Source organism: Ranitomeya imitator, chromosome 5 (assembly GCF_032444005.1).
Source record: "Ranitomeya imitator isolate aRanImi1 chromosome 5, aRanImi1.pri, whole genome shotgun sequence".
In the NCBI taxonomy this organism is placed as follows: Eukaryota; Metazoa; Chordata; class Amphibia; order Anura; family Dendrobatidae; genus Ranitomeya; species Ranitomeya imitator.
Window position 1 is genome coordinate 441809397 of NC_091286.1, and position 258357 is coordinate 442067753.

Consider the following 258357-nt stretch of genomic DNA (forward strand, 5'->3'; position numbering starts at 1 on the left):
CATTCACTGATATAATAAGCAACAAAGGTAAAATTGCAGAAGATCTTATAAGATTGAGGCACACTGACTGTAGAGGTGAAGAAAAGCCTATGGAGAAAATTCCAGAAAAACACCATACATAGAACATGCTATATATATATATATATATATATATATATATATATATATATATATATATATATATATAAATTGCCCTATAAATTCATCACAAATGAGGAAAAACAAAATGCTGTGTATGTAAGCTTTACTAAAATAATAATTAATGGGGGCACCACAGAAAATGAAAAATTGGGATCCAACCTAGACCTAAAGAATGCACATGCACAAAAAACAAGATACAGAATAGGCCATACACGCTGGGGATCACCAAACAGCAAGGATTTAAACCAAGAAACACAGCTTTATTATAATGTAACACAGGACATAAACATTTAAAAACATTTTAAAACAATTTAAATACACTAAGCCTGTAATAATGCAAGTGCCTGTACAAGATAGATGGGGGAAGCAATAAATGAGTTTATCTTAAGCTCCTATATGGACAGCATATTCATAGAGTGCAAAAAGTATGCAAAATAACAAAAAATAACTAAATCATACATATAAATAAGCAATACACATATGGCCGCACATCTAAATACGAACGCTGTAGTAGAGGGACAATTGTGCACGAGGTGTAGCAGACTGTGAGCAAAAGGCCTTACGGTCTTAAGTATGACCAAAGGACCTTTAACAATCAAGTAACCTATAGTATGGGACAAATGTGTCACGTCAAGCAGTAACAGTACCTAAGTACACACAAGTGAAATATTAAACTATGCACCCACAATGGTCTTCATCATATAGTGTGCACAAAACATGGCAACCCTAAGTACCCCAATACCTAAACATGCAGATAAACAACAAACAGAGTCATGCTGTTACAATATACATAGACCAGATTCATGTATGCACAACACCAGCCCTTGCCATATCCCCACAAAGAGTTGGGTATAATTACCCAATACTAACTAGAACAGGCACAAAAGAAGCGAAAACCCAATGCGTGTCTCCACACGGTGGTGGCTTCGTCAGGGGTGCTGTTCCACCAGAAGTGCCCGTGTATAAATACCTTAATCAATAATAGAACATTCGGTACAGCTGTGCTGTTTGCCTCGGCTGCATGGAGTGGAAGCAGGCATGTAGCACCGTCATATTAGAGGCAATAGTAAATGTGCACGCGCCGGCGTCCGAGTACCGGAAGTTACTCGCGCTTAGCAACGAAACATGTGTGGAAGCATAGGCACTGCTATGACTAGTGACTTTGGTGCGCAGATGCACAGCAGTCCATCCGCATACATCGGCAATCAAGTGCCGGAAGTGTATCGCGCCTAGCAACCTGTAAACACAAGGATACACAGGAACGGCGCCTGCGCATAAAGGAAATCCAAAAGGCCTCCAGTAAAGCTTTAAAGGACAAAGGAAGTCAATAAATCATGACTAAGCACATATCATAGATCAGTTATCAACTTATTTGGTCATATAATTAGTACAGAACAGGAATAATGTCGCTGCACCTAAAGTGATGGTGAATACGCATGCGCTAGTCTCAGCATGTGGACAATAGACCGTATGTCCAGCAATAGACTACAAGTTTAAATGTAACAACAAAAAACCACGGCGCTTATGTGTGACAAAGCTGTAACATAAGAGAGAGCACCGACTTGGACAAGAAATACAAAGGAAGATGGTGTGTAAACAGATGCTACGAGGAGAGTTGAGCGACTTTTACTTTTTTAGGATCGTTTCGGGTTTCGCGAAACCCGACTTTTGCCGACTTTCTCAAAAGTCGGGTCGGGTGAAATCGGCCGATTATCGCGAAAAGTCGGGGATTGACCGAAACACGAAACCCAATGCAAGTCAATGGGGAAGCATAGTCGGCAGTGAGTGGAGGCCAGGAAAACACCTACAGTGCCCATTTTAATGGCAATAACATATATTCTTGTTACTGAAGCTTGTCAATCTTAGTTTACCTTATAATAATAGTTAGGCATTGGAAATTGGGGGTCATTTGGCTAAAGTTGTGGGGGGTAGGGCTGGTTCAAGTATTTAGTGGGCCCAGGAAATGTGGACCACGTCACGGCAGTGGAGCAGGGAGAGGTAAGTATTTCAACTTTGCAAGTGCTGTGATCCTGAGCAAGCAGGGGGGGCCCACTCGTTGGCATTGGCCCTGGCACAGGGCCCCTCAAAGTACGGCGGTGTGTTTGCACGGCGGGGGCGCCTCCCACCGACAGCGACACTTTTGCGTACTATGAGGGGCCCTGTGCCAGTGACGTCGCCAACGAGTATTCCCCCCCACCTGATGAAGGAACCTGCACTTTCATCTGCACCTTCCTCTATGTTCCCGTGTAAGGTAGTATGGTATGCGGGAAGGGGAACCTGACTTTCAGCAGGGTCACATTCTGGCTGTGTAGCGTGCACGAGGAATGTAGCGTTATGGGTCAATGTACCAGCAGACTCATCTATCACTGGCCGGGCAATGGGCAGGATGAGGAGGAAACACAGATATAGGCCCAAATAATAAAGTGGGCTAAATGCAGTTCAAAATTGGTAACAGGACTAACCAGAGGGCATTGCTTTGTTCAGTGGAGTACAACTGTAATGAGAGGCTGACACAGTGAGTAGGCCCAAATCAGTAAGTAGGATAATGCAGTTCAAAATTGTTAACAGAAGTAAACCGGCGGCACTGGTTTGTTCAGTGGAGGAGAACATCAAGAAGCGGCAGACACCGTTAGTAGGGCCAACAAAACAAGTAGGCCAAATGCAATGTTATATTAAAAACAATTTAACGAGAGCCTGAAGATAGAAGCTAGGGAAAGGCAACCTGGAGAACACCTTGGAGCGGCAGACACCGTCTCTACAACCCAGACCCAACTTGTAGGCCTAATGCAGTGTTGTTTCAACAAATACTTAACAAGAGCTTAAAGATAGAAGCTAGGGGGAGGCAACCTGGAGAACACCTTGGAGCGGCAGACACCATCCCTACAACCCAGACCCAACTTGTAGGCCTAATGCAGTGTTGTTTCAACAACTACTTAACAAGAGCTTAAAGATAGAAGCTAGGGGGAGGCAGCCTGGAGAACACCTTGGAGCGGCAGACACCGTCCCTACAACCCAGACCCAACTTGTAGGCCTAATGCAGTGTTGTTTGAACAACTACTTAACAAGAGCTTGAAGATAGAAGCAAGGGAGAGGCAAACTGGAGAACACCTTGGAGCGGCAGACACCGTCCCTACAACACATACCCAACTTGTAGCCCAAATGCAGTCTAATATTAAAACCTACTTAACGAGAGCCTGAAGATAGAAGGTCAGGAAAGGCAACCTGGAGAACACCTTGGAGCGGCAGACATGTTAGTAGGCCCCAACCAAACTAGTAGCCCCACTGCAGTTTTAAAATTCCGATAGGCTGAAAACCTGACAATTGCAGGTCATTTTTTTTAAGAGGACAGCTGTATAGAGTGGCACAGACATACACTGCTAGTAGGCCTTACACCACAAAGTTGGATCGACGCAGGTTTAAAAAAGGTTACATGGGTACACGGTCAGCATTGGTGTGGTCAGTGGAGCACAATTGGAAGAAGGGACCGCAGACAGACTTAGTAGGCCTAAAATAAAAAAGTAGGCTCTATGCACTTTTAAATAGGTTCCAAGGGTACACAGGCAGCATTGGTGTGGTCAGCGGAGGACTATTGGAAGGAGGGACTGCAGATAAACTTAGTAGGCCTAAAATAAAAAAAATAGTCTCAATGCAGTTAGAATTATGTTGCATGGGTACACAGGCAGCATTGGTGTGGTCAGCGGAGGACTATTGGAAGGAGGGACCACAGACAGACTTAGTAGGCCTAAAATAACAAAATAGGCTCAATGCAGCTTTGATTATGTGGTAGGGGTACACGGGCAGCATTGGTGTGGTCAGCGGAGAACAATTGGAAGGAGGGACCGCAGACAGACTTAGTAGGCCTAAAATAAAAAAGTAGGCTCTATGCACTTTTAAATAGGTTCCAGGGGTGCACAGGCAGTATTGGTGTGGTCAGTGGAGGACTATTGGAAGGAGGGACCGCAGACAGACTTAGTAGGCCTAAAATAAAAAAAGTAGGCTCTATGCACTTTTAAATAGGTTCCAGGGGTACACAGGCAGCATTGGTGTGGTCAGTGGAGGACTATTGGAAGGAGGGACCGCAGACAGGCTTAGTAGGCCTAAAATAAAAAGTAGGCTCTATGCACTTTTAATTAGGTTCCAGGGGTACACAGGCAGCATTGGTGTGGTCAGTGGAGGACTATTGGAAGGAGGGACCGCAGACAGACTTAGTAGGCTTAAAATAAAAAAATTAGTCTCAATGCAGTTAGAACTATGTTGCAGGGGTACACAGGCAGCATTGGTGTGGTCAGCGGAGGACTGTTGGAAGGAGGGACCACAGACAGACTTAGGCCTAAAATAACAAAATAGGCTCAATGCAGCTTCGATTCTGTGGTAGGGGTACACGGGCAGCATTGGGGTGGTCAGCGGAGGACAATTGGAAGGAGGGACCGCAGACAGACTTAGTAGACCTAAAATAATAAAAGCAGGCTCTATGCACTTTTAAACAGGTTCCAGGGGTACACAGGCAGTATTGGTGTGGTCAGTGGAGGACTATTGGAAGGAAGGACCGCAGACAGACTTAGTAGGCCTAAAATAAAAAAGTAGTCTCTATGCACTTTTAAATAGGTTCCAGTGGTACACAGGCAGCATTGGTGTGGTCAGTGGCGGACTATTGAAAGGAGGGACCGCAGACAGACTTAGTAGGCCTAAAATAAAAAAAGTAGGCTCTATGCACTTTTAATTAGGTTCCAGGGGTACACAGGCAGCATTGGTGTGGTCAGTGGAGGACTATTGGAAGGAGGGACTGCAGACAGAATTAGTAGGCATAAAATTAAAAAAGTAGGCTCTATGCACTTTTAATTAGGTTCCAGGGGTACACAGGCAGCATTGGTGTGGTCAGTGGAGGACTATTGGAAGGAGGGACCGCAGACAGAATTAGTAGGCCTAAAATAAAAAAAGTAGGCTCTATGCACTTTTAATTAGGTTCCAGGGGTACACAGGCAGCATTGGTGTGGTCAGTGGAGGACTATTGGGAGGAGGGACCGCAGACAGACTTAGTAGGCCTAAAATAAAAAAGTAGGCTCTATGCACTTTTAATTAGGTTCCAGGGGTACACAGGCAGCATTGGTGTGGTCAGTGGAGGACTATTGGATGGAGGGACAGCAGACAGAATTACTAGGCCTAAAATAACAAAATAGGCTCAATGCAGCTTCAATTATGTGGTAGGGTTACACGGGCAGCATTGGTGTGGTCAGCGGAGGACAATTGGAAGGAGTGTCTGACACAGTTAATACTCCTAAAAAATAAATAGATGTTAATGTTTCGCAAAACAACAAAAAAGAAAAGGGTGGCATACTTAGGTACAAGGGTGGGCTCCTCTGCTGACTTTCAGACATAGTAATTTGGCGCAAAGTATTTACTGGTGTAATTATAGGACACGGCCCCTGACTATTTTAACTAGCATCATACATGTCAACAAATTGGTATTGTCTGTGCCAGGCATTGAAGGATTTCAGCGCATAGACTAAACATTGGTGGAGCTGTGAGAGATAATTTTGCAAGTGGTAGAGCACTGTTTGAGCTGGGGGGACACTCTCTTGCGGCCGGCGGCACAGGCTCAGGGCCCCTCATGTTGCAACGGTGTGTCTGACGTTGGGTGCGCGCCACCACCGCCAGAGACACTTCATTGTACTATGAGGGACCCAGTGGCAGTGCCGTCGTCCAAAAGTGCAAAATGTTTTGCTAAAGCTGCATACAAACACAGCCACCTTCTATGTGTCAGGTAATATCTCTGTAGCACCCCAGGAGTCCGATTGCCACGGTGGCATTGCCTCCCTCACAGGGAGAAATGTCATGCCTGGAGGCAAGGAGGGGTCCCCTTACCAGGTGTCAGTTTTAGAGAAGTAGACAGAACCTGGGGAGTGGAGCTGTGATTAAACTCGCCTCATAGCTGAACGCTAGAAACCAGATACCGGAGTCCGTGGTTGCATGAGTACTGAAGTCCTGGCAGCTAAATCCAGAGGGCAGGGGACTGCAGGTCTCCTGGCCTGATCTAATACCTGGTGGCACAGCAGCATACCAGAGCCTGGAGCCAACACAGAAGAACAGCACCTGTGATAGGCTCGAGCTGCCTGCCATGTGGGCAATGGTTAGTTTTTAAAAACAGAGAGACAGTTAGCAGCAGGAGGGTGAGCTGTTAGGCAGCAAGGAAAAAGGGAGGACAGCATAGAAGGAAGGCCTCTGTACTACGTGGCCAGATGTATCCAAAAATTGCTTCCAGGGTGCCCGGCTCTCCATTACAATCTGTTACCAGTACCACAGTCTGTACTATCAACCATCAAGTAAAGGAAAAGAAAACTACAGCCCTTGTGTCATTCAGTGATCTCTTGCACCCTGAGTCCTGCACCACAAGGTACATGAAGCCTGACATAAATGGGACCGGTAGCCCTGGGGCACCGCTCCACCTGTGGGGAGCAAAACCATCCCAGCTGCATCACCATCAGCCCCAGCAGTCTCCTTTAGCGTCAGCCATCCATTGCCGAACACCACAGGTGGCGTTATGCTGAATCCCATACACATATTCCCCATTTTAGGGCACAGCCAGGGCCACAGAGTCAGGTAATGGCCCCGTGACTTCCCCAAAGAACTGTCCGACCTGGTTCCAAGTACCCCACGGGCCTGGTGGGCGTGTCACTTCCATGTAGCTGAAGAGTGGGCCTTTACAACCTACTTTACTTGTAGACCCCCCCTTGGCAACACAGTCCAACACTGCATATTAGATCACATGCAAATGAGACCCTAAGTTCCAAACTGCATTTCCTTTTTATAGGATTTCAGTGGCTTTTATAGATTTTTGGGGCAAGATCAGGCAGACCGCTACAGAAAGAGGTAGAAAGATGCACTTGCTGATCTGCGCTCTTACTGTCCTCTATAATGTCTCTCATTTGCTGTAGAAGAAACCACAAAAGACACTGCGCTTTCCAGTAGTAAATAACCTCTCCCACACAGGTCTTTGGCACATAGTGTATGAGAGGAAGAAACACTAACAGTGAGCTATTAGTTATATTTTTATTTATGGGACCATTTTTTCAGCCTAAAGCCTTAAAGATATTGTTCCTTTTCACAGGCACATAGTATGCTGATACATACAGATATACAGTATCTTTATATACCAGAACATTAGATAAAGAAATAAAAACTGAAATTTAAAATGTAGATTTTATTCAGTTATTAAGCATAAGTTTAAAAGTACCTAGTATAAACATATTTTCAATATTTTTATTAAATAAATAGCAGAACAGTAAATTAAATCTTAAATAATACAGTAAACAGGTTGCGCTAACACCCCACCTCCTAATCTTATCATTTATTCTGAAAAACAGTTCAAATCAGTTATCAGCAAATCAAGATGGACTGTCAGCTGAATGAAAATTGTCTATCCGGTTACAGTTTCTAGTAGAACCTTTGGAGAGGGGATGAGGAGGAAGAGATACTGACACAGGTGAAGAAACAGATCACTGTTGCAGCTTTCAGCAATTGATTTATCTCACTCTAGTGCTGGATTCACAACTACACTGCTCAGTACTGTTATATAATATCTTCCATGCTGCTGCATCTGTAGTGACCCAGTCAAGAGTGTGTCCTTCCTTTTAAGTAATCATGTATTGTGAGTAGCTTCTGCACACTACAGCTCACTCTCAAACTGCCCCTCTACATTATCCCCTGCATTTAATAGGAGGAGCTGTTTTCCAGGCAAGTCTATGTTCTTTAGTCTGAGGGATGGTCTCAGGGAGAGCAGAACACGTGTGGAGACGGTTTTCAATACAAGATCTCCTGCAGGCCTAAGAGCCTGGGTTCCCTCTCTAAAACCTCTACAGACATCATTCTAAAGTCTTTCTGACTGGAATCACCTCAGTTTTTTACATTCACCTATAAGTGACATCATTCTAAAGTCTTTCTGACTGGAATCACCTCAGTTTTTTACGTTCACCTATAAGAGACATCATTCTAAAGTCTTTCTGACTGGAATCACCTCAGTTTTTTACGTTCACCTATAAGTGACATCATTCTAAAGTCTTTCTGACTGGAATTACCTCAGTATTTACATTCACCTATAAGTACTTGTGCACGTGCCATGACACACTGTGGCGTTAACCACAAGTACAGATCTGTAACCTCTAATTGCTGTGTCTACCTCCTTCTGTAAACTACCAAAAGACACTGTTGAGTGCTCTTAAAGCTCCAGACCCCAATCACATCTCAGCATCTAAATGTGAACTGTAATTGCCGTGGACTTTCCATGAGAGACTGTTCCTTATTTGTTCCAAGTTATAATTCCCATTCCTGCTGAAGTAAAAGCAACAGTTATATCTAAGACCGGTGTGTGTCATAATTCCTTCGGCTGCGGACACCGTGTGGGGGTGGATAGCAGGGAACGTTCAGCCTGGTTATTACATATCTGCCTGTGTGCTACACAAAGAGCAGAAATATCTATCTCGGCGCGTACAGTGTATGTGAGACATCATAGTATCTAGTTTCAACCCACTAGCTCATAGACAACTGAAAATTACAGATGGAGCATGAACATGAAGAGGGGAAGACTGATGAAAAATACTGGATATTAGTCATATCATGGCCCAAAATAAATCTGTTAGTAAATAACCTTTGGTCAAACTTGTGCAGAACCTGTGTTCATGTTTTAGTATTAAAATCATTTGGTTCAATTTTAAGAAACACTTCTTGCATGCAAAGGAGGTAAATAGTTTCCCCACATTCATGTATCTCTGCCTCTGGCTTCCTTAATTTAAACCACTGTCTTTACAGAACCCTGCACTGTTTCCATTGAAAAATCCCACAAGCACAAATAGTCTGGCACAAAAGCACCCATTTCCTGTATGCTGCTTACAGTTTTTTCTGCGCATGCGCCATTTGATCCACAGCTTTTCCTGAATGTGTAGCAAAGTGTCCTTGAACCTAAGGAGCTTGGGAGCGCTCGTGCTATCAACAAATATGCAAAGTCTTAATGGAGGCAGGACTGGTTGTTGTAAAGGCAGCACTGTCAATCAAGGAAAACGGGCAGTGAGCAATTTCTTGAACATGAACCAGTAGATTTTAATACATTTTAATGATGACACAATATAAGCTTAGCTTCACAAGCGAGAGGAACTCAATGACTTTACAAAATTATATAATAATATATATAATTATGATATACATAATAATTTCAGTGACATTACAAAAACCGCACTTGGTCTTAAAGTGGGGCATAGTGATGTCTCCTACAAGTTGACAGCTGTTCTGTACATATGTTGGAGTGAAAAAGGTTTGCAGATAAAGCAGCCATGGGCAGATGAAGACAGCAGAGGGCTCAGAGGCAAGAACAGTACTTTATATATGCCCCTTATTCTCTTACGGCTTATGACATAGTGCCGCTTTAAATTTTTCTAAACCTTCAGTAATGTAGGCTATAATATTAATTGGTTGAGTCCATTCAGAAAATATCTAGCATACAGTACAAAGCTACTATCAAAGAGACAGTTAATCCCTCTATCTAATGGAATCCTGGGCAGCTGTACAGCTCTCACATGTAATTTGTCTGCTACTTACATAATCACATTATTTCGTCTGAGTTTGCAAACAATTGTCAAAGACACATAACACTATATCATACCATAATCAGGCCCTCATTCATTTTTGTGCATTTTTTAGTACCACCTTACGGTATCGTCTCTCTTTCCTTCCAACCTTCACATTTGTGCTTATTCCTTATTAGTTAAATACTATAAAATGTTGTTTATTTAATGTCGTAAGAAAAATGTTCAAACTTGTCTGCTGGTAAGAGGAACCGTCATCTTTGTCAGTCCTACTAAACATTCGTATGAAGAAATTGACAGCTAAGTGTTACCAATTACCGATCAGTTCTTTCATTGTCTGACACTGTCCAATCAGAGCTTACAATATCAAACTTTGTGGAGACACACCGTTTGACAAGGGGAGTGGTAACTCCTAGTTGTCAATGAATCCATTAATTTCTAAAAGGAAATATAAGAAGGATGGCACAAACCAATGTTCGAAAAAAAGATGCTTCAAACTGGTATTTGGTAAAACCGCCATATCGGGAAAGCCGACAAGTCTTTTCTAACCCTCTTTGTATATGTGCAAATAAGTCCAACTGCAGACAGATTTTTGGCATTGCTTTCGCTCTGTGCAGTGTAGCCATTGATTATGGTTGGTGCTCAGTTCCATTGTAAAGGGTTTTCTCCGTTTCGCCAACAAACATTGGGTTGTCATATACACATTTCTGTACATCATTTCCAAGTTCTGATTGGTTAGAGTAGTAAGTTTGGCTTGTTGGGGGCCACATTGGGTCATCACACAGAGCTCTTTCTAACACTCTATATTGACTCCTTGATCGGTAGTTAAAACATGATTTTATCATTAGCCACAGTCTTCGGTTTTCAATAAATCCTTCCTGTAAGATAGTGAAATATATTATTGTTACCGCTTGACTTGCATCCATAGATTGTCTCTATATGTGCACAGATATGTAAAAATACATTTATCCCTGTGTGTGTTTGACAAGGCTGCAACTATCTAAATACAGATTTATCCAATTCCTAGTCCACTTTATAGGGAAGTATGAATACAACTTGAGTTTGCTCCCGCTAGTGGTAACATTGTGGTGCACATACTTAGCTGTGTGCGCTGTATAAAGGGAACAATCTTTGTATCATAGGTAGTTGAGAACCATGTCCCAAAATAGTATTGCATTTTTCTATTTGGCTCAGGTTATACATTTTAAAAAAATATAATGAAAATGACAATTTCCCTATTGCCTGCTATCAATTTAAGGTGCAATTTTCAGTTTTTTTATGTTTTCTATGGACATTGTTCATTTTAATGGAATTTGAAAAAATATTGTATTTATTGGATGCAAGTGCTGCTCTCCCTCTCCTTCTCCCATGTGTTTCTTCACCGGCTGGATCTTGCACCCACTTGTCACAAGGTTCCCAGCTCTCCGCACAACCAGAAAATGTAGTGAGCTCTCTCTTGCACCTGCAATTTTAGTTTGCTTAAATGCATATATTTGACCCAAAAAATATTTTTTCAAAACGATTTTTGACTTCTCTGGCTTCTAATTATCACAACAACATACATAGTAAACTGTGGGATGTAATGGCACTATCTATATCAGAGTTCTGACAAAGGGTTTGTAACCCTTACATTCCTTCTCCTAAACTACCTTGGAAGATAATATGTCCACAACAAATCTCCATTTTGATGCGGTTATACATAATTTTAAAATACAGTTCCAGAGAAGAAAGATAAAGACTACAAATTCTTGCATCAAATTGAGCTCATTTTTGAATTTAATTATAAACCCATTCTGCAATATGCTATGCACTGTGGTACGTAGAGGTTGCAGAAGCCAAATGGTCCAAAACTTTTACTGAACCCCAATTGCCAAAAATATGTATATTTAAGTAAAATAAATGTTCCACAAGGAATCTATATCATTTATGCACAGGTTTCTGTATTCATTATAGCAATAAAATAAACCAATCTCAAATGTGGACATGTATCCTTTAGGAACTATTATTTATTTTTAATAACAGGTTATGCTATGAAATCATGTGAAGATTTATTTTGTATTTTTATTTTGTTTTATTTTTAGTTTTTTCTCCAAGGTGCACACATGTATTTTGTGAACAGTTTATTCATCTAAATATTCTATCTGGCATATTTATTGTGTGTCACAGGAACATGTAAACTGTGCTTTTTCGTTCCACTATAATTATTAAATTGCTTTCATACAGCAAAAGAACAGTGGATGCTAAAGGAAGACAATAAAATAGCCAATTTGAGCTGTAGAAAGTATAAAGAAGTTTTGTTGAAATGCAGTAAAGGAATATAAACCTAAGCAAGGACTGACCATTGCTACTAATTAGTGATGAGCGAATATACTTGGCACTCGACATTTCCCGAGCACGCTCGGGGGTCCTCCGAGTGTTTGTAAGTGTTCGGAGATTTAGTTTTCAGCGCCGCAGCTGAATGATTTACGTCTCTTAGCCAGCTTGATTACATGTGAGGATTCCATAGCAACCAGGCAACCCCCACATGTACGTATGTTGGCTAACAGATGTAAATCATTCAGCTGCGGCGCTGAAAACTAAATCTTCGAGTATGTACAAATACTTGAAGGACACCCAAGAGTGCTCGGGAAATGTCGAGTGCCGAGTATATTCGCTCATCACTACTGCTAATCAAAAACATCTCATCTCCAGAATACTGGAAAACTAATGTCAGTTTAAACCAGCACAAATTACTACAAAATACAGTGGTGTACCCAGGCTCGGACTGGCCCTCAGGAGAACAGGATAATCCTTCGGTGGGCCCCTGTGCAGGAGTGGACCACCATCCTCTTATGTGAGCAGTACTTGGTACTATATTCTTGAATCACTATGTACAGACATAGGCGGCATCGTATTCATTTAAAAATCTACCCAGTTTATTGTTAGATACATTTGTGATTGAGGATAATGTCACATTTGCATGTAGCTGAAAAATGGGGCCCTGGAGTTGGTTAATGGTGGACCCTTGGCATCCCAGTCCGACACTGGGCGTACCACTAATAGCAGCTGACCATGCGGCTGCTATGGGGCCTGTGAGCCTGGGGTGCTCAGGGCCAGCATCCTGAATACAGATACAGCTGAAAACAATAATGGAGGAGGGACTACAGAGACTAGTGCAAAGGGGGAATGAGAAGAAGTGATCATTTATTTATTTTTTAAATCAATGAGCACTATGTGGGGCCATCATACTATGTGAATGATTATTTATCGGGTCATCATACTATATTAAGGACTATTTATGAGGCCATCATACTATGGGGAGGGCTATTCATGGGGCCATCATAATATGTGGAGGACTATTTATGGGGACATCATACTATGTTGAGGGCTATTTATGGGGCCATCACACTATGTGAAGGGCTACTTGAGGGTCATCATACTATGTGGAGGAGAATCTGTGGGGTCATCAGACTATGTGGAGAGCAATTGAGTTATAAGGCCATCATAATATGTTGAAGACTCTTTATGGGGCCATTATACTATGTGAATGGCTATGGGGGGCAAGTATACTGTGTGGGGATTGTTGGTATGTGGGAACACTAAGTGGGCTTCAATAGGGGGTCCAATGAAGACTTTTGCTATAGGGCCCCATGATTTCTATGTACATCCCTGATAAAATATGTCCATTTAAAACCAACAGTAATAATAGCAATAAAATAACATATATAATTGCATAGTTGCACGGTGTTAAAATAACTAAAATAAGAAATATTACCTCAACTAGATATGAAACCACAAACAGAGCAGCCACCATTATTATTGTATTCCACCTCCAGTAATATGGTGTGCAGACAAGCTGAGTAGGAAAATAAACAAGACTGATATTATATGTTTCATTTTTCTAGCAACTAACACAATTGTCACTTATGTCATTTGCTGGCCTAATTAGGGTCTAACAATAAGATTATAGCACAGTAAAGAACAAAATAATATTTAGTTAGTAGAAGTTGGATAGACAACACAAAGCAGAATAGCCTCTGTACAGTAACATAAGTTGTTCTGAACTTATTGACATGTGTATATATATATATATATATATATATATATATAGTTCAAGTTGTGTGTACATATATATACATGTATAGCATACATAAGCATATGTATATATGTATATATTTGAAAATATGCCAGAGATAGCTACAGATCTAAGGAACATAATTCATTTATCAAAAAATAGATACAGTAGTGCACAGTCAAATTTAAAAGTGGTTCTCACCTGCATATTATGATACACGGATTCAATATTCGCAAAATAGACAAATAAATAGGCAATCAGTTGTGCAATCATTATTATGGTAAACACATCTACAAATAAAAAATGGAAACATAAGACGTTGAAATGTTAGAATGGAGATTAGTACTTTAGATTTCAATCTAGAACAACTGTGGTATTGTTGATCTGTAAAATAAGAAGATATAATGTACATACCTCCTGCTTGGAATATTGTAACCAAAAATCAATAGATATAAAAAGAATTACATGGGAGCCGTTACTCAATATGTAAAAATATCAAATAAAATCTAATACCTACAATACAGTACTATATTGTGCTTAAGTAAATACCATTATGGATCAACTAAATAACTCCTAATAGCTCCAATCATAAAGTAATCTGTTATCAGCCATTTCTAAATCTAAATAATCCTACTATTATAACATTAATTTTGAAGGTAATACATCTTGGATGCCAGGTGAGCATAAATTTCTCTTTCAGTTGGGGAGGTTGATGGGCTCTTGTACACATGCATGTGTTTCCCCAAAAGTAAGACCTACATCGAAAATAAGCCCAAGTATGATTTTATAGGATGTTTGGAGTATGTTTGAAATATAAGCCCTGTTCAAAAAATTTGCCCTAATACATCACAGTCATGGCAGGCATAAGAGGGAGTGCAAACAGGAAAATTACCAAAGGTCCTCACTCTCTTAGGAGGGCCCAGCATTTCTATTCTGAGATTAAAACTACTTTACTGCAGGAGTCTAGAGGAATTGAAGTGGAGACAGGCTGGCAATAGGGGCCAGTGTCAGGTGGGGAATTTGGAAACTGTCCAAGGTCTTCACTCTTTTAATGGCCCTCAGGTTAAGACTACTTAAGGATCTTTGGTGACTTCATGGTCATATGTCTAGAATCTAGAGGATCTCAACAGGAGACAGGCTGGTATGTATATGCAGTGTGTGTATAACCATTTGTATGTGCAGCGTGTGTGTGAGTATATGTAACACCCCAGGAAGCCAATTGTTACAGTGGTATTGCCTTCCTTATGGGAAGGGTGATGCCATGCTTGGAAGTGGCAAGGATCCCTTTAACAGGTGACATGTACATACAACACTGTTCTGATTCCAGGCCATAAGGGGGAACTCTAGAACCGGATTCAGGGGAGCTTCCCTACATATATTCTGGCTGGGGAGGAGTTAGTTAGTCTTTGAGAGGAGTCTGTGAGAGGAGTCTGTAAGAGGAGTCTGTAAGAGGAGTCTGTCATAGAGGATTGAAGAGTGGAGAGTCTGTGAGGAGAGCTGGAGCCGTGCAGACACGAGGTTCTGCAGCTCCTGGCAAGAAAGAGAGACAGAGCAGTCTGTAGGAGACTGTGAGGAGAGAAGGAGCAAAGGAAAAGAGAGAGAGAAACTGGAGTGGAGCTGCGAGTGGCTCACTCCAGGATCAAGCGCAGAAACCAGAGGCTGGAATTCCGAGGTTGTGGGGGTAACTGTATGCCCCACAGCAGAAACCAGTGGGCAGGAGATTTCAGGTTGCCTGTCTACCATTACATCCGAAGGCACAGCAACAAATAGAGCTCGGAGTCGCCGCAACCAGGGACACCTGTAAAAAGGCTTGAGTTGCCTGCCATATGGATATTGTCCTATTAATAGGACAGAGAGAAAGTGAGGACCTTGCGTGAAGCCTTAGGCAGCAAGAGACTTCAACACAGCGCAGTAAGGAAGGCCTCCAACCCCACCTGGCTTGAGGGATTCCGAATCCCTTCCAGACTGGCTGGACCTCACCATCACCTGTGATCCGTACCCTAGACTGTGGCTACATACCACTTGTAAAAGGTAATGAGACTGCAAGCTTGTGTCCTCCAATTCTTTCCGGCATTACACCATCTGTCATCTTTACCCACTACACCGGGAGCCCTGGGGATCAAGCTTCACCTTCGGGAAGCCATACCATCCCTGCTGCAGTAACATCATGCCTAGTGGACCCCTTTAAGCAGCGTCGATCATCCCTGACCGAATACCACAGGTGACGTTAAGAACATTCTTTATTCAAACAACCCCTTTAAATACCTTCCCTTTGACTTGGATGCCCAGTGCAAAGGACCGGGTCCTTGCCACCGTGACCACTCCTTTAATGACCAACGGACCAGGCCTGAGTACCCCAGGGTCCTAGCGGGCGCTCCATACATACATGTATATGTGCAGTGTTTGTGTGTATTTACATGTGTATGTGCTGTGTGGGTATATAAATATGTATGTGTAGTGTTTGTGTGTATATACATGTGTACGTACAGTGTGTGTAATGACTTGATTATACTGCTTTTGAATAAATATAGATTTTTTTGGTTCAAGAATAAATGTGTATGTTGGTCATGGAAAAAAATAAGACATTCCCTGAAAATAAACCCTAACCCATCTTTCAAAGCAAAAGTAATTTAAGACCCTCTCTTAATTATGGGGAAATGCAGTATGACAATGAATTATCCAGTGCACAAATATTACACAATTAATGCTTTGTTACATTTTATACTTACAGTTAGTGTAGATTGGCTTTCTGAAAGGTTTTCCTTTACAAAATACGAATTCTACAATAATGAGATTCATCCCACTTATGAACCACATAGTGGTGGTTAAAAAATTTTGATTAACCAAGATAGCCTCATCTACAGTATTGTTCAGTGCACTGTGATTCGAAGTAAGACATCCACTGCAAAAGAGAATGGATCTCAAAATAGGTCAAATAAACTATAAAAATACTACAGTGCAAATGTTTTAGACAGGTGTGAAAGAAATGCTGCATAGTAAAAACTCTTAAAAAATAAAAGTTTGAATACTATGTTTTCATTAATTAACAAAATGCAAAGTGAATTAACAAAACAGAAATCTAAATCAAATCAATATCTGGTGCAACCACCCTTTCCCTTCAATACAGCATCAAAGCATAAATTCTTCTAGGTTTACTTTCACTAAATTGTTGAAGAAACTCAGCAGAGAGGTTGTTCTAGATATCTTGGCAAACTAACCACAGATCTTTTGTCAACTGAGGCTTGAAATAAAACATAACCTTTAATTGACTAATCTTTAAATGATTACTCCAGACACAACATAGAAAAAAGTGCTAGTGCTCAACCAGTGCTCATTAAAAAATGGTTTGCTCTCACCCATATGAAGAATGTTGTTCATAGCAGGTTCACATAAAACGGAAGCAATGAATGTATGTATAGGGGTGATTTTTTTCTCTCTTATTCCCTGTCATGCCCATGCATTGCTCCTGTCCTCACAAGGATAGTCCCCAAGTCTCAACTGCTACAGGTTACCCACCATCAATGTAAACAGATTAATCTCCCTACACGTTTCCTCCCCAATGGAGGGGATTCATCAGGGAAACAGAAATAGAAAATTACTAGTGGGAAGAGTGTGTACATGGACCCTGCAGTGGCAGGAGACCAGTGTCTCAGGTATGACCGTTCATGTCACAACCCATTGGAGGTAAATGGTAAAAGTGAGCCCTATAACTGAGCTCCTTTAACTACACACTGAGGCTACCAATATACATCCCACAATGAGTTGGTGGTGACCCTCTTCAACTTTGTTTTGAGAAATAACTTTTTTTCTTTTGATGGTAAAATCCTCCACCAGCTCAGGGGCACTGCCACGGGAAATCCATGTGCGCACAGCTTTGTCAACTTGTTCCTGGGATGGTGGGAGGATACCATCATATTTACTGAGACCCACCAGGACTACACAGAAAATATTGATTTGTGTGTAACTTTTATCGATGATGTTTTTGTTTTATGGAGGTGTACCAAAGAAACCTTCCAGGGCTTCATTTCAACCCTGAACATCAACAATACAGGGTTAAAATTGACCTTCCAAATTGAGGAAAACAGACTCCAATTTTTGGATGTTATGATCGCAAAGTCGAGGAGGGGGGGATAGTTTGGAAACTACCATCTATCGTAAACAAACTTCCACCAACTAGTTGATAAGATGGGAGAGTCATCACCCTTATTCACAGAAAAAAGGCATACCAAAAGGACAGTAATGATCTTTAATAATAATCTTTATTTTTATATAGCGCTAACATATTACGCAGCGCTTTACAGTTTTGCACACATTATCATCACTGTCCCCGATGGGGCTCACAATCTAAAGGTTAAGATGCAACTGTTTGAATGGGAGGGACTTCAAGGACAAAGAAGATGACCTGAGACAGATTCCTCTCAAAGGGTTACCCTGACAGGGTGCTGAGGGAGGCTTTTCATCATGCGAGTAGACAGGTGAGGGGAACATTACTTACAGCACGTGAAAACACTCCAATGACAGACAAATGGATAAGACTTATTTGCGCTTTTGATAAGGAGGCACCTTTTGTGAAACAAATCCTTAAGAAACATTTTGATATTTTGAGGATGGGTAATGACATCAGGGATCTTGTGGGGGATGTATCGCAAATTACCTACAGGAGATGCAAAACATTGGAAGACCGGATGGTACATAGCCATTTCAGTTCTCCCCAAAAGGAATCCTGGTTGCCCTAAAAACCTGGGGGATGTTTTAAATGTGGTGCCTGTGTGGCGTGTGACTCCATTTGGGTGGCAAAAGAGTTTCACAATGAAAACACAGGTGAAGCTTTCAAAATTAAGGACTTTATAAGCTGGAAGACCAAGGAAGTCATATACAGAGATACATGTGAGTGTGGTATGACTTACATAGTCAAAACCATCAGAAGGAGGGTGGGGGATCATATGGGGATATTCAGAACAAGAGGGACACACCACTCGCTAAACATATTAATGGATCCCATGGGGGTGATGTGAGGTTGTTACGGTTTATGGGTATCGACAAAGTTAAAACACCGATTAGGGAAGGGGATTTTGATACAATGATTTTGCAGAAGGATGCGAGGTGGATATTTCAGCTGGACACCTGCTACCCTCGGGGTCTGAACGAACAGTTAAACTACAGATGCTTTTTGTGAGATGAAACGTTTTACACTTGTATCAGAGTTACAATTGGACACCCTCTTCCCCCATCTTGATTAATATATGCTCCACCCCTCTGTTCTTTTTCCTAGTTATACTCTCTCGGGCCGGACCAAGTCTATTTTTTCATCATTACGTAATGTAGAATGTCATGAGTAATTTCCCTCTTGGGCCCTTTTAGCCACAATGTAGATGTAGACAATCGTGATAGGTTCCTATTTCCCACTTGATTAACCTTATTCGTGTCCATAATAATTTTGTTACTAAATATGGACAATCGCGTCAAGATCAACCTCTAATTTTAGTCTTCTTATTTTTGCTACCATGCAAATAATTATGTGTGAAATATCTCTTAATGGTTCTGTTTCTGATACTTGCCTCAGGGGGTCTCCTGTAAAAACATTAATTATGGGTCTATTATGACCTAATGTACATCATGGAGAATATGGCTACTAACCACTCTCCTTTATTTAATCCCCTGTATTTTAGACTCAAAATCCCCATTACGGGATAGCCACTTCAGATAGTTCACAGGGAATTTAAATAATTGAACTCTGGACCTTTTATACCCATTTATTGATATTGGAAGACTTTGGTGCAGTTAGATAGGCACGCTACTTCTGCATTTATTATCTTCCTCTTTAAAGGGACACTGTCACCTGAATTTGGAGAGAACAATCTTCAGCCATGGAGGCGGGGTTTTGGGGTGTTTGATTCACCCTTTCCTTACCCGCTGGCTGCATGCTGGCTGCAATATTGGATTGAAGTTCATTCTCTGTCCTCCATAGTACACGCCTGCACAAAGCAATCTTGCCTTGCTCAGGCGTGTACTATGGAGGACAGAGAATAAACTTCAATCCAATATTGCAGCCAGCATGCAGCCAGCGCGTAAGGAAAGGGTGAATCAAACACCCAAAAACCCCGCCTCCATGGCTGAAGATTGTTCCCTCCAAATTCAGGTGACAGTGTCCCTTTAAATGGGAAGAGAAGAATGAGAGGAAAAGGAATGGAAAAGGAAAAAAAAAACTATTATATGTACTTGGTAACCTTACGTAGCATAAATATATATGAGTCCACTGACCCTGGGTGATATGTGGGAGTCGCTCTCCAGAATTGAGTGCAGCATTGTCGACTAAGATGAAAAAAGGAACCACCATATTGATGGATGGGAACACCCCTGATTCATAGCTGGATATAAGTCACCGAAACAGTCCAATAACTGCGAATAAGTGGACAAACTTACATTACTATGGAGATGTGAGCATCACGTGGAGACAACAATCAGATGTGATGTAGCCTACATGGCGCGGACGCTTCCAGGTGGCCTGCGCTCCACACGTTGAACCACATAATGCCACACCTCGTATCCATCGGACAAGCTTGTGACCCCGCCTCCGGAGCTCCTAGCAATCATGGAGTCATCCGGTGTCTCCACAGGAGACCGGAGAATGAGAGGTGACGTCATATGCTGAGGAGAAGCGAAGCTTTGCACGCCTCTATTTAAAGGAGCTCAGTTATAGGGCTCACTTGTACCATTTACCTCCAATGGGTTGTGACATGAACGGTCATACCTGAGACACTGTTCTCCCGCCACTGCAGGATCCATGTACACACTCTTTTCCCACTACTAATGTTATAATTCTGCTTCCCTGATGAATTCCCCCTGTATATACACTCATTGCTCCTGTTTCATGTGAACCTGCTACAAACAAAATTCATCTGGGTGAGACCAAACCATTTTTAATGAGCACTGGTTGAGCACTAGCACTTTATATATGTTTACTGTAATTTGAGTCACTTTTTTCTATGTTGTGTCTGGAGTAATCATTTTAAGACTAATCAATTACAGGTTATGTTTTATTTCTAAGGGAGACTCTCCTAGCCATACTCCTTCTAGTCCTGAGGGTACTTTAATAGTGAAGTATAAAATAAACACACTATAGCTTTTTTTGAATTTTCAATTGAGGCTTGAGAAAATCCTTCTGTAATAAATACAGACTTTATGATTTTGAGATCAGAGCTCTGTGAGGGTCATATCATCACTTTCAGATTTCCTTGTTCTTATTTACACTAAAGATTGTTCTTAATGACACCTGCCTAAATGTTTCCACTGTAAAGTTTACAAATATATTGTTATGTGCATCCTGTAGATTCAGACTGAAAGCAGTAAAACCACAAAGAAGACCAATAATTAATTTTGTTGTGGCAGATCAGTTCGTCAGGGGTTCCAGCTTTAGAAAATGCAAATTTACAACACTACAGATACAGGCCATCATAAATGATGCACAGACATCAAGTAGCAAACACTTAACATCAACTGTCCAGAGGAGACTACGAGAAGAAGGCTTTTATGGTCAAATTGCTGCAAAGAAACCACTAGTGAGGACCACAAACAAGAAGAGACAAGCCACACCAAAACTAGACATTAGATAACTGGAAATTTGTACTGTGGTCTGATGAGTCAAAATTTGAGATTTTTGATACCAACTGCTTTGTCTTTGTGAGATGTAGAAAAGATGAGCAGATGGTTTCTACATCTATGGGGTCCACTGTGAAGCCTTCAGTCTGTATCTACAATGTGCACATTTCAATTAAGAACACAGAAAACCACTGGATGAGCAGGTGTGTCCAAACTTTTGACAAGTGCAGTAAATAATTTTATTAACAATGTGTGCTATGTAACTTCACTGCACACTCCAAAATGCTGCAACTAAAAGAATCTTTATTTTACAATTCCAAAGGGTTTTTGAAAATTAATTCAGTACTGTTCGATGTTTCGACTCTCCTGAATCTTTGTCACGATGTTGCATTTTTGAAATTGAAGAAACTTGGGGTTGAATGTGGCTGCTCTGATGTCAAGAGAGAGACACTGTGCAGTGTTGGGAAACTCAAAGCATCTTATTTATTCACTTATGTAACTGAATTATTTTTCATTCACCCTGTGGTATTATGAAATAAAGATAATTTTATTTGCACAATTTTGGGAGTGTGCAGTGAAGTTACTCATATGTGTCATGGGACCCATTCTCATCTGCTTACACCCCCGTCCCATTGACACAGATTGTACCCCAAATTATTCTTACTTGCTAGCAATATTATTATAGACTGTTTATAGTAGTCATCTAAACCTTGTTTCATATTTTTTTTTTATCTTTTTTAAAAGGTATTAGACAATCTCTCCTTACAGGGGTTCTGTTTCATGTTCCATTGATTTACAGGGTAGCCACCTACCCGCAACTAAATTCCTACTGGACAAAATTACAATTGCATAATTGTTAGTGAAAGATTACATTTTTCTACAAATTTAATGTTCAGCTTGTTCTGGTGTCATTTTAATTTAGCATATAATAAATGTTAACACAATCAGTGCCATCCTATATCGCCATCTATAGATAGAGGTAATATAAATTTACCTGAAAACATCATAATCGTCATAAAACGGCTGCATCTGAACCACTGTGAAAGCAATTATTTGCACAATCAAACTAAAGATGGTGTGCAGAACAATTGACAATAACAAAGGTGGAGAAATGAGCTGTCCAGAAGGCCGATAAGGAGCCAATTTCAGAGCTGGGCCAGTAAAACTCACTGAAAAAGAATATTATCCAATAAGTAAATGACAGCACAATTTAATTAGTGTCACACAAATTTCCATCAACATTCTACTGTGATATGGCATAGAAGTAATAGACCTAGACTTTTGAGGCATACAGAAAATTCAAAATATCTACTATATAAAGCTGAATGTGTGTATGTGTGTATGTATGTCCGGGATTGGCATCTGCACCGTCGCAGCTACAGCCACAAAATTTTGCACAGTCACACGTCTGGACCCCGAGAGCGTCATAGGCTATATTGTGAGGTGAAATCTTAACCCCGCGCGTTCCAATTCACCAAACAATTTTGCCCCTATTTACATAATGGGGAAAAAAGTGAAAGGAAAAGTGTTGGAGGCGTTGAAGCTACAGCCACAAAATTTTGCACAGTCACACGTCTGGACCCCGAGAGCGTCATAGGCTATATTGTGAGGTGAAATTTTAACCCCGCGCGTTCCAATTCACCAAACAATTTTGCCCCTATCCACATAATGGGGAAAAAAGTGAAAGGAAAAGTGTTGGAGGCATTAAAGCTACAGCCACAAAATTTTGCACAGTCACACGTCTGGACCCCGAGAGCGTCATAGGCTATGTTGTGAGGTGAAATTTTAACCCCGCGCATTCCAATTCACCAAACAATTTTGCCCCTATCTACATAATGGGAAAAAATGAAAGGAAAAGTGTTGGAGGCAAATTGACAGCTGCCAGATGTGAACAAGGGGGACTTAAAGAATGAGAGCGATGGCGCCAAAGAGTATATACCGTACAGTTGCTAAGGTGGGGCCCCGACATGGGATACTCACCACACACGGGGATATGAACACACACACAAAATGCGCCACACACTACCACGTGCTTGAACACATATCACCATCAGCACACATTTCACCACACATTCTCCAACCTCGCCACATAAAAGTCGAAACACAAAAGTCGCCGCTCAAAACTCGCCACGCGCAGAACTCGCTACATGCAAAAACTAGGCTCTTGCAAAACTCACCACAAGTGCAAAACTCACCTCATGGAAAACTCGCCACACGCAAAACTTGCACATGCGGAAAAATTGCCACATGCACAAAAGTTGCAACACATGCAAAATTTCTTCACACAAAACTTGCACATACTCAAAAGGCACCACACAAAACTCGCCACGTGCAAAACTCGCCATGCGCAAAACTTGCTGCACACAAGTTGCTACACTAACCTGTCACATGCAACTCGACACACAAAAAGTTGCTACACGCATGTTGCCACACACAACTCATCTCACAAAAGTCGCTACATACATGTCGCCACACGCAACTCAACACACACAACTTGACAAACGAAACTCGCCCTAAAACACACACAAGTCTGGTCTTATTCTTCAAAAATAAAAATCTGATTAATAAGCAGACAAACTACAACAAATGTACCATAAAGGAAATACGGCAGCTGTCAGTCACATGACCTGTCTATTATGTGTATGTGTGAGCTAATATATACTGCCAGGGGGAGGGCTTCCTGCTGGCTGGGGATTTATCAGGCTGCCAATTTAGCTTACAAATACTGAGGTAAAAATACTGAGCAAATAACGTGTGAACGAGGTCTAATACAGGAGGAGATGACACACAGGTATATACTATATACAGGAGAGATGACACACAGGTATATACTATATAGAGGAGGAGATGACATACAGGTACATATATATACAGGAGGAGATGACATACTGGTATATACTATATACAGGAGGAGATGACACACAGGTATATACTATATACAGGAGCAGATGACCTACAGGTATATACTATATACAGGAGGAGATGACATACAGGTATATGCTATATATAGAAGATGACATGCAGGTATATACTATATACAGGAGGAGATGACACACAGATATATACTATATACAGGGGAGATGACACAGGTATATACTATATACAGGAGGAGATGACATACAGGTATATACTATATATAGAAGGAGATGACATTCAGGTATATACTATATATAGGGGAGATGACACACAGCAGGTATATAATATATACAGGGGAGATGACATACAGGTATATACTATATACAGGAGATGACATACAGATGTATACTATATATAAGGGAGATGACAAACATGTATATACTGAGGTGATGAGGTGAAAATGAGAGGTGTGAGGTGAAAATGAAAAGGTGTGAGTGCAAAATGAGAGGAGTGAGGAAAAATAATGGAGTGATCAGAAAATGACAGATGTGAGGTTGAAATGACAAGTGTTAGGGGGGAATGAGAGGAGTGAGGGAGAAAATGAGAGATGTGAGGGAGAAAATGAGAGATGTGATTGGGAAAATGAGAGGCGGGATGGAAAAATAAGAGACGTGACGTGCTATAACTAACCACAGATATTTACTATGCCCAGGCAACGCCGGGCTCTTCAGCTAGTTACAAATAAAGATGAAAGAATTGATTAAAAAAATGGAATTAGCGTTAGTTTCAAAAACATTAGTCGCCCTTTTGTTAGATTAGTTGTAGGGTTAGGAATGTTTAAAAAAATAAATATACCTCTTTCATGCCTTCACCTGTCCTACTGTGAAGCTCCCTCTGGTTCTAGTCACTCCTCGGGACTCTTCTGCAGCTACGGCCCTGATTAGGCCTCAACTCTTTGACTTGGCATCATACAACATCAAAATGTCACGAAGCCTGATTAGTGCCAGAGCCCAAAAAGCCCTGATGAGTGACTGGATCAAAACGCTGTGCATTGGGACAAGTGAAGGCCAAGAAGAGGTATTGTACTAATGTTCTTTTAACCCTATGTCTTTTATGCTTTGTGGTCTGAGTGACCTCAGATCATAATAAATGTTTGTTTTCACATCTAATCTAATTTAGGCAGATTCTCTCATTACTAATATCAGTAATCATTATTAAAAAAGCTCACTTTTATCCACAGAAATTAAGATACCTAGATATACAATAAAGATATTAAATTTATGTAAAAAAGATGACTGTAGAACATATGTTTATAGCTATTATACATTATTTTATTAAAGTGGATAAGAAATGTTTGAACATATACTTTATGGTAAAGCTAATGAAAATGAAATTATAATAATTCATGTACATACACTCATTTTTCATAATTTCCTTAAGCCTACTTACTTGTTAAAGTGACGGCAATGGTGATAGCCACATCTTGCATGAGATAATGACGGACTCCAAGAACCTTTTGCTTCTACATAAAAAGAGAAAGTAAAAGGTATTAACTTTTCATGCAAAACGAGAACAAAAAAAAAAAAAATCCAAAATGAGGAGGCAATATTATTATGCAACCTGTAATATCATTATGCAGAACTCTAAAATGTAAGTTACACATCTACAATGTTAGTTTTTAGGTATAATATACCCAGTGTGCATGCCCTATTGTTGAAGCTCTCATATAAGGGCCCAGTGTTGTTCTAGTTAGAAAAGTAGCAGAAATGTTAAAGACTTATTCACTATATTGAAAATGATAACTTGTCGACTGTATATGCTCCAATCATTCTTTTTTATTAATGGGACTGTTGGGAAAGGCCAAACTCTAGTCAGCTCTCCAACAATCCTACAGAGAATAAATGTAGCATTGACATGGTAGGCTTATAAAAAGAAGAAAGAAAAAAAAACCTCCTATTTATATTTCTTCATTTCTCTACGTCCTGTCTCCTCACTTCCTCTTCCAATTGGTGATGTTGTACGACCACTGCAGCCAATCAGCTGTCACTGATTGGCTACAGGTATGACATTTTGTTCGAAGTGGTAAAATTGTGCCAAGCAGAATTGTCTTTTATAAAACAATTTTTTGTAGCTTCTACTAAATTCCATAACAAAGTTGCAATACATGCTTGTAAATACCACAAAAGTAGAAACCGTAATAGTAAAGCAGTAGTAATAATGATAGCACCACTACTAACAATATGAAATCACTAGCAGATGTTACAATAACACTAGGTATTTAAAGGCAAACTTGAAAAGGCTTATATTAATCTACAACCAATAAAGATGGCATGAATTTAACATATAATATATGATCGTACCCAAAACAGAATCAGCAAACATATGAATTCAATGATAGCATACATCGCTATATACTTGAACACGCAGAATGATGTTACAAGGCAGTTTCTTCCTTCTCTGAAAAGGAAAATAAATAAATACCTAATTAAATAGAAATAAGTGACATCTTTTATTAATTTTTATTTACCAATTAACAAATTGCTATACTTTTATCTTGAAGGTAATAAACATTTTTATCTTGAAGATAACTAGTGGTGTTTTACCAGAATGAAAAGCGTATTGTAGATAATAGTTGCTAATTTATATATTACTAGAAATAGGCACGATGCTATTGCATCGGGAGTGCGGTGAAATGAACATCCCCCTGGTGCTCAGCCAATGAGCGGCACGGGATTCAAATCCCCCATCCCGCCGGCTGAGCCAATGAGCGGTGCCACGCGGCTTTGGCGGGGGATTTTAATCCCTCACGGCACATTGGCTCAGCCGGCGGCAGCTCAGCCAATGAGCTTTGCCGCGCGGCTTTGAGCGGCGTGAGATTCAAATTCCCTGCCAAAGCCGCACGGTACCGCTTTTCGACTGAGCTGCCTCAGGCTGAGCCAATGAGCGGTGCTGGATTCAAATCCCCTGCCAGCTGAGACAATGAGCAGTGCCGCACGGGATTTAAATCCCCTGTCAAAGCCACATGGCCAGGGGCGGCTCAGCAAATGAGCAGTGCTGCACGACTTTGGCGGGGGATTTGAATGCTGCACCAAAGTCACGCGGCACCGCTCATTGGCTGAGCCACCCGCTAGTATTTTAATATTCTTAATTTCACCATACTTAAAAACATGCCTAAATCCTGCGATGCCCTCGATCGCCTGCAAAATATTAAAAATAATAAACCAACCATATACTCCCTTTCTGCTGTAATCCAAATATTAACAAATGTCCCAAGATGATCTCCCCTATAGAACAGTGACATCTGGTGATGGCACTGCTCTATAGGGCCTCCCAGTGATGAGCTGACAGGAGACAATGGCTCCTGCAGTGCATCACTGAAGAGGTTACCTGAGTTCAGGCTCTCACTTTATGGCAAAGCTTTGTAGGTATTTTCCGACACAGCAGTGCCACAAGTGAGAGTATAAACTACACTCACAGCAGCGGAGGGATACAGTGCGGAAGGATACCTTCCGTCATTGTATAACCGATGCCCCTGGAGAGCGGTCGCATCATCTGATGCAGCAGCTCTCCACGGGAGATCGTCGTGGGACACTCGTATTAATTGGATTTCTGCGGATCAGGGAGTATATTGTTTGTTTATTATTTTAATATTTTTTACAGGTGATCAATGGCTTCGGGATCAAGGTTATTGGTGAGTATGTACTGTATGTTGTATGTACTATATGTGTTGGGATATTCAGGGATTCAAGCTAGGATATTCAAGAAAGGATATTCAGATAACCAGGGATTCAAGCTAGAGGAGGCTAATTTGCATATTCCAGGAGCCTTCTGGGAAAAGCAAGGAGTCTCCCTAAGCTAGAAGATCGTTGGGTACAGCCGGGACCAGCTGCTTGGAAAGCATCACCAAACCAGGGATTCAAGCTAGAGGAGGCTAATTTGCATATTCCAGGAGCCTTCTGGGAAAAGCAAGGAGTCTCCCTAAGCTAGAAGATCGTTGGGTACAGCCGGGACCAGCTGCTTAGAAAGCATCACCAAACCAGGGATTCAGGCTAGAGGAGGCTAATTTGCATATTCCAGGAGCCTTCTGGGAAAAGCAAGGAGTCTCCCTAAGCTAGAAGATCGTTGGGTACAGCCGGGACCAGCTGCTTGGAAAGCATCACCAAACCGCGTGCCTTACGGCGCGCGAATTTTTGCCTGTAGGACATTATTGCAAGAGAGCTTGGCTGAGTAGATTACACAAGAAGGAAAACACACAGCAAGTCAGCAGGATCTAGGAGCAACATGGCAGATGTGACAACCTACATGGTGAGCTGCAGCATGTGCTACATGTTTACAGATCGACCAGAAGAAGAATCAAATTTCACCTGTCAGAAGTGTAGACTAGTGGCCCTTTTAGAAGAAAAGGTGCGGGGTCTGGAAGAAAGAATAGCAACTTTGAAACTCATCAAAGAGAATGAAGACTTTCTAGACAGAACAGAAGCATCTCTACTGGTCACAGAAGGTGAAAAAAGTTTCAGAGAACCTCCAAAAGCAGATGAGTGGAAGCATGTGACCAAAAGAAGCAAGAAGACCATGGAGAAATCACCAACCACACAAGAACCGATATCAAATCTTTGTAGAGGATGAAGATGGCACACCTAAGGATGAAGCAATACCAGCAAGCAAAAAAGAAAAGGGCACACAGCAACAAGTGACAGCAAAAAGTACAGCCAAGAAGCAACGAAGAGTGGTGGTGGTGGGAGACTCACTACTGAGAGGCACAGAAGCAGCCATCTGCAGACCGGACATAACCGCAAGAGAAGTATGCTGCCTTCCAGGTGCGATGATCAAGGATGTGACCGATAGGATACCAAAGCTCTTCAGCTCCAAGGACGTCCACCCATTTCTTCTGATACATGTTGGCACCAATGACACGGCAAGGAAGGACCTACCGACAATCTGCAAGGACTTTGAAGAGTTGGAGAAGAAAGTAAAGGAACTGGATGCACAGGTAGTTTTTTCTTCTATCCTTCCAGTAGACGGGCATGGCACCAGGAGATGGAACAGGATCCTTGATGCAAACAACTGGCTAAGACGATGGTGCAGACAACAAGGATTCGGATTCCTGGACCACGGTGTGAATTACTTGTACGATGGACTCCTCGCCAGAGACGGACTACACCTCAACAAACCTGGGAAACACACATTCGCCAGAAGACTCGCTACACTCATCAGGAGGGCGTTAAACTAGAAGAAGAGGGGACGGGAAGAAAAACATTAGACTTGAACAAAGAAGACCCAGGAAAACATACTCAGAAGGGAGGTAAGAACATTTCTAAAACAATCCACAGCGAGGAGATTGGAACAAAACAAAATCCTCTAAACTGCATGCTCGCAAACGCCAGAAGCCTGACAAACAAGATGGAAGAACTAGAAGCAGAAATATCTACAGGTAACTTTGACATAGTGGGAATAACCGAGACATGGTTAGATGAAAGCTATGACTGGGCAGTTAACTTACAGGGTTACAGTCTGTTTAGAAAGGATCGTAAAAATCGGAGAGGAGGAGGGGTTTGTCTCTATGTAAAGTCTTGTCTAAAGTCCACTTTAAGGGAGGATATTAGCGAAGGAAATGAAGATGTCGAGTCCATATGGGTCGAAATTCATGGAGGGAAAAATGGTAACAAAATTCTCATTGGGGTCTGTTACAAACCCCCAAATATAACAGAAACCATGGAAAGTCTACTTCTAAAGCAGATAGATGAAGCTGCAACCCATAATGAGGTCCTGGTTATGGGGGACTTTAACTACCCGGATATTAACTGGGAAACAGAAACCTGTGAAACCCATAAAGGCAACAGGTTTCTGCTAATAACCAAGAAAAATTATCTTTCACAATTGGTGCAGAATCCAACCAGAGGAGGAGCACTTTTAGACCTAATACTATCTAATAGACCTGACAGAATAACAAATCTGCAGGTGGTTGGGCATCTAGGAAATAGCGACCACAATATTGTACAGTTTCACCTGTCTTTCACTAGGGGGACTTGTCAGGGAGTCACAAAAACACTGAACTTTAGGAAGGCAAAGTTTGACCAGCTTAGAGATGCCCTTAATCTGGTAGACTGGGACAATATCCTCAGAAATAAGAATACAGATAATAAATGGGAAATGTTTAAGAACATCCTAAATAGGCAGTGTAAGCGGTTTATACCTTGTGGGAATAAAAGGACTAGAAATAGGAAAAACCCAATGTGGCTAAACAAAGAAGTAAGACAGGCAATTAACAGTAAAAAGAAAGCATTTGCACTACTAAAGCAGGATGGCACCGCTGAAGCTCTAAAAAACTATAGGGAGAAAAATACTTTATCTAAAAAACTAATTAAAGCTGCCAAAAAGGAAACAGAGAAGCACATTGCTAAGGAGAGTAAAACTAATCCCAAACTGTTCTTCAACTATATCAATAGTAAAAGAATAAAAACTGAAAATGTAGGCCCCTTAAAAAATAGTGAGGAAAGAATGGTTGTAGATGACGAGGAAAAAGCTAACATATTAAACACCTTCTTCTCCACGGTATTCACGGTGGAAAATGAAATGCTAGGTGAAATCCCAAGAAACAATGAAAACCCTATATTAAGGGTCACCAATCTAACCCAAGAAGAGGTGCGAAACCGGCTAAATAAGATTAAAATAGATAAATCTCCGGGTCCGGATGGCATACACCCACGAGTACTAAGAGAACTAAGTAATGTAATAGATAAACCATTATTTCTTATTTTTAGGGACTCTATAGCGACAGGGTCTGTTCCGCAGGACTGGCGCATAGCAAATGTGGTGCCAATATTCAAAAAGGGCTCCAAAAGTGAACCTGGAAATTATAGGCCAGTAAGTCTAACCTCTATTGTTGGTAAAATATTTGAAGGGTTTCTGAGGGATGTTATTCTGGATTATATCAATGAGAATAACTGTTTAACTCCATATCAGCATGGGTTTATGAGAAATCGCTCCTGTCAAACCAATCTAATCAGTTTTTATGAAGAGGTAAGCTATAGGCTGGACCACGGTGAGTCATTGGACGTGGTATATCTCGATTTTTCCAAAGCGTTTGATACCGTGCCGCACAAGAGGTTGGTACACAAAATGAGAATGCTTGGTCTGGGGGAAAATGTGTGTAAATGGGTTAGTAACTGGCTAAGTGATAGAAAGCAGAGGGTGGTTATAAATGGTATAGTCTCTAACTGGGTCGCTGTGACCAGTGGGGTACCGCAGGGGTCAGTATTGGGACCTGTTCTCTTCAACATATTCATTAATGATCTGGTAGAAGGTTTACACAGTAAAATATCGATATTTGCAGATGATACAAAACTATGTAAAGCAGTTAATACAAGAGAAGATAGTATTCTGCTACAGATGGATCTGGATAAGTTGGAAACTTGGGCTGAAAGGTGGCAGATGAGGTTTAACAATGATAAATGTAAGGTTATACACATGGGAAGAAGGAATCAATATCACCATTACACACTGAATGGGAAACCACTGGGTAAATCTGACAGGGAGAAGGACTTGGGGATCCTAGTTAATGATAAACTTACCTGGAGCAGCCAGTGCCAGGCAGCAGCTGCCAAGGCAAACAGGATCATGGGGTGCATTAAAAGAGGTCTGGATACACATGATGAGAGCATTATACTGCCTCTGTACAAATCCCTAGTTAGACCGCACATGGAGTACTGTGTCCAGTTTTGGGCACCGGTGCTCAGGAAGGATATAATGGAACTAGAGAGAGTACAAAGGAGGGCAACAAAATTAATAAAGGGGATGGGAGAACTACAATACCCAGATAGATTAGCGAAATTAGGATTATTTAGTCTAGAAAAAAGACGACTGAGGGGCGATCTAATAACCATATATAAGTATATAAGGGGACAATACAAATATCTCGCTGAGGATCTGTTTATACCAAGGAAGGTGACGGGCACAAGGGGGCATTCTTTGCGTCTGGAGGAGAGAAGGTTTTTCCACCAACATAGAAGAGGATTCTTTACTGTTAGGGCAGTGAGAATCTGGAATTGCTTGCCTGAGGAGGTGGTGATGGCGAACTCAGTCGAGGGGTTCAAGAGAGGCCTGGATGTCTTCCTGGAGCAGAACAATATTGTATCATACAATTATTAGGTTCTGTAGAAGGACGTAGATCTGGGGATTTATTATGATGGAATATAGGCTGAACTGGATGGACAAATGTCTTTTTTCGGCCTTACTAACTATGTTACTATGTTGTGTATATGTACTGTATGTTATATGTACTGTATGTTGCTGGACTGTATGTACTGTATGCACTGTAGGCTGTATGTACTGTATGTTGTATGTACTGTATGTTATATGCACTGTATGTACTGTATGTTATATGTACTGTATGTACTGTATGTGGTAGGTAATGTATGTTGTATGTACTGTATGTTTTATCGCAGAAATAAAATCCGTACTAGGATGTATGCGATATATTGATGAGATGTGGTTTGTGTGAGTGGTCTCAGTGGATAGTCTCCAAGCCTTGATGACTAAATTAACACGACTTTAGTTAAATGGACCCTCCTCACCTCTATAGTCACGCCCCCGGAATAAGCAGAGGGCGAAACGCGCGTCGGGGCGCCGGAGGAGGACATCCACTATACGGGCACTTACCTGGTAAGATATGGGCTGCTAATTATATTACCCTGGGTTTTCATTACGTCGATTCCCTGGCACTCGTTATGGTTCCCGTCTGTTTAGCATTTTTGGGATGAAGTTTTTTTGCGCTCATTATAATAGAGCTCCGATGGGCACAGTTAGAGTATGCTTATGTGTATTAGGTGTTTTAACCTGGGCTTTATAGATGAATTAGCCTTTCTTGGCAGTTCTATAATAGACTGTTTTATTTAATTTTATACATGGGTGCTGGCTTGTGGGTGGATGTCCCCCTCTGATATGGGGTCATTGTTTGTAAAAATTTTGATATATGGCTACTTGGATCTTTTATATACTCTTAAATAAAGGTTATATTTTAATGACTCTTTGATTGGTGAGCTTCATTGAGTTGACCACTTATTTTGTGGTCACTCCGGTGTTGTATGTAAATTAACAAGAATAATTTGAATATCTTCTTAACATACAAAATCCGGGAGGGAACTGGAATTCCTAGATCTCAAAATCAGCGTGTCTACCAATGGTATAATCAGCACCCATCTATACAGAAAACCTACAGCTACTAATTCTTTATTACATGCTACCTCTTCTCACCCTCCAGAAATAATTAAAGAAATACTGATAGGCCAGTTTCTAAGAGCCAGGTGAATCTCTTCGGATGACCAAGACTTTGAAGAACAGACAGCCGACCTCACAAAAAGATTTCTTAACCGCGGATACAGCAAGCGTAGCATAAAAAATCGATACAGGAGGGTCAAAAAAACTTCTAGGGAGCATCTCTTCTATACAGCTACCAATAAAAGTACAGAAAATTAACAGATAGAAATATTTCCACCTATAACAATCAATGGGATGAAATAAAACTAATCTTTAAATAGCATTGGAATATCCTCCTGGCTGATCCTACATTACAGAAAATTCTTCCTTCTTTTCCCTCCATGGTGGCAAGAAGGAACCGTAATCTTCGCAATTTATTAGTACACAGCCACTATGATCCAATTCCAAAACTGGGACATAAATCTCCACAACATGGCTTTTTCCCATGTGGGATCTGCAAAGTGTGCATAAATATGAGAAAAACATATTATTTTACCAATTTTTACCAATATTTTACCAATTTTGATGGATCAAGAAATTTTAATATTAGAAAACATCTTACTTATTCCTCACAGGGTGTCATATACCACGCCACATGTAATTTAATATACATTGGTCTAACTACTCAGGAAGTTAAAATCCGTATACGTGAACACATTCGCGACATTGAAAAAGCCAAAACCATCAATGATCATTCACTTCTGAAAACTCTATCACACCATTTTTTAAAATTCACCATGATTGTAATCCTAAAGGCCTTTTTTTAACCCCTTTCTGACATTAGACGTACTATCCCGTCGAGGTGGGGTGGGCCCCTATGACCACCGACGGGATAGTACTTCATACATGATCACAGCTGACATCCGACACTATGTCACGGACCACTCCCAGCACATTAACCCCCGTCACACCGCGATCAAACATGATCGTGATGTGTCGGCGGTACAGGGAAGCATCGCGCAGGGAGGGGGCTCCCTGCGGGCTTCCCTGAGCCCCCCGCAGCAACGCGATGTGATCGCATTGCTGCGAGGGTCTCCCTACCTCAGAGCAGGCACTGTGAAGCCTGCAGTGCTGTAAGTCAGATCGGTGATCTGACAGAGTGCTATGCAAACTGTCAGATCACCGATCTGTGATGTCCTCCCTGGGGAAATGTAAAAAAGTTAAAAAAATGTTTTCCAAATGTGTAAAAAAAAATAAAAAAAAATATTCCTAAATAATGAAAAAAAATTATTATTCCCATAAATACATTTCTTTATCTAAATAAAAAAAAAACAATAAATGTACACATATTTAGTATCGCCGCGTCTGTAAGGGCCCGACATATAAAACTGGCCCACTAGTTAACCCCTTCAGTAAACAACGTAAGAAAAAAAAAACACGAGGCAAAAAATAACGCTTTATTATCATACCGCCGAACAAAAAGTGGAATAACACGCGATCAAAAAGACAGATATATATAACGATGGTACCGCTGAAAACGTCATCTTGTCCCACAAAAAACGAGCCGCAATACAGCATCATCAGCAAAAAAATTAAAAAGTTAAAGTCCTGAGAATAAAGCGATGCAAAAATAATTATTTTTTCTATAAAATAGTTTTTATCGTATAAAAGCGCCAAAACATAAAAAAATGATATAAATGAGGTGTCGCTGTAATCGTACTGACCCGAAGAATAAAACTGCTTTATCCATTTTACCAAACGCGGAACGGTATAGACGCCTCCCCCAAAAGAAATTCATGAATAGCTGGTTTTTGGTCATTCTGCCTCACAAAAATCGGAATAAAAAGCGATCAAAAAATGTCACGTGCCCGAAAATGTTACCAATAAAAATGTCAACTCTTCCCGCAAAAAACAAGACCTCAAATGACTCTGTGGACCAAAATATGGAAAAATTATAGCTCTCAAAATGTGGTAACGCAAAAAGTATTTTTTGCAATAAAAAGCGTCTTTCAGTGTGTGACGGCTGCCAATCACAAATATCCGCTAAAAAACCTGCTATAAAAGTAAATCAAACCCCCCTTCATCACCCCCTTAGTTAGGGAAAAATTTAGGGTTAGGTTTGGGGCTAAAGTTAGGGTTAGGGTTGGGGCTAAAGTTACGGTTAGTGTTTAGATTACATTTACAGTTGGGAATAGGGTTGGGATTAGGGTTAGGGGTGTGTTAGGGTTACTGTTGGGATTAGGGTTAGGGGTGTGTTTGGATTAGGGTTTCAGTTATAATTGGGGGGTTTCCACTGTTTAGGCACATCAGGGGCTCTCCAAACGCGGCTTGGCGTCCGATCTCAATTCCAGCCAATTCTGCGTTGAAAAAGTAAAACAGTGCTTCTTCCTTTCCGAGCTCTCCTGTGTGCCCAAACAGGAGTTTACCCCAACATATGCAGTATCAGCGTACACAGGACAAATAGGACAACAACATTTGGGGTCCAATTTCTCCTGCTACCCTTGGGAAAATACAAAACTGGGGGCTAAAAAATAATTTTTGTGGGAAAAAAAAAGATTTTTTATTTTCACGGCTCTGCGTTATAAACGGTAGTGAAACACTTGGGGGTTCAAAGTTCTCACAACACATCTAGATAAGTTCCTTGGGGGGTCTAGTTTCCAATATGGGGTCACTTGTGGGGGGTTTCTACTGTTTAGGTACATTAGGGGCTCTGCAAATGCAATGTGACGCCTGCAGACCATTCCATCTAAGTCTGCATTCCAAATGGCACTCCTTCCCTTCCGAGCCCTCCCATGCGCCCAAACGGTGGTTCCCCCCACATATGGGGTATCAGCGTACTCAGGACAAATTGAACAACAACTTTTGGGGTTGAATTTCTCCTCTTACTCCCGGGAAAATACAAAACTGGGGGCTAAAAAATAATTTTTTGGGGAAAGTTTTTTTTTTTTCATGGCTCTGCGTTACAAATTGTAGTGAAACACTTGGGGAATCAAAGCTCTCACAACACATCTAGTTCAGTTCCTTAGGGGGTCTAGTTTCCAAAATGGTGTCACTTGTGGGGGTTTCTACTGTTTAGGTACATTAGGGGCTCTGCAAACGCAATGTGACACCTGCAGACCATTCCATCTAAGCCTGCATTCCAAATGGTGCTCCTTCCCTTCCGAGCCCTCCCATGCACCCAAACAGTGGTTCCCCCCCACATATGGTGTATCATCGCACTCAGGACAAATTGGGCAACATATTTTGGGGTCCAATTTCTCCTGTTACCCTTGGGAAAATACAAAACTGGGGGCTAAAAAAATAATTTTTGTGGGAAAAAATTTTTGTTTTATTTTTACGGCTCTGCATTATAAACTTCTGTGAAGCCCTTGGTGGCTCAAAGCACTCAAAACACATCCAGATAAGTTCCTTAGGGGGTCTACTTTCCAAAATGGTGTCACTTACGGGGGGTTTCAATGTTTAGGCACATCAGTGGCTCTCCAAATGCAACATGGCGTCCCATCTCAATTCCTGTCAATTTTGCATTAAAAAGTTAAATGGCGCTCCTTCCCTTCCGAGCTCTCCCTTTCGCCCAAACAGTAGTTTACTCTCACATATGGGGTATCAGCGTACTCAGGACAAATTGTACAACAACTTTTGGGGTCCATTTCTCATGTTACCCTTGGTAAAATAAAACTAATTGGAGCTGAAGTACATTTTTTGTGAAAAAAAGTTAAATGTTCATTTTTATTTAAACATTCCAAAAATTCCTGTGAAGCACCAGAAGGGTTAATAAACTTATTGAATATGGTTTTGAGCACCTTGATGGGTGCAGTTTTTAGAATGGTGTCACTTTGGGGTATTTTCTATCATATAGATCCCTCAAAGTGGCTTCAAATGTGATGTGGTCCCTAAAAAAAAAATGGTGTTGTAAAAATGAGAAATTGCTGGTCAAATTTTAACCCTTATAACTCCCTAACAAAAAAAATTTTGGTTCCAAAATTGTGCTGATGTAAAGTAGACATGTGGGAAATGTTACTTATTAAGTATTTTGTGTGACATATCTGTGTGATTTAATTGCATAAAAATTCAAATTTGGAAAATTGCAAAATTTTCATAATTTTTGCCAAATTTCCATTTTTTTCACAAATAAACGCAGGTACTATCAAAGAATTTTTACCACTATCATGAAATACAATATGTCATGAGATAACAGTGTCAGAATCACTGGGATCCGTTGAAGCGTTCCAGAGTTATAACCTGATAAAGGGACAGTGGTCAGAATTGTAAAAATTGGCCCGGTCATTAACGTGCAAACCACCCTTGGGGGTAAAGGGGTTAAAGAAATTGACCAAATTGATCTTGGCATACGTGGAGGAGACCTGGGTAAATCCTTAGCGCAACTTGAAAGCAAATGGATATACCGTCTTAACAAAATTACTCCATGTGGCCTCAATTAAAGTTTTGGCTTCAATTCATTTTTGTAACTGCATTTCCTTTTGGACCAGGTTTTTTTTAGGTGTTTTTAACTTGTTTTTTCTGTGTTTTTATCTATCTTTTATCCTTCATCCCTCTGCTTTACCTCCTTCAAAGTATACACACTCTTACCATCATATATTTTGCTCTTAGGTTAATGCAGTCTCTGATGTCACTTGCAAGTTATGATTGATGTTCCATTTATGAAGTCCCCTCTGATTTCCTGGAACCTTTGGACCTTATTGTTGATTGATTCACTGAATACCAGAAAAAACTCTAGCACCTAACCCGGTGCTACCTTCAAGCCACAACTGATGTTCCAAGGACAATGTTCCTGTTCGGCCTTCTAGACCTTCTTGAGTTCATGGATGAGTGACATACCAAACATTGTTAAGTTTGTTTCCCAGACACGCTGTTTCCTCCCTCTGGATTTCAAGAAATTTCCCCTTCCCATTTAATTAATCATGTTGTTCACCCTTATAACAGCTATGCCCACATCAGGTTATGTCAATCGTCTAATGAATCTGAATTTTAGATCCTCCCTTGGGCACTGTTGTCCTGTGCACACCGTTCCCTCGTCTCCCCCTCCCCCGCCTCACAAATAATCACCTTACACATTCACTCCCTATTTTCCTCCACCCTATCCATTCCATCCATTTATTCCCTTCACTACCACTTTGTCTTTACTTACATTCTCGCACCCTCCAATCCACTCCTTTTTTTGTCCCATTCTTGCCCTGAATTTCATCCCTGATGTATCTTTTCCAGGGTCTTATACATTTCTTCATATATATATTTTTAAATTTATATTATTTATTCATATTTCACCTTGTATTATTTATTCATTTATGCATTTTTGTCTCTTCCCCATCACATCCTCCTTTCCATTCATCTTGCACGAAATCCCCCGCCCCACCAGCTGAGCCAATGAGTGGTGCCATGTGGGATTTGAATCCCTCCGCCAAGCCTCAACCAATGAGCAGAGCTGCGTGGCTTTGGCGGGGGATTTGAATCCCGCGCCGCTCATTGGCTGTGGCCAGGGGCGTTCAGCCAATGAGCTGTGTTGCACGGCTTGGCAGGGGATTCAAATCCTGCGTGGCAACGCTCATTGACTCAGGGGATTTGAATCACGTGCCGCTCATTGGCTGAGCACCAGGGACGCTCAGCCAATGAGCGGTGCTGCACAGCTTGGTGGGGGATATGAATCCCGGCCGCCATACCGGAATGCCCATAACTTGGGTGTTCCAATATGGCGGTCAGCGTAGTTCCGATGTGAGCAGCTGGGAGATGAGCAGCTGCATCGCCGCTGACCTCCCTGTGCTACTGTCGCTGATAGATGTGTGTTTTTTGTCACAGGATGGTGGTAGCGACACAATCGCTGGAAGCTGTGACAGAGCTGATTGGTAATTATATATAAGATATATGATCTACTAGTACTTTTGTTCTGTGATACCCCTCTGTCAATCTTGCGACTCAGAATAACATGAATGCTATGAGTATGCTCTTTAAAAAAAAAGGGGAAAAAACTCCCGTCATGGTGAGAAAAAAAAATAATTGCATTGTGGTTCAATTAAAATTACTAAAGTTTGCACACAGTAAAGGTAAGGTAAAAAGAATAATATTTAATATCTATAAGACTAGAAAACATATGAACTGGCTAACCTAAAACTCTATTTTGCCTATTGTTTAAATTTTATTAATAGCTCAAAACAGTGGCTGCAAAAATAATACAGAAAATTTGGGATAATCCTTCTTAAATGGTAATTTCTATAGTTATTAGAGGCCTTCACTTTAGTAAAACTCACTTGATCAGTTTTGGCACACATTCAATATTGGGGATTTTTGAAGTAAATGGCGAGGCTACAGAGGCCTCCAGTTCTGATAAAGAGATTCCAGCATGAGCCACCTTTAAGGCCTGAAAAAATACAACAATGTTTAACTGAGAAAGTTGAATATTACAGAATATTTAGGCAGTGCCATATTCCTCTCTCATGCTGTTTGTGTCAGTTGGTATAGAGGGCATCTTAATTATTCTTAATCGGAAATTGTTCTACTGAAACACTTAATGCTTTGTAGTAATCAATAAATGGTTCTATATTTAAATTATTACAGCTCAATAAACAACCACACAATGTTCTGACAGCAAGAAATAACATAGCTAATGATTCATTTACTTGAGGGAGTTGTCCAGACTTTCCATGAATGTGTTCAGTTACGCTATGTCCTCCAAGCGTGTGCTGGTGGTGAGACTGAGGTGTCACGGGATCGTAGGTATGAGATATGCCACATTCCAACTAGACTTGTACGGTAACGCTCAATACAAATTAATTGAGCAAGGCTGTGCCCGTCTAGTCTGAATGTGGCCGGGAGTACACATATGGCACACTTTCATGATAAACCTGTACAACTCCTTTAAAGAATAACTGTACTTTAAAGTAACTTTTCAAAATAAGCTGTCCCACATGTGTACATATAGAATAACACTATCTTTTGCAGTTATATAACTTGAATTTACCATTTTCCCTTCTGCAGGCTTTATTGCTAATATGCAATTGACTCTGAGCTGGAGGGAGGAGACAAGCTGCTATGATGTCTCCCATACACAGAACAGCATAGAACAGCACAGAGGCAGTTCTGCATTCCTTACCTAGCACACAGACAGAACCAACAGCAGCAGAGTACATCATTATAATACAGTCTTAAGCAATGTAGATGGTCAAGTAAAATACATGTAAGAAAGCTCTACATGACATTTCTTTGTCCTCCTGTCATGAATGTGCCACACCCTGCTGGGACCTGTGGTGCTTCTGGGATTAAAAGATCATGGCGATTAGATGCTCACAAGTCCCCTTTGGTACCTGAGCCGACATTTATCAGTTAAGTAGGTTTATGGTTCATTGTGATATGGAAGGGGCAAAGAATTCCTTTGTTAACTCTGCTGGGTTTTCATTGGCTTGTGTGTCAGCAGCAGCTTATTAGGACTACTCAGCTTTCATTATTTAAACCCTCTCCTAGCTTACTTCCATTTTCATTCCAGCTATAGCTTTTCTATCCCGTGCCTTACTCCTCTGGAATAAATGATCATGGAGAGGCTGTTGTGTTCCTTTTGAAACCTGTGGAGTTCCATTTCTTTGTGTGGTTGTCTCCTGCCTGTCTCTTTCCCGGTGTTGTCTTACAATAGTAGTAAGACTAGTGTATTGCTGTCCTTCACACTATCTGGGGCTAAGCCCATGGTCAGCCAGGGCTTAGGCACTTGATGGTACACGGGGAGAAGGACCCATTTAGGGCGATTAGGTGAGTGTTAGTGGTCACCATCCTTTCCCTCTCACTATCGTCAGTGCTCGTCTTTTGCTGTTTCCCCACCTCTTTGCATCGCACAACAGGCATCTCTCAGTCCCATTTATTATTTTATTTTGGGGGGAAAGTGGAGTTTAGAACTTTGCTGTGATACTGTTAGAGCAATGAGACTAGAAGAAATTATCATGGTGAATTAGTCAAAAGAATTAAAAAATGGAATGAATGCCTTTTGTGAAGAATAATAATAATAATACAAATTGTATGCACTAAATTGCAGAGATGGGTTGATGATGCATAGATTTATTCTGTGATACTGTGATATTTGGAGTCAGGAAGGAATTTTTTCCTAAAATAGGTCTTCAATCTTATTGAAGAAAGGAGGGGTTATCTTCCACTGAATCAACATTGCAATAGAATAGGCTGAATTATATGGACTTTTTTCAGGTTTACAGACTATATTACTATGTTTGTTATTGTTAAAGGGAAGGTACCGCGTTTGTAGATCATTAATTAATCAATGTAATGTAGCATAACATGCTGTTATAACCCAGATTTGAATGCATGTAAAACAGATTTCGTGTGATATATGAGTAGAAAGATTGCACTGGGGGCTGACATCTTGGTTTTGCAGCAGTAGCACGTCACTATCAGTGTCAGATTACGGCACCCCATGGACATAGGAGATAATAGACCGGCTAGGACCCTATCTGTAACATTGCAGCAGCATTAGCAGTGAGCTGGGCACGCCTCTGTGGGTTGCACAACTCACTGCTGTAGGTGTGACTAGCTGCCATTTTATTATAGTCCAGTGCTATTTGTTGAGCTCCACTTACTCTCTATCGCAGGACAGAAGTACTGACTGCTCCTCTGTACTCCAGGCACTGCAGGTTCTGGGTAGTCATCCTCTGCCCTCACACGCTGCCCTGTGTGCTTCTCCTGCTCTGTCTCCGCCTCCCCACTTGCACACAGTCCCAGTGATCTCCGGTAAACTGCACTCTCCCCCTGTGTCGCTCTCCCTCCCTGTGCGGTGTGGGGGGGTCTCTGTGCGGCGTGGGGGGGGTCTCTGTGCGGCGTGGGGGGGGGCTCTGCGGCGTGGGGGGGGTCTCTATGCGTGTGTGCAAGCATCGTCCGATGGGACTACAAGTCCCATTGGACGATGCCTGCTACAATGTGTGATTGACACATTAGCCAATGATGGGACAGTAATAGTCCCATCATCCGGCTAATGTGTTGAATGAAAAAAAAAAATTCTCCATACATACTCCATATATACTCCATACATACGTGCTACATACATGCGTGCTACATACATGCTACATACATGCATGCTACATACATACATACATGCTACATGCATGCTACATGCATGCTACATGCATGCATGCTACATACATGCTACATACATGCATGCTACATGCATGCTACATGCATGCTTCGGAGTCCCAGACAGCTCCTAATGCTGCTCCATGCACACCAGATGTCTTCACTCTTCTTGGGTCCAGATGCTGCTGTGTTCTGCTCCTCTGTAAACTAGCTGTCACTGATGCAGTAACTGCTGGTGATAGCAGGTCACAGGGCAGTCACACACAAAATGGTGCTGCCCTGTGATGCTGCTCTTCATTCTTACTGTTGGGGCAGTAACTGCTGACATCACCATTTCCCTCCCTTTTTGGGTGGTCTAATATCCCTGGGGTAGAGCTGCTAAATCTTACTATAGCTGCTTGAGGTCTAAAACAGAAAATGCTCCCCCTAGTGGTAAATATGTATATTTGTAGAAAAATATATATTTTTCATATAGAAATGTTTGCAAACAGTGTAAACATTGCATTAATACATTTTAATTACTATTTTAAGCTTAATTTCACAAAAAAAAACAAAATACAAGAAAACTGGTGGCACCTTCCCTTTAATGGTGATTTTATTCATTGCATAGGTGACTCACTGGTAATATGACCCATATTTATTGATCAATATTAGGACATTATCCATATTATTTATGAATCATTCAATTTAGAATTAAAAGTAAATGGAAGAACTTATGGAAAATCTAAGCATAAGTTATAAGAAAGAATTCTAAACGTTACTCACCCCGCAGTCATTTGCTCCATCACCACACATTCCAGCATAATAACTAAAGAAAATACATTGGATATGAAATTATTTCATATTTGTGTAATGTACTGTAATTTTTTGCTAAGTTTCTTCCATAAAATCTTAAACATACGAAGCATGGGTCCCCAACTTAAAGCTTGGAACCACATGTGGCAGGCAGGCTTATATTGTATGGCTTGTGGCTATCCACCAGCTTGGTGCATTAGTACCAGGATTAGCAAAAAATTATGAGGAGCAGATCTACAGATGGTGACTTTTGTGAGTAGCCCTGCACAGAAGGGCAGTTGTTGTGAATTCTGTTGTCGGGCTCCCTCCTGTGGTCATGAATGGTACTTCGGCTGGTTCTGTCCATGGACTTCCTCGGGTGGCTGTGGGTGTTTCTGAGTTTCCTTCCACAGGTGACGAGGTTAATTCGTTAGCTGGCTGCTCTATTTAACTCCACTTAGATCTTTGCTCCATGCCACCTGTCAATGTTCCAGTATTGGTCTAGTTCACTCCTGGATCGTTCTTGTGACCTGTCTTCCCAGCAGAAGCTAAGTGACTGCTTGTTTTTCTCTGGTTTGCTATTTTTCTGTCCAGCTTGCTATTTTGATTGTTCTTGCTTGCTGGAAGCTCTGGGACGCAGAGGGAGCGCCTCCGCACCGTGAGTCGGTGCGGAGGGTCTTTTTGCGCCCTCTGCGTGGTCTTTTTGTAGGTTTTTGTGCTGACCGCAAAGCTTCCTTTCCTATCCTCAGTCTGTTCAGTAAGTCGGGCCTCACTTTGATAAATCTATTTCATCTCTGTGTTTGTATTTTTATCTTTACTCACAGTCATTATATGTGGGGGGCTGCCTTTTCCTTTGGGGAATTTCTCTGAGGCAAGGTAGGCTTTATTTTTCTATCTTCAGGGCTAGCTAGTTCCTTAGGCTGTGCCGAGTTGCATAGGGAGCGTTAGGAGCAATCCACGGCTATTTCTAGTGTGGTTGATAGGATTAGGGATTGCGGTCAGCAGAGTTCCCACGTCCCAGAGCTCATCCTATATTATCAGTAACTATCAGGTCATTCCGTGTGCTCTTAACCACCAGGTCCATTATTGTCCTGACCACCAGGTCATAACAGTCAGTGTCATGACACAGCTGTCGGGTGTCCCGGGACCAGGGGCTCCTTCCCTTTCCCTAACACTTGGGGGCGCCCTAGCTCACCCTATTCCCCAGGATACTTCTGAAGGTGCAGATGCCAGAGCCTACACCCTTGCATGCTTTATCTCCTGAGCCAGCCCTCCTTCTGTTCTCTTTCTCCACCCAGGGAAGAGGGGCACTACTGTGTACCATAGTACACCAACCCGACAAACAAGGCAACACAAACAAGTGTTAATAGAAATCTCCAGGCATAGAAAATATTCACTCACATATAAGAGGAATGCATCAGTGCATGGAGGAAGGGGAATAAACCAAAATAGAAGGATAGGGAATTACCACAATTACAAAATAAGCAACAGTCACAGATAACTTCTCCAACACTCCTTCTCATATAAACACCTCTTCCTCCTGAAGCCTTGCAGCAAATGCTACCTCTGACAATGATTTGTATCTGAGCCCAGATTGTAAAGAGGAAAGAAGTAGCTAACTGAGCTCAGCTGCAAGCTCAGAGATTTCCAACATGGCCGATTAACCCCTGTTCTGCCAGAAGGAGTAAAAGCCATTAAAATGAAGGAGAAGTGCATCTTCTCTGCACAGGAGTAGGATTATTCAGTCACTGCCATCTTCTGGCTACACACTGTTGCGGTAACCCCAGGACAGACAGGACTGGATGCACATACAGTATACTGAAGAGAGATGATACCTCCAGTTAGAGGGCTGCTTGAAGCTAGATGCAATGGTGTGTTGAATGTGCTTAATGCAAGAATGCCAAAAGGGAGCTCAGTGCAAACCCCTGGTTGTAAGTATACTGCATACAAGTGAAGAGAAGAGACAAGGTTTTGGTGTGTTTCCTGTGGGGATTTTTTCGCTGTCATTATATTGAGACTGTAGGGCTCTTGGTCTCACAATGGCATAAGTGGGAGAAGGGGTCCTGCTTAATGTGACTTGCACTAACTATCGGAGCTGAATGTGGCTCGAGGTAAGAAATGCTGGGGACCACTGATGTACACATGTTCATTTACAGTATTATGGTATATTGATGTCTTTCAGTAAAGTGTCTCAACCATGTAGTAATTGTTTTGCCATTTGAATGTGCAGCATTCATGTCCTGAGCAAAGTCATGCCTTTTCTGAATCTGTGTTAAAAGGTAAATTGCTTAAACATACAACCTCACATTTATTTTGTTAATATTACTAAATAAGCTTACTCTATTTTTTGTAATTCTTCAATAAGACTAGATTTTTGTCCTGGACTCATTCTAGCAAAAATTGTGCCTTTGAGAAGGATCTGCAAAATAAATATGTGTGATACATAATCAGTAAATTATTGATGTAGCACAAAAAAGTTAGGCAAATTTTATATTTAAGCATTGCAATCATCGGGAGGACGTTTCTTGTGGATAGGCAAGAAATGCTATTTTCGGGACAACAGAATTAAACAGGTTGTCCACTACTATAACATTGATGACCTATCCTTGGGTTCCTTGGGATTGGTCATCAATAGCTGACCCGACTCCCCTCCCCCCCCCGATCAAGTGTTCCAGGCACCGGCGCTTGCCAGAAATGCTCAGTTACGGAGCAGCTTTGTCTACTGACATTGACCTTGGCTGAGTACTGCACATCTGCCCCCTGTTCAAATCGGACACCGACAGTTTTTATTTTACAGTTGTGGCTAAAAGTATTGACACCCCTGCAATTCTGTCAGATAATACTCAGTTTCTTCCTGAAAATGATTGCAAACACAAATTCTTTGTTATTATCTTCATTTAATTTGTCTTAAATGAAAAAACACAAAAAGAATTGTCCTAAAGCCAAATTGGATATAATTCCACACCAAACATAAAAAAGTGGGTGGACAAAAGTATTGGCACTGTTCAAAAAATCATTTGATGCTTCTCTAATTTGTGTATATACAGCACCTGTAACTTACCTGTGGCACCTAACAGGTGTTGGCAATAACTAAATCACACTTGCAGCCAGTTGACATGGATTAAAGTTGACTCAACCTCTGTCCTGTGTCCTTGTGTGTACCACATTGAGCATGGAGAAAAGAAAGAAGACCAAAGAACTGTTTGAGGACTTGAGAAACTAAATTGTGAGGAAGCATGAGCAATCTCAAGGCTGCAAGTCCATCTCCAAAGACCAGAATGTTCCTGTGTCTACCGTGCGCAGTGTCAACAAGAAGTTTAAAGCCCATGGCACTGTGGCTAACCTCCCTAGATGTGGACGGAAAAGAAAAATTGACAAGAGATTTCAATGCAAGATTGTGCGGATGTTAGATAAAAAACCTCGAATAACATCCAAACAAGTTCAAGCTGCCCTGCAGTCCGAGGGTACAACAGTGTCAACCCATACTATCCATCGGCGTCTGAAAGAAAAGGGACTGTATGGTAGGAGACCCAGGAAGACCCCACTTCTTACCCCGAGACATAAAAAAACCAGGCTGGAGTTTGCCAAAACTTACCTGAAAAAGCCTAAAACATTTTGGAAGACTGTCCTCTGGTCAGATGAGACAAAAGTAGAGCTTTTTGGGCAAAGGCATCAACATAGAGTTTACAGGAGAAAAAAGAGGCATTCAAAGAAAAGAACATGGTCCCTACAGTCAAACATGGCGGAGGTTCCCTGTTTTGGGGTTGCTTTGCTGCCTCTGGCACTGTACTGCTTGACCGTGTGCATGGCATTATGAAGTCTGAAGACTACCAACAAATTTTGCAGCATAATGGAAGGCCAAGTGTGAGAAAGCTTGGTCTCCCTCAGAGGTCATGGGTCTTCCAGCAGGACAATGACCCAAAACACACTTCAAAAAGCACTAGAAAATGGTTTTAGAGAAAGCACTGGAGACTTCTTAGGTGGCCAGCAATTAGTCCAGACCTGAATCCCATAGAACACCTGTGGAGAGATCTAAAAATGGCAGTTTGGAGAAGGCACCCTTCAAATATCAGCGACTTGGAGCAGTTTGCCAAGGAAGAATAGTCTAAAATTCCAGCAGAGCATTGTAAGAAACTCATTGATGGTTTCCGGAAGCGGTTGGTAGCAGTCATTTTGACTAAAGGTTGTGCAACCAAGTATTAGGCTGAGGTTGCCAATACTTTTGTCTGGCCCATTTTTGGAGTTTTGTGTGAAATGATAAATGTTTTGCTTTTTGCTTCATTCTCTTTTGTGTTTTTTTCATTTATTATCTCCATTTAATTTGTATTAATACCAAAGAATTTGTGATTGCAATCATTTTCAGGAAGAAACTGAGTATTATCTGACAGAATTGCAGGGGTGTCAATACTTTTGGCCACAGCTGTATATCTTTTTATTTTCCATGCTTTGTGTGGTACACACAGACACACAATGCAAACATTGAGTCATCTTCTCCCCTTTTTATCCAGTTTCAGGTGTGATTTTCATATTCCCTACACCTGTTACTCTCCAAAGGTGAGTTTAAACGAGCATCAGATGCTGGAAACAAAGTTGGTTACCTACAGTTCTGTAAAGATGCCAATAATTTTATCCAGCCAGTTTTGGGGATTTTGTATGAAATGATGTCTAATATCCATTTTCTTCTTTGTTTTTGTGTTTTTCCAATGCACACAAAGCAAATAAACATGTGTCCATCAAAACATTTGTAATTGCAATAATTTTCTGGGAGAAATACTTTTTAGAACAATTTCAAGGGAACCAACACTTTTGGCAATAACTGCAGCTGTGTAGTTGATATCCCCCTCTTTTCTCAATGATATCTATCATGATTCTGGTGTAATGTGATTTGATATGTGTCTTCTTTTTGATAACTGTGACTCATCTATTTTAATTGATTTAATTAAAGGTTGCATTTTAACTTATCATATTTTGCTGGATATATAGGGATAGAAAAAAATAAACCACAGTATGATTTTTTACTGCAGCACTTATGAACATAGAAAATGGGAGTGGTAGTCTTAATCTGTGAATAATACACAGATTCAAGTACAAGGGAGGTGCAGGACCCATAGAATCTGTATGACTCTGTTAATTGATTTATCTGTGAAATACTGCTTTTCAGCACATTCATTCTTGATGAACTGCAAAAATAGAGAAAAGTTAAACAACTCTCAGGCCTAATATTCCTACTGAAGAAAAATGCGGAAAACAAGTATTGACTGGCCCAGAAAGTATTATTCCTGACTTGTGAGGAAGACAAGACATAAGCTATATATATTTTTGCATTTCTTTTGCACCTTTTTATTTGTAAAGTTTTTAAAGTTGTTTTTTTTTGTTTAATTTACTTTTCTATTTATTTATTTTAAAGACCAGTTCAAAATCTTAACATTTCAGAAATTTAAAAGTAAGTGTCTAAGTCACAAAATGTGATAGTATAAAAGTCCAATATTTCACTCATAAATGCATCCAAAATACAGCAGCATGCTGCAAGCACTTGCTTTTGGGATGTGAGTATGCCTGCCTAGCTTTCCTTTTCATATCCTTTTTAGTAAAGGACTGCGGGTATTCTTTTTTCAACATTTTAATCTTTAAAAAAAGGAACCATCTTAATTTTTACGTATACACTGCTCAAAAAAAAGGGAACACTTAAACAACAAAATATAGCTTCAAGTACATCAAACTTCTGTGAAATCAAACTGTCCACTTAGGAAGCAACACTGTTTGACAATCAATTTCACATGCTGTTGTGCAAATGCAATAGACAACAGATGGAAGTTATTAGCAATTATCAAGACACACTCAATAAAGGAGTGGTTCTGCAGGTGGGGATCACAGACCACATATAAGTACCAATGCTTTCTGGCTGATGTTTTGGACACTTTTGAATGTTGGTTGTGCTTTCACACTCGTGGTAGCATGAGACGGACTCTACAACCCACACAAGTGGCTCAGGTAGTGCAGCTCATCCAGGATGACACATCAATGCAAGCTCTGGCCAGAAGGTTTGCTGTGTCTGTCAGCGCAATGTCCAGAGGCTGGAGGCGCTACCAGGAGACAGACCAGTACACCAGGAGATGTGGAGGGGGCTGTAGGAGGACAACAAGCCAGCAGCAGGATTGCAACCTCAGCCTTTGTTCAAGGAGGAACAGGAGGAGCACTGCCAGCGCCCTGCAAAATGACCTCCAGCAGGCCTCAAATGTGCATGTGTCTGCACAAACAGTTAGAAACCGACTCCATGAGGATGGTCTGAGTGCCCATCCACAGATGGGGTTTGTGCTCAAAGCCCAACACCGTGCAGGATGCTTGGCATTTGCCACAGAACACCAGGATTGGCAAATTCACCACTGACGCCCTGTGTTCTTCACAGATAAAAGCAGGTTCATACTGAGCACATGTGACAGATGTCACTGTTAGGAGTCGAATTCCCGCTGCTGCACAGGGGGAATCTCGAACCATGTCCGCTGCAGTCTCCCATTCTCCTCCAGCCACAGTGGAGCCTGCTCAGTGGGGACATCGGTCCCAGCATCTGGCTCAAGCTGATACTGTGCACTTGGCTACTGCTGCCTTTTCAGGATCTGCCTTTGTAGCAAGTGCTGATCAACAGCGAGCAGGCGTTTCAGGGACTAAGTCCTGCTTTTCCAATACTGAGCATGCCCAAGGGACCACCTCCCATTGGAGGTCGGAGGTCACACGCTCATGTGCTGTAGCAGTTCCTATTGGACCATTAGGAAGGTCCTTGAGAGCTACAGCTATAAAAGGTTTGCATGGCCGCACGGCCATGCGCTAGTATAAACTTGATAACGTGTGTGTGTGTAGATGAATGTCTGTTGATGGATGAAAGTTCGTTAATCATTCCCATTCCTAGTGATGATGATTCCTCGCGAATGGTGGAAGCTACCTAGCGCCCAACAGTGCCACCTGCACACTTAGCACACATTTCTGTGTCTATTCACAGTGCCCGCCTGTACGGCACCGTGCGCAATCAGTGCGCTTTCCTGACAGCCGGTCAGTGTAGGGTGGGAACTCCCGCTTGGACTCAGCATCTGACTCAGGGTGTCAACAGGCATGGGCTCAAAAGCCACCGAGGGTCAGAGCGAGTCTAATCACCAGTTTAGTGGAGGTGATTCATAGAGATCCCACTAGAGTCTCTCAGCTGCACCCTGTGACCGCTATCAAGGCGCATCGTATTTACAGCAACTCTGTGAAGCAACAAAGTTCACTTATATTCACACTGGGTGAGGTCTAACCCACGTGTGAGCAAGCGTCCATCTGCCATTACTCAGCTGCAGGTGTCATCTCTGCACGGTGGACCCCGCACTGTTAACGCATCTCATATTCTCTAATATTAGTATTTGGTGCGTTCCACCAGTCCTGACATTATACTAGTGCCAGGGTCTGGCTAATAATGGCGGATGAACAGCGACTGCAGCGGTACATCCAGCAGCTGGAGGGCAGGTTGATGACTCTTGAGCGTACAACCTCAGCTGTGAATGTTACCGCAGTAGCTGTTCAGGCTGCTAGCGTGGCTGCAGCAAGTTTGTCCACTGCCACCCTGTTCCGACCTTATCCCGCCTCCTGCTGCCAGATAAATACTCTGGTGATAGCAAGTCATGTAGGGGATTCATGAGCCAGTGCGCTATACACCTCGAGCTCCTGTCTGCATGTTTTCCCACAGAGCGGGCAAAGGTGGGATTCATTATTTCCTTTCTGTCGGACAGGGCCTTGGAGTGGGCTACGACGCTGTGGGAGCGTAACGATCATGTGGTGCAGAGTTCTCCACTGTTCCGGAGCACACTGAAACAGGTCTTTTTATGACCTCGGGTCACCCAATATACAGCGCTCCAACTGCTGGCATTGACCTAGGGCTCATCCATGGTCAGCCATTTTGCCATCCACTTTCGGACTTTAGCATCTGAGCTGGAGTGGCCGGATAAAGCCCTCATCCCTGTATTTTGGAGGTGGCTGGCTGACCGTGTGAAGGACCCTTTGGCCACCAGGGAGATTCCCGCCACACTGGAGAAGCTAATAGCTGTATCAAATCACATCGACCTTCATTTTAATGAGCAGAGGTTGGAGCGAGCCCAGTGTAGCCAGAGGTTTTGGCTGGCTCCCACCTTCACCAAACCTCTGGAATCTCCGGTCCGAGGCATGTGAGGCCATGGAAGTGTCATGAGAGGGATCTAAGTCCCGGACCGCTCGTGCACTCAAGTTCTGTCATGTTTGCCAGCAGTCAGGACATCTTGCCTTCAGATGTTCCCAGCAGTCGGGAAAACATCAGCGTCTAGTGGTTGTAGGAGGAGGTACCCTAGACACGGCGACATTTTCCTCCAAACTGTCCTTCAAGGAGACAATTACTATAGGCCCATCCACTCTTATAGTAGAGCTTTGTGTGGATTCTGGGTCAGAGGGCAATTTTATTTCATCTGCCTTTGCCCAGCGACACACAATACCCCTGGTGATGCTTGCCAAATCTGTGACTGTACGAGTGGTAAATGGGTCAACACTGCCCTCACAGATAACACACCAAACCATCCAATTTACATTATCCATGTCTCCATCTCATCAGGAGATTATCTCCCTGCTAGTCATTCCCGAGGGAATTGATGAAGTCCTGTTGGGATACCATGGCTACACTACCACTCTCCTCATATAGACATTTGACATTTGAGCTTCTGGCGAGGACGTACTGGTGGCTGCATATGGTCCAAGATGTCAGGGACTATATTCGGGCGTGTGTCTCCTGTGCCAAGAATCAGTCTCCTCGGCAATGGCCTGCTGGGTTACTTTACCCTCTGCCAGTGGCAGACAGGCCCTGGGAGATGGTCAGGATGGACTTCGTGGTAAGCTTACCAAAGTCTCGTAGCTGCACCGTTATCTAGGTAGTCATCAACCATTTTTCTAAAATGGTGCTCTTTGTGCCACTTCCACGGTTATCTTCTGCACAGGCCTTGGCGGCGCTGTTCATTAAATATGTTTTCCGCCTACATGGCATGCCAGACAAAATTGTCAGTGACCGGGGTCCCCAGTTTGCATCTCGCTTCTGGAGAGAGCTCTGTCATTTACTCAGCATTGAGCTGAATCTCTCTTCTGCATCCCACACCGAGACAAATGGGTTAGTAGAGAGGGCCAACCAGACTCTGGTCACATACCTGCGACATTTTGTCTCCGCCAGGCAGGATGACTGGTCATCGTTGCTACCATGGGTGGAGTTTGCATTGAACAACGCCATAGCCGACTCCACCAGGCAGACCCCATTCCTCCTTAACTACTGCCAGCATCCATGTGTCCCTATGCCCATGCCATCCATCGATTCTAGGGTCTCAGACTGGGTAGTGGAGGCACGTGACATTTGGGACCACACACAGGATGCTATCTGGGCCTCCAAGGAGAGAATGAGGGTCTCTGCCGATGCACATCGGCACCCTGCTCCAACCTTTGCTCCTGGCGACTTAGTGTGGCTGTCAGCCCGTAACATCAGGCTGTGACTTGAGTCCACTAAGTTTGAGCCTCGCTACGTAGGCCCCTTCAAGATCCTGGAACAAGTCAATCCTGTGGTCTATCGGTTGGCCCTTCCTCAATGTCTAGGCATCACCGACACCTTGCATGTGTCCCTCCTAAAATCCTCGTTCACATGTCCCGGTTTTCCGAATCATCTGCCGGGACATCAGGCTCGTCCATGGACAATTACGAGGTGAATGCTATTATGGGGTGTAAGGTGGTACGTGTGCAAAAAATTCTATCTGGTGGATTGGAAGGGTCATGGCCCAGAGGACAGGACCTGGGAGCACATTTGGGCTCTGCTGCTCATTGCAGCCTTTGAGCGTAGCAAGGCTAAGGGAGGGGGGCCATAGGAGGGGGGTAATATGTTAGGAGTCGTGTTACCACCGCTGCACAGGGGGAATCTCAAGCCATGTCCGCCGCGGTCTCTCATTCTCCTCCAGCCGCAATGGAGCCTGCTCAATGGAGATGTCGGTCCCAGCGTCTGGCTCAAGCTGATATTGTGCGCTTGATTACTGCTGCCTTTCCAGGCTCTGCCTTTGTGGCTATTTCTGATCAGCAGCGAGCAGGCATTTCAGGGACTAAGTCCTGCTTTTCCCATACTGAGCTTGCCCACGGGACCACCTTCCATTGGAGGTTGGGGGTCACATGCTCAGGTCCTGTAGCAGTTCCTATTGGACCATTAGGAAGGTCCTTGAGAGCTAAAGCTATAAAAAAGGTTTGCATGGCCACATGGCTATGCGCTAGTATAAACTTAATAATGTGTGTGTAGATGAATGTCTGTCGATGGATGAAAGCTCCTTAATCATTCCCATTCCTAGTGATGATGACTGCTCGTGAATGATGGAAGCTACCTAGCGCTCAACAGTGTCACCTGCACACTTAGCACACATTTCTGTGTCTATTCACAGTGCCTGCCTGTATGGCACCGTGCGCAATCAGTGCGCTTTCCTGACAGCCAGTCATGTAGGGTGGGAACTCCCGCTTGGACTCAGGGCGTCTTCAGGCGTTGGCTCAAAAGCCACCGAGGGTCAGAGCGAGTCCAATCACCAGTTTAGTGGGCGTGATTCATACGGATCCCACTAGAGCAGTGTTCCCCAAGTCCGGTCCTCAAGAGCCACCATCAGGTCATGTTTTCAGGATTTCCTTAGTAATGCACAGGTCATTGAATGCTTGCCTGTCCAGGTGATGCAATTATCACCTGTGCAATACTAAGGAAATCCTGAAAACATGACCTGTTGGTGGCTCTTGAGGACCGGACTTGGGGAACACTACACTAGAGTCTTTCAGCTGCACCCTGTGACTGTTAACAGGGTGCAGCGTATTTACGGCAACTCTGTGAAGCAACAGAGTTTGCTTAGTTTCACACTGGGTGAGGTCTAACCCATGTGTGAGCAAGCGTCCATCCGCCATTACTCATCTGCAGGTGCATCTCTGTATGGTGGACCCCGGACGGCAAACGCACCTCATATTCTCTAATATTATTATTTGGTGCGTTCCACCAGTCCTAACAGTGACAGAGTCTGGAGATGCCGTTAAGATCGATCTGCTGCCTGCAACATCCTTCAGCAAGACCGGTTTGGCAATGTGTCAGTAATGGTGTGGGATGGCATTTCGTTGGAGGGCCGCACAGCTCTCCATATGCTCAACAGGGGTAGCCTGAATGCCATTAGGTACTGAGATGAGATTCTCAGACTACATGTGAGACCATATACTGGTGCGGTTGGCCCTGGGCTCCGCCTAATGCAGGACAATGCCATACTTCATGTGGCTGGAGTGTATCAGCAGTTCCTGCAAGATGAAGGCATTGAAGCTATGGACTGGCCTGCCCGTTCCCCAGACCTGAATCTGATTGAACACATCTGGGACATAATGTCTCACACCATCCATTAATGTCACATTGCACCACAGACTGTCCAGGAGTTGGCGGATGCTTTAGTCCAGGTGTGGGAGGAGATCCCTCAGGAGACCATCTGCCGCCACATCAGAAGCATGCCCAAGCATTGTAGGGAGGTCATGCAGGCACATGGAGGCAACATACACACACAACTGAACATTGTTTCCTTGTCTTGAGGCATTTCCACTGAAGTTGGATCAGCCTGCAATTTGATTTTCCACTTTGATTTTGAGTATCATTCCAAATCCAAACCTCCATTGTTGTGAGTTCTGTTTTTGGGCTCCCTCTGGTGGTTACTGATGGTACTGGGTGACTTGTCTTTCCTGGGTCTCTGGGTTCCACCTGTTCCATCAGGATATGGGAGTTTCCTATTTAACCTGGCTTTGCTGGCATTTCCTCGCCGGTTATCAATGTATCCAGTGTGTCTTGTTACCTCTGCTCCCTGCTCCTAGAACCTTCTGGTCAAGCTAAGTTTGGATTTTCCTGTTTTGGTGTTTTGCTTTATTTGTTTTTTTAGTCCAGCCTGCAGATATGTGATTCTTTGCTGCTGGTTGCTCTAGTGGGCTGAAATTGCTCCTCATGTACCATGAGTTGGCACATGAGTTCAAGTAATTTCAGGATGGTTTTTTGAAGGGTTTTTCGCTGACCGCGCAGTTCACTTTTGTATCCTCTGCTATCTAGCTTTAGCGGGCCTCATTTTGCTGAAACTGTTTTCATACTGCGTATGTGCTTTCCTCTCATTTCACCGTCATTATATGTGGGGGGCTGCTATTTCTGTGGGGTATTTCTCTGGAGGCAAGAGAGGTCTGTGTTTCTTCTAATAGGGGAAGTTAGATCTTCGGCTGGAGCGAGACGTCTAGGATCATCGTAGGCACGTTCCCCAGCTACTTTTATTTGTGTGTTAGGTTCAGGGTCGCGGTCAGCTCAGGTTCCATCGCCCTAGAGCTTGTTTGTATCTGTGCTTGTCCTTTAGTGATCCCCTGCCATTGGGATCATGACAGTATAACCGGCCCACAAAGTGTTAATTGTATTGGCTGAAGTAGGAGGATAAGTAGTCTGAGGAAGTGTTTTTTTTTTGTTTTTTTTTCTCTTTCCCTCAGAGTTTGCTGCCTAGCCTTATTGCAGCCTGGCTACTTCCTCCTCCTCTTAATCTTTGAATGGCTCTGATCCCAGCTGTTTATCATGGACGTCCAGAGTTTGGCTTCCAGCCTGAATAATCTTGCCGCTAAGGTTCAAAATATACAGGATTTTGTTGTACATGCTCCTATGTCTGAACCTAGAATTCCTGTCCCAGAGTTTTTTTCTGGAGATAGATCTCGTTTTCTGAATTTTAGGAACAATTGCAAGTTGTTTCTTTCTTTGAAATCTCGCTCCTCTGGAGACCCTGCTCAGCAAGTCAAGATTATTATATCTTTCCTGCGGGGTGACCCTCAGGATTGGGCATTTGCATTGGCACCAGGGGACCCTGCGTTGCTTAATGCGGATGCGTTTTTTCTGGCATTGGGTTTGCTCTATGAGGAACCTAATCAAGAGATTCAGGCTGAAAAAGCTTTGTTGGCCCTCTCTCAGGGGCAAGATGAAGCAGAAATTTATTGTCAAAAATTTCGGAAGTGGTCGGTGCTTACTCAGTGGAATGAGTGCGCCCTGGCTGCAAAGTTCAGAGATGGCCTTTCTGAGGCCATTAAAGATGTTATGGTGGGGTTCCCTGCGCCTACTGGTCTGAATGAGTCTATGACTATGGCTATTCAGATTGATCGGCGTTTACGGGAGCGCAAACCTGTGCATCATTTGGCGGTGTCGTCTGAACCGTCACCTGAGATAATGCAATGTGATAGAATTCAGTCCAGAAGTGAACGGCAAAATTATAGGCGGAAAAAAAGGTTGTGCTTTTATTGTGGTGATTCTGCTCATGTTATATCAGCATGCTCTAAACGCACAAAAAAGGTTGATAAGTCTGTTGCCATTAGTACTTTACAGTCTAAGTTCATTTTGTCTGTGACTCTGATTTGTTCATTATCATCCATTTCCGTCGATGCCTATGTGGATTCAGGGCTGCCCTGAGTCTTATGGATTGGTCATTTGCCAATCGCTGTGGGTTTAGTCTGGAGCCTCTGGAAGTCCCTATTCCTTTGAAGGGAATTGACTCTACACCTTTGGCTATGAATAAACCTCAGTACTGGACACAAGTGACCATGCGTATGACTCCTGTTCATCAGGAGGTGATTCGCTTCCTGGTACTGTATAATTTGCATGATGTCCTAGTGCTTGGTCTGCCATGGTTACAAACTCATAATCCAGTCCTTGACTGGAAATCGATGTCTGTGTTAAGCTGGGGTTGTCAGGGGGTTCATGATGATGCAACTCCGATTTCTATCGCTTCATCTACTCCTTCTGAGATTCCTGTGTTTTTGTCTGACTATCGGGATGTTTTTGAGGAGCCTAAGCTCAGTTCGCTTCCTCCTCACAGGGATTGCGATTGTGCTATAAATTTAATTCCAGGCAGTAAATTTCCTAAAGGTCGTTTGTTCAATCTGTCAGTGCCAGAGCATACTGCTATGCGGGATTATGTTAAGGAGTCCTTGGAAAAGGGACATATCCGTCCATCTTTGTCCCCTTTGGGAGCAGGTTTTTTTTTCGTGGCCAAAAAAGATGGTTCCTTGAGGCCTTGTATAGATTATCGTCTTTTGAATAAGATTACCGTAAAATATCAGTATCCTTTGCCATTGTTGACTGATTTGTTTGCTCGCATTAAGGGGGCTAAATGGTTCACTAAGATTGATCTTCGGGGTGCGTATAATCTTATACGAATAAAGCAAGGTGATGAGTGGAAAACCGTATTTAATACGCCTGAGGGCCATTTTGAGTATTTGGTAATGCCTTTCGGACTTTCTAATGCTCCTTCAGTCTTCCAGTCCTTTATGCACAATATTTTCCGTGAATATCTGGATAAATTTATGATTGTGTATTTGGATGATATTTTGGTTTTTTCTGATGACTGGGAGTCTCATGTTCAGCAGGTCAGGAAGGTGTTTCAGGCCCTGCGGGCCAATTCCTTGTTTGTAAAAGGCTCAAAGTGTCTCTTTGGAGTCCAGAAGATTTCTTTCTTGGGGTATATTTTTTCCCCTTCTACTATTGAGATGGATCCCGTCAAGGTTCAGGCTATTTGTGACTGGACGCAGCCTACATCTCTTAAGAGTCTACAGAAGTTCTTGGGCTTTGCTAATTTCTATCGTCGTTTTATAACTAATTTTTCTAGTGTTGTTAAGCCTTTGACGGATTTGACTAAGAAGGGTGCTGATGTTGCTAATTGGTCTCCTGCGGCTGTGGAGGCCTTTCAGGAACTTAAGCGCCGGTTTTCTTCTGCTCCTGTGTTGCGTCAGCCAGATGTTTCGCTCCCTTTTCAGGTTGAGGTTGATGCTTCCGAGATTGGAGCGGGGGCGGTTTTGTCACAGAGAAGCTCCGATGGCTCAGTGATGAAGCCATGCGCGTTTTTTTCTAGAAAGTTTTCGCCGGCTGAGCGGAATTATGATGTTGGTAATCGGGAACTTTTGGCCATGAAGTGGGCATTTGAGGAGTGGCGTCATTGGCTAGAGGGTGCTAGACATCGTGTGGTGGTCTTGACTGATCACAAAAATTTGATTTACCTTGAGTCTGCCAGGCGTCTGAATCCTAGACAGGCTCGTTGGTCACTGTTTTTCTCTCGTTTCAATTTTGTGGTTTCATACCTGCCAGGTTCAAAGAATGTGAAGGCGGATGCTCTTTCTAGGAGTTTTGTGCCTGACTCCCTTGGAAATTCTGAGCCCTCTGGTATCCTTAGGGATGGGGTGATTTTGTCTGCTGTCTCCCCAGACTTGCGACGTGCTTTGCAGGAGTTTCAGGCGGGTAAACCTGATCGTTGTCCGCCTGAGAGACTGTTTGTTCCGGATAATTGGACCAGTAGAGTCATCTCCGAGGTCCATTCTTCTGCGTTGGCAGGTCATCCGGGAATATTTGGTACTAGAGACTTGGTGGCCAGGTCTTTTTGGTGGCCTTCCTTGTCGAGGGATGTGCGTTCTTTTGTGCAGTCTTGTGAGGTTTGTGCTCGGGCTAAGCCTTGCTGTTCTCAGGCCAGTGGATTGTTGTCTCCTTTGCCTATCCCGAAGAGGCCTTGGACGCACATTTCCATGGACTTTATTTCGGATCTCCCTGTCTCTCAAAAAATGTCCGTCATCTGGGTTGTGTGTGATCGCTTTTCTAAAATGGTTCATCTGGTACCCTTGCCTAAGTTACCTTCCTCCTCTGAGTTGGTCCCTCTGTTTTTTCAGAATGTGGTTCGTTTGCATGGGATTCCTGAGAACATCGTTTCTGACAGGGGATCCCAGTTTGTGTCTAGATTTTGGCGGACGTTCTGTGCTAAGATGGGCATTGATTTGTCCTTTTCGTCTGCATTCCATCCTCAGACGAATGGCCAGACTGAACGAACTAATCAGACCTTGGAAACTTATTTAAGGTGTTTTGTTTCTGCTGATCAGGATGACTGGGTTACCTTTTTGCCGCTGGCCGAGTTTGCCCTTAATAATCGGGCTAGTTCTGCTACCTTGGTTTCTCCTTTCTTTTGTAATTCGGGGTTTCATCCTCGTTTTTCCTCTGGTCAGGTGGAACCTTCTGATTGTCCTGGAGTGGACATGGTGATGGATAGGTTGCATCGGATTTGGAGTCATGTGGTGGACAATTTGAAGTTGTCCCAGGAGAAGGCTCAGCAGTTTGCTAATCGCCGTCGCCGCGTGGGTCCTCGACTTCTTGTTGGGGACTTGGTGTGGTTGTCTTCTCGTTTTGTTCCTATGAAGGTCTCTTCTCCTAAGTTCAAGCCTCGGTTCATCGGTCCCTATAGGATCTGGGAAATTCTTAACCCTGTGTCGTTTCATTTGGATCTCCCGGCATCGTTTGCTATTCATAATGTGTTCCATCGGTCGTTGTTGCGGAAGTATGAGGTACCTGTTGTTCCTTCGCTTGAGCCTCCTGCTCCAGTGCTGGTGGAGGGAGAATTGGAGTATGTTGTGGAGAAGATCTTGGATTCTCGTGTTTCCAGATGGAAACTCCAGTATTTGGTCAAGTGGAAGGGTTATGGTCAGGAGGATAATTCTTGGGTGGTTGCCTCGGATGTTCATGCTGATGATTTGGTTCGCGCTTTTCATAGGGCTCATCCTGGTCGCCCTGGTGGTTCTCGTGAGGGTTCGGTAACCCCTCCTCAAGGGGGGGTACTGTTGTGAGTTCTGTTTTTGGGCTCCCTCTGGTGGTTACTGATGGTACTGGGTGACTTGTCTTTCCTGGGTCTCTGGGTTCCACCTGTTCCATCAGGATATGGGAGTTTCCTATTTAACCTGGCTTTGCTGGCATTTCCTCGCCGGTTATCAATGTATCCAGTGTGTCTTGTTACCTCTGCTCCCTGCTCCTAGAACCTTCTGGTCAAGCTAAGTTTGGATTTTCCTGTTTTGGTGTTTTGCTTTATTTGGTTTTTTAGTCCAGCCTGCAGATATGTGATTCTTTGCTGCTGGTTGCTCTAGTGGGCTGAAATTGCTCCTCATGTACCATGAGTTGGCACATGAGTTCAAGTAATTTCAGGAAGGTTTTTTGAAGGGTTTTTCGCTGACCGCGCAGTTCACTTTTGTATCCTCTGCTATCTAGCTTTAGCGGGCCTCATTTTGCTGAAACTGTTTTCATACTGCGTATGTGCTTTCCTCTCATTTCACCGTCATTATATGTGAGGGGCTGCTATTTCTGTGGGGTATTTCTCTGGAGGCAAGAGAGGTCTGTGTTTCTTCTAATAGGGGAAGTTAGATCTTCGGCTGGAGCGAGACGTCTAGGATCATCGTAGGCACGTTCCCCGGCTACTTTTATTTGTGTGTTAGGTTCAGGGTCGCGGTCAGCTCAGGTTCCATCGCCCTAGAGCTTGTTTGTATCTGTGCTTGTCCTTTAGTGATCCCCTGCCATCGGGATCATGACACTCCATGGGATATTCATTTTGATTTACATTGATCATTTTTATGTTTTATTGTTCTCAACACATTCCACTATGTAATGAATAAAGATTTGCAAAATAAATATTTCATTCAGTGATATCTAGGATGTGGATTTTAGTGATCCCTTTATTTTTTTGAGCAGTGTATATTCTACTAGTCCAATTTTGCAAGTATATGCAGTTCAACAGTACTGGTTGACTTTTGCCGCATATCACTTACTGTTTGTGTATGTAACAATTTAGGCTTTCTGGGTTAATTTTTTTCAAGAGAGTAGAAAATCTAATATAAACAACAATATACTGCATATATTGCTGGTGCTGTGAGTTGTGACTGTAGGGGCAATGAAGGGCTAATCTCTTGATGGGAATCAGACAGCAGGGCGAGCAGCTCTGGCTATTTTCTATGAAGAGGTAACTTAAAGCCAAATCAGGGAAGATTCTGTGATGGACAAGACCTGGACACAAGATAGGGGAACTACCATTATACAGCAGTGAGTTATGTCCTCCTCTTGAATACATTTGTGGCTTTTACTTTAAAAAATGCATTAAAAAGCTGAATGTGTAAATACAGCCTAAGCTATTATTTCTATATTGAGAACTGTGCAAGTGATGCAAATGTTGTTATACTCACTTTAGGAAGTAATTCATAGAAATGATTTACAATAACTTGATATGATTGTCCAGTCATAGCTAAATTAAAACTTGTTTTTGAGTCACAGATGCTGATACATGAGTCCTAGATATTGAAATAAAAAACAAAAAAAAACAAATATTAATTATCAACTTGACAGCAAAATCTTTTGAAATTTTAATTTACTGACTTTGCTGAAGTCTTCCCCAAATATTTGATTTGCAGCAGAGCAATTCACCTAGAAATGCAAGTATCCAATCACCTGGGGAAGATACGAATAACACTTAGGTCCTTTAGCCCCTATGTCCAATCCCTTAGTAATGTCAAAGTGACTGCAACATACAAGTGATACACACAAAATTAGAATATCATCAAAAAGCTAATTTATTTAGTTATTTATTTATTACAAATAGGGTGATCTATTTCAAGTGTTTATTTATGTTAATGTTGATTATTATGGCTTACAGACAATGAAAACCCAAAAGTCATTATCTCAGTGCATTAGAATACTTTATAACACCAGCTTGAAAAATTATTTTAAAATCTGAAATGTTGGCCTACTGAAATGTATGTTCAGAATATGCACTCAATACTTGGTTGAGGCTTCTTTTACATCAAATACTGCATCAACCAAAATTTTTGAATGATCTTTTCTTAACAATCCTTTCAAGGCTGCAGATATCCAGGTTGCTTGTGCATCTTTTTCTACCACACTTTTTCCTTCCACTCAACCTTCCATTAATATGCTTGGATACAGCACTCTGTGAACAGCCAGCTTCTTTAGCAATGACATTTTGGGGCTTACTCTCCTTGAGAAGTGTGTCAATGACTGCCTTCTGGACATCTGTCAAATAAGTAGTCTTCCCCATGTTTGTGTAGCCTACTGAAACAGGCTAAGGGACCTTTTTAAATGCTTAGAAAGCCTTTGCAGGTGTTTTTTGGTAATTATTCTTATTTACTGAGATAATTACTTTTGGGTTTTCATTGCCTGTAAGCCATAATCATCAACATTAACATAAATAAACACTTTCTGGTAAAAGGGGAGGAAAGGAAAAAAAGCGCACCGATCCAAATGTATAATAAGGTCGTACACTCACCTTTAATAAATCTTGATATCTTGCATATAGGCCACTTGGGACCATTAGGTGTTCAAAGGTGGATTTCTTCTGTGGTCGGTATGCTGCAAATCCCTGGTAGCTGGTACGTCACTCAGACCAAGTAACCATAGGAGTGTTATCCAATAAACTTTATACCAGGCTATTTGCACTCCCGTTGGTGTAGGATTGTCAATATACCTGAGGAAGACATTTAATACAGTCGATACACGTTGTATGTACTTTTTCTTGAGAAATAATAAAAACCTTTTTTGGACAATAAGAAGCCTTGGATTCTACACCCACAGGAGCGCAAATAGCCTGGTATAAAGTTTATTGGATAAATAAACACTTGAAATAGATCACTCTGTAATGACTCTATATAATATATGAGATTCACTTTTGGTATTGAAGAACTGAGATAAATTAACTTTTTGATGATATTCTAATTTTGTGGGAAGCACCTGTATTTGCCTATGGGTAAATGGAGGGTAAGCATTCTTTACTGCTCTGCTATCACTAACACAACCTGCACAGCTCCGTCTAAGTTGATGGCATAAGCCGCTCATTGCCGCTGAGCTCACCTATTAGCTGCAGCACTGTCAACCTGATGTCAGTAGTGCAGATAATAACAGTTACGTTTAGATCACCCCAATTCAAAATAAAACAATTAAATTAAAAAAACACATATCAATATATAAAAATAATTATTCCAATCAGTAAATGGTGTAATGCAAAAAAAAATCAAATTCCAGTGTTCAGTTTTTTTTGTCGCCACAATATTGCATTAAAATGCAATAATGGGCGATCAATACATCATATCTACACCAAAATGAGATCAATAAAAACGTCAGCTCAGCAAGCAAAATGTAGGCCCACACTCAGCCACAGATCCCAAAAAACGGAGACACTACGGATCACGGAAAATGCTGCTTATTTTAAAAAAAAAACTTTGGAATTTCTTTGCTCCACTTAAATAAAAAAAATAAAAAAACCTATACATGTTTGCTATCTACAAGCTCATAATGACCTGGAGAATCATAATGGCAGGTCTGTTTTGGGATTTGGTGAACATGGAAAAAATAAAACAGTTGTGGAATTGCACTTTAGCAATTTCACGTCAAAATTTGGATTTTTCTTCCCATTTTCCAATACATACAGTAAAATCAATGGTGCTGCTCAAAAGTACAATTCGTCCCGCAAAAATTACGGCCATATTAAAGGAAAAGTTATGGCTCTGGGAAGACGGAGAGCAAAAAACAGAAATGGAAAAAACGAAAATGGTCCAGGGGTGACATACCATAAAGTAATGTGACCATAATGATTTTCCAATGAATTGTAAAATGCAGTGATTCAGCGGTTGATGGAATCTCTATGTAGAGCCTACTCAGGGATGGACCAGCTAACTAGAAGTGTAGCACATCCAACATCATCATAATAATAATAATCTTTATTTTTATATAGCACTAACATATTCTGCAGTGCCTTACAGTTTGCACACATTATCATCGCTGTCACCGACGGGTTCACAATCTAAATTCCCTATCAATATGTCTTTGGAATGTGGGAGGAAACCAGAGTGCCCAGAGGAAACCCACACAAACACGGAGAGAACATACAAACTCCTTGCAGATGGTGTCCAAGGCCCACCTTGGACACCATCTGCAAGGAGTTTGTATATTAGAACCCAGGACTCCAGCACTGCAAGGCTGCAGTGCCACCGTGCTGCCCATTGAACATCATGTTCAAGTGGAGTATCTGTTATATCTTAGGAAGAAGTTTACACTTTCAAATACATTTAACCCCTTCACCCCCGGAGCTTTTTCCGTTTTTTCATTTTCGTTTTTCGCTCCCCTCCTTCCCAAAGCCATAACTTTTTTATTTTTCCGTCAATATGGCCATGTGAGGGCTTAGTTTTTGCGGGACGAGATGTACTTTTGAACGACACCATTGGTTTTACCATGCCATGTAATGGAAAACGGGAAAAAAATTCCAAGTGTGATGAAGTTGCAAAAAAAGTGCAATCTCACACTTGTTTTTTGTTTGGCTTTTTTGCTAGGTTCACCAAATGCTAAACCTAACCTGCCATTATGATTCTCCAGGTCATTTCGAGTTCATAGACACCTAACATGTCTAGGTTATTTTTTATCTAAGTGGTGAAAAAAAATTCCAAAGTTTGCTAAAAAAAAAAAAAAAAAAAATTGCGTGATTTTCCGATACCCGTAGCGTCTCCAATTTTCGTGATTTGGGGTGAGGTGAAGGCTTATTTTTTTGCGTGCCGAGCTGGTGTTTTTAATGATACCATTTTGGTGTAGATACATTCTTTTGATCGCCCGTTATTGCATTTTAATGCAATGTCGTGGCGACCAAAAAAACATAATTTTGGCTATTTGATTTTTTTTCTTGCTACGCCATTTAGCGGTCAGGTTAATCCTTTATTTTTATTGATAGATCGGGCGATTCTGAACGCGGCAATACCAAATATGTGTATGTTTGATTTTTTTTTTAATTGTTTTATTTTGATTGGGGCAAAAAGGGGGTGATTTGAACTTTTATATATTTTTTATTTTTTTAATATATTTAAACACTTTTTTTTTAACTTTGGCATGCTTCAATAGCCTCCATGGGAGGCTAGAAGCATTCACTACACGATCGCCTCTGCTACATAGAGGTGAAGTACAGATCACCTCTATGTAGCAGAAATGCAGGTGTACTTTGAACGCCGACCACAGGGTGGTGCTCAAAGCAATCGGTCATCAACAACCATAGAGGTCTCAAGGAGACCTCTGGTTGTTATGGCAATGCACCGCTGACCCCCGATCATGTGACGGGGGTCAGCGGTGCGAGCACTTCCGGCCGCGCGGCTGGGTGCGCTAGTTAAATGCCGCTGTCAGCGCTTGACGGCGGTATTTAACTAGTTAATGGGCGCGGGCGGATCACGATTCCACTCGCACTCATTGCGCGCACATGTCAGCTGTACAAAACAGCTGACATGTCACCGCCGGAGCCCACCTCAAAGCAGGGGATCTGCCAGCTGACGTACTATTCCGTCAGCTGGCAGAAAGGGGTGAAAGCTTAAAGGTAATCTGTCAGCAGGTTTTTCTATGTAATCTGAGAGCAACATCATATAGGGGCACAGAGCCTGATTTCAGCAATGTGTCACTTACTGGACTGCTTGGTGTAGTTTTGATAAAATCCCTGTTTTACTGATGTAGATGTAGTAGTGCTCAAAATGCTAAGCTATGCATAACCCCGCCCACATCCCTGATTGACAGCTGGCTGACAATGCACAGGGTAAACAGGAAGATGACAATCAGTGGTGGGGGTGGGGTTACACATATTAGCTTGACTATCCAGCACATGAGATCTAGTCAGGCAGTGACAATCTCGTACTGATAAAACACTAATTCTGTTGCAACTACAGCACTCAACCTAAATCAGGATCAGGGTTTCTTGTTCTATATTATGCTGCTCTCAGATTTCACAGCAAAAACCTGCTGACTTATTCCCAAATATTTATTAGAAAATGTTTCTTAAAAAACCATGGCAATGGCAAAGTTCACATGGCAAGATATAGTTACTCATTTCAAATGCTCAAGGTGTCCTTTATGAGTATTTGAAACTCGTAACTATATCTTGCTATGTGAACTTTGCCATTGCCATGGTTTTTTTAAGAAGCATTTTCTTATACATTTTTGTATTCAAAGAAGCTGGAACACATCTACTTTTTCTCATCAGTAGTAGACGTGTGACTGCATGAGTTCTGTGCTTCAGCAAGCCGTGTGCCTCTGTGGGTGAGCTGGTTCATTCTTTTTTCATTTTATTCCCAAATACCTGCTGACAGACCTCATTCAGGTGTCTGTGATTTTTCTTGTATATAAAAACATGGATTGTAATTCTGTGTTTTGGATCCTAGCTTAATCAGTTTTTGGTCATTGTTTCAGTTATTACCGTCAGTGTTTCATCAGTGATTTTTCACTGATTGAAAAAATAAATAAACTGCAAAGCCTCTGTTATATATTACAATATTCAGGGCTGCCACTAGGAATTTTGGGACCCCTTACTGGCAAAATTTTCAGGGCCACCATAAGTCTCCGCCCAGGCTCCACTTCAGCCCCGCCTCCATCCTTCAAACCGTTCACAGTCCAACTGCCATCTCTTGGAAAAACTCCACTTCTGCACCACATCCTCACCAATCACACATTAACAGTTCCCATCACCATATACATAGTAATCAGCTTTTGTTTTGGCCAAAAGACGTTTTAGTCCTCTACCATGACAAGGTAAACTCTTTTGGCCTGGCTCTACTCTACTGTAACTTATTAAACATTTGTTGCAATATCCAATACAATTTAGGTATATTTTCATTTATTTTTAAATTTTTAAAATGACCAATAATATCACATACAAGGGACAAATACCACTACTCCAAGACCAGACCACATATACCACCATATAGTGATCATACAATACCACATGCAAGGAACTAAAACCACTACACCATTACCAGACCACATATTGCCACCATATAGTGATCAAACAATACCACATGCAAGGAACAAAAACCACTACACCATTACCAGACTACATATTGCCACAACATAGTGACTGAATAATACCACATACAAGGAACAAATTCCGCCACACAATGTCCAAACCACATATTACCACCAGTGACTGAATAATAGCACATACAAGGACAAATACCGCCACATCATGACCAGATCAAATATTACCACAGCATAGTGACCATATACTACAATACCGATCATTAATAAAAACACAATACTAATATCACTAATATACACAGGAAATTTGTACTTCGCATATAGTGTCAGTGTACAGGTAATACAGTGATTAAAAGTGACATTATATACAGGAGCTCTGTATATAGTGTATAGTGTACAGGTAATACAGTGATCACGGGTGAGTCACCGCATCCTCAGCCTCCCCGCAGCAGATTCCCCCTGTGGGAATCAGACTCCACCTGTTGGTCACAGACTCCTGGCAGCAGCCTCCCACTGTGGGATGCAGACACCCCCTGCGGGATGCAGACTCACCACAGCAACCTCACCACAGCAACCTCCACCTGCTCGACGCAGACTCCCCTCAGCACCCTTCCCCTACTAGCCTCCCCTTGCTAGCTTTCCCTCAATCCACTCAGCAGCCTCTCCTCACTCCACTCAGCAGCCTCCACATACTAGCTCCCTCTCACTCCACTCCTCTCACTCCACTCAGCAGCCTTCTCTCACTAGACTCCCTCACTCTTCAGTAGCCTCCAATCAATAGCCTCCCCTCACTTCAATCAGTAGCCTCTACTCTCTCCACTCAGCAGCCTCCCCTAAATAGCTTCCCTTCACTCCAATCAGTAGCCTCCCCTCACTATCCTCCCCTTACTACACTCAGCAGCCTCCCCTCACTACCCTCCCCTCTATCTACTTAGCAGCCTCCCTTCACTAACCTCCCCTCAGCAGTCTCCCCTCACTAGCCTCCCCTCTCTCCACTCAGTAGCCTTCCCTCAATCCACTCAGCAGCCTCCCCTCACTCCAATCAGCAGCCTCCCTTCACTAACCTCCCCTCAGCAGCCTCCCCTCATCCTGTGGGATGCAGACTCATAGTTCCCTCACTAGCCTCCCACTGGGCCCTGTAGGACGCAGACCCCCGATCCTCTCACTAGCCTCCACCTGGGGCCTGTTGGATGCAGACCCACAGTCCCCACTAGCCTTCCCCTGGGCCCAGTTGGATCAGACCCCCAGTCACCATTAGCCTTCCCTCATCAGACACACACTACCAGATGCAGCCACCCGAAAACTCTTCTCTCCGGATGCAGTCTCCTCACTTTCCCCTGCCCGCCACCTCAGCCTGTCAGCCGAAAATACACGTGGCATGCCACACGCTGCTCTGCTCTGGAATGATGAAGTGCACACATCGTGTCACAGGATGTCAGGAACAGGATGCACCCGGGCCGGGTGCAGCTTAAAGGTACAGTGCCCATTTCAGTCCACCAGATACATTAACAACACTGTGTTGTTATGCATCTGGCGTGCGGCAGCCTTGAACAAAATGTCCCTGGGGCACGGTAAGCAGAAGCAAAGTGGGGGGGCCCACCCGAAGCAAAGAGGAGTGGGCTGCCAGTGTGTTCTGGACCCCCTTTTTGCTTCTGCTCACCGGGCCCAATACAGTAGTACGGGTAGTAATGCCCTGATGGCGGACCTGACAATGTTAAGCACAGACATCACATTCTGTCTGTGATTTTTATGGACCCATAGATGTGCATGTGTAATTTTGATCTGTGACTTGGATTAAAAATAGCAAACATTTTGCCTTGTATTTTTGTGGTCACAGACATGTGAAAAGTACCATAGACTTTAATGGGTATGTGGTCTATCTGGAAAAATCACTAATAGAACATGTACATGATTCACAGACATCTAATAATAATAATAATTTTTATTTATATAGCTTCAACATATTCCGCAGCACTTTACATTATAGAGGGGACTTATACAGACAATAGACATTACAGCATAACAATAAACACAGACACCAAGAGGAATGAGGGCCCTGCACGCAAGCTTGCAAGCTCTGAGGAAAAACGTGAGACACGAGAGGATGATGGTAACATCTGAATAAGGCCTAAAACATTTTTATATTGGTCAAAAATCGACCCTGACGAATGTTTGTAACAACTCTGGTTCTGATTATTGGCTCAAATGAAAACATCACCAAAAAAACAGCAAATGCAAATCTACTTGTTCACTGGCTGATCATATCTTTCATATAACCTTCAAAACAATCATCATCAACAACAAATCTCCCTATTTAAACAGGGGATCTGCTCCCAACTATATGCTATCTGGTGAGCGAACAATTGTAATAATAATTGTCCCCATACAGATTGCATCAGATTGTACAAAATAACATTTAAATTACATAATCATTGATCGATGATCTTTATGGGCAGAAATCTGTGAAAAGGACCCTTAGAAACCAATAAAGTCTACACATTGTGGATTTGTCTTCTCCCAACTATAATAGTGGGTTGCATTTTCATACACTAAAAATGTCATAGCGACCAACTGCAGTTTATAATACTTTAACCCCTTCACCCCAAAGCCTGTTTTCACCTTCGTCACCAGGCAATATTTTACAAGTCTGACTATTGACACTTTATGAGGTCATAACTCTGGAACGCTTCAACAGATCCCGTTGATTCTGAGAATTTTTTCTTGTGACATATTGTACTATATGACAGTAGTGTTGAGCATTCCAATGCTGCAATATCGGGTATCGGCCGATATTCACGGTATCGGAGTTCCGATACTTTTAGAATATCGAATACCGGAATTGGAAGTTCCCATAATGCAATGAGCCAGTTTGATTTTATTCAGCCAATGAGGAATCCTAAGAAGTGTGGGCACATCCTGTTATGCATGTTAGGCATGTTAACTAATGGCATGGCTGTGATTGGCTCCTGAAATTATGTCATGATGCACTATAACGGAGTGTGAGCGGTGTGTGGGCGGAGACTGCATGTCTGTGTGCGTAGGCGGGAACTGTGCGGGCCTCTCGGGGGTCTGTGCGGGCTGTTGGGGGTCTGTGCGGGCCTCTTTGGGGTCTTTGCGGGCCTGCCGTGGGTTTGTGTGGGCCTGCCGGGGGTCTGTGCAGGCCTCTCGGTGGTCTGTGCGGGCATCTCAGGGGGTTTTGTGTCTGTGTGCAGGCATCGTCTGATAGTCCCAGTGCCTGCTACAATGACAGTGATTGACACATTAGTCAATGTGTTGAATGTAAAAAAAACCCACAAACATGCATACTACTTACAACATACTACATACATACAACATACTACATACACACTACAATATACCACATACATACTACTGTACATACATATTACATACTACATACTACATACATACTACATACATACATACATACTACATACATACAACATACTACATGTTACATACATACAACATACTTCATACATACTACATATATACTACATACATACTACATGCATACTAAATACAACTTACATGCAACATACATACTACATACTTACTATATACATACAACATACTACATACATAATACATACATACTACGTACAACAAACTACATACATACAACATACTACATACATACTACATACATACCACATACATACTACATACACACTACATACAACATACATACTACATACATACATACTACATACTACATACAACATACATACAACATACTACATACAACATACATACAACATACTACATGCATACAACATACAATACATACATATAGACATACAGTACATATTTCATAGAGTACATACTCACCATCACTTGTCACTTTGATCCCTGAAGCAAGTGTCACCTGTAAAAAATATTAAAATAACAAACAAACAATATACTCCCTGATCCGCAGAAATCCAAGAGTGTCCCACAACGATCTCCCGTGGAGAGCAGCAGCATCAGCTGATGCGACCGCTCTCTAGGGGCTCCAGGAATACAATGACGGGAGGAAGGTATCCTTCTGCACTGTATGCCTCCGCCACTGTACAAAATAGTCCTCAGTCTCACTTTTGGCACTGCTGTGTGACAAAGTTCCCACGCAGCACTTGCCATAAAGTGAGACCAGTGAACTACAGTAACCTCTCAGTGATGCACTGCAGGAGCCATTGTCTCCTGTCAGTGTGTCACTGGAGGTCCTATAGAGCAGTGACATCACCCGATGTAACTGTTCTATAGGGGCAGTGGCGTATCCGGGGGGCAGCAGGGGCATGTGCCCTGGGCGCAGCCGACAGGGGGGCACCAGCGGGCTGTCTGATGATGCGGCGGTCGAAGGAGGCTCGGGTGGGACTGCACTTGTCCTGCAGCGGAGCCCCTCCACCGCAGAGAGCCGCACACCAAAGCTATTGCTGCCGCAGCTCTGTGCGCACAGGACCTGTGATGAGGTCACAGGAGGGGAGGAATCAGGAGTCACATGATCAAGGGCCTCCATATAGTGCAGGACTCTGCTGGTTGTCATAGTGCTCGGTGCTGGACGAGGGTAAGCTTTTGTGTGGGGTCAGGAGTGGTTTGTGTGGATGTAGCAGAGCCGTGTGTGTAGTAGGTGTATAGAGCGGAGCCATGTATGTAAGGTGTATGGAGCGGAGCCATGTGTGTACGAGGTGTACGGAGCAGAGCCGTGTGTGTATGAGGTGTACGGAGCGGAACTGGGTGTGTGCAAGGTGTATGGAGCGGAGCCGTGTGTGGACGAGGTGTACAGAGCAGAACTGGGTGTGTGCAAGGTGTATGGAGCGGAGCCGTGTGTGTATGAGGTGTGCAGAGCGGAACTGGGTGTGTGCAAAGTGTATGGAGTGGAGCCGTGTGTGTACGAGGTGTACAGAGCGGATCCGTGTGTGCAAGGTGTATGGAGCAGAGCCGTGTGTGTACAAGGTGTACGGAGCGGAGCCGTGTGTGTAAGGTGTATGGAGTGGAGCCATGTGTGTATGAGGTGTACGAAGCGGAGCCGTGTGTGTACGAGGTGTACGGACCGGAACTGTGTTGTGAATTCTGTGGCAGAGCTCCCTCCTGTGGTCACAAGTGGTACTTCGGCTGATTCTCTCTGGGAGCTTCCGTTTGTGGAGGAAACTGGTACTGCTGCTTCTGAGTTTCCTCCCTCAGGTAATCTGGTGAGGTCGTTAGGTGCTTCTCTACTTAACCCCACCTAATGCTTTGATTCATGCTTCCTGTCAATGTTCCAGTGTTGGACTTGTGTTTCTCTGGATCATTCCTGTGGCCTGCTGCTCTGCATAGCTAAGTGCTTCTTTGCTATTTGTTGCTATTTTTTCTGTCCAGCTTGTCTATTTGTTTTGCTGGAAGCTCTGGGACGCAAAGGGTGTACCTCCGTGCCGTTAGTTCGGTACGGAGGGTCTTTTTGCCCCCTTTGCGTGGTTTTCTTTAGGGTTTTGTGTAGACCGCAAAGTTATCTTTCCTATCCTCGTTCTGTCTAGAATATCGGGCCTCACTTTGCTGAATCTATTTCATCCCTACGTTTGTCTTTTCATCTTACTCAGTCATTATATGTGGGGGGCTGCCTTTTCCTTTGGGGTATTTCTCTGAGGCAAGGTAGGCTTATTTTTCTATCTTCAGGCTAGTTAGTTTCTCAGGCTGTGTCGAGTTGCATAGGGAGCGTTAGGCGCAATCCACGGCTGCCTCTAGTTGTGTTTGGAGAGGATCAGGGATTGCGGTCTGCAGAGTTCCCACGTCTCAGAGCTCGTTCTGTTATTTTGGGTTATTGTCAGATCACTGTGTGTGCTCTGACCTCCATGTCCATTGTGATACTGAATTGCCTTTCATAACAGAACTGGGTGTGTGCAAGGTGTACGGAGCGGAGCCGTGTGTGCAAGGTGTATGGAGCGGAGTTGTGTGTGTCTATGAGGTGTATGAAGCGGAGCCGCGTGTGTACGAGGTGTACAGAGCAGAGCCGCGTGTGTACAAGGTGTACGTAGCAGAGCCGCGTGTGTACGAGTTGTACGGAGCGGAGCCGTGTGTGCAAGGTGTACGGAGCTCAGCTGCGTGTGTAGGAGTAACTAGGTGTGGCCATTATACTGTACGCAATATGTGTGTGTGTGTGTTTGTGCGTGCATGCTTAGCGCTGTGGGTGAATGTGCAGAGACGTAAATGGTTTTGTGTGTGTGTACGAGGAGGAGAGGCGAGGGCAATGATGGGGCTGACAGGGAGAGTGCAATAATTGGGATGGAGGGGGAGGAGGAAATGATGGATGTGGTGGAATGGGCAATGATGGAGGTGAAATGGGCAATGATGAAGGTGGGGGGAGGCAATGATGGAGGTGGAAATTGGAATGGGCAATGATGGTGGTGGGGGGAGAATGCAAAGATGGGGGGGAGGAGGAAATCATGGAGTTGGTGGAAAGGGCAATAATGAGGGGGGGAAGAAATGATGGAGGTGGTAGAATGGACAAGGATGGAGGTGGTGGAAAGCACACTGATGATATTGGAGGGGGAGAAAATGATGGATGTGGTAGAATGGGCAAGTATGGTGATGGCGGCGGAAAGGATAATGATGATGGTGGTGGAAAGGGCAAAGATGGGGATGGTGGGGGGAAGAGAAAATGATGGATATGGTGGAAAAGGCAAAGGAGGAAATGATGGAGGTGGTGGAATGGGAAATTATGGGGTGATGGGGGAGAAAGCAATCATAGTGGTGGCGGAGAAGGCAATGATGGAGGTGGTGAAGAGAGCAATGATGGGGTGGGGTAGAAGAAAATAATGGCCATATATGAGGAAACAGTACAGGAGAATGGGGGGCATGTATGAGGAAACAGTACTGGGGAATTGGGGGCATGTATAAAGAAACAGTACAGGAGAATGGGGGGCATATCTGAGGAAACAGTATGAGGGATGGGTGCAGACAGTATGAGTAGCGATGTGAAAAATGTATGTGGACAGAGTACGGGGAGTGAGGGTGATGGGATGTGTGCAGACACAGTATAGGGAGTCAGGTGAGAAGGCAGTATAGAAAGTGCTGGGGTAAATATATGAGGAGACAGTTTGGTGAACAGGAGGGAAGTCAAAGGAGACAGTATGAGGAGGGAGGGGAATAGTGTGGGGAGACAGTATGGGGGAGAAATGTGAGTGGGCACAGAATAGAAACTTAGTAGTGGGCGTAGCAAGGGGGGACAGTGTAAGGGCACAGCCAGGAGAGGAAAGTATACCAAGGAGGGGGAGTGTGATGAGAGTACAGTATTAATACTGGGCTCTATATGGGGGACACAGTGTGAGAGGACAGTGTGAAGAGGGGCCGGTATGGAAAGGAGAGGTGTTGTGATTTCTGTTGTTGAACTCCCTCCTGTGATCGTGAATGGTACTTCGGCGAGTTCTGTCCATGGGCTCCCTCTGGTGGCTGTGAGTGAAGCTGCTGCTTCTGAGGTTCCTTACACAGGTGACGTGGTTTATCCTTTGGTTGGCTGCTCTATTTAACTCCACTCAGATCGTTACTCCATGCCAGCTGTCAATGTTCCTGTGCTGGTTCAGTTCGTTCTTGGATCTTTCTGGAGACCTGTCTCTTCCTGCAAGAAGCTAAGTCCCCGTTTGTTATTTTCTGTTCATGGTTTTCTAGTCCAGCTTGCTTTCATGATTTTGTCTTGCTAGCTGGAAGCTCTGGGATGCAGGGTGGCGCCTCCGCACCGTGAGTCGGTGCGGGGGTCTTTTTGCACACTCTGCGTGGTCTTTTGTAGTTTTTGTGCTGACCGCAAAGATACCTTTCCTATCCTCTGTCTATTTAGTTAGTCTGGCCTCCCTTTGCTAAACCTGTTTCATTTCTGTGTTTGTGACTTTCATCTTAACTCACAGTTAATATTTGTGGGGGGCTGCCTTTTCCTTTGGGGAAATTTCTCTGAGGCAAGGTAGGCTTTATTTTCTATCTCTAGGGCTGGCTAGTTCTTAGGCTGTGCCGAGGCGTCTAGGCCTGTTAGGTACGCTCCACGGCTATTTCTAGTTTGTGTGATAGGATTAGGGATTGCGGTCAGCAAAGTTCCCACTTCCCAGAGCTTGTCCTGTGAGTTTAACCATCAGGTCATTCCTGGTGCTCCTAACCACCAGGTCATAACAGAGAGGTCAGTGTGAAGAGCATTTACCATAAGAGGGACAGTGTGGGGGTCATATTTTGTGCAGACAATATAGTGAGGGGCAGTTATTCATTCAGGAGCATTGTAATGACACTTGTATCTTTAAGGGCATCATGTGGAGATTTTCTGCAAAAGAGCGGAAAAGATAGAAGTCTGCAGAGATGGCTGTGGATGAGAAAACTCATCATGGGATCTGGACAAGATGAAGAAAAGGAGAACGACTCCAGAGACGACATCATCTATAAGGTACCTGGATGTAAATGTTATTTGTGATACTAACTAACTCTCATGTTTTTATTTATGTAAGGAGCATTAAAGGGGATGTCCAGGTTTGTGATGAGTCTGCAGTCATTCTCTGTGACTGCAGACTTCTGAGTTCCCACAGTGTGCCCTGCACACTGTCAGGATTCTTTTGTGCTGGCGATTTTACATATGTGCGGTCACGTGCTGACTAGATATGTGTGGCCTCACTCAATGAAAATGAACTAAGCGAGACCGAGCACGTCTAGTCGGAATATGGTCAGAAGTAAACAAATCACATGCTTGTGCTGATATGACTGTCCACCGGCAAGGGAGAATCCTAAAAGTGTGCAGTGCATTAGTTGTGAGAATTCAGAAGCCTGCAATGTCAGAATTCAGCTCTGCAGGTTCCAGTACTCATCATTGGACACTTCACTCATATGTGATTTTCATACGTATGGTCCTGTGACAACGAGCTTCTCTTCTGCTTCTCTCAGATTTTCACTGAATATTGAGAGCATTAGGGAGAGGAGCTCGTCGGTACATGACTAAGTGTGCAAATCGCATATGTCCTGGTTTTTGTTGGATCCGGCAAAAAACAGATGAAACATGTGGCCATCAGGCGCAATCCGGCACTAATACAACCCTATGAGAAAAAACGGATCCAGCAGAAAAAAAAACGGATCTTTTTTTTCAAAACTCGCTGGATTGTGCCTGACGGCAAAAACCTGATTAGCCAGATAGATATATGGATGGAAACATCTATATATCTATAGATATATATATGTATAGATATAGATAGATTGATAGATAGATAGATAGATAGATAGATAGATAGATAGATAGATAGATATATCCATAGATAGGCCGATGTTTATTAATGAACACAAAGAAAAAAAACAGGAAAAAATGGTGTTGGCTCCCACGCAATTTTCTGCACCAGAGGGGGAAAGTCGACGGCTGGGGGCCAATATTTGTAGCCTGGGAAGGGGGTAATACCCATGGCCCATCCCAGGCTAGTGCATCACTGAGAGGTTACTGTAGTTCACTGGTCTCACTTTATTGCATTTGCTGCGTGGCAACTTTCTCACACAGCAGTGCCAAAAGTGAGACTAGGGACTATTTTTTACAGTGGCGGAGGAATACAGTGCTGTCATTGTATTCCTGGAGCCCCTAGAGAGCAGTCACATCAGCTGATGCTGCTGCTCTCCATGGGAGATCGTCGTGGGACACTCGTGGATTTCTGCGGATCAGGGAGTATATTGTTTGTTATTTTAATATTTTTTTACAAATGATACTAGCTTCGGGCAATAAAGTGACAAGCAATGGTGAGTATGTAATCTATGTTATATGTACTGAATGTTATATGTATGTATTGTATGAATGTACTGTATGTATGTATTGTATGGCTATATGTATGTAGTATGTATGTTGTATGTACTGTCATATGTTGTATGTACTGTCATATGTTGTATGTTGTATGTACTGTCATATGTTGTATGTTGCATGTATTTTCATATGTTGTATGTTGTATGTACTGTCATATGTTGTATGTTGTATGTACTGTCATATGTTATATGTTTTTTGTACTGTCATATGTTCTGTCATATGCTGTATGTTCTGTCATATGTTGTATGTTGTATGTACTGTCATATGTTGTGTGTTATATGTACTGTCATGTTATATGTTGCATGTACTGTTGTATATTGTATGTACTGTCATATGTTGTATGTTCTGTCATACGTTGTATGTTGTATGTACTGTCATATGTTTTATATACTGTCATATGTTGTATGTTGTATGTACTGTCATATGTTATATGTTGTATGTACTGTCATATGTTGTATGTACTGTCATATGCTCTTTGTTCTGTCATATGTTGTATGTTCTGTTGTATGTTGTATGTACTGTGATATGTTGTTGTACTGTCATATGTTGTATGTTCTGTCATATGTTGTATGTTCTGTTGTATGTTTTATGTACTGTCATATGTTATATGTTGCATGTTCTGTCATATGTTATATGTTGTATGTTCTGTTGTATGTTCATGTTTTTTTTACATTCAACACATTAGCCGGATGATGGGACTACTACTGTCCCATCATTGGCTAATGTGTCAATCACTGTCCCTGTAGCAGGGATAGCCCGATGGGACTTGTAGTCCCATCGGACGATGCCTGCATGTGCACACACCCCAAGGACCCCCGACAGTCCGCCGCAGACCCCCGACAGCCCAGCACAGACCCCCGACAGCCCGCCGCAGACTCCCCTGTTGTGAATTCTGCTCTTGGGCTCCCTCCGGTGGTTGTTGATGGTAATGCAGTTATTCCTGAGCAGCAGTCTTGGACAGGTGTTTCTGCTAATTGCAATTTGGACTGGGGTATTTAGCTGTGCAGGACTCATTAGTCCTTGCCAGTAGTCAATGTTCCTTTGGAAGTGTTCGTCCTCTGCCTGTCCCCTCCTGTTTGCTGCCAATTCAGCTAAGATAAGTGTTTTCTTCATTTTTTTAGACACACTGCTGTGTTTATTTTCTGTGCTTATCTTGTTTCTATTTTGTTCCTGCTAGACTGTGCCTGATGTTTTTCTCAGTCTAGTTGCAGATATACTCTCCACATCTTTAGTTAGGTGGTGGAGTTTTTGTATTTTTCAGCTGTGGATATTTTGTAGTGTTTTATGCTGACCGCATAGTATCCTGTACTATCCTTTCCTATCTAGGTAGAAGTGGCCTCCTTTGCTTATCCCTGTTTTCTGTCTGCGTATGTCTTTTCCTCTCCTACTCACAGTCATTATTTGTGGGGGGCTACCTATCCTTTGGGGGTCTACTCTGAGGCAAGAGAGTTTTCCTATTTCCATCTTTAGGGATATTTAGTCCTTAGGCTGTGTCGAGGTGTCTAGGTCTGGTTAGGCACACCCCATGGCTACTTCTAGTTGCGGTGATAGGATCTGGGATTGCGGTCAGTAAAGTTACCACTGCTCTAGCAAAGGTCATTTCATGCTGCTCCAAGGCCACCTGATCATAACACTCCCCACAGCCCGCCATAGACCCCCGACAGCCCGGCACAGACCCCCCACAGCCCGGCACAGACCCCCCACAGCCCGCCACAGACCACCCAACAGCCCGGCGCATACCCCCCACAGCCTGGCACAGACCCCCCACAGCCTGCTGCAGACCCCTGACAGCCCAGCACAGACCCCCCACATCCCGACACAGACCCCCCACAGCCCGCCGCAAACCCCCAGCAGCCCCGCAGACCATCGCAATCGCCGCACACAGACACGCACATCTTCCCCACGCACACACAGTCTCCGCCCACGCCCCGCCCATCCTCCACCCACGAACTCTTCCCCCCTCCCGATCTGCAGCGTTTCTCACAGCAAAACCGCAGATCTTTTTTAACCTACAAGGAAAGAAAGGGTTTCATTCCGATATTTGTGTCCCATTAACTTGCATTGGTTTCCGGTATCTGAATCGGTGATATCCGATATTTTTTGGGTATCGGTCCGATACAATCCGATCCGATATTTCCCGATATCGGAAGGTATCGCTCAACACTATATGACAGTCATAAAATTTCTTCGCTTTAACTTGCATTTACTTGTGAAAAAACAGAAATTTGATGAAAATTTTGAAAATTTCGCAATTTTCAAACTTTTCATTTCTATGCCCTTAAATAAGAGAGTGATTTCGCACAAAATGGTTAATAAATAACATTTCCCGAATGTCTACTTTACATCAGCACAATTTTGAAAAACATAATTTATTTTTGTTAGGAATTTATAAGGGTTAAAATTGACCAGCGATTTCTCATTTTTACAACAACATTTGCTTAACCATTTTTTTAGGGTCCACCTCACACTTGAAGTGACTTTGAGGGGCCTATATGACAGAAAATACCCCAAAATGACACCATTCTAAAACTGCACCCCTCAAGGTACTCAAAACCACATTCAAGAAGTTTATTAACCCTTCAAGTGCTTCACAAGAATTTTTGGAATGTGGAAGGAAAAGATAAACATTTACTCTTCATTCACAAAAATTTTGCTTTAGATCTATTTTTTTTTAGAGCAAAAAAGGGGGAGAAGCCAGCGCAGCCTAAGGTTAAGACGCAATACATAAAGTGCAAGTGCACATATTAATTTCTAACTGTATTTTCAAAATGAGACATTTAGCAAACAATTGATCAATTATTTGAGCCACCCCGCCTCTTCACGGCAATCTCATATTGGGGCAGTCCTACACTACGTTTTTTATATTCGCTGTGCCATAAAGGCCTCCTAAATGAACTAAAAGAAAGACCACATTAAAAGCATGCTGTACCTGGAGCATAACTGAGTCACCCCCATGGCGTCAGAGTGGGCAAGCGAGGATAAAGGTTGACAAGGTCCAGACAGACATTTCGGATCCAACCTCCACACTGCCCATCCAGAACCACAGATGAAGAGTGAGACAGGCTGAGGCACAGGTGCATAATTAAACAAAGCCTGAGGCAGGGCAGGGCTGCTGTGTGTGTGTACATCAGCCTATCAATCACTGAGACACAGAAAGAATGGCGCACATAACCAGGCGCGGCGCACGGCAACAGTGGTGGTCAGCCACTTACCAATAACAGAGCAAAAAAGGGGGAGAATGCTTCAGGTACAGCATGCTTTTAATGTGGTCTTGCTTTTAGTTCATTTAGGAGGCCTTTATGGCACAGCGAATACAAAAAACGTAGTGTAGGACTGCCCCAATATGAGATTGCCGTGAAGAGGCGGGGTGGCTCAAAGAATTGATCAATTGTTTGCTAAATGTCTCATTTTGAAAATACAGTTAGAAATTAATATGTGCATTTGCACTTTATGTATTGCGTCTTAACCTTAGGCTGCGCTGGCTTCTCCCCTTTTTTGCTCTATTTTTTTTTACATTCGCATGGGTAAAATGAGAAAATGGACCATACATTTTGTTGTGCAATTTCTCCTGAGCATGCCGATACCCCATATGTGAGAGAAATCTACTGTTTGGGAACACGGCAAGGCTTGGAAGGGAAGGAGCGCCATTTGACTTTTTCAATGTTAAATATGCTGGAATAATTAGTGGTTGCCATGTCGCGTTTGGAGAGCCCCTGATGTGCCTAAACAGTGATAACTACGAACAAATAACACCATTTTGGAAACCCTTTGGGACCTTATCTAGATGTGTACTGAGCACCTTGAACCCACAGGTGTTTCACAGAAGTTTATAATGTAGAGCCATGGAAGAAAAAAAAAAAAATCACATTTTCCCAAATAAATCTTTTTAGCTCCAAATTTTGCATTTACATAAGGGTGAAAGGAGAAATTGCTCAGTACAATTTGTTGTGAAATTTCTCCTGAGTACGCCAATACCCCGTATGTGAGGGAATACTACTGTTTAGGCGCACGACAGGGCTTGGAAGGGAAGTAGCGCCATTTGACTTTTTGAATGCAAAATTTGATGGAATAATTAGCAGATGCCATGTCGTATTTGAAGAGCCCCTGATGTGCCTAAAAGTGGAAACCCCCCACAAGTGACAACATTTTGGAAACTAGACCCCTTTGGGACCTTATCTAGATTTGTATTGATCACCTTGAACCCCCAGGTGCTTCACAGAAGTTTATAACATTAAGCTGTAAAAATAATCAAATTTTTCCCCAAAAAATCTATTTTAGTCGCAAATTTTGTATTTTCACAAGGGCAAAAGTTGATTGTGCAATTATTTCTACTTCTGAGGCACTGTGCAAAGATCAGAAGTGAAATAGCACTACATTACAGTGCAAATTTTGCTGCACTTGTTTGAGGGTGCCATGTTACATTGACAGAGCTCCTGAGGTGCCAGAGCAGCAGAATCCCCCCAAAATTACCTTATTTTACCAATTAAACCTCTCAATGAATTCATCTAGGGGTACAGTGATTACATTGACACCACCGGTGTGTCACAGAATTTTATAACATTGGGCAGTGAAGAAAAAATAATGTACATTTTTACCACCAAGATTGTGCGTTAACCCCAGGTTTTACATTTTCACACCGGGAAATGGGTAAAAATGGCATCAAAATTTGTTCCACAATTTCTGCTGATTGTAGAAATATCCCATATGTGACTGTACAGTACTACTTTGCCATAAGGAGTGACTCGGGAGAGACAGAGCGCAATTTGCCTCCTGGAGTGCAGATTTTCCTAGACTAATTTGTGGATTCAATACAAAAAGAGCCCCTAAGTGCGGAAAATCAGAATCCCCACTCACTGGACCCCATTTTGGAAATTATAACCCTTTGGGAATTTATCTACAGATGTAGTGACGATTTTGACTCCATGGGCATTTTCTAGAAACAAGCAGCAGTGGATGTTGCTGAGTGAAAATTGCAAACTGCCGTTGTAGTGACCAGTACATTATGCCCAGCTCATGCTTCTGGAGACACGCACCTGGAAGTTAGGCAGGCTCTTATCACTACAGAAATGCCAAACATGTGGGCGCTAAATGTGGCTTAGGCACACTGGAGTTCAGAAGAGAGGGGGGCATTTGGATTCGAGAGCAAAGAATTTTCTGAATTTCTTTTGGAGAGTGAGGAGCTTTTCCAGAGCCTTTGTGCTACTGTAGTATCCCTCCTATATGTTGTAAAATATACAGTTAGGGCCAGAAATATTTGGACAGTGACACAATTTTCGCGAGTTGGGCTCTGCATGCCACCACATTGGATTTGAAATGAAACCTCTACAACAAAATCCAAGTGCAGATTGTAACGTTTAATTTGAAGGGTTGAACAAAAATATCTGATAGAAAATGTAGGAATTGTACACATTTCTTTATAAACACTCCACATTTTATGAGGTCAAAAGTAATTGGACAAATAAACATAACCCAAACAAAATATTTTTATTTTCAATATTTTGTTGCAAATCCTTTGGAGGCAATCACTGCCTTAAGTCTGGAACCCATGGACATCACCAAACGCTGGGTTTCCTCCTTCTTAATGCTTTGCCAGGCCTTTACAGCCGCAGCCTTCAGGTCTTGCTTGTTTGTGGGTCTTTCTGTCTTAAGTCTGGATTTGAGCAAGTGAAATGCATGCTCAATTGGGTTTAGATCTGGAGATTGACTTGGCCATTGCAGAATGTTCCACTTTTTGGCACTCATGAACTCCTGGGTAGCTTTGGATGTACAGGTCCTTCTCAAAAAATTAGCATATAGTGTTAAATTTCATTATTTACCATAATGTAATGATTACAATTAAACTTTCATATATTATAGATTCATTATCCACCAACTGAAATTTGTCAGGTCTTTTATTGTTTTAACCCCTTACCGGCATCGGACGTACTATACCGTCCGATGCCGGCTCCCCTGCTTTGATGCAGGGCTCCGCGGTGAGCCCGCACCAAAGCCGGCACATGTCAGCTGTTTTGAACAGCTGACATGTGCCCGTAATAGGCGCGGGCAGAATCGCGATCTGCCCGCACCTATTAACTAGTTAAATGCCGCTGTCAAACGCAGACAGCGGCATTTAACTACCGCTTCCGGCCGGGCGGCCGGAAATGACGTCATCGCCGACCCCCGTCACATGTCCTGGGGTCGGCGATGCGTCTCCATTGTAGCCATAGAGGTTACTGATTGCCCGTCGCTGTGAGCGCCACCCTGTGGTCGGCGCTCACAGCACACGTGCAATTCTGCTACATAGCAGCGATCAGCAGATCGCTGCTATGTAGCAGAGCCGATCGTGCTGTGCCTGCTTCTAGCCTCCCATGGAGGCTATTGAAGCATGGCAAAAGTTAAAAAAAAAAGTTTAAAAAAATGTGAAAAAAATAAAAAAAACATAAAAGTTTAAATCACCCCCCTTTCGCCCCAATCAAAATAAATCAATAAAAAAAATATCAAATCTACGCATATTTGGTATCGCCGCGCTCAGAATTGCCCGATCTATCAAATAAAAAAAAGTATTAACCTGATCGCTAAACAGTGTAGCGGGAAAAAACTCGAAACGCCAGAATTACGTTTTTTTGGTCGCCGCAACATTGCATTAAAATGCAATAACGGGCGATCAAAAGAACGTATCTGCACCGAAATGCTATCATTAAAAACGTCATCTCGGCACGCAAAAAATAAGCCCTCAACCGACCCCAGATCACGAAAAATGGAGACGCTACGAGTATCGGAAAATGGCGCAATTTTTTTTTTTTTTTTTTTAGCAAAGTTTGGAATTTTTTTTCACCACTTAGATAAAAAATAACCTAGTCATGTTTGGTGTCTATGAACTCGTAATGACCTGGAGAATCATAATGGCAGGTCATTTTTAGCATTTAGTGAACCTAGCAAAAAAGCCAAACAAAAAACCAATGTGGGATTGCACTTTTTTAGCAATTTCACCGCACTTGGAATTTTTTTCCCGTTTTCTAGTACACGACATGCTAAAACCAATGATGTCGTTCAAAAGTACAACTCGTCCCGCAAAAAATAAGCCCTCACATGGCCAAATTGACGGAAAAATAAAAAAGTTATGGCTCTGGGAAGGAGGGGAGCGAAAAACGAACACGGAAAAACGAAAAATCCCCCGGTCATGAAGGGGTTAATACTGATGATTTTGGCATACAACTCCTGATAACCCAAAAAACCTGTCTCAATAAATTAGCATATTTCACCCATCCAATCAAATAAAAGTGTTTTTTAATAACAAACAAAAAAACCAACAAATAATAATGTTCAGTTATGCACTCAATACTTGGTCGGGAATCCTTTGGCAGAAATGACTGCTTCAATGCGGCGTGGCATGGAGGCAATCAGCCTGTGACACTGCTGAGATGTTATGGAGGCCCAGGATGCTTCAATAGCGGCCTTGAGCTCATCCAGAGTGTTGGGTCTTGCGTCTCTCAACTTTCTCTTCACAATATCCCACAGATTCTCTATGGGGTTCAGGTCAGGAGAGTTGGCAGGCCAATTGAGCACAGTAATACCATGGTCAGTAAACCATTTACCAGTGGTTTTGGCACTGTGAGCAGGTGCCAGGTCGTGCTGAAAAATGAAATCTTCATCTCCATAAAGCATTTCAGCCGATGGAAGCATGAAGTGCTCCAAAATCTCCTGATAGCTAGCTGCATTGACCCTGCCCTTGATGAAACACAGTGGATCAACACCAGCAGCTGACATGGCACCCCACACCATCACTGACTGTGGGTACTTGACACTGGACTTCAGGCATTTTGGCATTTCCTTCTCCCCAGTCTTCCTCCAGACTCTGGCACCTTGATTTCCGAATGACATGCAAAATTTGCTTTCATCAGAAAAAAGTACTTGGGACCACTTAGCAACAGTCCAGTGCTGCTTCTCTGTAGCTCAAAAGTGGCTTTACCTGGGGAATGCGGCACCTGTAGCCCATTTCCTGCACACGCCTGTGCACGGTGGCTCTGGATGTTTCCACACCAGACTCAGTCCACTGCTTCCTCAGGTTCCCCAAGGTCTGGAATCGGTCCTTCTCCACAATCTTCCTCAGGGTCCGGTCTCCTCTTCTCGTTGTACAGCGTTTTCTGCCACATTGTTTCCTTCCAACAGACTTACCATTGAGGTGCCTTGATACAGCACTCTGGGAACAGCCTATTTGTTGAGAAATTTCTTTCTGGGTCTTACCCTCTTGCTTGAGGGTGTCAATGATGGCCTTCTTGACATCTGTCAGGTCGCTAGTCTTACCCATGATGGGGGTTTTGAGTAATGAACCAGGCAGGGAGTTTATAAAAGCCTCAGGTATCTTTTGCATGTGTTTAGAGTTAATTAGTTGATTCAGAAGATTAGGGTAATAGGTCGATTAGAGAACCTTTTCTTGATATGCTAATTTATTGAGACAGGTTTTTTGGGTTATCAGGAGTTGTATGCCAAAATCATCAGTATTAAAACAATAAAAGACCTGACAAATTTCAGTTGGTGGATAATGAATCTATAATATATGAAAGTTTAATTGTAATCATTACATTATGGTAAATAATGAAATTTAACATTATATGCTAATTTTTTGAGAAGGACCTGTATGCTTGGGGTCATTGTCCATCTGTACTATGAAGCGCCGTCCAATCAACTTTGCAGCATTTGGCTGAATCTGGGCTGAAAGTATATCCCAGTACACTTCAGAATTCATCCGGCTACTCTTGTCTGCTCTTATGTCATCAATAAACACAAGTGACCCAGTGCCATTGAAAGCCATGCATGCCCATGCCATCACGTTGCCTCCACCATGTTTTACAGAGGATGTGGTGTGCCTTGGATCATGTGCCGTTCCCTTTCTTCTCCAAACTTTTTTCTTCCCATCATTCTGGTACAGGTTGATCTTTGTCTCATCTGTCCATAGAATACTTTTCCAGAACTGAGCTGGCTTCTTGAGGTGTTTTTCTGCAAATTTAACTCTGGCCTGTCTATTTTTGGTATTGATGAATGGTTTGCATCTAGATGTGAACCCTTTGTATTTACTGTCATGGAGTCTTCTCTTTACTGTTGACTTAGAGACAGATACACCTACTTCATGGAGAGTGTTCTGGACTTCAGTTGATGTTGTGAACGGGTTCTTCTTCACCAAATTAAGTATGCGGCGATCATCCACCACTGTTGTCATCCGTGGACGCCCAGGCCTTTTTGAGTTCCCAAGCTCACCAGTCAATTCCTTTTTTCTCAGAATGTACCCAACTGTTGATTTTGCTACTCCAAGCATGTCTGCTATCTCTCTGATGGATTTTTTCTTTTTTTTCAGCCTCAGGATGTTCTGCTTCACCTCAATTGAGAGTTCCTTTGACCGCATGTTGTCTGCTCACAGCAACAGCTTCCAAATGCAAAACCACACACCTGGAATCCACCCCTGACCTTTTAACTACTTCATTGATTACAGGTTAACGAGGGAGACGCCTTCAGAGTTAATTGCAGCCCTTAGAGTCCATTGTCCAATTACTTTTGGTCCCTTGAAAAAGAGGACGCTATGCATTACAGAGCTATGATTCCTAAACCCTTTCTCCGATTTGGATGTGGAAACTATCATATTGCAGCTGGGAGTGTGCACTTTCAGCCCATATTATATATATAATTGTATTTCTGAACATGTTTTTGTAAACAGCTAAAATAACAAAACTTGTGTCACTGTCCAAATATTTCTGGCCCTAACTGTACTTGTCAGATGGTTACCAAAAACCTATGTCCTGTTATGTGGTTTATTCGATAAATTGACTTATACTGCCATGTACTATCCAAAGTGTAAAGGTGCAAGAGTTTGGTCACATGACACTCTCAGCTTGGTTTCCTGCAGAAACCTCTAGAAGCTGCAGAGGGAAAAGTCAGGGAGGAGTTCCTCTCCTTCCTGTGAAGAGTGACGTGAGGAGAAGTCTACTTCTTAGGTCAGTCTCACACGTCCAGATAATTCCGGTACCGGAAAAATCGGTACCAGAATTATCCATGTCCGTGTGTCCGTGTGCTTACCGTGAACATCAGTGTGGCACATGTGCGGCAGCCGTGTGCCGCCCATGTGCCAACTGGGTACCACACGGACCGTGCAGGAGACAGCGCTACAAGTAAGCGCTGTCCCCTGCATCTGTTGCTGAAGCCGCCATTCATATCTTCTTGCCAGCAGCGTTTGCTGGCTAGAAGATATGAAAAATCTTTTTTTTTTTGTTTTTTTCCGTGTTTAAAATAAAGATCCCTGTCCCCACCCCCCTCCCACCCCCTGTGCGCCCCCCCGCACAGAGGTGGAGCCGCATATTCATGACTGTAATGGGTGGCCCCATGTGACTGCTCATACAGGAGAAGGTGCTGCGAGGACAGGACACTGCGAGGGAGCCGGGTGAGTATTTTAGTAACAGCGGGGGGCGCACAGGGGGTGGGGACAGGGATCTTTATTTTAAAAACGGAAAAAAACAAAAAAAAAGGATTTTTCATATCTTCTAGCCAGCGAACGCTGCTGGAAAGAAGATATGAATGGCAGCTTCAGCACCACATGGGGGGACAGCGCTTACAGTAGCGCTGTCTCCTGCACGGCACACGGACTGCACATGGACAGTGTCCGTGTGCGGTACGTATTTTACACGGACCCATTGACTTTAATGGGTCCGTGTAATCCGTGCGCTACCACGAACACTGACATGTCTCCGTGTTTTGCACACGGACACACGGTCCATGAAAACACGCTGACATGTGCAGTGACACATTGATTTCAATGTGTCTACATGAGTCAGTGTCTCCGGTACGTGAGAAAACTGTGACCTCACGTACCGGAGCCACTGACGTGTGACACCGGCCTTAGACTGCTCTGCCATTAGCCTAGGTCCCGCTTCCCTTAATCTTCAATCGGCCAGGAAACTGCAACAGCCTATGCCAGGAGGGCATCTTAAATTTCAATCTTCATAGAGACAGAAGAGATAGAGCTGTACTAGGGCTCTTCTGCTACACTCTATGCCTTTAAGGCCGGCGTCACACTGGCATATTGCATCCGATGCGAGAACATCGGATGCGATATGCTAATGACCCTCGGCTCCTGCTCGCAGCAGAGCAGGAGCCGAGTGTCATGCGTCTGTGCTCCGATTCTCTCGCACAGGGAGGATCGGAGCACAGCTGCAGAGGAGGCGGAGAAATGAATTTCTCCATCTCCTCCATTGCTGGGGTCCGCTTACAACGCACATCCGAGTGGTGTGCGCTGTCTCACTCGCACCCATAGGCTTATATGGGTGCGAGTGAGCCGAGAGTTTTCCTCAGTGCGAGACAATCGCAGCATGCTGCGATTGTCTCGCACCGAGAAAAACGGCCGACAAAAAGTCGGCTGCTGGGAGCTGCCCCATATGGTAACATTGGTCCGAGTGCAATGCGATTTTTTATCGCATTGCACTCGGCCGTTTTAAATGCCAGTGTGACGCTGGCCTAATGGTTCTGCCAGCGTGAGTGCCTCATGTTCTACTGTATCTTCTTCTGTACACCCTGCAACAGGGAACCATATCAGGACTTTATCGTTAGTAAGTAGTAAACACTATATTCACAGTGAACCAAACTGTGCAGGTCCATCCTTGGTTGTAATATAACTGAAGGACTGTGTGAATTAAGATAGTAACCTGGTATATAACCGGCAGTCAGCCGTTCACTTTATTTAACCCCTTTCTGACATCTGACATACTATCCCATCGAGGTTGCCTGGGCCCGTATGACCACTGATGGGATAGTATGTCATATGCGATCAGCTGCGCTCACGGGGGGGAGTGCGGCCGATCTCGGCCAGATGTCAGCTAATTATCACAACTGACATCCGGCACTATGTGCCAGGAGTGGTCACGGACCACTCCCGGCACAATAATACCCGGAACACTGCGATCAAACATGATTGCAGCATTTCGGTGGCATAGGGAAGCATCGTGCAGGGATGGGGCTCCCTGGGTACTTCCCTGAGATCCTCAGACCAACGCGATGTGATCACATTGTTCCGAGGGTCTCCTCCGTTCTCCTCCTCCCTGCAGGCCCCAGATCCAAGATGGCCACAGGGGTCCTTCCGGGTCCTGCCAGCAAGCCTCATGCACTGCCTGTCAGATTGTTCCACCCTGGCACAATGTAAAAAAGTTTTTAAAAAAATACACCGTGCAAAAATATTTTTTTTTAAATTCTTAAAGAAAAAAATAAAAATAAATATTGTTCCAATAAATACATTTCTTTATGTAAATAAAAAAGTACACATATTTAGTATCGCTGCGTCCATAATGACTCGACATATAAAACTGTCCCACTAGTTAACCCCTTCAGTGAACACCATACAAAAATAAATATAAAACGAGGCAAAAAGCAATGTTTTATCATCATACCTCCGAACAAAAAGTAGAATAACGAGATCAAAGAGACTGAAATAAATAAACATGGTACTGCTGAAAACATCATCTTGTCCAGCAGAAAGCAAGCTGCAATACAGCGTCATCAGCGGAAAAAAAAAAGTTATAGCCCTCAGAATAAAGCGATGCAAAAATAATTATTTTTTATATAAAATAGTTTTTATTGTATAAAAGCACCAAAACATAAAAAAATATAAATGAGGCATCGCTGTAATTGTACTGACCCGAAGAATAAAACTGCTTTATCAATTTTACAAAACGCAGATCGGCATAAATGCCCCCCAAAAGAAATTCATGAATTGCTGGTTTTTGTTCATTCCTCCTAACAAAAATCGGAATAAAAAGCGATCTAAAAATGTTATGTGCCCGAAAATGGTACCAATAAAATCATGAAATCGTCCTTCAAAAAACAAGACCTCACATAACTCTGTGGACCAAAACATGGAAAAATTCTAGCTCTCAAAATGTGGTGACGCAAACTATTTTTTGCAATAAAAAAGCGTCTTTTAGCGTGTGACAGCTGCCAAACATAAAAACCCGCTATAAACCCCCGCTATAAATAGTAAATCAAACCCCCCTTTATCACCGCCTTAGTTAAGGAAAAATAATAAAATAAAAAGTATTTATTTCCATTTTCCCGTTAGGGTTAGGGTTAGGGTTGGGGCTAAAGTTAGGGTTAGGGTTGGGACTAATATTAGGGTTGGGGCTAAAGTTCGGATTAGGGATGGGGCTAAAGCTAGGATTAGGGATGGGGCTAGAGTTAGGGTTAGGGTTTGGATTACATTTGTGGTTGTAATTAGGGTTAGGGGTATGTTTGGCTTAGGAGTGTGTTAGGGTTAGGGGTGTGTTCAGGTTAGGGGTGTGGTTAGGGTTATAGTTAGGGTTCAGGGTGTGCTGGGGTTAGGGGTGTGGTTAGGGTTGGGATTAGGGTTGGCGGTGTGTTGGGGGTTCAAAGTTCTCACAACACATCTAAATAAGTTCCTTGGGGGTCTAGTTTCAAATATGGGGTCACTTGTGGGTAGTTTTTACTGTTTAGGTACATCAGGGGCTCTGCAAACGCAACGTGATGCCCGCAGACCATTCCATCAAAGTCTGCATTCCAAAACGCCACTTCTTCCCTTCCGAGCCCCGACTTGCGCCCAATCAGTGGTTCTCCCCACATATGGGGTGTCAGCATACTCAGGACAAACTGCACAAAAACTTTTGGGTCCAATTTCAACGGATACCCTTTGGAAAATAAAAAATTGGGAGTGAAGAGATCATTTTTGGGGAAAAAAATTATGTTTTAATTTTCATGGCTCTATATTATAAACTTTAGTGAAACAATTGGGGGTTCAAAGTGCACACCACACATCTAGATAAGTTCCTTAGGTAGTCTAGTTTCCAAAATGTGGTCACTTGTGGGGGTTTTCCACTGTTTAGGCACATCAGGGGCTCTCCAAACGTGACATAGTGTCTGATCTCAATTCCAGCCAATTCTGCGTTGAAAAACTCAAACAGTGCTCCTTCCCTTCCGAGCTCTGCCATGCGCCCAAACAGTTGTTTTCCTTCACATATGGGGTATTAGGGTACTCAGGACAAATTGCACAACAACTTTTGGAGTCCAATTTTTCCTGTTACCCTTGGGACAATAAAAAATTGTTTTTACGGCTCTATATTATAAACTTCTGTTAAGCACTTGGGGTTCAAAGTGCTCACCACCCATCTAGATAAGTTCCTTTGGCAGTCTACCTTCCAAAATGGTGTCCCTTGTGGGGGGTTTCAATGTTTAGGCACATCAGGGGCTTTCCAAATGCAACATGGAGTCCTATCTCAATTTCAGCCAATTTTGCATTGAAAAGTCTAATGGCGATTCTTCCCTTCCGAGCTCTGCCATGTGTCCCAAACAGTGGTTTAGTCCCACATACGGGGTATCGGCATACTCAGGACAAACTGTACAACAACTTTTGGGGTCCAATTTATCCTGTTACCCTTGGTAAAATAAAACAAATTGCAGCTGAAGTAAAAAAAAATTGGGAAAAAAAGTTAAATGTTCATTTTTGTAAAAACATTCCAAAAATTCCTGTGAAACACCTAAAGGGTTAATAAACTTTTTGAATGTGGTTTTGAGCACCTTGAGGGGTGCAGTTTTTAGAATGGTGTCACACTTGGGTATTTTCTATCATATAGACCCCTCAAAATGACTTCAAATGAGATGTGGTCCCTAAAAATAAATGGTGTTGTAAAAATGAGAAATTGCTGGTCAATTTTTAAACCTTATAACTCCCTAACAATAAAATGTTTGGTTACAAAATTGGGCTGATGTAAAGTACACATGTGGGAAATGTTACTTATTAAGTATTTTGTGTAACATATCTTTGTGATTTAAGGGAATGAAAATTCAAAGTTGGAAAATTGCAAAATTTTCAAACATTTCGCCAAATTTCTGTTTTTTTTCACAGATAAATGCAAGTAACATCAAAGAAATTTTGCAAATATCATGAAGTACAATATGTCCAGAGAAAACAATGTCAGAATCACCAGGATCTATTGAAGTATTCCAGAGTTATGTCCTCATAAAGGGACAGTGGTCAGAATTGTAAAAATTGGCCCGGTCATTAACCTGCAAACCACCCTTGGGGGTAAACGGGTTAAGCCATTAACTGGGAAGATATCACTATGACCATCTCTCTTGCTACCTAAAATTTCAAGCTTGTATAAGAGACTGTGATATCATCGTTATGGACTATGTATTTTGAAGGGAATACAGTTAAGACTTGCCTTTTGATTACGTTAATACCCTTGTCAGCATTGATCTTTGAAACTGCGCACACACACTAAGAGGCTGTAAGGGCTCAGTGTGAAGGACATAGGTCTAGCATGCCAAAATGCCACCTGTGACATTCCTAATTTATTTACTATTGGCCAGCCCTGGCACCTATAACATTTAGTTCCCCCCCTGGGCACTGCAACACCAGTAATGTGGAAGATCCCTATATTTCCGTTAACAGATTACAGATCAGAGTGGGGACGCTCTTTTATGTGGATTGAGTGGAAGCTTTCATTGGGAAAATTTTACATAACATTTGGGATCACAGTTACCCGGCACTGTTCGCTGACCACTTACTTTGGGGTTTCCATCTAGAACTCCGAGTAAAGGTACCTTCACACATAACGATATTGTTAACGATATCGTTGCTTTTTGTGACGTAGCAACGATATCGTTAATAAAATCGTTATGTGTGACAGCGACCAACGATCAGGCCCCTGCTGGGAGATCGTTGGTCGCTGAATAAAGTCCAGAACTTTATTTGGTCGCTGGACTCCCTGCTGACATCGCTGGATCGGCGTGTGTGACACCGATCCAGCGATGTCTTTACTGGTAACCAGGGTAAACATCGGGTAACTAAGCGCAGGGCCGCGCTTAGTCACCCGATGTTTACCCTGGTTACCATCCTAAAAGTAAAAAAAAACAAACAGTACATACTTACCTACAGCCGTCTGTCCTCCAGCGCTGTGCTCTGCACTCCTCCTGTACTGTCTGTGTGAGCACAGTTGCCGGAAAGCAGAGCGGTGACGTCACCGCTCTGCTTTCCGGCTGACCGACGCTCACAGCCAGTACAGGAGGAGAGCAGAGCACAGCGCTGGAGGACAGACGGCTGTAGGTAAGTATGTACTGTTTGTTTTTTTTTACTTTTAGGATGGTAACCAGGGTAAACATCGGGTTACTAAGCGCGGCCCTGCGCTTAGTTACCCGATGTTTACCCTGGTTACCGGCATCGTTGGTCGCTGGAGAGCGGTCTGTGTGACAGCTCTCCAGCGACCAAACAGCGACGCTGCAGCGATCCGGATCGTTGTCGGTATCGCTGCAGCGTCGCTTAATGTGAAGGGGCCTTAATGTGATTCAGATAAAAACCCTGATGGATCCATTCACTATATTGAGGCAGCAGAGTTACTCTGGACTCGGTCTGACCTCTGTTCCGCGGTTTGCTTTTTTTTGGAAGTGCACAAACCTGTGATGACGAAACTTTTATGCAATCCTAAAAAAAAAAAAAAGGATACCGCCAGATCACAGGTCAGACAACGTCCACAGTGCCTCCATTTGCCTTATTATAGGGAATCTTTAGCCAGAGGTTCTGTCTAAATCACGTGTTTCAGAGATTTACACAGAAACACCGAGCGCAGGATAAATTTACGCCAAGCCTTACTACGATATTTGGGAGGCAGAATGAAAAAATCAACAGCATGTGATGAATTGGTTTGATTACTTTAAGAGTCCCTTCTTCATAAACGAAACAAGATGGATCTGCTTATGTGTCACACACCACATGGCCAGCTAGGGTTGTTACATGTTACAATATTTCCCAGTGAATGCTCTTGTATTGGTTGAAAGCAATGTTAAAGTTGAAAAAAGCATCAAAAACGTTGCATGTGAACATAGCCCAAGTGGTGGAGGAACGTTTTGGTCTGGGGTAAATTATATTGCCTTATATACAAGTCATTAGCCTGGAAAGGATGTACCTTAACATATTTCCCAGAAAAATCCATTTTGGTTACGTTATTGTATGTTTGTTGGCGCACTTGTAAAAATGTTGTGAAACTCTGACAACATTGCTTACAGCTGTGACCTAGATGTAACAAATGCTTCCAGGGGCGATCCCCATGATGTTCCTGTGTCATTTGAGCAGTGTTTGCATCATTTTTTGATGTTTTTTAGACCTTAAAAGGACCCCAGGAGGGAATTGCGGTAAAAATACTCGGGTTTCCCATAGACTTATATTGAGCTTGTTACTCAGGCGAGTACCCGAGTATTCCAATTTGCTCGACCCGAGCAATGAGTACCCGATCATTTTAGTGCTCGTTCATCACTAATAATTAACATAAAGATTAAAAGGAAATTTCTCAACATCTACACCACAGCTATGAGGCATACAGGCAAGACTGATTTAACAATTCTCTTACCTGTGTGCCCATAGTAATAGCTTAAAAGCATTCAGGGGGTGACAGATTGCCTTTAAGGCTATGTCATAAATGACTTATATACAAGTTGACCTTTAAATACTTAAAATCTTCAGATTAAGATGCTTTGGTAAACCCAAGGTCTCTATCCAAATTTGACTGACATTAGATTTAAAGAAAACAACTTAGTATCTTTCAGTAGGAATGACTCACAATTATAAATGTTGTCAGTTCTGTGAGAAGACTTTTGGACTTCATTGGTACACGAATAAGATGATGTAAAATACTGGGCCATACCTGTGGAGCATTACTCTTGTCTTGGATCTTCTCACTACTTCCCCAAGTAATTGATGCAGGAGAACTTCCTTCTGGAGCACTGGCTTCTATAACAATCAACTCATTCCCTGGAGGAATCATGCCTGAAGCTTTCCCAATAGTACAAGCAGTCTGGAGGTTGTCACCTAAGAAAAGCAACTGCAAGTAAATAGAATGTACTGCTTGCTCCTTTCTCTGTATCTGCTGATGTGCTGTAATCGTTAAGCCAAAAGAACATGGTTTGAATGCAATCCAGAGGACATAAACTGATCTTATTTTTTAGTTCTACACCATGTTCCAAATTATCATGCAAACTATATTTTTCTCGGATTTTCCTAAATGGTCGGTGCAAATGACAGTCAGTCTAATAAAAGTCATCACCCGTTAGAGTGTACATCGAATTTTATTGAAGAAATCTCCCAATGATAACTTTAGAATCTCCTAAATGTATAAAAACTCAAAATACATTGTTCCAAATTATTGGGCACAGTAGAATTTCTAAACATTTGATATATTTTAAAGAACTAAACATGCTCATTTGTTGAATTTGCAGCATTAGGAGGTCACATTCACTGAATAAAAAAGCTATTTAACTCCAAAACATCCTAACAAGCCAAGTTAAATGTTAATATAGGAACCCTTCTTTGATATCACCTTCACAATTCTTGCATCCATTGAACTTGTGGGTTTTTGGAGAGTTTCTGCTTGTATTTCTTTGCATGAAGTCAGAATAGCCTCCCAGAGCTGCTGTTTTGATGTGAACTGCCTCCCTCCCTCATAGATCTTTTGATTCATGATACTCCAAAGGTTCTCTATAGGGTTGAGGTCAAGGGAAGATGGTGGCCACCCCATGAGTTTATCTCCTCTTATGCCCATGGCAGCCAGTGACTCAGAGATATTCTTTGCAGCATGAGATGGTGCATTGTCATGCATGAAGTTGATTTTGCTCCTGAAGGCATGTTTCTGCTTTTTATACCATGGAAGAGAGTTGTCAGTCAGAAACTCTATATACTTTGCAGAGGTCATTTTCACACCTTTAGGAACCTTTAAGGGCCCTAACAGCTGTTTCCCCATGATTCCGGCCCAAAACATGACTCCTTCACCTCCTTGCTGATGTTGAAGCCTTGTTGGGACATTGTGGCAATCCACCAACCATCCACTACTCCATCCATCTGGACCATCCAGGGTTGCTGGACACTCATTAGTAAACAAGACTGTTTGAAAATTAGTCTTCATGTATGTCTGGGCCCACTGCAACCATTTCTGCTTGTGAACACTGTTTAGGGGTGGACGAATAGTAGATTTATAAACCATTGTAAGCCTTTGAATGTTCCTACACCTTGAGGTTTGAGGGACTCCAGAGGCACCAGCAGCTTCAAATATCTGTTTGCTGTTTTTTTAATGGCTTTTTAGCAGCTGCTCTCTTAATCTGATGAACTTGCCTGGCAGAAACCTTCCTCATTATGCCTTTATCAGCACGAACATGTCTGTGCTCAGATGCAGCTACAAATTTCTTAACAGTACGATGGTCACACTTAAGTTTTCAAGAAATATCTAATGTTTTCATCCCTTGATCAAGGCATTGCACTATTTGATGCTTTTTGGCAGCAGAGAGATCATTTTTGTTTCCCATGTTACTTGAAAACTGTGGCCTGCTTAATAATGTGGAGCATCATTTTTAAGTAGTTTTCCTTTAATTAGAATCACATGGAAAACTAATTATCACATGTGTTTAAGATTGATTTCAGTGATCCATTGTGCCCTGAGACACAATACAGTCCATGAGTTTATTTGAAAAACAAAACAATTAAATCTTTATGACACTTGAATCCAATTTGCATAATCATTTGGAACACAGTGTATATTATTTGCTTCAGTAGATAACACATTGGATAAATTCCAAATATTACATAATGTAATATTCAATGGCACCACAGTGACACTTCTTCAAGCCAATCACATAAAATAATGAGCCATTCTTATAATATATCTTATAATATAGATTTGTAGTAGTAAAATACAAATGTACCAGTTATCATGACAGTCCTTATTTTTGCTTCCGTAAGTTCCTGAATCACCAGTTTTGTCTCAGGTTTTAGTTTATTTTCCATTATAAGAAATCCAAGAAACACTAAATCAGACTCTACTTCTTCCCTTAGAAAACATAATAAGAATGAATGAGTAAATAAATAAATAAAATGGTATGGAAGGTACTGATAATATTAAGACGATGATCATATCTGACAAACATAAAAAGCTTATAATTACTCGCATTGTATTACTTTACCTTTCTAAGCTTTCTATGATCTGGGCATTATTTGTAGCCAGCGTCTTGTATGCCAGCGCAATCACTCGGAAACCTTGTAAAGTATAATGTTCAAGTTCTCTGTGGTAATTTAGTGGCACTGCACAACAAAAAAATATACTTTTGGAGCTATTAACATTAAAAATGTTATGTCTGATCGATTTTCACATATACTAATTTGCACTGTCAAAGGCCCCATGATATTTCTACACAATGATATCTGATCTTGATTGGCCTGCACAGTTCATATTGAAGACAAATAAATAATGTATGCAATACTTTAATATTGTATTTATCTATACAGAATTGGCAAAAGTAAGAATTTAGATTTTTTTAATTTACTAAACTTAAAGCTATATATCTAATAAAACTGGAAGAAAACAGGATTTATATTATATCTGGAACTTCAGGTGAGTTTATAAAGTGAGGTGTTATGTACGTTAACATAAGAAATATATTTATTTATTATGCTTACATAGCACAAGTGTATTACACAGTGCGCAGTCATCACTTTGTCCATTTTGACTCATAATCTAAGTTCCCTATTGGGTATTTCTTTGGAGTGTGCAAAGTAGCCAAGAGGAAACCCATGCAAACATGGAGACAACATGCTGATGTTAACCATGGCAGACCCCAACAATACAAAGCCACAGTGTTCACTGAGCCACCATGTTGCCATATGTCTTATAACCTGCATTTTACACCAGTTTTAGCCTCTGCAGGCTTTGTCCTTAATTTTCAGTTCTCTCTGAGAGAGTGGCTGGAGACAAGCGAATATTTTGTCTCCCATGTACAGTAAAACCAGTCATAAGAGATGGCAGCTCTCCTGTCTTTGTGTAGAACATGTTCAGAATTAGGAGAATGATAATTGTGTAGTTGTACTAAGCAGTGTAGCTATGAATCCAGCACTGAGGTGAGATACAACACTTATTAGAAAGCTGAAGCACTGTATCTTTGCCACTTTCTCACTCTGCTCCTGATTTTCTGACAACTTTATTTGAAGCCCTACTAATCTGCCCTAATCTAAGCTGAAATCTACAAAAAATATATTACATGTAAATCAGTTTGGGTTAGAGCTTAGATCCCAGGAGAGGTGAGAGGTTAAAGAGCCATAAGAGAGCTATGTAACAGATAGGGCACAATATGGGATTGAGCAGCATGCTTAACCTCTTAAAGACCAAGAGTATTTCCATTTTTGTGCTTCCTTTTGTCATTCCCAGAGCCATAGCTTTTTTACTTTTCCGTCAATATGGCCATACGATTGCTTGTTTTTTTTGCTGGACAAGTTTTACTTTTGAACGACATTATTGGTTTTACCATATCGTGTACTGGAAAACGGGAAAACAATTCTAAGAGCGGTGAAATTGCAAGTGAAATTCCACAATTGTTTTTTTTTTACCATGTCAATTCTAAAACTGACCTATGATTTTGATTCCCCAGGTCATAACTAGTTTGCAGATTCCAAACATGTAGAAGTTATTTACGTGGTGAAAAAATTCCATAAAAATTTTCCGAGACCCGTAGTGTCTTTTTGGCATCTGGACCTGGGTGGGACTTATTTTTGGAGCGCCAAGTTGACATTTTTATCGATACCATTTTTGGATAGATATGATGTTTTGATCACCTGTTATTACATGTTGCAATGTTGCAGTCACTAAAAAATTTAACTCTGCCAATCAGATTACCGTAATTCTTTTTATATATTGATAGATTCGGCGACTCTGATTGCGGCGATACCAAATACGTGTATTTTTTTATTGTTTTATTTAGAATGGGGCTAATGGGAGGTGATTTGAACTTTTATATTTTTAAAATTTTTTTATATTTTTTAAAACTTTTTTTTTTACTGTTTACTTACTTTAATAGTCTCCTTGGGGGACTAGAAGCTACGATCTTTGGATCACTTGGGCTACACATAGCAGGGCTGCAGCTCATATCAGTTCAGCATACCAGTCCTGTAGACCCCTGGTTGTCATATAAACCCATTGGTGCCCTGTGATTATGTGATAGGGGCGCCGATGGGCAGAGCTAATGATGCGCATCTGGTTTGCGTGAGTTAAAAGCTGCTTTCAGAGATTGACAGCAGCATTTATCTAGTTAACAGCCGTGAGTGGATCACGATTACACCCGTGGCTGTTAGAGGCACCTGAAAAGGTGCGGGCTCAGGCAGAGGGGAGGCGAGCTATGATGGATATACATGTCACAGGTCATTAAGGGGTTAAAAATGAAGTAGTTTGAAAAATGCTTACCCATGCCTGGATTGTGGCATTCTCTGTTCGGTCTATGATCTAATTACGCACAGTTCCAAAAAGAAGAAAATTGGGTCCAGCATGGAGAAGATAAAAAAAACTCTGATTTTATTAGTAACACATTTTTTCTGTGGATTGAAAGGGAATCTTTCAAGAGGTTTTTTGTATGTAATCCAAGAGCAAAATGGAGTAGGGACATAGACCCTATTCCAGCAATGTGTCACTTGCTTGTCTGCATGCTGTCATTTTGATACAACCACTGTTTTCTATAATACAGATGCAGCAGAGCTCAAATCCTGATTTCCATCTTTCTGTGCAAACTGTACATTGTCAGAAAGCTGCTAATCAGCCTAGGGGCAGGGTTACACAGAGTAGTTGACTAGGAATCACAAGATGCCTATTAGTGTTAGGACAATCTCCTGCTCATAAAACGTGATTTTATTTGAACAACAGCACATAGCCTAGTGAGTGATACATCACTAGAATCAGGGTCTCTGCCCCTACATCATGCAGCTCTCAGACTATATAGAAAAAACTGCTGACAGATTCACATTAAATTTAACACCTTTACAACATTGGATGTAAATGTATGCTGATGTCGGACTCCCTCCCTTTGATGTGGGCTACGGCGGTGAGCACACATCTTTCCCGGCACATGTCAGCTTTTTCGAACAGCTGACATGTGCCTGCAACAGCCACTGGTGGAATCACAGTCCACCCGCGGCTATTAACTAGTTAAATGCTGCTGTAAAACTCTGACAGCGGCATTTAACATGCGCTTTCAGCAATCGGGTCTCCAATGGGTTGGCATGACAACCAGAGGTCTCCCAGAGACCTCTATGGTTGTCACTACCGCTTTGTTATGAGCGCCGCCCGGTAGTTGGTGCTCATAGCAAGTCAGCAATTATGCTGCATACAGGCAATCTGATCATCGCATGTAAGCCTGTGTTCAAGCCTTGAAAACGGTTAATTTGTCCAAATTGAAACGTCGCTGTCATGAGCTAAATAAAAGCTCCTTTTTTTCCACTGATCACAGTGTGCTGCTCCTGTTTTTGTACTTTTATATACGAGGATTGGTCTTTGCCTTTGAGGAGCTTTTTGCACCTGGACTATTTATTGTTTGCTTGTTGTGCTGCTTTGTTTTTCTTTAAATATATATATATATATATATACTAGCTGAAGAGCCCGGCGTTGCCTGGGCATAGTAAATATCTGTGGTTAGTTATAGCACGTCACTTCTCTTATTTTCCCATCACGCCTCTCATTTTCCCCTCACATCTCTCATTTTCTCCCTCACACCTCTCATTTTCTCCCTCACTCCTCTCATTCCCCCCTAACACTTGTCATTTCGACCTCACATCTGTCATTTTCCGATCACTACACTATTTTCCCTCACTCCTCTCATTTTGCACTCACACCTTTTCATTTTCACCTCACACCTCTCATTTTCACCTCAGTATATACATGTTTGTCATCTCCCTTATATATAGTATACACCTGTATGTCATCTCCTGTATATAGTATATACCTGTATGTCATCTCCCCTGTATATAGTATATACCTGCTGTGTGTCATCTGCCCTGTATATAGTATATACCTGTATGTCATCTCCTCCTATATATAGTATATACCTGTATGTCATCTCCTCCTATATGTAGTATATACCTGTATGTCATCTCCTCCTATATATAGTATATACCTGTATGTCATCTCCTCCTGTATATAGTATATACCTGTGTGTCATCTCCCCTGTATATAGTATATATCTGTGTGTCATCTCCTCCTGTATATAGTATATACCTGTATGTCATCTTCTATATATAGCATATACCTGTATGTCATCTCTTCCTGTATATAGTATATACCTGTAGGTAATCTGCTCCTGTATATAGTATATACCTGTGTGTCATCTCCTCCTGTATTTAGTATGTACCTGTATGTCATCTCCTCCTGTATATAGTATGTACCTGTATGTCATCTCCTCCTCTATATAGTATATACCTGTGTGTTATCTCTCCTGTATATAGTATATATCTGTGTGTCATCTCCCCTGTATATAGTATATACCTGTGTGATCTCCTGTATTAGACCTCGTTAACACGTTATTTGCTCAGTATTTTTACCTCAGTATTTGTAAGATAAATTGGCAGCCTGATAAATCCCCAGCCAACAGGAAGCCCTCCCCCTGGCAGTATATATTAGCTCACACATACACATAATAGACAGGTCATGTGACTGACAGCTGCTGTATTTCCTATATGGTACATTTGTTGCTCTTGTAGTTTGTCTGCTTATTAATCAGATTTGTATTTTTGAAGGCTAATACCAGACTTGTGTGTGTTTTAGGGCGAGTTTCGTTTGTCAAGTTGTGTGTGTTGAGTTGCGTGTGGCGACATGCATGTAGCGACTTTTGTGAGATGAGTTTTGTGTGGCAACATGCGTGTAGCAACTTTTTGTGTGTCGAGTTGCATGTAACAGGTTAGTGTAGCAAGTTGTGTGCAGCAAGTTTTGCGCATGGCGAGTTTTGCGCGTGGTGAGTTTTATGTCTGGTGCCTTTTGAGTATGTGCAAGTTTTGTGTGAGGCAACTTTTGCATGTGTTGCAAATTTTGTGCATGTGGCAATTTTTCCGCGTGTGCAAGTTTTGCATGTGGCGAGTTTTCCATGAGGTGAGTTTTGCACTTGTGGCGAGTTTTGCGTGAGCCTAGTTTTTGCATGTGGCGAGTTTTGCGTGTGGCGAGTTTTGAGCAGCGACTTTTGTGTTTCGACTTTTATGTGGCGAGGTTGGTGTATGTGTGGTGAAATGTGTGCTGAGGGTGGTATATGTGTTCAAGCACATGGTAGTGTGTGGCGCATTTTGTGTGTGTGTTCATATCCCCTTGTGTGGTGAGTATCCCATGTCGGGGCCCCACCTTAGCAACTGTACGGTATATACTCTTTTGCGCCATCGCTCTCATTCTTTAAGTCCCCCTTGTTCACATCTGGCAGCTGTCAATTTGCCTCCTACACTTTTCCTTTCACTTTTTCCCCATTATGTAGATAGGGGAAATATAGTTTGGTGAATTGGAAAGCGCGGAATTAAAATTTCACCTCACAACATAGCCTATGACGCTCTCAGGGTCCAGACCTGTGACTGTGCAATATTTTGTGGCTGTAGCTGCGACGCCTCCAACACTTTTCATTTCACTTTTTCCCCATTATGTAGATAGGGGCAAAATTGTTTGGTGAATTGGAAAGTGCGGGGTTAAAATTTCACCTCACAACGTAGCCTATGACGCTCTCAGGGCCCAGACGTGTGACTGTGCAAAATTTTGTTTCTGTAGCTGCGACGCCTCCAACACTTTTCCTTTCACTTTTTCCTCCATTATGTAGAAAGGGGCAAAACTGGTTGGTGAATTGGAACGCGCGGGGTTAAAATTTCACCTCACAATATAGCCTATGACGCTCTCGGGGTCCAGACGTGTGACTGTGCAAAATTTTGTGGCTTTAGCTGCGACGGTGCAGATGCCAATCCCGGACATACACACATACACACACACATTCAGCTTTATATAGTAGATATATATATACATACACACACATATTTATTATATGTGTGTGTGTTTTGATGAATATTTCCTTTGAAAATGATGTGTAAATGACAGAATTGCTGTATGTAAAAGCTCATATTAAAATCGCATTGCAATCGGATAGCAATCACACTGCATTCGGATGTAAATTGGATGCTAGGTTTGAAAAATCGGATTGTACTCGCATGACACTCGCATTACACTCGTGCAGTCTCTCGGCAGGGAGACTTGGACCGATTTTTCATACGTTTAGTGTGACTTCGGTCTAAAGCTTGAAACGTGTAATCAGTAAAAAACCTGCACCTTTTGCACCTTTAGATTTTAAAAATGTGTTACTAATAAAATAGGCTTTTTATTCTTCCCGATGCTGGACTCAACTTTCTACTTTTAAGAATAGTGTATATACTTTCCTTCCACACAAGCCAAATGGTAAAAATGCATAGAAAAAAAAACTATTGAAAGTTAAATTCCTTTAATTTGTAAAAGTACATTCACTGCAATATAAAAAATATGTTTAAAGATGTCAATGGCTATTTTGTTCTTATAACAATACCTGTGTCTGGTGTGCAAAAGTGCTCTACCATTTCCGGAGCTCCTTTCATAAAAACGAGAAATTCATCTTCTCCCATGATCTCAACAATGACTGACATGCGCTGTAGGCTGGATGAGAAAGGAAACTGGTGCAGGATGGCAATACCTTCCACCGGAACCTGATCGATGATAATCAGTTTTGTCACTAAATATGTTATTCATATATTCGATAAGGTTTTCACAGGTTTGTTCTATTGGTTCATGTGTAGACATGTAGAATAATATTGTCTACTGTGCTAATCTAACCCATATGTTAATGCAACAAATGCATTCAGACATAATAATAATCTTTATTTTTACATAGCGCTAAGATATTCGGCAGTGCTTTAAACACTGCTCAAAAAAATAAAGGGAACACTAAAACAACAGAATATAACTCCAAGTAAATCAAACTTCTGCAAAATCAAACTGTCCACTTAGGAAGCAACACTGTTTGACAATCAATTTCACATGTTGTTGTGCAAATGGAATAGACAACAGATGGAAATAATTGGCAATTATCAAGACACCCTCAATAAAGGAGTGGTTCTGCAGGTGCGGACCACAGACCATATATCAGTAGCAATGCTTTCTGGCTGATGTTTCGGTCACTTTTGAATGTTGGTTGTGCTTTCACACTCGTGGTAGCATGAGACGGACTCTACAACCCACACAAGTGGCTCAAATAGTGCAGCTCATCCAGGATGGCACATCAATGCGAGCTGTGGCAAGAAGGTTTGCTGTGTCTGTCTGCGTAGTGTCCAGAGGCTGGAGGCGCTACCAGGAGACAGGCTAGTATACCAGATGTGAAGGGGGAAGTAGGAGGGCAACAATCCAGCAGCAGGATCGCTACCTCATCCTTTGAGGAAGGAGGAACAGGAGGAGCGCTGCCAGAGCCCTGCAAAATGACCTCCAGCAGGTCACAAATGTGCATGTGTCTGCATAAACGGTTAGAAACCAACTCCATGAGGATGGTCTGAGTGCCCGACGTCCACAGATGGGGGTTGTGCTCACAGCCCAACACCGTACAGAACGCTTGGTATTTTTCACAGAACACCAGGATTGGCAAATTCGCCACTGGGCCCTGTGCTCTTCACAGATGAAAGCAGGTTCACACTGAGCACATGTGACAGACGTGACAGAGCCTGGAGACGCTGTGGAGAGCAATCTGCTGACTGCAACATACTTTAGGATGACCGGTTTGACAGTAGGTCAGTAATGGTGTGGGGTAGCATTTCTTTGGAGGGCCGCACAGCCCTCCATGGGCTCGCCAGAGGTAGCCTGACTGCCATTAGGTACCGAGATGAGATCCTCAGATGCCTTGTGAGACCATATGCTGGTGCGGTTGGCCTTGGCTTCCTCCTATTGCAGGAGAATGCCACACCTCATGTGGCTGGAGTGTGTCAGCAGTTCCTGCAAGATGAAGGCATTGAAGCTATGGACTGGCCCGCCAGTTCCCCAGACCTGAATCCGATTGAACACATCTGGGACATCATGTCTCGCACCATCCACCAATGTCACATTGCACCACAGACTGTCCAGGAGTTGGCGGATGCTTTAGTCCAAGTCTGGAAGGAGATCCCTCAGTAGACTATCTGCCGCCTCATTAGGAGCATGCCGAGGCATTGTAGGGAGGTGATACAGGCATGTGGAGGCCACACAAACATAACAGAACATCATTTCCTTGTCTTGAGGCATTTCCAATGAAGTTGGATCAGCCTGTAATTTGTTTTTCCACTTTGATTTTGAGCATCATTCCAAATACAGACCTCTGTGGGATATTCATTTTGATTTACAAAATTTTTATGTTTTATTGTTCTCAAAACATTCCACTATGTACTGAATAAAGATTTGCAACTGAAATATTTAATTCAGTGATATCTAGAATGTGGTATTTTAGTGTTCCTTTATTTTTTTGAGCAATGTAGTTTTGCACACATTATCATCACTGTCCCTGATGGGGCTCACAATCTAAATTCCCTATCACTATGTCTTTGGAATGTGGAAGGAAACTGGATTACCCAGAGGAAACCCATAAAAACACAGGGAGAACATACAAACTCCTTGCAGATATTGTCCTTTGTGGGATTTGAACCCAGGACCCCAGTGCTTCAAGGCTGCAGTGCTACCCACTGAGCCACCATGCCGCTTATAACACCAGCCAGACAATTTATATATATATTTCAGAAACAGATTACAGATTTTATGATTCTGGTAGAAAAAGCTTTAGACCTATTTGTAATATATTATATATTATTATATCCAAAAGAGTGATTGCTGTCAATTTTTAATTTTTAATCACCCAGAGAGCGTGAATTGGTTGGCTAAGAAAGGACATTTATTAAAATGTGTCAAATATTAGGATGCAAAAAAGATCACCAACAGGTTGTATAAATTTAAATGCAAGTGTCTAAACATGCTCCAAGTATATCATCCAGTACGAGCTGCTACAATGAATTTAAATTTATTTTAAAAGGAACATTTGTTGTAAAAAAAAAAAAAAGCACCAGTAACCTGCAGATATGGGGTTAATCTACAGGTTTATAGTGTTCTGAAGCTGTGCGGCCATCGTACTGAAAGCCCAGCTAGCAAGAGGATATTTACTTTATTCCTCCCCCACAATCTCGGGCTTTCAGTCATATAGAGGTGCTGCCGGTGCGGCTTCAGTCACTGCTCAATCCATAGTGACAGGCAACTGAAACTGCACCCCGACACTGACAGCTAGCTCTTCAGTGCATCAGTACAGAGCCAACTGTCAGTCAGTGCCGGAGTTTGGCTTCAGCCACCATCTCTCATGATGACTGAAGCCACGTGTCTATGACTGAAAGCCCGTGGATCCCAGTAGGAATAATACTGATTACCTATTGCATTTATTAATCAGCACCATTGTTTAAAATATCTAAATAATAATTACATTTTATATAAAATCATCAACATAGTATAGAACTACGAATAAGAAACAATTATATATCATACTGCTATATGTACATTTGCTAAACTATATGCAGTAGAAGAACATGTTTGAACAAGGTGCGTTCTGGAGAATTTACCTTTTCAGAATCAAATCCAGGATTAACAATTTTATATGACTGCGAGTCCTCATCTTCTTTGGTTTTCATGTCAGTATCTTGTAAAACCTAAACAAATTAATTAGCCACAATGATCACATATTATTAATATGTGCATAGTATAAACTGTGCACATATTATTTGTAATCTAATTTTTTTATGAACGTAAAAAAGCATGCAGAAATGTAAAAAGCAGTAATTATGAAACAGGAATTTTGCAAAAAAGATAGCATGTTTTTACATAGTAAGGCTACTGAATGCTTGCATTCAGGCACTACTTTGCACTGTATGTTCTATGTTTAGGGGCAGGCGAATAAAATACATTTTCAAAATTCATACTTGATGCAACTGATCCAGGGAAACCTTGGATCCATTTTGTGTCCCTTTTTAAAATCGAAAAAAATTTGCATTTTACAGAATATTTTTTCCCTTCCTAAAAACTGTCATAATGGAATTCAAATTCTTCAAACTGGAGTGCACTCAATCATCTGGTGATTAGAGGTGCTAGTAGACAGAGGTGCAGCCCCATCATACATAGAAATGAACTTCACTGTACTATCCCAATTGTTAGTGATTTGTTTATTGAAGCAAGTAGCTATTACCTATTATCAATGCATAGAAATATTCAGTGCTTCAGGTGACAATGAATGTGAGACCTTTCGACTTTCCTGAGTCTTTGTTTAGATGCCACATAGAAGTCCTCTATGTCTAAAATCCACAGGACCAGTGTATGTATGGGGGTTGTACTGATGTAATGTGCCCTAAGCAGCGCTATAAGTAGGAGCTCCCACTTGGCACTGCTTAGAGACCATTACACCCAAACTCCTCCTTTGGCCTTTTTCAGACATCAATGTGTCCGATACATGTGGTGACAGTTTTCACATGTACCGGACATACTTACACCAGTATACCCATTCATGTGAATGGGTCTGTGCCCATGTCATTGTGGTTCCACAGACTGTACAGCCGCGGTCAAAATACATGTTCATTTTAGAACAGCCACAAAACATCCTGCACACTGATGACACACGGATGATATCCATGTGTTATTAGTATGATACACACCGGCGCCTGGGAAGTAGCGGTACAGCTAGTGCTGTTATCTGGCACCAGGCGCTGAAGATGGCTCTTATAATTCTCCCCTGCTCTGCCGGCAATCAGAGTGAGCAGGGGAGAATGACGAGAGTAAAGGTGCCTTCACACTAAACGATATTGCTAGCGATCTGTGACGTTGCAGCGTCCTCGCTAGCGATATCGTTCAGTTTGACACGCAGCAGCGATCAGAATCCTGCTGTGATGTCGTTGGTCGGGGCTAGAGGGCCAGAACTTTCTTTGGTCGCTGGCTCTCCCGCAGACATCGCTGAATCGGCGTGTGTGACACCGATTCAGCGATGTCTTCGCTGGTAACCAGGGTAAACATCGGGTTACTAAGCGCAGGGCCGCGCTTAGTAACCCGATGTTTACCCTGGATACCATCGTAAAAGTAAAAAAAACAAACGCTTCATACTTACCTTCAGCTGTCTGTCCCCGGCGCTGTGCTTTCCTGCACTCACTGTGAACACAGCAGCCGGAAAGCAGAACGGTGACGTCACCACTCTGCTTTCCGGCCGCTGTGCTCACAGCCAGTACAGAGAAGCACAGCGCCGGGGGACAGACAGCCGAAGTTAAGTATGAAGCGTTTGTTTTTTTTACTTTTAGGATGATAACCAGGGTAAACATTGGGTTACTAAGCGCGGCCCTGCGCTTAGTAACCCGATATTTACCCTGGTTACCGGCATCGTTGGTCGCTGGAGAACTGTCTGTGTGACAGCTCTCCAGCTACCAAACAGCGACGCTGCAGCGATCCGGATCGTTGTCGGTATCGCTGCAGCGTCGTTTAGTGTGAAGGTACCTTTAGATTCAAGTGATAACAGTGATTGTAGGCGGCAGCTGAAAGGACCATTACTCCTATCAGCCTACATCTGCAGCTGCTAAAAACAGTGAGAGCAGGCAGCGGCTTATGGGAGTATTCATTAGCCATCGACTGTGCTATAAATAAATATATAATTAAAAAAGGGAGTGTGTTCCCCTATATTTTTGACAACCAGCCAGGCAAAACTGACAGCTGCGGGCTGAAATCCTCAGCTGTCAGTGTGAGCAAGGCTGGTTATCAAGAATACAGCGGTCCCCACGCTGTTTTTTTACATTGATAAATTTAAATATTTTGCAACCAGCCTTGCTAAAGAAGACAGCTCTGGGCTGGTATTCTCAGGCTGGTTAGGAGACATGGATATTGACCCCCTGCCTAAAACTAGCAGCTTGCATCCGCCCAGAAAAGGTGCATCAATTAGATGCACCAATTATGGTGCTTTTCCCAGCTCTTCCCACTTGCCCTGTAGCGGTGGCAAGTGGGGTAATATTTGTGGGGTTGATGTTGATGTCACCTTTGCATTGTCTGGTGACATCAAACCCATGGGTTAGTAATGGAGAGGCGTCTATAAGAACATTTTCAGAAACTGAATTTTTGTTGTAGAGAACATACCCAGCCTGTACCCTCGAACATTTTCAGGTCCAGTGGGTCTCCCTGTATTTTGCCATCCAGGAAAATTAATGAATGACAACTGACCATTCCTACTAGAACCGGACTCCATGGCAAGCTACTCCCTGGTGTAAATAAATAAACTTCTTGGAAGCTGCAAGACAATTCAAATGTTATCATGAAAATATTTTAGACATAACGTAAAATGTTGCATTAAATCACTCAAAAATGATTGTTAATCTAAAATAACTTCTGCGTTTTGAACGTCAAAGAACAGGAAAAATGTATTTATTTCAGTCCAGGCTAGTCATCTCCATTTTTTTCCAAAGAAATTTTAATGATGTAAACACTTCCCAATACTGACCCAATATGGCTATTTCTGATTTCTGAGCTGTTCCACATTCACATTCTATTAGTATATTATTTCTATTAGTTTTATTAGGCTCAGACCACAAGGCTCAATGGTTGGGAAAAAACAGATGATGAGAGAATGGGACTCATGATGTTAAGTGTTAGGCGTTAGGCAGTGGACATTCACCCTCATAGCTAAAGAAGTGATATTGAGTGGCCTGATATACTGTTAATGTGTTTAATCGATGAAAATTTAGCAAAATTGATCAAGGTCAATCAGAATATATCTCTAATGTGGGTACTGAGAAAATATTTCCACCAATGAATGATGTGGATTGTGTATTGTCATACTCTAATTCTATAGATGGACTTTTTCTCTATTTTGCCCTTTTTCTCTTTTCTTCTCCCACTTACTCAAAAACATATATTGTTAATTTATGTCCTATTATGCAGAGTAAACTTACCTTCTCTTATCAGAAGGAACAATACCCCATAATTCCATTCCATCTTCTGTTAAAGTGCCTGTCTGTATAAAAAATCATTATGAATTATAAAAATGTTCATGGATATCTGATAAAGGGTAGTCGCAAAAGTTTTTTTTTTTAAAAAAGCAGGACGACAATCAAAACCATAGCTCAAAAACATTTAATTGGTATGAAAATTAGCATTTTTAACATTTATTGAAATTAGAAATTGCCACTATTCTCCACCTAACTTTTGGCTATCAGTACTGGTTCTAATTCTGATGATACTCCATTTGTAATCTCAAGCTTGCCTAGTGTAGTCTCAAATAGAATGCCATTACTGCTTTCAGATTTTTAAGGCTGGTCTATTGCATTTAGTAGTGAGCATTCGCCAGTCAGGTATTATGACATATGCTCAGTGTAGTCTACTTCCAGAGTCACTCTCCATCTTAGGCTGGTTTCACATTTGTGTTTTTTGCCGCTGCGGTTTAGCGCAAAAAAACGCATGCTTTTTTTTCTATACTTAACATTAAAAACGCATGCGTTTTTTTGTATGCTTTTTGCCGCGTTTTGCCGACGCATGCGTCGTTTCTATGCTTACATTTTGTTGCAGAAATGCAACCTGTAGTAATTTCTAGCGGTGTTTTTTGTGGCAAAAAAATGTATTGCTGTCTATGTAAACGCATTCCTTTTTAAGCACATGCGTTTGCATGCGTTTTTAAATGCATGCGTTTCAATAGAAAAACACAAGAATACACACTGATAAGCCACCCCCCCAACCCTAACCCTAACCCTAACCCTAGGGATCCTAAGCCTAACCCTAGCCCTAACCCTAAGGGATAGGATCATAACCCTAACCCTAAGTGTTAGGGTTAGGGTTAGGATCCCTAGGGTTAGGGTTAGGGTCCCTAGGGATAGGGTTAGGGTTAGGATCCCTAGGGTTAGGGTTAGGGTTAGGATCCCTAGGGTTAGGATCCCTAGGGTTAGGGTTGGGGTTAGGGTTAGGATCCCTAGGGTTAGGGTTAGGGTTAGGATCCCTATGGTTAGGGTTAGGCTTAGGGTTAGGGTTAGGGTTAGGATCCCTAGGGTTAGGGTTAGGGTTAGGATCCCTAGGGTTAGGGTTAGGGTTAGGATCCCTAGGGTTAGGGTTAGGGTTAGGATCCCTAGGGTTAGGGTAAGGGTTAGGGTTAGGATCCCTAGGGCTACTAGGGATCCTAATCCTAACCCTAGGGATCCTAACCCTAACCCTAACCCTAGCTATTTCTGTTTATAGTGGGTTTTCTAGTTGATTTTGATGATTGGCATCTGTCACACACTTCTCATCATGTGTTTCAAAAAACGCAAATGCAGGAAAAAACGCATTTAAACGCTTCAAAATGCCACGTTTTTATTTACCACATGCAAAAATGCATGTGTCTAAAAAACGCAGCGTTTGAACGTGTTTACATGCGTTTTTTGCACCACATGAGTTTGCGTTAAAAACGCTGCTTTTTTAACGCAAATGTGAAACTAGCCTTAGCAAGAAATACTCTTCATTGCCAGTGCCTGCAGTCTGTGTCTACCGCCACTGAGTTATCATCTTTACTGATGCGCAGATGGCCGTCAGCAGCAGATTCTTCAAGAGGTTCGTATGGCAGGCAGACAGGTCAAAGGAGAAGGGTGATAGCAAGTTAGAAAAATAGGCATGACCAGATTGATCAAAACACTGTCTAAAAACAGGCACTCAGCTTTATAAGAAATGTTTTCCTTTTGGGTTGCCAAATGCCAGAGTGGCAAGAAGGCCTGTATGTAGACAAGATGACCTATGCCACTGATATGAGGGAGAAAGGTGAGTACAGTAAAAAAAAAAAAAACACTTTGAGGAACATTATTGAGTATCTAAGAAATTAAATTGTGCTTTTGAAAAATTACTGAAATGACTTACTGATATTGGATAATTGTTTAGTGCCCATTGATTCGAGGTGGCTGCACTGTCACGTTAATGTATGAAAGAGTGTATAAATATCAATTAGTTTTCCTTGTTGTCACACACACCGCAGGCTAGTCTAACCCCTCTCTCTTCGCTTCTGCTGCTGTGTGTGTGTGAATCCTAAACCTCTCATTCCCTCTCCCCACAAGAAAGTTTATGGCCCCCTGTAGTTGTAATAGACAATTCTCCCATCTGGTACCAGCTGAAACTGGTATAGTCTCTCTCAAAAGACATGAGGTTCTTTGCTCTATTATGGTGAGATATTGGGCCACTGATTTGGGCTAGAAAAATAAGGAGTACATATTGCGAATTTCCAATGGTAGATCTGTCAATCACTGTAAGCGCTAGCAGCTAAACGCAATCAGTACAAAGTGCAGATTTCTCCTGAACTGTGTGGAACAACTAGTACAAATTTGGTATCATTGAATAGCTAATTCCAAAATAAGAGGAATGATGTGTGTGTTGTGAGGCTGCTAGATTCTCGAGCCAAGTTATGAGAATTATAAGTATTGCTGGTAAAATCTGTAACTTTGAGGAGAGGGGAGGGTGCAAGTAAACCAGACCCATTAGTGATGTCACAAGCCTGCAAGTATAAGGCTCGGCACTCAACCCAACCTTCATTCTTGCCTGGGACTGCACACCAAGAAGGCCCTCTGATGAACTGGGACATTTGGCTTCACCCACCAGCATGGTTAGCTGAAATGATCTGAGCACATGTGAGTGTTACTTTCTGTTTTAATCCCTGTTTTTTTTATAATTGCTGTACATACTTTAAATGGTCTCATATTGTATCTTATATACCTTTTCTAAGCACTGCCAAATCTTTTATGGAGTAAAATATAATAATTACTAGCTTCATTTTTCTTGCTCTAAAATGTACCCTAAGTCTTCTGAAGTTAATTACGCTACTAATTTGGGTTGGCTCTGAAGCCCTCTGTGGAGAAATCTGAGCTGGTGGCAGCGAAGTGTGTTCTGGGCTAGGTGGGTACAGCTGGCAGCAATGGAACAGGGCTTTATAAGCTACTGTCTGGTTGCGGCCTGAGCATTTACAATTCCCTTGCTGCAGCGTGCCTGCTAGCCAGTCCACAGTGAAGCGGCCCATCCGGTGAATAATTGTCCTAGGTGTAGTTCCCTGACTGACCTGAGGGTAAGGGGGGGTGCCAGAGAGCTGCAAGTTCCAAAGCGAGGCTGGAAAACGGGATATACATATATCCCTGCAGTTCATGATATTTTGTAGCAGCAGTGGGATAACTAAAATAAGCCCTTGCGGTAAATTGATAGGTCAATAGCCTTGTTTGTGTTTTCATCACATGTTAGCAGTGGTTGGATAACTAAGATAAGCCTCCCTGCACATGTGATAGCCGTGTGCTGGCCAAAGTCACCCCGATTCGTGACATGCACCAACATGGTTATTTGTCCATCAATGTCTGAACTGTTAGCTCTAAAGAGCTACAAAGGATCAGCTAAACTCACCAAAATTGCTGATTTAAGACAGCATATGTAGAATTTGTATGACTAGTTGTAGAGGCCTAGCTCATAGCTTGTTACTTTATTTTTTAGAACACATTAAAAACACCACAAAAAACCCTTGTAAATGGCAAATATAACATCACATCTGGTCATTACTTATAAAATTTCACGTAATTCTCTTATATATGTCTAAGTCAAATCAGACAAATCAGACTTATTTTAATATCAGCACAATTTAACTCTTTGGGCTATAAAAATTGTGTTTGCAAAAAAACATTGTTCAAGTAACTGATCAATAAACATACATGTTTGGCATACTATACAGTATATGGAGGTAACATGACAATCAGTCCACTTTATAGTCCTACATATTGGTATCATAATGAATATATGATATTTAAATATATGTAATGATTGATAATGGCACTACTATCTCTGTTGAGCTATTTTAGAAGTGTTTGTGTATAGGTGCACTCCATGTACGTGTGTGTATGTATAAGTGCGTGCCATGTATGTGTGTGTATAAGTGTGTGCCATGTATGTGTGTGTATAAGTGCATGCCATGTATGTGTGTGTGTGTATATGTGTGTGCCATGTATATATGTGTGAGCTTTTTTTATTATTATTATACATTTTTATAGCACCATTTATTCCATGGCGCTTTACATGTGAATACGGGGCAAATATAGACAAATACATTAAACATGGGCAAAAAACAAGGCACACAGGTACATAACGAGGGAGGACCCTGCCTGCGAGGGCTCACAGTCTGCAGGGGATGGGTGAGGATACACTAGGAGAGGGTAGAGATAGTTGTGTAAGTGTGAACAATGTACGTGTGTATACGTGTGTGCCATGTACTGTGTGTGTGTGTATAGGTGTGTGCCATGCATGTGTGTGTATATATAAGTGTGTACCATGTATGTGTGAGTATAAGTGTGTGCCATGTACATGTGTGTGTATAAGCATGTATTATATATTAATGTGTGGTATATATGTATATAACAGATCCCAGGAGCAACATTTGAGCTCTCTGTTCAGAAAAGCGCAATACTGGGAACAGCTAAGATCGTGCACAGAACTCTCAAACTCCCAGGTCTCTGGTAGAGGACCCGAGAATGAGAAAGGACAATAAAGACCACTGCCATTGGGGGTGAGAAGGAAGTTTTTTTGTTTATATAAAACATTTTTTACATTATTCTAACTTGAATATACAGGTGCATCTCACAAAATTAGAATATCACCAAAACGTTAAATTATTTCAGTTCTTTAATACAAAAAGTGAAACTCATATCTTATATAGAGTCATTACAAACAGAGTGATCCATTTCAAGTGTTTATTTCTGTTAATGTTGATGATTATGGCTTACAGCCAATGAAAACCCAAAAGTCATTATCTCAGTAAATTAGAATACTTTATAACACCAGCTTGAAAAAAATGATTTTAAAATCCAAAATGTTGGCCTACTGAAATGTGCATTCAGTAAATGCACTCAATACTTGGTCGGGGATCCTTTGGCATAAATTACTGCATCAATGTGGTGTGGCATGGAGGCGATCAACCTGTGGTACTGCTGAGGTGTTATGGAAGCCCAGGTTGCTTTGATAGCAGCCTTCCGCTCTACTGCATTGTGGGATCTGCTGTCTCTCATCTTCCTCTTTACTACACCCTGTAGATAATCTATGGGGTTAACGTCAGATGAGATTGCTGGCCAATCAAGCACAGAGATACTGTTGTTTTTAAACCAGGTGTTGGTACTTTTGGCAGTGTGGACAGGTGCCAAGTCCTGCTGGAGAATTAAATGTCCATCTCCAAAAAGCTTGTCTGCAGAGGGAAGCATGAAGTGCTCTAAAATTTCCTAGTAGACTGCTGTGCTGACTTTGGTCTTGATAAAACACAGTGGATTTACACCAGCAGATGACATGGCTCCCCAAACCATCACGGATTGTTGAAACTTTACACTAGACCTCAAGCAGCTTGGATTGTGGCCTCTCCACTCTTCTTCTAGACTCTGGGATCTTGATTTCCAAGGTCTAGTGTGAAATATCCACAATCAATGATGGTTTCGGGAGCCATGTCATCTGCTGGTGTAGATCCACTGTGTTTTATCAAGACCAAAGTCAGCGCAGCTGTCTACCAAGACATTTTAGAGCATGTCATGCTTCCCTCTGCTGTCCAACTCCGACTCCTCAAATTCCCTAACTCCCGACTCCACAGCACTGCCCCCTACTGAGCATGTATATTAATTGCTGCACAGATTGATCTCAGCTAAAAGCCAAGATCCTTAGATCAGGAACAGAACAGACATTTATAGGACATTTAATAACTTTCCCAAATTACTATGAAAAAATTACATCACATCCTGCACCCAATGTATTATATACTGTATTTAAGGAGTCAGAGCCGACTCCGACTCAATGGCCTGCTGCTTATAACATGATACTGTATGGGGATAGATTGATCTACTAGTATTCTGTCCCCCATCATTCTTCATTAGCCATTGTAAAGAGGCCAAGAAACAAGAGCCAAACTACTTCAATATTGTCGATCACACTCATTGAACGGCCTGAACTCAGCGCATGTAAATAAAGCCAAAATATTTGAGTGTCATGGGGCAATATGTGAGCATTGGGGGCCTCATTTTAAACTTTTGCCTAGGGTCCCACTTTGTCTAAAACAGGCCCTGGCTGCCGCTCATTATAAATTTGACAAGTGTGGTCACCCCCTCCTCAAATTTCAAACATCCTTGGGTTGAGCACGCATATTACGATTATTCAAAGTTTTTTATGCTAGAATTCTGGCATAAAAGCATTGATGAACAGATTATTTTTTTAATATTTTTTTAATTATATTTTTAATAATAAAATAATTAGACAGCAAATAACATAATGATAATTTATTTACCTTATCAAAACAAATGATATTTAGTTGTCCGCACATATTAATCCTCTGTGCACTTAGACAAAATATGCCATTCCTCTGAAGCCTAGTTTGGGAATACAGTATACAGACTTGGACAGCTGCTGGCAGAGCTGCAGGAATGCTGACAGTAATGATAAGGAATGTCCAGAGGACAGTGTCTGATATGGAAGCCTAAATCATAAACATGAGATTGAATGTATTAAAATATTTAAAAAATATCTTATACTTATAGTACATCATAATTCACATAATAAGTGTATAAGACTTTATGGCTACAAAACCACTAATGGATGATAAGATACTAAATATCATGGCTAGTGTTGAGCGATACCGTCCGATACTTGAAAGTATCGGTATCGGATAGTATCGGCCGATACCCGAAAAATATCGGATATCGCCGATACCGATATCCGATACCAATACAAGTCAATGGGACATCAAGTATCGGAAGGTATTCTCATGGTTCCCAGGGTCTGAAGGAGAGGAAACTCTCCTTCAGGCCCTGGGATCCATAGGGATTTGTAAAATAAAGAATTAAAATAAAAAATATTGATATGCTCACCTCTCCGGCGGCCCCTGGACTTCACACTGCTAACCGGGAGGCTTCTTTGTTTAAAAAGCGCGCCTTTCGGACCTGTGAATGACGTCCCGGCTTCTGATTGGTCGCGTGCCGCCCATGTGACCGGCACGCGACCAATCAGAGGCCGCGACGTCATTCGCAGGTCCTCAATTCCTATAATTAGCAGTTTTGTGAATGAGAATGACGTCGCGGCTTCTGATTGGCCGCGTGCCGGTCACATGGGCGGCACGCGACCAATCAGAAGCCGGGACGTCATTCACAGGTCCGAAAGGCGCGCTTTTTAAACAAAGAAGCCTCCCGGATAGCAGCGTGAAGTCCAGGGGCCGCCGGAGAGGTGAGCATATCAATATTTTTTATTTTAATTCTTTATTTTCCACATCCCTATTGATTCGATACCGATACCCGATATCACAAAAATATCGGATCTCGGTATCGGAATTCCGATACCGCAAATATCGGCCGATACCCGATACTTGCGGTATCGGAATGCTCAACACTAATCATGGCTCTACCATGTATCATCATAATACTGATAGCCAATATAGAAATTCTTTTATTAGTAACCCCAGAATTGATATTAAGAGAAAATTCTACGCAAAATCCATAGAATGTCCTGACAACAATGATATTTGTTTTGTTATGTCATGCACAAACGTCTTCATCTACAACCAAGTAGAGAGCAACATAGGATCTCGAAAAATGCGCCATGAATGTAAGTAAAAATAGTGTAAAACTCCGTATGTTTGGTCAAACTAAAATTATACTGTTGCATAACTAAAATGGGAAATTCCTTTTCAGAAGGAGTTTCTGCTTAAAGGGACTCTGTCACCTGAATTTGGCGGGAATGGTTTTGGGTCATATGGGCGGAGTTTTCGGGTGTTTGATTCACCCTTTCCTTACCCGCTGGCTGCATGCTGGCTGCAATATTGGATTGAAGTTCATTCTCTGTCCTCCATAGTACACGCCTGCGCAAAGCAATCTTGCCTTGTGCAGGCGTGTACTATGGAGGACAGAGAATGAACTTCAATCCAATATTGCAGCCAGCATGCAGCCAGCGGGTAAGGAAAGGGTGAATCAAACACCCAAAAACTCCGCCCATATGACCCAAAACCAGTCCCGCCAAATTCAGGTGACAGGTTCCCTTTAAAGGAGCATTCTCAAGTTGTCTCTTGAACAGCAGAGAATTTTCCAGTTTTTTTCACTTCCTACATTCTGACAGGGCGGGCACTCGTTCTTGAGTGATGGTTCTGGTGAGTAATTTAGCTGTATTATTAGTATAAGGGCGCCGACAGACGACCATAAAACTCGTGCCATGATCGCATCAAAGTGCAGGGACTGGCCCAGCACCTCTCCTAACCTGAACATGATAGAATTATATATTTCTATGCAGCTGTCAAGCTCAGGTCAGGAGAGCAGGCAGCCACAATGATGATTGTGATGCTATCCTCGCAAGAGTTATACGGGGTCTGTCTGTGCATGAAGAATTAAGCTCAGCACAAGCTCTGCTGTTCAGCCATCAGTGGCTTTTTATGGGTCCATAATGTTATCATCGTATTGATATAGTAATAACAGGGCATTTGAACAAGCACATAGCTAAGTGAGATCTGTGATTATGAGATCTGCTCTGAATCCTACTTATGGTGGGGACTGTTCACTTTGCAAGGTATAAAGCCATAACTTATAGACAATTTTAAGTGTATGAAATTTTCGTCAAACAACTCCAAATCTAATGGAATAAAATATTTTATTTTTTCATCTCTGACAGATAGCTCTAATCTGCTGTTCTGTAAGGTTATGTAATATGAAACAGATAAACTCAGTTGCACTACCCCCTCCCCCCACACTGACTAATGCAGGAGGTTAGACCAGGAGATCAATTCTGCCTGTCATATATCTCACACAATGCTTATGATTGGTCAGCAATGAATGATACAAAAAAATAAAATATTTGATTCCATTATGCAGCCACTACGACATTGTGTGCCCAGTTCAACATGAACAATTTGGTGAATTGACCTCATTAATTTTATTGTTATGGAAGGTTCTTTTGAGAATGCACATACAGTAGTGCTTTGAGAATACCTGTTTTAATCTGAAAAAAACTTTTAGTTGTTACCTGCTAGAACAATTTATTATCACAAAACTGAAAAACAACTTACTCCATTTTTTGTATAGACAATAGGTGTGTAAATCACTCCAATCACTGTAACTGCCACAAGCCCCAGTAAAAATCTGATTGCATCTCTGTGAAGTTTAAAGTTTACTGGTTTGGGGTAGAGGATAGACCTGACCAGATCACCTTTTGCTGTATTGAATCCTAAAATATGAAAAGAATGTTACCGTAATTAAAAATAGAGAATTACTTCAAGAGTTTATACATTCCGTAAATCCTGCTCATACAACTGGATACCTATAATACAATTTGTTGCTGTTCATTTTATGTCATTGACAAGTCTACTTAAATAGTAGTTTTCTTAAGCCTTAACCCAATGATTAGCACATAACAAATTTATGGCATGTGGTCGCATAGGTTATATTGAGTGGTTCAAGAATTGAGCGTGCACCTTGTAGAGGGGGGGACGGAGGCTAGTTCATGACCCATACTCCTTGCCCATGTCCCTGCAAAGCTGGTATATCTGATATGGGATAATGTGCAATGCCATGAATGTTTGATGTGTTTTATAATGCTGTCATACTGAGTAATGCAATGTACAGATGTTATTGTGTCAAGTAGATATAGGGAAAGTATAGGATTTAGCCACTGGGGGGAACAATAAGTAAGATAGAAATAAGTTAGATCAAAAAGATTTAGCTAGATAGGAGGGGCCAACTGGGAGTAGTTGGGGAGCTTCCTGGAGCTAGTCAGAGAAGGCTGGGAGCCAGGACAGGACAGTTGTGTCCAGTAACATTCAAGCTGGGGAGCCCAGCCGTCCAGGGCCTATGGGCTGACAGTCACATGGTGGTGGAGGAATACAGGGCAGCATCAATATGGTAGCAGCTAACGTCGTGGGAACAACCCTAAAGGTCCGATGCGAAGCGGACAGGTAACTCCTGAAGCGGGTTAGTCTGACCAGTGAGGAGGCTGCGATACTGAAGGCAATGGTATGACCCTGCGATATTCCTGGAGAAGTGAGGGACAGTACAGGGAACAGAATGGTGATATCTTGTGAAGAACCTTGTGCTGTTTCCGTGACTAAACTGGACGAGCTGAGTAAGCTTGTTTTGCTGAAACTGGATTTCTACTCTACCTGTCATTACGTGGTGCTTAAAGGAAAGAAGCCCCAGTGGATCGAGGTAACATAGTAACATAGTAACATAGTTAGTAACATAGTTAGTAAGGCCGAAAAAAGACATTTGTCCATCCAGTTCAGCCTATATTCCATCATAATAAATCCCCAGATCTACGTCCTTCTACAGAACCTAATAATTGTATGATACAATATTGTTCTGCTCCAGGAAGACATCCAGGCCTCTCTTGAACCCCTCGACTGAGTTTGCCATCACCACCTCCACAGGCAAGCAATTCCAGATTCTCACTGCCCTAACAGTAAAGAATCCTCTTCTATGTTGGTGGAAAAACCTTCTCTCCTCCAGACGCAAAGAATCCCCATCACCTTCCTTGGTATAAACAGATCCTCAGCGAGATATTTGTATTGTCCCCTTATATACTTATACATGGTTATTAGATCGCCCCTCAGTCATCTTTTTTCTAGACTAAATAATCCTAATTTCGCTAATCTATCTGGGTATTGTAGTTCTCCCATCCCCTTTATTAATTTTGTTGCCCTCCTTTGTACTCTCTCTAGTTCCATTATATCCTTCCTGAGCACCGGTGCCCAAAACTGGACACAGTACTCCATGTGCGGTCTAACTAGGGATTTGTACAGAGGCAGTATAATGCTCTCATCATGTGTATCCAGACCTCTTTTAATGCACCCCATGATCCTGTTTGCCTTGGCAGCTGCTGCCTGGCACTGGCTGCTCCAGGTAAGTTTATCATTAACTAGGATCCCCAAGTCCTTCTCCGTGTCAGATTTACCCAGTGGTTTCCCATTCAGTGTGTAATGGTGATATTGATTCCTTCTTCCCATGTGTATAACCTTACATTTATTATTGTTAAACCTCATCTGCCACCTTTCAGCCCAAGTTTCCAACTTATCCAGATCCATCTGTAGCAGAATACTATCTTCTCTTGTATTAACCCTGATGTACAAGTAAGTGGACAACCAAGTTCACCACAGAAGGGACAATGTGTTTATGTGATGGAGGGACAATGTGTGACAAAGCAGCCACCGTTAGCCATGACTACCTACCTGGACCTTACCAGACAAATGCTCACTGTGTTATATATAGCAGCATCTGCCTATAGCAGCCTGAGTTAGTGCCGCCTGGGGCTATTAAACAATTTAAAAGCCGCGGTCAATCTTTGATAGCAGCATTTAACTAATGCAACCGCTGGTGCACACCTGCACTGGTTCTGATCAGCCCACTATGACATAGTTGCCAGAAACCAATGGGTTGCTTGGCAGTCAGGGTTCTGCTGAAGGCCTCTGTTAATGTCATCCTCGTTATTTTCACACTGAACTCCAATACTGTGATATTCTAGTTCAAGGGCCCAAAAAGAACTAAAAAATACAGGTAAACATAAAAAAGTGGTAAAAGCACAGAAAAAAATAAAAAAAATACAAAAAAGTTTAAAAAGGAAAAGAAAAATGTAACATGTTTTATATCACATCGATAACATTCCAATCTTTCAAGATACACATTTTTTTTCACCATTTGTCAAACACCCCAAAAAAAGATTAAAAAAGCTAGGATAACTGTTTTCTGTCCCTGCACTACCAGACCAATTTTACCAAATAATGAATGCACAAATACAAAACAAAAAAAAAAAAATATGGAGAAATTGTGTTCTTTTGACCACAATTTTCTTCCTGATTCATTACATGATAAAGTGAAAGAAATCATTCAAAACTAGAACTCATCCTGCAAAAATTAAGCTCTCATACCACTATATGGATGGAGAAATAAAAAGTTATGGAAGAACAGATATAAAGACTGAAAGCTCCCAAGCTTAAAATTTACCAATTTTCAACAAAGGACTGCTTGATTACAATGGTCATGTAGTTTAATCAGGCTGCCAATCATCCTCTGAATGAGAAAAATGATCATCATTCATTCATTAATTTACACAAAAGATCATCATTTTCAGCAGCACATGGACATGAGCAGGGCTGCCACTAGAAATTTCGGGGCCCCATACTGGCAAAATTTTCGGGGCCCCCTTGAGACTCCGCCCAGGCTCCACCCCAGCCCCACCTCCAGGCTCCAACCCAGCCCCGCCTCCAGGCTCCACCCCTCGAACTGTCCACAGTCCCACGGCTCTCTCTTGGAAAAACTCCACTTCTCACCTATCACACATTGACAGTTCCCATCACCAGATCACACATATAGCCGGCAGCTTTTGTTTTGGCCAAAATATTTTTTAAGCCGCCACCATAACAAGGTAGACACTTTTGGCCGGGCCCTACTCTGCTGTAACCTATTAAATATTTGTTAAAATATGCAATACAATTTAGGTATATTTTTATTTATTTTTCAATTTTTAAAAGGAAGGAAGGAACAAATACCACAACACCATGACCAGATGACATATTACCACCACAGTGATCGAATAATATCACATAAAAGGAACAAATACCACAACACCATGACCAGACCACATATTACCACCACAGGGATCGAATAATATCACATACAAGGAACAAATACCACAACACCATGTCCAGACCACATATTACCACCACATAGTGACTGAATACTACAATTCTGATCAGTAATTTAAAAAAAAGCACCATACTATCACCATAAGTGCCATTATACACAGGAGATCTGTAATTAGTAAGCAGTTTCTGTGTACAGATAATATAGTGATCACTAGTGAAATTATACACAGGAGCTCTGTATACAGTATACAGTGTATAGTGTCAGTGTATAGGTAACACACTGACTCACCAGTGACGTCTCTAGGTGAAGTCCTTCATCTTTCATCCAGCACAGACCGCCATCATTTCATCCAGCCAGGACTTCTCTCTGCAGGAAATAACACAGTTATCTCGAGCTCCGCTTGCAGAACACATTACTTAATTTTTCACAACTTCTACATTACAGAACATGAAGAAGGTGACATAGTATCACTCTATACAGTAACAGGACCGCCCCCCATTTAAAACAGTATACTCAAAAAATAAAATAAATACATCACTGCAGTAATAATATCCCTAAATTAGCCCCTATGGTATTAATAATATCCCCCATCCTGGCCCTGTGTGTCTCATTCCTGGCGTCAGCCAGATGTTCTCCCATCCTGCCCTCATGAGTATCCATTCTGCCCCATATGATCTCCCCATCCTGCCCCATATGATCGCCCCATGTGATCTCTCCATCCGGTCCCATCTGTCTCCATCATATCCATCCTGCCCCATGATCCTGCATGCTCTGTCTCCAATTCTGCCCCCAGTGTCTCCAATCATGTCCCATGTCTCCATTCTGCCCCCTATGTCTCCAACCATGCCCCCATGTCTGCAATCCTGACACTTGTCTCCAATCATGCCCCCTGTGTCTCAATTCTGCCCCATCTGTCTCCAATCCTGCCCCATCTGTCTCCAGTCATGCCCCCATGTCTTTCATCTTGCCCCGTGTCTCCAATCATGCCCCGTATCTCCATTCTGCCCCGTGTCTCGCATTCTGCCCCAATGTCCAGCATACTGCCCCTGGGTCTCACAGTCTGCCCCTGTGTCCAGCATTCTGCCCCTGTCACTGTGTCCAGCATTCTGCCCCTGTCACTGTGTCCAGCATTCTGCCCCACTGTGTCCAGCATTTCTGCCCCTGTCACTGTCTCCAGCATTTTGCCCCTGTCACTGTCTCCAGCATTCTGCCCCACTGTCTCCAGCATTCTGCCCCACTGTCTCCAACATTCTGCCCCACTGTCTCCAACATTCTGCCCCACTGTCTCCAACATTCTGCCCCACTGTGTCCAGCATTCTGCCCCACTGTGTCCAGCATTCTGCCCCACTGTGTCCAGCATTCTGCCCCACTGTGTCCAGCATTTCTGCCCCACTGTGTCCAGCATTTCTGCCCCACTGTGTACAGCATTTCTGCCCCACTATGTCCAGCATTTCTGCCCCACTGTGTCCAGCATTTCTGCCCCACTGTGTGTCCAGCATTCTGCCCCACTGTGTCCAGCATTTCTGCCCCTGTGTGTCCAGCATTCTGCCCCACTGTGTGTCCAGCATTTCTTCCCGTGTGTCCAGCATTCTGCCCCACTGTGTCCAGCATTTCTGCCCCTGTCACTGTCTCCGGCATTCTGCCCCACTGTCTCCAGCATTCTGCCCCACTGTCTCCAGCATTCTGCCCCACTGTCTCCAGCATTCTGCCCCACTGTCTCCAGCATTCTGCCCCACTGTCTCCAACATTCTGCCCCACTGTCTCCAACATTCTGCCCCACTGTGTCCAGCATTCTGCCCCACTGTGTCCAGCATTTCTGCCCCACTGTGTCCAGCATTTCTGCCCCACTGTGTCCAGCATTTCTGCCCCACTGTGTCCAGCATTCTGCCCCACTGTGTCCAGCATTCTGCCCCACTGTGTCCAGCATTTCTGCCCCTGTGTGTCCAGCATTCTGCCCCACTGTCTCCAACATTCTGCCCCACTGTGTCCAGCATTCTGCCCCACTGTGTCCAGCATTTCTGCCCCACTGTGTCCAGCATTTCTGCCCCACTGTGTCCAGCATTTCTGCCCCACTGTGTCCAGCATTCTGCCCCACTGTGTCCAGCATTCTGCCCCACTGTGTCCAGCATTTCTGCCCCTGTGTGTCCAGCATTCTGCCCCACTGTGTCCAGCATTTCTGCCCCTGTGTGTCCAGCATTCTGCCCCACTGTGTCCAGCATTCTGCCCCACTGTGTCCAGCATTCTGCCCCACTGTGTCCAGCATTTCTGCCCCACTGTGTCCAGCATTTCTGCCCCACTGTGTCCAGCATTCTGCCCCACTGTGTCCAGCATTCTGCCCCACTGTGCCCAGCATTCTGCCCCACTGTGTCCAGCATTTCTGCCCCACTGTTTCCAGCATTTCTGCCCCACTGTGTCCAGCATTTCTGCCCCTGTGTGTCCAGCATTCTGCCCCCCGGGCCCCCCTGGATGCCGCTCTCAGAAAAAAAAAAACACGACTTCTTACCTGGCCATGCTCCAGCGCCGGGCGAAGATCCCCCCTGGCTCCACACAGACGCACTCGCCGGGCCCGGCGGCTGACAATGACGTCAGACGCCGGCGACGCCGGCGAGTGCACACTGCGGCCGGGGCCCTATTCAGCTGCCAGCCTCAGACTGGCTGGCGGCTGTTAACTATTGACGTGCGGGCGCGGGCCCGCACGTCAATAGTGTGCCGCCCGCAGCGCCTGCAGGGGGGGCCCGGTGAGCAGATGAGACGGGGCCTGATGCGGGCCCCCTCTGCTCACCGGGCCCCATACGCCAGTCACGGCTGTCATGCCCTGATGGCGGCCCTGGACGTGAGCTGCCAAAAACAATGGCAGCCTACATGCACTGAAAGTTCCATTATTGATCATTCAGGGTGTATCTGAAGTGGAAACAGCCTATGTAAACAGGCTATTAACCCCTTAACCCCTTTACCCCCAAGGGTGGTTTGCACGTTAATGACCAGGCCAATTTTTACAATTCTGACCACTGTCCCTTTATGAGGTTATAACTCCGAAACGCTTCAACGGATCCTGGTGATTCTGACATTGTTTTCTCGTGACATATTGTACTTCATGATAGTGGTAAAATTTCTTTGATAGTACCTGCGTTTATTTGTGAAAAAAATGGAAATTTGGCGAAAATTTTGAAAATTTCGCAATTTTCAAACTTTGAATTTTTATGCAATTAAATCACAGAGATATGTCACACAAAATACTTAATAAGTAACATTTACCACATGTCTCCTTTACATCAGCATAATTTTGGAACCAATTTTTTTTTTTGTTAGGGAGTTATAAGGGTTAAAAGTTGACCAGCAATTTCTCATTTTTACAACACCATTTTTTTTTAGGGACCACGTCTCATTTGAAGTCATTTTGAGGGGTCTATATGATAGAAAATGCCCAAGTGTGACACCATTCTAAAAACTGCACCCCTCAAGGTGCTCAAAACCACATTCAAGAAGTTTATTAACCCTTCAGGTGTTTAATAGGAATTTTTGGAATGTTTAAATAAAAATGAACATTTAACTTTTTTACACAAAAAATTTACTTCAGCTCCAATTTGTTTTATTTTACCAAGGGTAACAGGAGAAATTGGACCCAAAAAGTTGTTGTCCAATTTGTCCTGAGTACGCTGATACCCCATAAGTGGCAGTAAACCACTGTTTGGGCGCATGGGAGAGCTCGGAAGGGAAGGAGCACTATTTGACTTTTCAATGCAAAATTGACAGGAATTGAGATGGGACGCCATGTTGCGTTTGGAGAGCCACTGATGTGCCTAAACATTGAAACCCCCCACAAGTGACACCATTTTGGAAAGTAGACCCCCTAAGGAACTTATCTGGATGTGTGGTGAGCACTTTGACCCACCAAGTGCTTCACAGAAGTTTATAATGCAGAACCGTAAAAATAAAAAATCATATTTTTTCACAAAAATTATATTTTTGCCCCCAATTTTTTATTTTTCCAAGGGTAAGAGAAGAAATTGGACCTCAAAAGTTGTTGTCCAATTTGTCCTGAGTACGCTAATACCCCATATGTGGCAGTAAACCACTGTTTGGGCGCATGGGAGAGCTCGGAAGGGAAGGAGCGCAGTTTGACTTTTCAATGCAAAATTGACAGAAATTGAGATGGGACGCCATGTTGCGTTTGGAGAGCCACTGATGTGCCTAAACATTGAAACCCCCCACAAGTGACACCATTTTGGAAAGTAGACCCCCTAAGGAACTTATCTAGAGGTGTGGTGAGCACTTTGACCCACCAAGTGCTTCACAGAAGTTTATAATGCAGAACCGTAAAAATAAAAAATCATATTTTTTCACAAAAATTATATTTTTGCCCCCAATTTTTTATTTTTCCAAGGGTAAGAGAAGAAATTGGACCTCAAAAGTTGTTGTCCAATTTGTCCCGAGTACGCTGATACCCCATATGTGGCAGTAAACCACTGTTTGGGCGCATGGGAGAGCTCGGAAGGGAAGGAGCGCCGTTTGACTTTTCAATGCAAAATTGACAGGAATTGAGATGGGACGCCATGTTGCGTTTGGAGAGCCACTGATGTGCCTAAACATTGAAACCCCCCACAAGTGACACCATTTTGGAAAGTAGACCCCCTAAGGAACTTATCTGGATGTGTGGTGAGCACTTTGACCCACCAAGGGCTTCACAGAAGTTTATAATGCAGAGCCATAAAAATAAAACAATTTTTTCCCACAAAAATTATTTTTTAGCCCCCAGTTTTGTATTTTCCCTAGGGTAACAGGAGAAATTGGACCCCAAAAGTTGTTGTCCAATTTGTCCTGAGTACGCTGATACCCCATATGTGGGGGGGAACCACCGTTTGGGCGCATGGGAGGGTTCGGAAGGGAAGGAGCGCCATTTGGAATGCAGACTTAGATGGAATGGTCTGCAGGCGTCACATTGCGTTTGCAGAGCCCCTAATGTACCTAAACAGTAGAAACTCCCCACAAGTGACACCATTTTGGAAAGTAGACCCCCTAAGGAACTCATCTTGATGTGTTGTGAGAGCTTTGAACCCCCAAGTATTTCACTACAGTTTATAACGCAGAGCCATGCAAATAAAATTTTTTTTTTTTCCACAAAAATTATAATTTAGCCCCCAGTTTTGTATTTTTCCAAGGTTAGCAGGAGAAATTGGACCCTAAATGTTGTTGTCCAATTTGTCCTGAGTACGCTGATACCCGATATGTGGGGGGGAACCACCGTTTGGGCGCATGGGAGGGCTCGGAAGGGAAGGAGCATCATTTGGAATGCAGACTTAGATGGATTGGTCTGCAGGCGTCACATTGCGTTTGCAGAGCCCCTAATGTACCTAAACAGTAGAAACCCCCCACAAGTGACCCCATATTGGAAACTAGACCCCTCAATGAACTTATCTAGATGTGTTGTGAGAACTTTGAACCCCCAAGTGTTTCACTACAGTTTATAACGCAGAGCCGTGAAAATAAAAAATCTTTTTGTTTTCCCACAAAAATTATTTTTTAGCCCCCAGTTTTGTATTTTCCCAAGGGTAACAGGAGAAATTGGTCCACAAAAGTTGTTGTCCAATTTGTCCTGAGTACGCTGATACCCCATATGTTGGGGTAAACCCCTGTTTGGGCACACAGGAGAGCTCGGAAGGGAAGGAGCACTGTTTTACTTTTTCAACGCAGAATTGGCTGGAATTGAGATCGGACGCCATGTCGTGTTTGGAGAGCCCCTGATGTGCCGAAACAGTGGAAACCCCCCAATTATAACTGAAACCCTAATCTAAACACACCCCTAACCCTAATTCCAACGGTATCCCTAACCACACCTCAAACCCTGACACACCCCTAACCCTAATCCCAACCCTATTCCCAACTGTAAATGTAATCTAAACCCTAACCCTAACTTTAGCCCCAACCCTAACTGTAGCCCCAACCCTAACCCTAACCCTAGCCCTAACCCTAGCCCTAACCCTAGCCCTAACCCTAACCCTAGCCCTAACCCTAGCCCTAACCCTAGCCCTAACCCTAGCCCTAACCCTAACCCTAACCCTAGCCCTAACCCTAACCCTAGCCCTAACCCTAACCCTAACCCTAGCCCTAACCCTAGCCCTAACCCTAGCCCTAGCCCTAACCCTAGCCCTAACCCTAGCCCTAACCCTAGCCCTAGCCCTAACCCTAGCCCTAACCCTAGCCCTAATGGGAAAATGGAAATAAATACATTTTTTTTATTTTTCCCTAACTAAGGGGGTGATCAAGGGGGGTTTGATTTACTTTTATAGCGAGTTTTTTAGCGGATTTTTATGATTGGCAGCCGTCACACACTGAAAGACCCTTTTTATTGCAAAAAATATTTTTTGCAATACCACATTTTGAGAGCTATAATTTTTCCATATTTTGGTCCACAGAGTCATGTGAGGTCTTGTTTTTTGCGGGACGAGTTGACGTTTTTATTGAAAACATTTTTGGGCACGTGACATTTTTTTATCGCTTTTTATTCCGATTTTTGTGAGGAAGAATGACCAAAAGCCAGCTATTCATGAATTTCTATTGGGGGAGGCGTTTATACCATTCCGCGTTTGGTAAAATTGATAAATCAGTTTTATTCTTCGGGTCAGTACGATTACAGCGATACCTCATTTATATCATTTTTTTATGGTTTGGTGCTTTTATACGATAAAAACTATTTTACAGAAAAAATAATTATTTTTGCATCGCTTTATTCTCAGGACTATAACTTTTTTATTTTTTTGCTGATGATGCTGTATGGTGGCTCTTTTTTTGCGGGACAATATGACGCTTTCAGCGGTACCATGGTTATTTATATCTGTCCTTTTGATCGCGTGTAATTCCACTTTTTGTTCGGCGGTATGATAATAAAGCGTTGTTTTTTGCCTCGTTTTTTTTTTTTTTTTCTTACGGTGTTTACTGAAGGGGTTAACTAGTGGGACAGTTTTATAGGTCGGGTCGTTACGGACGCGGCGATACTAAATATGTGTACTTTTATTGTTTTTTTTTTTTTATTTAGATGAAGAAATGTATTTATGGGAATAATATTTTTTTTTTTTTTTCATTATTTTGGAATATTTTTTTTAATTTTTTTTACACATTTGGAAAAAATTTTTTTAACTTTTTTACTTTGTCCCAGGGGGGGACATCACAGATCAGTGATCTGACAGTTTGCACAGCACTCTGTCAGATCACTGATCTGACATGCAGCGCTGCAGCCTTCACAGTGCCTGCTCTGAGCAGGCTCTGTGAAGCCACCTCCCTCCCTGCAGGACCCGGATCCGCGGCCATCTTGGATCCGGGGCTCGAGCAGGGAGGGAGGTGAGGAGACCCTCGCAGCAACGCGATCACATCGCGTTGCTGCGGGGGGCTCAGGGAAGCCCGCAGGGAGCCCCCTCCCTGCGCGGTGCTTCCCTGCACCGCCGGCACATCGCGATCATCTTTGATCGCGGTGTGCCAGGGGTTAATTTGCCGGGGGCGGTCCGTGACCGCTCCTGGCACATAGTGCCGGATGTCAGCTGCGATAAGCAGCTGACACCCGGCCGCGATCGGCCGCGCTCCCCCCGTGAGCACGGCCGATCGGCTATGACGTACTATCCCGTCCAGGGTCAGATAAGCCCAGGGCACCTCGACGGGATAGTACGTCTAAGGTCACAGAGGGGTTAATGACCGCCGATGCACCTTTTAATAGTGGTAGTTAAAGGGCGGCATTCAAAGTGCCTACCACACATCTAGATAAGCTTCTTGGGAAGATCTAGTTTCCAAAATGGGGTCACTTGTGTTTAGGCACATCAGGGACTCTCTAGCATCAGAGCTCTGCAAACTCAACATGATGACCGCAGACCATTCAAAGTCTGCATTCCAAAACATCACTATTTCCCTTTTGAGCCCCAACGTGTGCCCAAACAGTAGTTTACTCCCATATATGGGGCATCAGCGTATTCAGAACAAATTGGACAACAACTTTAGGGGTCCAATTTCTCCTGTTACCCTTGCAGAAATAAAACATTGGGGGCTAAAAATAGTTTTTGTGGAAAAAATGTTTTTTTGTTTTCCCAACTGTTCATTATAAACTTCTGTGAAGCACTTGGGAGTTCAAAGTGCTCTCCACACATCTAGACAAACAGGGGCTCTGCAAATGCAACATGATACCCGCAGACCATTTTATCAAAGTCTGCATTCCAAAACGGCGCTCCTTCCCTCCCGAGCTCTGCCATTCGCCCAAACTGTGGTCATCCCCACATATGGGGTATCAGCATACTCAGAACAAATTGCACAACTTTCATGGTCCAATTTCTCCTGTTACCCTTGTGAAAGTAAAAATTTGGAGGCGAAAAGATAATTTTTGTGGAAAAAAATGATTTTTTTGTTCTGCATTCTAAACTTCTGTGAAGCACTTGGGGGTTCATAGTGCTCACCACACATCTAGATAAGCTCCTTGGGGCGTCTAGTTTCCAAAATGGAGTAATTTGTGGGGGGTTTCAACTATTTAGGCACATCAGGGGCTCTGCAAATGCAACATGAAGCCCACAGACTATTCCATCAAAGTCAGCATTTTAAAACGTCACTACTTCCCTTCCAAGCCCCGATGTGTGCCCAAACAGTGGTACTCCCTACATAAGCGGTATCAGCCTACTCAGGACAAAATAGACAACAACTTTTGGGGTCCAATTTCTCCTATTACCCTTGTGAAAATAAAAAATTGTGGGCTAAAAAATCATTTTTAAGGAAGAGAAAAAGATTTTTTATTTTCATGGCTCTATCTTATAAACTTCTGTGAAGCACTTGGGGTTTCAAAGTGCTCACCACAAATCTAGATAATTTCCTTTAGGGGTCTAGTTTGCAAAATGGTGTCACTAGAGGGGGGTTCCCACTGTTTAGGCACAGCAGGGGCTCCCAAAAGCGACATAGCATCCAATCTCAATTCCAGCCAATTCAGCATTGCAAAAGTCAAACGGTGCTCCTATCCTTCACAGCTCTGCAGTGCACCAAAACAGTGGTTTACCCCCACATATTGGGTATCAGCGTACTCAGAACAAATTGCATAACAACTTTTTTCTCCTGTTACCCTTGTAAAAATAAAAATTTGGGGGCGAAAAGATCATTTTTGTGGAAAAAAATATGATTTTTTATTTTCATGGCTCTACGTTATAAACTTCTGTGAAGCACTTGGGGGTTCAAAGTGCTCACCACATATCTAGATAAGTTCCTTAAGGGGTCTAGTTTCCAAAATGATGACAAGTTTGGGGGGTTTCCACTGTTTAGGCACATCAGGGGCTTTCCAAAAGCGACATGGCGTCCGATCTCAATTCCAGCCAATTCTGTATTGAAAAAGTCAAACGGTGCTCCTTCCCTTCCAAGCTCTGGCATGCGCCAAAACAGTGGCTTACCCCAAAATATGGGGTATCGGCATATTCAGGAGAAATTGCACAACAACTGTTGGGGTCCAATTTCTCCTGTTATCTTGGGAAAATAAAAATTTAGGGGAAAAGATCATTTTTGTGAAAAAAATATGACTTTTTTATTTTTACGGCTCTACATTATAAACTTTTGTGAATCACTTGGGGGTTCAAAGTGCTCACCACACATCTACATAAGTTCCTTAGTGGACTACTTTAAAAATGGTGTCAATTGGGGGGGATTTCCACTGTTTAGGCACATCAGGGGCTCTACAAACGTGACATGGCGTCCGATCTCAATTCCAGACAATTCTGCATTGAAAAAGTCAATGGGCGCTCCTTCTCTACCAAGCTCCCAAGCAATGGTTTACCCCCTCATATGGGGTACCGGCATATTCAGGAGAAATTTCACAACACATTTTGTCATTCATTTTCTCTTTTTAACTTGTGAAAATAAAACAAAATTAGTTCTCAAGTAAAATGTTTGTAAAAAAAAAGTTACATGTTAACTTTTTCCTGCCACATTGCTTCAGTTCCTGTGAAGCACATAAAGGGTTAATAAACTTCTTGAATGTGGTTTTGAGCACCTTGAGGGGTGTAGTTTTTAGAATGGTGTCAAGTTTGGGTATTTTCTGTCATGTACACCCCTCAAAGTGACTTTAAATGTGAGATGGTCCCTAAAAAAATGGTTTTGTAAATTTTGTTGTAAAAATGAGAAGCCACTAGTCAACTTTTAACCCTTATAACTAATTTTTTTTTTCCATTATTGTACTGATGTAAAGTAGACATTTGGGAAATGTTATTTATTAACTATTTTGTGTGACATATCTCTCTGATTTAAGGGCACAAAATTTCAAAAGTTTGAAAATTGCTAAATAAAATTTTTTTTAACCATATTTCCATGTTTATCATAAATAAACGCAAGTAATATAGAATAAATTTTACAACTACCATGAAGTACAATATGTCATGAAAAAAACATTCTCAGAATCAATGGGATTGTTTAAAGCATTCCAGAGTTATAATCTCATAAATTGACAGTGGTCAGAATTGTAAAAATTGGCTCGGTCATTAAGCTGCAAATTAGCTCCATCACCAAGGGGTTAAATGACCATGAATTGGCAAATATTTACTGATCGGACGTTGGATTGAAAATGCTAAATTGGTTAATGCAAACCTATGTTTGGTGTTAAGCCTTAGGTCTTTTGCCCAGACTTTTGCCTTTCACTAGTTTTAGCATTTCAAATTGACTACATCATAAAAAATAAAGGCTGGAGAGCTGAAAAAATCATCTTTTTAGTTTTTAATTTTTCATCTCCGTTACCCTTGTTATTTTGGTAAGAATGATCACCACAATCACTTTTATCAATGTTTTCCCCTTCTGAGCCACGTATTTTCAAAATCTACACGCCACTATTGTTCTGGTTTTTCTACATAGTTATCGAGCATTGCCCCTTTCTCCACAGACTCTTAGCTGCCTCTTATTAGTGCTATGGTAGGTGAAAATCCGAATTTATTTATATACAGCAGAACCTGTCACATTGAAAAATGCTATTAACCTGCTGATATAGGGCTAATTAGTAGGTCAGTCTAGCTAGAAAAGTTCTTGTACACCATACAGAAACTACGGTACCCAGGATCAAGTGAACTTTTCTCCTCTTACATAGGTTTGCTGGTGCGACTATAGTCACCGCTCACAGAACTGTGATCGGACACTAAAAGCACACCTTGGAACTTTGACTTGACTAACAGATAGTTCTGCACTAATACACAACTGACCCGACTGGCAGTCATAGCACTGGGGCGTGTTTAAAGGTGCGATCGGTAACTGCAGCAGCATTAGCCTGCCTGTATGACTGAAAGCTGGTGGCTCCCGAGTGGAATACAATTAATTTTCTCCTGGGAGTCTCTTTCACTCCAGCGATTGGGTACCCTCCTAACATTCTAAACCTGCAAACTAACCCGATATCTGCAGGTTAATAGTGTTACCTGATGTAACAGGTTCCCTTTAAAGAGAATCTGTAAGCATTAAAAACACAGCACATTTTAGAGAACAAAGTCCTAAAAATATTGTACCTTTAGCATTTTAATTTGTTTCTGTTTTGCCCCAAATTCTTCTTTATTCAAATATGCTAACAAGATACTTGATATACCCTTTTGACTGGCAGAAAAGTTCATTGCACATTCCCTCTACTTATACTTTTTTGTACATCTATCTCTGCCCCGTGCTCATTGATTGACAACACAATCTCAAGCACAAACAAATACCAGATTGGCTGCAGGGATCACATGACATTGTTATTCCCGGGAGAGACAGTCACAAGACCACGGGAAAGGCATCAGACGTGAGTATAAGTGTTTTTATTCTACTATGGAGAAAAATAGGGATTGAGAAGGGGTTGTCTGAGTAGTAGACAACCCCTTAATGTTTACTCACAGTTCTTAATTGTAGTCCCCAGCCTGGGTGCTGTGTCTTCCGTGTCTGTGGTCCAGCCAGCTCTTAATAAATTGGGTACACCTTCCAGAACCCCCTTTCTATGTTCCTTTCCTGGCCGTCTTGCTGTGCTGGCTCTCACCCTTCAGCCTTGTGCCTTCATACACAGTGTCCCGATTCAGCAACCTCAGATCTTGTCAGGTACACTCTCTGCTGGTCCCCTGGATCCTATGTGGTTGCCTTTTCAGCGAATGTGTTGGATGTGACTGTAGCACATGCAGATGCTGCAGCCTCCGGCTGGCTAGCTGAATCTTGTAGTCCTCCACTAGTCTTGTGGGCCAGTTCCCCACTGCAACCCGGTCCCTCCACCTGGCAATAGTCAGCGTGGAGGCAAGCCCCACGGGTGGTTTGCTCACTACCTGTGCCCCTAGGACCCCTTCTTTCCTTCTGGAGCTTCTCTCTCTTCAACCTTTTCTCTCTCCAGCTCCCTCTGACAGGGAGCCTTTTCCTGCACTTCTTACTCCATTCAGCTCCTCTCACAATCTCCTAACTTTCCCTCCTAATTAGCTCCTCCCCTAACTACTCACTCCACCCATGTCCTCTACCTAGTAACCCTCTCCAGACTGAGATGAGGCCATCCTCCCTTAGGGTTCACCCAGGCGCCCTGACTGGAGTGTTGTGGTGTTGGATGCAGGTGTGGAGTCCTGGTTAGTGCCCCCCTCCTTACCCAAGTGCGGAGTCCTACACCTCTGGATGAGGTGCAGTACCTCTGTGGTGACCAGACCTCAGGGGCACCACATATCCTCCTTAATATAGCATAGTTAACTTATATTCTTATACCTGTTCTTAATACGACAGCTTTCACCAAATGTTTATTAGGAGCTTGAGTTTGGATGACCTCTGTGCCACAGAAGAGGACATGTCTCTTGTAATCTTCACCACTGTGTATTTTCCAAGGAATGGAATTATCAACATTTGGCAATGGTGTCTTAGTCACAGGAACACTTTCCCCTAAAATACAACGCAATATTTATATACAAACATACAAATATTGCTTCCAGAACAAATTACATTTTCTGATGCCAAATAACTGACTGTAAACTAACATTTTACATCTTATGCAGATACAAACTAGCATCTCGGATATTGTCATATTTTCCATGTTGTCATAAAATATCCAACTGTAATACAATGCACTAATTCTACAAAGTGGACTGACTAAGAGTTGTTGGTATTATAAATCCTTGGAGCTTTCTATAGATAATAACCTCTCTTTAGATTAAAAACCTTACTATAGATAATAATTTCTCTATAGATAATAACCTATATATTTTCACCTTTTAAAGAGTACCTTTCACTACTTTTAGCAAGTCAAACTTACCACATCATAAAAAATAATGGCTGGAGAGTTGAATAAATCTACTTTTTTATTTTTTAATTTCTCATCTCCATTGCGAGCTATTAGCTTACAAAATTTTTATTATAATTTATGCTAAGTCTAAGTAGGTGTTATCATAGAATTGTTTCTGTGAGCATGTACTTTTTCCACCTCAATGACGTGGAACAATTATAAGCATAAGGTATCATGTAGAAAAAAAAAGAATATGCCTTCAGAGAAGGTCAGACCGGTCTTTCCTGTGAGACATGTAAGGACACAGACATAATCTCATTTGATCTCTTACTACTCCATAGTGCAGAATAGAGCAGAGCTGAGTGTCAATGCAAACACCTCTTGCGATTATCCGATCGCCTGTACTATACAAGGCACTGCTTCAGCCCTGCTATGTATAGCAAAATCTACGACCTCCTATGAATGCCAGACACAAGCCAGCATTCACAAGAGATTCACAATGACAGGCACGGGGGTCTTCGGCAGACCCATGACTACTTTGGCAGGATTTATGATGTGCTTCTGGCTGACTCGTATGAAATCCCATTTTCAGTGATTGACAGTGAGATTTAACGGCTTAACAGCCACAGGTGGAGCTATCCACCATCATTAGATTAGCCATCAAGTGCGTGGAAAGATTTGGGACCAGCGTCGAAGCGCACATCAAACTCAGGGACACTACCTTTGCCTTGAATATGCGTGAAAGGTCGTAAAGGGGTTAATTACAGTATTTAGGAACACCCTCACTTCCACAATGAAGGACATTCATGTATTTTGCCAGTTATTTACAGTTGTGCTCAAAAGTTAACATACCTCGACAGAATATTTGCTTTCTTGGCCTTTTTTCAGAAAAAAATATGAATGATATAACACCAAACCTTTTTCTCCACTCATGGTTAGTGGTTGGGTGAAGCCATTTAATGTAAAACTACTGTATTTTCTCTTTTTAAATCAAAATGAGAACCCAAAACATCCCAATGACACTGATCAAATTTTCACATACCCCATTTCTTAATACCGTGTATTGGCCCCTCTAATATCAATAACAGCTTGAAGTCTTTTGTGGTAGTTGTGGATGAGGTTTTTTATTTTCTCAGATGCTAAAATCTGTCCACTCTTCTTGGCAAAAAGCCTCCACTTGCTGTAAATTCCTGGGGTGTCTAGCACGAACTGAGCGCTTGAGATCTCCCCAGAGTGGCTCAATGATATTGAAGTCAGGGGACTGAGATGGCCACTCCAGAATCTTCACTTTGTTCTGCTGTAGCCAATGACAGGTTGACTTGGCCTTGTGTTTTGGATCATGTTGGAACGTCCAAGTACGTCCCATGCGCAGCTTCTGGGCTGATGAGTGCAAATTTGCCTCCAGTATTTGCTGATAACATGCTGCATTCATCTTTCCTTCAACTTTGACCAAGTTTCCTGAGTCTTTTTAACTCACGCATCCCCAAAACATTAGCGATCCACCTTCGTGCTCTACAGTAGGAATAGTGTTCCTTTCATCATACGCCTTGTTGACCCCTCTCCAAATGTACAGTTTATGGTTGTGGCCAAAAAGTTCAATTTTAGTCTCACCACTCCAAATGACCTTATTCCAGAAGTTTTGCGGCTTGTCTCTGAGCTGTTTTGCATATTGTAGGTGAGATACTTTCTGGCATTTGCACAATAATGGCTTTCTTCTAGCGACTCGACCATGCAGCCCAATTTTCTTCAAGTTCCTCCTTATTGTGCATCTTGAAACAGCCACATCGCTAGTTTTCAGCTGATGTTATTTGTGGGTTTTTCTTCGACTCCTGAACAATTTTCCTGGCAGTTGTGGATTACATTTCTGTTGGTTTACATGACAACCGTTTTGTTTTTACAAAGCCCCTCATTTTTCATTTATCATAGTTTGAATGCTGCTGACTGGCATTAGCAATTACTTGGATATCTTCTTGCATCCATTTCCTGTTTTATACAGTTCAACTACCTTTTCCTTTAGATCCATTAACAATTCTTTTGCTTTCCCCTTGACTCACAGTCCAGAAATGTCAGTGGCTGGATGAAAGATGCAAGAGTCTGTCTGGATCCCAGAAGCTCACCCAGCTTTTATGCACTCACTGATTACAAGCAAACTGGTCACAGGTGGGGATGTTACCTTCAGTAGCCATTCAAACCCATTTGTGTCAACTTCTGTGCAAGTTATTAGGCCAAAATCACCAAGGTATGTGAACTTTTGATCAGGGTCATTTGGATGTTTTGGGTTTTCATTATGATGATTTAAAAGAGAAAACACAGTACTTGGACAATAAATGGCTATACCCAACCACTATCCATGAGTGGAGAAAATGTTTTGGTGTGATCATTCTTATTCTCTGAAAAAAGGCCAAGAAAGCAAAAATTCTGCTGGGGTATGTAAACTTTTGAGCAGAGCTGTAATTACTACATTGAAATAAACCCTTCACCATAGTTTAGATAATAGAACAGACCTCCATACACAGTGGCTAATAAATGGTCTAATAAAATCATGCCTAAAAAACTTATTAAGAAAAAGCATTGAAAGCAGTGCAATATTTTCCAAATTGTCTCCAACTAGAGAGGAGTGGATTAGGCTAATTCTAGTTCACCTGTTCACGCATTTTTCCCAGGGTGTTTGATTCTCAGAGAAGTTATACTCTGTGAATTTAATGTCCCTTATTATGTCCTGAATTATGCTCTACATTTTGCTTATGCTCCCTTACACTCACTACAGTGCTCACCTTTACAGCCCCCTGTCTCCTCATCATCACCCATCCGATCCTCTCCTTACCTTCATATCATTTCTGTTGACTCAGAAACTCCAGTATCTCGTACTCTGAACTGGGACTTCTGGCTTTGATAGGGTCCAGGAAGGTTCTGCGCATGATTGCTCATGACAGAGTGACATTTTGCACAGTACTCTCCTGAGCCCTGATCAAAGCCAGAAGTCTCTGCCCAGTATGAGAGACTCAGGGATTACAGCGCAAACATAGATGATCTGAAGCTATGACAGGGGCCAGACTGGTGACATGGAGAGCCCGGAGAGCTGAGTCAAAGATTTTTTAATATTTTTATACCCTTTAATGGTTCAGAAATGGTCTTTTACAGTCCAATTTGCTGAATATGCATGGGAATGATTTAAAAAAAAAAACTGCGTTCTAGCAATTGCTAATTTTTGTAAAATTCGAGTAGGATTCAATTCCACTCATATTTATCTGCTCATCTCTATCTCCATCCTCAACAGTAACTCATTGCTGGAGAGTTTGTGCTTGTTGCTACCTGATGCCTGATACATAACATGCACAATAGTTAATACTAGGGCTGAGCCATAAGTTTATGCTTTGTTTTTTACTTCCATTGTACTTTGTTTTATATGTAGAGTATACAGCAAACAAGAAGGCATCTGTCCATGCAGACATTTTTACCTGTTAGCATTCCTTCATTAACAACGCAGCTTCTTGTAATTAATATGGAGTCACAGGGCAAATAGAATTTCCTTCCAGTTAAAACAATAACATCTCCGGGAACCAAATCCTGAGATTCTACTTCTTGTACATCTGAAGAAAAATGTAATTACTATCATTACTTCCACTGCAGAAATTGTACCTTTGGTACAAAATAGTATCTATTCAATACATTTTAGGATACAATATTAAAGCATATTGTTTAGATAGAAATAACAAATAGATATTCTGGTTTTCTATTTATAAAGCTTCATCACCGTTAAAAGTTTCATCGCTTTTAATTTTTTACACCACAGGCATTCTCTAGTAAACAATATCAAATTGAACCATAAGGTCTGCAGCGCCAGCACCGCCTCACCACCGCTTCCTTGGTTTTTGCTGACAGCTACAGACTCGTGACACCATGTCTACAGCATGTTACCTCTGTAGCCGAACACTCAACTCAGGTTTCATGCTGCAAAAAGACAATTGAGCTCAGTGATTGGCAGAAGCGGTCACTTTTTGTCGGTGTAGCAGTGAAGAGGCAGCGCTAGAGCAGCAGAGGATAAGTAAGGCTCATTTTCTATATTGTAATGCAATTATGGTATAAAAAATAAATAAAAGTGGAAAATTCCACTAACTCACTAAAAACTACTATCCCGAGGCACTGAAAGATAAAGTGTTTTAAAAAGTTTAATAACTTCATTTTTATACATTTTAAGCCTTATTATCCTTAATTCGGAAAGTCACATTAAGGCTATGTTCACACATTGCGTTTTTGCTGCGTTTTTCAGACAAAACCTGCTCTCGGTAGCAAAGAAACTGCTTAAAAAAAGGTAGTATGCTGCATTTTTTTTTCAGTGTTTTTCAAGCTGCTACAGTTTAGTGCCTGTTGTTCCTTAATTTTCTGCACCAAAAACGCAATAAACCCTCATACCTGCATTTCTTGCCATGTCTTTGCTCTTACTCAATGCTTTCTATGGGTGAAAAAACATTGCAAAAAATGTTGCAAAAAAGCTGAAAGAAGTGACATGCTGCAGTTTTCCAATTCAGTCAGGAAAAAGAAACAATGTGTGTGCATGAGATGTCTGAAATCTCATAGCTTTTGCTGGTACTGGAAAACGCAGCATATAATTTGTATTAAAAAATTGGCATATAATTTGCATTAAAAAACTCCAGGAAAATACGCACCATGTGAACATAGCCTTAAAGGGAACCTGTCACCTGTATTTGTCGGGACCGGTTTTCGGTTATATGGGCGGAGTTTTCAGGTGTTTGATTCACCCTTTCCTTACCCGCTGGCTGCATGCTGGCTGCAATATTGGATTAAGGCCGGGGTCACACTAGACCGTAATACGGTCGAGTGCAATGCGATAAAATCGCATTGCACTCGGACCAATGTTACCATATGGGGCCGCTCCCACCAGCCGACTTTTTGTCGGCCGTTTTCCTCGGTCCAAGACAATCGCAGCAGTTATTCAGTCACTATGTGGTCTGGTCATGGTGTGGTGGTATTTGTTCCTTGTATGTGGTATTATTCGGTCACTATGTGTTCTGGTGTTGGTGTGACTGTATTTGTCCCTTGCATGTGATATTTTTTGGTCTTTATTTGATGGTAATATGTGGTCTAGTCATGGTGTGGTGGTATTTCTTCCCTGTATGTGGTAGTATTGGTCTTGGTATAGGGGATTGTGCTGTATATGGCAGTCATTTGTTCTTCTCTATTAATTAGGAGAAGATTCTATATGTCCAATAGAGATTAAATACATGGAACAAGATGCACTTATAGGGTTTCTCCTGTGAAAAATGTAATCACCTCTCCCTAGAATTAGTGATAACATATTGATTGGTGGGGGTCTGACTGCTTGGACTCAATTAAGAGAATGTGGAACTTTTATCACCATTAGAATGGAGCGTCATGTGCAACTTGACCACTGATCCATTCATTCCCTCAGTGGCTGCGAGTGCTGTGCTTTTTTTTCTGGAAGACCCAAAGAGGATGAATGGAGCTGCGGTCAGACATCTCACCTGCCGCTGCACTTTAAAATGTGGACAAGTGTCCTATCAGGGATAAAACTTCCCTGTTCTTCTGATTGGCGCAGTTTCTAATGGTCGGACCTAAATGATCACTTATACTGTAGAGTCTATGGACTGGTGATAAGTTGTATTAACCAAAGATCCCCTTTAATGCAAACTACCGTAATTGTACATCACATTTATGGTGGTGCACAGATGTTGTGCAGTTGTCGCTGTGTTTTACAGTCGATGCTTCACTGTAACAGGGAAAATAGTTTACAGGTATTTGCATATGGCTGTAGGGTGGGCCCCTAGGGTCAATTCCTCCTGTGGGCCAGGATTGGACTGTGGGCCCCAGACACCTCAGTCCAATCCTGGCTGTAAGTACAGTGTCTGTCCACTGCACTTGTAACTCATTAGCATACAATTCCAACAATGGATTTCTCTAAAACAGCATAACAGATTTCCATAAGAAAGGTAAAGATTTACCCAGCATTAAATCGCCTACATACATGCAATTAGTTTGTGGTATAACATCCTGATGAAAAGTGCTCTTTAAGCTGGTACAAAAAAAATATATACATTTGACATGAATAAAGAGTTTCCTTTTATTTTTTAGCTAAATGTTGAAAATCAGGTATATGTCACTCACCTCCATTTTTGTTAAGTATAGTAACCTTCATACTGTTATGAGATGAAACCATCTTGTGCAATTTGACAGATTGCTAATAAAAAGTATATTAATAAAATTAATAACAATGTAAACACACAGATTATACACATATACCTCTCAATAGAGATGATTGAATTGAGCCGCGGAGGATTGAGTTTGAATTGAATATCCCAAAATTTGCATTTTCACAAGAATTCAAACTTGAGACTTGTTTTGCGGTTCACCAAAAAACCTTGCCTGGAACCATTTCCCAAATTGCTGCAGCCTCAGAGAGGGAGCTAGCATCGTTTGTGTTATTGCATGGGTCTCCCCATAATGCTCTGCAGCTGTTACATTTTACCGATTATAATAACTTGTACAGTGATGATTAATGCCTGAGCTATCGCAGATCAGCGGTTCCCAGAGGAGCACAACTTGTACAGAAGAGTCGCTTTTCATCTAAAGAATTACTGGGTTAGGCTGTGTGCACACGTTGCTGATTTTTAGTGTTTTGTTCGCGTTTTTTCGCTATAAAAAAGCTATAAAAATGCAAAAAAAAGCATACGTTTTGCATCCCATCATTTAGAATGAATTCCGCAATTTTTGTGCACATGATGCGTTTTTTTCCGTGAAAAAAAAGCATTGCGGTAAAAAACGCAGCATGTTCATTAATTTTGTGGGTTTTTTTTGCAGATTTCCCACTATATAATGCATTGGGAAATGTCCGGAAAAATCCGCAAAAAAAATGCACCAAAAACGCAGTAAAAACGCGCAAAAAACGAATGCCGATTTCTTGCAGAAAATTTAAGTTTTTTCTCAGGAAATTTCTGCAAGAAATCCTGAACGTGTGCACATAGCCTAAATCTCTTTGTCCTTTAGAGCTTAAGAACATATGATGCGCGGGATTCTCTTTATCTCTCCTATAAGGTGTAAGCTCTTTTGATCAGCAGGGTCCTCTATTTTGGAGAGAGTAAGCTCTTATGGTTATGGGAGTCCTCTCTCTCCTCTGGAGTGTAAGCTCTTGAAGTACAGTATGGTCAGTGGGGTTTTCTTTCTCTGTCTCTCTCTCCACTCCCTTATATATATTTTCTGTGCAATTACAAGCATTCCAGTATTGTGATTTGTGCAAATTATTTGCCGCAAATAAAATTTTGTGGGAAAATTCAGCAAAGTCTGTGTTTTGAATTTCAAAAGATCCATTCATCTCTGCTCCTCAACATTGAAATTGCAGCATCGAGGAGGAAAAATTGAGGATTTATAGAAATCAGATTATTGGTAGACATGGTAATGAATGATATGTAAATGATGAAAAATGTAAACAAACTTTTAAAGAGATCTTCATTTATTCAGCATCGAGTATCAGCATCAAAGACAGAAATACACGCACTTGCATGCCTTGGCATGTTGTCAGTGTGGTGATAGACAGGTGTCTGAGGAATCTTCTGCTACGCTAAATGTAAGAGAGAACTCAAATCATCAAGATCTGGTGCTGGCAGCTCTATTTGCAATTTCTGCCCAATGACGTCCCAAATGTGCAGGATGGCATTCAGGCCATGCAGGCTGCTCACGGCAGCACAAGTACAAAGCGACCTGGCAACGTGTTGGAAAATGGCTCAGACAATTTGAAGAAATGGATGTACCACATGTTCCACAACCAAATCGAAGTAATGCCGAGCTGATCGTCTATGAGGTCTATGGAACATCTGTATCTGGACATCTGGCTCATAGTTCAAGGTTGTGCAAATGCCTTCTGGTGGTTTGTGCAGACACTGACACATTAGGCATTGTATGTGAAATCTGACTGCACTTACAGTACAGAATGAATCAATCATTGAACCAGCGGTACGGCCATTTCTCCAACCTATTCTAGAACCTTTTTCAATATGACAATGCAAGTATGCATGTTGCTCATGCTACTGTGAGTGGCATGCGTGACCTAAACTTGCTCCGATGGCCTGCATTGTATCAAAACTTGTCTTTCATTAAGCACATTTGGAACAACATTGTTTAGAAATCGCAAAGGGATCTGCCAGCAGTGGACCTTGGTGATTTGTTTGCTCAAGTGCATTCAGGGTTTAGAGATCCTCCAAAAATTCAAAAATACTAGCACAAGGCAGAGATGTTTACCTGCCAAGGCCTCCAAACAAACGCCTGATCTAATAGAATGGGCGTCACTAATAGGCTGTTAACCTGTATGCTGTGCATTTTCCATTGTGTGAACAGCACTACATGCAAATCTTCTTTGTGCAATAATATACCCAGCAACCACCCCCTCCATTGGGATTGGTAGGCTGTGAGTGGTTGCCTCATCAGTATTTTTGCACCTGTGTTGCCGCCATATTAACTACATTGACCCACTGCATCCTGATGCATTTGTTTGGAGGTCTGGGCAAATAAGCCTCTCTGCCTTTTGCTAATATGTTTCAAGTGCATTCAGGGTAGCAGAACATTCCCCAATCATTAATAACTTCATTGACAGCATACCAAGGCACGTAAATGCTTGTTATTCTGAATGCGGTGATCATACCTGTTATTGAATAAATCGAGATGTTTTAAAAAATTTGTTTCCATTTTTTAATTATTTATATATCATATATTATATTGGCGTACTTTTCAGGAGGAGACAATTTGGCATTAATATTTGCTTTTTAAATGGGTTTTCCCACAAAAAAAAGTTCATTTTAAAAATTGTCTGTGTCTGAACGTGTACCGAACATACCACAGCTCCTGGGCAGGGGAGGAAACAAAAGACAATACTGACATTACAGCAGGGGATCACAGTGGATTCATTTTGTGAGTTAAAATATTTTTTAAAAACAGTCAGTGAAATATTTTACCTCACAAAATGAATCCACTGTGATCCCCTGCTGTAATGTCAGTATTATCTATTGCTTCCTCCCCTGCCCAGGAGATGTGGTATGCTCCGCACACGGTCAGACACAGTCAATTTTTAAAATTAATTTTCATTCGTGGGAAAACCCCTTTAATGTAACCGGCTTCCTCTGCCTGTAGCCACATCGTGCATCTGCCACTGGGATCTGCTGAATTATTCACTGCACCTGCACATAATTTGCGCAGACATAGTAAACCACACCGCCGCCATCTTTGTGCAGTCAGATAGCGGTGGTCACATTAAAACTGCGCATGCGCTCCTCCTGTACAAAGATGGTAGCAGTCAGTGAATCATTTGGCTGATCCCGGCGGCGGCATGTTTGCGACAGTGTTCGGCTGGTGGTACCACACAAGAGGCTGCATGAGTGTGTGAATGTGAGTGTGTGTGTGAGTGTGAATGTGTGAGTGTGTGGTGCGTACAGCATATAGAGTGTGTGTGTCCTCTTCCTTCATTAGTGTCCCCGCGCCTGTGCTGTAAGTTCGAAGGGCAGCGTAACTGCGCATGCCCGAAAAAAATATAACAGTGCAGGCGCCGGGAACGCTAATGAAGGAAGAGGAGGTGGTGCCCGGCGCAGAGGCCATGAGTTACGGCTATGGTGCATCTGGATTAGGGGGGGAGACCTGCCCCGTGGCGATGTCGAGGTATGAGCGACAAATTTCAAAAACGATTATTTCAGCAGTGCCAGGGACCAGAACTAAAAGAGCCACCTTGTCAGAATGCATATTTAGTGCTGCACAAGGTGGCTCCTTTAGTTACAAACGCCCGGGGGGTGACAGGTTCCCTTTTAGTATATAATTCCACATGTGTTAATTCATAGTTTTGATGTCATGAAAATACAGAAAGATATTAAAATGAGAAGGTGTGTCCAAACTTTTGGTCTGTACTGTATGTATATATATATATAAAGCTGAATGTGTGTGTGTGTGTGTGTGTGTATGTGTGTATGTCCGGGATTGGCATCTGCACCGTCGCAGCTACAGCCACAAAATTTTGCACAGTCACACGTCTGGACCCCGAGAGCGTCATAGGCTATGTTGTGAGGCGAAATTTTAACCCCGCGCGTTCCAATTCACCAAACAATTTTGCCCCTATCTACATAATGGGGAAAAAAGTGAAAGGAAAAGTGTTGGAAGCGTCGCAGCTACAGCAACAAAATTTTGCACAGTCACACGTCTGGACCCTGAGAGCGTCATAGGCTATGTTGTGAGGTGAAATTTTAACTTCGCGCTTTTCAATTCACCAAACTATTTTTCCCCTATCTACATAATTGGGAAAAGTGAAAGGAAAAGTGTTGGAGGCAAATTGACAGCTGCCAGATGTGAACAAGGGGGACTTAAAGAATGAGAGCGATGGCGCCAAAGAGTATATACCGTACAGTTGCTAAGGTGGGGCCCCGACATGGGATACTCACCACACACGGGGATATGAACACACACACAAAATGCGCCACACACTACCACGTGCTTTAACACATATACCACCCTCAGCACACATTTCACCACACATACACCAACCTCGCCACATAAAAGTCGAAACACAAAAGTCGCCGCTCAAAACTCGCCACGCGCAAAACTCGCCACATGCAAAAACTAGGCTCACGCAAAACTCGCCACAACTGCAAAACTCCCCTCATGGAAAACTCGACACACGCAAAACTTGCACACGCGGAAAAATTGCCACATGCACAAAATTTGCAACACATGCAAAAGTTGCCTCACACAAAACTTGCACATACTCAAAAGGCACCAGACATAAAACTCACCACGCGCAAAACTCGCCATGCGCAAAACTTGCACACAACTTGCTGCACTAACCTGTCACATGCAACTCGACACACAAAAAGTTGCTACACGCATGTCGCCACACAAAACTCATCTCACAAAAGTCGCTACATGCATGTCGCCACACACAACTCAACACACACAACTTGACAGACGAAACTCGCCCTAAAACACACACAAGTCTGGTATTAGCCTTCAAAAATAAAAATCTGATTAATAAGCAGACAAACTACAAGAGCAACAAATGTACCATATAGGAAATACAACAGCTGTCAGTCACATGACCTGTCTATTATGTGTATGTGTGAGCTAATATATACTGCCAGGGGGAGGGCTTCCTGTTGGCTGGGGATTTATCAGGCTGCCAATTTATCTTACAAATACTGAGGTAAAAATACTGAGCAAATAACGTGTTAACGAGGTCTAATACAGGAGATCACACAGGTATATACTATATACAGGGGAGATGACACACAGATATATACTATATACAGGAGAGATGACACACGGGTATATACTATATAGAGGAGATGACATACAGGTACATAATATATACAGGAGGAGATGACATACAGGTATATACTAAATACAGGAGGAGATTACCTACAGGTATATACTATATACAGGAGGAGATGACATACAGGTATATGCTATATATAGAAGATGACATACAGGTATATACTATATACAGGAGGAGATGACACACAGATATATACTATATACAGGGGAGATGACACACAGGTATATACTATATACAGGAGGAGATGACATACAGGTATATACTATATATAGAATGAGATGACATACAGGTATATACTATATATAGGAGGAGATGACATACACGTATATACTATATATAGGAGGAGATGACATACAGGTATATACTATATATAGGAGGAGATGACATACAGGTATATACTATATACAGGGGAGATGACACACAGCAGGTATATACTATATACAGGGGAGATGACATACAGGTATATACTATATACAGGAGATGACATACAGGTGTATACTATATATAAGGGAGATGACAAACATGTATATACTGAGGTGAAAATGAGAGGTGTGAGGTGAAAATGAAAAGGTGTGAGTGCAAAATGAGAGGAGTGAGGGAAAATAGTGTAGTGATCGGAAAATGACGACGTGAGGTCGAAATGACAAGTGTTAGGGGGGAATGAGAGGTGTGAGGGAGAAAATGAGAGATGTGAGGGGGGAAATTAAAGATGTGATTGGGAAAATGAGAGGCGTGATGGGAAAATAAGAGAAGTGAGGTGCTATAACTAACCACAGATATTTACTATGCCCAGGCAACGCCGGGCTCTTCAGCTAGTATATATATATATATATATATATATATATATATATATATATATATATATATATATATAAATATATATATAATTTGTCATATATACTGTTTATGTACACACTATATTTATATATATGTATGTATATACAGTATAAGAAGCCTAGACATTATAGCTCTCTAAGATCACTTACCATTCTCATATTGTATATTGTGGCAGCAATGGAAAGCAAGGTTATCACAACAAGAATTGCAGCATACTCAATGTAGCCAGTAGCAAACCATATACTCAAAGAGAAAGCCTGAAAAATGTAATATGGATTCAAAACCTATACAAAATAAAATAAAGGGAGTAAGAATTATTGGAAAATAGTTACATTGTAACAATGCACAGCTTTACTGCATACTGTCAATAGGGGAAATCTGCAATAACCCATAGAGTATTAAACAACACAGTCTTGTCGAGAAACTTGCTTCATGGTCACCAACAAATCTCACTTCTTAAAACTTATTTTTAACAAAAGTAGAGAATGAAAGAATGACATCAATATTACTAACTTATAAGACTGTACGTGAGTGAGTATACTGTAAATCCGCACTGCCAATTTTCCAGAATGAATTGGAGACCGGAAATGTGATTTTTATTTGTCAATGCAGTTTGTCCTGATGAAGAAGCACGTTTACTTCAAAATGTGTTGACAAATAAAAATCGCATTTAAATCTTTCCGTTCTTCTACTCCATTCTGGACCATTTGTACCGTAAATTTCTACCCACTCACTTCCTATCTCACAAGTTTCTCCATATTGTGATCTACAGCAGCCAACTTTCTAACCTACTATAGGATGACTCTCGCAACCCCATAAGGTGAGCACAATTCACTTTTTAGCTTCCCTTTTAGCCCAGATAAGACCGTAATGTGCTTACTGTCACTCCAGTTTTGTATCTACTCATCAATATGATTAAAATATTATGTCTAGGCTATGAACAACTAGCAATTATCTGCTATTCCTATTAATTGAAGCTCTTCCCTTTGAGGTGTCAATCTGGTATGTCTTGAATTGGGCAATGTACAGTGACACACAAAAGGCGATAAACTGCATTTTTAACAAGCAAATGAATTATGAAATAGGCTTTAGGGTTACAAAAATGACAAACAGAAGCCAACAACCACCACCCACCAAGCCTTAGGTTTTATTGAGTGAGTGCAACTTCCCTATTGCAAAATTTCTGAGTACATATAGGGCAGTCTGCATTTTTTAATATAAATCTTATATATACTATTGACTTTGATGTTTTGGTATTGCCTTAACCTTGCTGATATATAAAGGGTGGTGATAATAATAATTACACGGCAACAAATGAAAATTTCAAAGCCAAACATATTTCAAGGGATCATGTAATCAATTAAAAAAAACATTTCAAACTACTTTTGGGCTATAAAATATCAAAAGCAGTTATACTCCCCTGAATGAACACTGCAGCCAATCAGCTGTCATATGGGACAAGATGTCATCATAGGAGACTGAGTTTTACAGAGAAGAGGAGAGGACTAAGCAAGCAAACTACAGATGCATCAGTGGTGAAGAGTGTCATGATTGATTTTATTTAAACGTTTTGTAAGCAGTGTTTTTTGGGGGAAGAGGGTTTGCGGGGTTGTGAGAAATTCACGACAAATCAGCAAATTGATCTACAACATAAATGAACATGCTGCTGATTTAAAATCTGCTTTACGAGTAAATTTTCATGATGATTTTTTTCTGCAGCAAGTAGATGAAATTCAGGAAAACCTCACCCTTTTTTCTTGTGCTCAAAAATTTGGATGACACAATCCACAGGATTTCTGTCCCTTACTTTACAAGGTGAAGAACAGTAATAGGAAAAAAGGAAACCTAAATCCCTCACCTCTTTGAAAAGCAGCTTCCAGATTGGAGTAACTTCTACCTCAAGTTTGTTCAATCCGCATATTAGTTTTCTGTATTTTAAAATTAATTATAGTGAAATATTGACATATTAGTAAACTTTGAATAACAAAATAGCAACCATCTAGCGCAAAATATTGTAAGCAATAAAATCTATAGATTTACGTTTGCGTGTGATGTCTACACATACCGCATTTCCTGCTCTTCTTGAGTTAAACCAGAGCCATACTTTGCATGTATATCTGAACAAGAGTATTCATCTTCTAAAACCCTAAATCAAAAAGGAAAATTGTTCTCAAATTTAAGAAAAAAATTAAGCAAATAAAAATCAGGACAATGAATGAAAAAAAATTTATTTTTTAAAAAAATATTATTTTTTAATAACATTTTTGCTTTGTTTGACCAAAGGCAACTTTTTGGTAAATCGGTTTGTCATTTTTCCCCTCTTAAATATTATATATTTCTTAGACTTACCCAATTTTTTGAAAATTTCCTTCTAATGTGTTCCAAACATATCTGATGTTCTGTACTCTTAAACAGCGTACCTAAAAAAATTAAATAATTGAGGTATAATATAAACTGTGCACTGCTGATTAGACACACCACCAGTGGACCCTCAGTGCATCTCCAGGCTCATTTACAAATGATTTCTACACTAGATTGTTCAAGACAATAATATCAGATCTCTATAAAAAAGGTATAATTTTATTGGGCTGCAAGCCCTGATACAGCAATACCTCTATATGTAAAAAATGTTCTGACAAGTTGACTTCAACATCACAGCAGAGCACATTATTTAAATATGCAAAGGACCGGGCCCTTGGAGCTCTATTCCCAACTGGATGGGTGTTCTCCATGTTACTTACAAAAGCCTCCAGCCTTTTTAGAAGCCAGCAGGTGGTGCAATAACATCACTGCATTGCACTACCCACCAGATTTGGAGGAGGAATAGCATGCAGCTTTTTGTGGGAGCAGAGATAGGTGAGAAAAATCTTTTTTTATATACCTATACAAAGAGTGCCAGGAAGGAGGGCATTAATACTATACTAGAGCAAGAAAGGGGGGGGGGGCATTATTATAGTGTTGGGGTCAACATTAGGGACATTGCTCATATATCGGACCAAATGGCAGGTAATATTACTGTATGGAGCCAACTGGTGGTCATTATTACTATATGAGGCCAATTGAAGGAACATTAGTAATATACAGTACTAATTTGGGATATTATTACTATATGGGCCAATTGAAAGGCATTATTACTGTATGGGCCAATAGGGGAGCATTGATGATGTATGGGGCCAATTGGGGGAAATTAATATTGTATAGGGTCAATTGGGGGACATTATTACTTTATGGGGCCCATTGAGGAACAATATATTAGCATAGGGGCCAGAATAGGTGAACCCATTAATCAAAAAGAAATTATGTTTTTTCCGATAAAATTTTGTTGCAACTCCAAAGTTTTTAATTTTGATAATGGATAATAGGAGCAAACAGACTCCATATTTTGTTGAGCAATTTCTCCTGAACATAATACTAACTCATATATTGTTAAAAACTGCTGTTTGGGCAAAACAGCAGATACACCCCAAAAGTTGCATCATTTTGTAAACTAGACCCCTCCAGGAATTTTGATTTTGTGTTGCATAAGTTACTTTTCTTATTGGTAATATTTTGGGGTTCATATTAATGTTTGATTGCCATCATTACGAGGTTTGGATCGTATTCTTGTGTTCAGGGCTGGACTGGCCATCTGGTAATTCTGGCAAATGCCAGAAGGGCCTGTCTGGTCATGGGCTGCCTTGTCTGCTACGTTGTTAACAGAATCGGTATTCTCAAGATACCCATACTGTTAAGAGTTGTGATGGAGCACAAAGTTGCTGACTCCATCACTTACCCCAGCAGGCCACGGGTATCATTAGAAATATTGGTCTTGTAGAAAATCTTCCTTTCCTCCATCCAGGGTAATATTAGTAATATATCCCATCTGGTTCATGGGGACGGGGACAACATGGGCCTGTGTGATTTCAAATGCCAGGACTGAATTTTAGCCCCAGTCCATACCTGCTTGTGTTCTGTGCTGAGCACTTACATCAAGGTTTCCGTGTAAATCACACAAATAGGCAATTCATATGAAACCATTGCTGGAACCAATTACTATAATAAGGCTGATAGAGTCACTTTAGAGACCGTTTGGCGTCTGTTCCGGTGGTATCCATCTTTTTAGGCATGCAAAAAACAGTGGTCGTCCACACTTGTGGTCTAAAAAGCCATTTAAAATAATGGGACACCACTGGAACAGAGACCATACAGAATCCAAAGAGGCTCCATTTGCCTCATAAGTGAATGGTTCCATTGAATACATTGTCTTAATCTCATTTTTTGGGATTCACACCGAAACCCTAAGGTAAGCACTCAGAGGAGAGAACAGGATAAATATGAGTCGAGCCTTATTTTGATTTTTGGGAGACAAAATGAACAAAAACAGCAACACAAGAATAGGTCCTGTTTTTATTTTTCCTCCATTTACCGTGAGATTCTAGGGAATAGGATTTATTCTTGCTGTCAGTATGATTACAGCGAAACCAGATTAATATAAAAACACATATATACAGTATATATATATTTTTTTTCTGTACACTAAGAATGCCTTTTTTATAAAAAAAATAGTTAATTTATCGTCATATTCTGAGAGCTGTAACTTTTTTATTTTTTGGTGGCATACAGAACTGTAGGAGGAATTATGTTTTGCTCAACGAGTTGGAGATTATTTTGTTATAATTTTGGGACACAACTTTTTATTCAGATTTTTTAGACACTGAATGAACAAAATCCAGCAATTCACTTTTTGTTTTTATATATTACTAGCTGAAGAGCCCGGCATTGCCTGGGCATAGTAAATATCTGTGATTAGTTATAGCACCTCACTTCTCTTATTTTCCCATCAGGTCTCTCATTTAGCATCTCACTTCTCTCATTTTCCCATCACGCCTCTCATTTTCCCCCCTCACATCTCATTTCCCCCCTCACTCATCTCATTCCCCCTAACACTTGTCATTTTGACCTCACATCTGTCATTTTCTGATCACTCCACTATTTTCCCTCACTCCTCTCATTTTTCTCTCACACCTTTTCATTTTCACCTCACACATCTCATTTTCACCTCACACCTCTCATTTTACCCTCAGTATATACATGTGTGTCATCTCCCTTATATATAGTATACACCTGAATGTCATCTCCTGTAAATAGGGTATACCTGTATGTCATCTCCCCTGTATATAGTATATACCTGTATGTCGCCTCCCCTGTGAATAGTATATTCCTGCTGTATATCATCTCCTCCTGTATATTGTATATACCTGTATGTCATCTCCTCCTATATATAGTATATACCTGTATGTCATCTCCTGTTTATAGTATATTCCTGTATGTCATCTCCTCCTGTATATACTTATGTGTAATCTCTTTTATATAGTATATACGTGTATCTCATCTCCTCCTGTATATAGTATATACCTGTAAGTCATCTCCTCCTGTATATAGTATATACCTGTGTGTCATCTGTTCCTGTATATAGTATATACCTGTGTGTCATCTCCCCTGTATATAGTATGTACCTGTATGTCATCTCCTCCTGTATATAGTATATATCTGTTTGTCATCTCCTCCTGTATTAGACCTCATTCACATGTTATTTGGTCAGTATTTTTACCTCAGTATTTGTAAGCTAAATTGGCAGCCTGATAAATCCCCAGCCAACAGGAAGCCCTCCCCTTGGCAGTATATATTAGCTCAAGCATAATAGACAGGTCATGTGACTGACAGCTGCCATATTTCCAATATGGTACATTTGTTGCTCTTGCAGTTTGTCTGCTTATTAATCAGATTTTTATTTTTGAAGGATAATACCAGACTTGTGTGTGTTTTAGGGCGAGTTTCATGTGTCAAGTTGCGTGTGTTGAGTTGCGTGTGGCGACATGCATGTAGCGACTTTTGTGAGATGAGTTTTGTGTGGCGACATTCGTGTAGCAACTTTTTGTGTGTTGAGTTGCATGTGACAGCTTAATGTAGCAAGTTGTGTGCAACAACTGTTGCACATGGCGAGTTATGCGCGTGGTGAGTTTTATGTGTGGTGCGTTTTGAGTAAGTGCAAGTTTTGTGTGAGGCAACTTTTGTAAGTGTTGCAACTTTTGTGCATGTGGCAATTTTTCCGCGTGTGCAAGATTTGCCTGTGGCGAGTTTTCCATGGGATGAGTTTTGCACGTGTGGCGAGTTTTGCGTGAGCCTAGTTCTGCATGTGGCGAGATTTGCATGTGGCGAATTTTGCACGTGGTGAGTTTTGAGTGGCGACTTTTGTGTTTTGACTTTTATGTGGTGAGGTTGGTGTATGTGTGGTGAAATATGTGCTGGGGGTGGCATATGTGTTCAAGCACGTGGTAGTGTGTGGCGCATTTTGTGTATGTGTTCATATCCCCGTGTGTGGTGAGTATCCCATGTCAGGGCTCCACCTTAGCAACTGTACGGTATATACTTTTTGGCGCCATCGCTCTCATTCTTTAAGTCCCCCTTCTTCACATCTGGCAGCTCTCAATTTGCCTCCAACACTTTTCCTTTCACTTTTTCCCTATTATGTAGATAGGGGCAAAATTGTTTGGTGACTTGGAACGCGGGGGGTAAAATTTACCCTAACAACATAGCCTATGATGCTCTCGGGGTCCAGACGTGTGACTATGCAAAATTTTGTGGCTGTAGCTGTGAGACGGTGCAGATGCCAGTCCCGGACATATACACATGCATACATACACACCCACATTCAGCTTCATATATTAGATGTGCCAGGGTTAGACACTGACAGCTTGGGGCCCTGTGCCTCCTTTTATGACAACCAAGATATATATACAGTGGGGCAAAAAAGTATTTAGTCAGTCAGCAATAGTGCAAGTTCCACCACTTAAAAAGATGAGAGGAGTCTGTAATTTACATCATAGGTAGACCTCAACTATGGGAGACAAACTGAGAAAAAAAAATCCAGAAAATCACATTGTCTGTTTTTTTAACATTTTATTTGCATATTATGGTGGAAAATAAGTATTTGGTCAGAAACAAACAATCAAGATTTCTGGCTCTCACAGACCTGTAACTTCTTCTTTAAGAGTCTCCTCTGTCCTCCACTCATTACCTGTAGTAATGGCACCTGTTTAAACTTGTTATCAGTATAAAAAGACACCTGTGCACACCCTCAAACAGTCTGACTCCAAACTCCACTATGGTGAAGACCAAAGAGCTGTCAAAGGACACCAGAAACAAAATTGTAGCCCTGCACCAGGCTGGGAAGACTGAATCTGCAATAGCCAACCAGCTTGGAGTGAAGAAATCAACAGTGGGAGCAATAATTAGAAAATGGAAGACATACAAGACCACTGATAATCTCCCTCGATCTGGGGCTCCACGCAAAATCCCACCCCGTGGGGTCAGAGTGATCACAAGAACGGTGAGCAAAAATCCCAGAACCACGCGGGGGGACCTAGTGAATGAACTGCAGAGAGCTGGGACCAATGTAACAAGGCCTACCATAAGTAACACACTACGCCACCATGGACTCAGATCCTGCAGTGCCAGACGTGTCCCACTGCTTAAGCCAGTACATGTCCGGGCCCGTCTGAAGTTTGCTAGAGAGCATTTGGATGATCCAGAGGAGTTTTGGGAGAATGTCCTATGGTCTGATGAAACCAAACTGGAACTGTTTGGTAGAAACACAACTTGTTGTGTTTGGAGGAAAAAGAATACTGAGTTGCATCCATCAAACACCATACCTACTATAAAGCATTGTGGTGGAAACATCATGCTTTGGGGCTGTTTCTCTGCAAAGGGGCCAGGACGACTGATCCGGGTACATGAAAGAATGAATGGGGCCATGTATCGTGAGATTTTGAGTGCAAACCTCCTTCCATCAGCAAGGGCATTGAAGATGAAACGTGGCTGGGTCTTTCAACATGACAATGTTCCAAAGCACACCGCCAGGGCAACGAAGGAGTGGCTTCGTAAGAAGCATTTCAAGGTCCTGGAGTGGCCTAGCCAGTCTCCAGATCTCAACCCTATAGAAAACCTTTGGAGGGAGTTGAAAGTCCGTGTTGCCAAGCGAAAAGCCAAAAACATCACTGCTCTAGAGGAGATCTGCATGGAGGAATGGGCCAACATACCAACAACAGTGTGTGGCAACCTTGTGAAGACTTACAGAAAACGTTTGACCTCTGTCATTGCCAACAAAGGATATATTACAAAGTATTGAGATGAAATTTTGTTTCTGATCAAATACTTATTTTCCACCATAATATGCAAATAAAATGTTAAAAAAACAGACAATGTGATTTTCTGGATTTTTTTTCCCAGTTTGTCTCCCATAGTTGAGGTCTACCTATGATGTAAATTACAGACGCCTCTCATCTTTTTAAGTGGTGGAACTTGCACTATTGCTGACTGACTAAATACTTTTTTGCCCCACTGTATATATATATACAGTACAGACCAAAAGTTTGAACACACCTTCTCATTTTAAGATTTTTCTGTATTTTCATGACTATGAAAAATGTATATTCACACTGAAGGCCTCAAAACTATGAATTAACACATGTGGAATTATATACTTAACAAAAAAGTCTGAAACAACTGAAAATATGTATTATATTCTAGGTTCTTCAAAGCAGCCACCTTTTGCTTTGATGACTGCTTTGCAGACTCTTGGCATTCTCTTGATGAGCTTCAAGAGGTAGTCAACGGGAATGGTTTCTACTTCACAGGTGTGCCCTGTCAGGTTTACTAAGTGGGATTTCTTGCCTTATAAATGGGGTTGGAACAATCAGTTGTGTTGAGCAGAAGTCTGGTGAATACACAGCTGATAGTCCTACTGAATAGACTGTTATAATTTGTATTATGGCAAGAAAAAAGCAGCTAAGTAAAGAAAAACGAGTGGCCATCATTACTTTAAGAAATGAAGGTCAGTCAGTCCAAAAAAATGGGAAAACTTTGAAAGTGTCCCCAAGTGCAGTTGCAAAAGCCATCAAGCGCAACAAAGAAACTGTCTCACATGAGGACCGCCCCAGGAAAGGAAGACCAAGAGTCACCTCTGCTTCTGAGGATAAGTTTATCTGAGTTACCAGCCTCAGAAATCGCAGATTAACAACAGCTGAGATTAGAGACCAGGTCAATTCCACACAGAGTTCTAGCAGCAGACACATCTCTACAACAACTGTTAAGAGGAGACTTTGAGCAGCAGGCCTTCATGGTAAAATAGCTGCTAGGAAACCACTGCTAAGGACAGGCAACAAGCAGAAGAGACTTGTTTGGGCTAAAGAACAAAAGGAATGGACATTAGACCAGTGGAAATTTGTGCTTTGTCTCATGAGTCCAAATTTGAGATCCCAATTGAGATGGTTTGGGGTGAGCTGGACCGCAGAGTGAAAGCAAAAGGGCCAACTAGTGCTAAGCATCTCTGGGAACTCCTTCAAGATTGTTGGAAGACTATTTCCGGTGACTACCTCTTGAAGATCATCAAGAGAATGCCAAGAGAGTGCAAAGCTATCATCAAAGCAAAAAGTGGCTACTTTGAAGAACCTAGAATATAAGACATATTTTCAGTTGTTTCACACTTTTTTGTTAAGTATATAATTCCACATGTGTTAATTCATAGTTTTGATGCCTTCAATGTGAATGTACAATTTTCATAGTCATGAAAATACAGAAAAATCTTTAAATGAGTAGGTGTGTCCATATTTTTGGTCTGTACTGTATATATATATACATTAATGATTGACCTAGCGGCGTGTAGTGCAGCTGAAATAGTTGCTAATGCCAGCATGCACCTTCCAGCTCCTTGTTTTGCGCGGTTCACTGTGTGGTAAAAGTGATAAGATGGAATGATTCTTCAGGTCATTACAATTACAGCTATACCAGATTCAAGCTTTTTCATGCTTTGCTACTTTTACAGTCTAAAAGCAATATTTGACAAAAAATGTATTTGTTTTTGCATTACCATATTCTTAGAGCGTTCACTTTTTCATTTTTTTGCCGAAAGAGCTACCGTATATTAGGGCTCGTTTTTTTGTGGGACGGTTTGGCTTTTTCATTTGTACCATTTTCTTTTACATATGATTTTATGATCTTATTTTATGTCATGATGAAAAATCAACATTTTTGGCATGTATTTTATAATTTTTTTAAGGTGTTCGCTGTGCGGAATAAATAGCGCAACAGTTAAATTAATCGGATTATTCCAGTAGTGGTGATATCAATTATGTGTACTTTTTTTGTTTTAACACAAAGGCTGTATTTTTAGTGGCAAATCGGCTTTTTGTGCACTTTTCTTTGTTTTTGTTTTTTTTTTAACATATTTTAACTTTTTTTTTTTACTTTTTCACTAAGTACCACTTTGGGACAGAAATATTTTTTACTTTGCTCTCTGATCTCATGCTTTCTTTTCATCATATCCTGCAGTGCCGGAGACCTGTCATGTCTCACTGACCCAGCCTGTTAGACTCTGGGTCAATGAGATCTAACAGGTCACCAAATCTTGGGGGTCATCAGATTACCTTGGGGAACCATGGCAATGATCACCACCCGTGATTACATGTGTTCGATCCTGTCAAAGGGAGTCTTTTAACCCCCGTTTAACCACTTAGATAGCACTGTCAATCACGACAGGAGTATTTAAAGAGTTAATCAGCCCCAACCGGTTCCAAAACTGTCTGGGGCTGATACTATAGGGTATCAGCTGTCATGTACATCTGTTACCATTGGGAATTTCACCTGGGGGGCAGTGCTATTCACTTATTCCCGAACATTGTTTTAAAGCGGCGATGAGGGACGAGGTCTGTTAATGACCATCGTTTTAATGTGTAATGGCAGTCGATAAGGGTTTAAACACATATGTTTTTATAACATTTAGAATGCTACAGAGGCCTGTGCATCTGGCCAACATGCTGGTGGGGAAGAAGCAGGTCTAAATTTTCCAATGGGGTCCATAGAATTCTACAGTAGTTATGCTTTTGTGTGTGAATGGCATATTCATAATTCCTAACAATATACTTACTGCCCAATCTGTCTAACAAATGTCAGATTGTTGATGATAAACATCTAGTGTGAATAATCTATAGTGTGTTAATTTTGTACATATAATGGTATGATGAATTGAAGAACAAACCTTGCAGTCTGGCATGATCAAAGCTTTGTTGATTAGAGATTTCTCATCAAAGGTCAACTCTTCTGATCCTTTATTTGTTGTTTTTAAAGATTTTACCCAAAATATTTTTTTCTTGACATGTTTTTTAAAATCGTCCTAAAAGGAAATTTGGGTGAAGTCAGTAAATATAGGTTAAAGAGTATTCAGATATAATTAAAATGTATATATGTGATAAATATATTTTAAAATCCATTCCTCATGCCTTACAAGAGCTCAGACTTTGTGTTATTCAATAGATTTCATTGTTCACTCAGAGAATAAAAATTTGTCCTGGCAATGTGAGGACGCAGATGTGAATAGGGCATTAAAGTATACAGGTGCATCTCACAAAATTAGAATATCATCAAAAAGTTAAGTTATTTCAGTTCTTCAATACAAAAAGTGAAACTCCTATATTAGGTAGTCATTGCAAACAGAATGAGGAGATTCAAATGTTTATTTCTGTTAATGTTGATGATTATGGCTTACAGCCAATGAAAATCCAAAAGTCATTATCACCGTAAATTAGAATACTTTGTGACACCAGCCTGAAAAAATGATTTTAACATCCGAAATGTTGGCCTACTGAAACATATGGTCAGTATATGCACTCAATACTTGGTTTTGCATCAATTACTGCATCAATGCGACTTGGCATGGAGGCGATCAGCTGGTGGCACTGCTGAGGTGTTATGGAAGCCCAGGTTGCTTGGATAGCAGCCTTCAGCTCATCTGCATCATTAGGTCTGGTGTCTCTCATCTTCCTCTTGACAATACCCCATAGATTCTCTATGGGGTTAATATCAGGTGAGTTTGCTGGCCAATCAAGCACAGTGATACTGTTGTCTTTAATACAGGTATTGGTACTTTTGGCAGTGTGGACAGGTGCCAAGTCCTGCTGGAGAATTAAATTTCCATTTCCAATAAGCTTGTCAGCAGAGGGAAGCATGAAGTGGTCTAAAATTTCTGGTTGACATAAAAAGTTCTGATGACATAGCTTCCCAAACCATCAATGATTGTGGATCCTTCACACTAGACTTGCAATCAAGGTCCCAGTGTCTGGAGGAAGAGTGGAGAGGCAGACAGTCCAAGTAGCTTAAGGTCTAGTGCGAAGCCTCCACAATCAGTGATTATATATATATATATATATATATATATATATATATATATATATATATATATATACTAGATGGTGGCCTGATTCTAACGCATCGGGTATTCTAGAATATGTATGTAGTTTATTTATGAAGTTTTCAGAATAATGCAATTTATACACAGGCCAGCGGTTGAGTGTTTCAAATTCTGCGCCTATTCGCGGGCGGACTGCTCCTGTCGCTGATTGTTTGCAGCCGGGCATGACCAATCAGTGAAGCCAGGGCCGGCTCCAGGTTTTTGAGGGCCCCGGGCGAAAGAGTCTCTGTGAGCCCCCCTCTAACTTATACCATGATTCATGATGCACAGATACAGCAGAGAAACATAGCACAGCCAAGTAGCGTATAACACAGCCCACGTAGTATAACACAGCCCACGTAGTATGTAACACAGCCACCATAGTATATTGCACAGCCACGTAGTATATTGCCCAGCCATGTAGTATATTGCTCAGCCACGTAGCATATACTGTAGCACAGACACGTAGTATATTGCCCAGCCACGTAGTATATTGCCCAGCCACGTAGTATATTGCCCAGCCACGTAGCATACAGCACAGACACGTAGTATATTGCACAGACACATAGTATATTGCCCAGCTATGTAGGATATAACACTGCCTATGCAGTATATAACACAGGCAATGTACTATAGAGCACAGCAATGTAGTATATTGCCCAGCCACGTAATATGTACCACAGCCACATAGTAGATAGCACAGACCACTTAGTATATAGCACAGAGATGTAGTATATAACACAGCCCATGCAGTATCTAAGTATCTAACACAGCCCACGTAGTATATAGCAATGTGGGCACCATATCCCTGTTAAAAAAGAATTAAAATAAAAAATAGTTATATACTCACCCTCTGTCGGCCCAGCCCAGGCGTTTACCAATGCTTCTCGCGATGCTCTGGTCCCAAGAGTGCATTGCGGTCTCGTGAGATGATGACATAGCGGTCTCACGAAACCGCTACGTCATCATCTTGAGAGACCGCAATGCATTGACTGGTCACCGGAGTGTCGCGAGGAGCGGGAAAGGCCTGGGCTGGATCCGGGGGGCCAACGGAGGGTGAGTATATAATCATTTTTTATTTTTTTTTATCATTCTTAACATTAGATCTTTTTACTATTGATGCTGCATAGGCAGCATCAATAGTAAAAAGTTGGTCACACAGGGTTAATAGCAGCGTTAACGGAGTGCATTACACCACGGCATAACGAGATGTAACGTAGCCATTAACCCTGTGTGAGCGCTGACTGGAGGGGAGTATGGAGCGGGCACTGGCGGCAGGGGAGTAGGGAGCGGCCATTTCGCCGCCAGACTATGCCCGTCGCTGATTGGTCGTGGCCGTTTTGCCACGACCAATCAGTGACTTGGGATTTCCGTGACAGACAGACAGACAGAAAGGTGGAAGTGACCCTTAGACAATTATATAATATATATATATATATATATATATATATATATATACTGTATTTATTAAGACCTTATTCGGCTAAATCCCACCATGCACAATAGTACGAAAGTAACCAATATTGTCAGGTTTGGTCAACTGTCTAATGTGTATGAGGGCCTCATAACTTTCGTCTAGAAGGTGATGTTGGAGGAAAGAAGTAACCAGCCGGCTGAATTTTCAAAAACTGATCCTTTTGTTCACCTCGGAGATAAACATCTGCCAGAGGAGTTTGGCAGCAATTGTCTCAAAGAGAACACAGGAACACAAACACTGTGTATGGGAGAGTCAGGAAAGATAGTTGATTAGCCAAGAATTAACCATCATGTGATAATGCTCCCTAGAGAAGCACTCCTCCTCCCTTCAAAATTTTTTATCTTTTTAATATCTTGCAGTCATCATATTATATACCACTGTGTACTTGCAATTCTTCATTTTTCCCTTCTACCCAGCTAATTCTTCGCTTGTTATGATTATAACATTACATGACTGAAGACTGACTAGCTGAATCTTTCTAAACTCTATGTAGAAACAGGAAGTCAATTTTCCCTGTATGATTCATGAGTCACTAGAAAAGTCCTTGGAAGGAGAAAGGTGGGAGCAACTGGTTCAGGAGTTGAAAAGTGGAATGATAAATGAAGGAACAAGAGACATTCTGTTTCTGCAATGAGCAGAGAAAAGAGAAGAATTAGCTGGGCAGAAAGGCAAAATGAGCAATTGTACATGCACAGTGCTATGTGATATGATTATTGCAATATATTAAAAGAATAAAAACTTTGAGTGGGGTGCTTCTTTAGAGAGTTTGATATTGACTCACAGGTAAGCTACCTCCAGTGGGTGGCACTAGAGAGGTTTGTTTCTCTTGTAAGAAAACAAACTTGCATACCTTTCTCCCAGAAAATATTGTCTTCTTTAAACATAACTCTGTGTCAGCTTTGAAGGCTCCATAAAGACAAGCAGCACTTTATGATCTAAACCTCCCAGAAAGGCCTTTTTGTTCAGCAAAAGATTACCCTCTTTTGCACTGAAAAGGGGCAAGAACTTTTAGCAATGGCTATTAAATGAAAGGCATCAGCATTGGCAATTTGAAAGAGGGGGTGCACACCTTTTAAGGACTTGATCAAAAGGTCAGCACATCCAGTAAAATGAAGCTTTTGTTAAAGGCTGCAAAGTTGCATGTTGCAGGGGTTACTAGAAGGGCAAATTCACTGGATCTACTGAAGCTCTCCACATGCAGTATGTGTATAACAAAGGTCAAGTGCAGTGTTTGATTCTTTCTGTGGATTTGGCCTGGCCTACTGATGCTATGGCACACACAAATGCATACTAGGTGGAAGTTTTAGGATGTACGCTAGGTGACTTATAAACAGTAGCGTAGCTACCGGGGAGCAGAGGGGTCCACCTGGAGCTACACTACTGTAACTGTATCAGCCTGCACATCACGCCGATACAGTTACATTCTGCAGCAGAACAGGGAGAATCGATCTTCCAGCTCTGCCACCCAGCCCCTCTGGGGCCCCTGAACAGGTGGTGGGGGGCCCGGTGCCAACAGTGTGCCCCCCCATCATCACAGGTTCAATTGTATCGGCTAGATGCCAATACAGCTGACCACATTTATGAAAGGAGTTTTATGCTCCCCCTCCCATCATCCCCCTGTCAGCATCGGACGTCACTGTCGCCAACACTGACAGTGGGCGCGATGACATCATCACTCAGCGCCCATGGTCCAGAGATGAACAAGAGCTCAGAGAAGCGCAGCAACCAGGAGGAAGAAAGGTGAGTATTTATTTATTTTTTTAATGGTGCTGCATTATAATCCAGAGGCTACCTATTGGGGTGCATTATAATACAGAGGCTGCCTATGGGGGTGCATTATCATACAGAGGCTACCTATGGGGATGCATTATAATATAGAGACTGCATATGGTGGTGCATTGTAACAAAAAGGCTGCCTATGGGGGTGCATTATAATATAGAGGCTGCCTATGGGGTGCATTACAATATAGAGGCTGCCTGAGGGGTGTGTTATACTATAGAGGCTGCCTATGGGGCTGCATTATGCTATAGAGGCTGCCTATATGGGTGCATTATACTATAGAGGCTGCCTATGGGGTTGCATTATATTATAGAGGCTGCCTATGGGGGTGCATTATGCTATAGAGGCTACCTATGTGGGTGCATTATATTAGGGGCTGCATTATACTATAGAGTCTGTCTATAGGGGTGCAATATATTACAGAGTCTGCCTATGGGGAGTGCATTATACTATAGAATCTGCCTATGGGGAGAGCAGTATACTATATGGAGACCTATGGGAAGTGCATTATACTATATGGAGACCTATGGGGAGTGCATTAAACTATATGGAGACCTATGGGGAAGGCATTATACTGTATGGAGGCCTATGTGGAGTGCATTATACTATATTGAGGACTATGGGGAGTACATTATATTATATTGAGGACTATAGGGGAGTGCATTATACTATATAGAGGACTATCTGGTGTATTATGCAATATGGAGGCTAGGGGTGCATCATACAGTGTGGATATTACAGTGATAGGGCCATCATACAATGTTGGAGCCATGTACTGGCTTAAGCATGGGGACACGTCTGGCACTGCAGGATCTGAATCCCTGGCAGCGTAGTGTGTTAGTGATGTAGCCTTTGTTACGGTGGTCCCAGCCCTATGCTGGTCATTCACTAGGTCCCCCAGTGTGGTTCTGGGATTTTTGCTCACCGTTCTTGTGATCATTTTGACCCCACGTGGTGAGATCTTGCGTGTAGCCCCAGATCAAGGGAGATTATCAGTCGTCTTGTATGTCTTCCATTTTCTTATTATTGCTCCCACAGTTGATTTAATCACACCAAGCTGCTTGCCTATTGCAGATTAAGTCTGGTACAGGGCTACAATTTTTTTCCTGGTGTCCTTCAACAGCTCTTTGATCTTCACCATAATGGATTTTGGAGTGTGACTGTTTAAGGTTGTGGACAGGTGTCTTTTATACTGATAACAAGTTCAAACAGGTGCCATTACTACAGGTAATAAGTGGAGGACAGAGGAGCCTTTTAAAGAAGAAGAAGTTACAGGTCTGTGAGATCTAGAAATCTTGCATGTTTTTAGGTGACCAAATACTTATTTTCCACTATAATTTGCAGAATAAGTCTTGCCAAGTCAGACAAGGTGATTTTCTGGATTTGTTTTCTCATTTTGACTCTTAGGGTACCGTCACACTATACCATTTCGATCGCTACGACGGTACGATTCGTGACGTTCCAGCGATATCGTTACGATATCGCTGTGTCTGACACGCAGCAGCGATCAGGGATCCTGCTGAGAATCGTACGTCGTAGCAGATCGTTTAGAACTTTCTTTCATCGCTGGATCTCCCGCTGTCATCGCTAGATCGGTGTGTGTGACACCGATCTAGCGATCTAGCGATGCGATCCAGCGATGCGTTCGCTTGTAACCAGGGTAAACATCGGGTAACTAAGCGAGGGGCCGCGCTTAGTAACCCAATGTTTACCCTGGTTACAAGCGTAAAACTAAAAAAAAACAAACAGCACATACTTACATTCTGGTGTCCGTCAGGTCCCTTGCCGTCTGCTTCCCGCACTGTGACTGCCGGCCGTAAAGTGAAAGCAGAGCACAGCGGCTGTGCTTTCACTTTCACTTTACGGCCGGAGGTCAGTGAGTGCAGGAAGCAGACGGCAAGGGACCTGACGGACACCAGAATGTAAGTATGTGCTGTTTGTTTTTTTTTAGTTTTACGCTTGTAACCAGGGTAAACATCGGGTTACTAAGCGCGGTCCTGCGCTTAGTTACCCGATGTTTACCCTGGTTACCCGGGGACTTTGGCATCGTTGGTCGCTGGAGAGCTGTCTGTGTGACAGCTCCCCAGCGACCACACTACGATTTACCTACGATCACGGCCAGGTCATATCGCTGGTCGTGATCGTAGGTAAATCGTATAGTGTGACGGTACCCTTATAGTTGTGGTCTACCTATGATATCAATTACAGGCCTCTCTCATCTTGTTAAGCGGGAGAACTTGCACAATTAGTGGCTGACTAAATACTTTTTTCCCCACTGTATGGTATCTACCACTGACCATATGGCGGCAATATCCATGTTGGTCTTTATATTGAGATTATTTTCACCAACAGGGCGGTCATCTGCTGAGGTTCTCCTACACTATTAGGGTGGGTCACCCAGTTGTAATCAAGGTTACTTGGTTAGGGGCCCACTGAGAAGTTTTGCCCCCCCTGAACCAAGCCCCTAGCTACACCTCTGCTTATAAAGCTATATAGACAGGTGATTCCCACCTCCAGAATTGAAGCCATATCCAGAGCAGTTTAAGAGCCCAAGGTACAGACATGCTCCAAGAGTGAGGACCCTGGGGTGCCTTAACTCACTAAGTGTGACACCCCCACTTGACTTATTAGCAGATTTGCATGCACTTCACTTTCATTCTTTGAAGAACACGTCTTTTTTTCAAGCCTTTTGTCTAAAATGGGCAATTTTTAAATTTAATTTACCAGTTGATGCTACAGTCAGGTAATAACTGTAAAACCTTAACTGTAAAACTGTTTGAAACCTTTTCACAATGACATTTCAGGGTATGGTTCCACTATGAGTTCCCTCATGATTGGCATAAGAGGGAAATGTGTGGCTTTCAGGTTCTGCTTCTCCCTTGAAACCCCTGGGTCTCCTACTGAAAGAGAGTTAGTTTATATTGAGCTCCTAGTTTCACTAGTTAGGTAGGGGAAATGGATGCTGGGAGCACCCTAACTTCTGAAATGGAAGGCCACTGATCCCATATTCTTATGGCGTCTTTGGGGGCCTTTCTTTGTAGGCAGTAGACAGATATACTACATCCTTTTTTGTGGCCCTAGACAATATTTAAAGCAATCTTGGGTTCTTAAGGAAAAAAATAACTTACCTATCTTTTTTAAAATATCAGATATTGATGTATAGAGTTGTTCTCCCCAATGGATAGCATTAGCGAGCTAGGTTTATTCCCTTTAGAGGAGAACTAATTTACCAGGAAGTCTTGCCTGGCCTATGACAACTTCTGACAAGAAGAAACTGTATTCCACTAGACCCCAGATTTTTTTATGGAAAAAGGACAAAGCAATTGGAAAAACAGGTTTCAGTGTTGGTACACAGTCAATGAACAACAGTATTTAAATAAGCACACAGTGTCATTGTCCAAGAAACATAAGAAAAAGCATAAATACACACCGTGGTTCTCAGTAAAATAACATTAGCTTTCTCAAGGTCACACGGAGCACATTGACACCAGACGTCCCATTCAGGTTTCCAATAAAATAGGAGTAGAAGAAATCCTAGGGAAAAAATGTACCCAATAATGCAAAGTGCTTGTCTCCACATCAGTGTTCTGTATCCAAACAGCTCCTGTGAAATTAAAGAAACAATAGGACTGGATGAAAATAGGTTTCACCGAATATCTTCTCTTTTTAGGCAAAGCTCTTAACATAAGGCACTTTTTTAATCTCAAACTTCTTATGGCACAAGGTTTTTCTAGTTGATATTTGGACATGTCTATATGGACACTACTAAGAGATGGTTGCTATGATAAATTAAACAATAATTACATGATATATTATTTATTTTTAAAAACTAAACCTGCTATAGAAACCACACTGTATTATAAACTGCATACTAACGCTGCATTGTGCATCTCAATTAATGCACAAATGAGCCCAACAACCCTATTCACACTCTCTTATTCTACTTTTAAGTTAAAGATATTCTGTACAAAATCAAAAAGTTCTAACAATATTAAAGAGAACCTGTCACCCCGAAAATCGCGGGTGAGGTAAGCCCACCGGCATCAGGGGCTTATCTACAGCATTCCGTAATGCTGTAGATAAGCCCCCGATGTTACTTGAAAGAGGAGAAAAAGACGTTAGATTATACTCACCCAGGGGCGGTCCTGCTGCTGGTCCGGTCGGATGGGTGTCTCTGGTCCGCTGCGGAGCCTCCCATCTTCATTCCAAGACGTCCTCTTCTGATCTTCAGCCACAGCCTCTCTGACCTTTCCGGCGCCTGCGCACTGCAGTACTTTGTTGTGCCCTCAACAGGGCAAACAAAGTACGCCTGCGCCGGAGCCGTGGCTGAAGATCAGAAGAGGACGTCTTGGAACGAAGATGGGAGGCGCCGCAGCGGACCAGAGACACCCATCCGACCGGACCAGCAATGGGACCGGCCCTGGGTGAGTATAATATAATGTCTTTTTCTCCTCTTTCAGGTAACATCGGGGGCTTATCTACAGCATTACAGAATGCTGTAGGTAAGCCCCTGATGCCGGTGGGCTTACCTCACCCGCGATTTTCGGGGTGACAGGTTCCCATTAAATGTAAAGAACTATTATTATATTCATTATTATATTTCTTCCATTTTCTTTCCTGTAACAACTTGTCTTTGTTTTGTTTTATAAAAAGAAAAACAAATAACCTTTTTTAAAGAGAATAAAAATCTAAGTGTGATCAGCATAACATGTGAGGAAGCCTTGGGGATACCACTGTATTGCCTTATCTTCCCTGAAAGAGCATATGGACATGGGGTGTACAGGTGGAATACGCCCTTTTAAAAGCAGCCATTGCATTGTATTTGGTGTTGTCATCTATCTAGGCAATTAATTCTCCATTCCCAGTTCCTGTCACCTACTGATCTAATTTTATGTGAGTCATTAAGTCTCGTTATTTTTATGAGCAATTACAGTAACTAGTGGAATACTGGTCACACTGAGTTGCAGTGCAGATACATAATCCCAAATCTTTAGCAAAGACCTCAATAATAAGTGCAAATTATTTTACTTGTGTCTCCTTATGTATCTGATGTGTCTTTCGGCTACCCTAATAGAACCAAAGCCCTTGTGCAACTTCTGCACCCTTTTTAGCAATGAAAAAACACAAAAACTGAGCTTGGTTTAAGTTGGTATACATGCAGCACATAAACACATGGTCACTTTGGCCATAAAGCATACAAAACCAACTAGAAGCAAAATAAACATAAATCCTGCTGTAACTAAATAAGAAAAAAGCAAGAGTGCATTTAAATAGCACAGAGTTCTTAGTTATACTGTCGGGACCAGGGCCGGACTGGGACTTAAATTCAGCACAGGCATTTTTAAGAACACAGGCCCACTTCTTGTAACTTCTGTAATCTTGCTCTCTAGATAGTCTCAAGGTACCTTCACACTGAACGATATCGCTAGCGATCCGTGACGTTGCAGAATCCTGGCTAGCGATATCGTTCAGTTTGACAGGCAGCAGCGATCAGGATCCTGCTGTGCCATCGCTGGTCGGTGCAGAAAGTCCGGAACTTTATTTTGTCGCTGGACTCCCTGCAGACATCGCTGAATTGGCGTGTGTGACGCCGATTCAGCGATGTCTTCACTGGTAACCAGGGTAAACCTCGGGTTACTAAGCGCAGGGCCGCGCTTAGTAACCCTATGTTTACCCTGGTTACCAGCGTAAAAGTAAAAAAAAACACTACATACTTACCTTCCGCTGTCTGTCCTCCGCTGTGCTTCTCTGCACTGTGTAAGCACAGCGGCCGGAAAGCAGAGCACAGCGGTGACGTCACTGGGGGAGTAGTGATTCTGCAGCATTACAGTACATACACACATATACAGTGCATGTATATTATATACACACACACTCACATACAGTACATATACAGACACATAAGGTGCATATATACAGTATATATACACACTAGATGGTGGCCCGATTCTAATGCATCGGGTATTCTAGAATATGCACGTCCACGTAGTATATTGCCCAGCCACGTAGTATTTTGCCCAGCCACGTAGTATATTGCCCAGTGACGTAGTATATTGCCCAGCCACGTGGTACATTGCCCAGTCACGTAGTATATTGACCAGCCGTGTGGTATATTGCCCAGCGACGTAGTATACAGCACAGAGCATATTGCCCAGCCACGTAGTATATTGCCCAGACACGTGGTATATTGCCCAGTCACATAGTATATTGCCCAGCCACGTAGTATATTGCCCAGCCACGTGGTATATTGCCCAGCCACGTAGTATATTGCCCAGTCACGTAGTATATTGCCCAGCCACGTGGTATATTGCCAAGCGACATAGTATATTGCCCAGTCACGTAGTATATTGCCCAACCACGTAGAATATTGCCCAGCCACATAGTATATTGCCCAGCCACGTAGTATATTGCCCAGTCACATACTATATTGTCCAGTCGCGTAGTATATTGCCCAGTCGCGTAGTATATTGTCCAGTCACGTAGTATATTGCCCAGTCACGTAGTAAATTGCACAGCAACGTAGTATACATCACAGACACGTAGTATACTGCCCAGTCGCGTAGTACAATGCCTACAAGTAGTATTCAACCACCTGCAGATTTAGCAGGTTTAATAAGATGCAAATAAGTTAGAGCCCTCAAACTTCAAACAAGAGCAGGATTTATTAACAGATGTGTAAATCTTACAAACCAAAAAGTTTTGTTGCTCAGTTAAATTTTTATAAATTTTAAACATAAAAGTGTGGGTCAATTATTATTCAACCCCTAGGTTTAATATTTTGTGGAATAACCTTTGTTTGCCATTACAGCTAATAATTGTCTTTTATAAGACCTGATCAGGCCGGCACAGGTCTCTGGAGTTATCTTGGCCCACTCCTCCATGCAGATCTTCTCCAAGTTATCTAGGTTCTTTGGGTGTCTCATGTGGACTTTAATCTTGAGCTCCTTTCACAAGTTTTCAATTGGGTTAAGGTCAGGAGACTGACTAGGCCACTGCAACACCTTGATTTTTTGCCTCTTGAACCAGGCCTTGGTTTTCTTGGCTGTGTGCTTTGGGTCGTTGTCTTGTTGGAAGATGAAATGACGACCCATCTTAAGATCCTTGATGGAGGAGCGGAGGTTCTTGGCCAAAATCTCCAGGTAGGCCGTGCTATCCATCTTCCCATGGATGCGGACCAGATGGCCAGGCCCCTTGGCTGAGAAACAGCCCCACAGCATGATGCTGCCACCACCATGCTTGACTGTAGGGATGGTATTCTTGGGGTCGTATGCAGTGCCATCCAATCTCCAAACGTCACGTGTGTGGTTGGCACCAAAGATCTCGATCTTGGTCTCATCAGACCAGAGAACCTTGAACCAGTCAGTCTCAGAGTCCTCCAAGTGATCATGAGCAAACTGTAGACGAGCCTTGACATGATGCTTTGAAAGTAAAGGTACCTTACGGGCTCGTCTAAAACGGAGACCATTGCAGTGGAGTACGTTACTTATGGTATTGACTGAAACCAATGTCCCCACTGCCATGAGATCTTCCCGGAGCTCCTTCCTTGTTGTCCTTGGGTTAGCCTTGACTCTTCGGACAAGCCTGGCCTCGGCACGGGACGAAACTTTTAAAGGCTGTCCAGGCTGTGGAAGGCTAACAGTAGTTCCATAAGCCTTCCACTTCTGGATGATGCTCCCAACAGTGGAGACAGGTAGGCCCAACTCCTTGGAAAGGGTTTTGTACCCCTTGCCAGCCTTGTGACCCTCCACGATCTTGTCTCTGATGGCCTTGGAATGCTCCTTTGTCTTTCCCATGTTGACCATGTATGAGTGCTGTTCACAAGTTTGGGGAGGGTCTTAAATAGTCAGAAAAGGCTGGAAAAAGAGATAATTAATCCAAACATGTGAAGCTCATTGTTCTTTGTGCCTGAACTACTTCTTAATACTTTAGGGGAACCAAACAGAATTCTGGTGGGTTGAGGGGTTGAATAATAAATGACCCTCTGAAAAGACTTTTCACAATTTAAAAAAAAAAATAAACAAAGAAATAACATTCTTTTTTGCATTTCACACTTCCAGGCTGATCTACAGTCCAAATGTCACAATGCCAAGTTAATTCCAAATGTGTAAACCTGCTAAATCTGCAGGGGGTTGAATACTACTTGTAGGCACTGTATATTGGCCAGTCACATAGTATATTGGCCAGCCACATATGTAAAAGGTTAGAAAAGACTTAAAATAAAAAATAAACATATACTCACCTTCCGAGGGCCCCTTGTAGTCCTGGCGGCTGTGTGCGGTGCACGAGGCAGCTTCCGGTCCCAGGGTTGGTATGAGCACAGGACCAGTGATGATGTCGCGGTCACATGAACGTGATGTCATGGCAGGTCCTTCTCGCATAGCATCCTTGGCTCCGGAACCTGCCGCTTGCACTGCCGAGGACAGGGCACGACGTCGGAGGGTGAGAATAACGTTTTTTAAAAATTATTATTATTTTTAACATTAGATATTGATTGAAAGTTGGTCACATAGGGTTAGTAGCTGCGTTAATGGAGTGCGTTACACCGCAGTCCATTAATGCCAGCATTAACACTGTGTGAGGGCTGACTGGAAGGGAGTATGGAGCGGGCACTGACTGCAGGAGGAAAGAGTGGCCATTTTGCCGGCGGACTATGCCCGCCGCTGATTGGTCGTGGCAATGGTCGTGGGCATTTTGCCACGACCAATCAGCGGCTTGGATTTCCTTGACAGACAGAGGCCGCGACCAATAAATAGACGTGACTGAGAGACAGACAGAAGGACAGACAGAAAGACGGAAGTGACCCTTAGACAATTATATAGTAGATATATACATACAGTGCATATATATATACACATTTACAGATAGTACATATATATACACATTGTAACGTGGCTAAAGGTTGGATAGTCGACGGGAGGTATGTATCACAGAGAAGGCTTGTCGCTGTGATGTGACCCGGAGTGTTTTCTGTAATGCACATAAAGCAATAAGAAATTGTTTAGGATATTTGGGTCCGGGTTACGGGTAGCTATGAGAGATGGGAGGGTCTGGCTATCCATATACCTCACCCCTGAGTAAGGGGCATAACCGTGCCTATCTATGTTTGTTTCAGGACCTGTGGTGATGTCAGAACCACATGTCTAATCATGTGATGGGTTCCTGGGTGTGGTTACACCTATGTAAAGAGGTGTGTGTAGCACATGGAGTGAGAGTGTGTTTGGGAGTCTGCAAGAGTGGACAGACTTCCATGTGTCCTGGCTGGACAGTCCTGTGTGTTGGACAGTTCCACGTGGGGACAGGCGTCCTGAACAACACACAGAGACCATCTTTAGGCTGGAGAGCCTACGTGCTGGACATGGCACAGCCTGAATGCCTACAGGTCTGAGAGAGAGCGGAGCTCTACTATGGACACTGAGGACTTTTCCGTCTGATGTAAGACTGTTTATCCTTGTTTTGCTGACTTAAATGGTTTATGGAGTGAATAAACCTACATGAACGCTGAAGAGAATGTGCCTCCTGTTTCCTCCTATGCATCTGAGCGAGTGAACCCCTACAATTGGTGGAGAATGCGGGCAGCGATCCAAGGAGCACATGTTGCAGCGATGGCTGGTCTGAGCCAGAGGAGTGGACGGTCTTGACAACCGTGAGTAATGCTGATCGGGGTCAGTGAGAACTGCCTTTTTGAGATACCTCTGAGGAGAAGAGGGATCCGGGAACCTGTGTGGCTGGCACCAACAGGTAACGGACAGGTGTCCATGTGTACTGACCGGGGTCAGAGTGGAAGAAAACAGAGACAGTGCGTCTGGGCATCTCTGAGGCTGAGGGGTGTCCAGAAACCCGTGAAGTTGCCAACGGGTGACGGTCTGAAAACCGTGTATTGTTCTGACCGGGGTCAGTGAAAAAACTGTTTTTGGGCTATGTTAAAGCCGGGTGTGTAACAGACCGTAGTCGGTGTTAATCTGACCAGGGTCAGTGAGAGACTGTGTTTTTATTTCTATAAGCACGTGTGCAAGTGCTTGCTGTGGACCGACGAGTCCATGTATTTCTTTTTTTTTCTTCTTCTGTGATCGACTTACTGTGGCTCGGCGGGGCCACGAAGACTGAAGGCGTCTGGCGGTAACTCGGCGGGGTTACGAAGTTTTGCTGTGGATCGGCGGGTCCACGAAGTCTGCGGTGCAGAGCCTTGTGAAGTGCAGTTGCAGCAAAGAAAAAAAAAAAAAGAGACATTGCTGGTTTAGAGTGTGCAGACTCTTAAAGGGCCAGAGTCACATTGGTGTGCTGTGCAAACTGGGGCCTGAGAGTACTGTGGGAAGTCCACAGGGTGTACCCCAGAGTGGGGTGGTGTCCCTAAAAGTGGGTGGAGTCCCAAAAAACGGGGCAGTGCCCAAATAATTATGGTTGGCCAAAAAGGGGCTGCGTCTCAAAAGGGGGTGGAGTGCCTAAAAGGGGCGGTGGCCCTAAAGGAGAAAATGGTCCACAAGGGGGTGGTAACCCAAAAGGGGAGGAGTCCCTAAAGGGGGTGGTGGCCCTAAAGGAGAAAATAGCCCACAAGGGGGTGGTGGCCCTAAAAGGGGCGGAGTCTAAAAAGGGGATGGTGACCCCAAAAGGGGTGGATCTTTCAAAAGGGGAACAGCAATGTTTGTGTTTTATGTATTCCGAGTGCAGCATAGACTTCCCGTTTGATGACAGGGCGCAGGTGTGTACTGTTATGTTACACCATGAAGGAGTATCTGGACTGCTGGACTCAAAGAGTCAGGTGACTCTGCCAGGATCTCCTCTCGTCTTCTGTCTAACTGAGAAAAAGGTCAATGTTCGCTGCATTCATGGGGTCACTGTTGACTATACTGTGGACAGAGTGATCATTGATATGTCCAAAAATGTAAAGTGCCAAGATGGCGGTATAACACCAGACTTGTTTTACCCCTTTGAGAGGGGCCGAGACTTTGTGATCTTTGAAGACATATGGGAAGTTGATGCAGTGTGGGGTTGTTCAGAGTTGAGACGGAATGGTCATATTGAAGCCCCACCACAACAAGCGGCTGTAGTGATTCCGGATTGTGTGATGTGTGAAAAGGAAATAGCGACACCTAAGGTCGACAGTCCAGAGCTCCGGGTGACTGGAAGAAAGTGTGGGTCTGACATGTGTTTAAATGGGGAATTGCTGTTCCAGGATGACAGAGTGAGAGGGGGTGACTCCTATTCAGAATGTGACTCGAGCGCAAAGGGAAAAGAGTGCAGTAAGGAGGAGCCGAGTAAAAATCACAGATCTTCATCTCGTCGCGGGGGACGCAAAAAGGCAGGGCAAGTTACACCCTCTGAGAAGAAAGATGATGAGGAAGAGACAGGGTCAGGTGCAGATAACATTATTGTCCTTGATGAGGAGGTCACTTTATCTCTGACAAACCCTAGCATTGAGGTAGTTAGTGTCGGGCTGGGGTTAGGACAGATCTGTAGTAGACCCACGTCTGCAATGCCCGGAAAGACTGAACTGGCTCAGTATGATGAAGTACCTGATGCTGAAGAGATGGAGATCTCTGAAGTTACCAAGAGTCCAGAGGTACCGAACAGTAAACAGACAGAGAGCCCAGGAGAGACCATAGAGGTGGTTGCGGAAACAGGTGGAACTCTAAAGAGGCAGAGTGTGGGTGGACAAGAGCCCCCGTTTGAAAGTATAATTAAAGAACTGGTGGTGCGACATGTGCTGGCCAAAAGAGAGCAGGACCATAACATAGAGCTGCTTAAAGAAACTGTTGAACAAGAAAGGGTCCTGAGGCAAGCAATTGAGCACAAATTGGGTGACCTAGAGAAGGAGGTCGCTGAACTCAGAGGTCACCTTTCAGCGTGTCAGGCCATGAATAGGGCCATATTGAAAGATATGGATGTGCTCAGAATGGCTCAAGAAAAGCATCAGCAGGAGCTTCTCCAGAGAGAGGAGGAACGTCGCTGTCTGGCAGAGGAGTTGCCAATGCCCATCTTGGCTAAGGCTCAAGCGGAAGAAAAGACTGAGGAAGAGTTTGTGCTAAAAGCGGAACAAGAGAGTCTCCCGGTTGTGGCAGATGTCCGTGAAGATGAGACCCCGCTTTTCAAGAGCATAATAGAAGTACCCGAAGACATGCGAGAAGTGTGCGCCAGGAAGGGTGTGCATGAGGCATTTAGAAAGGCAGTAGAGGCTTGTAGTGTGCACTGGGCGCCTGAGACTCAGCAATTAGTCATACTGTCGACTAGGGAAGTCACAGTGAAGCGGGTGGCTGTCCTGAGGGATATGCACCTACACTGCCTCTGTACAAAGCAGAAGATCATTCTGAAGAATGATGAAGCCGTTCGATGTTTGGAGCGTGAAAGGAAAGCTCTTAGTCGGCTGGGCTTAGTGGAAGACACAGTCCAAGTACCTAAAAGTCTGGTGGCGAAAGTCATTGGGAAACTTGGGAGAGTGATGCAGGAGATGGTGGATAAATCCGGTCTGAAGAGACTGAGGATACCGGCTGATGAAGATGTCCAGGTCATGGGTGAAGATGGGATGGTTCCGTTCCTGGTTGTCGGATCCAGAGAGAGTCTCAGGAATATCCGCATGCTCCTGGAATATCGCATGGCATACCTAAGGGAGGTAGAGCAGCTGAGACTTGAGAGACGGCAAGTTAATAAACAGCTGCCAGAGAGGCGAAGAAGTTTGCGTAAGACCAGAAGTCCTCAAGCTGAAGCTTACAGAGGACATAGAGAAAAGTGGATAGATTGCTCTCCAGGCAATAAAAACCATGGGAGAAGGTGGCCTGATGAAACAGGTAGAAGCAGTGATGCCTCAGTTAGCTCAGGGCACAGTGACTTAAGCGGGAGATCCTGTATCAGACGAGATGACAAGGGGTCATCATTATCAAAGGATGTGACGGAAAGGGATGACGAATGCCGACGAAAGGGTTCAATAACAGGCCCTTACTTAGACAGACGGTTTGACTGTCAGGGACGACTGAGAGGGGTCTCTAGTCGGTTTAGGACAAGTGCCAAGCCCCACGGCTTTAGACAGAGGGGGGAGGTATGTAACGTGGCTAAAGGTTGGATAGTCAACGGGAGGTATGTATCACAGAGAAGGCTTGTCGCTGTGATGTGACCCGGAGTGTTTTCTGTAATGCACATAAAGCAATAAGAAATTGTTTAGGATATTTGGGTCCGGGTTACGGGTAGCTATGAGAGATGGGAGGGTCTGGCTAACCATATACCTCACCCCTGAGTAAGGGGCATAACCGTGCCTATCTATGTTTGTTTCAGGACCTGTGGTGATGTCAGAACCACATGTCTAATCATGTGATGGGTTCCTGGGTGTGGTTACACCTATGTAAAGAAGTGTGTGTAGCACATGGAGTGAGAGTGTGTTTGGGAGTCTGCAAGAGTGGACAGACTTCCATGTGTCCTGGCTGGACACTGCAGAGTGGCCTGTGTGTTGGACGGTTCCACGTGGGGACAGGCGTCCTGAACAACACACAGAGACCATCTTTAGGCTGGAGAGCCTACGTGCTGGACATGGCACAGCCTGAATGCCTACAGGTCTGAGAGAGAGCGGAGCTCTTCTATGGACACTGAGGACTTTTCCGTCTGATGTAAGACTGTTTATCCTTGTTTTGCTGACTTAAATGGTTTATTGAGTGAATAAACCTACATGAACGCTGAAGAGAATGTGCCTCCTGTTTCCTCCTATGCATCTGAGCGAGTGAACCCCTACAACATACACAAACTACAGACACATGACTTGCACATATACACACTTTACACATTGAGCATACACATATACACTCACTCCTTTCTGCAGGCAGCTGGATTTCTTCATGTGACATTACTTTCTAGGAGCAGGGGATTTCAACTCCAATGCTAGTGGTTGAACACACAGGCCTGAGCTCTCCTCTCACTCTCAGCCCTGCATCCTCCAGCACTGATCCTCTCACACTCAACCCTGCATCCTGAAGTACTGATCCTCTCACTCTCAGCCCTGCATCCTCCAGCACTGATCCTCTCACACTCAGCCCTGCATCCTCCAGCACTGATCCTCTCACACTCAGCCTTGAATCCTCCAGCACTGATCCTCTGGCCCTCTGCCCTGCGTCCTCCAGCACTGATCCTCTAGCACTCAGCCCTGCATCCTCCAGCACTGATCCTGTCACTCTCAGCCCTGCATCCTCCAGCACTGATCCTCTGGCCCTCTGCCCTGCGTCCTCCAGCACTGATCCTCCAGCCCTCAGCCCTGCTTCCTCCAGCACTGATCCTCTAGGCCTCAGCCCTGCTTCGTCCAGCATTGATCCTCTCACTCTCAGCCCTGCATCCTTCAGCACTGATCCTCTCACCCTCAGCCCTGCATCCTCCAGCACTGATCCTCACTCTCAGTCCTGCATCCTCCAGCACTGATCCTCTCACCCTCAGCCCTGCGTACTCCAGCACTGATCCTCTCACCCTCAGCCTTGCATCCTCCAGCACTGATCCTCTCACCCTCAGCCCTGCATACTCCAGCACTGATCCTCTCACCCTCAGCCTTGCATCCTCCAGCACTGATACAGCAGAGGAGGGAAAGCTGCAGCTGCTATTGAAGGAGCTCAGCCCTGTAATCTTCCATCATTTTGTTCTCACAGCACTGGCCCCGTCCACCTCCTCCCATTGGTTTCTGTAGCTCCCCTGCTTGATTTCATTGGCTGGGTGCTACAGACAGCAGCTGTGTCTGGTGCGGCTTCTAGGAGAGGTATGTAAATTATCCCCGGCCATGAGCAGGAGCTGGGAGATAGCCTGGGGATAAATGCCTCCCTGCCCCCAGCGCCGATTACCTCCACTCCTCCTCCTGACTGCTGACTCCTATCCCTGCTGATGTTTGCATGAAAAGAGCAGTTGAGGCTGCGCCTCCTTCTCCTGCTCCTGACTGAGCGGCTCCTGTACGGTCACCACATCAAAGGGGCTCCTAGAGGGAGCAGCCCACGGCAGGTGGCGGTCCCTCTGGCAAATGCCAGAACTGCCCGATGGCCTGTCCGGCCCTGGTCGGGACCTAGCACTTTTGTCTGCCCTTATTTACACACTGAAGTCAACTCTGACTTATGGTAAAGTTTTTAATATTAGACAGCATAGGACCATCCCAATAGATCTGTTTCTCTTTAAGAAGCGCACATAAACTGCACTCATTACCTGTATTAATTGCACCTGTTTGAACTTGTTACCTGTATAAAAGACACCTGTCCACACACTCCAACCTCTCCACTATGGCCAAAACCAAAAAGCTGTCTAAGGACTCCAGGGACAAAATTGTAGATGTGAACAAGGCTAGGATGAGCTACAGGACAATAGGCAAGCAACAAGAACCCTGTCCCAACTATGAACCATGATAGGGGAAACTTTGGGCGTGCTTTTCCGTAAAGGGGACAGGACGACTGCACCATATTGAAGGGAGGATGGATGGGGTCATGTATTGGGAGATTTTGGCAAACAAACTCCTTCCCTAAGTACGAGCATCGAAGATGGATCGTGGCTAGCTCTTCCAACATGATAATGACCCAAAATGCACAGCGAGGGCAACGAAGCACCTCAAGGTCCTGGAATGGCCTAGCCAGTCTCCAGACTTGAACCCAATAGAAAATCTTTGGAGGCAGTTGAAACTCAATGTTTCCCAGCAACGTCCCGAAACCTGAAAAATCTGGTGAAGATCCATTCAGCGGAGTTAGCCAAAATACCTGCTGAAGTGTGTGCAAGAACTGCAGGATATGTCTGACCTCTATAATTGCATACACAGGTTTCTGTACCAAATATTAAGTTCTGTTTTTCTATCAAATACTTATTTCATACAATAAAATGCAAATTCATTATTTAAAAATCATACAATGTGGTTTTCTGTTTTTCTAGATTCTGTCTCTCATAGTTCAAGTGTTCTGACAATAAAAATTACAGACCTCTCCATTCTTTATAGTTTGCAAAATTGGCAGTGTATCAAACACTTATTTTCCCTTCTGTATAAGTATTAAAGAATATTTGGGAGTGTTTATATTTTAGCTGAGTCAATCTAATCCTAAAATAATTGGACAAACTCATAACTTAATTATGGTTGTTGTGTTAATACTTAAGAACACAAAGTAATAAAAATGCAAAATGAAGAAGATAAAGTACTAGGAGCTATGTTAGGTATTACTTAATCTGAGTTACTCATAGTATGAGACTGCTCGAAATTTTAGTTATGTCAAAAATCTACTAGCTTTATGCAAATGCCATGATGCCATGACTGTCCAGGTCAGGGTTTCTCATCCCTGCTTTACAAGTAACCCCCAATAACTAAACATATACTGACAATAATAAACGCTATCATGATGAATGTTTGGCTAATGGATAAGCAGGTGTTTTCTAACCAACCAGATATTGTGGTAGTAGACAAGGATCAGAAGACTGCATTGATACTAGATGTGGCAGTACCAAGGGACAGCAACATCAGAAAGAAGGCATATGAGAAGCTGGAGAAATACCAGGACCTCAAAGGAGAACTGGAGATGTGGAAGGTGAAGACAACAGTGATTTCAGTGGTGATCGAAGCACTTGGAGCAGTGACCACTAAGGTGGGAAAATGGCTACAATAGATAACAGGAGCAACATTTGAACTCTCTGTCCAAAAAAGCGCAAGGTTGGGAATAACTAAGATCCTGCACAGTACCCTCAAACTCCCAGGCCTCTGTTAAAGGACCTAAGAATGAGAAAGGACAACAAAGACCACCTCCATTGGAGGGTTAGAAGGAAGTTTGTTTTTTTATACGGATAATAAATCCCATGTGCAATATTATGAAAATCTAAATAATTGACCTTTGGGATTACTGTAATTCAGGTAAAACACTAACTAAAATTGCAAAATTATGCAGCATACACAATTTCATCAATGTCATCGGTCTAACAGATATGGCCCTTGAGTTCTGGCCCGTTCTGCCTGGTCAGTGGCAGCAATAATCTGGATAGGGTACTATTCCAAAGTTAATGATCATTTAGTGGTGTTTGGATCATTGCGAGTGCTGTTTAAATGCTTCCGGATTGACCGTTGACTTTAAACATCTGTGCAGTTCTGCTCCTACTCTGAAGTAACATTATAAATTGTTAGTGTATAGGAGCTCAGCTACAGGTGATCATGTAGCTACGGGAGTGGATATTTGGCTGTCAGAGACAACAAGAGTCTCCATAGAAAAGGCACAGATGATTAAATACTGTCTTCTCCATCACTGTATATATAGCGCTAATGAAGCCCTGTGTATGCATTTATAGGGAGCACTGACTGTGGAGTGCCCCACTAGGGTCAAGGGGTACTCGGTACTGGGTTTGATTGTCGATAAAGGGGTGGTTACGATGGCAGCGACCTGGTCTGTGGCCCTGGGTGTCCAAGTAAAAGGGAAGGTCTTTAAAGGGGCTATTTGAAATAAAGTTTGATCGTAGTGCCACCTGTGGTATTCGGTCAGGGACGACTGATGCTGCTAAAAGGGGTCCACTGGGGTGATGTTATGGCAGGAGGGATGGTAGGGCTTCCGACAGGTGAAGCTGGGTCCCCCGGAGCTCCCGGTGTAATAGGCAAAGATGGTGTGGTGCCAGAAAAAAAAATTAGGTCAAGTGCAACATAGAAAAGCAGTCCCTGGTGGTCCACACCGATGCATTTTGACCATCCAGGTCTTATTTATACCATGAATAAGACCTGAATTGTCGAAACGCGTTGGTGCGGACCACCAGGGACTCCATTTCCATGTTGCATATGACCTAATTTTTGGTTTTAACATGTCTTCAATAAATTGATTTTTTAATGAAGATCTACGCTGGAGAACTTTTTCTTCTATTGCTGGCTTTGGACTGCACCTCTAATCAGAGCGGCTCCGTGCGTGGACATATACTGCACTCTGCATGAGACTGGTGAGCTAACTTATTTTTCTCCCTCTTTTTCCCTTTTCCTCCATATACATAAACCATAATAGGTCACTTATCTTTACTCAGATAAGTGACCTATTATAGTTTATGTAGCATGCTATTGTTGACTTATGACAATGCGTACCTTTTGTGTTCTTGAGAGACCAGTTAAACTAGGAAAGCAATATGACATCTGAATTACAGCATTGTGCTGGGCTGTGGTCATAATAGACTAAAGTGAGAAAGCAATATGACTTACTCTAGCATGCTATGCAATATTCTGATTGCAGAGAATCAATAATGGAACTAATTGAGGCAATACAGTACTTGTTTATATTCTAATACTGTCATTTGTGACCAATCTGGTTAATCATATATCATAACCCAGATCAGTAAATCCTAGGGTTTAGCCAATAGGTGATGTGCTTCATGTTAATTTGTGACCACTCTGGCTAATTATATATCCTAACCCAGACCAGTGTAGTCTAGGGTATAACTGATAGGCGTTTTGTTTCAAGGTAATTTAGCCAAGTATATTTAGCTCCAATCTAGTTTGAAGCAATTTGGCTGAATCAATTTCTCCAAAAAATACTTTATTAGGTAGATTACTCAGCTAGATCAAGTGTGTTTTTGTGTGCATGGTGTTGGGTTTGGGCATGGGTAGTTGATAGGGCAATTTAGGGTCACAAGGGACAATCGACGTCGAGTGGGGGCGCCATATCGAATATTAGGGTGCCAACCTCCACTGTTAGGAAGGGAACAGTTCATTAGGAACCGATTAGGGTCAAACCAGGACTTTGTTTTCTCGTAACATATTGGCCTATTATCGACCTAAATTTACCACTAACATGAAGCATGTTAGTGGTAAATTTAGGTCGATAATTTTTGCGTTTGTTTGTGAAAAAAATGGAAATTTGGCTAAAATTTTGAAAATTTCACAATTGTCAAATTTTGAATTTTTATTGTGTTAAAAGAGTTATGTGACACAAAATAGTTAATAAATAACATTACCCACATATCTACTTTACATCAGCACAATTTTGGAAACTAAATATTTTTTTGCTAGGAAGTTATAAGGATTAAAATTTGACCAGCGATTTCTCATTTTTACAGCAAAATTTACAAAACCATTTTTTTAGGGACCACCTCCCATTTGAAGTCAGTTTGAGGGGTCTATATGGCTGAAAATACCCCAAAATGACAACATTCTAAAAACTGCACCCCTCAAGGTGCTCAAAACCACATTCAAGAAGTTTATTAACCCTTCAGGTGCTTCACAGCAGCAGAAGCAATATGGAAGGAAAAAATAAACATTTAACTTTGCAGCCACAAAAATGATATTTAGCAACATTTTTTTTATTTTCCCAAGGGTAAAAAGAGAAACTGGACCCAAAAAGTTATTGTACAATTTGTCCTGAGTACGACGATACCCCATATGTGGGGGAGAACCACTGTTTGGGCGCACGACAGGGCTCAGAAGGGAAGGAGCGCCACTTGACTTTTTCAATGAAAAATTGGCTCCAATCTTTAGCGGACACCATGTCGGGTTTGGAGAGCCCCTGTGTGCCTAAACATTTTAGCTCCCCTACAAGTGACCCCATTTTGGAAACTAGACCCCCCAAGGAACTTAACTAGATGCATAATGAGCACTTTGAACCCCCAGGTGCTTCACAAATTGATCCGTAAAAATGAAAAAGTACTTTTTTTTCACAAAAAAATTCTTTTAGCCTCAATTTGTTCATTTCCACATGGGAAACAGGATAAAATGGATTCTAAAATTTATTGGGCAATTTCTCCTAAGTACACTGATACCTCAAATGTTGGATATAACCACTGTTTAGGCACACGGCAGGGCTCGGAAGGGAAGGAGCGCCATTTGACTTTTTGAATGAAAAATTAGCTTCAATCGTTAGCGGACACCATGTCGCATTTGGAGAGCCCCTGTGTGTCTAAACATTTGAGCTCCCCCACATGTGACCCTATTTTGGAAACTTCGACCTCCCTTGAAACTGATCTAGATGTGCGGTGACCACTTTAAACCCCCAAGTGCTTCACAGAAGTTTAAAACGCAGAGCCATGAAAATAAAAAAACATTTTTCTTTCCTCAAAAATTATGTTTTATTTTCACAAGGGTAACAGGAGAAATTGGACCCCAATAGTTGTTGCCCAGTTTGTTCTGAGTATGCTGGTACCCCATATATGGGGGTAAACCACTGTTTAGGTGCATGTCGGGGCTTGGAAGGGAGGGAGCACCATTTGACTTTTTGAACGCAAGATTGGCTGGAATCAATGATGGCGCCATGTTGCGTTTGAAGACCCCTGATGTGCCTAAACAGTGGAAACCCCCCAATTTTAACTCCAACACTAACCCCAACACACCCCTAACCCTAATCCCAACTCTAGCCATAACCCTAATCACGACCCTAACCCCAACACACCTCTAACCACAGCCCTAATCCCAACCCTAACCCTAATCTTAATCCCAACCCTAACCCCAACACACCCCTAACCCTAGCCATAACCCTAACCACAAGCCTAATCGTAACCCTAATTCCAACCCTAACCTTAAGGCTATGTGCCCATGTTGTGGATTCGTGTGAGATTTTTCCGCACCATTTTTGAAAAATCCGCAGGTAAAAGGCACTGCGTTTTACCTGTGTATTTACCACGGATTTCCAGTGTTTTTGTGCGGATTTCACCTGCGGATTCCTATTGAGAAACAGGTGTAAAACGCTGCAGAATCCGCACAAAGAATTGACATGCTGCGGAAAATACAACGCAGCATTTCCGCGTGGTATTTTCCGCACCATGGGCACTGCGGATTTGGTTTTCCATGGGTTTGCATGGAACTGTAAACCTGATGGAAAACTGCTAAGAATCCGCAGCGGCCAATCCGCTGCAGATCCGCAGCCAAATCCACACCGTGTGCACATTGTTAGGTGTCGAGTTCCCGCCTCTGCACAGGGGGAATCTCAAACCATCTCTGCTGCGGTCTCCCATTCTTTTCCAGCCGCAGTGGAGTCTGCTCAGCGATGACGTCGTTCCCAGCGTCTTGCTCAGTCTCACTCTGTGCATAGGATTACTGCTGCTTTGCCTGCTTCTGCCATTGTAGCCAGTGCTGGGCAGTGGCGAGCAGATGCTTTTGGGATCTAAGTCCTGCCTTTTCCCTTCTGAGCATGCCCAGGGTGAGATCTCCCATTGGAGATCGAGGGTCACATGCTCAGATGCTGCAGCAGTTCCCATTGGTCCTTTATTGGAAGGTCCTGAATGTGTTGCAGCTTTATAAGCTGCGCATGACCGCACGGCCATGCGCTAGTGTACATTTGTTAATGTGTGTCTGTTGTGAGTGAAAGTCGTTCATTAAAATCCCCTCCCTATTGGATGACTGTTCGCGGAAGGTGGGTGATTGCTATCTAGCGCCCGACTTAGCTACCAGCACGTTACACACCATACAGCGTCTAGTTGCTGTGACCGCCAGTGCGTCGCCGTGCGCTTTCACAGCGCTTTCCTGACCCAAGCCTGGGTGGTTAGTGGCGTCCGCCAGTGCGGCACCGCATGCACTCTCGTGCATTTTTTATTATTTCTTTGGTTACACTGACACCCCATTAGCGGTGTCGAGCGCAAGTAGTCTAGTCGGGCTCAGATCCCAAGTCTTGGGACTGAGCTTGGTGACTCCTTGCTTGCGCTCTTGTGTGCGGTACCGCGGCCCTGTGACTTAACAGGGTTCGCTTCCTTCACACAGGGTGAAGTTAACCCGTGTGTGTATTTACATTGTACCGCCATATAGTCCGTCATTACTTGGCAGCAGGTTCCATCTCTGCACGGTGGACCCCGGGCTGTGAACGCACCTTAATCTATCTTATTATTTGGTGCGTTCCACTAGCCCTAACACACATGGCCTAATTTTAAGGGAATGTGCACATGCTGTGGAAAATGCTGCGGGTCTGCAGCAGTTTCCCATGAGCTTACAGTTCAATGTAAACCTATGGGAAACAAAAAATGCTGCGGAAAAAACTGCGCGGAAACGCAGCGGTTTACATTCCGCAGCATGTCACTTCTTTCTGCGGATTCCGCAGCGGTTTTACAACTGCTCCAATAGAAAACCGCAGTTGTAAAACCACAGTGAAATCTGCAGAAAAAACGCGGTAAATCCACAGCAGTTTTGCACTGCTGCAGACAAATCCGCAGAGGACCAGAATACGTGTGCACATAGCCTAACCCTAACAACCCTAACCCTAACCCTAAAACCCTACCCCTAACGGAAAAAAATAAAATATATATATATTTTCTTTATTTTATTATTGTCCCTACCTATGCGGGTGATAAAGGGGGGGTTCATTTACAATTTTATTTTGATCACTGTGATAGGTTTTATCACAGTAATCAAAATGCACCTGGAACGAATCTGCCGGCTGGCAGATTCGGCGGGCGCAGTGCACATGCGCCCGCCATTTTGGAAGATGGCGGCGCCCATGGAGAAGATGGACGGACACCTGGAAGCTCGGTAAGTATGAGGGGGTAGGGGGAGCACGGGGGGTGGATCGGAGCATGGGGGGGTGGATCAGAGCACAGGGGGTGGATTGGAGCAAGGGGGGATGTGGATCGGAGCACGGGGGAGGTGGATCGGAGCACAGGGGGTTGGATCGGAGCATGGGGGGTAAATCGAAGCACAGGGGGTTGGATCGGAGCACGGGGGTGGGATCAGAGCGCGGGGGTGGGATCAGAGCACGGGGGTGTATCGGAGCACAGGGGGGTTGGATCGGAGCATGGGGGGATCGGAGCACGGGGGTGGGATCGGAGCACGGGGGGAGCGTACAGGAGGACGGGGGGAGCGGACAAGAGGACGGAGGGAGCGGACCTTAGAACGGAGGACTTATCAGTGTTTCCAGCCATGGCCGATGATATTGCAGCATTGGCCATGGCTGGATTGTAATATTTCACCACTTTTCAAAGGTGAAATATTACAAATTGCTCTGATTGGCTGTTGCACCTTCACCCCCCCCCCCCCCCCTCTCCCCCATTAAGTCCAGTACTCCCGGACTGGGAAAAGAAACAAACAATAACAGGTTAGATTAATGCAGACATTTTTGGAAATGCATTTCAACAGGTTAGATAAACTTTTTCTTCCTTTTATGGGAGGCTCTTTTCTTTAAACGTTGCAAACATAATTAACAAATGTGCAAACAGGTGAAAGATGCAAACATTTTTACATATCAAAGTGCAAACATTGTAATACCAGGGTGTCCTTATGCACCAATTGCAGTGATGCGGGGGACCCATTCTAAACCCCCCAACGTAGGCTTTGGGCGGGCTGCAAGGCATAAACATCTAGACCTTATATTTGGCTATGGCAAATGGCTTTTCTTTGGATTTTGGAAACAAACAGGGTCCTACTCACACTGCCGACACGTCGTAAAACCAATAAGGGGCACATTAAGAGGTGCCAAATATTTACAAAGGAAAGTTTTGATGACTCCTTGTTCATAACCATAGTGTCTTTAAGTTAACACACATAACCAGGCTAACCAACTCTTAACTTTTAGTATTGATTCTTTGTCATGTCACTCACTTTCTTTTCCAGGGCAGTTCCTGGTGTCCACAGCTTCCTGCCTAGGGAAGATCTTTTCCAGATGTCACATCATGTAACTTCAATGGAATTAGTTCAGCAACCGGGGTTTGTGTTGACTGTGACTTTACTGACTCTGTATTCTCCTCAGTGCATCTTTTAACATAAAGGCATACCATCCCCTCTCTCCTTTGTGCCAAGTAAATGTCACCTGATCTCCAGTGTAAAGGTCACGATACGAGTGCCCCTTTAAAAGGTGTGACTCTACATCACGGCAATTCACAAAAAGCTCTGAAGATTCTCCATGTTGTCTGATTAAGGCCGGGATCACACATGCGAGAAACACGTCCGTGTCTCGCATTTGAAATCCAAGCTCTGGTGCCTACACTGTGGAGCGGAAGATGCGGCTGCATAGCAACACATGGAGCCGCACGCTCCGCTCTGGAGTGCCGGCGTGAGAGCTTGGATTTCACATGCGAGACACGGACGTGTTTCTCGCATGTGTGATCCCGGCCTAATCCCCATCCTCTATCTAGGTTAAAGGAGACCACGGTACATTGTCTGGACTGACCTCGATCAGCCGGTCTGGCTTTGTGCTTTTGTGCCTTAGCCTGTATGTTGCGTTGTTCCATAGTCTCCCATTGAGCTCTGCGCTCCTGCACTTCTCCCTTTAATTTTAGCTTCAGTTGCCGGCAGAAATCCTCCTTTTCCACAATTTCTACTTGGTTTTGCCCCTGCTTGGACCTCCTCCTTTTCTGCATGCCCCCAGGGATAAGGTATCAGCGGGTTGATCAGAGTACTTCCCAGGTCTGCCATGCGGTCCCAGGTTACTTCTGTGACTACCTGGCTGGATGTTTGGGTCGGTGCGGGTTCTAAAGGTCCCACCAGGATCTCCTCCACTACCGTGGCAGTGTCCCTACCTGCTCCTCCGGTGCCAGTCTCCTCCACCTCCGATTGGGCTGTAAGTGCTGGTGGCAGGGTCTGGTGCTGTGCAGTCATCACTCTTTTCAGCAGGGACTCCTTCCATTCAGTCACCGCTGCCAGCTGGGATCGCAGAAGTCGTTCGGCCAGCTCCTCCATCTCAGCGCCGAGGAGAATACTCTCATCTGGTCCGGGGTTTCTTCTGGCCTACCTGGAAAGTCCAGTCCACTGTCAGCTTGTTCCAGCAGCTCTCCACTGCCGTCAACCATCACTTGTACCAGGTAACGTTAAGCCATCTCTGCTGCACACTTTCCCACGCGTTCCTCTTTCTCTCTCTTTTGTGGGCGGTCCTTTCTTCACTTTCCCAATGGCCATCCAGGGGAGGATCCATCCTCCTGACTGACGTGTTCTTTTTACATTAAAGTCTCTACTGTGGGCGGGTCCAGCTTTCGCAACCGTCCTCAGGCTCCACCCGTGACAGCACATCGTCTCCGTTCCTTATAGCCATGAATTGGTAATAATTATATCTAAATGCAGATACAGTTGAAAGCAATGATGGAGGAGGGAACATCAGGTGATGCATCCTCTCCCAACTTTCCCCCTCTGCGTCTGACATCTCATCCAGCTGGCGCAATTACCTCAATTCATCGTGCCATACTGTGTCAGGCAGTGGAACTGTTGAGGAGACGTGCTGCAGAGACTGGAGCAGTGGAGGAACGGGGAAAGGTGAATTTTTTTTTTTTAAATCAGTGAGTACATGTTGGCTGCATTATACTATTTGGGGCAGCATTACACTACATGGAGATGCATTATAATATATGGGGGCTGTATATAAACAAAAATTCATAAAGCACGGAAAAATAGCAATGCTGGCTAGAGACATATCCATATTTGTCTCTCCATTAACACATATATTATGTACTTATAGTGGATTAAATCATATATAACCTAAAGATGGACACAAAGGTAACCATAAACCACTAATACTCAAAAATAAAATCAATAAAGTTTATTGAACATGTGTTAAAAGATATATATCACAAACAGAGAAAGGACATATGCAGAGGTTTCAATATAAAGAGGAAATACAAAGCAAAAAGAAGAAAAGCAGTGGTGATAAGTCCAATAACATCATATAGGGTAATAGAATATGCATTGGACCCCAATATAGATAAACCGGTCATCTTGTAATCAATGCAGCCATTTCAAGGGCTTCTTCCTTAATAGAATGAAGGATCAGCCACTCAGGCCACACATACAGTGCTAATTCCAGCTCAGTGTTTACCCATGATGATGCAATCAGCCAAGTTTCAGATACCACCGCAAAACACCCCGATGCTCGTTTTGCCCACGTGCTTTCTCAATGGGAGTGTGACACCACTGCTTTTCTTCTTTTTGCTTGGAATATCCTCTTTGTACAAAAACCTCATGTATATGTCCTTTTTCTGTTTGTTATATATGTCTTTTAATACATATTCAAAAAACTATTGATTTTATTTTTGAGTATTAATGGTTTATGGATACTTTTGTGTCCATCTTTAGGTTATATATGGGTGTTGCTTAATACTATGTAGGGACCAAAGCCGCCATCAGGGCATTACTACGCTGACTGGTGTATGGGGCCCGATGGGCAGAGGGGGCCTGCATCAAGCCCAGTCTCCTCTGCCCATTGGACCCGGGCCCCAGCGGCAGGCTTCTGCTGGTACAGTAACTGAACCTGTGTCCAAGACGCAGGTTCAGTTACTCTATTGCCTTGCGGGCCCGCAAGGCAATAGTAAAAACCGCCAGCCAATCGGAGGCTGGTAGATGACATTAGCGTGCACGTCGCCGGTGTATGTCATTGTCATTCGCTGGTGAGTCCGTGCTGAACTACCTGGGATGGATGTTGGCGCTAGACCGCAGCCAGGTAAGGATACAGGTTTTTTTTATTTTTATTGAATCCGGCAAGCCCGGGGCAGTATATGAGACACAGGGGGCAGTATGTGAGACACGGGGGCAGGATGTGAGACATGGGGGGCAGGATGTGAGACACGGGGGGCAGGATGTGAGACACGGGGGACAGGATGTGAGACATGGGGGGCAGGATGTAAGACACGGGTGGCAGGATATGAGACACAGGAGACATGATGTGAGACACAGGAGACATGATGTGAGACACAGGGGGCAGAATGGAGACAAAGGGCAGGATTGGAAACATGGGGCAGGATTGGAGACATGGGGCAGAATGGAGACACTGGGGCAGGATGGAAGACACTGGGGCAGGATGGGAGACAAAAGGCAGAATGGAGAAACGTGGGCAGGATTTGAGACACGGGGGCAGAATGGAGACATAGGGGGCAGGATGGAGACATGGGGTAGGAATATGGGGCAGGATGGAGACAGATGGTGCAGGATCATGGGGCAGGATGGAGACAGATGGTGCAGGATCATAGGGCAGGATGGATACAATGGAGACAGATGGGGCAGGATCATGGAGCAGATTGGGCAGGATCATGGGACAGATGGGGCAGGATCATGGGACACATGGAGCCAGGAATGAGAAACAAGGGGGCCAGGATGGGGGATATTATTACTGCAGTGAGTATTTATTTTATTTTGTGAGGATAGTGTTTTAAATGGGGGGCAGTCCTGTTACTGTGCAGAGCAACACTGTCACCTTTTTTTCTTCATTTGGTGTAGTTTAGAATTTTGGGGTAAAAAAAGTAATGTGTTCTGCAAGCGGAGCTCTAGATAATTTATTTCCTACAGAAGCGAGCCCTGTCTGGAAGAAGCAACGGCGGTCTGTGCTGGATGAATATGAAAAGTAAAGATGAAGGACTTCACCTAGAGACATCACTGGTGAGTCAGCATGTTACCTGGACACTGACACTATACACTCTATACTATATACAGTGGTCCTGTGTACAATGTCACCAGTGATCCCTGGCATTACCTTTACACTATACACTATATACAGAGCTCCTGCGTATAATGTCACCAGTGATCACTGTACTACCTGTACACAGACACTGCATACTAAGTACAGATCTCCTGCATGTAATGGCACTTATGGTGATATTAGTATTGTGTTTTTTTATTACTGATCAGTATTTTAGTGTTCAGTCACTAAGTGGTGGTAATATGTTTACCGGCCATGGTGCGGCAGTATTTCTTCCTTGTATGTGATCTTATTTGGTCACAATGTGGTGGTAATATGTGGTCTGATCATGGTGTGGTAGTATTTGTTCCTTGTATGTGGTATTATAGGTCACCATGTGGTGGTAATATGTGGTCTGGATATGGTACAGTGGTATTTGTCCCTTGTATGTGATATTATTCTGTCACTGTGGTGTAATATGTGGTCTGGACATGGTGTGGTGGTATTTGTTCCTTGTATGTGGTATTATAGGTCACTATGTGGTGGTAACATGGTGTCTGGTCAAGGTGTGGTGGCATTTGTCCCCTGTATGTGATATTATTGGTCATTTTAAATATTGAAAAATATAAATATACCTAAATTGTATTGGATATTTTAACAAATGATTAATAGGATGGAGTAGGGCCCAGCCAAAAGAGTCTACCTTGTGGTGGAGGCTTAAAAAAATCTTTTGACTGTGGACAGTTCGAGGGGTGAGGTTGGGGCTGGAGTGGAGTCTGGGCGGAGTCACAAGGGGGCCCCCAAAATTTTGCCAGTATGGGGCCCCGAAATTTCTAGTGGCAGTCCTTCTGGGGACTGACGTATACTATATGGAACTGCATTACACTATATGGGGGCTGCATTATACTATATGGGGGCTGCATTATACTATATGGGGACTGCAGTATATGATATGGGACTGCAATATGCTATATGTGGGCTGCATTATACTATATTGGGTCTGCATTATAATGTATGAAGCTGCATCTATATATATAAGAGGCATCGTGATTACTCGCTAATCCCGCCCCCTGCACATTAGCTCCACCCCCCACATCACCACACACAATCCCGCCCCTGCACATCACCACACACAATCCTGACCGCCCACCACATCACCATACATAATCCTGCCCCCAACACATCACCACACATAATCCCGCCCCCAACACATCACCACACATAATCCCGCCCCCCCACCACATCACCACACATAATCCTGCCCCCCCACTACATTACCACCCATAAAAATTACCACACAAAATCCTGCCCCATCACATTACACATAATCCTGCCCCCCACCACATTACCACACATAATCCCACCCCACACCACATCACCACACATAATCCCACCCCCCACCACCTTCCCACACATAATCCCGCCCCCCCACTTTACCACACGAGGCTCCGTCCCCACACATTACCACACGAGGCTCCGTCCACACACATTACCACATGAGGCTCCGTCCCTGCACATTACCACATGAGGCTCCATCCCCCCACATTACCACACAAGGCTCCGTCCACACACATAACCACATGAGGCTCCGTCCACACACATAACCACATGAGGCTCCGTCCACACCCATTACCACATGAGGCTCCATCCCCACTAGGCTTGAGTGAAACGGATCGGACATATTCAAAAGTCGCCGACTTTTGGCAAAGTCGGGTTTCATGAAACCCGACCCGATCCTAGTGTGGGATCGGCCATGCGGTCAGCGATCTTCGCACCAAAGTCGCGTTTCGTATGACGCGTTTGGCACCATTTTTTCAGCCAATGAAGGAGCGTGGGCAGAGTGATGACATAGGTCTTAGGGGCGTGGACGCCTATCGCCATCTTCTGGCTTGTGCGCTGTAGCAATTTGCAATGTGTAACACCAGCTTTTCTGTTCAGGGACGGAGGAGAGAGAGAGAGAGAGAGAGAGAGAAAAAAAAAAAGTTAGATTTCCCATTGACTTTGCATTGGGTTTCGTGTTTCGGTCGATCCCCGACTTTTCGCCATAGTCGGCCGATTTCACTCGACTCGACTTTTGAGATAGTCGGGTTTCGCGAAAGCCGACTCGACCCTAAAAAAGTAAAAGTCGCTCAACCCTAATCCCCACACATTACCACATGAGGCTCCATCCTCACACACTAACACACGAGGCTCCATCCCTCCACATTAACACACGAGACTCCGTCCCCACACATTACCACATGAGGCTCAGTCCTCACACATTACCACATGAGGCTGCGTCAAGAAAAGATCTTTGAAAATGATGAAAATTACTATACATTTAATTGTGTTTACAGAGAAATTTTAACTTTATTTATGTTTCGTTATGAAATTTGTTTAGATGCTGGAATGAATAAAAAACGCACATCTTACTGAATCCAGTTTGTTTTTGATTTTAGACTGTGAATAAATTGTATTATTAGTATTATTCAGATTTGCAATTATTATTATTGTTATTAACTTCATTTTAAATTAATTTACCACCTGCGTAAGCGCTATTGAATGTTTTCATTATTTACATTAGTTTACATACTGTATAGAGGACTATAGGGAATGTGTGGTACGATATGGAGGACTATGAGGAGTGCATTATACTATATGGAGGACTGTGGGGAACATTATACCATATGGAGGACTATGGGGCACGTTATACTACAGTATACGAAGGACTATGGGGTATGTAATATACTATATGGAGGACTATGGGGTGCATCATATTATGTGGAGGACTATTGGGTACATTACACTAAATGAGCAAAATGCTGCTTATTCGTAGAATGATTGGATTGCTAATGCCAGAACAAAGATCATTGTTCTCAGCAGCACCTGCTGTGAATTGCAGAAGTGCTGCTGATAACATGATCCTGTATGGACAGATTGACCTACTAATGATCATTATATCCCCATCATTCTTCTTCAGTTGGCATGAAGAGGCCAGGAAAAAAGCACCGAACGACTTTAATATTGCCGATTGCACTCGTTTAATGGCCTGAACTCAGCACATATGTGATGGTTCAATATGTTAGCATTTGGGGCCCCACTTTAAACTTTTACCCAGGGCCCCATTTTGTCTAAAACCGGCCCTGGTCAAACCACCAGCCCACGATGAGTGTTTGGTGAGTTTTTGATGTTGCAGATTTCTTGCAGCATTTCTGCATCAATTAGCTAAACTTGCTTTTAATTTCATTTGTGTGGTTTTTTTTTAAATACTTTTTTATCATAGTAACATAGTTAGTAAGGCCGAAAAAAGACATTTGTCCATCCAGTTCAGCCTATATTCCATCATAATAAATCCCCAGATCTACGTCCTTCTACAGAACCTAATTGTATGATACAATATTGTTCTGCTCCAGGAAGACATCCAGGCCTCTCTTGAACCCCTCGACTGAGTTCGCCATCACCACCTCCTCAGGCAAGCAATTCCAGATTCTCACTGCCCTAACAGTAAAAAATCCTCTTCTATGTTGGTGGAAAAACCTTCTCTCCTCCAGACGCAAAGAATGCCCCCTTGTGCCCGTCACCTTCCTTGGTATAAACAGATCCTCAGCGAGATATTTGTATTGTCCCCTTATATACTTATACATGGTTACTAGATCGCCCCTCAGTCGTCTTTTTTCTAGACCAAATAATCCTAATTTCGCTAATCTATCTGGGTATTGTAGTTCTCCCATCCCCTTTATTAATTTTGTTGCCCTCCTTTGTACTCTCTCTAGTTCCATTATATCCTTCCTGAGCACCGGTGCCCAAAACTGGACACAGTACTCCATGTGCGGTCTAACTAGGGATTTGTACAGAGGCAGTATAATTCTCTCATCATGTGTATCCAGACCTCTTTTAACCCCTTAGCGACCGCCGATACGCCTTTTAACGGCGGCCGCTAAGGGTACTTAAACCACAGCGCCGTTAATTAACGGCGCTGTGGAAAAAGTCCATAGCGCCCCCCAGAGGCCGATTTTCTCCGGGGTCTCGGCTGCCGAGGGTAGCCGAGACCCCAGAGAACATGATTCGGGGTTTTTTTAACCCACCCCGCATTTGCGATCGCCGGTAATTAACCGTTTACCGGCGATCGCAAAAAAAAAAAAAAAAAAGCGATCTCTTTTTAATTTCTCTGTCCTCCGATGTGATTGCACATCGGAGGACAGAGAAAAGGGGTCCCAGGTGGCCCCCCAATACTCACCTAGCTCCCCTGATGCTCCTCGTGTCTCCCGGTGGGCGCCGCCATCTTCAAAATGGCGGGCGCATTCGCAGTGCGCCCGCCGGCCGGCACCGGGAGGATCTTTGGGGTCTCGGCTGCCGGGGGTAGCCGAGACCCCAAAGAGCACGATCGGGGTCGGTATTACCGACCCCTGTTTTGCGATCGCCGGTAATTAACTGTTTACCGGCGACCGCAAAAAAAAAAAAAAAGTAAAGTGTAATTCTCTGTCCTCTGATGTGATCGCACATCAGAGGACAGAGAAATAGGGGGATTCGGGGACCCTAGCATACTCACCTAGGTCCCTGGATCCTCTTGCTGCTCCTCCTGGCCGCCGGCAGCAGAACATGGCGGACGCATGCCCAGTGCGCCCGCCATCTGTCTCCATCTGCCGGCCGGCAGGAGAACAGCAGTTGGGGCTAAAATTAGGGTTAGGGTTAGGGGTAGGGTTAGGGGTAGGGTTAGGGGTAGGGGTAGGGTTAGGGGTAGGGTTAGGTTAGGGGTAGGGTTAGGGGTAGGGGTAGGGTTAGGGTTAGATTAGGGTTAGGGGTAGGGTTAGGGTTAGGGTTAGGGTTAGGGTTAGGGGTAGGGTTAGGGGTAGGGGTAGGGTTAGGGGTAGGGTTAGGGTTAGGGGTAGTGTTAGGTTAGAGGTAGGGTTAGGGGTAGGGTTAGGTTAGGGTTAGGGTTAGGGTTAGGGTTAGGTTAGGGTTAGGTTAGGGTTAGGTTAGGGTTAGGGGTAGGGTTAGGTTAGGGTTAGGGGTAGGGTTAGGGGTAGGGTTAGGTTAGGGGTAGGGCTAGGGTTAGGGCTAGGGTTGGGGCTAGGGTTAGGGTTGGGGCTAAATTTAGGGTTAGGGTTGGGGCTAAATTTAGGGTTAGGGTTGGGGCTAAACTTAGGGTTAGGCTTCTTTCACACTTACGTCGGTAAGGGGCCGTCGCAATGCGTCGGCCCGACATACCGACGCACGTTGTGAAAATTGTGCACAACGTGGGCAGCAGCTGTAGTTTTTCAACACATCCGCTGCCCAATCTATGTCCTGGGGAGGAGGGGGCGGAGTTACGGCCACGCATGCGCGGTCAGAAATGGCGGATGCGACGTAGTTCAATGAAACTTTTTTTGTGCCGACGCTCCGCCAAAACACAACTGATCCAGTGCACGACGGACGCGATGTGTGGCCATCCGTCACGATCCGTCGGCAATACAAGTCTATGGGCAAAAAACGCATCCTGCGGGCACATTTGCAGGATCCGTTTCTTGTCCAAAACGACGGATTGCGACGGAATGCCAAACGACGCAAGTGTGAAAGTAGCCCTAGGGTTAGGCTTGGGGCTAAAGTTAGGGCTAGGGTTGGGGCTAAAGTTAGGGTTAGAGCTGGGATTAGGGTTAGGGTTTGGATTAGGGTTCGTATTAGGGTTAGGGTTGGCATTAGGGTTACGCTTGGGATTAGGGTTAGGTTTGGGATTAGGGTTAAGGTTAGGGTTGTGATTAGGGGTGTATTGGGATTAGGGTTAGGTTTGAGGTTAGGGTTGAGATTAGGATTAGGGGTGTGTTGGATTTAGGGTTTTGATTAGGGTTATGGTTAGGGTTGACATTAGGGTTGTTTTGGGGTAAGGGTTGTGATTATGGTTAGGGTTAGTGATTAGGATTATGGATGAGGTTGGGATTAGGGTTAGGGGTGTGTTGGGGTTAGGGTTGGAGCTAGAATTGGGGGGTTTCCACTGTTTAGGTACATCAGGGGGTCTCCAAACACGACAGCCAATTTTGCGCTCAAAAAGTCAAATGGTGCTCCCTCCCTTCTGAGCTCTGCCGTGCGCCCAAACAGTGGGTTACCCCCACATATGGGGCATCAGCGTACTCGGGATAAATTGGACAACAACTTCTGGGGTCCAATTTCTCTTGTTACCCTTGTAAAAATAAAAACTTGGGGGCTACAAAATCTTTTTTGTGAAAAAAATAATATTTTTTATTTTCACGACTCTGCATTCTAAACTTCTGTGAAGCACTTGGGCATTCAAAGTTCTCACCACACATCTAGATAAGTTCCTTGGGGGGTCTAGTTTCCAAAATGGGGTCACTTGTGGAGGGTTTCTACTGGTTAGGTACATCAGGGGCTCTGCAAACGCAACATAATACCCGCAGACCATTCTATCAAAGTCTGCATTCCAAAACGGCGCTCCTTCCTTCCGAGCTCTGCCGTGCGCCCAAACAGTGGTTTACCCCCACATATGGGGTACCAGCATACTCAGGACAAATTGGACAACAACTTTTGGGGTCCAATTTCTCTTGTTACCCTTGTGAAAATAAAAATTTGGTGGCTAAAAAATCTTTTTTGTGGAAAATAAAAATATTTTTTATTTTCACGGCTCTGCATTATAAACTTCTGTGAAGCACTTGGGCATTCAAGGTTCTCACCACACATCTAGATAAGTTCCATGGGGGGTCTAGTTTCCAAAATGGGGTCACTTGTGGGGGATTTCTACTGTTTAGGCACATCAGGGGCTCTCCAAACGCGACATGGCGTCCGATCTCAATTCCAGTCAATTCTACATTGAAAAAGTAAAACGGCACTCTTTCTCTTCCAAGCTCTGCGGTGCGCCCAAACAGTGGTTTACCCCCACATATTGGGTATCGACGTACTCAGGAGAAATTGCACAACAACCTTAGTGGTCTAATTTCTCCTGTTACCCTTGTGAAAATAAAAATTTGTGGGCAAAAAGATCATTTTTGGAGAAAAAATGCAATTTTGTTTTTTTCACGGCTCTACGTTATAAACTTCTGTGAAGCACATGGGGGTTCAAAGTGCTCGCCACACATCTAGATAAGTTCCTTAAGGGGTCTAGTTTCCAAAATGGTGTCACTTGTGGGGGGTTTCCACTGTTTAGGCACATCAGGGGCTCTCCAAATGCGACATGGCGTCCAATCTCAATTCCAGCCAATTCTACATTGAAAAAGTAAAACGGCACTCCTTCTCTTCCAAGCTCTGCGGTGCGCCCTAACAGTTGTTTACCCCCACATATTGGGTATCAGCGTACTCAGGAGAAATTGCTCAACAACTTTTGTGGTCTAATTTCTCCTGTTACCCTTGTGAAAATAAGAATTTGTGGGCGAAAAGATCAGTTTTGTGTAAACAAAAGCGATTTTTTATTTTCACGGCTCTACGTTATAAACTTCTGTGAAGCACTTGGGGGTTCAAAGTGCTCACCACACATCTAGATAAGTTCCTTAAGGGGTCTAGTTTCCAAAATGGTGTCACTTGTGGGGAGTTTCCACTGTTTAGGTACATCAGGGGCTCTCTAAATGTGACATGGCGTCCGATCTCAATTCCAGCCAATTCTGCATTGAAAAAGTCAAACGGCGCTCCTTCACTTCCAAGCTTTGCGGTGCGCCCAAACAGTGGTTTACCCCCACATATGGGGTATTGGCGTATTCAGGAGAAATTGCATAACAAAATTTATGGTTACTTTTCTGTTTTTACACTTGTGAAAATAAAAAAAATGGTTCTGAATTAAGATGTTTGCAAAAAAAAGTTAAATGTTTATTTTTTCCTTCCACATTGTTTCAGTTCCTGTGAAGCACGTAAAGGGTTAATAAACTTCTTGAATGTGGTTTTGAGAACCTTGAGGGGTGTAGTTTTTAGAATGGTGTCACACTTCATTATTTTCTATCATATAGACCCCTCAAAATGACTTCAAATGTGATGTGGTCCCTAAAAAAAAATTATGTTGTAAAAATGAGAAATTGCTGGTCAACTTTTAACCCTTATAACTCCCTAACAAAAAAAAATTTTGTTTCCAAAATTGTGCTGATGTAAAGTAGACATGTGGGAAATGATATTTTTAAACTATTTTTCATGACATATCTCTCTGATTTAAGGGCATAAAAATACAAAGTTTGAAAATTGCAAAATTTTAAAAATTTTCGCCATATTTCCATTTTTTTCATAAATAATCGCAAGTAATATCGAAGAAATGTTACCACTAACATGAAGTACAATATGTCACGAAAAAACAATCTCAGAATCAGCGGGATCCGTTGAAGCGTTCCAGAGTTATAACCTCATAAAGTGACAGTAGTCAGAATTGCAAAAATTGGCCTGGTCATTAAGTATCAAATTGGCTCTGTCACTAAGGGGTTAATGCACCCCATGATCCTGTTTGCCTTGGCAGCTGCTGCCTGGCACTGGCTGCTCCAGGTAAGTTTATCATTAACTAGGATCCCCAAGTCCTTCTCCCTGTCAGATTTACCCAGTGGTTTCCCATTCAGTGTGTAATGGTGACATTGATTCCTTCTTCCCATGTGTATAACCTTACATTTATCATTGTTAAACCTCATCTGCCACCTTTCAGCCCAAGTTTCCAACTTATCCAGATCCATCTGTAGCAGAATACTATCTTCTCTTGTATTAACTGCTTTACATAGTTTTGTATCATCTGCAAATATCGATATTTTACTGTGTAAACCTTCTACCAGATCATTAATGAATATGTTGAAGAGAACAATACTGACCCCTGCGGTACCTCACTGGTCACAGCGACCCAGTTAGAGACTATACCATTTATAACCACCCTCTGCTTTCTATCACTAAGCCAGTTACTAACCCATTTACACACAATTTCCCCCAGACCAAGCATTCTCATTTTGTGTACCAACCTCTTGTGCGGCACGGTATCAAACGCTTTGGAAAAATCGAGATATACCACGTCCAATGACTCACCGTGGTCCAGTCTATAGCTTACCTCTTCATAAAAACTGATTAGATTGGTTTGACAGGAGCGATTTCTCATAAACCCATGCTGATATGGAGTTAAACATTTATTCTCATTGAGATAATCCAGAATAACATCCCTCAGAAACCCTTCAAATATTTTACCAACAATAGAGGTTAGACTTACTGGCCTATAATTTCCAGGTTCACTTTTAGAGCCCTTTTTGAATATTGGCACCACATTTGCTATGCGCCAATCCTGCGGAACAGACCCTGTCGTTATAGAGTCCCTAAAAATAAGAAATAATGGTTTATCTATTACATTACTTAGTTCTCTTAGTACTCGTGGGTGTATGCCATCCGGACCCGGAGATTTATCTATTTTAATCTTATTTAGCCGGTTTCGCACCTCTTCTTGGGTTAGATTGGTGACCCTTAATATAGGGTTTTCATTGTTTCTTGGGATTTCACCTAGCATTTCATTTTCCACCGTGAATACCGTGGAGAAGAAGGTGTTTAATATGTTAGCTTTTTCCTCGTCATCTACAACCATTCTTTCCTCACTATTTTTAAGGGGCCTACATTTTCAGTTTTTATTCTTTTACTATTGATATAGTTGAAGAACAGTTTGGGATTAGTTTTACTCTCCTTAGCAATGTGCTTCTCTGTTTCCTTTTTGGCAGCTTTAATTAGTTTTTTAGATAAAGTATTTTTCTCCCTATAGTTTTTTAGAGCTTCAATGGTGCCATCCTGCTTTAGTAGTGCAAATGCTTTCTTTTTACTGTTAATTGCCTGTCTTACTTCTTTGTTTAGCCACATTGGGTTTTTCCTATTTCTAGTCCTTTTATTCCCACAAGGTATAAACCGCTTACAGTGCCTATTTAGGATGTTCTTAAACATTTCCCATTTATTATCTGTATTCTTATTTCTGAGGATATTGTCTGTTATGGCTGGCAATCAGGCAACACAGCGTGCAGTAATCAGCGCACATACAGAGATCTGGCAATAACCCAAAACAATAGGACGAGCTCTGAGACGTGGAATCTCTGTAGACTGCAGTACCTGATCTATCCTCACACAACTGGAAGCAGCAGTGGATTGCGCCTATCAACTACCTATGCAACTCGGCACTGCCTGAGGAGCTGACTAGCCTGAAGATAGAAATACAAGCCTGACTTACCTCAGAGAAATACCCCAAAGGAATAGGCAGCCCCCACATATAATGACTGTTAGCAAGATGAAAAGACAAACGTAGGAATGAAATAGATTCAGCAAAGTGAGGCCCGATATACTAGACAGAGCGAGGATAGCAAAGAGAACTATGCAGTCTACAAAAAACCCTAAAACGAAAACCACGCAAAGGGGCAAAAAGACCCACCGAGCCGAACTAACAGCACGGCGGTGCACCCCTTTGCTTCTCAGAGCTTCCAGCAAAAGATAATAACAAGCTGGACAGAAAAAACAGAAAACAAACTAGAAGCACTTATCTAGCAGAGCAGCAGGCCCAAGGAAAGATGCAGTAGCTCAGATCCAACACTGGAACATTGACAAGGAGCAAGGAAGACAGACTCAGGTGGAGCTAAATAGCAAGGCAGCCAACGAGCTCACCAAAACACCTGAGGGAGGAAGCCCAGAGACTGCAATACCACTTGTGACCACAGAAGTGAACTCAGCCACAGAATTCACAACAGTACCCCCCCCTTGAGGAGGGGTCACCGAACCCTCACCAGAACCCCCAGGCCGACCAGGATGAGCCACATGAAAGGCACGAACAAGATCTGGGGCATGGACATCAGAGGCAAAAACCCAGGAATTATCTTCCTGAGCATAACCCTTCCATTTGACCAGATACTGGAGTTTCCGTCTAGAGACACGAGAATCCAAAATCTTCTCCACAATATACTCCAATTCCCCCTCCACCAAAACAGGGGCAGGAGGCTCCACAGATGGAACCATAGGTGCCACGTATCTCCTCAACAACGACCTATGGAATACATTATGTATGGAAAAGGAGTCTGGGAGGGTCAGACGAAAAGACACCGGATTGAGAATCTCAGAAATCCTATACGGACCAATAAAACGAGGTTTAAATTTAGGAGAGGAAACCTTCATAGGTATATGACGAGAAGATAACCAAACCAGATCCCCAACACGAAGTCGGGGTCCCACACGGCGTCTGCGATTAGCGAAAAGCTGAGCCTTCTCCTGGGACAAGGTCAAATTGTCCACTACCTGAGTCCAGATCTGCTGCAACCTGTCCACCACATAATCCACACCAGGACAGTCCGAAGACTCAACCTGTCCTGAAGAGAAACGAGGATGGAACCCAGAATTGCAGAAAAATGGAGAGACCAAGGTAGCCGAGCTGGCCCGATTATTAAGGGCGAACTCAGCCAACGGCAAAAATGACACCCAATCATCCTGGTCAGCGGAAACAAAACATCTCAGATATGTTTCCAAGGTCTGATTGGTTCGTTCGGTCTGGCCATTAGTCTGAGGATGGAAGGCCGAGGAAAAAGATAGGTCAATGCCCATCCTACCACAAAAGGCTCGCCAGAACCTCGAGACAAACTGGGAACCTCTGTCAGAAACAATATTCTCAGGAATGCCATGTAAACGAACCACATGCTGGAAGAACAAAGGCACCAAATCAGAGGAGGAAGGCAATTTAACCAAGGGCACCAGATGGACCATTTTAGAAAAGCGATCACAGACCACCCAAATGACAGACATCTTTTGAGAAACGGGAAGGTCAGAAATGAAATCCATCGAAATATGTGTCCAAGGCCTCTTCGGGACCGGCAAGGGCAAAAGCAACCCACTGGCACGTGAACAGCAGGGCTTAGCCCTAGCACAAATTCCACAGGACTGCACAAAAGCACGCACATCCCGTGACAGAGATGGCCACCAGAAGGATCTAGCAACCAACTCCCTGGTACCAAAGATTCCTGGATGACCGGCCAGCACCGAACAATGAAGTTCAGAGATAACTTTACTAGTCCACCTATCAGGGACGAACAGTTTCTCGGCCGGACAACGATCAGGTTTATTAGCCTGAAATTTCTGCAACACTCTCCGCAAATCAGGGGAGATGGCAGACACAATGACTCCTTCCTTGAGGATACTCGCCGGCTCAGATAACCCCGGAGAGTCGGGCACAAAACTCCTAGACAGAGCATCCGCCTTCACATTTTTAGAGCCCGGAAGGTATGAAATCACAAAATCAAAACGAGCAAAAAATAACGACCAACGGGCCTGTCTAGGATTCAAGCGCTTGGCAGACTCAAGATAAGTAAGGTTCTTATGATCAGTCAAAACCACCACGCGATGCTTAGCACCCTCAAGCCAATGACGCCACTCCTCGAATGCCCACTTCATGGCCAGCAACTCTCGGTTGCCCACATCATAATTACGCTCAGCAGCAGAAAATTTCCTGGAAAAGAAAGCACATGGTTTGAACACTGAGCAACCAGAACCTCTCTGTGACAAAACCGCCCCTGCACCAATCTCAGAAGCATCAACCTCGACCTGGAACGGAAGAGAAACATCAGGTTGACACAACACAGGGGCACAGCAAAAACGACGCTTCAACTCCTGAAAAGCTTCCACGGCAGCAGAAGACCAATTAACCAAATCAGCACCCTTCTTGGTCAAATCGGTCAATGGTCTGGCAATGCTAGAAAAATTACAGATGAAGCGACGATAAAAATTAGCAAAGCCCAGGAATTTCTGCAAACTTTTTAGAGATGTCGGCTGAGTCCAATCCTGGATGGCCTGAACCTTAACCGGATCCATCTCGATAGTAGAAGGGGAAAAGATGAACCCCAAAAATGAAACTTTCTGCACACCGAAGAGACACTTTGATCCCTTCACGAACAAGGAATTAGCACACAGTACCTGGAAAACCATTCTGACTTGCTTCACATGAGACTCCCAATCATCTGAGAAGATCAAAATGTCATCCAAGTAAACAATCAAGAATTTATCCAGATACTCACGGAAAATGTCATGCATAAAAGACTGAAAAACAGATGGAGCATTGGCAAGTCCAAACGGCATCACCAGATACTCAAAATGACCCTCGGGCGTATTAAATGCCGTTTTCCATTCATCTCCCTGCCTGATTCTCACCAGATTATACGCACCACGAAGATCAATCTTAGTAAACCAACTAGCCCCCTTAATCCGAGCAAACAAGTCAGAAATCAATGGCAAGGGATACTGAAACTTAACAGTGATCTTATTAAGAAGGCGGTAATCAATACACGGTCTTAGCGAACCATCCTTCTTGGCTACAAAAAAGAACCCTGCTCCCAATGGTGACGACGACGGGCGAATATGTCCCTTCTCCAGGGACTCCTTCACATAACTGCGCATAGCGGTGTGTTCAGGTACGGACAAATTAAATAAACGACCCTTAGGGAATTTACTACCAGGAATCAAATCGATAGCACAATCACAATTCCTATGCGGAGGAAGGGCATCAGACTTGGACTCCTCAAATACATCCTGAAAGTCCGACAAGAACTCTGGGATGTCAGAAGGAATGGATGACGAAATAGACAAAAATGGAACATCACCATGTACTCCCTGACAACCCCAGCTGGTTACCGACATAGAGTTCCAATCCAATACTGGATTATGGGTTTGTAGCCATGGCAACCCCAACACGACCACATCATGCAAATTATGCAGTACCAAAAAGCGAATAACTTCCTGATGTGCAGGAGCCATGCACATGGTCAGCTGGGCCCAGTACTGAGGCTTATTCTTGGCCAGAGGTGTAGCATCAATTCCTCTCAACGGAATAGGACACCGCAAAGGCTCCAAGAAAAATCCACAACGTTTAGCATAATCCAAATCCATCAGATTCAGGGCAGCGCCTGAATCCACAAACGCCATGACAGAATATGATGACAAAGAGCACATTAAGGTAATGGACAAAAGGAATTTGGACTGTACAGTACCAATAACGGCAGAGCTATCGAACCGCCTAGTGCGTTTAGGACAATTAGAAATAGCATGAGTAGAATCACCACAATAGAAACACAGTCTGTTCAGACGTCTGTGTTCGTGCCGTTCTACTTTAGTCATAGTCCTGTCGCACTGCATAGGCTCAGGCTTACTCTCAGACAATACCGCCAGATGGTGCACAGATTTACGCTCGCGCAAGCGACGACCGATCTGAATGGCCAAGGACATAGACTCATTCAAACCAGCAGGCATAGGAAATCCCACCATTACATCCTTAAGAGCTTCAGAGAGACCCTTTCTGAACAAAGCCGCTAGTGCAGATTCATTCCACAGAGTGAGTACTGACCATTTTCTAAATTTCTGACAATATACTTCTACATCATCCTGACCCTGGCATAAAGCCAGCAGATTTTTCTCAGCTTGATCCACTGAATTAGGCTCATCGTAAAGCAATCCCAGCGCCTGGAAAAATGCATCAACATTACTCAATGCAGAATCTCCTGGTGCAAGAGAAAACGCCCAGTCCTGTGGGTCGCCGCGCAAAAAAGAAATAATAATCAAAACCTGTTGAATAGGATTACCAGAAGAATGAGGTTTCAAGGCCAAAAATAGCTTACAATTATTTCTGAAGCTCAGGAACTTAGTTCTGTCACCAAAAAACAAATCAGGAATCGGAATTCTTGGTTCTAGCATCGATTTCTGATCAATAGTATCTTGAATCTTTTGTACATTTACAACGAGATTATCCATTGAGGAGCACAAAGCCTGAATATCCATGTCCACAGCTGTGTCCTGGAGCACTCTAATGTCTAGGGGAAAAAAAAGACTGAAGACAGAGCTAAGAAAAAAAAATGATGTCAGGATTTCTTTTTTCCCTCTATTGGAAATCATTGAGTGGCTCCTTGTACTGTTATGGCTGGCAATCAGGCAACACAGCGTGCAGTAATCAGCGCACATACAGAGATCTGGCAATAACCCAAAACAATAGGACGAGCTCTGAGACGTGGAATCTCTGTAGACTGCAGTACCTGATCTATCCTCACACAACTGGAAGCAGCAGTGGATTGCGCCTATCAACTACCTATGCAACTCGGCACTGCCTGAGGAGCTGACTAGCCTGAAGATAGAAATACAAGCCTGACTTACCTCAGAGAAATACCCCAAAGGAATAGGCAGCCCCCACATATAATGACTGTTAGCAAGATGAAAAGACAAACGTAGGAATGAAATAGATTCAGCAAAGTGAGGCCCGATATACTAGACAGAGCGAGGATAGCAAAGAGAACTATGCAGTCTACAAAAAACCCTAAAACGAAAACCACGCAAAGGGGCAAAAAGACCCACCGAGCCGAACTAACAGCACGGCGGTGCACCCCTTTGCTTCTCAGAGCTTCCAGCAAAAGATAATAACAAGCTGGACAGAAAAAACAGAAAACAAACTAGAAGCACTTATCTAGCAGAGCAGCAGGCCCAAGGAAAGATGCAGTAGCTCAGATCCAACACTGGAACATTGACAAGGAGCAAGGAAGACAGACTCAGGTGGAGCTAAATAGCAAGGCAGCCAACGAGCTCACCAAAACACCTGAGGGAGGAAGCCCAGAGACTGCAATACCACTTGTGACCACAGAAGTGAACTCAGCCACAGAATTCACAACAATTGTCCCAGTCTACCAGATTAAGGGCATCTCTAAGCTGGTCAAACTTTGCCTTCCTAAAGTTCAGTGTTTTTGTGACTCCCTGACAAGTCCCCCTAGTGAAAGACAGGTGAAACTGTACAATATTGTGGTCGCTATTTCCTAGATGCCCGACCACCTGCAGATTTGTTATTCTGTCAGGTCTATTAGATAGTATTAGGTCTAAAAGTGCTGCTCCTCTGGTTGGATTCTGCACCAATTGTGAAAGATAATTTTTCTTGGTTATTAGCAGAAACCTGTTGCCTTTATGGGTTTCACAGGTTTCTGTTTCCCAGTTAATATCCGGGTAGTTAAAGTCCCCCATAACCAGGACCTCATTATGGGTTGCAGCTTCATCTATCTGCTTTAGAAGTAGACTTTCCATGGTTTCTGTTATATTTGGGGGTTTGTAACAGACCCCAATGAGAATTTTGTTACCATTTTTCCCTCCATGAATTTCGACCCATATGGACTCGACATCCTCATTTCCTTCGCTAATATCCTCCCTTAAAGTGGACTTTAGACAAGACTTTACATAGAGACAAACCCCTCCTCCTCTCCGATTTTTACGATCCTTTCTAAACAGACTGTAACCCTGTAAGTTAACTGCCCAGTCATAGCTTTCATCTAACCATGTCTCGGTTATTCCCACTATGTCAAAGTTACCTGTAGATATTTCTGCTTCTAGTTCTTCCATCTTGTTTGTCAGGCTTCTGGCGTTTGCGAGCATGCAGTTTAGAGGATTTTGTTTTGTTCCAATCTCCTCGCTGTGGATTGTTTTAGAAATGTTCTTACCTCCCTTCTGAGTATGTTTTCCTGGATCTTCTTTGTTCAAGTCTAATGTTTTTCTTCCCGTCCCCTCTTTTTCTAGTTTAACGCCCTCCTGATGAGTGTAGCGAGTCTTCTGGCGAATGTGTGTTTCCCAGGTTTGTTGAGGTGTAGTCCGTCTCTGGCGAGGAGTCCATCGTACAAGTAATTCACACCGTGGTCCAGGAATCCGAATCCTTGTTGTCTGCACCATCGTCTTAGCCAGTTGTTTGCATCAAGGATCCTGTTCCATCTCCTGGTGCCATGCCCGTCTACTGGAAGGATAGAAGATAAAACTACCTGTGCATCCAGTTCCTTTACTTTCTTCCGCAACTCTTCAAAGTCTTTGCAGATTGTCGGTAGGTCCTTCCTTGCCGTGTCATTGGTGCCAACATGTATCAGAAGAAATGGGTGGACGTCCTTGGAGTTGAAGAGCTTTGGTATCCTATCGGTCACATCCTTGATCATCGCACCTGGAAGGCAGCATACTTCTCTTGCAGTTATGTCCGGTCTGCAGATGGCTGCTTCTGTGCCTCTCAGTAGTGAGTCTCCCACCACCACCACTCTTCGTTGTTTCTTGGCTGTACTTTTTGCTGTCACTTGTTGCTGTGTGCCCTTTTCTTTTTTGCTTGCTGGTATTGCTTCATCCTTAGGTGTGCCATCTTCATCCTCTACAAAGATTTGATATCGGTTCTTCAGTTGTGTGGTTGGTGATTTCTCCATGGTCTTCTTGCTTCTTTTGGTCACATGCTTCCACTCATCTGCTTTTGGAGGTTCTCTGACACTTTTTTCACCTTCTGTGACCAGTAGAGATGCTTCTGTTCTGTCTAGAAAGACTTCATTCTCTTTGATGAGTTTCAAAGTTGCTATTCTTTCTTCCAGACCCCGCACCTTTTCTTCTAAAAGGGCCACTAGTCTACACTTCTGACAGGTGAAATTTAATTCTTCTTCTGGTCGATCTGTGAACATGTAGCACATGCTGCAGCTCACCATGTAGGTTGTCACATCTGCCATGTTGCTCTTAGATCCTGCTGACTTGCTGTGTGTTTTCCTTCTTGTGTAATCTACTCAGCCAAGCTCTCTTGCATTAATGTCCAACAGGCAAAAATTTGGTTTGTTGATTCTTTCCAAGCAGCTGGTCCCGGCTGTACCCAACGATCTTCTAGCTTAGGGAGACTCTTCGCTTTTCCCAGAAGGCACCTGGAATATGCAAATTAGCCTCCTCAAGCTTGAATCCCTGGTTTGTTGATTCTTTCCAAGCAGCTGGTCCCGGCTGTACCCAACGATCTTCTAGCTTAGGGAGACTCTTCGCTTTTCCCAGAAGGCACCTGGAATATGCAAATTAGCCTCCTCAAGCTTGAATCCCTGGTTTGTTGATTCTTTCCAAGCAGCTGGTCCCGGCTGTACCCAACGATCTTCTATCTTAGGAAGACTCTTCGCTTTTCCCAGAAGGCACCTGGAATATGCAAATTAGCCTCCTCAAGCTTGAATCCCTGGTTTGTTGATTCTTTTCCAAGCAGCTGGTCCCGGCTGTACCCAACGATCTTCTAGCTTAGGGAGACTCTTCGCTTTTCCCAGAAGGCACCTGGAATATGCAAATTAGCCTCCTCAAGCTTGAATCCCTGGTTTGTTGATTCTTTCCAAGCAGCTGGTCCCGGCTGTACCCAACGATCTTCTAGCTTAGGGAGACTCTTCGCTTTTCCCAGAAGGCACCTGGAATATGCAAATTAGCCTCCTCAAGCTTGAATCCCTGGTTTGTTGATTCTTTCCAAGCAGCTGGTCCCGGCTGTACCCAACGATCTTCTAGCTTAGGGAGACTCTTCGCTTTTCCCAGAAGGCACCTGGAATATGCAAATTAGCCTCCTCAAGCTTGAATCCCTGGTTTGTTGATTCTTTCCAAGCAGCTGGTCCCGGCTGTACCCAACGATCTTCTAGCTTAGGGAGACTCTTCGCTTTTCCCAGAAGGCACCTGGAATATGCAAATTAGCCTCCTCAAGCTTGAATCCCTGTCTTTTCAGCTGCAGTTTTTGTTGATTATTAGTATGTCATGTCCTAAATAAAACTGCTTTGTTTTGGCTATTTCCAGCTACTTCACTTTGATTAACCCCTTCACCCCAAAGCCTGTTTTCACCTAAGTGACAGGGCCAATTTTTACAATTCTGACCACTGTCACTTTATGAGGTCATAACTATGAAACGCTTCAACGGATCCTGGTGATTCTGACACTGTTTTCTCATGACATATTGTACTTCATGATAGTGGTAAAACTTCTTCGATAGGACTTGCATTTATTTGTGAAAAAAACTAAAAATTGTCGGAAATTATGAAAATTTAGCAATTTTCAAACTTTTAGTTTTTATGCCCTTAAATTAGAGAGTTATATCACATAATATAGTTAATAAACAACATTTCCCACATGTCTGCTTTACATCAGCACAATTTTGGAAACATAACTTTTTTTTTGTTAGGGAGTTATAAGGGTTAAAAGTTGACCAGTGATTTCTCATTTTTGCAGCAAAATTTGCAAAACCACTTTTTTTACGGACCACCTCACACTTGAAGTGACTTTGAGGGGTCTATATGACAGAAAATGCCCCAAAGTGACACCATTCTAAAAACTGCACCCCACAAGGTACTCAAAACCACATTCAAAAAGTTTATTAACCCTTCAGGTGCTTCACAGGAATTTTTTGAATGTTTAAAAAAAATTGAACATTTAACTTTTTTTTCACAAAATTTTTACTTCAGGTCCAATTTGTTTCATTTTACCAAGGGTAACAGGAGAAATTGGACCACAAAAGTCGTTGTACAATTTGTCCTGAGTACGCTGATACCCCAAATGTGGGGGTAAACCACTGTTTGGGCACATGGCAGAGCTCGGAAGGGAAGGAGCGCCATTTGACTTTTCAATGCAAGATTTGCTGGAATTGAGATCGGAGCCCATGTCACGATTGGAGAGCCCCTGACGTGCCTAAACATTGAAACCCCCCACAAGTGACACCATTTTGGAAAGTAGACCCTCTAAGGAACTAATCTAGATGTGTGGTAAGCACTTTGAACCTCCAAGTGCTTCACAGAAGTTTATAATGTAGAGCCGTAAAAAAAAATTCATATTAATTTTCACAAAAAATGATATTTTTGCCCCAAATTTTTTATTTTCCCAAGGGTAACAGGATAAATTGGACCCCAAAAGTTGTTGAGCAATTTGTCCTGAGTACGCTGATACTTCATATATGGGGATAAACCACTGTTTGAGCGCATGGCAGAGCTCGGAAGGGAAGGAGCGCCATTTGACTTTTCAATGCAAAATTGGCTGGAATTGAGATCGGAACCCATTCGCATTTAGAGTGCATGGCAGAGCTCGGAAGGAGCAACGTTTGAAATGCAGACTTAGATGGATTGGTCTGCAGGTGTCATGTTGCATTTGCAGAGCCCCTGATGTACCTAAACAGTAGAAACCCCCCACAAGTGACCCCATATTGGAAACTAGACCCCCCAAGGAACTTATCTAGATGTGTTGTGAGAGCTTTGAACCAACAAATGTTTCACTACAGTTTATAACGCAGAGCCGTGAAAATAAAAAATATTTTTTTTCCACAAAAATCATATTTTAGCCCCCACGTTTTTATTTTCCCAAGGGTAACAGGACAAATTAGACCCCAAAAGTTGTTGTCCAACTTGTCCTGAGAACGCTGATACCCCATATGTTGGGGGGAACCACTGTTTGGGTGCACGGCAGAGCTCGGAAGGGAAGGAGCGCCGTTTGAAATGCAGACTTAGATGGATTGGTCTGCAGGCGTCATGTTGCATTTGCAGAGCCCCTGATGTACCTAAACAGTAGAAACCCCCCACAAGTGACCCCATATTGGAAACTAGACCCCACAAGGAACTTATCTAGATGTGTTGTGAGAACTTTGAACCAACAATTGTTTCACTACAGTTTATAACGCAGAGCCGTGAAAGTAAAAAATATTTTTTTTCCACGAAAATGATATTTTATCCCCCACGTTTTTATTTTCCCAAGGGTAACAGGACAAATTGGACCCCAAAAGTTGTTTTGTTCAACTTGTCCTGAGAACGCTGATACCCCATATGTTGGAGGGAGCCATTGTTTGGGCGCACAGGAAAACTCGGAAGGGAAGGAGCACTGTTTTAGTTTTTCAAAGCAGAATTGGCTGGAATTGAGATCGGACGCCATGTCGCGTTTGGAGAGGCCCTGATGTGCCTAAACAGTGGAAACCCCCAATTCTAACTGAAACTCTAACCCCAACCCTAACCCTAGCCCCAACCCCAACCCCAACCCTAGCCCTAACCCTAACCCTAATGGGAAAATGGAAATAAATAAATTTTTTTACATTTTATTATTTTTCCCTAACTAAGGGGGTGATGAAGGGGGGTTTGATCTACTTTTATAGTGTTTTTTTTGGCGGATTTTTAGTGTTGTCAGCCGTCACACACTAAAAGACACTTTTTATTGCAAAAAATAGTTTTTGCATCACCACATTTTATAATTTATCCATATTTTGGCCCACAGAGTCATGTGAGATCTTGTTTTTTGCAGGATGAGTTGACGTTTTTATTGGTACCATTTTCGGGCAGATTACATTTTTTGATCGCTTTTTATTCCGATTTTTGGGAGGCGGAATGAACAAAAACCAGCAATTCCTGAAATTCTTTTAGGGGGGCGTTTATACCATTCCACGTGTGGTAAAATGGATAAAGCAGCTTTATTCTTCAGGTCAGTACGATTACAGCGATACCTCATTTATGTAATTTTTTTATGTTTTGGCGCTTTTACACAATAAAAACTATTTTATATAAAAAAATAATTGTTTTTGCATCGCTTTATTCTGAGAGCTATAACTTTTTTATTTTTCTGCTGATGATGCTGTATGGTGGCTTTTTTTTGCGGGACAAGATGACGTTTTCAGCGGTACCATGGTTATTTATATCCGTCGTTTTGATCGCGTGTTATTCCACTTTTTGTTCGCCTGTATGATAATAAAGCAATGTTTTTTGCCTTGTTTTTTATTTTAATTTTTTGCGATGTTCACTGAAGGGGTTAACTAGTGGTATAGTTTTATAGAGCGGATCGTTACGGACGCGGCAATACCAAATATGTGTACTTTTATTGTTTTTTTTTTAATTTACATAAATAAATGGATTTACTGGGAAATGTTTTTTTTTTTCTTTATTTGGGGAATTTTTAATTTTTTTTTATACATTCTATTTTTTTTTTTTACTTTCTACCATTGTCCCAGGGTGGGGCATCACTGTATTAGATCAGATCGTTGATCTGACAGTGTGCATAGCACTCTGTCAGATCAACGATCTGACAGGCAGTTTAGGTGGCTTTCCGGGGCCTGCTCTCAGCAGGCGCCGGCTAGCCAGGTCATTTCATGACCCGGAAGGAGTCCGGCGGCCATCTTGGATCCGGGGACTCCTTCCGGGTCACCGGAGCAACGCGATCTCATTGCGTTGCTCCGGTGGGAGAGCGCAGGGAGCCCCCATCCCTGCGCGATCCCCCTTTATGCCGCTGTCACTACTGACAGTGGCATCAGAGGGGTTAAATGCCCGCGATCGGCGCTAGCGCCGATCGTGGGCATTGCTGCGGGGTGTCAGCTGTCATATACAGCTGACACCGGCACCCGATCACCGCGGCGCTCAGCGCGAGACCGTGTTGATCGGTGCGCCGTACTAGTACTGCTGCTGGCACAAATGCAGTGTCGGCAGCGCAGTACTAGCACGGCGCATGTCACGAAGTGGTTAAACTAAATTCATAACTCTATATGTAATTTATGCACATTTTCTGTGCAAATGCATTTTTTTACCTGCAGCTTTTCCTAATCTCATTTAAGTCTATTAGGAAAATTTGCAAATATAATGCACGTTTACCACAAGAGGAATTGACATGCTGCAGATTTAAAAAGTGCACCCCAGGTCAGTTTACATAACAAAACAAAACAAAACAACAACATAAAAAACACACAGTGGTCATGGGGTTTCTATGGATCCAATCTACTTTACTGAAACTGTAAGATATTTTTTGCATAATGAAAATAAGCAGAGGAAAAAATGCACCATATGCTCATTGTGGGAGAATAGCTTTAGGTTTTCCTTGGAATTAACCACCTCCAGTTTGTGAGGGAATGTGCACACGATGCGGAATATGCTGCGGATCCGCAGCCGTTTCCCATGAGTTTATATTACAATGTAAACCTATGGGAAACAAAAAATGCTGTGCCCATGCTGCGGAAAAAAATGCGCAGAAACGCAGCGGTTTGCATTCCGCAGCATGTCACTTCTTTCTGCGGATTCCGCAGTGTTTTTACAGCTGCTCCTAAAGAAAACTGCAGTTATAAAACCGCAGTGAAATCTGCAGAAAAACCATGGTAAATCTGCGATAAATCTGCAGCAAAAACGCAGCGTTTTTGCTCTGCAGATTTATCAAATCCGCTGCGGAAAAATCCACAGTGGACCATTATACGTGTGCACACAGCCTTAGGCTGCCGTCACACTAGTAGTATTTGGTCAGTATTTTACATCAGTATTTGAAAGCCAAAACCAGGAGTGGAACAATTAGAGGAAAAGTATAATAGAAACATATGAACCACTTCTGCATTTATCACCCACTCCTGGTTTTGGCTTACAAATAATGATGTAAAATACTGACCAAATACTGATAGTGTGACGGCGGCCTTAAGGTACCGTCACATTAAGCGGCGCTGCAGCGATATAGACAACGATGCCGATCGCTGCAGCGTCGCTGTTTAGTCGTTGTGTGGTCGCTGGAGAGCTGTCACACAGACAGCTCTCCAGCGACCAACGATGCCGAAGTCCCCGGGTAACCAGGGTAAACATCGGGTTACTAAGCGCAGGGCCGCACTTAGTAACCCGATATTTACCCTGGTTACCATTGTAAATGTAAAAAAAAAAAACACTACATACTTACATTCCGGTGTCTGTCGCGTCTCCCGGCGTCAGCTTCCCTGCACTGTGTAAGCGCCGGCCGCAAAGCAGAGCGGTGACTTCACCGCTGTGCTCTGCTTTAAGGCCGGCCGGCGCTGAGGGCAGTGTCACACGTACAGATAATTCCGGTGCCGGAAAAATCGGTACCGGAATTATCCGTGTCCGTGTGCCCGTGCGTTTCTGTAGCACATCAGTGTGGCACACGTGTGGCACACGTGTGCCGCCCGTGTGCCCACTAGGTACCACACGCACCGTGCTGGGTACCACAGGCACCAGCATCTGGTGCTGAAGCTGCCATTGATATCTTCCCTGCAGCAGCGTTTGCTGTAGAGAAGATATGAGTAATCCTTATTTTTTTAAGTTTCTCGTGTTTAAAATAAAGCTCCATGTCCCCACCTCCCTCCCACCCCCTGTGCGTCCCCCCCCCCCCCCCGCTGTTCTTAAAATACTCACCCGCCTCCCTCACTGGCTGGCGCTTCTTCCTGTCCTGGCTGCACCTTCTACTGTATGCGGTCACATGGGGCCGCTCATTTACAGTAATGAATATGTGGCTCCACCACTATGGGAGGTGGAGCCGCATATTCATGACTGTAATCGGCGGCCCCACGTGACCGCTCATACAGTAGAAGGTGCGGCCAGGACAGGAAGCAGCACCAGCGAAGGAGCGAGACGGGTGAGTATTTTAAGAACAGCGGGGGGGGGGGGGGGGGGGGGCGCACAGGGGGTGGGAGAGGGGTGGGGACATGGAGCTTTATTTTAAACACGAGAAACTTAAAAAAAAGGAATATTCATATCTTCTCTACAGCAAATGCTGCTGCAGAGAAGATATCAATGGCGGCTTCAGCACCAGTGGGGGGGACAGCGCTTATTGTAGCGCTGTCTCCTGCACGGCACACGGACTGCACACGGACGTCTGTGTGCGGTACGTGTTTTACACGGACCCATTGACTTTAATGGGTCTGTGTAATCCGTGTGCTCCCACGAACACTGACATGTCTCCGTGTTTGGCACACGGAGACACGGTCCGCAAAAAATCAATGACATCTGCACAGATGCATTGATTTTAATGTGTCTACGTGTGTCAGTGGCTCTGGTACGTGAGGAAACTGTCACCTCACGTACCGGAGCCACTGACGTGTGAAACCGGCCTGACACAGTGCAGGGAAGCTGACGCCGGGGGACGCGACAGACACCGGAATGTAAGTATGTAGTGTATTTTTTTTTTTACATTTACAATGGTAACCAGGGTAAATATCGGGTTACTAAGTGCGGCCCTGCACTTAGTAACCCGATGTTTACCCTGGTTACAAGTGAAGACATCGCTGGATCGGCGTCACACACGCCGATTCCGCGATGTCAGCGGGTGATCCAGCGACGAAATAAAGTTCTGGCCTTCTACCTCCGACCAGCGATGTCACAGCAGGATCCTGATCGCTGCTGCGTGTCAAACACAGCGATATCGCTATCCAGGACGCTGCAATGTCACGGATCGCTATCTTTATCGTTGTAAAGTTGCTCAGTGTGAAGATACCTTTAGAGAAGGGAGGCCACTTGGATTTAGTGCTGAATAATTATAAATGGCTTAAACATTTCTTTCCATTTAAAGTGTTTATTTTCTCAGGTGCCTATTGCTCCATTGTTGCAATGTGTTTGCTGTTAATATCATGATATTGTCTTAATTAAGTACATAGCCTGAGATTGTTTTCTGTTTCCTACTACAGTTTTCTCATTTCTACTTTTTAGGCTATGTGCACACGTCAGGATTTCTGGCAGAAATTTTCCTGACAAAAACCTGACATTTCTGCCAGAAATCCGCATGCGTTTTATTGCGCGTTTTTTCCAAGTGCATAGAATAGCGGGAAACACGCGAAAAAAACCTCAAAATTAATGAACATGCTGCTTTTTTTTACCACGATTAGTTTTTTTTCGCGGAAAAAGCGCATCATGTGCACAAAAATTGCAGAATGCATTCTAAATGATAGGATGCATATGTCTGCAGCTTCTAATGCGGTTTTATCACGTTTTTATCGTGGAAAAAATGTGAAAAAACCTGAACGTGTGCACATACCCTTACTGCACTCTTATAAATTATCTACTAAACCTACATGGAAAGTATTGTGTGGAAAATCATTTGCTATTGATAACAGCTGTTATTTTGCGGCACGGGATAGATGACATTTGTGACTGCATGTTTCAATATCTAGATAGCTCGGGCACCTCAATATTCCATGAAAATAAATAAGACATTTGTTGGCTAGTTTCAGTCTCCCTGTTTGCAATTGTTAGCTATTTTGGAACTTCTTAGGCCGGCGTCACACTTGCGAGTTTTACGGACATAAGAGCGCAGAAACTACGTCCGTAAAACTCGCAAAACATACGGCACAATTATTCTCTATGCCCCTGCTCCTATCTGCCGTATTGAACTGATCAGTATTATACGGCTTTCTACGGCAGTACAAAATCGCAGCATGCTGCGTTTGTCACCGTACTGCGCAAGAAATACGCCAATGAAAGTCTATGGAAGCGTGAAAAATACGGATTACACACGGACAAGCAGTGTGACTTGCGAGAAATACGCAGCGGTGTTAGAGAGAAAAGCCGGTAATTCAGTGCGGTGTACAGTAAAATCACACTGACAGCTTACAATAGAATAGGTAAGAATAAATGTGTACACATAGAATAGGTATATAAATATATATATATATATATATATCTATAATATAACGCTGGGAGCGTCACTCTGTCCGAAGCCTCTATAGACTGCGCAAGCGCAAGCGCCGGCGCAGTCTGGGCCTCACAGAGCGACGCTCCCGGGAGATCGCGGTATGCGTAAGCACTGAACGCATACCGCGATCTCCACCGGAGAGTCAGGGACCGCCAGGAGGGAGGGTAAGTATACTCACCTTTCCCGGTTCCAGCGCTGCTTGCGGCTCCGTCTCCCGGCTCCTCTGCTCCCGACTCCGGAGGGCGCGGACTGCGCAGGCGCCGATTCCTGCTGCCAGAATCGGCGCCTGCGCAGTCCGCGCTTTCCGGCGCCATTTTCTTGAAGACACACTCCGGCTGCACTGCAGGTGTGTCTTCAAGAAAATGGCGCCGGAAAGCGCAGACTGCGCAGGCGCTGATTCCTGCTGCCGGAATCGGCGCCTGCGCAGTCCCCGCTTTCCGGCGCCATTTTCTTGAAGACATACCTGCAGTGGAGCCGGACGATAGGTGAGTATGGTATTTTTTTTTTTTTTATATGGCAGCAGCATTCGGGGGCATACACACTGGAGCGGGGGGCATATAATACAATGGTGGAGCAGGATGGGAGCAGCACATGACAGAACGGGCGCAGGATGGCAGCAGCACATGACAGAACGGGCGCAGGATGGCAGCAGCACATGACAGAACGGGCGCAGGATGGCAGCAGCACATGACAGAACGGGCGCAGGATGGCAGCAGCACATGACAGAACGGGCGCAGGATGGCAGCAGCACATGACAGGACGGGCGCAGGATGGCAGCAGCACATGACAGGACGGGCGCAGGATGGCAGCAGCACATGACAGAACGGGCGCAGGATGGCAGCAGCACATGTCAGAACGGGCGCAGGATGGCCGCAGCACATGACAGAACGGGCGCAGGATGGCAGCAGCACATGACAGAACGGGCGCAGGATGGCCGCAACACATGACAGAACGGGCGCAGGATGGCCGCAGCACATGACAGAACGGGCGCAGGATGGCCGCAGCACATGACAGAACGGGCGAAGGATGGCAGCAGCACATGACAGAACGGGCGAAGGATGGCAGCAGCACATGACAGAACGGGCGCAGGATGGCAGCAGCACATGACAGAACGGGCGCAGGATGGCAGCAGCACATGACAGAACGGGCGCAGGATGGCAGCAGCACATGACAGAACGGGCGCAGGATGGCAGCAGTACATGACAGAACGGGCGCAGGATGGCAGCAGCACATGACAGAACGGGCGCAGGATGGCAGCAGCACATGACAGAACGGGCGCAGGATGGCAGCAGCACATGACAGAACGGGCGCAGGATGGCAGCAGCACATGACAGAACGGGCGCAGGATGGCAGTAGCAAATGACAGAACGGGCGCAGGATGGGAGCAGCAAATGACAGGATGGGAGCAGCAAATGACAGAATGGAGGCGCAGGATGGGAGCAGCACATGACAGAACGGGGGCGCAGGATGGGAGCAGCACATGACAGGATGGGGATGCAGGATGGCAGCAGCACATGACAGGACGGGCGCAGGATGGCAGCAGCACATGACAGAACGGGCGCAGGATGGCAGCAGCACATGTCAGAACGGGCGCAGGATGGCCGCAGCACATGACAGAACGGGCGCAGGATGGCAGCAGCACATGACAGAACGGGCGCAGGATGGCCGCAACACATGACAGAACGGGCGCAGGATGGCCGCAGCACATGACAGAACGGGCGCAGGATGGCCGCAGCACATGACAGAACGGGCGAAGGATGGCAGCAGCACATGACAGAACGGGCGAAGGATGGCAGCAGCACATGACAGAACGGGCGCAGGATGGCAGCAGCACATGACAGAACGGGCGCAGGATGGCAGCAGCACATGACAGAACGGGCGCAGGATGGCAGCAGCACATGACAGAACGGGCGCAGGATGGCAGCAGCACATGACAGAACGGGCGCAGGATGGCAGCAGCACATGACAGAACGGGCGCAGGATGGCAGCAGCACATGACAGAACGGGCGCAGGATGGCAGCAGCACATGACAGAACGGGCGCAGGATGGCAGCAGCACATGACAGAACGGGCGCAGGATGGCAGCAGCAAATGACAGAACGGGCGCAGGATGGGAGCAGCAAATGACAGGATGGGAGCAGCAAATGACAGAATGGAGGCGCAGGATGGGAGCAGCACATGACAGAACGGGGGCGCAGGATGGGAGCAGCACATGACAGGATGGGGGCGCAGGATGGAGCAGCACATACCAGGATGGAGACCATATACCAATATAAATGCTCGCCACCCGGGCGTAGAACGGGTTCAATAGCTAGTATATATATATATATGTCAGCGAGACACATATATGTATATATATTAATATTTATTCCAGCGCTATACAGCTTGAAAGCCGGTAATTCAATTACCGGCTTTTTCTTTCTCCTTCCTAAACCCGACATGATTTGAGACATGGTTTACATACAGTAAACCATGTCTTTTCTCCATTTTTTTTTTTTTTGCAGATTCCACACTACAAATGTCAGTAGTGTGTATCTGCAAAATTTGCTGCTTATTTTCAGTGCTGATCTTTTGTTTCTATTTGCTCCAGCTTTGACTGTGTCAGTTGCTTTTCTCAGTCTGGTTGGATTCTCTGGAGTTGCAGTTATACTCTCCACATCTTTAGTTAGGTGGTGGAGTTTTGTATTTTCTGCTATGGATATTTTTGTAGTATTTTTATGCTGACCGCTTAGTATCCTGTCCTGTCCTTTTCTATTTAGCTAGAAGTGGCCTCCTTTGCTAAGCCTGTTTTCTGCCTGCGTGTGTCTTTTCCTCTCTAACTCACAGTCATTATTTGTGGGGGGCTGCCTATCCTTTGGGGGTCTACTCTGAGGCAAGATAGTTTTCCTATTTCCATCTTTAGGGATATTTCGTTCTCTGGCTGTGTCGAGGTGTCTAGGTTTTGTTAGGCACACCCCACGGCTACTTCTAGTTGCAGTGTTAAGATCAGGGTTTGCGGTCTGTATAGTTACCTGTTGTGAATTCTGTGGCAGAGCTCCCTCCTGTGGTCACAAGTGGTACTTCGGCTGATTCTCTCTGTGAGCTTCCGTTGGTGGAGGAGAGTGGTACTGCGGCTTCTGAGTTTCCTTCCTCAGGTGATGTGGTGAAGTCGTTAGGTGCTGCTCTATTTAACTCCACCTAGTGCTTTGATCCTGGCTTCCAGTCAATGTTCTAGTATTGGACCTGTTTCCTCCTGGATCGTTCCTGTGGCCTGCTGCTCTGCATAGCTAAGTTCTGCTTTGCTATTTTGTTTGCTGTTTTTTTCTGTCCAGCTTGTCTATTTGTTTTTTCTTGCTTGCTGGCAGCTCTGGGACGCAGAGGGTGTACCTCCGTGCCGTTAGTTCGGTACGGAGGGTCTTTTTGCCCCCTTTGCGTGGTTTTTGTAGGGTTTTGTGTTGACCGCAAAGTTACCTTTCCTATCCTTGCTCTGTTCAGAAAGTCGGCCTCACTTTGCTAAATCTATTTCATCTCTACGTTTGTCGTTTCATCTTAACTCACAGTCATTATATGTGGGGGCTGCCTTTTCCTTTGGGGTATTTCTCTGAGGCAAGGTAGGCTTATTTTCTTTCTTCAGGCTAGCTAGTTTCTCAGGCTGTGCCGAGTTGCATAGGGAGCGTTAGGCGCAATCCACGGCAGCCTCTATTGTGGTTGGAGAGGATTAGGGATTGCGGTCAGCAAAGTTCCCACGTCTCAGAGCTCGTTCTATGTTTTTGGGTTATTGTCAGGTCACTGTATGTGCTCTGACCTCTATGTCCATTGTGGTACTGAATTACCTTATCATAACAGTGCTCGGATTGCTGTACGATGAGCCTAATTCAGTGGATCAGGCAGAGAAAAATTTGCTGGCTCTGTGTCAGGGTCAGGATGAGATAGAGGTATATTGTCAGAAATTTAGAAAGTGGTCCGTACTCACTCAATGGAACGAAGGTGCGCTCGCAGCTATTTTCAGAAAGGGTCTCTCTGAAGCCTTAAAGATGTCATGGTGGGATTTCCTATGCCTGCTGGTCTGAATGAGTCTATGTCGTTGGCCATTCAGATCAGTCGACGCTTGCGTGAGCGTAAATCTGTGCACCATTTGGCGGTAATACCTGAGCATAAACCTAAGCCTATGCAGTGCGATAGGACTTTGACCAGAGTTGAACGGCAAGAACACAGACGTCTGAATAGGCTGTGTTTCTACTGTGGTGATTCCACTCATGCTATCTCTGATTGTCCTAAGCGCACTAAGCGGTTCGCTAGGTCTGCCACCATTGGTATGGTACAGTCAAAATTTCTTTTGTCCGTTACCTTGATCTGCTCTTTGTCTTCGTATTCTGTCATGGCATTTGTGGATTCAGGCGCTGCCCTGAATTTGATGGACTTGGAGTATGCTAGGCGTTGTGGGTTTTTCTTGGAGCCCTTGCAGTGTCCTATTCCATTGAGAGGAATTGATGCTACGCCTTTGGCCAAGAATAAGCCTCAGTACTGGACCCAGCTGACCATGTGCATGGCTCCTGCACATCAGGAGGTTATTCGCTTTCTGGTGTTGCATAATCTGCATGATGTGGTCGTGTTGGGGTTGCCATGGCTACAAGTCCATAATCCAGTATTAGATTGGAAATCCATGTCTGTGTCCAGCTGGGGTTGTCAGGGGGTACATGGTGATGTCCCATTTCTGACTATTTCGTCATCCACCCCTTCTGAGGTTCCAGAGTTCTTGTCTGATTACCGGGATGTATTTGATGAGCCTAAATCCGATACCCTACCTCCGCATAGGGATTGTGATTGTGCTATCGATTTGATTCCTGGTAGTAAATTCCCAAAAGGTCGACTGTTTAATTTATCTGTGCCTGAGCACGCTGCTATGCGGAGTTATGTGAAGGAGTCCTTGGAGAAGGGGCATATTCGCCCATCATCGTCGCCATTAGGAGCAGGGTTCTTTTTTGTAGCCAAGAAGGATGGTTCGCTGAGACCTTGTATAGATTACCGCCTTCTAAATAAGATCACGGTTAAATTTCAGTACCCCTTGCCGTTGTTATCTGATTTGTTTGCTCGGATTAAGGGGGCTAGTTGGTTCACCAAGATAGATCTTCGTGGTGCGTATAATCTAGTGCGTATTAAGCGAGGCGATGAATGGAAAACTGCATTTAATACGCCCGAGGGCCATTTTGAGTATCTAGTAATGCCATTCGGACTTGCCAATGCTCCATCAGTGTTTCAGTCCTTTATGCATGACATCTTCCGAGAGTACCTGGATAAATTCCTGATTGTGTACTTGGATGACATTTTGATCTTCTCGGATGATTGGGAGTCTCATGTGAAGCAGATCAGAATGGTGTTTCAGGTCCTGCGTGCTAATTCTTTGTTTGTGAAGGGATCAAAGTGTCTCTTTGGTGTTCAGAAGGTTTCATTTTTGGGGTTCATCTTTTCCCCTTCTTCTATCGAGATGGACCCTGTTAAGGTCCAAGCCATCCATGATTGGACTCAGCCGACATCTCTGAAAAGTCTGCAAAAGTTCCTGGGCTTTGCTAATTTTTATCGTCGCTTCATCTGCAATTTTTCTAGTATTGCTAAACCATTGACCGATTTGACCAAGAAGGGTGCTGATGTGGTCAATTGGTCTTCTGCTGCTGTGGAAGCTTTTCAAGAGTTGAAGCGTCGTTTTTCTTCTGCCCCTGTGTTGTGTCAACCAGATGTGTCGCTTTCATTCCAGGTCGAGGTTGATGCTTCTGAGATTGGAGCAGGGGCTGTTTTGTCGCAGAGAAGTTCTGATTGCTCGGTGATGAAACCATGCGCCTTCATTTCCAGGAAGTTTTCGCCTGCTGAGCGAAATTATCATGTGGGCAATCGAGAGTTGCTGGCCATGAAGTGGGCATTCGAGGAGTGGCGTCATTGTCTTGAAGGAGCTAAGCATCGCGTGGTGGTTTTGACTGATCATAAGAATTTGACTTATCTCGAGTCTGAAAAGCGGTTGAATCCTAGACAGGCTCGTTGGTCGCTGTTTTTTGCCCGTTTTGACTTTGTGATTTTGTACCTTCAGGGCTCTAAAAATGTTAAGGCGGATGCTCTGTCTAGGAGTTTTGTGCCTGACTCTCAGGGTTTATCTGAGCCGGCGGGTATCCTCAAAGAGGGAGTAGTTGTGTCTGCCATCTCCCCTGATTTGCGGCGGGTGCTGCAAAAATTTCAGGCTAATAAACCTGATCGTTGCCCAGCGGAGAGACTGTTTGTCCCTGATAGGTGGACGAATAAAGTTATCTCTGAGGTTCATTGTTCTGTGTTGGCCGGTCATCCTGGAATCTTTGGTACCAGAGAGTTGGTGGCTAGATCCTTTTGGTGGCCATCTCTGTCGCGGGATGTGCGTTCTTTTGTGCAGTCCTGTGGGATTTGTGCTCGGGCTAAGCCCTGCTGTTCTCGTGCCAGTGGGTTGCTTTTGCCCTTGCCGGTCCCGAAGAGGCCTTGGACACATATCTCTATGGATTTTATTTTAGATCTTCCCGTCTCTCAAAAGATGTCAGTCATTTGGGTGGTCTGTGATCGCTTCTCTAAGATGGTCCATTTGGTACCCTTGTCTAAATTACCTTCCTCCTCTGATTTGGTGCCATTGTTCTTCCAGCATGTGGTTCGTTTACATGGCATTCCAGAGAATATCGTTTCTGACAGAGGTTCCCAGTTTGTTTCGAGGTTTTGGCGAGCCTTTTGTGGTAGGATGGGCATTGACTTGTCTTTTTTCTCGGCTTTCCATCCTCAGACTAATGGCCAGACCGAACGAACCAATCAGACCTTGGAAACATATCTGAGATGCTTTGTTTCTGCTGATCAGGATGACTGGGTGTCCTTTTTGCCTTTGGCTGAGTTCGCCCTTAATAAATCGGGCCAGCTCGGCTACCTTGGTTTCGCCGTTTTTCTGCAACTCTGGGTTCCATCCTCGTTTCTCTTCAGGGCAGGTTGAGTCTTCGGACTGTCCTGGTGTGGATACTGTGGTGGACAGGTTGCAGCAGATTTGGACTCATGTAGTGGACAATTTGACCTTGTCCCAGGAGAAGGCTCAACGTTTCGCTAATCGCAGACGCTGTGTGTGTCCCCGACTTCGTGTTGGGGATTTGGTTTGGTTGTCTTTTCGTCATATTCCTATGAAGGTTTCCTCTCCTAAGTTTAAACCTCGTTTCATTGGTCCGTATAGGATTTCTGAGGTTCTTAATCCTGTGTCTTTTCGTCTGACCCTTCCAGATTCTTTTTCCATACATAACGCATTCCATAGGTCATTGTTGCGGAGATACGTGGCACCTATGGTTCCATCTGTTGATCCTCCTGCCCCGGTTTTGGTGGAGGGGGAGTTGGAGTATATTGTGGAGAAGATTTTGGATTCTCGTCTTTCAAGACGGAAACTCCAGTATCTGGTTAAGTGGAAGGGTTATGCTCAGGAAGATAATTCCTGGGTCTTTGCCTCTGATGTCCATGCTCCCGATCTTGTTCGTGCCTTTCATATGGCTCATCCTGGTTGTCCTGGGGGCTCTGGTGAGGGTTCGGTGACCCCTCCTCAAGGGGGGGGTACTGTTGTGAATTCTGTGGCAGAGCTCCCTCCTGTGGTCACAAGTGGTACTTCGGCTGATTCTCTCTGTGAGCTTCCGTTGGTGGAGGAGAGTGGTACTGCGGCTTCTGAGTTTCCTTCCTCAGGTGGTGTGGTGAAGTCGTTAGGTGCTGCTCTATTTAACTCCACCTAGTGCTTTGATCCTGGCTTCCAGTCAATGTTCTTGTATTGGACCTGTTTCCTCCTGGATCGTTCCTGTGGCCTGCTGCTCTGCATAGCTAAGTTCTGCTTTGCTATTTTGTTTGCTGTTTTTTTCTTTCCAGCTTGTCTATTTGTTTTTCTTGCTTGATGGCAGCTCTGGGACGCAGAGGGTGTACCTCCGTGCCGTTAGTTCGGTACGGAGGGTCTTTTTGCCCCCTTTGCGTGGTTTTTGTAGGGTTTTGTGTTGACCGCAAAGTTACCTTTCCTATCCTCGCTCTGTTCAGAAAGTCGGGCCTCACTTTGCTAAATCTATTTCATCTCTACGTTTGTCGTTTCATCTTAACTCACAGTCATTATATGTGGGGGCTGCCTTTTCCTTTGGGGTATTTCTCTGAGGCAAGGTAGGCTTATTTTCTTTCTTCAGGCTAGCTAGTTTCTCAGTCTGTGCCGAGTTGCATAGGGAGCGTTAGGCGCAATCCACGGCTGCCTCTATTGTGGTTGGAAGAGGATTAGGGATTGCGGTCAGAAAAGTTCCCACGTCTCAGAGCTCGTTCTATGTTTTTGGGTTATTGTCAGGTCACTGTATGTGCTCTGACCTCTATGTCCATTGTGGTACTGAATTACCTTATCATAACAGTTACCACCTACTCCAGAGAAAGTTTTCATGCTGCTCCAAGGCCACCTGATCATAACAGAATACATACCGTAAAGTAAGGAGAAGACGCTCCTCTGCGGATATACATTTCCATATAAAATTTTTGTGGATGTGTCCGCAGAGATGCATATAGCCGATGAAAATGGCCTTTAGTCAGACGCCTGTCCATCAGCCAAACCAGATCTCCACTTTGCACTGACGAGTGGCAGTACACCGAAACACAGTGTCTGCAAATTGAGATTCTGATTTGGCTTTTATCCTAAGTCATGTGACAAGGCTTGTTAAAGGGTCGACATTGACTGTTAGGATTGCTATTTCCAATAGATGGCACTAGTCCTCTTCCTCTCTGAAGCGACAATTTGCACAATATGATAGGGAAAGAGACAGTTGGTTGGGATGGATGCAGTAGCGCCGGTGGTGTTGAGGAGGCAGCGAAGTCATTGCAGGTTGTAAGCTTTCTCAAAGAGATGGGTTTTCAGGTTCGGTCTTAAGGATCCAAATGTGGTCGATAATCGGACGTGTTGGAGCACAGAATTCCAGAGGATGGGAGATATAGAGGAAAAATATTGTAGGCAATTGGGTAAGGAGCAAATAAGTATGGAGGAGAAAATGAGTTCTTGGGAGGACCGAAGATTAAGGGAGGGAAGATACTGGGAGATTAGTTCAGAAATATAGGGAGTAAAAAGGCTATGGATAACTTTGTATGTCAGTGTTAGTAGTTTAAACTGGATACGCTGGGAAATTGGGAGCCAGTGAAGGGATTTGCAAAGAGGGATAGCAGGAGTGTAGCGTGAAGCGAGACTACTTAGTCTAGCAACAGATATAAGGATGGACTGGAGAGGTGTGAGAGTGCTTGAAGGTAGGCCACAGAGGAGGATGTTGCAGTAGTCGAGGCGGGAGATGATTAGAGCATGCACAAGCAAAATTGAGGAAATGCATTGGGATTGTAACTTTGCTCATGGCACCCTTTATATACTAAGGGAAATTTTTCAGAAAATTACACTAACAAAATGTTTTCATAGTGTGTAGTGTAATACATGAGGGAGTACTCATGGGCACTTTTCTTGTTCATGCCCCAGATTGTTGGCAGAGGTTTAGTCTATTCTGTGAAAGAGTTGGAATCTCAGTCTGTATTTTGGATCATCATCACTAAGATACCTTTATGATTTACTAAGATTTACCTCTATTAACATCTGGACTTAGATTAGCTTTAACTTATTTAGTGGCTAAAATGATGTCACTTTTGATTCATTGTACTAAGTATGTGGCAGATACATAGATTTGTTCCTTTTTTCAGTTGCCACTTGTTACTTCTGACATTTCTTTACTTAAAATGAGAGAGCACATCATGTTCTCAAGAGCTGACAAACATCACCCAAGGACTTTTTCAAAAAGGTGTTGTCTGTTCAGGACTAGAAGGTGTGTGATTTGCTTGTGTCTGCGACTCCTAGACCTCACTGAAAATTAACATCTACATTCACCTTGTCTGTCCGTAACTCTGATATTGACTGTGCTTCTAGTTTTCCAGATTGTCCTCGATCATCTTGAAGCCAAACCCAATAGTAATATAGTAGACCTTTCGTCTTATTACACCAACCTTAAGGCTGTGTTCCCACACAGTATTTGCTGAGTTTTTGACACTGCATATTTTTATGGTTTCAAAAACGCAGTTTCTTACAGTTCCAGTCAAGCTGATGGGATTTTTAGAAATGTTATGGCCACTTATTTTTTTCTTTTTACACAGCGTAAACTGACCTGCAGTGGTGTTTCAAATCCGCAACATGTTAATTTCTATTGTGGCTATGAATCGCCCTTCCAGGGCAATGGAGTACTCGGTACCGGGTCCAGACTCAAAGGGGACGTTATGGTGGCTGCGACCCGGTCTGTGGCCCTGGGACTCAAGTAAAGGGAAAGGTCTTTTAAGGGGTATTGTGATAAAGTCTGTCATGATGCCACCTGTGGTTCCCGGTCATTAGGGACCGACACCGCTTAAAGGGGTCCTCTGGGGTGATGGTATGGCAGCTGGATGGTGACGCTTCCCACAGGTGAAGAGGGGTCCCCAGGGCTCCCAAGATGTGTGGCAAGGATGTTGTATGCTGACGAATAAGTGGAGTACACAAGTTATAAAGTCTTTACTGGTTTACTGATGGTAATAGTCCACAGTCCAGGGTACCAGGCACTGATGGTGATGTGGTCCGGCCGGCTTGGAGGCAAAGGTGATCTCCCTCCCAGGTAATGTCCATAAGCCTTTCCTACTTGCGCTAAGATGGCGAGGTCCCTCCTGCTTGTAGCTTGCTGGCATGGAATCCTCTCTCTCCTGTCCAGGGACAGTTGCCTGCATGGTAGGCAGTTTGAGCCTTTTTATAGGGTCTATACCATGACCCGGGCTCCTAGAGTACTGCTGTACCTCAGGCTTGTTGTGGGCGGTTCACGTTTAGTCTAGTGCCCTCCGGTTCTGCTAAGTGTCTTAAAGTTCCACTAAAGCCTCAGGCTCCCGGTACCTGGTTTCTGCGCTTCGGCTCTGAGGGTGCCTGGTTACAGTTCCCCTTTCCACCCCTGTGGTCCTTTCCTCAATGCTCCACGCTACTTAAAGCTGGGGAAGCACCCCTGAATCCGGGTCCTGAGCTCCCCCTTCTAGCCTGGATTCAGGATCTGTTGCCTGTGTGTGCTTACCTGGTAAAGAGAATCCTCCCTGCCTCCAAGCATGATATCGCCCTCCCCGAAAGGAAGGCAACATCACTGTAACAACCGGTTACCTGAGGTGTTACAGGTACGCTGAGTTTTCTGAGCGGATTTTCCCCATAGACTTGGATTAGATGCCGAAAATTGGCAGGTAAAGAACACGTGTTTTTAGTGCGTTTCCACTGTGGTAATGCACTAAAAACATATGCAATCCACACAGTATTGTATCAAGAAAGTTTTTTTCAAAGTCAAATTCCAGAAAGTATCAAAAATAAAGCAGCTGTATTTAAAGCATGACATAACGACAGGAGCCAAAAATCACAAAAATGTGATAAAACACGTAAAAAAAACGCTCTCAAAAAATGCAAGTAACCTAGTTTACCTTATAGGTGCAGAAATGGTGAAGAAAATCTGCAATATCAAAAACTCGCCGAATACTCATTGTGAGAACATAGTCTGAATGACCAAAAACTGGTAAAGCAAGCAGAGTTAATTCCCTGTAAGGCCGGCGTCACACTAGCGAGTTTTACGGACGTATGAGCGCATAAAATACGTCCGTAAAACACGCATTACACACGGCCCAATGCTTCGTGGGACCTTACAGATCTTCGGAAGGTATGTATATTGTTGGTTTATTATTTTTTCTTTGTTACAGAGCGAGGGTCTTCAGAAGGATTGAGCGTAGAATAAATTATTACAACAACCTTTGTTTTTATTTCAATAAAATATTTTTAATAATGTGTGTTTGTTTTTTTTTAACCCTTTACTAGTATTGGATTAACAATGGATAGGTGTCATAATTGACGCCTCTCCATTATTAATTTGGCTTAATGTCACCTTACAATAGCAAGGTGGCATTAACCCTTCATTACCCCATATCCCACCGCTACACGGGAATGGGAAGAGAGTGGCCAAGTGCCAGAATAGGCGCATCTTCCAGATCTGCCTTTTCTGGGGTGGCTGGGGGCAGGTGTTTTTAGCCAGGGGGGGCCAATAACCATGGACCCTCTCCAGGCTATTAATATCTGCCCTCAGTCACTGGCCTTACTACTCTGGTGGAGAAAATTGCGCGAGAGCCCACTCCAATTTTTTCCGCCATTTAACCCTTTATTTTAATAGCTAGAACGGCCAAATTTTGCATATACACATTACTAACATTAGCAGTGTGGAATATGCAAAAAAAATGGTGATATGAGATGGATTACTGTATGTAAACCAGGTCTCATATCATGTCGGGTTTTAGGAAGGAGATAGCAAAAGCCGGTAATAGCTTTAAAGCCGGTAATTCAATCTAGCGCTGTATGAAGTAATAATATATATACATATATGTGTCTACTGATAGAGATATATATATATATATGTATATATATACATATATATATATATATATATATATATAGACAGTATATATGTTTTTTTTTTTTTCTTTACATATGGATCCCTTGTATAGCCGTATGTCGGTTTTGCAAGCCTGCGAGAAAAACACGCATTACGGATGCCATACGGATTACATACGGAGGATGCCATGCGCAAAATACGCTGACACACCCTGCCTACGGAGGAGCTACGGACCACTATTTTGGGGACTTTTCAGCGTATTACGGCCGTAATATACGGACCGTATTGTCTTACGCTGAGTGTGACGCCGGCCTAATTCCTATGTAAGATTTTTGTAGCTGTCCCCATATTTAGTGGTAATTACGGTTCCTGCCCATGCATTACATAAATATTTGAACTATGATGTCAGGATTTCTTTTTTCCCTCTATTGGGAATCATTGGTGTGGCTCCTTGTACTGTTATGGCCGGCAATCAGGCAACACAGCGTGCAGTAATCAGCGCACATACAGAGATCTGGCAATAACCAAAAACAATAGGACGAGCTCTGAGACGTGGAATCTCTGTAGACTGCAGTACCTGATCTATCCTCACACAACTATAAGCAGCAGTGGCTTGCGCCTATCACTACCTATGCAACTCGGCACTGCCTGAGGAGCTGACTAGCCTGAAGATAGAAATACAAGCCTGACTTACCTCAGAGAAATACCCCAAAGGAATAGGCAGCCCCCCACATATAATGACTGTTAGCAAGATGAAAAGACAAACGTAGGAATGAAATAGATTAGGCAAAGTGAGGCCCGATATTCTAGACAGAGCGAGGATAGCAAAGAGAACTATGCAGTCTACAAAAAACCCTAAAATGAAAACCACGCAAAGGGGCAAAAAGACCCACCGTGCCGAACTAACAGCACGGCGGTGCACCCCTTTGCTTCTCAGAGCTTCCAGCAAAAGATAATAGCAAGCTGGACAGAAAAAACAGAAAACAAACTAGAAGCACTTATCTAGCAGAGCAGCAGGCCCAAGGAAAGATGCAGTAGCTCAGATCCAACACTGGAACATTGACAAGGAGCAAGGAAGACAGACTCAGGTGGAGCTAAATAGCAAGGCAGCCAACGAGCTCACCAAAACACCTGAGGGAGGAAGCCCAGAGACTGCAATACCACTTGTGACCACAGAAGTGAACTCAGTCGGGGGGTTCAAGAGAGGCCTGGATGTCTTCCTGGAGCAGAACAATATTGTATCATACAATTAGGTTCTGTAGAAGGACGTAGATCTGGGGATTTACTATGATGGAATATAGGCTGAACTGGATGGACAAATGTCTTTTTTCGGCCTTACTAACTATGTTACTATGTTACTATGTTACTATATTCGCTCATCATTAATAGCATCCATTACTGCACATAATACATCATACATTTACCATATAGGTCTACACATACAGCTCTGGCAAAAATTAGGAGACCACTGCAAAATGTTCAGTTTGATTATTTTCTTTATAGGTATATTTTTGAGTAAAATGTAAATTGTCCTTTTATTCTATAAACTTCTGACAACATGTCTCCAAATTTCCAAGCAATACATTTTGTTGTTGTTTTTTGACAAAGAAAAATGGTCAAAATAAAAAAACAAAACAGAGCTTTCAGATCTCAAATAGTGCAAAGAAAACAAGTTCATAATAATTTAGAAACAACAATACTAATGTTTTAACTCGGGAAGAGTTCAGAAATCAATATTTTGTGGAATAACTATGACTTTTCATGTGTCTTGGCATGCTTTCTACCAGTGTTTCACACTGATTCTGGTGCAACGATCAGGCCCTTGCTGGGAGATCGTTGGTCGCTGGGAGTGATCAGGACCTTTTTTTGGTCGCTGATCACCCGCTGTCATCGCTGGATCGGCAAGTGTGACGCCGCTCCAGCAATGTGTTCACTGGTCATGACATCACCGCTGTGCTCTGCTTTACGGCCAGCTCACACAGTGGACACCGGGGGACGTGACAGACATCGGAATGTGAGTATGTACTGTTTTTTTTTTAAACTTTTACAATGGTAACCAGGGTAAATATCGGGTTACTAAGCGCGGCCCTGCGCTTAGTAACCCGATATTTACCCTGGTTACCCAGGGACTTCGGCATCGTTGAAGGCAGTTTCAACGATGCCGAAGTCTTTCCACTGATCGTTGGTCGCTGGGAGAGCTGTCTGTGTGACAGCTCCCCAGCGACAACACAACGACTTACCAACGATCACGGCCAGGTCATATCGCTGGTCATGATCGTTGGTAAGTCGTTCAGTGTAACGGTACCTTTACTTCAGTCTTTTTGAAACAACATCCACATTCATCCACGCAGAATTTCCTGTTTTTTGGGGAGTTGAAGAATAAATCTGTCAGTTATCTCATGCTGATGGCCGGCTTACCGTATTTTTCGGACTAGAAGATGCACTTTTTACCCCAAAAATTTTGGGGGGAAAATTGGGGGTGCGTTTTATAGTCAGAATGTACTTACAAGTAGTGTGGCGGCAGTGGATATTGGGCGACTCTGCAGTGGTATGATGCTGCGGGGCGATGATCAGACTCCCTTCCCAGGCTGGTGCGGCAGTATTCGGCAGTGCTCGGTGGTACTGAGGCTCTGCCGATATTTTGTGTGATCTGAATCTGCGCACACGCCGCCTCTGACGGCCATTTTTCCACAGGACACTGCATCGAGGCAATGGAAGTGCGGTGGCTCCGGGCTTTCACAAAATGTCGGCGGAGCATCTGCACCACCGAGCACCAATGAACCTGCCATACCAACCTGGGATGGGATTTCCTGGAGGCCACATCATCGAAGCAATGGATGTGCGGGGCTCCAGGCTTTCAAAAAAAGTCGGTGGAGCTCCCACACTAACGAACACCGCCAACCCTGCTGCACCAGTCTGGGTCATATCATCACAAGACCACTTAACACCCCAGTGATCCCGATCCACCAGCGCTGCCGATCCCTCCCAGCGTAAGCTGTAAGATGGACCCCCATTTGGCACATTAATTTCCCCCCCCCCCCATTTTCCTTCTAAAAATTTGGGGAGCATCTTGCTGTCCGGTCCGTGTTATAGTCTGAAAAATAAGGTAATTCTTTGGGTAACATGATTTTTATATAGTGATAACTAGGGTTGAGCGACCTTGACTTTTTTAGGGTCGAGCCGGGTTTCGCGAAACCCGACTATCTCAAAAGTCGAGTCGAGTGAAATCGGCCGATTATGGCGAAAAGTCGAGGATCGACCGAAACACGAAACCCAATGCAAAGTCAATGGGAATTTTTTTTTTCTTCTTCTTCTTCTTCTTCTTCTTCTTTTCTCTCTCTCTCTCTGAACTGAAAAGCTGGTGTTACACAGTGCAAATCGCTACAGCGCACAAGCGACAACATGGCGATAGGCGTCCACGCCCCTAAGACCTATGTCATCACTCTGCCCACGCTCCTTCATTGGCTGAAAAAAATGGCGCCAAGCGCGTCATACAAAACGCGACTTTGGCGCAAAAGTCGCGTACCGCATGGCCGACCCCACACAGGGATCGGGTCGGGTTTCATGAAACCCGACTTTGCCAAAAGTCGGCGACTTTTGAAAATGAACGATCCGTTTCGCTCAACCCTAGTGATAACTCTTTAGGTAAAATAACCCAGTGGTCAAATACCATACAGTGCTATACATAATACATATACTGTACCATACAGTCCTGTACATAATACATATACCAAACTGCACTGTACATAATACATATACCATTTAGTACTGAATAGTAAATCATACATATACTATACAATACTGTACAAAATACATATAGCATCTATTGATGAGCGAATATACTTGTTACTTGAGATCTCCCAAGCATGCTCTGGTGTTCACTGAGTATTTTTTAGTGCTCAGAGTCTTAGTTTTTAGTGCCGCAGCTGAATGATTTACATCTGATAGCCAGCATGTGGGGATTGCCTAGCAACCAGGCAACCCCCACAAGTACTTATGCTGGTTGTCAGATGTAAGTCATTCAGCTGCGGCGCTTAAAACTAAAACTCTGAGCACTAAAAAATACTCGGAGGACACCCGATCTTGCTCGAGAAATCTTGAGTACCGAGTATATTCGCTCATCATTAATAGCATCCATTACTGCACATAATACATCATACATTTACCATATAGGTTTACACATACAGCTCTGGCAAAAATTAGGAGACCACTGCAAAATGTTCAGTTTGATTATTTTCTTTATAGTTATATTTTTGAGTAAAATGTAAATTGTCCTTTTATTCTATAAACTTCTGACAACATGTCTCCAAATTTCCAAGCAATACATTTTGTTGTTGTTTTTTGACAAAGAAAAATGGTCAAAATAAAAAAACAAAACAGAGCTTTCAGATCTCAAATAGTGCAAAGAAAACAAGTTCATAATAATTTAGAAACAACAATACTAATGTTTTAACTCGGGAAGAGTTCAGAAATCAATATTTTGTGGAATAACCATGATTTTTCATGTGTCTTGGCATGCTTTCTACCAGTGTTTCACACTGATTCTGGTGCAAAAATGTAAGCAGTTCTTCTTTGTTTGATGGCTTGTGACTATCTATCATCCTCCTGATTACATTCCAGAGGTTTTCAATGGGGTTCAGGTCTGGAGATTGGGCTGCATATGTCAGGGTTTTGATGTGGTGGTCTCTTAATTTTTGCTAGAGCTGTAAATCATACCTATGCCATCGAGTATTGTACATTAGTTAGCACTGCTGCTTTTGACTTCTGGGGTCCTGGGTTCAAATTCCATCAAGGACAACATCTGCAAAAAGTTTATATATTCTCCCCGTGTTTGCATTGGTTTCCTACCACACTCCAAAGACATACTGGAATTGGACAGGGATAATGATGTCTGTTAAGCAAAGATGATGGTGCTATATAAGCAAATAAAATAAATAATACATATTACAGCAGAATATAACTATTCTCTACTAGATAAATGTCTTCAACAGATCACTGACACCTCTATAAAAAACTAATATATAGAACACGACCCCTGACCCTTTTATAGATATATTGGGCCAAATCTCTTTGTTGACCTTACCTGTAAAATTCATTTTTTTCACTTATTTCTGGATTAATTGCTGCAAAGGGTTATCACTATAGACATCACATATCTTTATCTGGGAACAAACACAGGCAGAAGAGCGCCTTTGTGCAAGAACAGTATGTTGGCCCTTTTCAGTGCAATAATGTGTCTATGACAGAAGCTGCTTTGGAGGTAGAAGTCGGCCCCCCTTAGTTCTTGGGCCCCTGTGCAGCTGCCCTGTTTATAATACATGACTGTGACAATATTCATCTTACTTAACTTTACCCAGGACTCTAGTAAGTAATATTAGTAAATTGAAGAGTTATATTATGATACTGTGATCTTCTTTTCATATTGAATGTCACCTTACCATTTCATTCTCCTCCCCCGGGTTCAGCAGGGCACGTGTACCAGTCTTCTTGGCATCCATCTCTTGTGTCTTCTGTATAACTAGGACACCAGGAGCTTCAGTATGTGCACAGCCGTCTCTCAGGGCTCAGAGTGGATGTCTTCAGTAGCTCCTATTCTTTTAACATTACTAAGAACACACCCATCATTAAATCATTTTCACTATGTAACCAATAGGCTTTGCACTTCACTCTATTGTATTCATACAGAAGTGTTTCCATCAGACTGGAGTGTGCGGAATCTATTTACACAGACCTGTTCTGTGTAATGTTGATTTCCCTGGTAAATCATGAACAGTTCTTAGCTTCTTTAGCATTTGCATTTTAATACAAAAGTTTACAGAAATAATTGGATCAGAGAAGAAAACGCATGAATGAAAATGTCTTAGAGGGGTTTTATATTTTCTAACCAGTTTCTCCCCAGTTCAACTTTTTTAAGGCTATGTTATTATTAATATTATTATTATTATTATTTATTGTTATGGCTATGTGCACACGTTCAGGATTTTTTGCGTTTTGTTTGTGTTTTTTCGGCCGTTTTCCGCTGGAAAAAACGCTTAAAAAATGCATGCATAAGCATCCCATCATTTTAAATGCATTCTGCATTTTTGTTCGCTGCAAAAAACGCATCGCAGTAAAAAACGCAGCACGTTCATTAATTTTGCAGATTTTTCAAGTTTTTCCCGCTATTTAACCCCTTTCTGACCTTGGACGTACTATCCCGTCGAGGTGACCTGGGCCTATCTGACCCTCGATGGGATAGTATGTCATAGCGATCGGCCGCGCTCACGGGGGGAGCGCGGCCGATCACGGCCGGGTGTCAGCTGCCTATCGCAGCTGATATCCGGCGCTATGTGCCAGGAGCGGTCACGGACCGCCTCGGCACAATAACCCCCGGCACACCACGATCAAACATGATCGCGGTGTGCCGGCGCTGCAGGGAAGCATTGCGCAGGGAGGGGGCTCCCTGCGGGCTTCCCTGAGACCCCCGCAGCAACGCAATGTGATCGCGTTGCTGCGAGGTTCTCTTACCTCCTCCTTCTCCTTGCAGGCCCAGATCCAAGATGGCCACGGCATCCGGGTCCTGCAGGGAGGGAGGTGGCTTCACAGCGCCTGCTCAGAGCAGGCACTGTGAAGCCTGCAGCTGTGCATGTCAGATCGCTCATCTGACACACTGCACAGCAAAGTGTCAGATCAGCGATCTTACACTATAACATGATGCCCCCCCCGGGCCAATGTTATAGTGTAAAAAAAAAAAAAATATTCCAATGTGTAAAAAAAATTTTAAAAAAATTCCCAAAAATTTCCCCCCCCCCAAATAATATTGTTCCTATAAATACATTTCTTTATCTAAATAAAAAAAAAAAACAATAAAAGTACACATATTTAGTATCGCCGCATCCGTAACGACCCCACCTATAATTTATATTACTAGTTCACCCCTTCACTGAACACCGTAAAAAAAAAAGATTCAAAAAACAACGCTTTATTCTCATACCCCCAAACAAAAAGTGGAATAACATGCGATCAAAAAGACGGATATAAATATCATGGTACCGCTGAAAACGTCATCTTGTCCCGCAAAAAAACGAGCCACCATACAGCATCATCAGCAAAAAAATAAAAAGTTATAGTCCTGAGAATAAAGCGATACAAAAATAATTATTTTTTCTACAAAAAAAATTTTTATTCTATAAAAGCGCCAAAACATAAAAAAATTATATAAATGAGGTGTCGCTGTAATCGTACTGACCCGAACAATAAAACTGCTTTATCAATTTTACCAAACGCGGAACGGTATAAACGCCTCCCCCAAAAGAAATTCATGAATAGCTGGTTTTTGGTCATTCTTCCTCACAAAAATCGGAATAAAAAGCGATCAAAAAAAAGTCACGTGCCCAACAATGTTACCAATAAAAACGTCAACTCGTCCCGGAAATAACAAGACCTCAAATGACTCTGTGGACTCAAATATGGAAAAATTATAGCTCTCAAAATGTGGTAACGCAAAAAATATTTTTCGCAATAAAAAGCGTCTTTCAGTGTGTGACGGCTGCAATCATAAAAATCCGCTTAAAAACTCGCTATAAAAGTAAATCAAACCCCCCTTCATCACCCCCTTAGTTAGGGAAAAATTAAAAAAATGTATTTATTTCCATTTTCCCATTAGGGTTAGGTTTAGGGTTGGGGCTAAAGTTAGGGTTAGGGTTTAGATTACATTTACAGTTGGGAATAGGGTTGGGATTAGGGTTAGGGGTGTGTCTGGGTTAGAGGTGTGGTTAGGGTTACCATTGGGATTAGGGTTAGGGGTGTGTTTGGATTAGGGTTTCAGTTATAATTGGGGGGTTTCCACTGTTTAGACACATCAGGGGCTCTCCAAACATGACATGGCGTCCGATCTCAATTCCAGCCAATTCTGCATTGAAAAAGTAAAACAGTGCTCCTTCCTTTCCGAGCTCTCCCGTGTGCCCAAACAGGGGTTTATCCCAACATATGGGGTATCAGCGTACTCAGGACAAATTGTACAACAACTTTTGGGTCCAATTTCTTCTCTTACCCTTGGGAAAATTATAAATTGGGGGCGAAAATATAATTTTTGTGAAAAAATATGATTTTTTATTTTTCCGGTTCTGCATTATAAACTTCTGTGAAGCACTTGGTGGGTCAAAGTGCTCACCACACCTCTAGATAAGTTCCTTAGGGGGTCTACTTACCAAAATGGTGTGACTTGTGGGGGGTTTCAATGTTTAGGCACATCAGGAGCTCTCCAAACGCAACATGGCGTCCCATCTCGATTCCAGTCAATTTTGCATTGAAAAGTCAAATCGCGCTCCTTCGCTTCCGAGCTCTGTCATGCGCCCAAACAGTGGTTTACCCCCACATATGGGGTATCGGTGTACTCGGGACAAATTGTACAACAACTTTTGGGGTCCATTTTCTCCTGTTACCCTTGGTAAAATAAAACAAATTGGAGCTGAATTAAATTGTTTGTGAAAAAAAGTTAAATGTTCATTTTTATTTAAACATTCCAAAAATTCCTGTGAAGCACCAGAAGGGTTAATAAACTTCTTGAATATGGTTTTGAGCACCATGATGGGTGCAGATTTTAGAATGTTATCAAACTTGGGTATTTTCTATCATATAGACCCCTCAAAATGACTTCAAATGAGATGTGGTCCCTAAAAAAAAAAAAATGGTGTTGTAAAAATGAGAAATTGCTGGTCAAATTTTAACTCTTATAACTCCCTAACAAAAAAAAATTTTTGTTTCAAAATTGTGCTGATGTAAAGTAGACATGTGAGAAATGTTACTTATTAAGTATTTTGTGTGACATATCTCTGTGATTTAATTGCATAAAAATTCAAAGTTGGAAAATTGCAAAATTTTCATAATTTTTGCCAAATTTCCGTTTTTTTTTCACAAATAAACGCAGGTACTATCAAATAATTTTTACCACTATCATGAAGTACAATATGTCACGAGAAAAAATGTCAGAATCACTGGGATCCGTTGAAGAGTTCCAGAGTTATAACCTCTTAGAGACAGTGGTCAGAATTGTAAAAATTGGCCCGGTCATTAACATGCAAACCACCCTTGGGGGTAAAGGGGTTAAAAAGACAAACAATACACATAATATACAGACGATAAAAAAGTGTAACATAATTGTTGCTAAGGGCTCATTTCCACTTGCGAGGAAAACGGACGAGTGCAGTCCGATAAAAAATCGGATTGCTTTCGGACCAATGTTATTCAGAGGGTGACATCTCATCTGCGATTTTTTTTTTTTAATTTTTTTTTTTTTCTCAGCTGAAATCGGACTGAGAAAAAAATCGCAGCATGCTGCGTATTGCTGCGAGTCTCAGACGAGACTCGCTAATGTAAGTCAATGGGTGCGAGAAAAAAATCGCACAGCACTCAGACCATGCGAGTGCTGTCCGATTTTTATGCACCGTGTCCTTTGAAAAGCCGGTAATTCAGCGCGGTGTACATTAAAATCACACTGACAGGTTAGAATAGGATATATACACATAGAATAGGTGTATATATATATACTATATATATATATATATATGAGACACACACATATATATTTTATGCTGCGCTAGATAGCAGAAAAGCCGGTAATTATTCAATTGCCGGCTTTTGCTATCTCCTTCACAAACCCGACAGGGTATGAGACATGGTTTACATGCAGTAAACCATTTCATATCCCTTATTTTATTACATATTCCTGATTACTAATGTAAGAAGTGTCTTTTTGTAAAATTTGGCCTTTTTAAGGTCTTTAGTAGAGATGCATCCATTGTCTCTTTAGCGGCTAAAATGTCCCTCACGTGTTCACGTGTCCTCTCTTTTAATTCCCTAGAGGTGAGACCAACATAAATAAGGGAGCAGGGACAAGTGGCATAATAAACCACATGTGTGGTATTACATGAAATGTACTCTCGAATCTTATATTGCCTGCTCCCATCAGATGTTTTGAAGGTCCCACATCTGAGTATGTTCGAACACGCAACACACGAACCGCAGGGAAAGCATACAACTCTAGGACCACTCGTAGTGAAAAGAGATTTTTGTGTGGCCACATAGTGACTCCTCACGAGATTGCCCCTGAGGTTTATCCCCCTGCATTGTGTAACACATGGAAACTGTGGCAAATGAGCCGCAAACGCACTGTCGGTATGCAAAATAGGCCAATGTTTAGTCAGAATCCCCCGTATCCGATCCCAGTGACAATTGGAGGTTGATATAAACCTAATTTCTGATTTCTCAATACATCACCTACTCTTAGATTGTATCAACAGATCCTCTCTCCAAATGCATCGGCAACTATATCGCCTGGCCCTAAACCGATCAGCAAGAGCCACAGACTGCTCCTCAAAGCGGGCTTCAGTTGAGCATACCCGCCAACTCCTCAAGAACTGGCCAACTGGGATGGCTTTAATAACAGACTAGTTATGTGCCGAGGAGGCATGCAACAGAGAATTAATAGATATCTCTTTACAATATAAGTCCATCTCAATGGAGCCATCCTCCGTGACACATAACGTAATGTCAAGAAAATTAATTCTCTTCTGATGCCAAGAGTATGTAAATTTCAAATTAAATGAATTGTCATTCAGTTCCTGCAAAAATTTTGATATGCTGGCCTTGTCACCATTCCAGATCATCAAAACATCATCGATGTAAGGAAACCAGCCCACCACTGGGTCCACGGCATGTGCGCCATCCCCCTGGAAGATGGAACATTCTCAATAACCTAGGAGTAGATTTGCATAACCAGAGCACATGCCGCGCCCATCGCAGTCCCTTGTAACTGCCAAAAATAAACCTGTCTTTAAAAACAAACTAATTGTGAGTCAAAATAAATTCAATTAGATCCAAAACAAACTCAGAAAAATTTCCACCTAAACCAGCTTACCTTCAGGTTTCCTCCATATTTCCTATCTGCATGGGTTATAATACCTGTTATTTATTGATATGTATTTTTGTAATAGTAAAGCTTCTTCTTTTATGACTATTATAGTTTATGGGATTTGTATACTCCGTCTCTTCGTTCTAGTATATGTATGTGTGTATGTCTAGGATTGGCATCTGCACCATCGCAGCTACAGCCACAAAATTTTGCACAGTCACACGTCTGGACCCCGAGAGCGTCATAGGCTATGTTGTGAGGCGAAATTTTAACCCCACGTATTCCAATTCACCAAACAATTTTGCCCCTATCAACATAATGGGGAAAAAGTGAAAGGAAAAGTGTTGGAGGCAAAATGACAGCTGCCAGATGTGAACAAGGGGGACTTAAAGAGTGAGAGTGATGGATCCAAAGAGTATATACCGAACAGTTGCTAAGGTGGGGCCCCGACATGGGATACTCATCACACACGGGGATATGAACACACACACAAAATGTGCCACACACCACGTGCTTGAACACCTATACCACCCTCAGCACAAATTTCACTACACATACACCAACCTCGCTACATAAAACTCATAACAAAAAAGTCACCATGCGGAAAATTCGCCACATGAAAAACTCTCCACATGCAAAACTCGCCACACGTGCAAAACTCACCTCATGGAAAACTCGCCACATGCAAAACTTGCAGATGCGGAAAAATTGCCACATGCAAAAAAGTTGCAACACACAAAACTTACACATACTAAAAATGCACCACACCACACATAAAACTCGCCACTTGCAAAACTCGCCATGCGCAAAACTTGCTGCACACAACTTGCTACACTAACCTGTCACATGCAACTCTACACATAAAAAGTTGCTACACGCATGTCGCCACACAAAACTCATCTCACAAGTCACTACATGCATGTCGCCACAAGCAACTCAACACACACAACTTGACACATGAAACTTGCCCTAAAACACACACAAGTCTGGTATTATCCTTCAAAAATAAAAATCTGATTAATTAGCGGACAAACCACAAGAGCAACAAATGTACCATATAGGAAATACGGCAGCTGTCAGTCAAATGACCTGTCTATTATGTGTATGTGTGAGCTAATATATACTTCCAGGGGGAAGGGCTTCCTGTTGGCTGGAGATTTATCAGGCTGCCAATTTAGCTTACAAATACTGTGATAAAAATACTGGCCAAATAACGTGTGAACGAGGTCCAATACAGGAGGAGATGACTGTAACAACTCTACTGGCATCATGGCATGGCCTCTCATCTCTCACACTATATTACCCACTGCTCCAGGTCATGATGTGGCTTCTGTTTAGTGACAGCTCCATATTCTGTGCCTCTACATGCTTCCTGGCTGTGTGCATAGGGGGCAGCATTTGAACTCTCTGGTTCTTATAGGAATCAGTTGCACCTGTCTAATCTGTTCCTGACCAATTACCAAGAGGCTTCCAGTATTTAGTGCAGCTCCACCCAGTGGACTGGGCCTGTGCAATGTATTAGCTCAGTTTGTGTTTAGCTTCTGAGCTTGCCAGGCCTTGCTCTGTGTTACTCCCTCTCTTCTCCTTGCCTTGCCTTGATCTTGTTGGTCTGCCCTCCAGGAGGCTGTATATCCTGGTCTCTGTGTCTGTGTCCTTGCTTTGCCTTGTTTAGGTTTATCTGCCCTCCAGGAGGCAGAATATTCTGGTCCCTGTGCCTTTGTTCTTGTACCTTGTCTTGTTCCATTACCTTGTCTGAACTTTGTCCTAACTCTGTCTCCTTGTCTGTGGCTTCTCTCCCTGCTTTGTCTTTCCTTGTGTCCTCTCTGTTGCTTATGCTCCGTACTCTTGAGGTTTTTGTGACTTTGCCTGTGCTCTGCTCTCTTTCAGCTTTACCTCTGCTCCGCACTTCTGCGATTCTACTCCGTTCTACTCTACTCTGCTCCTGCTGCTGCAGATATCTCTTGCTGCATCTCCTCTCCGCATTCCTTGCGGTTCCGCCCTGCTTAGCTTCTGCTGCTGCAGAGATCTCTTGCTGCAGCACCTCTCCGCATTCCTTGTGGTTCCGCTCTGCTTAGCTTTTGTTGCTGCGCTATCTCTTGCTGCTTTACCGCTCCTATCTGCAGCCTTGCAGTTCTCTTCCTGTATGAACAGGTCCCAACCTATTCTTTCCAGCTTGTTTCCTTACCTTCACCTCCTGTGTGAACAGGTCCTAACCTGTTTCTTCATACATCATATCCGTACCTGCACCTCCTATGTGAACATGTCCCTACCTGTTCCTTCATACACCACACCAACCAGCTTTGTGTCTCTGCCGTTCCTGCCAGCCCTGTGTCTCTGCCAGCCCTGTGTCTCAGCCGTGCCAGCCTACTCGTCTGAGTTTCATCCATGCTCATCTGCCAGTCCTGCCTGATGTCCGCACCTGTCCTAGTGTTCCTGTTGTCGAAGTGGGATCAGCAGCCACAGCCAGACACCACCCTGGAGTGGCACCTAGCAGCTGCCTGCCGCACAAGCCTGACCTCACCATCAGAGGCTCCAGTGAAGACCAAGGCAGCTGTCATAGTCACGGCCCTTCCAGGGTAGTTTGGTTCATGGAACAATGGGGCCACAAACCCCTGAGCTCACGCCTACCAGTCAGGGCGTGAGCGTGACAGTTTGCACAGGCCATGCCTCCACTGTATCCCATGTCCTACTGCTCACAGAGCATGATGAACTTTCTCCCTACCTGTATGAGCAACCTGAAAAATTTGTTCAACCAAGGGTGGTTGACTGAGGAGACTTCTGACCCATTTATAGTCTCTAACGCTCTCTTCAAGCAACTTCAGGCCTATGAGGAGGAGCACGACCCAGCAGACCCGCCTAGGTTCTATGGCAATCCAGTGGAATGTCAAAGCTTCCTGGAACAGTGCTTGCGCTACATCCTGCAGAATGCAGCTTGCTTCCCCTCTGACCGATTTAAGGTGGGTTACATTATGTCCTACCTAGCAGGAGATGCTTTATTATGGATTTGTCACCTCTGGGAAGCTGGGGATCCTATCGTCATGAACCTAGGGGCCTTCCTGGTGGCCTTCCGTAGAGTCTTTGACATACCTCATCCTGCTGCTTCTATAAAGTTTTCCCCATCTAAATCCGAGAGGTGCTCCAGACAGGCGAAACCCATGAAGACACCTCCAAGTCAAGCCACCATCGTCTGTGATCCTCCAGTTCTTCTACTCGCTAAAGCAGCTACCCGAGTGAAGTCTAAAAAGGTTGAGAGTGGGATGGAAAGCAGCAGCCTGAAATCAGCCATAAGAAGGACAATGTCGCTGCTGTTGTGAGGTACACCTGGATGGCCTCTGTCCAGGGGATCTAAAGCTCCAAAAACTTGGGTCAGTAGGAGAGGCTGCCCTTGGAGAGAATAACTCCCTTCCATTCAAGTCTGTCTCTGTTCCGGTGCCTTGTGGGAGCTTCGGCCCTGCAGATGTATTCAAGCTGCTAACCAGACTAAGTGTGGTTCCTGTTCCACTGCTCCTGAATCCTGTGAAGGTGTTTGATGATTGCCGAGCCCTACTTATGAACAGTCCAGTGTCGAAAGGACAACTACAGCTCCAAATTGGAGCATTCTATTCGAAGAAATTCATTTTCCCTTGTTGACCAGCCCACCTGTCGGTCGTTCTGAGCCGGATACTCTGCTGCCCGTTCCGGTCCGAAGACCCAGTGTGGTTCTGCGTTTGGAATTGTCAAGTCTCCAGAGTTTTCTTGTTCCTGAACTGCAAGATTAATTTACAGTGTTGACATTCTCTCCACCTAATCAGCTGGCTATTGAGTAACAGTGTGCAGAAACCACTGGAGACTAGACGGAGGTGGACATGACTTGGGGATGGGTGGACTGAGAACTCCTGCAGCTTTTGTTTGTATTGCGGTGTAGATTTTAAACGAGTGTTGTTGCTTTAAGAGGAAGGAGTTTAGATGTTTGTGCCTGGTGTATTACTGTGAGGAGGGTGGGGCTTGTGTATATTTCGATTTTACTTATTTTTATGGTGTTCTCTTGTAGAAGGAGTTATTTGCTAATTGAATTGAATGGCTGTTCTGCCACCTATCAACCTCCACAGTATTGTATTGTTTGCTAATGACATGTTGACCTAACTTGTTGAAACAATGAGTCCCTGAGACCTTCCCCCTCCTGACCTGTTGTACATGTTAGATCCTGGGTCTCCAGGTTATTTTCCTTGTTGCACATATAATCTGTGCATGACTTCCAAATCCATGCTTTATTTCTGGAGATAAGGCAACCTTTAGTCATATAATGTTGCATGCTGTCCTTCCTTCTATATCCACCCCTTTTTCTGTATATTGTCCCCTCATATGTTTGCAGGATCGGGTTATACCCACTGAGCGCTTTTTTATATTACCTAAGATGGTGGATAGCACTAGCCTGAGTGGATTACTTGGAGCCTTACTATATATATATTTTATCAGGTGTCAATAATTATTCGGGGAGTAATTCAGCACATGGCGGTATGGTGAGTGGCCCAGTCTATAGAAAATGAGGTGCTCACTGTCCTTAAACAAGGTGCTCAGGAGAAAAATAGTAGAATCAATAGAAAAAACTCCGGCACACAATGGAAGTCAATGCAATTTTCTTGTAAATTTATTAAGAAATAACAGCGTTTCAAGTAATGTTGAATCCGTTAGAAGAAAAATATGTAACACCGCATACGGTGTACATGAATCCGTAGCAGAGGTCCGCACCACGGACCTCGCACTGTCGGACCTCTGCTACGGATTCATGCACAGGTTTTCTTGAAAAAGGCTTACAGGCCGAAACATTGAAATGAAATTGTTACCTGTGATTTGATGCATAGAATTTTCCCTCTCCGTATGCGGTGTTACATATTTTTCTTCTAACGGATTCAACATTACTTGAAACGCTGGTTTTTCTTAATAAATTTACAAGAAAATTGCATTGACTTCCATTGTGTGCCGGAGTTTTTTCTATTGGTATGGTGAGTGGGGCACTAATAACGCAGCATATAGCAGGCAGTGAGTGGGCACTACTAACGCAGTCATGGCGGGTAGGGTTGAGCGACTTTTGTTTTTTTAGGGTCGGGTCGGGTTTCATGAAACCCGACTTTCTCAAAAGTCGGGTCGAGTGAAATCGGACGATCCTATTAAAAAGTCGGGGTCGGCCGAAACACAAAACCCAATGCAGTGCAATGGGATACTTATGGTTCCCAGGGTCTGAAGGAGAGGAAACTCTCCTTCAGGCCCTGGGATCCATATTTGTGTAAAATAAAGAATAAAAATAAAAAATAGGGATATACTCACCCTCGGATGCGCCTGGTATTAACCGGCAGCCTTCCTTCCTAAGAATGAGCACGTGAAGGACCTTCGATGACGTCGCGGCTTGTGATTGGTTGCATGACCGCTCATGTGACCGCTCACACGACCAATCACAAGCTGCGACGTCATCGAAGGTCCTTCACGCGCTCATTCTTAGGAATGGAAGCTGCCGGTTACAGCGGTTAGTACCAGGGCGCGTCCGAGGGTGAGTATATCCCTATTTTTTATTTTTATTCTTTATTTTACACATAAATATGGATTCCGATACTGCAAATATCGGCCGATATCCGATACTTGCGGTATCGGAATGAAACGCGACTTTTGAGCGAAGATCGCCGACCTCATGGCCGACCCCACACAGGGATCGGGTCGGGTTTCATGAAACCCGACTTTGCCAATGGTCGCCGACTTCTGAAAATGGCCGACCTGTTTCGCTCAACCCTAATGGAGGGCAGTGAGTGGGCACTAATAACTCAGCACATGGCGGGCAGTGAGTGGTCATTCCTAGTGTGATGCTGCACCTTGCTCTGGAGAACACATCATGGGCCCAGTTTTCAGCCCTATCTCTCGTCTATTGTATGTAGGTAGTGTGACTGACTGGGGACACAGACCTTGCAGTTTTCTGCACATACACTTATGGCTACAGGCAGCTTATACTAGACCTACATATTATATTTTCTTACGATGTATGTGCAGCTGGTCTGTAACTGCTCTAGAGGAGCAGGCGGCTTCTCCTTTATGGTTACAGCATATAACACAGCATTGCCTATCATCGAATGTATCTGACCTCATGATGGGACATTTTCCAGTATCAACCTGTAATATACCTTGGTTGTAAACTTACATGGTGTTTTCATCTTCACTTATCCCACATCTTGTGCAGTTGGGGGGGGGGGGGGTCCTTGAAGTGGGTTATAAATTGGTCTAAGGGATCCATTGGGATATGGATTCCTCTTTTTGGAATTTAATTTGGTTCTTGATCTGGTGAATTGTAGAGGGGATTTTCAGCAAGGGTTTGTTGAATCCTCAGGAAGTTCAAGTGAACATTGGAACCCTATGGTTGTGGTGCTCCTGAGCTAGTGGGGTAACGGCTGGGAGTAATTGTTGGTACATTTTGTGTTCACTTTTTGTTTGGTAATCACCAGATCTTATGAGCTTCAAGGACTCCTCCCAGCATGTTAATGTTCTTTATGCTCTTTATGCTTTGATGTTTTATTGTATGCTGTTTTAATTCTTATATTGTCCCCTTCATATATTTGCAGGAATGGTGTATATCCACCGAGTGCTTAATTTTATATTACCTAAGATGGTGGATAGCACAGACTGAGTGGATTACCTGGAGCTGGGCAGTTGGGGGGGGTCCTTGAAGTTGGTTACAAATTGGTCTGGGGGATGCATTGGGATATGGATTCTTCCTTTTGGTATTAAATATGGTTCTGGATCTGGTGAAATGTGGAGGGGAGTTTCGGCAAAGGTTTGTCGGATCCTCAGGAAGTTCAAGTGAACATTCGAACCCTGTGGTTGTGGTGCTCCCGAGCTAGTGGGGTAACGGCTGGGAGTAATTGTTGGTACATTTTGTGTTCACTTTATGCTTGGTAATCTCCAGATCTTATGAGCTTCAAGGACTCCTCACATCTAGCTAAGGTTATTTATGCTTTGTTGGATTATTGTATGTTTGTTTTAATAAAGGTGTGTATTAAAAAAAAACACTTACCGTATATACTCGAGTATAAGCCGAGATTTTCAGCCCAAATTTTTGGGCTGAAAGTGCCCCTCTCGGCTTATACTCGAGTCAATGTGGGTGGCAGGGTCGGCGGGTGAGGGGGTGAGGGCGCTGAGGTATACTTACCTAGTCCCAGCGATCCTCGCGCTGTCCCTGCCGTCCCACGGGCTTCTATGCTGCAGCTTCTTCCCCTCTTCAGCGGTCACGTGGGACCGCTCATTAGAGATATGAATAAGCGGCTCCACCTCCCATAGGGGCGGAGCCGCCTATTCATTCCTCTAATCAGCGGTGCCGGTGACCGCTGACAGGAAGAGCTGCGGCACCGAAGACCAGGCAGAGGGACAGCGCGAGGATCGCCAGGACTAGGTAAGTATAGCATATTCACCTGTCCTCGTTCCAGCCGCCGGGCGCCGCTCCATCTTCCCGGCCGGCGCCTCCATCTTCCCGGCGTCTGCGCTCTGACTGTTCAGGCAGAGGGCGCGATGACGCATATAGTGTGCGCGGCGCCCTCTGCCTGATCAGTCAGAGCAGAGACGCCGGGAAGATGGAGGCGCCGGAACGAGACGCCGGGAGCTGCAATCAAGGGAGGTGAGTATGTGTTTTTTTTTTTATTGCAGCAGCGGCGGCAGAGATTTCTATGGGGCACAATGAACGGTGCAGAGCACCGTATATGGCACAGCAATGGGGCACAATGAACGGAGCAGAGCACCGTATATGGGCACAGATATGGGGCACAATGAACGGTGCAGAGCACTGTATATGGCACAGCAATGGGACACAATGAACGGTGCAGAGCACCGTATATGGCACAGCAATGGGGCACAATGAACGGTGCAGAGCACCGTATATGGCACAGCAATGGGGCACAATGAACGGTGCAGAGCACCGTATATGGGCACAGATATGGGGCACAATGAACGGTGCAGAGCACCGTATATGGCACAGCAATGGGGCACAATGAACGGAGCAGAGCACCGTATATGGGCACAGATATGGGGCACAATGAACGGTGCAGAGCACCGTATATGGCACAGCAATGGGGCACAATGAACGGAGCAGAGCACCGTATATGGGCACAGATATGGGGCACAATGAACGGTGCAGAGCACTGTATATGGCACAGCAATGGGGCACAATGAACGGTGCAGAGCACCGTATATGGCACAGCAATGGGGCACAATGAACGGTGCAGAGCACCGTATATGGCACAGCAATGGGGCACAATGAACGGTGCAGAGCACCGTATATGGGCACAGCAATGGGGCACAATGAACGGTGCAGAGCACCGTATATGGCACAGCAATGGGGCACAATGAACGGTGCAGAGCACTGTATATGGCACAGCAATGGGGCACAATGAACGGTGCAGAGCACCGTATATGGGCACATCAATGGGGCACAATGAACGGTGCAGAGCACCGTATATGGCACAGCAATGGGGCACAATGAACGGTGCAGAGCACCGTATATGGCACAGCTATGGGGCACAATGAACGGTGCAGAGCACTATATGGGGCACAGCTATGGGGAAATAATGAACGGTGTAGAGCACTATATGGCACAGCTATGGGGAAATAATGATCTATTTTTATTTTTGAAATTCACCGGTAGCTGCTGCATTTCCACCCTAGGCTTATACTCGAGTCACTAAGTTTTCCCAGTTTTTTGTGGCAAAATTAGGGGGGTCGGCTTATACTCGGGTCGGCTTATACTCGAGTATATACGGTATTTGTTTCTTTTTTAGTGGGTCCTTGAAGCTAATTATAATTTGGTCAGTAGGGGTAACCATCTCAGGTATGGACCCTCTGTTTAGGGGGAGTGTTCATCATAGTATCACCCCTTGTGTGGAGGAGTAAAATCTCGGGTGTGGCCCCTGGATGGAGGGGTGTACATCATAGTATGACCCCCTGGTATGGAGGGGTAACCATATTTGGTAGGGCCCCCTGGTGTGGAGGAGTGACCATCACGGTATGGCCCCCTGGTCTGCAGAAGCATCTATATCTTACAAGACCCTGTTAGGGTAAAGTCCCTGTGGTCATGGCAATCATATTCTACATGCCTACAAATTGGGTGTTGGACGAGGTCCTGAATAGTACCTGGACAGGTTATATGCCTGGGGTGTTCGACGAGGTCCTGAATGGTACCTGGACAGGTCCTAAAAAAAAAGAAAAAAGTTGTTGTCTGGACAATGCAGTAATCTGGGGCATTAAACTGAAGAGCAATGTACCTAATATGGGTGCTCTGGAGTCAGTGGGAGTGACTAAGGGAAAAGTAATAAAGTGCATCCCGATGCCCTTGAGCCAGTGGCAACGGCTAAGGGTGAAGAAATCAAGTGCATTAACACGAAGTGTGATGTACCTATTCCGAATGCCTTTGTCCCAGTTGGAGAGGGTTAATGGTATATGTTATCAAGTGCCTGTAAAGCAAATAACAATGGCGTGGCAAGGTTATTAATAATGCCTTTGTAGACTTTTCTGCTATAGGCTTATTTCATTTACTATGTCCAAATATTACAGTAATTATTTAAATTATTTAATGATCGGTTATAATGTCGATATTATATTGTGTATTGCTTTTAATTACTCCTTGTTTATAGTATCTTTCTCTTTATATACACTCATCACTTTTTGGGTAGTAATAGTAAGTGGGTTTAAGAATTGGTTACTGCACAGCCCAGCTACTGTATGTAATGGTGGTTTCTTGAACTGAAATCTGTGAATTAGTGAGTTATTAGAGTTGGCTACAATAGATGCGGTATAATAGTTTTTGAGGCACCACAGATGTCATTATACAGGTAGTCAGACTGTGGTTACCCCTTTGTTATGGTTTAGTTTCTGCATTCCCCATTATAGGATCCACATTGCAGGATGTTTAGCGGCTGGTATTTTGCTGTAGTTACCATATTATTGAGCATAATTTGGTAGTGTTGCATTGTTAACATTAATCTGTTGTAGTCCTGGAATTTTGTTCCTTATATGCACAGTCTTTTCATAGCATGCAGAACTGGTTCATGACTTTATTAGGCATGGGTGATGGGGGTCGAGTCCATTCAAGGTGTCAAATGGCCTCGCTGGTGGCGGTTTAGGAGTCAGGTGGTAGTTGCAGACAAGTTAAGGTGGACTCATTTTAACTAATAGAGGATGTAAAACCTCATGGCGGTGAGCAGGCTCGGCTTTGGTGGCCACCCTCAAGGACGTTGTAATGGTAACATCAATCAAGGGCGGGCACAGTGGTTAAGCACAGGAGTGAGGATAATAGAGTCATTGGTGCCCTGAAAGTTTACTGGCTCTGCTTGAATGGCAAGCCAGTTCATGCCGCCCCTTTATGGCTGTCTGTCCTGGTGCTGTATGTCAGACAGCTGGGGATATCGCAGTACTTGTGAATCCCAATGTACTAGCACTCCACCTGACTCCTACTGTGATTATTTAATCCTGTGATTTGAATAAAAGCTGTGGCCATTTTGACAACCAAAATAACGTGTTTTGTGTATTTATTTTAGTACCTAGGTTTACAGTAGTTATGGTGGTTTTAAGAAGGAGTGGGGTCCATCTCATATCCAAAAGTCAAGAAACCACCGGAGACTAGATGGAGGTGGACATGACTTGGGGATGGGTGGACTGAGAACTCCTGCAGCTTTTGTTTGTATTGCAGTGTAGATTTTAAACAAGCGTGTTGTTGCTTTAAGAGGAAGGAGTTTAGATGTTTTTGCCTGGTATATTACTGTGAGGAGGGTGGGGTTTATATAGGGCAGGCAACTCTGGCTCTCCCTCTCTCTCTCACAGGATGGACAGGAGGAAGCATTACCCGCCCTCCCGCGCTGTTTATAATCTCTGTCCTTAAACTTTTTAATTATTGCTTGTATAATGGTAAATGCTTTATTATATTTTTGAATTTATCATTGTATATCTTCTACCAGGTTCAATTGTATATTGGCTATAAAGAGTTATTATTTGCAGTAACCTTTTAAGCCCAAGGGAAGGACAATCCTTCAGCCATGGTTCCCTGGAGGTTTCCTCCACAGGGGTTTTTTCCTCTCCTGAGCGCTGTAGAATGACTCTTTGTGAGTCGGGGGTTTGCCAAGTTTAGTCCCATTAATGCTTTTGCAGAGACTCCTAGTTTTTAAGTTTACAAAAATGATTTAATTATTTATAAAAAAAAAAAACGTCAAATGAGACTTGGAATTTATAACCCGTCACGGCTTTGCGGTTTAGGAGTCAGGTGGAAGTTGCAGACAAGTTAAGGTGGACTCATTTTAACTAATAGATGATGTAAAACCTCATGGTGGTGAGCAGGCTTGGCTTTGGTGGCCAGCCTCAAGAACGTTGTAATGGTAACATCAATCAGGGGCGGGCACAGTGGTTAAGCACAGGAATGAGGATAATAGGGTCATTGGTGCCCTGAAAGTTTACTGGCTCTGCTTGAATGGCAAGCCAGTGGGTGCCGCCCCTTTATGGCTGTCTGTCCTGGTGCTGTATGTCAGACAGCTGGGGATATCGCAGTACTTGTGAATCCCAATGTACTAGCACTCCACCTGACTCCTACTGTGATCATTTAATCCTGTGATTTGAATAAAAGCTTTGGCCATTTTGACAACCAAAATAATGTGTTTTGTGTATTTATTTTAGTACCTAGGTTTACAGTAGTTATGGTGGTTTTAAGAAGGAGTGGGGTCCATCCCATATCCAAAAGTCATGACCTTACTGAAGTAAAGGAAGCAGTGGCACCCTCTCCGTACACCTCCAGTGACAATACCAGTGACCATTTCCCAGGAACATCCCTGTCACTTGAAAGTTTTTCTCTGATCTATGGGCAGAAGATGCTTCCTGTAAAGATGCCTTCAGACTCCATGTGGCAGGTGGATGAAGAAGTTGAAGCAGAAGCTCTTGTATGTCTGTTCTTCACCAATCCGAAGGAAGAGATGGTCCAGTTTTGACACAGTAACAGGCTGATGGGGCTTCCTGAATGTATGCCTTCTGCTTCCAAGTGGCTACTTGATACTAAGACAGACTTACTCATCCTCTTATCTGGAAGAGGAGGTCCAGTTTTTTCAGGGTTCCAGGCTGAAGACGTTTCAGTATGTATGCCTCCAGCTTCCATCTGGCTATTGGGTGAAGATCCCAAGACAGAAGTGTTATCATCTCTGCTTTCCACCAGTCTAAAGGAGGAGGTTCAATTTTCTGGTGATGATGGGCTTAAGTTGGATCCAGTGAAGGTGTCTTCAGTTTCCAAAGAATCGGATTATGTTGAGGTTAAATCAGAAGCTTCCAAGTCCCTGCTTTCAGTCAACCAGGTGAAAAAACTCCTGCTCCTTGTATCTTCTGTGTGGGAAGCTGATCTTGCTTGACTCACAGAGACTGGGCAACCTGAGATCTCTAATATCTCATCTACCTCATTCTACCAGAGGAATGTTGTGATGGTTCTGACTATGTGTGCTCCTATCCTTCTTCTACAAGTTATTATGGCAGGTTTGAAGAAGAGGGGCCGTAAAGGGGGGGTACAGTAACAACTCTGCTGGTATCACGGCATGGCCTCTCATCTCTCACACTATCTTACCCACTGCTCCAGGTCATGATGTGGTTTCTGTTTCATGCCAGCTCCATATTCTGTGCCTTAGCTTTCTGCATACTTCCTGGCTGTGTGCATAGGGGGCGGCACCTAAACTCTCTGGTTCTTATAGGAATCATGTGCACCTGTCTAATCTGTTCTGACCAATTACCAAGAGGCCTCCAGTATTTAGTGCAGCTCCACCCAGTGGACTGAGCCTGTGCAATGTGTTAGCTCAGTTTGTGTTTAGCTTCTGAGTTTGCCAGGCCTTGCTCTGTGTTACTCCCTCTCTAGAGGCTCTTCTCCTTGCCTTGCCTTGATCTTGTTGGTCTGCCCTCCAGGAGGCTGTATATCCTGGTCTCTGTGTCTGTGTCCTTGCTTTGCCTTGTTTAGGTTTGTCCGCCCTCCAGGAGGCAGAATATCTTGGTCCCTGTGTCTTAGTTCTTGTTCCTTGTCTTGTTCCATTACTTTGTCTGAACTTTGTCCTACCTCTGTCTCCTTGTCTGTGGCTTCTCTCCCTGCTGTGTCTTTCCTTGTGTCCTCTCTGTTTGATTATGCTCCGCACTCTTGCGGCTCTTGTGACTTTGCCTGTGCTCTCCTCTCTTTCAGCTTTACCTCTGCTCCGCACTTTTGCAGTTCTACTCCGTTCTACTCTGCTGTGCTCCTGCTGCTGCAGAGATCTCTTGATGCAGCTCCTCTCCGCATTCCTTGTGGGTCCGCTCTGCTTAGTTTCTGCTGCTGCAGTAATCTCTTGCTGCAGCTCCTCTCCGCATTCCTTGCGGTTCCACTCTGCTTAGCTTTTGTTGCTGCGCTATCTCTTGCTGCTCTACCGCTCCTATCCGCATCCTTGCAGTTCTTCTTGTGTGAACAGGTCCCAACCTGTTCCTTCATGCTTCATTCCTTCCTGCTTGTTTCCTTATCTTCACCTCCTGTGTGAACAGGTCCCAACCTGTTTCTTCATACATCAAATCCGTACCTGCACCTCCTGTGTGAACAGGTCCCTACCTGTTCCTTCATACACCACACCAACCAGCCCTGTGTCTCTGCCATTCCTGCCAGCCCTGTGTCTCTGCAAGCCCTGTGTCTCAGCCATGCCAGCCTACTCGTCTGAGTTTCATCTGTGCTCATCTGCCAGTCCGGCCTGATGCTTGCACCTATCCTAGTGTTCCTGTTGTCGAAGTGGGATCAGCAGCCACAGCCAGACACCACCCTGGAGTAGCACCTGGCAGCTGCCTGCCGCACAAGCCTGACCTCAACATCAGAGGCTCCAGTGAAGACCAAGGCAGCTGTCATCGCCACGCCCCTTCCAGGGTAGTCTGCTTTGTGGCACAAACCCCCAAGCTCACGCCTACCAGTCAGGGCGTAAGCGTGACAATGACACACAGATATATACTATATACAGGAGGAGATGACATACAGGTACATACTATATACAGGGGAGATGACACACAGGTATATACTATATACAGGAGCAGATAACACACAGGTATATATTATATACAGGAGGAGATGACTTACAGGTAAATACTATATACAGGAGGAGATGAAACACAGGTATATACTATATGCAGAAGGAGATGACATACAGCAAGAATATACTATATACAGGGGAGATGACATACAGGTATATACTATATATAGGAGGAGATGACATACAGTTATATACTATATACAGAAGAGATGACATATAGGTATATACTATATACAGGAGGAGATGACACATAGGTATATAAAATATACAGAAGATGACATACAGCAGGTATATACTATATACAGGAGGAGATGACATACAGGTATATACTATACACAGGAGATGATATGCAGGTGTATACTATATATAAGGGAGATGACAAATATATATATATATATATATATATATATATATATATATATACTGAGGGGAAATTGAGAGGTGTGAGGTGAAAATGAAAAGGTGTGAGTGCAAGATGAGAGGAGTGAGGGAAAATAGTGGAGTGATCGGAAAATGACAGATGTGAGGTCGAAATGACAAGTGAGAAAAAAACTGGATAATAGCACTGGCGCTTACCACCGTAGGAAGAAAAGAAGGTTCAGAAGCAGCTGGCGATTAAAACAGGTTTTGTGTATGTACCTGTTGAAGGCAAATAGGCTAGTGATAGGATGATATATAATCGCCGTGCTAGCTGAACTATGGTGGGGGTGCCGTAAGAGTGAATGGTACCAAAAATAGATAGAGATAAGATGTGCTAGTACTCACTTGCTTGCTAAAGATGATTTAACGTGCATGGATCAGTCAGGAAATCCTGCTTGTTGATGCAGCTGTTGGGAAAGCATAATAATATTCATGGTACTCTGGAGATATTGAAATATGCCGAGTACATAGATGTGGACTTATACAGTACACTGTAGGTATTGAAGTGTACTTACTGGTGTTACCGTGTGTAGTGTAATGTGCACTGCAGGACCCGTAGAAGGGGGGTAGATAGTCCAATAGTGCTGTGCCAGGTTGCGGCGTTTAGAGGTTGCTGCAAATGAGGAGAGATACTTTTACCGTATTAACGGTGTGATGAAGAGTCACTGCAGTGCATAGATGAAAATATATATATGCATCGTGATTACTCACTAATCCCGCCCCCTGCACAGAAGCTCTACCTCCCACCACATCAAGACACATAATCTCGCCCCCCACCACATCACCACACACAATACCGCCCCCCACCCCATTATCACACACAATCCCACCCCCACCACATCACACATAATCCCGGCCACTATCCAATTACCACACATAATCCCGCCCCCACCACATCACCACACATAATCTCGCCCCCCACCGCATTACCACACACAATCCAGCCCCCACACCATTACCACACATAATCCTGCCCCCCACCACATCACCACACATAATCCCGCCCTCCACCCCATCACCACCCATAATCCCGCCCCCCACCACATTACCACGCATAATCCCTCCCCCACCACATTACCACGCATAATCCCGCCTCCCACCACATCACCACGCACAATCCCGCCCCCCCACCACATTACCAAGCATAATCCCACCCCCCCACCACATTACCACACATAATCCCCCCCCCCACCACATCACCACGCATAATCCCGCCCTTCACAACATTACCACGCATAATCCCACCCCCCCACCACATTACCACACACAATCCCTCCCACCACCACATTACCACACACAATCCCGTCCCCCACACATTAAATTTGTACCTGGTAGAAGTCAAGGAAAGATCTTTGAAAATGACTATACATTTAATTGTGTTTACAGAGAAATTTTAACTTAATTTATGTTTCGTTATGAAATTTGTTTAGATGCTGGAATGAATAAAAAACGCACATCTTACTGAATCCAGTTTGTTTTTTATTTTTACACTGTGAATAAAATGTATTATTAGTATTATTCAGATTTTTATTGTTATTAATTTCATTTTAAGATAATTTACCACCTGCGTAAGCGCTATTGAATGTTGTCATTATTTACTTTAGTTTAATCACCAGCAGCATTAATTAGATAGCAATGAGCGTGCCGAGCGTTAGCTGGCTGGAAACAGCTAGTATAGTATATAGTTATAATACAGTGAATAATTGTCAGGTATATGTGCCACAGTGCAGCGTGCTTGAGGTGGTTGGTAAAAAGGCACACTTACTTGCGGAGTTGTAGCTGAAGTGGTATGCTATGCAGGACCCAACAGGGTAGTAGATTGTCAGTAGAGATGTTCCTGAGCTTGAGTGCGGTGCTCGGGAATTGCTGCCGGAGCATGCGGGCCGCAGGCGCCACCTTTGTACTCCAAAGGCTCCCTATCATACCGCTCTAAGCGCTAAACACTCCTCCTCACCGGCAGCAATTCCCGAGTGAGTGTGCCTTTTTACCAACCACCTCAAGCACGCTGCACTGTGGCACATATACCTGACAATTATTAAGTGTATTATAACTATATACTATATATTTTCATCTATGCACTGCAGTGACTCTTCATCACACCATTAATACGGTAACGGTATCCCTCCTCATTGGCAGCAACCTCTAAATGCCGTAACCCGGCACAGCACTATTGGACTACCTATCTACCCCCCCTTCTACGGGTCCTACAGTGCACATTACACTACACACAGTAGTACCAGTAAGTACACTTCAATACCTACAGTGTACTGTATAAGTCCACATCTATGTACTTGGCATATTTCAATATCTCCAGAGTACCATAAATACTATTATAGCTTTCTCAACAGCTGCATCAACAAGCAGGATTTCCTGGTTGATCCACGCACATTAAATCATCTTTAGCAAGCAAGTGAGTACTAGCACATCGTATCTCTATCTATTTTTGGTACCATTCACTCTTACTGCACCCCCACCATAGTTCAGCTAGCGCGGCAATTATATATCATCGAAATGACAAGTGTTCGGAGGAAATGAGAGGAGTGAGGGGAAAACAAAAGGAGTGAGGGGGAAAATGAGAGGTGTGATGGGAAAATGAATACCACACAAATGGAACAAATTCCATCACGTCATGACCATATATAGTCATGGTCGAAAGTGTTGGCACCCTTGAAATTGTTCCAGAAAATTAAGTATTCTCCCAGAAAATTATTGTAATTGCTCATGTTTTGTTATAAACATTTATTTCTTTTGTGTGTGTTGAAAATTTGGACCATAGAGGTTCACCATGACGTGGCAGTGGACTTCATACAGTCTGATCAGAATATTATTAATATTATTAAACTAAGAACCTCATGTTCAGTTGTATATATTTTTGCTTAGCGGCATTAGATCAATGAGTGATTTTTGGAGATGCTGTCTATTCTCTTTTATAGCATACTAGCTGAAGAGCGCACTGTTGCCCGGGTATTGTAACTAACTGTGGTAAGTTATAACACCTCATTTCTCTCATTTACCCTTTCACATCTCTCATTTTCCCCTCACCCCTGTCATTTCCCCCTCACTCCTCTCATTTTCCCCTCACTCCTCTCATTTTCCCCTCACTCCTGTCCCGCGCAATGTTCTCCGCCAGAGTAGTAAAGCCAGTGACTGGTTGTTCCTAGATCGTGGGAACTTTCCTAGAAAGCTCCCAGGCTCGAGTTCATATGAGGACAACCATCAGAGGGCGCCTCACCGCAAATGAAGGTAAATATAGGTCATTGACCTACTTTACCTTCATTTTCCGGGGTTTTTGCAGCCATGAGCATCATTGCATTAGCAAAGCTCGTGGATGCAAAATATTTTAACCCCTTCAGATGGATTTACATCGTTGGACGTTACGGATCTGCGGAGGGTAAGGATATTGTTGGTTTATTATGTTTTTTTTGTTACAGAACGAGGGTCTTCAGTGACTGGATTGGGCGTAGAATAAAATACTCCAACAACCATTGTTTTTATTTCATTAAAATAATTTTAAATAATGTGTTTGTGTTTTATTTAACCCTTTACTACAATTGGATTAATAATGGATAGGTGTCATAATTGACGCCTCTCCATTATTAATTTGGCTTAATGTCACCTTACAATAGCAAGGTGGCATTAACCATTCATTACCCCATATCCCACCGCTACACGGGAATGGGAAGAGAGTGGCCAAGTGCCAGAATAGGCGCATCTTCCAGATGTGCCTTTTCTGGGGTGGCTGGGGGCAGATGTTTTTAGCCAGGGGGGGGCCAATAACCATGGACCCTCTCCAGGCTATTAATATCTGCCCTCAGTCACTGGCTTTACTACTCTGGCGGAGAAAATTGCGCGGGAGCCCACGCCAATTTTTTCCGCCATTTAACCCTTTAATTTAGTAGATAGAACGGCCAAATTTTGCAGATACACACTACTGACATTAGTAGTGTGGAATCTGCAAAAAAAATGGAGAGAAGACATGGTTTACTGTATGTAAACCAGGTCTCAAATCATGTCGGGTTTAGGAAGGAGAAAGAAAAAGCCGGTAATTGAATTACCGGCTTTCAAGCTGTATAGCGCTGGAAAAAATATTAATATATATACATATATGTGTCTACTGACATATATATATATATATATATATGTGTATATATATATATATATACAGTATATATATATTTTTTTATTTTTGGACACATGGATCACTTCTATAGCGGTATGTTGGTTTTGCAAGCCTGCGAGAAAA

At 43.2% G+C, this 258357-nt stretch overlaps 1 protein-coding gene across 1 annotated transcript; it reads right to left on the reverse strand.

Moving 5' to 3' along the window:
• Positions 1 to 280: 280 nt before the first annotated feature.
• Positions 281 to 234301, reverse strand: LOC138638125 (probable cation-transporting ATPase 13A4). The gene is made up of 30 exons (XM_069727154.1): positions 234185 to 234301; positions 166450 to 166623; positions 158575 to 158709; positions 149850 to 149920; positions 149566 to 149646; positions 149359 to 149428; positions 147650 to 147784; positions 141470 to 141542; positions 138784 to 138915; positions 134815 to 134985; positions 118560 to 118717; positions 115803 to 115991; positions 109459 to 109520; positions 108647 to 108797; positions 106108 to 106194; positions 103041 to 103197; positions 96654 to 96771; positions 96396 to 96520; positions 94349 to 94512; positions 61330 to 61434; positions 45606 to 45685; positions 43258 to 43300; positions 39678 to 39787; positions 26583 to 26679; positions 25672 to 25744; positions 22361 to 22535; positions 16497 to 16669; positions 13969 to 14057; positions 13468 to 13548; positions 281 to 10591 (listed from the first exon to the last, which is right to left on the reverse strand). The coding sequence occupies exons 1-30, from the start codon at positions 234242 to 234244 to the stop codon at positions 10343 to 10345; spliced, it is 3588 nt and encodes a 1195-aa protein (XP_069583255.1). The 5' UTR covers positions 234245 to 234301; the 3' UTR covers positions 281 to 10342.
• Between the last annotated feature and the right edge of the window lie 24056 nt (positions 234302 to 258357).

What these genes read in the sequence shown, in the direction of transcription:
- LOC138638125 (XM_069727154.1), bottom strand. Translation starts at nt 234,244, where the DNA reads ATGGATGCCAAGAAGACTGGTACACGTGCCCTGCTGAACCCGGGGGAG. An exon ending in TATACTTAACAAAAATGGAG is followed by an intron (nt 138,916 to 141,469) that starts GTGAGTGACATA and finishes ATTTTTCTTCAG; the next exon opens with ATGTACAAGAAGTAGAATCT. An exon ending in CTTTTGCACACCAGACACAG is followed by an intron (nt 96,772 to 103,040) that starts GTATTGTTATAA and finishes TTTGTTGTGCAG; the next exon opens with TGCCACTAAATTACCACAGA.